The 281,163-nt window shown below is 58.3% G+C and overlaps 1 protein-coding gene across 3 annotated transcripts; it reads left to right on the forward strand.

The window, feature by feature from the left end:
* Positions 1-16,533: 16,533 nt before the first annotated feature.
* On the forward strand, positions 16,534-208,814 carry TAFA5 (TAFA chemokine like family member 5). Of its 3 annotated transcripts, none has more exons than XM_060024017.1 (4): positions 16,534-16,757; positions 138,573-138,722; positions 177,803-177,930; positions 207,815-208,814. In XM_060024017.1, exons 1-4 carry the CDS (start codon positions 16,646-16,648, stop codon positions 207,821-207,823), a joined length of 399 nt encoding a protein of 132 aa, XP_059880000.1. In that variant the 5' UTR covers positions 16,534-16,645; the 3' UTR covers positions 207,824-208,814. The 3 variants fall into 3 exon arrangements, with proteins under 3 accessions (XP_059880000.1, XP_059880001.1, XP_059880002.1); XM_060024018.1 differs by lacking the exon at positions 16,534-16,757 and adding an exon at positions 92,763-93,299; XM_060024019.1 differs by lacking the exon at positions 16,534-16,757 and adding an exon at positions 138,321-138,429.
* Positions 208,815-281,163: the final 72,349 nt, after the last annotated feature.

Below are 281,163 nucleotides of genomic sequence, written 5' to 3' on the forward strand. Positions count from 1 at the left end.
TTTTGCTTCCAGCCCCGGAGCTGCGACCGTAGGCTGACCTCGCTCCAACCCCGCAAACTCACGCAATGTTTTTCTGAATGAGGTTGGCGAAGCGTCTTTTTTTAAGACTTTGATTAAGAAGCTGTTCTCTTAGGGCACTGTCCAACAGCCCAGCCAGGAATGAAGGTGTTTGTCCTCACTCACAAAGGAAACGGGCTGTGGGGAGAAGAATTCCCTACAATTTATTCACACCACAAAAAATTAATGAGCATTAGTAAATTCCTTTTTCATGTAAGGAAAAGAAGATGCAAACAGTGATTTAATGAAGGATTCTGCTCTCAATGCTGCTTTCCACCATAACAAAGAGGACAGTCCTTGTTATTCAGAAAGTAGTTGGGCTCAGAAGGAGAAGGTTTTATAAACAGTCATTAGCATCTTAACTACAGGACCATTCAAAAGGCAGCGCCCCTGAAAAAAAAACTTCAGCCCATTAATCTCTTGGTTTCAAAGTCCAAGAAGTGAAACAGCCTCCTGAGAATATGTTCCAGGCCGGGCGGGCGTGAGGGGGGTCTTCGGGGAGCGGGGTCTCCGGATGCGTCCTCCCCGTGGAGGGCGGGCAGGCGGGATGAAGCCTGCTTTCTCCAGGCTTGGGTCTCAGCGGGCGTGCCTCTCATGGCAGGAATCTTTCACTGGAAGTGGGCGACCTCTTTCAAACCCACTCCATCCTGAAGGAGTGTGTGTATTTGCACAGCTGAAAAAAAGAGAAAGGATGGACGGTGCTCCTTCTGAGCTGAGTCTGGCTTTGGAGACCAAGGGGTGAGCAACGTCCCCTGTGGTCCCTCCATGCCCCCACCTTGGGTTCTGCGTGACACAGTCCTGGGGACAGGGCCTCTCCACGCAGTGCCTCTCAACAGCCCCAGGCGTTTGTCCCACGTGTGGAGGCCGCTGTGAACAATTTCTTTCCCAGTCATTTCTGCAAAAGCCCTAGAACTGGCTGGTACAGGAACTGATCACTGGTTTGGGGGGAATCCTGCCAATTTGGGGTGAGGGGATGGACCAGCCCATCCCAAACACACAGGCAAAGACATGGGGGCAGTTCCCTGCGGGAGAATGCAGTTGGGGTGATGCCATCAGAAGCAGGGGCCAGGGCTGGGCAGCAAGGGGACGGATAGCCACTGCAGGGGGACTGAGGCCTCCGAGAGACACTCAGAGCTGTGGCTTTGGAGTTTTCTTCAAGTGGCATCTCAGGGCAACTCAAGGCTCAAAGCAACAGAAGCTGCCCCTGTTGACGTGATAGTGGGAACCCCGGCTGGTCAAATCCATCCCACCTTCCCCTTCCGTGGGATCCGAGGCCCTACCCTGAACCTGCAGGGCTCTGAGGAACAGGGTGAAACTGGCAACATAGCCCTCCCTCCGTCATAATACGAATAAACTGTGACAGAGTGGGGAGGGCACCCCAGTCAGTGTCCAGAGGAAATCACCTGGAGCTTGGGTGCCAGAGACCTTCACCCGAAGGTGACCCCCAGAGCGGTCAGCTGGGACCGTCCTCAAGCCCTGCCCTGAGGCCTGCAGCTGGGGGTCTGGAAGCTGGTGATGGGGCTGGGGTCTCTTTTTATCACGTCAAAAGAGGAAGAAGCACCAATCGATTCTCTCTTTCTATGTTTGTTTTTTTCGGATTCCACATGTGAGTGAGACCACACAGTATTTGTCTTCCTCTGACGTACCTCACAGAGCACAACACCGTTAGGGTCCACCCATGTTGTTGTAAAGGGCAGCACGTGTCATTCTTCCTCACAGATGAATAATATTCCATCGTCTTTATATACCACGTCTTCTTTACCCATCCATCCACCAGCGGACACTTAGGGTGTCTCTGTGTCTTGACTACCGTGAATAACGCTACAATGAACATGAAGGTGCAGGTATGTCTTCAGAATCCTGATTCCAGCTCCTTTCAATACATACTCAGAAGCGGGATTGCTGGATCATAAGGTAGTTCTATTTTTAATTTTTTGAGGAACCTCTATACTAACCCATCTTAGCATGATCATCATTCTGCCATATGTGCATACATGCGATCACTGCGTTGTACACCTTGCACTCACACAGTGTTATATGTCAATTCTACCCCATAGAGCTGGGAAAAGCCCAGCAGGAAATATAATTCCATCTCCAACAAACCAGCTGTGATTTTCCTGAGGCTGCCCTGACACAGGGTCCCCTCCCAGGTTGTCTTCCACTTATCATAGATGCTTTGTTGTACAGACCGGTGGACAGATGGATAAAATCATAGCTTGAAAATACTGAATAATCTGCTAAAGACATAACACCCACGGCGATGAGGGTATATGCCAAAGGGATACAGGAGCTGCTGAGAGAGCGCCCAATGGCCACAGCGACAAAATGAATCAGGCACAGCTTTAACTCATAACCTGTGTAAAAACATAGCCCCGAGTCCATGCTAATATAAATCCATAATTGAGGAAATAAAGAGGACAAGAGACACATCTCTCGGGCAGAAACATTCCACGTAATTTGTAGACGCTTCCTGCTCAAGGAGCCGGGGCACAACGCCCACCCCTTAAGTGCGGGCCTTGCATAATGACAGCCTTCCAAGGAGGAGTAAAACGAGGAGAAGCCTGACAAGCCCACCTGAGCCGAGTGGCAGAGGCCAGCACCACGTCCATCCGCCAGGTTGACAGCGTGGGCCCAGATGCGAGGTGACGAGGACACTTCGCCTCTGTGGTCCTCCTCCCACAACCCAGGACCGCCTAACCCTGAGAAAAGCATTAGACAAATCCCAATAGATGGGGCACCTACACGACGCCTCCCCAGCACTTCTCAAGGAGCTGCCAAGGTCTTCAAAGGCAAAGAAGATTTGAGAAACTGTCCCAACCCAGTGAGCCTAAGGAGACATAATGACCAAAGGTCACGCGGGACGTCAGTGGGGTCCTGGGACCAAACAATAAGAAAAGCAAAAGGCATCGGGTGAAAATGAAGCAGATCTGAAGAGAACATGGATTTTAGTGTCAAATAAGGTATCAGCACGGTAACGAACGCACTGCACTAACCTGAGATGTGGACAGCTGGGGAAATGCATGCTGGGTATATGGGAACTCTGTATTATCCTCACCATTTTTCTATAAATCTAAAACTGTTTCAAGATTTAAAGTTGATGTTTAAAAGTACTTAATAAAAGCAATTTGGGGGAGAAAATCCTTGCAAGGCTATCCACCCGTCAGCAGCAGGGCCTGCCAGGCCAGCAGCTTTCTAGCACCATCTTCACACCTCAACACCTGGATGGTGCCCAGAGCCCCCAGCAGACATGTCCTCAGCCTTGCGGAACCTCTGGACACAAGCGGGTCCACCTGCTTCAGCGCTAGGGCCATTTCTGGAAAGTGCAGGAAGGGCCTTTAGACAGACAAGATGAATCAAAGTGGGCAGGGGCCCCGTGATGGGAAGGGGCTCACAGAACAGTCCACAACTGCATGCATTTGGAAATGTTCAAAATGAAAGTCCAAGAAGGCCAGAAGAGTGGTCGAGAAGTGCTGACCACCCACATGAGGCTGGGAGATGACCCACCACAAAGGCCACGTGGGTCGAGCCCAGGGGTGTGATCCAGTGCCCGCAGGGGGCTGGTTGGGAGAGTCCAGGGTGTAAAGGTTGTAAGGGCTTGCCACAGAGAGAAGGACCGTGGGCAGTGGGTAGATGCTCAGGGTCCCTTGTCCTCGTGCCCAGGGCTGGACACGGACCCTCTGAGATGCCGGGCCCGTTTAACAGGCCTGTTCTCTCTGGGCCTGAGACGCTGCATCACTTACCCAGTGCAGCATGACGACCCCACGATCTGAGTGGTGGATGGCGGTATACAAGCAGGGCAGCTGGGGGTGGCTCCTCAGGCCGGGCAGGGCTGGATTCAGCTTCAACACCCATCGACCTGTCTACTCCCCTTCCCCTGCTTATTTATGCATTTACTCCTTCTTTACTTTTTTCCCTGTAGCATTTTCTATTCAATCTCAGGTATCCTGTTAAATTAGCCCTGATCAATCCAGTAGGTGCTTCAAAATAATGACATATTTATTATAAAACCAGAAGCCATATCACACCTCACAAAATAGTAGCCAAATATTATTAACTATTTGTAGCCAAATATTAAATATCTAGTCATGATGACGGCTGAGAACTGTCTTCTGACACCAAGCTTAGGGAGACCTTCAGGGTGAGGGCTGCCCCTGAAACACCTCAGCCCTGACTCTTGGGCCTTCCTTCAGGCCTCCACCCAGCAAACACACCCTTCGGCAACCCCGTGTGACTGTGGGTTGGGACACCTGCCCAAGGCCACTGGGGCCTCTAGGACTGAGCCCCAGTTAACGATGAACGAACGGATGCTCTCACTTCAAGTTCCGCTGCTCCTTCCCCCACACACTAACCTCCAGGCTTGCCAAAGGATGTACCTTTGCCTGGACATCCCTCTGTCCCTGGGCGTCTGCACAGCTGCTTCTTCTGCCTTCAGTGCTCTCTCTCAGCGGACACCTTCTCATCCATTCTGGAAGCAGCCGCTGCCTTTTGCTCAGAACCCTGCCCCGAGCTGGCATGGCAATGCCTGGCCCCCATGCTCACCTGTTGGCCGTTGAAGCGCCTGTCACATCTGCTGTGACTCTTCCCCAGGGGCCAGGGGTTGTGCTGGAGATCTTCCCTCTCCAGGGCTCAGCACAGCGTTAAGCGCTGAGTAACTGAAAGGATGACTACTTTATCACATATCCTGCAGGGTAGAGGACTCTTAATTATAAAAAACACAAACAGGAAGAGTTTTGCTTTCAAAAATGATGGACTAACAGTGATAGAATATACCGTCCCACTGAACCAATCGAAAAGTGGACAAAGTATATGAGACTATGGTCTGCAAGATACTGGTCATCAGGCAACAAAGGACAGTGACCCCTGGAAGATGCAAAACAAACAAAGGGAGGCCTGGGGTTGTCCCAACTTACTGCCTGGAAAGAGTTGCCAGGCTGCACTGCAGGGAGCAGGACCCAGGTGGAGCTGGGCGGGTTCTCAGAGCTGAGGATGTAGAGCCAGAGTACAGAGGGACTAGGATGGCTAGAGGTCACCCACAGAATGCCTAGGAGGAGAGATCTGCCCAGAGAGAGAACCCAAGATCGACAGAGCATCCCCCCTCTCAGCTGAGAATTAGCCAGTTCATGTGGGTGGAAACTGCCTCAGGCCAGAGAAAGAACCACAAGAGGATCAGAGGTAATGGTTCCCATTGTTCACACAGGGCCCAATAGTAGTGCTTGTTCCTATTACTTTGTCCCAGACAGAACGTCAAGGTTCATGGGGCAATGGGTAGAGTGCTCAAAATCTGGGACTTGCCTTAACAGTGGAAAATCATTACTTCTTGACTATGTACTGCTCTTGCCCCCCACCCCAAATTATCTCCAAAAGCGAGACCCAAAAGGATCAAACTGCTTCCAAGTAAATTCACTGCAACCTAGAACAAAACTCGAGAATATTCACAGAAACACAAAACTATCCAGCACCCGACAAGGAAAACTCATAATGTCTGTTGTCCGGTTAAAAATCTCCAGGACTTCTATGTAGAGGACATTTCAACAGAGGACATCAGGAGGCGGTATATCAATCAATTGAAACGACGCCAGAACTGACACAGGTGTGAGAACTAGCAGACAAAGCATTTTAAAAGTTTTTGAAACAGTAAGGCATATGGTCACAAAGCTAAGCGGAGACATGGAAGATATTTTGAAAAGACCCAAAAGGAAATTCCAGAGATAAAACTATAATGTCTGAGATGAAAATTACACCAGTGGGATTAATGGTAGATTACAAATTAAGAAAAAAGATTAATGAATTTGAAGACATAGCAGTAGAAACTATTCAAAAGGAAACAGAGGGAAAACAGTTTTAAAATTAGAGCATTATCAAGCTGTGGGCTAACTTTAGGTGGTGTGTAATGGTGATCCTCAAGGAATATGAATAGAAGAGATATTTAAAGAAATCACGGCTAAACCATTGGCAAATTTGAGGAAAACTGTGAATGTGTAAATCCAGGAGGCTCAGAGAACTCCAAGCACAAGGAAACTACACCAAGACACATAATGATCAGTTTGCTAAAACCACTGTTAAAGGGAACATCCCCAAAGCCTCCAGAAACAAATATACGTTACATACAGAGGAACACATGTAAGAAAGACAACAGACTTCTTGTTGGAAACAATGTAGGAGGGAAGATAGTGACAAAACATCTTTGAAGTGCTAAAAGAAACACATAAATAAGCAAATATCAGTAAACATAGAGCTCTATACTTAAAAAGTATTATTCAAGAATGGAGGTGAAATAAATGTTTTTTAAGACATTCAAGAGATGAAAGAATCTATTACAGATCTGCTCTGTAAGATAGGGTAAAAGGAGTACTTCGAGCAGAATGAAATAATACTAAATGGAAGAACTGATCTACTCAAATAAGGACGTCAGAAATAGCAGGTATGTGTGTTACTCATACTGTAAATGAAGTGGTGTAATAATATACCTTCAGTGTGGTGTAATAAAGCTACAATGTGAGAAGCAGACACTAATATAATAAAACAGAGTTGAAGCTGAAAAAAAACATAAAACTGAATCATAAAAATATTCAATTACTCCATAGGAAGGCAGAAAAAGAGAGAAATGGGAAGAAAAGAACAGCTGAGAAAATAGAAAACATCTGCCAGTGTGGTAGTTTAAAATCTAACTAATAAATATTCACATTAAATGTAAATTATCTAAATGCCCACTGAAAAGCAGATATTGTCAGACTGGATAGAAAAGGGAGGTCCAACAGTGTACTGTTTTGAAGTAATTCACCCCCAAAATAAAGACACAAATAAGTAAAAAGTAATAAGATATGCTATATTAATAGGGTGGATATGTTCATTTCAGGCAGAATAGATTTCATAGCAAACTATTATTGGGAACAAGTATGGCCATTTTGTAATGATAGAAGGATCAATTTATCAAGAGGACACAACAATCCTAAGTGGTCATGTACTTAATTACAGAATTTCACAATATGATACTTGAGGTAAAAACTGATAGAGCTGCAAGGATAAATAGAAATCCACAATTATAGGCAAAGACTGCGATGACTCTCAGTAACTGATAGAACAAGTAGACAGATCAGTAAAGATACAGATGATATGAATAACGCTGCAAACTTACTCAGTGTGACAGAAGTTTGTTCAACATCCCGCCCAACAAGAGCAGTGTTCCATTCTTATGAAGGACAAATGAAATATTTACCATGATAGACCACATTCTAGGCATAAAACATGTCTCAGATTATTTTAAAGGACTCAAGTCAGGCAAACTATGTTCTTTGTCAACAAAACTAAATTAGAAATCAATAAAAGAAAATCTCTAGAAAATCTTCTGAATGTTTAGAGACTAAATGAGCCCCTTCCAAATAACTTATGGTTCAAAGAAGAAATTAAAAGGGAAATGAGAGAGTATTTTGGACTGAATGGAAATGAAAACACAACTAAAATAGTAATTGAAGGAAGTGATGATGTGATTGTCTCAGTAAACACAGAAACAATATTTAGAAAATTTAATATCCATTTCTGACAAAACCCTCCAAAATCTGGGCATGGAAGGGAACTTCCTCAACCTGAAAGAGCACCTGTGCAAAGACTTCAGCTAACAACAGGCATAATGGAAAAGACTGAAAGGTTGACTTCTAAGATCAGAAATAAGACAATGATGTTCATTCCAACTACTTACATTCAACATTGTGTTGGCATTTCTGGCCAATGCAATAAAGTAAGAAAAAGAAATAAAAGCCATCCAGATTAGAAAGGAAGAAGTAAAACTGTCTTTATTCACAGAAGTTAGGATTCTGAAGGAACTTGATGGAATCAACAAAAAGATAATAGATCTGATATCCGAGTTTATCAACTTTGCAGGATATAAGATCAATATAAAAAGTCGAATGAAACTCTGTAAAGTAGGAACAATCAAAAATTGAAATAAAAGTTATTTTAAAAATTAATAAAATATCATTTTGTACCAAAAATATGATAAATACGGCAAAAGGTGGGAAGACCTGTATACTGAAAACTACAAAATATTGCTGAGAGAAATTAAATAAGATCTGAATGGAAAGATACACAGTGTCCATGGCTCAGTAGACTCAAAACTGTTAAGTTGACAATTACACCCTAAACTGATTCTAAAATTCATATGCAAATGCAAATAATCTAGGAAAGTTAAAAGAAAAAAATGGAGAGCTAACACTATTTCATTTCAAGACCTTCTGTAAAGCTACAGTAATCAAATCAGTGCATAAAGACAGATAAATAGATGAGTGGTGCAGAGTGGGGAGTTTAGAAATAGAGCCACGCAAATGCTGTCAGCCAGTTTTTCACAAAGCTGCAGAGAAAATTCAGTGGAGAAAGGATAGTCTTTCAAACAAATGGTGCCAGAACAATTGAAGTATTCGTATTCAAAAACATAAGCTTGTATGTGTAACTCACACCATGTACAAAATTACCTCAAAATGAATCATAGATCTAAATGAAAAACCTAAAACTATAAAAGTTCTAGAAGAAAACACGTCTGAAACATTTTTGGTCTGGGGCTAAGCAAAAATTTCTTAAATAGGACACCCAAATATGTACTTTATAGAGCAAACTGATGTATAGGACTTCATCAAAATTAAACACTTGTGCTCTTCAAGTGACACTGTTCAGAGAATGAAACGGCAAATCACAGACTGGGAGTAAATATTTGCAAATTACATGTCTGATAAAAGATTGTGTCTGGAATATATAAAGAACTATCAAAAATCAAGAAAGCCAACAACTCAGTAAAAAATTGTGGGTACTTTCCACAGAAATGTTTATTTGCCCATATGCAAGTAAGCCCATTCTTAACATTATTAGTCATTAGGGAAATGCAAACTAAAACCACATGAGATACTGCTTTATACCCAATAGGATGATGCCAATAAAAAAGACACCAGGATGTGAGAATATGCAGCACATAGAACTCTTATACACTGCTGGTGCAGATGTAAGGTGGGACAATCATGTTGGAAAAGAGTTCGCCATTTCATACAAAGTTAAGTTTGTAGCTGTGATATGATCCAGCCATTCTACTCCTTAATATTGACCCACAGGAAATGAAAACATGTGCTTATACAAAAACTACACCTGAATGTTCACAGCAGCTTGATTTGTGACAGCCCAAACTGCAGGCAACCCAAATGTCCATCAACAGGTGAATTCAGGAAAAACAGTTGTATCCATGCAACGGAACATTACGCGGCAGTAAAAAGGAATGAACTATTTATTGATCTCTTCGGTAACGCGGATGAATCTCAAAAGAATTTTACTGAGTGAAACAAGCCAGAAAAAAAGGAGGATAAACTGTATATAAGTCCATTTTTATAGGTATCTAGGAAATGCAAACTAACGTATCATGACAGAAACCATGGTTGGATTGAGCAGGGAGGTGTGGGATGGAGGAATTGCAAAGGGCCAGTGGAAATAGTTTCAGGAGATGGATGTGAATACGTTCTTTCTCTTGATTGTGGTGATGTTTTCACAGGCACACACACGCCAAAATTTATTAAAAATGTCCATTCCAAATGTATGCTGTTTATTGTATGACAATTACTTCTCTTGTGATGGTTAATTTCATGTCCACTTGGCTGGACTATGGTCCCCAGTTGTTTGGTCAAACACCTGTCTAAATATTGCTGTGAAGTTATTTTTAAGGTATGATTAACATTTAAAACAGCAGACTTTGAGAAAATAGATGACCTTCCGTTACGTGGGTGGGCCTCATCCAATCACTTGAAGGCCTTAAGAGAAAACACTCTGATGTCTCCCAAGAAGAGGGAATTCTGCCCCTGGATGGACTTTGGACTCCAGCTGTGACCTCACCTCTTCCCTGGGTCTCCAGCCTGCCTTGTCCTGCAAATTCTGGACTTGCCAGCCTCTACACTTGCATGACCCATTCCTTAAATCAATCTTTCTCTCTCTCTCTCTCTCTCTGCCTCTCTCTCTCATTGGTTGTGTTTCTCTGGAGAACTCCGACTAATACACCTCTGTAAAGCTGTTATAAATATCAAAAGATACAAAAGATGGAAACCCATATTCCCATTGACAGCATATTTAAAATTACAAATGGAAAAATTGTCCCATGATCCATTCAACAGCTGAAAAAAAAAGATTTATACTATAGGTGAAAGACTGGTAATACCTGTTGCTGTCTTATTTATACCTTTCTGTATTTTTTACATTTCAAAAAATTGAAAGAAATTAATTGCAAAGTTAAAAGAGTTCTTACTCATCAATCATAAAAAGACAAAACACCAGGAGAAAACTTGGCAAAGGATATAAACAGTTGATTCACAAAAGATGTTAAAATGACATATACATGTTAATCTTCATTAGAGCAAAAAAATGCAAATGGAAAAAATAATAAAAACTTTTTATCAACTAAGTAATTGTCCAAGTTACTTGAGTCAGTAATAATAACCAGGCTGCTATGGGTCGACTGAAATGGTTACTGTCAGGTACTGTCTGGAGAAATGTAAATTAATATAACATTATTTGGAAATTCATTTAGTAATATATAGCAAGACCTTAAACCAGTGTCCTTATTTTGACCTAACAATTCTAGTTCTACGATATTTTTCTACAAATAACCATAACTACAGGAAATGATTTAAGTACAAGTGTGTTCATTGCTGAAATCCTTAAATAGTCTAAATGCTTTCTAAATGCTTAGAAATAGTCTAAATGTCCCCAAAAAATGATTGATAAAAAAAAAGGTGGTATTTATGTATTACAGAATTTCAGACTGCATGGAAACAACGTTCTGGAAGAGTATGTGGTGTCGTGAAATAACGTCCACTGCATATAAAGAGCCTGGTTACAAGAGTTATGGACCCAGCAATTTCACGCCTAGGCATGTCTCTGAGAGTAATGAAAACATATGTCTACACAAAAACTTGTTCATAATGTGACTAGCAGCATTATTCATAATAGCCAAATGGCAGAAGGAACCCAATATCTATGAATTAATGAATGAATAAACAAGAGGGGTCAAGCCGTACAATGGAATATTATTCAGCCATTAAAAGGAGAGTAGTATTGATGCCAGCCTACAACATGGATGAACCTTGAAAACATTATGCTAAAAGAGAGAAGCCAGTCACAAAAGACCACATATTCCATGATTTCATTTATAGGAAACGTCCAGATTAGGCAAATCTATAAAGAAATCTATAAATCAGAAAGTAGACTAGTGGCTGTCTAGGGCTTGCCAGGGTGGTATGGAGGGCTCTGGGGTAACAGAGGGTCTGGGGTTTTTTTTGGGGGGGTGATAAAAATGTTCTAAAATTGATTGTGATGATTGCACAGGTGTTTACAATTATTGTATTATACACTATTTAAATGGGTGAATCATACCCATACCCAAATATAATGTAAATTATATTTCAATTAAGCTGATACAAAAATAAGACAAAATAAAGATGTACAGAGTGAACGTGCCAAAAGAAGTGTAAAGTTACTCACAAAATGCCAAGTGTGGTTAACTGAGTGGTGGAAGGAAGGAACATTTGATTTTCTTTTTGCTTATCCGTCCCTTTTACAAATTTTTCTGTAAGTGAACTTAACTGAGTAATGAGAGGCAGGGGAGCAACAGGGCTGAAAAGCACCCTGTCTGGAGTCAGACTCCCTGGGTCCGGCCTCTGCTAGCCCTTACCAGCTAAAAATACTGCAGCGACCCCCTTACCTCCTTCCCGCCCCAGCTGTCCCACTTGTAAATTCAGAAACGGAGCGCTTCAGGGGATGGTTCTGAAGGCTGAGTCAACCGTCTCTACCTGCCCAGAACATGGAATAGAGCCTGGCACACAGGACAGAAAAAGCACCACTTATCATTATTAAGACTGAATCGATAAAATGGGTGATTGTTCATAAAAATGACACATAGATTCCCTCTACCAAGTCCCTGGAAGGCACTGTTCCAGGGGCTGAGAGTTCCACCAGGTTGCTCTCCATCTCCTTGGAGATCACAGCCTGCACCTGCCTAAACTTCCCACTCCTGCTTCTGTATCTTCTGCCCTTTGATACTTCCTTCTGGGCTGCAGCTTCCCCATCAGCCTGAAAGCTCACAGAGGAAGTGGCTGACCTCACTTATTTGCCGTCTGCAAGGAGACACCGCTACCCTCTTCCCAGTTTTCTAGCCAGAATCTTGGAGTCACTCAGGACACCTCCATCCTGGTCCCCCCCTTCCCATTTCCATGGCCGGTCAATCCCATCTCCTGAACAGCTCCTGAGTGCACCTGTGTCCCCTCATCCCCTCTCTCCCAGAGAAGCAGCCAGCCTGCCTCTCACATGGACTTGTACACCTGCTGCCGACTGACTGCTGGCCTGCCTCCCCTCCTCCACCCTCCCCCTGCACTCACTTTGGAAGTGATGTCTTTCCAAACGCACACGGGAGACAAGGGTGCCAGCCCTCAAAGGGAAACCGGCCGTGTTTCCAGAGGAGGGGCAGCCAGGCCCACCACAGTCCAGCCCTTTAGCTGCCTGCTACCTAGACCCACATGTATTCTTCATAAAAGGGGACCTGCTTTTTCATAACAAAGTCCCTCCCCGTTGTCCCAGTGGAGACATCCCATCTCACCCAGTTAAAACATCCTGCTCAGTTCAGGAGCTCTGGGAGCTGCCAGGGAGCCTGGCAGCCCATGACAGAGTGACAAATATGACATTCAGTATGGAGGAGAAAAAGCGAATGGGAAAACCACAACCAATATTCCTGTTTTCAAAAGCAGAGCGGGGAAAATGAGGCACGCTTATCTCGAAGACGAGCCAAGATTTCCTGCCCAGACTTGGAAGGAGTCGTGAGGACCCACCCTCACGAGCCACGCCTCCTCTACGGGGTCCGTCCATTCCTGCCTCCGTGGCCACCTGAGCCGTCCACGGTGCAGGGCGCCCCTCCCCGGGCCAGGTCTCAGCAGCCCTGTGACTAGCCACTTGATGTGGGGTGAGACCCAAGGATTTCCTCGGGGTCGAACACTTCCATCCCTTGTTTCCTAGGCTTGAAGTGAAGGTGGTGGTGTGATTCTCTAATAAACTCACCCGAGTTTCAAAATTTAATGTTCTATCAGTTCTGGCTAGTAATCAAAACCAGCCACTCAACAACAACAAACTGTCACTGGGTAGTATGCTTGGATCCAGAGCTGGCTTTCTGTTGCCTAGCAACAGAATTCAGCGCTCTGCTCATCCCCATCCTGTTTCCATCTTGGTCCCTCACGGGGCCTCCAGGAACCACCGGTGTCTGTCCCTACTTCTGGGCTGCCTCCTAGCTGTGCCGTTGTGATCAGGTCAGGATCGCCGGCCTCCGGTCAGGAGGCCCCAACCTTGTCTCTTTTCCCACCACCTTACCCCTTCCGGCCTCACTGGGTGTCCAGCTCTCCATGTCCCTGGATTCCGAGTCATAAGCACCAAGAACTCCATTATTCTTCCTCTCTCTGGTGAGAGTTTTCAGTACAGGGCATGCTAGTCGATCCACTCCGACTTCCTGAAGTTTTCCACCTGACAAAGGTTCTTTGCTCGAGCAATCTTTAGTCAGGCTCCAGAACCTTCTCTAGGCCCTACTTCCTTGTAGGATCCACTCTTACCGAGAATGCTGCTAAGTCTGTTTATTCAGAACCTGATCAGGCTCCTTACCCTCCCCCACTCCCCCAGGTGACCTCTGACCACCTGGCCTGCCTGCAGCAAGAATCCTGTTGGGTCGGCTTCGCCAGAAGCCCCCCCACCCCCCCACCCCTGATGTTTCCTGTTATTCATTTTCCATCCACTGACTTTCACCTGCTCCTTGGCCATAAATGTCCACTCACCCATGCGGCAGGCAGGGTTGAGCCCAGTCTGCTTCCCCCACTGCAAAATCCTTTCCCAGTGGTCCCCGTACACATCATGATGGCCCTGAATAGTCTGCCTTACCGTCTTCAACAAGCGCCACTGAATTTTCTTTTTTTTAATACATGTCAAACTCCTGACATTGCGGCCACAAAAATCTCCTGGCCTGAGTTTCAGGATGAAGGAGACTGTTTCATTCAGCGTGTCCCCTCCTTCTGCTCAGACCACCCTCCCCAAACATCCACCATCACCATCTCCTGCATCCTTCGCAGGACAGCCCCGATCTATCCTTCCAAGTTCAACACAGACCACATCTCTCTATAGAACAGTGTTTGTCGAGCAAAGGAAATTACAGTGAGCAAAAATTATTGGGTGGGCAACCAGCACTTTAAGAAATGAATTAGAATAGAATCGAACATATCAGAGAGTATTGAGGGTATAAGTATTGTTCTGTGAAACTTTCAAGTGTTTGTCTGCCTGTGTGTGTGTGTGTGTCTTAAGGATGGCACCAAAAATGTTTGAAAACCACTGGAAGCTTCCCTGGGACGCCCTTATGGAACCCCACAACCCGATTTGGGCCAACTCTCCTCTCCTCTGCCCCAGCGGGCTCTCTAACGGCCCTCCCCCCTTCACAGCACCCGCCACACTGCACTGTAGTGGCTGGTTTCCTAAAACAGCCACACATTTCCAGGGGACAGAAAGTGCATGCCTGGTCCACTTTCCCTCCTCCAGCACCTGGCATCTCGTAGGTGCTCAGTAAATTGACATTGAGTAAATGAATGCCCAGAACAATGCACAGGATGAAATGCAAGGTGTAACGTTTTTACAAGGTACATCCTTTTAACAGGATGAAATCAAATGAATGAATTGTGAAGGCGATGCAGGCATCCAGGGCGGCTCCATGTACTCCGGTTGAGGCGCCCCTCCCTGAGCCAGAGGCAGAGGAGACAAGGGGTCCTGCCCTCTTGCCCTCCCACCCCCCCCAGTTCTCAGGGGTCCAGGTTCTGCAGCACCTCCCTGCCAGCCACGGGAGACGGGCAGCCGCAGCTGGGAAGACACTGAGACGGGAAGTCAGAGGACTGTAATTAAACAGGACCAGAAAATGTATGAAGAAAATCAGCCTAGATACAACCATATTACAACACCAGCCCTGCCCGAGCCCCTGGCCAAGGCGCCCACGGAGCCGACCCCTGGGTCCAGACAGACCACCTGGCCTGCGTCTTCTGCTCTCTGCGCGCTCGCTTCCCCCACTGTGTGTGTGTGTGTGTGTGTGTGTGTGTGTGCGTGTGCGCGTGCGCACGCGTACATGCATGTATGTTGTGTGTGTGTGTATATGCGGTGTGCACATGTGTGTGATGTGCACGTGTGCGTGCTCCTGGGAGAGCTGTCCCCTCACTCCCTCACGCCAGTCTCCCTGGTTCCTCAGGGGCCTCCCCAGCCAGGACTCAGGCAAAAGGAGGGACGTGAGTGAACTTCTTCCATCTCTGCTTCTCCCAGCTATTCAATCAGCGCTCAGGCCCTCTAGCGGCTCCCGAGAAAGGGTCCTCAGCTCCAACAGTACCTCATGGGTCCCCAGCTCCCCGTCCTCACGCAGAATCCGGAAGAACCCCTGAATTGGGAAGGATGCGTTTCTATGGCGTGTCCACGAGCCGGCAGGGAGGCAGTGCTCAGGCGGACGGTGTGTCTGGGCACCGCAGGGTCAGAGCCTCCCCGGGTAGCTGGACCATCTGGTCAGCCCCTGGACTTGGGAGCTGTCTTGCCGAGGGGACAGGAGAGGGAGGAGTGGGGATGGGGAAAGTGACCTCAGAGGACGCACTTTCTCCATCCTCGGCATTAACACAGGAGACCAGTCCCGGGTGGGGAATTTAGAGACACAAGACTGGAGCCTTGTGAATGGTGCGCACGGAGACCGCTCACCGAGGCCAGGACAGTAGGCAGAGGTGGAGGCACTGCAGAGGGGCCGAGGACAGGGCTCCTGGGACGTGTGTCCTGGCCTGACAGTGCCCGGCCTGGGGAAAGGAGCAGCCTTTCCTGGGTGCTCAGCTGACTCTGCGCGGGTCCAAGGCTGTGCTCTCCAGGGGTTTGAGGACGCCAACAAAAAACCCAGAACAGGGATGACAAGGCCCATCCGCGTAAAGGGTCCAAAGCCCCCTATACTTGGAATAAACTCTGGTAACCCCAGCCCAGGCAAGGTCTGGGACCCAGCGTTGTAGGCAGGGGCGGGGAAAGGATGCGGGCGCCACGGGCCTGCGGACCACACAGCCCCAGTACACAAACTTCACGCTGGCCGGCCCGTCCCCCCCGCGAGATGCCCAGGCCGCGGGCGCGCCGGGCCGTCTCTGTCGCCATCCAGAGGCGCGGTTCCGGCGCTTCGTCCGCTCGGCCGCCGCCGGCCTCCCCAGCCAGCACCTGGGCCCCCGCGGGGCCCCCGCGGCGCCGGGCACGCGCACCGGGGGCGCCCCTCGCATTGGTGGCCGGCGCGCCGAGCCGGGGCGCGCAGCGACGCCCAGAGCGGCAGGGCCGGCGTCCCCGGGCTCGGCGGGCGCGGGCGCGCGCGGCGCGGGGCGGGCCGGCGCAGGGCGCTGTGGGCCGGAGCCCGGGCGCGGCGGCGGCGGCGGCGGCGGCGGCGGTGGTGGAGGATGGCGCGCGCGGGGCCCGCACGTGGAGGCCGGCGCGGGGGCGCGGGCAGGGCCGGCTGCTGAGACGCGCTGCTGCCCCCCGCGCGGGCGCCGCGGCTTCAATGGCGCCATCGCCCAGGACCAGCAGCCGGCAAGATGCGACCGCTCTGCCCAGCATGTCCTCAACTTTTTGGGCGTTCATGATCCTGGCCAGCCTGCTCATCGCCTACTGCAGTGAGTACCGCGCGGCCCGGGTCCTCGGCCGGCCCTCCGGTCCCGGCCCCGGCGCCCGTTCCCCGTTCCCGGGCCGCGGCTCCGGCGGGGCGCCCCGCGGGCCGCCCGGAGTCCGTGAGGAGTTGCGAGCTCGGGGCGCGCCGTCCCCCGGGTCCCCGCCGGTCCTGCGCTGGGCCGGGAGGGCGAGGGGCCGGCACTTCGGAGGCCGGCGCCACCGCTGAGCCTCCCTCCTCCGACTCCGGGGCAGGGCCCGGGCACCAGGCCCCGGGTGGCGCGGCGCGTCCCTGCGCGGCGATGCCCGCGGCTGCCCGGCGTGCCGCCGCCACTCCCGGCCCAGGCCCGCGATCCGAGCCGAGCCGGCGGCTTCCCGGCCGAGCCGAGCCGCGCGCTCCGGAGGCGGCGGCAGGTCCGGGGCGGGCGGGCAGCGCTGCCTGGGCTGTCGGTGGAGCACCTTGCCCTGAGCTTTCCTCTGGCGACACTCCGGCGGGGGACGCGGCGGCCGAGTCCGGAGCGGGGCGCCTGGGGCAGGAGCGGGGCTCGGGCTAGGTCGCGCGGCTGGAGCTTCTGCCTTCCCGGGAAGCAGGCTCGCCGGCGCTTTCCTAAAAAAGATAAGTGAGGGCTGGGGTGCCCGGAGAGGGCTCGCCGCTTCCACCGGCATTTCGCGAGTAGGGTCCGAGGACCCGAGCCGGTGAACCAGTGGGTCTGGCGCGGGGCCACGGGCTCGGGGCTGGGGTGGCGCGGGCTGGCGGGCGCCCGGGGCACAGGCTGGGGGCTGGGGGACCGGGAGCAGGGTCGGGGTCTGCCTGGGTGTGTCGGGGGTGCTGCGCCCGGGGCACAGGCTGGGGGCTGGGGGAATGGAGGCTGGTGGGACGCTGGGCACAGCCTAGGGACTGCGGTGGGGGTGGATGGTCAATGCTCCGGACACGGGTTCGCGGCTGGTTGGATGGGTGGGGAGTGGTCAGCGTCCCGGGCACAGGCTCCGGGCCGGGATGGCGCGGGCAGGTGGGCTCCCCGGCCGACCGCCTGGCACAGGGTCCGGGTCCCTTCCTATCCCAGCGGGAGGAAAGGACGGGCGCTGAGGAACACCTGTCATGGAGAATTGCCATGGGCGATGGAAAAATGTGGATTCTTTACAAAAAAAAAAAAAAAAAAAAATTGAGAGAGAGAGAGAGGGAGAGGGAGAGAGAGAGAGAGGCCGGCGCGGAGCCTCGCTCCCCGTCACCACCTCGCAGCCCTCGGCCACCTAGCTCCCAGCCCGAGCCTTCGCTCTCTCCAAAATGGGACCGCGGCGGGCCATGGAGACGCGGGGCGCGCGCGGTCGCGGAGTCCTGGGACAGCCCAGCCCCCCCTCATCCTCCCCGAATGGCGGGGGAAACCCGGTGCTCAGAGCAGGAGTCGTGCTGCTGGTCTCAGCCGGGTTGTGCATTTCGCTGCAGTTGCTGGCGACGCGTGGGGACGCGTGGGGAGGGGTCTCCGAGCGGGAAGGTTCCCCGTGGGGCCGCAAGCCCGACTGCCCAGACTGGCACCGCCATCCCGGCTGCACCCTGCCTGCCCCTCCGAATGCGTTCCTGCGCTGGCTGCCTGGAAGGGGGCTGTTCTGGGGGTTTGAGCGAGGTCTGTGCCCTCTCCCCAGCTCCTCGCGGCCATCTCGGGGCCCTGGGGCAGCGTTCCCAGGGTTCCAGAGAAGAGCCTCAGCCGGCTTCCTTGGCCATGGGGAACAGGTGAAAGGCAGGTGAACTCGGGGCTCACCCAGGAGGTGTCATTTAAATACACTTCCTGGTGGCAGCACGGGAGGGGGGCTCATCCAGCAGTGTTTGGGAAGGGGGTTGTTGTGCCCCAAGTCCCCAGGCTGCTGTCCCTCCCCGGCTCTGGGGACAACATCGTTGGTGCCAAGGCGAGAACCCGGCAACAACAGGCTGGCTGGGGAGGCAGCCCTCCGGGTACAGAGAGGAGCAACTGCTAATTGTTGTTAAGTACATGACACCTCCGCCCTGCCCTGTGGCTTCAACACTTCCCACCCCAGGTGCGCCGGCCAGGGCCTTCCTTTCTCACCTTCTGTGTGCAGTCTCTGCTCACTCCACGCCCCCCCCCCCACCCAGCACCTCCTGAACATGAAGGGGGACCCGCTATGTCTGTCCTGACACTCACACCTTTGCCAGACTGCTGCCTGCTCCAGGTGGCGGTCCGGGCCTGCCCGCTGCTCAGACACTTGGTGGAACCCGAGATCCCATTGGACACTCGGGCTGCTTTGCGGAGGCCTCCCTGGCATACTGGAAATAGCTCTTCCACCAGGACGACGACATTTGGTAAAAAAAAAAAAAAAACCATCTAATCCAGAATGGCGGAAATCATTAATAGCCGAAGCTTGGGTTAACCACATTTTTATGGTTGTTTCCACCTCCATGGAACGGAATAACTGACAATAAGATAACGTTTTTGGACACACCCCATTACACCAGAAAGGCACTTGGAGAAATTAAAACATTTCACTAATATACAAAGTAGACATATGCACTTGGAGGAATGAAAACACTAAAATGCAAACTAGACATAATAATAATCGATAGCTTGGAACATCAGCCCTAGAGAAAAAAGAACTTCTTTTTTTTAGAATTGATATAAAGCAAATAAATGCAAATGGAACAGTCCCTGTGATTTCATTCTCTTTTCCAGTATATCTGGGATGAAGAAGAATAGTTATAGCACCCATGTCTGTAAATTGTTTCTGTTATCGGTAAGGATTTTTATTACCCAAAATGTTTTTGTGTTTTGGAGCAGATCTATTTGTGTCATTAGTTAGGGAGACTGGTAAGTGTCATACAGGATTCAGTTATCCTGCCTGTTAAATCTGTGCATTTCTCTGCAGCACAAAAGGTGTTCACTTTCTGGCGCCGCTAGAAGCAAACTGGAATCTTTCTCGGCGTCGTTTTGGGTTAGGGGTGTTCTCCTGTTCTTGGCCCCGTGAAAGCCCTCCCTTCCTTGCCGCCGCTGAGATTCATATTTAAGGAGATGGGCTCCACCCTCTGGCTGGAGAAAGACCTGCAGTCCACCAATTAAGTTAGTTGCTATAGTGACACAGCCTTGTCATTTTTCTCCTATTGGGGAACAATTGACAGGAGACACAGAAAGAGGAAGGGGGCCCTTGATGGCTTTCTTTAGAGATGCAGACTCCATCTCTGTGTACGTTCCCATTACAGCAGGGATGGACGCTTGGTAAAGACTTATCTTGGGGAGGGGATGAGCTCCGATGAGAGAATTGAAACTCTCCTTCACTCCGGTCTGGGGAAACCTCTGTTCTCATGGCTTGGAAAGCGCTGAGTTAGATCGTCTTCCCCCTAGCGTATCTGGAGAGGAGAGTTCTGCCTGGACCTGGTTCTTGGATGGAGTGGGACAGCTCTGGCGAAACCATAGTGGTTTGCCTGTGTGCTGCGCTCAACCCCGAGACCCCGAAGATGCAGTCTGCTGTGCTGGCTTACAACATACTGGCTGTAATAAACCATGAGGGAGGTGGAGAGAATGATGAGCTAGTGGCGGCCTTAGGACGCTAAGCCGTGACTTGACACCGTGCGCGGTGCTTATTTCGAAGTCCGAGAAGGCTGTGCGTTCACGTAGATTGCCTGTCTCCTCTTTGGACGGGCTTGGTGGACAGCTGCTCCTGGCATGTAAACGGTGGGTGGGAGGAAAGTCTTATATTTGAAAGTACCAGGGAGTAGGGTGCGAGAGGCAATGTGACTGTTTTCGACTTGTTTTTTTTTCAAATAAATCTCATCAAAATTGAATGGTAGCTTTAAGTTAACTCTCATGCCATAGACCTCATGCAACTATGAGAAGAAATTACAAACAACTTCTGAATTGTTTTTTAATCCATTAGAATACTAAAGAAGTGCAGGCTTTCTGATGCTGCATTTTCCTTATAAATACAATTTATTGCATATTTAGGAGAGATCAGAATATGCCACTTTCCTGCTGTTCAAATTTGATTTCTGGGGTTTTCCAAGAGGTGAAATTGGAAATACTGGAAACTGAATGAAGTGATGACATTCAGAAGTTTATTTCTCATCTTTTTTTTTTTCTCCTACTGTGTTTTTCTTTGATGAATTTCTGGCCGGAGAAGATGTGCTGTGTGTTTCTTTCAACAACATAAGGAGATAGGTTGCCCGTCTGTGGGATTTGTGTTGGTGGAACTCCACGCCCAGGGATCGGGGAGCTGGGGGAGGTTATGCCCCTGGAAGCCAGACGGACTGATTGGTGCCCCCCCCCAGCCCCACACCCCTCCCCCCCCCCACCCGCAGCCCAGACACCGCCAACAGGGGCCACGCCCTCCAGGACTCCCCTGGCAACTCACTCTTTGCAGCGAGGCCAGAGGATAGCGCCTCCCAAACGGGGGCTGTGTGCTGTAACTCAGCTGGCCGGGTCTTCGGTACCAGGCGTCTGGGCTGAATTCCACCCTGGAATTTCTCGCTCAAGACCTGCCACTTGACATCCCCCGGGAGGAGATATGGAGATCAGCTTTTGTGGCATGAAGTATTTTCAGGTGACTTTTATGGGTGTGATTACGGGAAAATGTTATGATAATGTGGCACGAGAAACGGGAAGAAAAGCAAAACATTAACATCCCCATTTCTTTATATAGCTTCGCAGCTGCGCTGATTTACAAGGGCTCATTTTTGCATTAAAATGTGGTGCTCTGGAGTTAATGACCTCTACAGAACGCCACCTGTCACCCAGAGCCGTGGGTGCCCGCTGAGCGTTGGGGAGGAGATGGGTTGACAAGGAGGATGTGGGTCAGGGTTCCTGCGTGACAGGGGATCAGTCGGATGCTGGTGGCAGAGGGGGCTGGCCGCTGGATCTGCTGGACTTTATTTGTTTGGGGGATGGTCACTGGCTGTCCTCTCAGGGGCCGGGGCTGGCACACGGGGCTGAGAGTGCCTGGTGGTGTCCCTTTCTGCAGGCAACCTTGCACGCCATCCGTGAACCCCAGAGCCGAGCTCCGGCTGCCCGGGCTGCCCCGGGGCTCCCACGGCTTCTGCGGAAGCGTCCAGCAATGGCCTGCTCCTCCTTCCACGTCCCCCTCCCCACGGTTTCCGTATCTGGGCCCTGGCGTGGTGCTAACTGAAGCTCCCAGCAGGCAGCACGAGCCGGCGGCAGCTGGCGGCAGATCTGGGCAAGTCGCCCCGTCTCTCCTTCACCCTGCAGACGTGGTGGAGGGCTCCTGCAGGCTTTGTAACGTTTACTTATTTATTCCAATGGCTGGCAGGAGTCGAGTGTGGAATCACTTTTGTCTCCAACTAGGCCGGCGGGACTCCTCCGGCATCCCCTGGTCCTCGTGGCTCTCGGGAGGCCCAGCTCCAAGTTGGCGTGCCTGCGGCGTCCTCGGGAATGGTGGGTCTAGGCCCGGTGGGACAGTGGCTGCTTGGTGAGATGTCCCCTGGGGAAGACCCCACTCATCTTCCGATGTTCCCGCCTCCCCGTCCTGGGCCCTGGTGTGTCACCTGCTGTGGAGTCGGCCTCCCCCGTGGAGGGGCTGGCCTCTGCGGGGTCCCACCTGGGGACCTGGCCCCCCTTCTAAGTGTGCTGGAGGCCAGAGCGGTGCAGAGCCGGCCCCTGGCGTCTGTGCCTCAGCTCGTTCGTGTGATGAGGAATTAGGAAGCCTGGGGACACAGAGATGGGCAAGACCGCTTGCGTCCCAGTGTGGGGGTGCTGGACGGTTAGCACAAAGCAAAGGCAATAGAGGACGGGGCCCCCAGCTGGGCCCGGCACCCTGTTCTGCTGGGGTCCTGGCTGCCTTCTCGCAGGTCACCGCCTGCCCCAAACTCTCGGCCCAGGGTCTGGCCCTGAATCCCCTTCCAGCCCTGGAGCCTCCTCTTGCCCTGCCTGGCCTTCGCCAGGGCCTCTGCATGGCAGGGCAGCCTCCAGCTCTGTGTCTGTGCCCAGCCTCCTGTGAGTCCTTCTCCAAAACACACCTAGCCATCCTCCATCCTGTCTTCCCCACCGTCACCCGAGTCCCTCCTGCATACATCAGCATCGTCCTTGGTGGCCCCTCTGCCTCCAGGCTGGCCGACGGGAGATCCCCACGCGTGGCTTCCCTTAGAACGGAGCCGGCACCAGTCCTCTCCTCCCCGTCTCGCCGCCTCCCCGCTCACGTCACTCAGGGCCTCACTAAAGCCCGTCTTTCCTGCCCCGGTGGCCCTCTCCATCCTCTGTGCTGGCTGGCAGAGTTCGGCCCGGGGCCGGCACCCCAGGGCTCCCTTCATGGGAATGTGATGCGTGTGCCCGTTCTCTCCTGCATGCCCTGGTATTACTCACTTCGATACCCCACTGTCCGCGGGGTCCCTCGCACAGCAACTCCCCCACAGTTCTACTGAATGCAGCGAGGGAACCCTGAGCTGGACTGGTCTCCAGAACATGCCCTGCCCCCAGTGGTGGAGAACTCCTCCTCCAGGAAGCCTCCCCTGAATGCACCGCTTCCTTTCCCTCTCCAGCGCTCTGTGTGTTCACCTGGATGCCGGCTGGCACGGCTCTGGGCCTTCGGGCAGTGACTGCCCCATTCTCTGAGAAAACACTCGTTGATCCTGGCGCCCTGGGCAGTGAGCTGTGCCCGGGGCGGGGCTGAAGGTCTGGACCATAAGGACTTGGGGTGCCCCGAAGGTCTGGGGGCAAGGCCTAAGGGCTAGGGGTGGGGCTGAGGGTCTGGGTGTGGCCAAAGGACTGGGGGCGGGGCCGGAGAGATGTCTTGTGAAAATTGAAGTTGTTGGATCCGGAGTATCAAATCTGGTTCTAACACCGTCTGATTGAAAAGGAGAAGAAAGAAAACTGTGTGGAATCTCGACGAAACGTTCACTGTTTTCAAAGCGTCCTTGGTGGACCTTTCACACTGCCAGAGTGGAGAGCTCTCCAGACCCCCCCAGCAGCCTCACCTCCTTTCCTTAGCTTCTACTCCATCCTTATTTTCCTTGAATACTTGCTTTCTCATGACATCCCTGGGGTTTCTTCCCCGGAGCACTGTGGACGTTTGGACCAGGTTGCTCTCCAGCGTGAACTTTCCTCATGGTGGGGTGTTGGGCAACATCCCTGGCCACCACCCACTCGGTGCCAGTAGTCTCCACCCCCCCCCGGGTGATAACCAAGCCCTTGTTGTGTGTCCCCTGGGGGTAGAATCCCCCCATCCCTGGGGCCTCTGACTTAGTTTGTGGGTCCGCAGTCCACAGGCTTGTTCTGGCATTTCCTGGTTTCGTTGAGTCGGGACTCTGGTCCTGGGGCTTAGTGCCAGCAGCGTGACAACCTCATGACCGCGTCTGTAGCTGAACAGCCAACACAGGGGTGGGAGGACGTTCAGCCGGTCGCCTTCTCTGGCAGGTGCGTCTCCCCAGTCGTGCCCAGACCGGCTGGGCTGAGGGAAAGGCTGTCTGCTGGGTGGGGACAGCGTCTCCCCACGCTTCTGTCTGCAGAGCTTAGAACCAGCCTTCGGGCTTGAGGTTGGTCTCAGATTCTTCTCCACGTCCTGATTTCTCCATAGCTCACACGTAACTTTATTGCTGGTGGTGATCAAGCCATTTAGAGGCAATAAAACATTCCTGACCCAACGGGGACAGGGCAGCCCGCCCACTACGTGTCCGTCATCTACGCACTGGCTTGACGATGCTCACCTTTTCAAGAGGCATGATTTGGGAGATTTCTGTCTAGAGCCCATTGGAACAAATTCATAAACGCCATTCCCTCCAAAAGTTCGGCTGCCCTTGGCGGGACCTTGGCTGCCTGGAAGCCGCCTTTACTCAGGCCTTTTTGGGGGACGCCAGAGCCTGCTGCCTGTATCCCCGACGGGGCTGCGCCAGGCTCTTTCTGTTCCGGCCTGTGCCCGCCAGCCTTGTCACTGGGCCCTGGCTGGGCCCTAGGAGCCCCTGCACGGGGATGGTGCCCGGGGTCAGCCAGGCTGTGCTGGCAGGGGGAGCATGCAGACCCCCTATGCCTCAGGATGTGCCCCTGCCCACCCCCCTCCCCAACAGGCAGCGTGTTCTAGTCCCTGGGCAGCCTGTTGCCGCCTTCCTTCGGGAGCCCTACCCCAGCGCCTTCCTCGTGCCATCTGTGACCGTGGGGCGGCAGGGATGTGCTGCTGTGTATGTGGGCGCAGCTCGTGAAGATGCACATCCCACCGTATCAGGCAGCACTCCTGCACACGCACGCACGCGCACACGCACGCTTGTGCGGGTCTCCCCGCAGCCCCCAGCCCCGGCCTGCAGGTTGCTTTTCAGTCCCAGACTCGCGTGTCGTGAGCCAAAGCCACTGACGGCCCCGCCAGAGTCCTAGTCCCGGGAGACCCCAGGTGGGGAGCCCAGGGCAGCACGGGGATGGGGTGGTTGGGGACTTGACTATCCCTAGAGCTTTTCCTCACCGGCTCCTTTTTAACCAGAGAAGTGGGATGCACAGGTGTGGCCTGGCGGCTTCCCTGGAGGTTACAGGCCTGGGGACCACGCACTGGAGAGCAGGAGCGGACAGAGCTCAGGGCTCCCCTCCCTGTGCCGGCTGCTTCCACTTCCCCGGCCCTTCGTGCCGTGTCCCTGGTTTTGTGCACGCACGTGTGTACACACGCCACAGACACGCATCCCTTCTGGTTTGGGGCCTCTGTCTCTGCACCAGAGGGTGATGGCGCTAATGGTCTTTCCAGGCCCCAGACGCCACGAGGATCAGAAGGGAGTGAGTCTGGCACTTTGCAGGGATCCGACCTGCGATCCCAGGACCCGCTCATCCCAGGGTGACAGAGGGCAGCGTCCGCTCGCCTGGACTTGGGATCCTTGGGCTGAAGGACCAGTGAGACTTCGCTGTAGTTCACACAAGGAAGTTGCAATATCGCTGGACGGACACCTCGAGTGCACTTGCAAAGAGGGCGTGGGTTGCTCGGGCCGCCTGGTGCCCGGTGGGCTGGGCCTGATGACCAGGTGTCCCTGAGCACAGGGAGCGTGTGGCCTCGTCCGCGGGGTGGGGGGCCCTCCATGCAGAGCAGGGACTGCGGAAGGTTTGCTGCTGTGCCCGCTTCCACCGCGGCTGAGCCGGAGGGCGAACCTATCAGGACACTCCCTGACACCGAGCGGGCCTGCAAGGACCTTGCCAGTTGAGCAGTGAGTCCCTGGGACCCGGCTGGCAGTGAACTCGGGGGCTGGGTTCCGCCTCCCGTGGTCCCTCCCCAGGCTGACATCCTCCCACATCCCGGAGCCACCTGCCACGGCACCTCAGGGCGCCCACGGCAGACAGGGCTGGGGGAGGTCAGCGGGTGGGCAGGCGGTGGGTGTGCCGGTCGCCCCGCGCGGGGTGAGGGTGGAGGACAGCTGGGGACTCACACTTGGGGTCCTGGCAGGGGAACAGCCCGGAAGGGCCAGCCTCACCTTCCCCGCCCACGGGCTTCCTAAGACCCCTTCTTTTGGTGCCACATTCCCTCTGACCTCCTCCCCAACGCCTAGGGCGTCCCTGGCTCCAGAGCTTCCAGGACTCAGGCCTACCCCCATTGCCAGCCCCTTGGCCACAGCCTGGCCTTGCACCCACCCTCCGGACGTTCAGAGCGACCGTGAACTCTCGAGACCACACTGTTGAAACAGAGTCACAGATGTGGACAGCAAACTTATGGCTACCAGAGGGGTCAGGGGGAGGGTAAACTGGGAGATTGGGACACTGACATACACACACTGCCATACGTAAAGCAGGTAGCTAATAAGGCCCTGCTGTAGGGCACAGGGAGCTCCACTCAGTACTCTGTAATGGCCTGTATGGGAACAGAGTCGGAAACGGAGGGGATAGATGGGTACGCATGACGCAGCCACTTTGCCACGTTTACAGCCCTGTACAGCAACTCTGCTTCAACAGAGACTAGAAAAGAAAGACCCCGCCCCCCCCCTCCAGCCCCTGCCTGGTTTGCTCGGCCTCCATCCTGGGGCCGCCCCCCACCCCCCGCAGGACAGGCTCACATTCTGCATATGGGGAGCTGCTGGGGAGGAAACGCACGGATTGATCCGAGGGGCATCCTCGCCCGGGGCCTGCCTCCTGCCCCAGCCGTGGGTTCCCCCTGGCCTGTTCGCCTGCGCTCAGATCCTCTGCCCTGGCTGCCAGGTCCAGCAGCTGAGTGTGCTCAGGAGATGCTCTGGCCGCCCGAACACCCCTGTGGTCCAGACTCATCTCTCCAGAGAAGGGGGTGCCTGGGGTGCCCAGGGCGGGGCGGGGCAGGGGGAGACAGCCGCCCCTCGGAGGGCTGCACTCTGCTGACCTCGCCGTTCTGACCCCGCGAATCCTCCCAGGGATCCGGGGCTGTGGCTGGAGAGAGGGGATGGATACATCTCACAGGCGCACGTAAACACTCGCCGCATGAAGGAGGCCCTTTCCCTCTGACCCGGGCCCACAGGCCCTGACAGTTCTAGCAGGGCGGCCGGCGGAGCCTGACGGGCCACCGGGCCCGTGCACTGTGAGTGGTGTCCGCAGGTGGGAGGATGTCGTGGGCCTGGATGGGGACAGAGCCGGGGGCCCTGCGAGGGTCTCCTTTCTCCCCCGGGAGGCCCAGGCATGAGCTGGAGGAGGGCTGGGAAGGGTGTGTGTGGCCCCGTTCTCACGGCCCCTCTCTGTGCCCCCGGGTCTGGGGCTGTGGACTCACCGCAGACCCTCGCTGTTGTGGTCACAGTCGTGCTGGGTCCACGGCATGGGCCTCTCCAGGGCAGGGCCCCAAGCACAGCACCCCTGCTTTACTGATGGCTCCGGAATGGTTTTCCAAAAGGACAGACAGCATCGAGTCCCTGCAGAGATGGGAGCGGGGTAGCCAGGGCCCTGAACTTTTCAGGACACTCCCTTCCGCAAGTTGTCCCCACCTGCCTTGTCTTGGTGTCTTGAATGTCCAGCAAGAGGGGCTGATTAATACAGCCGGGCAGGCTCTCCCGGTGCCCTTGCTGACGGCCTGTGATGGGCCGCTTTCTCCTAAGTTCTATTCGGAGGGTTTCCCCTGATGTTTAGGAAGGTCAGTACCAACATTGCGAACGTCTCTGAGCTTACGAACTTGTTACTAAAATCCACCGATGATGAGGTGACGGCGGAGTCTTCCTGGCCTGCTTGACCGGACCGTGAACAAGTCGGCTGGAGCCGGGCTAGGCCGTGGTCTCCTGCTGTCAGGTCCCTGGGTGACATCGGGGGGCAGGGCGTTGCTAGTTTTCCAAGACCTGCCTCACATCTGATTTTAACTGAGCGTTGAGGAAGGCAGTTTTAAAGCACACCCGTTGCCTGAAGCCTTGTGGTTCGGGGAGGGGTATCCGGACAGTTCTCTGGAGGGCTTTCCTATCAGGACGTCGCACGGTTAAAATGCTAGTGCCTCCACGCCGCCCTGAACGCCACTGGATGCAGGCGAGAGGCCTCTGTCCGGCTCTGTTTCTAAATTATTCTTCTCCATAGCAGCTCCATTACCTAATAGCACTTCCCCGGGCATCGCTGAATGCCGTTAATGGGTTGATAGGACTCGTTGCTAATCAATTGATGCTAATTTATGGTCCTCGCTGCAGTGGCTGAAGGAGGCCAGCCACAGAGCCACGCTGGGTCTTCCGTGCATTTCCCTGTGTCTCTTTTCGTGTCTCTTTTCTTCCCCGGCTCGTGTTAGGCTCTGTGGTCGTAGGAGTGAACCCTGCAGGGCGGCAGAGGCTGGCCGTCTGGGCTGTGTTTCGGAGGACCTATCACATGCATGTCTGCAAAAGCTGGAGAGGACAGGCCTCTGCTCCCTCAGCGCGGGAGGGCAGGGGCGGCGTCTAGGGAGACGGTCACCTTGAGATGACCGCGGGGGTGGCGTGTGTTTCCAGAGCTCGCTGGGTTCTGGAAACACGCGTCTGAGTCGGGCCAGCTCTGTCGGGAGCCACCGCATCGTGACCCCCGGAGACCTTTGCTCTGGCGTCCTGGTCGGCCCAAACAACATGCATTCCACACATTAAAAATGGTCAGGACCCAGACCTGGGGGCAGGTGTGTGTTAATGAACTTGGGGAGGTTTCTGAACCCCACCACAGTGAGACGTGAGCTCTCAAGCTAAGAAAATAGCAAAACTTCTCACCGTCAGCATCTGGGACATTGGACGTGGGCACCGAGGACTTCTGAAACCTTCTGGCAGGCTTAGGCCTTGTGAGACACAGGCCACTGTCACGTGGCAACCCACGTGCTTCTTTACAAGAACTTTGATTTAGTCAAAATCAGTGTTCCGTGGTCAACAGAAATGCATTTGCTGAGTGTGGTCAGAGTTCAGTGTGTTTTAGCTCCGTCTTCATCTTAAGGTTCCAGCATGAAAAAGGAACAGATTTTCAAGACAGGAGCAGCAGGAGCCCACGCGGTACAGCCGGGTGGCCGACGGCCACCTCCAGCTCCTAAGCCTCGTGCGTATGGGGAGGGTGCAGACGGCTTCATTGGGCGCTGTCGTCTTGGAGATTTTGCAAGATGCTCCAGTCACCCCCACTGTCTCAGGTGGTCAGGAGGTTTCTGTCTGTTAGACCCTGGGAAGCGGGCAGGATACCCAGAGGCCTCTGTCCACTCAGCATGTCAGCCCCACCCACTGTGACCTGGAGGATGTGGGGCAGTAAGCCTGCTGGAGGGGCCAGGACCCTTGGGGCCCGGGACCTTCCTCCCAGTGTCACGCCAGACCTGGGTTTGCCCCCTCCAACCTGATACCCGGTTTGCTCAAGCTCTGTTCTTGGGGCCAGCAGTGGGGTGGGACGCTTCTGAGAAACAGGGGAGCCGATTCCGTGCCATGGAGCAGACGTGACACGTACTGGAGTGTCCCTAGTGGGAGTCCGCGGGGCCTGGAAAGTTCCCTGGGGCGGCCAGGCCACCTGTGACTGCGGACACTCCACACAGCCTTGCCCACTGCCGGAGCCGGGCGGGATCCGCTTTGGCTTTGTGTGCCCAGAGCCTTCGCCAGCCAGGTTCCCATCAGGGCGGCCGAAGCCTTAGCACGTCCTCTCCAGGGACTCAGGTGGACGCCGTGTGGGAGGGTCAGGAGCCAGCCCAGGCCCTGCAGGGCTTCGTGGCCTTGGACTCAGGGCCCTCCAGGCCAGCGTTTGCTGAGCGTGGCCACACGTGGGAGGGCCCAGGCCTTGTTCCTGTGACCTGTGCACGCCTGGAAGTTGGGGACATCTCCATTCACTGGAGCTCCCCCGGAAGTGGGGGGCTGTGGGCCTGCCAGCTCCACGCCGTGTGGCCCTGCGTTCACCCAGGGATGGGAGCCCCTCTGGGGCAGGACCTGGGCCTCCCATTGTCAGCTTGGTCCCATCGGCTGGGTCAGGGCCTGCGAAGGGCAGGGGCCGCGGATGAGTTAACCCAGGATTACTGCTGCTGTCAGCCGTTTACATGTGTGTGTGAAAAAGGCTCTGATGCTGATTCAGCTGACGGGGTGGGGTGGGTATGGGGTGACCTGCCCATTCGACCCTGACTTGGAAGACTACATCTGGCAAGTGTTGTTACCTGGGTGGCGGAAGGGCCTTTAGCAACTTTCGAACCCACTAAAGTTCCAAAAGGAGACAGGTCGCCCGGGCCACGGGGTCCTTGTGGCCAGCGCCTTGTTTTCCTGCCCAACTATAACCCAGACGAGGGCCTTGTTTGCCCAGGAGTCTCCCCTCTGGGGCGCCTCTCGCTCCTGTCCCACCACGAGTCCCCACGTCGTTCTGGAATCCTGCCTCCAGGGTCCCGATTGAAGCCCCCATATTCCCCAGCCCTGGCAGACTCCCCGTCTCGGGGCTTTGGTGACCACGGCTGGATCTGCTGCCCAGACAGACATGCTGTCACCCCAGGGCTTGTCCGTGCAGTGGTGCTTCCCTGTCCACGCGGGCCATCCGTGGAGAGGTGGGCGCTGGCCCTGCTATGTCACTCAGCTGCAGTCCTGGTGGATGGGCATCCTGCCAGGCGCCCAGCAAAGCATGTCCACTTGCTCCTAGATCTTCACGGCAACCCTCCCAGCTCAATGTTTGTTTTCTTTTCATTGTAGAGGGAAGTGAGGCTCAGGGAAGGCAGGGGACGCGCGCAGGGTTCCTGGTGGGAGAGGTGGAAACAAAGCCAGGCTGTCTTCTGGGGCCCCAGCCTGGTCCTGAGGGGTTTGGGAGGCTTGGAGAGGAGACCCGTGATGGGCCTTGCAGCCAGCCTTAGGGGCAGCAGGGGATGGTCCAGACACCACGCCAGGAGGGGCAGGTGGGTCTTGGACTTCAGGGTCTGGACAAGTTGTGGGAGCCTACTGGTGATGTATCTGCTGTTTCCAAGTTAAGTTGCAATCGCAACTTTAAAAAGAGAGGGGAGAGAAAGAGGGGATGGGGGAGGGAAGGGGGAGAGGAGGAGGGGAGAGGGAAGGAGGCGCGGAAGGGAAGGAGGGGACGGGGGAGAGAGAGAGGTACAGTCACAGGGTGGGGCTCCCGAATGGATCTCAGAGGCCACTGCAGGGGTCCCTTCAGCTGGCAGGGTGCGGCCAAGGGTCTGCACTGGGGAGACTTCGGGTGCTTGGGTGCCTTCCATACCCCACCCCACCCAAGCCTCCTTGTGAGCGCTCTGGGCAGGGCAGTCGTAGACACTGTCCCCCACTGTGGGCGTGTCTGCCTGCAGGTGGGACACACATTATTTGCCTTTGGGATTGAACCAGTTGCATCCGGAATGCTCCCGTGCTCAGGAACCCACACAAAAGCCTGTAGCCCTCCCAGAGAGGACATTTCTGTTCTTTTTTTAAAGTTTTGTTTCAGTGACTTATTCTTTTTTCTAATCTTGTTTTTTTTTTTTGACTGCATTGGGTCTTCATTGCTGCATGCTGGCTTTCTCCAGTTGCAGCGAACGAGCGGGGGCTACTCTTCGTTGTGGTGCACGGGCTTCTCATTGCGGTGGCTTCTCTTGCTGCGGAGCGCAGGCTCTAAGCCCGCGGGCTTCAGCAGTTGTGGTTTGTGGGCTCTAGAGCGCAGGCTCAGTAGTTGTGGTGTACGGGCTTAGTTGCTCCGCGGCATGTGGGATCTTCCCGGACCAGGGCTCGAACCCATGTCCCCTTCATTGGCAGGTGGATTCTTAACCACTGTGCCACCAGGGGAGTCCCCGAGAGGACATTTCTTGAACCACTGCTGGGTGCCAGTCAGGTGCCAGGCACTTCTCGTACTTTGTGGCATTGAGTCTTCTCAGCAGGAGACGGGATATATGATTCCCTTTTTATAGAAGAAGAAACTGAGGGTCTCAGAGGCCCACAGTGTCTTCCTGTCTTCCCCAAGTGTGATGAGCTAGGATTTGAACATGACTGCTGGCCTCTTCAGCTCTGGATCTTGCCATTAACCTTGTGAAACACCTACTGCCCCCTGGGGGTGTGGAATTGCGTGGTCACCATCTGGCCGACCAGGGCTGTGACACGCAGAGCACTGCCTGCAGGCTATGGTGATGTCTGTCTGGGGACTGAGGAAGAATGTTTACCCAAAGGCATCCGGACAGCCTTGGCAGTTGGCGCTATGTCTACAGAAACGTCATCCTAAGCACACCCAGTGCAGACCATTGCCACCGCCTGTGGGTCAGGGTCTGTGAGACCACTGTCTGATTCAGAAAAGCTGTGACAGTCTCGGGGATGGTTTGTTAGACTGAAAGGAGATTAAATTGGCAAAAGGGAAAGGTTCACGGAGACACAGTCTCCAGGAGACACCAGGCATGAGCTCCAGGCCCCAGGGGGTGGCACAGATGGTACCTAGTTCCCCAGTGAGGACGTATGACAGCCTGTGGAGTGTCACCAAGCAGGGGCACGCCCCTGAGCCCTGGGGCCCAAGGTGGCTATTAGGGGTCCCTTGGTGGGTAGGCTCCAGTCCCCTAGACCCAAACCAGGAAGAAATAGAAAATAGGAACTGACCAATTGCCAGTAATAAAGTTGAATCAGTAATTTTAAAACTTGCAACAAACAAAAGTCCAGGACCAGATGGCTCCACAGGTAAATTCTATGAAACATTTAGAGAAGAGTTAACACCTATCCTTCTGAAGCTATTCCAAAAATTTTCAGAGGAAGGAACACTTTCCGAACTCATTCTATGAGGCCAGCGCCACCTGATACCAAAACCAGACAAAGATATCACACAAAAGAGAGAAAATTACAGGTCAACATGATGAACATATTTGCAGAAATCCTCAACAAAATACTAGCAAACCGACTCCAACAATACAATAAAAGGATCCTACACCACTGTCAAGTGGGATTTATTCCAGGGGTGCAAACATTTTTCAATATCTGCAAATCGATCAATGTGATACACCACATTAACAAACTGAATAAATAAAAACCATATGGTCATCTCAATAGATGCAGAAAAAGCTTTTGATAAAATTTAACATCTATTTATGATAAAAATTCTCCAGAAAGCAGGCTTAGAGGGAACCTACCTCAACATAATAAAGGCCATAAGTGACAAACCCACAGCCAACATCATCCTCAATGGTGAAAAGCTGAAAGCATTTCCTCTAAGATCAGGCATGAGACAAGGATGCCCACACTCACCACTTTTATTCGACATAGTTTTGGAGGTCCTAGCCACAGCAATCAGAGAAGAAAAAGAAATAAAAGGAATTCAACTTGGAAAAGAAGTTAAACTGTCACTGTTTGCAGATGACACAATACTATACATAGAAAATCCTAAAGATGCCACCAGAAAATGACTAGAGCTCATCAATGAATCTGGTAAAGTTGCAGGTTACAAAATTAATATACAGAAATCTGTTGCATTTCTATACACTAACAATGAAGTATCAGAAAAAGAAATTAAGGAAGCAGTCCCATTTACCATTGAACCAAAAAGAATAAAATACCTAGGAATAAACCTACCTAAGGAGGCAAAAGACCTGTGCTTAGAAAACTATAAGATGCTGATGAAAGAAATTGAAGATGACACAAACAGATGGGAAGATATACCGTGTTCTTGGATTGGAAGAATTAATATTGTTAAGATGACCATACTACTCAAGGCAGCCTGCAGATTCAATGCAATCCCTATCAAAATGCCAATGGAAGTTTTCACAGAACTAGAACAAGTAATTTTAAAATTTGTATGGAAACATAAAAGACCCAGAATAGCCAAAACAATCTTGAGAAAAAAGAACAGAGCTGGAGGAATCACCCTCCCTGACTTCAGACTATAGTACAAAGCTACAGTCATCAAAACAACATGGTACTGGCACAAAAACAGACACATAGATCAGTGGAACAGGAGAGAGAGCCCAGAAATAAACCCACATACTTATGGTCAATTTGCGACAAAGGAGGCAAGAATATACAATGGAGAAAAGACATTCTCTTCAATGAGTGGTGCTGAGAACACTGGACAGCTACAGGTAAGACAAATGAAACTAGAACATTCTCTACATCATATACAAATGTAAACTCAAAAAGGATCCAACACCTAAATGTAAGACTGGATACTGTAAAACTCCTAGAGGAAAACATAGGCAGAACACTGTGACATAAATCACAGCACGATCTCTTTGGATTCGTCTCCTAAAGTAAAGGAAATGAAAGCAAAAATAAACAAATGGGACCTAATTAAACCTAAAAGCTTTTGTACAGCAAAGGAAACCATTGACAAAATGAAAAGGCAACCTACTGAACGGGAGAAAATATTTGCAAGCAATATGATCAATAAGGGATTAATATCCAATATATATAAACAGCTCCTACAACTCAACATCAAAAAAACCTGATTGAAAAATGGGCAGAAGAACTGTATAGACATTTTTCCAAAGAGGAAATGCAGACAGTCAACAGGCAAATGAAAAGATACTCAACATCACTAATCATCAGGGAAACTCAAATCCACACCAAAATGAGATATCACCTCACACCTGTCGGAATGGCTAACATCAAAAAGAACACAAATAACAATTGTTGGCGAGGATGTGAAGCAAAGGGAACCCTGGTACAGTGTTGGTGTATGTAAATTTGTGCAGCCACTGTGGAAAACGGTGTGGCGGTTTCTCAAAAAACTAAAAATAGAACTACCATATGACCCAGTCATCCCACTCCTGGGTATATATCTGGGAAAAAAACCCACTAATTCAAAAAGATACATGTGCCCTAATGTTCATAGAAGCATTATTTACAGTGGCCAAGGTATGGAAGCATCTTAAGTGTCCATCAGTAGACCAAGGGATAAAGAAGATGTGGTACATTTATACATAATGGAATATTACTCAGCTGTATAAATGAATGAAATATTGTCATTTGCAGCAACCTGGATGGACTTGGAGGGTACTATGTTAAGTGAAATAAGTCAGACAGAGAAAGACAAATACTGTATGATATCACTTTTATGTGGAATCTAAAAAAAACATATAGAGAATACAAAGAACAAACTAATGGTTACCAGTGGGGAGAGGGAAGGGGGAGGGGCACTACAGGGCCGGGAGAGGTGGGAGGTACAAACTATTGGGTATAAGATAAGCTCAAGGACGTATTGTACAACACGGGGAATAGAGCCAATGTTTTGTAATAAGTGTAAATGGAATGTAACCCTTAACATTCTATAAACAAAGAAGAAAATCCCCAGTCCTGAGGGACCATCCTCCCCTGACTGGGTGCAGGGGGTGTTGCCGTGTGCGTCCTGGCCAGCACGGGCACTGCTGTCATCTGGTGTGGGGTGACACGCTGCACTTTTAGGGGTGGCCAGGACCCTGAAATTCACAGCACAGGGCTGGTCTGGGAGCCAGAGGTGCAGAGTCTCGGGAGCTGGGGGCAGCCGGGGCGCCCCGCTAGGGCGTGAGCTGGTCAGCAGGTAGCCTCGGGGCTTGTGCTGTGCTTAGTACTCCACGGGGCCCCATCACCCCTCTGGGCGCTTTAGTTTTGCGCCTGTGGATGGCCTGGCCTCTTTGGCTCCTGCTGGGGCCAACCTGGCCGGGGGTGGCTCAGGCTTCCAGGAGGTGGGAGCGTCGTCCTCGCTGGTGCCTTCCAGGGTCCAGCCCTCCTGGGCTCCTTTAGCCCCCAGAGGCCCGCCCACCCTGGGAGGCAGTTGACAAAGCCCTGCGCGCCTTCCTTTTGGAAAATGCCCTTCATTCAGCCGCATCTGGGTCTGCAGAGAAGCCGTTTCATCGTGAGTTTTGATTTTACAAAACACACTTGCAGAGACCGAGTCAAACGCAGTGCTTGCTTCCCAGGCTCTGCCCTTCCAGCCGGACCCCTGAAGCTCTGAAGGGCCATTGCCTGAGGCTGGCTCGTGCAGGCCTGCGTGTGGGTGTCGTGGACTGCTCACGTGGCCGGTGGGGACGGCCCCTCCCCGTGCACGCATCCCGGGGCTGATCTGCTGGGTGGGTGGGAGGGGGAAGGGGAAGACTGCTTCCGTGTGCCTCCTCCCCCAGGGCTCTGTGGGGTCTCCCCAAGCTGGGTGGGCTCTCCTCCCTCCTTGCATGCTACTCAGGGCAGGGAGAGGGGCGTCTGCTGGGCCTCCCCAGGCTGCAGCTGGTGATGGGTGTGACGGGTCCCTGGGGCACAGCGTGGCATGCAGGCAGCGAGCAGCGAGCAGGGATGCTGGCCACGGCGCAGGTGGGACGCAGGGAGGGTGGCTGGGGCCCACGTTGCACACGCGCCTGCATCTGTTGGCCCAGGAGGCAAGGTGACCAGAGCCCCCTGCCCTCAACTCCCTGTCACTGTCACGGCCTCACTCCAGTCAGGAAATAGCCCCCTTCTGCTCTGCCCCGGAGACAGATGGTAATTTTAAAGACTTTAGGCAAAAACTAAAGGAGAATAACAAAGTCCGAAATGAGGACAATACCAACACTTAGACGGTTTGTAGGGTGTGTGTGTGTGTGTGTGTGCGTGTGTGCGTGCGTGTGTACGCGCACAAGTGTACGTTCGAACGTAACTCCTCTCGATGTGCTTCTCTTCCCTCGTGGTGGGTCATCAGGGCTCAGCCTCCATCACGGACATGAGGACCAGAGGCTTCCCGAGGCAGCTGGGGGCCTCAGAGCAGAGCTTGGCCGAGAGAGGCCGAGGCCCTGACCGGGCCTGACTCTGGAGCCAAGTCCACGCTGTCGCTGTGCCGGGGCGCCTGGCTTTGGCCCGTCTCTGCAACCTCTGGCGCTGCCTCTCCCCCGGGGGCCACGTGTGTCCTATGCGTGGCGCCCTTTAGTCTTGCTGGGGACTCGCTGTGCAGTTTCGTCTGTCTGCTGGCTTCCTCCCCAGGGATGCTATAGGGAGCAGTCAGGTAGGGATGCGCGGTCCAGGCGGCCTTGGTGTGGGCAAGGGCTCACGGCTGCCGGGTGGCACGGGACAGAGGGAAGACCCAGCCCTCCTTCCCTTCCCTTCCCTTTTGTGAGGCTCAGGTCTCCTGTGGGAACCTGCTCCATCTTGGACGCTCCTTGTTGGCCCGTGGTTACAGCCGGCCTCAGGGTCTTCCCTGCGTCCCGGGAGTGGAATCCGGTGCGGACCACCAAGTTGCTGCCTGTCTGTGCACACAGGCTCCAGACGGAACGAGCACATGCTCTTCTGAAGTTCCCAATTGCAACATTTTCATCTCAATTAATGTAACAATAAGTTTGGAAAGGTGGCAGTCGGCGTTGGAAAGTTAAATGACACCTTCTTGGCGTCTCACGTTGGTGAGAAGGCCAACTGATTATTTTTATATTACAATCCCCAGGCATTGTCAAATTGATTAATAAATTCTCTAAAAACCCATTGCCTCTTAAGATGTTGAATTTGGGCAGTTGGGGATAACTTTCCTATGACTTTCAAGGGTGGGCTCTCTGGGCGTCAACGGTGTGCCCGTGAGCTGGCGTGGCAGCCATCTGTTGTCCCGCAGAAATGAACTGGAGCTAAGGGGACAGTTCTGTCAGTTACCTTTCCACGGACATGGCTCAGGGTCTCGAGGCTGCACGGGGAGGGCCCCTTGGATCTCTCCAGGTGGCTTCTGTGCTGGGCAGAGCTAGAGCCTGCAGGGCCAGTCCCCTCACCTGTCAGCCAGGTGCCTCATCCCAGCTGAGCATTACCAGCCCAGACACAGGGAGCTCCTGAAACTGAGCACAGAGCTTAGCTCTGAGCTTCCTGGCAGACAAGGCAAAAAGGGAAGATCCACTGGGTGTAAGGCTCTCAGTGTCTGTTAAGGACTCATCTCAGAAGGTTGAAATGACACCAGCAGGAATACTGACTCTGGGCCATCACTCTGGCTGTCCTGGCACCTCGACGAATCATCTTCAACCTCCAAAACCAGGCGAGGTAGGCACCGTCATTTCCATTTTTAGGGTGAAACCCGAGAGGCCCAGACCCCCCATGTGGCAGGGTGGTCGTGACCCTGAGAGCGGGGTCGGGCCCTCGCAGGGTGGGGAGCAGTGGTGCAGAGCTGCCCTGGGTCGGTGAGGCCCCAGCACAGGGCCAGCAGTGGGAACTTCATGGGGCTGGACCTGCCAGACTGCAGCTTCCTGTCCTGCAAAAGGGGGCTTTGGGGTGCTGGTCTTGCCTGAGCCCTGCCCGATGACCTCTTCTCCCGGTCATCTCCACCTCTCCCTCCTCTGGCACCTTGGCCTCGGACCAGTGGACCTCAGCTCCCCGCACCTGTCCTCTCCTGCCTTCTCGTGCAGGCATCACGCCCGCTTTCCCGTGGCTCTGTTCCCTCCATTCCCAGGATCACACTTGTCAAAGTCACCATCACAGGGCTTCCCTGGTGGCGCAGTGGTTGAGAACCCGCCTGCCGATGCAGGGGACACGGGTTCGTGCCCCGGTCCGGGAAGATCCCACATGCCGCGGAGCGGCTGGGCCCGTGAGCCATGGCCGCTGAGCCTGTGCGTCCGGAGCCTGTGCTCCGCAACGGAAGAGGCCACGGCGGTGAGAGGCCTGCGTACCGCCCAAAAAAAAAAAAAAAAAAAAAAAGTCACGATCACAGTTGCCAGCCGCGAGGTCTTCTGAGGCCTCGTGGCGCCGGGGGCGCTGCTCACGTAGACCCCCATCTCCTCGCCCACAGGCTGGTCCTGGCCTGTGTCCTGCCCACCTCATTCCTCTGGGATGGTGTCTCTGTCATCTGTTCAGGGAGCGCTGCTCACCCCCTGCTAGGCGCTGGCTTCCATCCTGATGGGGGAAGCGAATCCGGGGCCACCTGAGGCCTCCATCAGCCTGTGGGCAGGAGTCCATCCTCTAGGGGTCTGAACGCAGAGACCCCTCCCTGCCCAGGGCGACCCTGGCAGCCGTCCTGCCAGCGCCCAGCCTCACACGCCCAGTCCACCTCCGGGCCCACCACCCGCATCCACCGCCGCGTCCTCGGCCACCACAGCCTCGACCCCTGCCGTCGGGTCAAGGAGAAAGGACGAGGTGCGATGTGGCCCCAGCAGCTGCCGCAATCAGCCCGGCGTGTTCCGTCATTAACTCGGCGCGCTACCCGAGGACTAATTAAACCAGATGGCGGCAAAACCCAAGCAGAGGCACACAGATGTTTTTACATTTAAGTTGATCGAAATTAGGTGGAAAGGCATATGCTGGTGGAGGTGAAGAATTTTTTAAGTACATCTTACCGGCTCTTCTGAGCGCCCTTCCTGGTGATCTCGGCACAGATCTCTCCTCTCGCGCCGCTTAATCCTGGTTGCTCCCGTTCTCCTGTTGCCGAAACCTCGGGGCCCCTTGGTTCGGCCTTAATTTAAGCCAGCAGCGTATTCGGTGCCGACGTCACCGCTGTGGGTGGCATTCTGGCTGAGGGCACGGACGCCGACCCCCCACCCTCATCGGGAGCCGTTGGGCATTTCCTGGCCAGGGCCCAGGGACCCCACAGATGACCATCTCCATGGCGATGTGCTGACCGCCTGGACCACTTGTCAGGCATCCCTGTGCACTTACGTTGTCCTGTTTTCTTCTTGAGTCCCTGGCTGGGGGGCTTTGGGCTCAGGCAGTGCTGATGCCCAGCTGAGGATGGAGGGGAGGCTGCCCCCCGCCGGAGGCTAGTGCTTTCTGGCAGGATGGTGGCTGCAGCCCCGGCCAGGCCCCTGCTGAGCCCCCCACGCAGTGCGGCCCCAGGGATTGTGCCCTGGTGTGCGGGGCGGTTGGGGGGGCGGCCTTGGGGGCTCCGGGGAAGCGCGTGCTCCTTGTCTAGGCCTGATCTCTGGGCCAGGGGACCTCACTCCTGCTTTTTCAGGGAGAGCCTGGCAGCTCCGACAGCCCTTTTAAAAGTTTTCTTGTTTGATTTTTTGTAGAGGTGAAACTCACAGAGCACAACGAACCATTTTTCAGTGTGCATTTTGTCGGCATTTAGCAGGTTCACAGCGTCCTACAACCACTGTCACCATCACGTTCTCATTTTCATCACCCCAGGAGGAAACCCCAGATGCGTTCAGCGGTCACTGCCTGTCACCCCCTCCGCCCACCCCAGAAACTCCCAGACTCGCAACCTTCGTGAAGCAAAGGCCCAGAGACCCCTCAGTTCCTCTCAGGTGGAGGTTGACGAGAAGGAAAACAAAGATCCTGGCTTTGTCCCGGCTGCCAGGCTCCCCCGGTGACCTAGGGAGAAACTCCTGGGCACGGTGGTGCTGGCGACATTCAACAGGCCGGTGTCGCATCGGCGTGGCAGCTCTCCCGGGGGGGGGGGGTGAGCACGGGCTGCCCGCGGGCGGCAGGCACACAGTAGAAGCATCCCTGCACTCTACGCGCCCCCGGGACGCTCGCCCCCGCCTGCTTCCTGACTCCCTTCCCCAGAGGTTGAGGCCCGGGATCCAGGTGACGGAGCTGCCACGAGCTCCGACCGGCCCTGGGCCCTGCATCTGGCCCCGAGGCTCTGCCTCGCTGGTGAGCCCAGCACACTGACATCCGGGGCTTCTGCCCGAGGGCTTGGCTCTGGGCCACGTGGGGGCCCTGAATTGTGTCCTAGTGGAAAGCAGCCCCTCGCCAGGGAGCAGCAGACCCTGGCCTCCTGCTGCCTGGACACCTGGATCCCTTCACCTGGTGGCAGCAGTGTGACCGGAGACGTGATTCCCGGGACCAGGGTCCTCTGCCACAGCCAGCCTGGGGGGGCCAGGCCGGCCTCCCTCCCCGGCCTCTCCTCCCTGCCCATCTTCTCTGGGCAGGCACGGTGGGGGTGAAGTCCTGGCAAAGCCCACTCTGTTTTCCAGCCCAGTGGTGCCCACACGTGACAGCCCAGGGGACAGTGCCCGTGAAAAGCCCCTTTGTCTGGCCGGGCTAATTAAGAAATAACAGCAGCCCCAAAAGGGGCCCAGGCCCAGGTCCTCTCTGGACAGCAGCCAGGGTCCCGAGGGGCTGGACAGGCACATCCAGGAGTTGAGTGGGATTCAAGGAAGACCTTCCAGGCCCAACCGAGCGTCCTCCCAGCCCCGGGGGCCTCTAGGCCGCAGTCAGCATGCTGCCCCTCGGAGTCGGGGAAGCTGACGTGGCCCTGGGAACAGGCCCAGGATCCAAGGCTGCTGCTTCGTCTGTGCTGGGAGCCCAGCAGCACACAGCGTCTGAGGCTTCACTCTCCTCTCTGTGAAACAGGGCAGACGCGCTGCTGAGTCCGCAGGGCAGAGGCTGCTTCCAGGCCCTCGCTGAGCACACCAAGGCCCGGGTCCTGTAATGGGCCGCCGTCCCCGCACCGGCTGCAGGGTCGTCTGAAGTGGCACCTGGCGTGCCGTCTCCCTGCCCACCTGGGCGCCCGTCACGCTCCCGTCTGCACAGCCAGTGTGGCCCCAGGGACAGGGACCGGAGACTCCATGCAAGGCTCACACGGGATCCGTGACAGTTGCTGGGCTCCCACCTCCTGCCGTGTCGTCTGGGAGCAGCAGGGCGGTGTCCAGCACGGAGGGCCGGCCCAGGGAGCCCCACTGTGCTCGCCCCACTCGAGTCATGGCCAAAGCTGAGGATGAGCTGACAGGTTCTGATTTGCTTCAATACGAAAGACTTCCAACCTCAGAGAATCCGACGGATGCCACACCGGCTCTGGCGTTCGGGCCCCACGACCCACAGACTCACGGAAGCTGGTCCAGGTCTCGGCTTGGACACGCAGTGACGGGACCAGGCAAGCTGCTCGGCCTCTGGGGCCTCGGTTTACTGATCTGTGTAATGGGAGCAGGAACGCAGGAGCACCCACCCCCGAGGCTCATTGCCTGGCCACAGCGGGCTGACATAGGTGAGTGAGGGCCTCATAACGCCCCCTCCCACCTGAATGGCAGCTCAGCCGTGTCCCCATCAACTCCATCACCACCAGTAACCTTACCGGACGCGGGGTCCCGGCGGGGATACCTGGCTGTGGACGGGATGGCCCTGGAACCCCTCCTGCCCGACCGGCATCCTGCGTGTCCCCACGAGGTCCCGCCTGGGAACTCCTACAGCTTCGAGGGTCCTCCGGAGGCCAGCTGAGCTGGGCGATGGTGGCCACTGTGTAGATGAATGAGAAGACCGAGGCTCCCAGTAGAAAATGATGACCCCGGGGCACCATAATGCTAAGGGGTGTCCTGCCCAGTGTCCCCCAAGCAGTGTGTGGACGGTCACTCTGGTCGGGCAAGGGCCCTCACCTCCTCCCCTGGAGCAGTTTTCACCTGCACGGAAGCCGAACCTGCTCCCACATCTGCAGGGCCAGCCGGGAGGGTGCCCGTGATGGCCCGGACCTCGTGCAAGTGCAGGCTCTGAGGGGCTGACCCCAGGCAGAGAGCTGAACCTGCTCCCACATCTGCAGGGCCGGCCGGGAGGGTGCCCGTGATGGCCCGGACCTCGTGCAAGTGCAGGCTCTGAGGGGCTGACCCCAGGCAGAGAGCTGAACCTGCTCCCACATCTGCAGGGCCGGCCGGGAGGGTGCCCGTGATGGCCCGGACCTCGTGCAAGTGCAGGCTCTGAGGGGCTGACCCCAGGCAGAGAGCTTTAGGGTCGTTTGCATTTGAAAATTAACATGAAATCAAAAGAGACAGAGTAATTTTTCATTCTGCTTGAGAGGTTATTTGCTTTCTCAGCCGAAGCTTAGCGCACTGATTCGTGATGTCAAAAGGTAAATGATTTCAAACCAGATTCAATTTAAATTTCATTACATATTTGTAGGCGATGGCGGCTCCACGCATCCCTCGCCTTCTCTTGGAGGATCTCTCACTTTTAATAACTCTGGTGCCTAAGGCCCTAATCTGTTTATTAGGCAGTCATGTAGCAGGGGTGATGATGTCTGTGAAACAGGCCTGAGTCTCGAAGGGCAGCTGCGCAGGGGACTGAGCACAGCCCGGCAGTCCCAGGGGAGGCAGGCTGGAGACCCCGGTCCCTGGAGCCGCTCGGCCCAAACGTGGTGAGACCACAGGCAAGCAGCACCCTCTAAGCTCTGTCTCCTCATCCGCAACGTGGGCCGTTGAGTGGCTGGACTCCCGTGACAGTGAGGACAAGGGCCAGGCTCCAAGTGTCCTGCCAGGGACTGGTCTTGGCTCGACCACGTAGCAGCTGTGCAACCTTGGACCAGTTGCTCAACCTGTCTGGGCATGCTCTCCTCCCTGACACAGAGATTACCACTCTTACAGGCTGAGTAGCATCCTCTCAAAAATTCGTATCTAGCCGGGACCTCAAAACGTGACTGTATCTGGAAATAGGGTGTTTGCAGATGTAATTGTTAAGATGCAGTCATACTGGAGAAGGGTGGCCCTAAACCCAGTGACTGGGGGTCCTTGTAAAAAGAGGAGTGGACACAGAGACACAGGGAGAAGCCACGTGACAGCCGAGGCAGAAATGAGAGTGACGCCTCTACAAGCCATGGGACGCCAAGGATGCTGGGAAACACCGGAAGCCAGGGGAGAGGCCGCAGAGGGAACGAGATTTGCCGACTCCCTGATCTCACGTGAGAGGATGAACGTCCGCTGTATCGTCTGGGGCATCCGTGGCAGCTGCCCCAGGGGCAGATGCGCACGCCTGGGGTCGGCGTGAGGGTGCCCTGAGCATGTGCTCCTGTGTGTGGCCGGGAGACCAGGCCTGGCCCCAGGCAGCATCGTGGACGCTTTGGCTGCATCCCTGCTCCGTTTTCCCGACTCACCATCTCCATCCCCTCCTGCCCACGGCCACGGCCAGTCACAGCTCTGCTCTGAGTGCCTGCCCCACATCTGAATGCCGGGGAGCAGGACGTGGGGCAGGGCCTGCCAGCAAGCACAGCGCGTGTTCTGGTCGGTGGAGTGACCGCCCGCACCCCGTCCTGGGGGGTGAGACAGCACGTCGTGAGGACGTGTCCGGGATGGGACGCCAGGTGGACAGCATCACTGTGAAGAGGGAATCAGAGCCGGAGCCTCTCCCTCTGGGAGTGCGGCTTGTCCCTGGAGATGAAACCATGATTTGAGGCTGATCCCGCGGGATGAAGCGACACAGGGCTTCACTGCAGGATGTGGGTGGCCGGACAGGCTCGGGAGGGCGCCCGGGCCAGAGCACGGAGATGGGAGAGCCTGGTGGGCTGGGGTGTGCCAACATGTCCGGGCCCCCCACTGACCCCCCTGGCCTCAGCCAGCCTGGGCCCCCGCCCTGAGCTTCGTCAGAGGAGGGAGCAGCGGGAATGGTCTCTTCAGATGGCCCAGGGCTGCTGAGTGACCGCAGGGGGAGGCCCAGCTGCAGGGCTGCACAGAGCTTTCTGGACGGCCAGGGAGAGGGGGGCAGGATGCAGCTCAAAGGAGCGAACAGACGCCCTGGGTCTGGACGTTTCCCTCAGGACCAGCCTGCCTTTGCTGCATCGGATCCCAAACGCCAGGGCAGACCCAAGGGCGGGGCGGGGCGGGGCCCCGCAGAGCAGTGTGGGAGGAGCGTCCACACTCTCAGCATGCAGCCCCGCCCACAGTGCTGGAAGAACCCGGCGGGGTCGGGGGTTGGGGACCTTACACTCGCGAGGACGTCTGTTTGCGGGGGAACGTGAGTGTGGATGGAATTTTCTTTGGAAATTAATGCCTGCTGAATTCTTCCCGCCTCGGCTGCAACAGTGCAGAATCCAGGGCGTGGAAACAAGGCTGTAAATGGGTTTTCTTTGGCCCGTTTCACCAGTTACTGCCTCCTCGCCGTCCTCTGGCTTTATTTACCCAGCAGGATGCAGCTCTTAAGTGTGCATCTGGGCACTTTTCAAAAGTAATGTTAGTGCGTCTCAGGAACTCTCTTCCGCGATTTGGGCTTGTTTTATTTTGCAACATCAAACAGTGAGGAATGGAAGGTTCCAGATCAAGGCCTGTGGGGAGGCCCCCCGGGGTTAAGCGTGCAGACTCTCCCCGAGCTTGTCTCCACCCGACGCCAGATCCCATCCCCTCTGCCGCTGTCTCCCGTTTTCTTTCCTGTTCTGTGGTGCTAATGGCATCGTTTGTTCCCGGTGCCAGGTAAAAAGAGCACGAGATAATCACCCAGGCATGAGTCATCATTAAGTTGAAGATAAAAACAAAGCTGTTCTGAAGCTCTGTTGCCAGGATGGGCGTTGTGTCTTGGATGAACGGGGTTTGTTACACATGTGGGGTTTCGGGGATCCAGGGCGGCCCCGTGGGGTCGAGGGGGAGCCAGTGTGGCTGCGTGGCTCCGGACCGTCAGGCCTGACGGTAGACGGGCGAGGAGGTAAAGTCACCGCTTGGAGCGGCCCCGGCGGTATCGGGTTTGTCATTAAGCAGCGCGTTCATTGCCGGGTGGCCTTGGCCTGCGTCTGTGAACTCGGGATGGCAGGATGGCGTTAGAGGAGGAGGGTCCGTGTTTGCTCCACCCCCTGTGCTCTGCTTCTGCTCGGAGCAAAGCGGGGCCGTGAGCTTGGCCTCAGAGGGGACTGGGACCCATCTGGAGGGAAACTCTGTTCCAGAGACGGGGCCCAGGCTGCGCAGGGGCCGCTCTGCGTCTTCCCTGGCTCCTGTCACTGGCTGCCGCCTTCCTTAGGGAGGAGCAGGCATCTGACCAGCATTGGTGTCAACGCCGGAGTTTAGGCTTTCGCACGAAGAAGCGGGGTGAGCAGCCCAGAGCCGACACGGGGCTGACGGGGTTAAGAAGACGAGACCCGTCCGCCCCTCACGTCTGGCTCAGGGTGGGTCGGTGCAGGCAGCCCCCGCTACCCCCCAGGCCACTGGAGCCGCTCCATCCTTGAGCCATCTGGGTTTCCAGTTCCCTGTCTTGGTGGTCGGCTTCCAACATCACGGGCCTGGCCTATGACATGCCACACTCCCTTCTCCATTTGCTGAAATGATGCTCATGGGACGTGTGGAGGACCGGTGCGGGGTGGGGTAGGGCCCAGTCGCGCCAGGCGGGTGAGCCCACATCTGCCTGGGAACGTCACCCCTCCAAGTCCCAGGGAAGGTGAGATGCTTGGGGATACTCAGAGATGCGCAGGGCGCAGGAGGGCGCCCTGGAAACCAAGTCCGTTCTGTTGGGGTGTCCTGCCTTGGACTCCATGTCCACTTATTGTGGGTGACCTGGTGCAATTCAGGGGGCATATTCTAGTCACCCCAGGTGATTTCGTGGCACTGAGACCAGAGCAAGCAGGGGGCCTGGTGAGGCAGGAAGCGCCCTTCAGTGACCCCTGGGACCCGCCTGGTGTCCAGCCTGTCCTAGGGGATGGACCACAGGGCTGCCTCGGGCCACCAGGAGCAGCCTGAGGTGACTCAGGTGCCAGAGACCCCAGGAGGGGCTGGAGGGCCACCTCCTTCCAGAAGGAGACCTAGAGCTGGCAGGTCCTCACAGAGGATGGCTGGGGCTGGACGTGACAGCCTAGGGGCAGCGCTTCAGCCCCTGAACCGCAGGTCACCCCAGAGCTGAGATCCCCAGCTCCAGGGTCTCCATCTAGTTCTCTGAAGCTCGTGTTCCGGAACTGCTCAGGGCCTGGTTGACCCAACACAGGCCCGGGGTCCAGTTGTCCTGGGACAGCAGTGGCCATGGCCAGGGGTCTTCTATGAGCCGCGGGCCATCACAGCCGGGAAAGTGACTGTGGCCTAGGGCACTGGGTGGGCTCGTTCAGGGTGGGGCTTAGAGCCTGCGGGTTTCAGGTAGGAGGGGTCTGAGCACCTCCGCAGGGGGCACGGTTGGCTTTAGGCCCATTTCCGCCCTGTGCTCAGGCAGTGGTGCCTGGAAGGCGGTCACTGAAGACTCCCCAGCCGACAACCCATTAGCGCTGTGGTGGGGACGGAGGAACGTGTGACAGTGAGTTAAAGCAGCTCGTGTTGAAGGCGGGGCTGGCGAGGGGTCCGGATGGAGAGGGTGATGGAGTACCTGGGCCCAGGCCGGACTGGCATGGTGGACCCAGGTTGGGGACTCACTCGCCCCGGCCGGGCCGTGATGCCCACATGTGGTCTCGTGGCCTAGCCCTCAGCCGTCCCCCGGGGGAGTCTCAGGGGTGGAGCCCACCTGTGGGAGACGCAGGGCATCAGCCTTTGCACCAAACATCTTTCCGTAGATGAAAAGATGGCCTCTCTCCCTGTCTCTCTCCCCCTCTCTGTCTCTCTGTCCCTCTGTCTCTCTCATCATCATCACCATTGGCCCCCACAGCACCCAGAGTCTTCCCGTCTAGGGACCTTGGCCCGTAGACTTTAGGAGAACCCGACAGATTCAGTCCCTCCCTGCCCCTCCCAGGAGTCCCTCCTCTGCAGGCTCTAGGACCCGCTCAGCCCAGCATTTCTCAAACTGTGGCTCATGACCCTTTCTTGATGTTGAATCAATCTGGTGGGCTGGGGTCATCTTTAATAATGTAAAATATTTACCCAGAATCAGACTCCCTTGTGTGGCCTGCAGCTCTGTGAGGTTCGGCCCACGCATAGGTCTTTGTGGAGACCACAAACGGGACACGGAGGATGCCTCCCACCCCAGAGCATTCCCTGGGGGGGCCTCTGCGCAGGTGCGCTGACCACCGATCAGGTCTTGGTTCCCACGGTTTGCCTTTTCCGGGATCCACGTCGTGCCGTCTGCGCGGCCGCTGCCCCACCGAGCATAACCGTGGGAGGTCAGTGCACCTCGCAGAGGGCACGCCTCTCTCTGGCCAAGGAGGTTCCGCGTGGGTGCCTGGGCTGTTCGCCCACCGCAGGGCATCTAGCTGCCTCCACTCGGGGCCATTGGAATGAGCTGCTGCGAACATTCGTGTGCGGGGTTTTGCGGGCACACACACTGCCGTTTCTCCAGGGGTCCGGCTGTTTGCTGTGCACTGGCCTCGGGCGGGGCGGGGCACAGGGCTGCGAGTGCAGGGCCCAGAAGGGCAGGGGGCGCCAGCCCTCAGGGTTTCCCTGGACACCCGGAGCATGGCCGCTTCCCGTGTTTGAGCTGCCATGTTCCTTCAAACCCGCTTTCCTTTGAGACGTGGATGCTGTAGGGTCTGCCTGGGAGGGAGGACGGAGCTTGTGTGATTGAGTCGTGAGCGGGGAGTTGGGGGCGGCGAGTGGGATCACAGCTCCCTAATAAACAAGATACGAGCGGGAACTCAAGGGGGGCCAAGTCCCCTGTGACCTGAGGCTCTCCTGGCACTGGGCCACGTTGTCCTTGGAGATGCTCGTTCCACAGATGATTCTGGAGCACTGTCTGCCTGCCCGCCCGGGGGTCCAGGGGTAGTCACAGATCAGAGGTGGGCAGCTCACGGGTGTCCTGGGCCGGGCATCGCCGTGACCGGCCTCCGCCCTTCCCCTCTGAACCCCTCTCCTTCTTCCTGCTTCTCTGTACCCGGCACCCTCCAGCCTGGGGCCCCCTCTGCCCTCTGCCGTGGAGCGCCCCCTTATGCCCTCCTTCCAGCACTCGGATTCCCCCACCCCGCCCACCAGGACTCCCAGCTGCTTCTTGCCACCCCGCCCTCACCATGCTTCTGCCCAGAACCGCTCACCTGCTCACGTCTGGAAGCGGGCACCGCACGCGCTTTCTCTAAAGATCAGAAATACGTGAAAGCTTTGAGGGCCCCGCAGTGCCCGGCACAGCTTCTCCGCTCGGCCGGCCCCGACATCTCCACGGGATATTTCCGGCGGGTGACTGTGCCCCGTCTGCCCTGCTGTGGGAAGGGCTGACCCTGACCCTCCACCCGGAGCCGCCCCGGGCAGTTGGCTAGGTGCCAGCCTGCAGGGGTGAGTGGAGAAGGGCTCGGGGCACAGGGTGCGTTCCGAGTCAGCACCCCGAGAGCCACGAGGCAGGGCCTGGGGAGCAGAGACAGGGCTGGGGGTCAGCACAGACCGAGGGCCGGGGGGGGACGTAGAGCACAGGGGTCACGGGCGGAAGGCAGGAGGCGGCCAGAACCACTCCCTGACCGGCCAGAAATCAGCAAGACAGGAGGGACATTCATGCCTGCAACGCACGACACAGTGCGCACCCGTGTGAGCACAAACCGACGCGCGTGTGCGCGCCATGCATGTACCCATCCTGACGTTTACCCTCGACACACACACACACGCACACACACACGCACACGGGAGGTGAAGCTGGCAGTGGAGACCTGGCATCCAGCCACCTCGGCCAGAGGCACAGCCACCAGCTGCCACCTCTGTGTTTGTCCACCTGACCTGCAAGCCCCCGGCAGCCTCCCGACGTTGGTTGACGGAGAGCTGCCTTTCAGCTGTTGGAGGGCCCACAAACCTTTCCTCCGGTAGGGGACTGTCTTTTGGGGGCCCCTTGCCCCCTGAGGTCTCAGCGGCTGACCGGCCTCAGAAGCAGAAACCTTCTCGCTAGGGGTGGATGCAGACATTTTAAAGCCATAACGCGTTTTCCGTTATTGTGCTCGTGGGGCGCCGGTCCTTGGGTTAATGACAGGCATTCCGTAAGTTTCCCTGCGTCCTGAGCCCGTGCCTGCCGTCAGCTAGGTTCTCCTGAGGATGCTTGTTCTGGCTAAGCTCAGATCACGGACGGACGAGGGCACCAGGCCACCCCCGTGGAGCCCGGGGGCAGGCACGCCGGCCCTGGAGGTTTTCGGGGACCCCTGCACCAGCCTTCCTGTGGCTGGTGGGTGTGAGGGCTCCATGCCGCCGGCCTCCCGGTACAGGTGGGAAACAGGGCACACCTGTGAGGGCCCAGGTGACGGGGACACCGGCTGTGCGTGCACCAGTGGGGAGGTCCCTGCACCCTTGCAGGATCCTAGGGCAGCTCCCACCGCAGGGCCCTTATATGTAGGGACGACTGACTCCAAAATCTTCCGTGGGCAGAGTGGAAGGAGGTGCAGCGGCCAAGCCTTCTGAGAGCTGCCGCTCGCAGCCCCGTCTGGGGGTGGCTGTGCAGAGCCCGTGAGCCCCCGGACCCCGATCCCAGAGCTTTGGTCCTAAGGAAAGGAACGGACATCTGAGCGCCACTCACTCATTAACTCTGTGCGTGCCGGCTTTGCACAGCGGACTGTGTAGGGCGCCCGCTGCGCGGAGCTCCCGGGGGAGCATCTCCCCTTGCTCCTCCTTCCTGGTCCCCGCGGGAGGAGACGATGTCCCGTGAACACATGCATTTGCATGTTGATCGTGCTGCCATTACGTGTCTGAGAGTCTTTATGGTGAGAAGAATGAGGCAATCACGTTGGTACACACTGAACAGACTTTAAAAGACGGCGAGAAGGCGCTTTCATTGGAAGAGGGGAATTCGCTTAAAAATATGCTGTCAAAATATGTTGCTCTAAGTGCTGAGTTGATGGTTCTTTTGTTTTGCTTTGTCTCTTGAATGTGTCATTAGAAAAAATTAACAATGACATCAACTGGGAGGTGGGCTGCGCTCCACTGAAAGGGAGGCGTTGAGTTGTCCTTGTCATTTTTTAAAAATGATTTCTTTGCCTTTAAATATTATATCTCACGTGATGAATGCCCATCCTAACTTGGGTATTCATTTTGTGAAAGTCAGGTGTGTGTGTTTGGGGAACTCAGAGATAAGGTGCTGCGAAGGGGCAGGCGGGCCCCAGGGCCCCTCCCAGGCTCCGCGCCAGCCTCCTTCCTGCCCCCCAGTGTGGGCCCGGGTCCAGCCCTGGGGGAACGTGGGCCCCGGGCTGGGCTGTGCTGACGACTTGCCCTGCTAATTCTCATCTGAGAGCGCTGTGTTTCGCAGCCCGGCCAAGTCCTCCCTCTGAGGCCACAAGAGCGGACGAACGGATGCATGTGTGTTTCGTGGAGACGGATGTGTGTCTGCATCAGTTGGTGAACCAGCGAATGGATGAACGGATGAATGAATCAGTGAATGCGGGGCCGCCAAGGGAGCTGTGGCCTCTGGCCTGGGGTCCCTGGGAGCCGTCGTGCGCAGACATATTCTTTCCGAGAAAGCCTCATGGAGGACATGCTCTTCCAGTGTCGGGCTCCACGGCAGAGGACAGAGCTTCCGTGGAGGACATGCTCTTCCAGTGTCGGGCTCCACGGCAGAGGACAGAGCTCCCTGCTCCACCCCATTGTGGCTGCTTTCACCCAGAATCTTCTCCCGGGAAGATCCCAGGATCCCAGAGGCCGAGGGGGTCCCAGAGCAGGGAGGGCAGCATGCCGACCCGGGCCGGGGCTCCGAGCAGAGGTGGGATGGCTGCTCCCAGCAGCCCACAGGCCATCCCTTCTGCCTGGAGGATTGGCCACCCTGGCCTTGGACGCCGGAACCTTCCAGAAGGCAGACCAGGGCATGGCTGTGGGAAGAGGGGCAGCAGAGGTGGTGCAGGCAGGAGGTGAGGGCCTTCCACCAGGCTGGACCATGTGAGTGGGGATTTTCAATCCCAGGGCAGCCATGGGTTGGGTGAGGGGTGCGGGGAGGAGCTGTGGGTGATGCCAGAGTGATGGCCCACCTCACAGTGAGCCTGCACGGGGCGCACGGCGGGGGACTCTGGAAGGAAGCGCGGCCGGGTGAGCGGTCAGCTAGGACGAACTGGGCCGGCTTCCACGCGTGGCCGGCCGTCAGACAGGGGAGCCACAGCCCCCTCTTGTGTCGGTGGCCCTGCAGCCACCTCGGTTGCCATGGAGACCTGAGGGGGAGGCGGGGCTGCACCCGCATTCCTGCAGCAGCAGCAGTGCCGCGAGGCTCCTCTGCCCGTGACGTCCACGTGCACGCGGCCCGCCTGAGCAGCAGGCAGTGGAGAGCCGTGCACTCCCCGCGCTGCGCCCTCCTGGGGAGACGTGGGCCCGGGCGTCACCTGGTTCAACCTGCTGCCATATTACAGAGAGAAGCTGAGGGCCAGGGCAGACTCCGGGGCGGCAGGGGCCTCCCGTCTCCTCGCCCTGCTCACAGGTGGGCCGAGAACCCCCAGGGCCCTTGGCTGGCGCCTTTTCTCCAGCCGGCGTGCTGCTCCTGGGACGGGGTGACCTTGGGGGTCCTGAGCAGGTGCGCTCACGGGGCAGTTGCTCGGGTCCATCACTGCGTCAGGTGCCCTGGACCTGCGGCTTCTACCCTGTCCCCAGGGGTCAGAGCGGGACTTCCCTCCGGCCGCTGTGCAGGGGCAAGGGGACGAGCCTGCCGAGGGCCTGGACGCTAAGCCCTCGACTTTGCACTTGAGCCAGGAGGCAGCCACTAGGCTGCCAGGAACACTTGGGCACAGGAAGGGGTGAGCACCCCCGGGCTGTCCAGGCCTGCCCGAGGACTCATGTCCCCTGGGGAGACCCGGGCGCGACGGAGCCTGGAGAGGAGGAGACCAGGGGCCTCCAATCCCGGGAAGGAGCCCGTCCGTCCGCAGGGCAGGGAGAGCAAGGCCGTACAGCGGCGGGCCGGCCGGTGGGCTGTGGTGGGCGGTGCCTTTCCGCTGGACGCCGACCCAGGCCTGCCTGCACCCCTCCTCTCCTGCCTGTCCCCTGAGGCCCCTCCTGTCATGCCCTCTGCTCCCTATGAAGGGGAGGGTCCCCTCCCCTTTTCTTTCTGTCATAAAGGCTGTAAGCTCGGACCCACGGGGATTTTCCACGAGGATGCTGCTGCCAGCGCCCCAGCCTGGGCACTGGGGCCAGAGCTCCAGGACGCTCGCAGGATAGAAACCGAACCTTCAAGTATTTACATCCTTTTGCTTCGTGGCCCCTTTTGGGCCGTGGGCTGTCCGGGCGGCTCCTGCGGGGGCTCGTCTCTGGGTAGGGCTTCCCCTGGGGAAACAGGTGCTGCGTTTTCCCGGAGACCGTGTCCCTCTCTCCAGCCCCACGCTGGGCACATGCTCACAGGCACTGCTTGTGTTTCCAGGACAGTCTCTTTGGGGTTTCAGTTTCAGGGGTTAAAGGGATGACTTTGGGGCCAAGGCGACGATTATGCCCTAAGTGCCGCTGGCTGGTTCAGGGAAGGGGGGCCGGAGACTGCTCTCTGCCCTGAAGGAGGGTGAGTGGCAGACAATCAAATCTACACCCGCATTCACGGGCTGGCGGTCACAGGTGCCTCCCGCTCAGGGTCTCAGCCTGATCCCAGTGGGTTTCGGCTCCCTTCCCAGCCCAGAGAGGGTCACGGGGCCCATGGCCAAGGCAGCCCCAGGGACCCTCTCATGCCGTCTGGTGAGGCTGTGAGGCCGCCATCCAACATGGTCCCCGCAGAAGGGGGCGGAGCAAAGGAGGACGCGTGGGAGAGGAGGGCCAGGCGGGCAGAGCCACATGCCCTCTGGTCACACTCCTTCCCCCAGAGTGACTCCCAGGTCCAGCTCCACGCAAGGCTGGCTGGGAGACGTGGTTGTCCCGTGCGTCCAGAGGAAGCTGTCTGACCTTGGAGAAGGCGGTGCTGTTTCTCCACCTGCCAGGGAGGAGGGGGAGGCAGGCGTGAAGATGCTGCCCTTGTCCTTAGGTCTGGGAGTCTCCCCTCCTCCATCCCAGGCAGCCCCTCCCTGCCCCTGGTCTGCTGGGTGTGGGGCTCCCACCCCCTGAGCGTGTGTCCCGGGCAGGGACACCGCTGGCCAGTCTCCAGGGCCTGGTGGAGCTGATGGTGGTGGTCAGGGGGGTGAGGGCAGAACCTTTCTCATGGAATGTTCTGGTTCTGATTGTGCGTGTGTGTGTGTAAGTGCATGACTCCTGAGAAGATGGGACGTTTCTATAGGATCGTGTGACAATGACAGGCCTACTCTACCTGCACATGACTCAGAAAAGTGTCTTCTACACACACATACGTATTCCGCGTTATGTAACATGTGTGCGTATGGGGGGCGGGTGTAGAAGACACACACTTACGGGTCCGGTGCACTTATAATAAGAGCGAAGAGCATGGGGCCACCTTCGTGTGGAGATGAGCTCTCTGACCTCAGTGCCACCTGGGTGTGTGTACATCTCAGACGTGTATCAGAGACACACGTGCGAAGGCTGCTCGACGGCACCGTGTGTGAGTGCCTGCTGACCCCCATGCGCACACACAACGGGCCACACGTGTGCACACGCATGCGCACACCCTGCCGGGGAGGGAGGCCCCCTGCTCCCTGATCCACGCCGTGAGGCTGACGCTGGGCCGGCCGCGTTTTGCAGCAGCCGGTGGTGTTTTCTCAGGCAGCGTCCATAGGGGGGTGCAGCACTGTGTCTGTGCATCCTGCACACCCCTGTGCATGCACACTCGTGCACGGACCTGGGCGCCCCCGGCTCAGGGCAGGCGGGCAGCCCAGGCTCTGTTGGGACGCACAGAGGAGACTTGTCCGTCCCAGGGCTTTCCCTTCCTCGAGCCAGGAAACAAGTGGTTTCCTTTGTTCGCCTGCAAGTTCAGGTCCACGACAGGGGAGCCTGCCCAGCAGCTGTCCTTGCGGTGCTGACGGCGTGTCAGCCCAGGGAGCCCCCAGGGACGGTGCGCCTGCCCGCGAACAGATACAGAGCCCGTGTGCGCCAGCGTGACCCGTTGGCAGGGGTCCGTGGCCGAGCTTGCTGTGCCCAGCGCTTTACTGGAGGAACATGACTCCAGCCTGATTATCAACATGTGACATTTTGAAAACCTGCCGAGGAGTTGTTAACTTTGGGTCTCCATGGCAACAGCGTCCTGTCCTCAGTGACAGCCGCTGCCTGAGTGGGTGAACGTGGCCAGGGGAGCGGGGAGCAGAGCCGGGGGCTTGCTGGTTCTGAGAAGCTCCTCATGCCGGTGTCAGGGCTGGGGAATCAGGACGGGGTGGCAGAGGCTTGGCACCCTCCACTTCCCAAACGGTAGATCATTCGGTGAGTCTTGGGCATGGTGGGCGAGGCCCACGAGGGCAGGCTTGCTGGGGGCAGGGAGCGGAGATGAGGGCGGTTACAGCGGCGTCTTTGTGGGCGCCCCGTGGTTTCCGGGCAGCACACAGATGTCCTTGTCACCTACTGCGTGGTACTTCTGCCCGTGCAGCTTTTATATTTACAGGGAGCTAAGAATGGATTTGACAGTCTCTTTTTTTAAATTTATTTATTTATTTTTGGCTGTGTTGGGTCTTCTTTGCCGCACCCGGGCTTTCTCTAGTTGTGGCGAGTGGGGGCTACTCTTTGCTGCGGTGCGCGGGCTTCTCATTGCGGTGGCTTCTCTTGTTGTGGAGCACAGGCTCAGTAGTTGTGGCGCATGGGCTTAGTTGCTCTGCGGCATGTGGGATCTTCCCGGACCAGGGCTCGAACCCGTGTCCCCTGCATTGGCAGGCGGATTCTTAACCACTGTGCCACCAGGGAGGTCCAGGTTTTACATTCTTAAAGGGTTATAACCACAACAAAAAAGAAAAATGTGTGAAGCAACAGGGACGGTGTGTGACCCGCACGACCTGACTCCTGGTTTTGGGGTGGCCTCTAGGTGCCGTGGAGACGAGCCACTGGGGGCCACAAAGAGAGGTCCTCCATGTTTATCTCCTTTTTTATGTCTCTTTTTTTAGTGTATGTTTTGTGAAGTGTGCGGTAGATTTAAATGCTCAGACATGTATACACACACATTTTGGGAAACTGATCAGACGCCAGTGCCCGGAGGTTCGGAGGGTCCTGGACTGAAGCAGCAGCTCCGATCAGGCCAGGCCGGATTCCGCTGAGATAAGCACCCCGGGGCCTCCTGTGACCTGCCAAGTAATTGCTGTTTTCAGACCCTGCCTTCCTGGTGCGTAATGACATTTCTCTGTCTCACGGCGGATGCCGGCTCTATGGTAATGAAGGCGAGGTGGCCAGAAAGACCCCAGTGGGCCCCCAAATTGGCTTATTTGCCAGGTAATCAGAGGCAGCTAGGCGCCATAATAGGACACGGGCTCCTGTGTAGACTGTGCGCGGTCGGCCCCCGCGGGACGGGCCTGGCGGGACGAGCGAGGGCACGTGGCCTCCCTCCAAAGTGGCTGCTGCAGTTTCCCAGGCAAGAAAAGCTATTTGATTTCCCTTTGGACACCTGGTCTGAAGCAAAGAGAATTATTATGTTGACTTTTCCTAAAGACGGAGTTACGTTGGGATGGGTGTAGTTTGTCAATGCAGCTCTTCTCTCCCATCTTCTGCTGTTTTGTTTCGAGCCAGCACAGCGTTTATGAAGGATGCGAGCGCGTTAGGCAGCAATCAGGAACGAAGAATAACGAGCATTTTGGGGAGGTGGCGCGGCGCGTGGTTCCGTGCCGACTGCCAGGCTGTCTGGGCCTGGGCTCGCCATCCCTGTCGCCGTGACATGGGCAGAGGTTCCCGAGAGCCCTGTCGGTGCCAGTGCTCTTGTAAGGCCCGGGGCACCATCACCCATGTCCTCACCAGCCGGCACTGGAGCCCCTGGTCCATGGAGGAGAAGCCTAAAGCAAATAAATAAGTATGCGGCAGGTACATCTGGCGGCTGCATGGTCCCTTCAGAGAATTGCGACAGTGGAGCTCGATGGTGGCGGGGAAGCTGCAGAGGGCGGGTGGTCAGGGAGGGCCGCTCCCCGTAGGTGACATTTGAGTGAGCGCTGGATGACGAGAAGCCAGGAGTGGTCTTCCATGGGGACACGGCTAAGTCCTAAACACTCAGTGAGTCCGGGAGCAAGTTCATTGAGAGAGGCAGCTTCCGAGGTCCCAGATCCTGCATCTTCCGGCCAGAAAAACACACAGACATCAAGCAAAATTCTGGGGCCCTGCACGCAGCCCCGCAGAGCACGGGGCATTGGGTCTCTGGGTGCCTGTGCACACGTCCCAGGAGGGCATGGCCAGGGAGCCCCTGTCACTGTGTAGCCAGGGGTGCGGGCAGGCAGTCCTGGGGCCAAGGGGCCAGGAGAGGGCTCTGGTTTGGTTCCATGGGTGACGGAACCTCTGGAGGAACACAGTCTGATTCAGCCCACTAAAGGCTCCTGTGGCTGCTGGCAATCGTGGATTGGGGGGTGGGGAGTGGAACGTGGGCCACTGGGGAGGCGGAGGAAACAGGGCAGATGGCGGTGCTTGGGTGGGGGAGAAGGGGGCCCTGCTGGGTCCGTGCCACTTCACCCCAGCCCTGCTCAGGGCAGTGTGATGCCCGTTGGAGCTGAGCCCCAGGAGGTCATAGCATCTGAGATGTTATGGGTCACAGGTGACAACGAGCTTAACTCAAACCGGCTTAAACAGCAAAGGGGCCATTGGCTCCTGGAATGGGGGAGCGTCCGAGTCCAGAGGCAGGTGGGCTGCTGGTACCCCTGCCCCTCTCAGGTGGCTCCCTCGTGGCTCCAACGAGCTTGCCAGACGCAGCCAGAGCTGTGCCTTCCCTCCCAGCACTGGGCCCGGACCTGGGGAGGCCGGGGTGTGTCCTGGCTGGACCAGCGAGGGGCACAAACCCCGTCTGGAACCTCGGACTGAGGGTGGGAAATGGAGGATGCTGATGGGCTGAAGATGGTAGGGCCGCCCCCGGGGATGGACCAGCTGCCCTGGACCACGGCTGCCCGGGCAGGGGGATGGCCGCAGGGGGAAACCTATAGACACCAGGAGCAGCGGGGGAGGTAGACGCTGCCTGACAGAGTCCCTTTCCTGGGGTGCCCATGTGGCCTCAAACATGCCCTTTGTTCTTTCCATGAATCCAAGCCTTGATGTGTTGCTTTCAGCTCTCTGTCAAGTTACTGAGCTAAAATCATCTCATAATTCACCAATTCCTTCTTTACAAAATGGTGTTATTCAGAATTTAGTCACTAATGTCTGTGAACACGTGGCCTCGGTTCCGGCTTCGCTCCGACGTTTGGACGAAGATTTGTGGCGCTCGGGGTGTGGGTTTGCTCGGTGTTTGCTGTCGGACCATGTTTCATCACCAGTAATAAAAGCAGACATTTATTAAAGGCCGGCCAGGTAGTGTCGGGCCAGACGGGTGATTTATCTGTGGGTGTGAAGCTCTGGTGCTCAAAGGAACCCTGGAAAGCATCTCCCACGGGGAAAGAGGGGCCCGGGGCTGAGGGATGTGCGCAAGGACCCTCAGCCAGGGAGACGCGGGGGCAGGGGGCAGGCCCAGCGTATGCGGCCCACCTGCAGCCCTTCCCCCGCCGGTGCTTCCTGGGTGTGTGCGCAGGGACAGGGACCCTGCCCGTGCTTCCTGGGTGTGTGCGCAGGGACAGGGACCCTGCCCGTGCTTCCTGGGTGTGTGCACAGGGACAGGGACCCTGCCCGTGCTTCCTGGGTGTGTGCACAGGGACAGGGACCCTGCCCGTGCTTCCTGGGTGTGTGCAGGGACCCAGGGATCCCATTACCCTATGCCCTATGGGTGTGTATGCAGAGACCCAGAATTTTGCTTGAGGCCTGGCCCATCTCTGGCCCAGCTGTAAAGTCTGGCGGCTTGTCTGGTCCACCTGGTCACACTTACCTGTCGGCCACAGGGACTGTGGGTGGCCCCCCTCTGTGCTGTGAGATGGAGGGTCCCTGGAGGCGGCCTGTGCTGGGGGCTTAGCTCGCCCCTCGTCTTGGCCCCGGGCTCCGCACCCTTCACAGTGGGGCTCTTGCTCCTAGGGGCAAGCGGCCGGCCGGTCCTGCAGCCCTGCAGCTCGGGGCTTGGGGAGCTGCTCCCTGTGCCTTGGGCAGCCTGGTGGGGCCCACAGCCCCGGGTTCATAGGCTGGGAAGCGTCCCCGGCTCAGCCCTGCTTGTTCAGGTTGCCTGAGTGTCCTTCCCGGCCCACTGTCTCCAGCTGTTTCCGGTGGCCTTGGGCGCCACGTGGGCTTCCCGGGGCCTCAAAGCACCGCAAACGGGGTGGCTTCAGACAGCGGACATTTGCTGCCGCACTGTCAGAGAAGGTGCCAGAAGCCTGAGCGGCAGGGCTGGTTTCCCCGAGGAGGCGTCCGTTCTCCCCCAGCTTCTGGAGGCTCCTTACCTGCGGCTGCGTCACTCCAGTGTCTGCCGCCGTCCTCACGGGGACGTCTCTGTCTCTGCGCCTCTCATTGGATCCGGGCCCCAGCCCACTCTGGTAAGGCTTCATCTTCACTAATTGTCTGCAGCAGCCCTGTATCCAAATAAGGACATTTGGGCTCTCGAGGTTTCTGAGGGTCTGGACTTGAACATTTCTTTTTTAGGGATACAGTTCAACCCATAAAGGTAGGCTGACGTCTCTGCACCCCAGTTTCCTCATCCAGCGCCGCCCTTTCTGGTTGTTGAGAGGCGACGTAGGTGCATTTCGGAAGGAGACGTCTATTATTTTCAGACAGAGCTGACCCACCTGGTGGTTAGTATCAACCCAGTGTGACCGGGGGACGGTGACAGGGCCCTGCTTCCCACCCCCCCCAGGGTGCGGGGTTCCCCTATGAGCAGACCAGGGAAGCAGCTGCTTTCCCAACAACCCCACTGCCAGGAACTCAGTGGGACCCTGGCCTCAGGGCATGGAGGTAAGTGTGGTCCTGGTGGGTCTGTGATGCTCTGGGCCAGGAGGGGAGAAGGGAGGTCAGGACAGCCTCGGGAGGGGAAAGGGCCTTGAGGGACACGGAGCAGGGAGGCTCGGCCTTGCTCCAGGGAGGGTGGACGTTCCCTTCTTCCAGTCCCTTTCCCTCTAGGAGAGGACAGCCCCACCACGTGGAGCTAGGCTCGCGCGCAAGGGCTAGATGGAGGGGCTGTGGGAACTACGGAGCGGGAGCAGGGAGGGGGCAGAGCCCCACCCTGACCTCTGAGGTGGGGCTGCTGGGAGCGCTGCGTGGACGGCACATCTCTGTCCTGCTGTGCGGGGCTCACAGGAGTGACCCTGTGCCCGCCACCGTGCATCCCTGCCTGGGAGGCAAGCAGGAGGCGGCGTGTCCTGGCCCCTCCGCAGACCCAGCGCCCGCGAGCCTCGGGTGAGCGGCCCCACCTCCCAAGCCCAGGCCTGGCGCCTGGCACCCACTCTTGCCAGGGAAGCGATCGGGGTCGCGTCTACCTGTTTTTGATCCCTCCTTTGGCTCTGCTGCACGTTAGGATTTTGAACGGTGTTAACTCTGATTACCAAATACCAAATTCCATCAGTCAAGACACGCACCCTCCCCAGAGCGGGAGGTCGGGCCCGAGTCATTTTTTGCAATAGCATTTGTGGAACGTTAAGACAAAATGTTCATAAAAGGATCATAAAATGTAATCCTGGCTGTGAAGCCAGCCTGAGTGGACGGGAGGTGACCTTTCCAGTTACTCTGGAGGAAATGTCGCCCAGGAGAGGGGGCGGTGGGGTCTGATGTCCGAGGAGAGCCTTCCTGCCAGGCGAGCCCTGACCTGAGGCCACCCTGCCAGACGCTGCCTCTGCGACTGAGAGATGTCTGGACGGGGACAGAATCTGTGCTACGAACAGGGAGTCTGGCACTCTGACCTCTCTGCCCTTCCCATCGCTGGCCGGCTGTGTTCCTGCCTTCCTAGGGGGACGGTGGTCCCATCTGGGCAGAGCCCCTGACTCTGAGGTCTGGGCCAGGTGGGGTTTACTCAGACCCTGCCCTCGGGTGGGGGCTAGACTGGCAGGATCTGGGCCAGGAGGGTGGCTTCCATCCAGGCGTGTCCTGGCTAATGAGACCACGCCCCCGCACCACCAGGAGAGGTTGGAGTGGCCCCCAGGACTCCAGCCGACCTGGAGCTGCAGGGAAGCGGGGCCGAGTGTCACAGTGGGAGCTGCTCCCTTAGCAACCAGGCAGGGCTCACCTGAGATGCCAGGACCTGACACTTGAGGGGGCTGGGATCCGGCCAGCCGTGGCCTGTGGACACTGGGAGGCCCCGGCCAGGTGGCCCACACCAGGGGGCATCCGACTGTGGTGGCGTGGCCAGGGAGGGGGAGTCTCCTACAGGAAGGGCTCCCCGTGGGTCCCGAGACGTACCTAGCACCTCCGGGTCCCCGACTTTCCCCAGAACTCCCGGCCCTGCCCCCGACAGCTGCTTCCGTGCTTCGCCCTGGGGGACCCGTCAGGGCTGGGGGCACCCCCCGCACCCCGCCCACTTCTCTGGAGGGTTTGCCGGGGACTCCCTCGGCCCTCAGTGGAGGTGACACCTGAGCGGGCAGCGTTTCGTTAACGTACGCAGATCTGCGCCGAATGCTGCTGTGGGCTCTGCTCCAATGAGCGGCGGCGCCGCGGTGAGGGTGCACTCGGCGTTCATTGCGTTAACATCACACCAGCTCCCCCCGGGCTGCAGAGAGCAGGCCCAGCTGTGCTTCCGTGGCCGCATCCCTACCCGCTTTCCTTAGAGCTCCGACTTGCACTAAGCCCCCGCGTGGAGGATTTGCCACGTCCGTGTGCGTCCCACACTTTGGGTGGTCGTGTGCCGTGTGCAGATGAGAAGGCCCGTGGCCCCATCGCCCCTCCGGGCCTTGGGGAGACCTGCGTGTCCAAAGCCCTGAGTTCCCGCTTTTATGGCCACCAGGGCGTCATCGAGCAGCCCAGACGGGGCGAGTGTGGGGTCTCAGGTTGAAATCCAGGTGAGAGAGAGCTCTGGGGGTGTCCGGGAGGAGGTCAGGCACAGAGCTGATAGCCCAAACCTCCCCCCACCCTCCCCCCGGCCCTAAAGGGTAGTGCGTGGAGTGAACGGGATGGAGGTTAGAGGCTCACTTTCAACTGGCAAGAGCTGCCCCGAGAGTGACATCTCCTCTGAGCGGGTGCAGCCCACCCAGCCCCCAGCGGGTCAGACGGCAGAGAAAAGACTCCCAGAAGCGATGACTCGCCACCTCCAGACATTCCTGAACACTTGGGTTCCACAAGCGTTTGCAAGTCCTAAGGATCTGTTATGTTTCCGGATGTGCCTTTCTCTCCCAACCCTCGCCCCCGCCTTTCCATCTGCGCGCTGACCCCCATCGCCCTACACACAACCGCAGCCATGGCCACGGCCAGCACGCTGCTGAAGGCCTCTGGGTTTCAGGGTTCTCCGGGATCGTACTCTTGGTCCCCCCCTGCCCTCCTGCGCAAGCGTCCTGGCAGCCCTGCCTCGGGGCCTGCAAATTCCTCCCTGACGCACTGCGGTTTATTCTCCCTGGTGTTACTTACTCCATGACTAGAGTGGGACACCCAAGAGGACAGCAGCCCTGAGGCCCTGCGGCCCAGTGGTCAGCCCAGTGCACAGCGCACAGTAGGTGTTCAATGCACGTTTGTGGAGTCCAGGGCTCAGGCAGCCCAGGCCGTGCCTCTCAGTCTCTGGAGCCAGCTTGGGCATCACGGACGCCTCTGTGCTGACACTGGCAGAGGATCAGGGCTTCACAGTCTTCCCTGCTCCCCAGAGGTCTCTCGGAGACACAGGGCCGACACCCAGAACTGATCACGCACCGGAACCAGGGGGGCTGCTAGGGACGCAGGTGGCTAGGCAGGTAGCCGTGCAGAGAGCTGCCACCGGGCGAGGAGATCTGGCCGGGCCTGCAGAGGAGCGGGCGGAGCTGCAGGGACCAGAGCCCCACCCAGGCTGCTGTGCTGGCCCCGAAAGAGCCCAGAGCACCATCCTTGCTGCCTGTCCCTGTTAGAGGCGCTTTGTCCCGGGATGCCACCCCAAATCCGGCCGGGCCGAGGCCCGCAGTGTCTGCTGAACGTGGGGGGGGGGGTGAGTGGGTGCCCCGTGTCACGTGTTGGATTGCGGGTGGGTGGCTCCTGGTCTGTGGGCCAGCAGGTCCTACCCTAGGGAGCCGTTCCGGAGGCTCCTGGAAGCCCGGCGTGTGAGGGTGGGGAGAGCAGGTGCCACCCTGGGGCACCAGGGCAGACCTGGGCCCTCTGTCAGTTCTTGGAGCAGCTCAGGTGGGCACCTGGAGGAGCCAGGGCTGTGGGCGCAGCAGGCAGGGAGGAGGGCTGGCCCAGGCCGCCGGGCGCGGACTGTCCCCCATGGGCCAGTGGGCCGGGCTCCCTCCTGCCTCTCCCCCCTCTGTCCTCAGCACTTCCTCTGCACCTGTGTATCCTCTACTCAGGCCTCCGTCCTCGGTCCTCACTGACAGCCCCTCTGCTCAGCATCAGGGTGCTTTCTTTCCTCATTTTGTGCTCACCTGTCCCAGGTTGTGGGTGCTCCAGTCAGGCGTGCAAAGTGGTTCACTCACAAACCCTTGTCGTGCACATGGACGGCCCCTGGAGACCCCGCTGCACCCACCGCCTGCCCTCGGAGCTCTCAGAGGAAGAGGCACCTGGGATGAGATCCTTCCTGCCTGGGGCATCCTACAGGCCCGGGAGGGGAAGGGGAGCCACGCGGTCTCTGGTTCTGGTTCCTTAGGTCCGTCCGTGGGCTGCAGGGCCACGCGAGCAGCATGCCCATCCCCCAACCGGAGGCTTCTCTGTGGTTCTGAAAGACCCCCCAGCGGTGCCGGTGTCAGGCTGGCTGGTTCCAGGACGCTGTGGCCCTGGAGGCTCCCGGGAAGTCCCTCAGCCTCATGGGGGAGGGCCGGGGCTGCCTGCAGCGGGCTGTTCCGACCAGCAGCTCACGAAGGCTACGAATAGCCACTTGGCCAGACTCAGTCTTCGTCTTGTTTCAGAAGAGTTTGTTTTTCCAGACTCTGTCCAAGTCTGTTTTAATCCACCAAAAGAGAAGCTAAGTTTGATAAATAAAAGAAGATGAAAAATGGTAGAGGAAAATGTGTTTCTCCCCCAGCTCCCAGGAGAGGACTGCCAAAATTGAGGCGTAGACACAGAAACAGAAAGATCAAAGCGTCTGATGACATCTCTCTTCAGATGAAAAGGCAGCGAGTCCCCTAGCCGAGCCCCTTGCGGCCTGAGAGCCACCTTGCCTCCTGCACTGCATGCCGGTCGGAATCCCTTCGTCTGCTGGGCGGGACTGTGACGGGTCCCCGAGGTGTTCGTGGGAGGTTGAGCCCGTCGGGGAGACCTTGGGTTTGGGGTCCCCCATGTCCCAGCCCTCCCCTTGGTATCCCAGGTCTTTGCCTTTTGAGACGTGCCCGTGCCATTCAAGGCGCTGGGATGTCAGCCCTGGACAGAAGTGCAATGGTTGGGGGCGGGCAGAGGGGACCTTGAACTTGGCCCTGGTCACTCAGCTGCACCTGGGTGGTGCGGAGAACTTTGCTTAAGTGATCACGGTGGAGGCGGCAGCAACCTTCCTCCGGAGGCTGGGTGTCACCTGGCGGCCCGCCCGCCACTTCACAGGTACCACCTCCCAGAACCTTCGTGACCTCTTCTAAGCGGGTGGTTCTCAGAGCGGGGCGTTGGCCTCGCCTGGGAGCCAGTTAGAAAAGCAGATTCTGGGCCCATCCCAGACCCCCTGAATCGGAGACCCCCAGGTGGGACTCGTTCCGTCTTTCTCCAGGGGCTCTGATGCACGTGCACGTTTGGAAGCCGCTGCTCCGCGGTGGATAATGTGCCCCCCCCACCCCGTTTTCTAAGTGGGGAGAATTGAGAAAGTTGATATTTGGCATCTAACTAACTTGCCTGACATCTGACGTCTCGTCAGTGACAGAAACAGGAGCAAAGATAAGTCTGCTCATTACAGAGCCGAGCCAGGCGCCTTGCCATGGGCCACGCCCACACCACATGCTCTCCCTTCTGGATTCTTCCATGTCCCAGGACGGGTGGGGACCCTGAAGTCCCCAGTCCCAGGGATGACGTGGCCACTGGGGCTGCGACTGCAAGGGCGGCTTCCAAGTGGAGGAGGCGTCAACAGCGGCTACTGGAGGTTTCCCCGAACCCACCCGCGCCCCTGGGATGTTGATCCCTGGTGGGCGGGCTCTTGCTTTTAGTGAAAAGTATTGAGGAAGATCTTGGGGATGTAGCTAAGTCTCCGGAGATGCTTTGAAATGCCACTCACTTCCCCACTCTCCCCGCCTCCCTCCCTCCCCCACCTCCCGCCACGGACAGTAAGCTGACCGTTCTTCAGGTCCGCCGAGCTCGATTCTCAGCCAGCCTACGTTCGAAATTAAGGGCCTGCTCCAGTCAGCTGCTGCCGTGCGGCGCTGTGTAACAAGCCGGCCGCTCAGTGGCTCAGTGTGGCAGGCAGGGGTCCGTGGGTCAGCTGGGGGCTCTGGCTACGGGTCTGGGCTCAGCTACAGCAGGGCTAGCCTAGACCCAGACCCGGACTTCAAGACAGGGCTGTGGATCCCCTGGGCTTCTGCCGGTCTCAGCGGGCTGGGCCCAGGGTTCTGGGCTGCTCTGTGCATGAAGCACCAGGGCCCAACCTCAGAGGCCCACGCCAGGTCCCCGGTCACTCCTGCCCCTGCCCGTCACTACGTCCCACTGCCTAAAGCAGCCCACGCAGGGCGCGGGTGTTTCCCCCACCGTCCATCACTGTCCCAATCTCCTTGCTCCTCTGTCCCGTCCCCTGTGAGGCCTGTCGTACAGCCGGTGTTGAATGCAGGCCCCCTCCTGGCTGGCCTGCAGTCAGTTGTTTTCACTGAATTCGTTGTCTTTCTGGGAATGAGATTATGTGATGCCATCACACCCACGCTGAGGCTTTTGGCCAAAGAGACCTTCTTTACAGAAATCAAATTGACCCAAAGAAGAGTTTTCAAATGTAAAATGTAAATTAATCGGCATGAAAGGGCACTGTCCGTTTCATCGTAAATTGTCTCCGAAATGGAAATACGAAGAGTAGACACGCAGCCCTCCTTTCCCGAGTAGAACTGGGCTATAACCCTTTCAGGCAAAGGCAGGATCCATCATGCATTCCTCTGCCTCTGAGACTCACTGCTGAGTTGTCTGGGGTTGGTGGAGGTTCTGCCCCCGCAGGCGGGCCTGACGTCGAAGCCCACACGCCGGCGCGTTGGCACCCCGGGGACCATCAGTGACGCCGGGAACCGTGTGAACCTCGGGTGGGTGTGTCCCCCGTCGTCCCAGAGCCTGAGGTGGACTTGTAGTCCCAGCTCCACGCTAGTCCTGAACTTGTGGTGCGGCAGCGATTCTGCATGCGTTTCGGAGAGGGGCCCTCATTCGAATTTAAATCTTATTCATTGTATTCGTGCGGTGGCATTTGGAGAAGGGGACCCGCGGCCTTACCAAGCAGGCTACAGGGACTCAAGCAACATGGTACCACCGAGGGCTCGGGCTGGCCCTTGTCCAGTCTGTCCACTCTTCTGGAAGTGACAGCCTCTGGGGAGGGATGTGGCAGGAGCAGGGCAGCTCTGGGGCCACCGCATGGTGTCGGGATCTGTCTCTGGCCCTCGCTGCCCACGTGGCCTTGAGAAGTGGACGAGCCTCAGGTCCCCTGCCCGGGTGTAAGAACTGGACTCAACCACAGACTGGCAGCGCCAGGCCCACTGCTGGCCGCTCAGGCTCCGATCTGGTAGCTCCCTGGCAGCTCGGTCTGCACCAGGCGCCGGTCCAGGTGGTTGACATGCGGTGACTCATGGCTGCCACGCCCCGTGCTATCACGGTCCCGCTTCTCCCAAGGAGGAACGGAGCCACAGAGCGTTGAAACACCCCGAGCACTTGGCCCACTGATCTCAGAAGCCCGGCACTTTGGTGCCAACGCTGTGAGGTTGCCCACAGGGCCCACTGCTGCTGGGACAGCGACTTCTCTGGACCTCCCCGCCTTCCCTGTCACCACACACACAGCAGTGGGAACCACACAGCAGTGGGAACCACACGATTGGGGTTATGTGCCCCCCTCGTGTCCTCTTCCGAACGGCTCAAGGGCCTCCCCAAGCAAGGCTGCGTCCCCAGGGCCAGCATAGGACCTGACACTTAGTAGGGGCTCGGCCAGCCTGGGGTGAGTGAAAGACCTGGGTGCTTCCTGATGTCAGGAGCGGATGCTTCTCTACGTGGTGTCCTGTGGTCCAAGCCCCGGGAGGCCAGACCCCCCTCCACCCTCCAGAGACTGTTGGAATAAAGGAGAGCCAGCTCAGCCTAAGGAGACCTCCCCGAGTGTCCGTTCCCCCTCCGGGTGGGCTGCAGGAGCGGAACCCTCTGAAAACTCACGCTGTCTCTCACTAGCCTGGGAGTCCCGGAATCAGGACTTCAGACTTCCCAGTCCAAGTTGTCAGAAAAGCTCTGGCCTGAGTGTGCCCTAGCGGACAGACGCAGACGCCTCTGTGGGCTGTTCCAATCGCAGGCAACGACCGCGGGTCCAGAGCGGCCTCAACGGCCATTTCTGGATGACTGATGGCCACAGCCTGCCCATGCTGAGTGGGAGGGTGCCAGGCCGTGCCAGGGGAGGGCACGATCGATTTCGGCTTTTTGTAGCAGGACACACACACACACATCCCACGGGGCAAGGGATGGGGGGAGAGGAAGTGGTGGACGAGAGGACGCAGTGGGCTGGTGATGGTGTCCAGGGATGGCGCACGCTTATCTCGTGCAGCCACCAATCGTCTCGCCTTAGATGCCGGCCAGGCTCTCTTGAGAAGGGTTCTGGAACCTTCTGGGCCTGGTAGGAGATGGATTAGTGATGTCTGCCGTGGGCACAGGCCAGGGGAATCACCTGGGAGCCTTTGCTATTTCAGGGCAGCAGGCAGGTGGGTCCAGGACCCAGGACAGCACCCTGGAGTCAGGATGAGGTTGTCAAGGCCGCGTGGCGTGCAGGTTCTGACCTCTGAGAGCTGGGAGCTGCCCAGTGGCCCAGCCGGGTGGAGGGAGCAGGTCTGGGGCGAAAGTCACAGGAAGGTTGAGCGTCAGCCCTGGCTCTTCCCCCACCATCCGCAGTGCTGAGGCCGGCGGTGCTGGGCGTTTTCCATCTGTCCACACTGTCCCTCTTGTCCTGGACTGAGGGGGCTGATGCGGGTGCGGCGCTAGCCCGTGTGCCCTGGTGGGAGAAGGGGGCCCTGGCGGGGAGGCCTCGGGGAGGACGCGGGGCGCCACCAGTCCCTTCCCGCCTTCTGCTGAGCTCTGGGTCAGCAGCCGAGGTCTGGGCTCTCCCGCCCTCCTGCTCTGTTGGAAGGAGAAATGCATCTGACGAAGGGACGCACCGGGGACACCTCCCCTTCTGACTTACACACTCAGCTCGAATGCAGGGTCTTACCCCAGGGAGACCCACCCCAATGGTCCCTCACCGTCCCAACGCCTTCTGGACTTGGATGCCTTGGGCCCTCCGTGTGGATGGAGGCCTTGACGGGGCCCTGGAGCCTGGACCACTGGGTCCTGGTCCAGGGCCCTCTGATTTGACGGGAACACCTTCTCTGACCTTCTCCCTCCTGGGACTGAAGCAGGATCTTGCAGACCAATGTGTGTCCAGAACCAGCAGACTCACTTCTGTTTGTGCAGAAAATTGCTGTTGTTGAAAACGGCCCCTCAAGTCTTAGCCGGTGTTCCTGCCTCGGGCCTTCGTGAGGTGGGTCCACGTGCATTGCTGACCCACTGTCCCCTGCGGCCACTGGGGCTGCTCTGGGTCCCTGTACAGTGTCATTCTAAGCCCTCCACACCCCGGGATGCAGGGGTCTCAGCGAGCAGAAGGTGCCCCCTCTGGCTTGAGGGCCTCCTAGTGGAAGGACGGGCTTCCCCTCTCCACTCACCCCCAGGGACAGGCAGGGGACAGTCCAGTGTGGGGCTTCCCAGATGGAGGAACAGCTGAAGGCCCCCCCGAGAGGTGGGGCAGGTGACAGCAACCTCACTCGTTTTCTAAGCACACGCTGGGTGGACGAGCCCATCAAGAATTCCGTTCCAGAACTCCTTGATATTTGACTTAAAGTTCAGCTCTAAATATAGACCCACTGGGCTGCGTCCCCACGTGTTGTTTCTGGGTGTGTGTGTGATCACGTGAGTGTGTGTGTGTGATCACGTGTGTGTGTGTGATCATGTGCGTGTGTGTGATCACGTGCGTGTGTGTGATCACGTGCGTGTGGGTGTGATCACGTGCGTGTGGGTGTGACCACGTGCGTGTGTGTGTGATCACGTGCGTGTGGGTGTGACCACGTGCGTGTGGGTGTGATCACGTGCGTGTGTGTGACCACGTGCGTGTGTGTGTGATCACGTGCGTGTGGGTGTGATCACGTGCGTGGTGTAGTGGCAGGCAGGTAGTGCTTGTACATCTTTCTTACACGCGTTCTGCAGCATCTTACAAGGAGAGAGACACCCGCGTCAGAGGCCCCAGGGGCAGGACCCTCCCCCGTGTGGCCCTTCTGAAGATGCTGGTCCAGCAGAGCCAGGCCACAGCCTTGCCGGCTTCCCAGGCTGGAGCGACCCCGCCGCAGCCGACCCCACCCACCTCTGCTCGGGTGGAAGCTGTCGGGGCAGAGCTGCAGGATCAGGGGCTTCTGGGCCAGTCGAGGAAGTTGGAGTGGACGGTGAGTGGACAGTAGTTAAGAGCACGAGGCCCCTGTGGGAAGGCAGCGCCACTTGAGGAAACTGGAGGAAACGAAACCCTCTGACTGTCTAGCTGACAGCCGAATGGGGTCACTGGGGCAGGGAGGGTTCTCGTGGCCGCAGCCCTCAAGGGCCGTGTGTCCGGGGGCTGCGTGCTGGCCGCCGTGCCAAGAGTGCCCGCTCGTCTGTCCCGTCCTGGGAGGGTCCCCGAGAGGGCCGGCCCGCGCTCCCTCCATCAGAGGGGCCTCTGGCTCACGGGCCTCCCCAGGGCCACGGCCAGGACCCTGCACTGCCCGGGGCACCTGGCCTGTGCTCGCTGCGCATCTGAGCTTGGCCTGGGCCGGTGGAGGGCCCTGACCCCTGGGGACCGCTCTCCGAGTTCCCGCAGCTGCGAACCAGGGTTCCAGGGATTCACCAGCTCTTCGTGACTCTTCTCGCCACCTTCAGGTCCCAGCGGGGCCACCGTGGGATGCTGTCTGCCACCAGGTGGGGGACCCAGAGGCCAGCCAGGCCAGTGCAGCCTCTGCGGTGGTGGTGGGGGGCGTGGTCCCGGGAACGGGGCGCCGCCGGCCCGTCTCTATGGGACCTGATCCTTTACCGCGTGAGGTCTCAGCCGCCGGAGGCCCGGCTCGCGGGGTGTGGGCAGGTCGAGAGGGTCGGCTTGCTCCAGTCTCAGGACCGTGCTGGGGGCCGGGACGCACCAGGACCCCCCTCTCCTGGGACGGCGGTGTCTGGAGAGCGGCCACGTACAGGCTGGCCAGTCTCGGGGTGCTCCTCAGAAGTCCGTGTCCTCCCTGCTCCCCGCCCCCCACAAAGGCTGGACTTCCCGGGCCCTCAGCTCCACGTCTGGCACTGGGGGACCTCTCCGTGCTGGGTCTCGGTGTCCCACTCTGTCGCCCCAGGCCAGGGCAAGGCCTTAACACCCCCTCGACTCCTAGGATGGATTTGGGCGCACATGGCGGCCCCTTTAATGTTTGTCACCTGCCAATGGCTCCTCAGGTCACCGTGCCTGCAGGGAGGCACAGTGCCCGGCTTCTGCTCCCAGGAGGGCCCGCGTGGGGGTCCTGCGTCATCGTGGGCCGCTGGGGTCACAGGTCCCCACCCCAGAGACCCCCCATTAGGCCAGGCTCTCGAACAGCTCAGGATCCCGAGTTCTGGCTGGGTGCTGGGGCTGGGGGATGTGCACGGGTCCTGCTGGCCCCGGGCCTGGGAGACAGTGGCACAGAGCTGAGGGCCCTTCGGGGATAGAGGGGCCCGGGGTGCAGCCCGCGGGTCAGCCGACCCTCCTGTCCAGCCAGATGGGAAACAGTTTTGGCTTGGCAGTCCACAGCCCCCATCCAACTGCTTCCCGCTGCCGGAAAGGAGCAAGGCGCATCCCTGTGCCCGTTAACCTTTATTTACAAGAACCGGCCGTGGTCCAGTGGGGGCACGAGGGGACGCGTGCATTAAATTCTGTACAGAAGCACCTGAGGGGCCAGTGTGGCCACAGGGAGCGGACAGTCAGCTCATTCCGGGGGCTGCCGGGGGTTCCACCAAGGTGACAGCGTCGCTAGGTCTGGAGAAGGGAATGCACTGGAGGGATTTTTTTAAATCTGTAAATCAGATTGCATGGTTTTCCACCAAATTGTGTTGATTTAACTGAGTTGGTTGCAAATTAACTGAACTCAGCTTGGCCTTCTACAGAGGAAGGCAGGTTTAGGTGAGGTTTGGGCCCCAATCTCAGCCCCTGCCCGGGGGTACCTTCATGGACAAGTCTACCGGGGTCTTCCTGACTCTGCGTCTATATGACCGCAGCCCTGATGGCCCACGGCTCTGCCCCACCCGGCCAGCCTGGGATCACCTCCTGCCGGCAGCTGGTCCTTTGCAGGGCGTTGCCCTATGAGTGGAATCTCCCCATTCCTGAGCACCTGTTCACAATGGACCCCGTCCCGGGCCCTGTCCCTTTGCCTGGTCCTTGCCCTGTGTGGGGACTTGCCTCTCAGCCCAGTGCCTGGAGCCCGCAGTGCCCGGCTCTGGGCATAATCGGGAAGCTCACCGTCACCTCTTCTCTGTGCTCTGAGTGGCAGGCAGAGTGGGACACGCCCTCAGGAGGGTCTCCTGTAGATTAACTGGGCTTACTTGATTCATTGATTTCGTCAAGGGTCCGTTTACCGCGCTGACAACTGGAAAAACCTTAAATAAATCTTTAGTGAGCACAGGGGGGTCTGCCGGGCTCCTGGGAAATAGAAGCAGCAGCCACACGGCACCCTCTTGGGCCCACCCCCCACCCCGGGCTCGGCCCTGAGGGAAGAGGCTGAGAACTGGGGCCTGGGGCCTGGTGCCCAAGGTCGGCCCGCGCCCCTGGGGGAGGCTGCCGGTCCTGTGTTGCTGCTCAGGGCTGCCCTTCGTGCCTCCTTCACTCGTTCACGCATTCACTTAACATCCCCGAGAACCTAGTCTGCCAGGCCCTGTGCTGGGACAGGAGAGATGTCCAGAGCCGCTCTGGGTGGGGGCCGCCAGGCTGCAGGTGTGTCAGGGGGTGACAGTAGTCAGGTAGACGGGGAGAGGAGACCCCGAGCGGAATGGCCTGGACCGCAGTGCCTCCTTCTCTGCTCAGGCATCCTTGCTCAGAGGCATCTCAGGGTCATGGCACCTGGCCGAGAACTTGGCGCTTAGCAGGTGGCAAGGCCTGTAGGTGGACACACTTAACCTGCCCGGCTCCCGTTTCCTTACCTGCCGGGTGGGGACGGTCATGTTCTCCAGGCCGCTGTCCTCCGAAAGTGAGCATCAGCGGGGATGGGGAAATAGCCCCAATACGGGGCACGCAGCGTGCTCCCCTTGTTTGGTGCCCCAGAGCTGGTCCTTGTCCTCGGGGGGCTGCTCAGAGGTCCCCCCGGGGGTCTGGGAGGGACCTTTGAGGAGTTGGGAAGAGGCTCATCTCCCAGAGAGTCTGAAAGGGCCGCATGCCAGGTCTCGTCTCTGGGGAAGGTGCCCGGGAACCTGGGCTACGTCTTTGAAGGGGCAGAAGTTTGACGAGTTAGTTTAGTTCATCACTTTTTCCATTAATAAAAATTAGGATAGGAAAGAAATTATCATAATCCAACATTGACAATGAAGCTTTCCCATTTACTTCTCGTTCTGGGAGGGTTTTTTTTTTAATCAAAATGATTTATGGTGAATACAGTGCATATGAAAACTTTTAACCTGGTACCTTCCTAAGTTAAAAATGTTCCCTCCATATTACATTTTTAATCACATGAGTTAATTACTCTTTAGGGAGGCTTTGGAAATTCTGGGAAGGAGAGTATTACGGATTTCGAAGAATGAGACTGAAACTGTCATTTTAATGAGAATGCAAATGAGAATTGTTAAGGTTCAGTGAAGGTCACAGCGGCTTAATCATCAAATTATTATGCCCACTTATTGCCAGTAACAAGTGAATGTTAAAAGCTATTGTTTTAACAGATTAGACCTCCGAATTATTGTTATTTCAAACTTTCCCAGGTGTTCGGGGTATGATTTAAGAATTAGTAAATGCTGGGATCCCCTTCACACCTAGAATCCCCTCCTGCACGTGTTCATCTTCACAAAGGGGTGGGCGCATGTGTCCCCAAATGTCAGAGTTTTCGGGATGGGCTCTGCGGAGATGCTGTGGGCAGGCGTGTCATCCACCGGTGGTCCTGCCCCCTCTCAGGGGCTCCTCTGTGTCTGAGGAGGTGGCTGGACAGTGCTGTTGGGGAGTGGGCCCCAGGGGGCCATGTGGCCGTGGCGGCCAGGACTCAGGGTCAGCGGGGGTGGAGGCCGGGGGGCGCTCAGGTAGCCGCCAGCATCAGAGGGAGAGGAAGGGGATGGAGTCACCCCGTCGTGGGACCCACGCCCTTGGGCAGCCTGTCGCCTTCCACTCACTGCTCACTCCGGGGCACGGCCCAGGGCGTGGCGCCTGGCACATGGCAGGCGGGGTGGGGGCTCTGTGAGTGTCTGAGGGTGGAGTGCAAGCTGGTGGCACGGGGTGACTGTGGGGTCAGTGCTGTGCGTGGCCCTGCGGTGTGGCTGGCTCCCTGGGCTCATCCCACCCGCATAGGTGGTGCACCCCTCCTGTGAGGTCAGAGCAGCCCCCTCTGCTCCTGCGGTGCCAGGGGCGCAGACCCTGTCCTTCTGCGGCCTTGGGGTATTGCTCCGAGGCAGGGGCACCACCTCTAGCTCATCCCCACGGCCTTGTCTGGCATATTTACCTTCACGCGGCGGAAGTTCGGGGGCATCTGTGTCTTCAGAAGGACGGAGGGAGGAAAGGAGACAGGCAGAAGGGAATAGTTAACCCCGGAAGTGCCCGGGGACCCTGGAGCACCCCCAGGCTGTGGGTACCCGGTGGACTGAGGCCTCCTGCAGCCAGTGACCCCCTCTCCAAAGGGCTTAGAGGAGGGGTGACCTTTGCTGGGGCACCTTGCCTGAGCCCCTCCCCCATGGCTGAGGAGGCAGGGGTTGGGGCTGCGGGAGACCTGCCCGAGGGCCCAAGGCTGAGGGCCCGGGGTCATGTCCATCTCTCCAGGGGCAGAAGCAGCATCCTCCCAGACCGAGGCCCCCAGAAGGCCAGTGGGGCTGGTCTGAGACACGCCCCCCGCCAGGCCGGACCTCCACTCTCCTTGCCCGAGAGCTCTCTAAGCTGGGTGTCCTGGTGCCTGGGACTCGTGTCCTGGCTAAGACCTCAATCTCTGAAGGCTGTTCCTCGGGGCAGTCAGATGTGTTGGTAGTTTAGAAAGGGTGACCTAGGGGACCACCCATGGGACCTGGGAGTGGCAGAGGGAAGTCTCGGACAGAGGAGGTGAGTCTATCTTGGCCAGTGGGGGGCTCCAAGGGGCCTGGGGGAAGAGGTGGGGTTCCTCGGATGACGTGCTCCCCAGCCCCTGCCCCCAGCCCCCGTCCCTGGGCTGCATGGAGGCTGGGGGGAGCCGGCCAGCCCCTGCCACGGAGCAGCCCCCTGGGGTTTGGTGGGGCAGCGTGGCTATCTGTGCATCTAGATCCCGCGTACCACAGGGAGAAGTAATTAAATGCACTAGATGCTGAGGCTTCCGAAATTACATTATTTAGGAGCGGCAGCTCGCACACACACACAGGCTAAGCTGCGGATAATTAATAGATGTATTTAAATCGGCCTCTACCATCTGTATTCACCCGGGGAGGGACGCGTCCCAGGGAGGCCCACGCTGGGACACCTTTGGTTTGTGAGAGGAAAGCTGGGAATCCCGAGAGGGGCCAGGGCAGCAGGGCATGCGGGGACCACAGAGCCGGATCCCCGGCGGGTGTGATGGGGCTGTGGCCCTGGACCATTGGATGCGGCTCCCTCAGATGGCCAGGTGGGGTGCAGAGTCCGGCGGGGGGACACGGATGCAGGTCCCTCGGAGGTGCTCCCGGTGGGGGATAGATCCCCGGTGAGAAGAGCCACAGGGACACGGGGGCACCTGCCCTCCCCTGGTCGGGCTGCAGCCGGGCCCCTTGCTGGTCCCAGCTCCGTGTGCAGCCGCAGGGGCCTCACATTAGGATCTGACAGGAAGCATCTCGGGCAGCTGGTTCTCAGCCTCCGTCCTCTGCCCACATCCCACCTCTGGGTGCTGGTCACTGCCCGGAAGGAGCCACAGGCCCTAAAAGGACGCACGCAACTTCCTGCGGCCCAGACACCGGTTAGCTTCCAGAGCCTGGCGTGCGGGTCTCCCTTCCGAGCGGCCAGCCCAGGCACGTGCGGCTAACGTGGGCGCAGCCACGGCCTCCCCTGGACCTCACGGCTGGCCCTGGACCGCAGTGTCAGTCTGTGCTGCCGGAGGCTCTGCTGGCGCCAGGCGGACAGCGTCTGAGTCTCAGGGTCCTGCCCAGCTTTGAAGCGGGGGGGTGTTTGCTGCGAAGGCCGTGGTCATCGCTCTCTGTGGATGGGGGCCTGGGGGTGAGGGCAGCGTGGGCCGGGGACTCGGCACCCCCTTTGGTCCCATGGCTGGTTGTTCACAGGCAGTTTCTGGGCTCCTGCTACGCCTGCTTGCTCCCCAGAACGTGCTAAGAGGATTCAGTGCCAGCAGCCCTGCCCCCTGAGGGGCGTCTCCGTCTCCTGCCCCCCTCCCCTGTTCGCCCTCTGCCAGCTGTGTGGGGTCAGCACCTCATCGCACCCCATGGCGCCTGCCGTCTCTTCCCTAAGCCCTGATGCTGGACAGTGCCTTGGGCCCTGCCGTGCCCCCGGTTAAGTCACGAGCTCTTTCCTCGGGGGCCGGATCAGCTGTGTCCCCACCCAGCCCCTGCAGCCAGCAGGTGCTCTGTAGGTATGGGGGGAAAGGCTGAGCAGTGCAGAGAAGCTGGGGAGCTCCCAGGCCAGCCTGCAGGGTGCGGGGTGCAGGGTGTGCGGTACTCTGGAAGGAGCCCTGCATGCCTGGAGCCTGGGGCTTCTTTGAGAACCAGATCCTCTGGACAAAAAGGCTGCCGCGTGTTTGCTGTAACATCCCCATTCTGAGGGTCTCTAGATGGGGAGGTTGGTGTGAGAGAGACCCCTGATGCCTTGGGAGGAACCTGGGGTCCCAGACTCAAGGTGTGACTTAAAATCTCATAAAACAGCCAAAACCCATTAGGAGTGTCTCCCTCTAGAGGTGGCCATGGGGAATTCTGCGCACGCTATCAGCAGCAGAAGGGGAGAGGGGAGTGTCTGTGGGGGGCTGTCGTGTGGCGCTGGCCCCCTGGGTCGTCCCTGTGCATCCCACGTGGGCCCTGGGTAGCAGGCCCCAGAGTTTACCTGGAGGCCTTTTACCCGGAGAGGGCGGAGCTGGCCCAGAGCCTGTTCTGACTGCCCCCCTGGGGAGCGCCATTCTGAGGACTCTGCCTGGGCACCTCCTGACCCCTCTCTGTCCTGCACCCCTGCACAGTCATGGGGGAGGCCGGGCCTGGACCCACATCCTCCTGTTGACTCCTCACTGTGACCTTGCAGAGCGACCTTTCCCGCCCGTGGGCACTAGGGGAGCTCCGAGCACGGCCAGCGCCTTCCTGGAGCGAGTCCTGGGGATGGAGGGGCTCCCTCACGGGCCTGGGGAAGGCTACTGGGACGGAGCTAGGGAGGCCCACCCAGCGGGCTCAGAGGGAGCTGTCGGTCCCCCCGGGCCTGGGGGAGCAGGTCGGGGAGATGCTTCCTCCCACCAAGCATCTGACACCGGCTCACAGGGTCGTGCATGCACTCCCTGCTCTGTCCTGGGGTAAAAGCAGAGGATGACACAGTGAACTGGTCCTCGGACGGAGGAAGACAGCACACACAGAGCCGGTGTGGCACCTGCACCCGCGGTCGCAGGGACCAGGGGCGAGCGCCCAGCTGTGGGGTCCGGGCCAGGTGACAACAGCGGAAATGACATGGGAGGGGTGTCGTGGACTGACTCTGTCCCCCAGACTCATGTGTGGAAGCCCTAATCCCCCAGCACCTCAGTTGGAGATGAGTCTTTACAGAGGCGATTAAGGTAAAATGAGGTCACAGGGGTGACCTCAGTCCCACAGGACTGGTGTCCTTATTAGAGGAGATTAGGACACAGACTCACACACAGGGATGACCATGTGAGGACATGGGGAGAGGACGGCGTCTACAGTCCAGGAGAGAGGCCTTGGGAGAAACCAGCCCTGAGACACCTGGATCTCAGATTCTAGCCTCTACGACTGGGAGACAGTAAGTGTCTGTGGTTTAGGCCACCCCATCTGGCCCGTGGCGCCCGAATGGGAGATTCGCCCCCACACCCCCGGCAGCGGTGCCCCATCTCTAACCTCCCCAGGGCAGAGGGCGGAGGGAGGGCCACCTGCCCATCGGAAGGGTCAGCACAAGCTCCTGGGGGACGGGGAAGGCGACGGGAACTCCCAGATGGACGGCGGCCGGGCCGGTGCCAGTTCATTCTCGCCACGTGCCGCCTTCCCGCCATCCCAATGTGGTCATTACCGCGTTTTCGCTTTCTGTGGCCGCATTGTAATGGGAGCTTGTGTTCACTTTGCTGGGAGCTGCCAAATCGCCGTCTGCTTCTCTGCAGCACGCACTCATTTGCTACTTGCCCTGGGTGTTTCTTAAAGTCGCGCGTTTTCCACCCAGACAAATTAAGTCTCGGTTTGAAGGCGTCCCTCTCCGGAGCTGACATCATGTGTGTTAATAGGCATCGCACCTCTCAGGGTGCTGGAGCTGGGATCACCTGCATCTTCAAGCAGCCGATTACTTACAGGGACGCAGCCTCAAAGCCAATAATGAAGTTATCGGGTGGAGTCAGGGCCCGTGTGGGTTTTTGCCGCGCCCCTGCCAGGGCCAGTTTGAGGGTACACTTTGGGAGCAGTGGCGGTTGGGGAGAAGTCTCTCTGTCCCTGTGTGTCTTAATCCATGTGGCCGACCAGGACACGTGTCCTGAGCGTGGTCAGCGTGCAGCCACTGGGAGACAGGAACCTGGAGACGGGGTCCAGGAGCCGCGGGCAGGCGAGCCCCCGCGGGCACGCGGACTGGACACTGTGGACCGAGGTGTGAGCAGGTGCACTGGGCGGGCTGTGGCCACTCAGGAGGCCCAGACAGACCCTGAGTGCCCGTGAGCCAGAGTGACAGGAGAAGCGTGGTCCACCTGCGGGCATCCACTCACGGCCACCAGGGCTCCAAGGGAGGGCATGTGAACAGATGCTCAGCGCTAAGTATACAATTAGCAGGTGTTGTATGTGGACTGAGTCACATCCCCAAATTCATAGGCTGCAGCCCTAACCCCCAGTGTGATGGCGCTGGGAGGTGATTAGGTCACAAAGTGGGGCCCCCGTAGGGGGACTAAGGGAAAAAGAAGGGCGTCTGCAGCCGCAGGAGACCCAGGAGGAGAACTGCCTCCAGAAACCGAGCCAGCAGCGCCTGGATCTTGGACGTCCCGTCTCCAGAGCTGTGAGAAATGAAGGTCTGCTGTTTCAGCCTCTGTCTGTGCTGTTTGTCCCGCAGCCCGGCTAAGCAGGGCAGCGGACACCCCGTTACCCGATGTGGGCCCCCAGCAGCGGATCTGTTCTGAAGCCGATGAGGATGGAGGGCTGCCGGGGTTGCTTTGAGGAGGGTTGTCCTGATAGCCCCCGGGCGAGCGGGTGACTGGCCCTCGGAGCCTCTGCGACCCCTCCCCCCCAGCCCCTCCTGACCATGGCCCTCCCATGGCCTTGTGGTGGCTGACCCCGGCTCTGTGGCAGGATGGAACCGTGCCAGGAGTGGGGTCCGGAGGAAGGCGATGTCCTCTTCTCACTCCCAAGTTCTCAGGGCCTCTTGCTGTGGCCCCCGCAGACACAGATGGGTCTTCTGGGGCCGACAACTTGGGGAAGACTGACTTGTCCAGGCAACCGGGGCTGGTCTGAGCTGAGCCTTCAGGAGGAGTAAGGAGCCGCGGGCGGGGTCCGGGCGAGGGCACGGCGTGAGCAGGGCTGTGGATGTGTGTGTGGGTGCGGTGTGATTGGAGCCCTGGGGGTGACAGAAGCGCGGTCCCGAGGAGGGGGCTGGCTGGAGGGGGCACAGTGCCTCGGGGCTTCAGGAGGCACTCAGCGTCTCAGCCTCGCAGATGAGTGTCTGGGTAGCAGCCGACGGCCACCGTCTTCTTTCCTGGGACGCTGAAGCTTCCAGGCCGCAGTGCCTTTGCAGTCAGGATGCAGGAACTGTGTCTCCATGGGAGGGGCGTCCCCATCGTCTCAGCAGGAAGCCATGTCTGTAGTTCTGGCCCCGTCGCTTCCTGGGGCCGTGTCCCCGTGAGCCTCTGGGTTGGTGCCGGGCTGGCTCTTCAGCACTGATCCGTCGGGACCCCGACAAAGCACCCGTGTTCTCATCCACAGCCCCCAGTCACTGGAGGCCATGGCTGGGTGCCCAGGAGCCCAGAGGGACAGACGCATCAGCAGAGCAGGGGCGGTGGCCTAGGGGAGAGCCGGAGTCCGGCACGGACACCAGGCCCTCATCACGCAGCAGAAAGCACGCCTGAGACCCAATGGCAGCTGGCCGTTCTCCGTGGTTCCTGGATGCACGGATTCCGTGCTGTGCCTGCCCCTGCGTCCCCGGGGGAAGGTCTGTGTTGTGGGAAACACTGGGCTCCTGTGGGTGTGGCCATCGCAGGGCCCTGCTTCTCAAGCTTGGAGCGGCCGTCAGGTGTGGGGTCCTGGGGGTCCTGGGGTCCCGGGGACAGGAGGAGTGGACGGGAAGGTGCACGTGTGATGATGACAGAGGACACCTCACCCGCCTGGTCCATCAGGAAAGCCGTCCTGCCGGCGTGGCCGCAGGGCTGCTGGCCTGACCAGGTCATGAGGATCCACCTGCTCCTGCTGTGTGGTTCTGCGGGATGTTTGTGCCGCTCGGTGCCTGGCCGGGTGCGCCCGCCACAGGCGCTCAGAGCATCCTTCCCGTGTTAAAGGTGGGAACGACACAGCACGCGGAGAGCAGAGCCCTTCCCTTCTGTGCGGCTGCAGGAGCCTCCTGCCTGGATCCCTGTGGTCCCAGGCCGGATGTGGGAGTCTTCTGTCTGCTCTGGGGACCGTGAGGCTGATCCGGAAGTGAGCTGGGGCTGCTGCTGTCAGCACCCAGCAGGCAGCAGTGGGTGGGTTTCTACCGCGTTTAGGTGAAAAGTGCACCCAAACTCGGTGCCCTGTCTGCCCAGGCCCTCAAGGGCACCCACGTTGTCATTTATGGCCCTGTTCTGGTTCATGACCGCGGTTTTCACCTCGGGTCTCAGGCGTGCTTTCCGCTGTGTGAAGAGGTCCTGGTGTCCACTCCAGGTGGCTCTCCGCGGGGCCTCCACCCCTGCTCTGCTGACGTGCCCGCCCCTCGGGGCTCCTGGGCACCTGGCCGTGGCCTCCGGGGACTGGGGGCCATGGATGAGAACGTGTGAGCTTTGCCAGTTTATAAACCTGACAGTTTATAAAAAGTTTACACCCACTTTCTTATTCACTTCTGTCAGTAGCTTGCAGGATGGCCGGGGCCGAGATGATGGACTTTTGTTATTACCGAGGTGGGGACGGTGACACCAAGGCCCAGCGTTCCTGCTGGGGGCCCGGGAGAGCCTCAGGGTGGGCTTCAGGGAATGGCGTCTGGGGGTCCCGTAACTACCTCTTAGGGCCGAGGCAGGGACTGGATCAGTTCTGGACACACAGGCAGTGCCCAGTAAAGGTCAGCATGTCGCTCCCGCTGCCACTACTGTTAATATCCCCCAATCCTCACTCCCAAGCCCCCTTCTGGAAAGTGGGGTGCGTGGGATACTCCCCAGCAGCACTGGGGACCCCACAGCTGGCCCCTGACTCTGGTGGGGTGGCCACATCTCTGTGGGAGGCCTGGCGTCCCCCCAAGGGCGGCCATCACACCGAGGAGGGGTGGCCTGCACCCTGGCTGGGGAACCCCAGGGCCAGGTCACAGCCTCGAGGGCCATGGTGCCCCCACTTCTGGTTCTTCCCCAGCAGGCGTGTGTCTGGTCACTGGGGGTCAGCACAGGGCCTGACCCCTTCTCCACAGGGAGAGGGGTCACTCGCAAGATCTGCAGCATTCCCCAGACCCACTGGGGCCACGCCCGAGGGCGGATGCCCCTCTGTATAGGGAGTGGTGCTGGGGGTGGGGCCCTGGGTGGACCCCAGGCCAGCACCTGGGAGGGCTCCATGCCCAGCGGGCAGGGCTGCCTCCAGGCCCGATGCTGGGCTGGGTCTGGCCTCCTGCTCCCCTGCAGCCAGGCCACAGCCCCCGACCTTCAGCCCTTTCTCTGACATTTAGCAAACAGGGCCAGCTGCCACCTCCTTCTCGGTTCTCAGCCGGGCCCTTGTGTGGATCCCGTGAGGATTCCTGCAGACGAGTGGCCGATCCTCACCCCGGGGCTCGTTTGTGCATTTCTCCAGAGGGAACGGCCGTGGGCATTTAGGCTGGAAGGACAAAGGGATAGTGTCCTGAGTCTTGAATGGTCTGTCTGGCCTCGCCAGCAGCTTGGGGGGGTGAGCACGGAGCTCTTGAGGGGATGGGAGAAGCTGGCCCAGACATCTGAGTCCCTGGATGCAGAATGGTGGGCGGTGATGCTCCCAGCGTCTCCTTCTGGAAGGCCTGGTCCCCGGAGGCAGCCTGCACCTCTGCTCAGGTGAAGAGATCTTGCTGCCCTGGTGGGTCAGCTGCTCCCGGGAGTGAGGGATGCCCGGCTCCCTCCGCCTCTTGCACCCACTACTGGAGCGGGCCTCACCCGCAGCAGGAGTGGCCGCCCTCCGAGGGGCAGTGGTCACGGCGCATTTGGTTTTGCTCCAGCTCACCGAGCAGGGTTGCGGGAGTACCGGCTCCTGGATGGACAGCTTCTGCAGGTCCTGGAGGCTGAGGATCAGGGGCCCCGGGGGAGCTGCTGGCTGGCATCCTGACTGCCCTGCCGCGAGCGAAGGCTGCTCTCCCACCCACCTGTCTTGGGCAGTGCCCCCAGGACCACGTCGGGCTCCTTGCCTAGGACTGTCCCTCCTGAACCCAGCCACTCTGGGAGGGCAGCGTAGACTGCTCCCCAGCTGTTCTCTTTAGAAAGGGTGCCCTGGATGGCAAGGGTGCCTCGGCCTGGGCTCCCCAAAGCAGCCCGAGACGAGGCCGGGCCTGCAGGTGGTGTTTGGGAGTGAGTGGAAGGAATGACTGTGAGGACGGGCTTCGGGAGTCGGGGGGGGCAGTGAATGGCGGGGGGAGGGTGGTCTCAAGTCCCTGCTGTGGGCAGCTGGGCTCTGCCCTGGTGGGAGCAGAGGAAGGCTGCCCACAGGAGAATAAGCAGAGACTGTTAGCCAGAGACTGGGGCACGGCGGGGGGCCGGGGAGGCAGCTGTACCGGAGAACGGAGGCTGGGTTCCAGGTGCCTGGCAGAGGCTGGGCCTGGGGAGGCTGGGCCGCCAACCAGAGCAGGGCGTCCCTGTGACTCGCTAAGGGCATGTTTGGCTTCTCCCGGGTGGTCCTGCGTTGGGATCAGGGAAAGAAACAAGGGAAGCTGGGGGTCACTGCCCACATGCTGAGCGTCTGGGCTGATAGCTGTAAGGTAGGCTGGGGGTCAGAGTTCCCTCGTCACGTGTGGTCTGGCCAGTGTCCGTACAATGCCACCTGCCTCCTAGTGGCCGGGGCAGGACGGATGACAGGGGTTGGGGCCTGCAGTGGCGAGATGGGGGTGGAGCAGGAACCAGAGCCTGCCAGCCTGGAACCTCTCTGGGGGACACTGGCCATGGTCGGGGCGGGTGGGAGGCTGGCTGGAGCCCCTGGAGGGCCCACAGCCTCAGGCTTGGGGTGGGCCTGGGAACATGTGAGGGCTGACTCGAGGCCAAGTGCTGGGCAGGGGCTTGGGGCCCGAGATCACAGAGCGGGCGTGGCCTCCTCGGGTGCCGGCGCAGGGGACCGGCGAGCTCTCCCAGATGTGGATAGTAGAACAGGAACACAGATGTCCCCAGATCCGGTTCCTATTACAGCAGCAGCTGTGGGGAAGCCTCCGGCTCCAGCTTGAAAAGCACGAGATGCTCAATCGCAGCACCATTTACAGGAATGTTCAAAAGGCTGTGGGGCCGCCAGTCTTTCACCATTTCTGGCTCTGCCTGGCTCAACCTGGCTTTCTTTGCCTGCTTTGAGCAGAATCTGGCATTTTTCTCCCTCAGATGGAGGCCTTGCAATGTCTGCATAGAAGGCTTGTAATTCTCAGGTCTTAGCTTTGGGAAGGTCTGCCACGTTAGACCTCCATCTTGCCACCCACCCAGCCCCCTGTTCAGCCCTCAGGAAGCCCCTATTGACCCCAATCACAGCATGTGCCTCATGGGGCTGGGACTGCCCAGGAGCGGCGTCCGTTCCCTCCAAGCACAGGCTTAGGAGAATGGGTCTGGGTCTTTCTCCCTCCTGAATGCTCCTTGCTTGGACCGGAGCTAGGCATAGGTAGGGGATAGATGGATGTACAGCTGGGTGGATAGAAGAATGGAAAGATATATAGATGGACGGATGGGTGGATGGGTAGATGAATGGGTGGATGAATAGATGTATGATGGTGTACAGATGGATGAATAGATGACGGATGGGTGGATGTACGGTTGGGTAGATGGAAGGAAAGATGGATAGGTGGATGGATGGATGGATGGATGGATGGATGGGTGGATGGATAATGAATGATGTATGGGTGGATGGATGGCTGCATGGACAAATGGATGGATGGACGGATGGATGGGTGGGTGGACAGGTGGAGGGATCATGAGTGGATAGATAGATGGATGGTGGATGGTGGACTGATGGATGGACAGGTGGATGATGGATAGGTGAAGAGATGAAGTAGCTCTGAGAATGGTATAGCCTCTGGGTAGCGAGGACAGGCAGGTGGACCCAGCCCTAGCCCAGCCCTTCCTTGCCTGACTCTAGGCAGACCCTGAGCTCCCTGAGCCTCCGTTTCCTCAGAAGCAAGTGGGAACCTCTGCCTCAGGAGGTCGCTGTGAGGACCACCTGTGATGAGCAGCGCAGGGCAGAGCTCCAGCCCTGATCACAGCCCGGTGTTTGTGCCCAGGGGCCACCCTGCCTGCTCTTCTGCTCACCTCAGTGGTCTGGGGGCTCATGCTTGTTGACACATGCTAGTTCCTTCCTTTCCCTCTGTCCCGCGGTGTCCCCTCCCATGGTTCGGCGGCAGCCGTCGCCCTTCCCCGTAGGAAGGGGCTCCCATTGTTTCGAAGGTTTTGCTACAAAGAAGCTGCCCTGAGTCACGTGTGAAGGGCTTTGTTCTGCGCCTGCAGCCTGCTCTGGGCATATTCTGAGGATGCGACTTTCAGATGTAGGGCGGGGACATCTTGAATTTGACTCTATTTCCTCAAGGACTCTTCAACAGGAAATCACTGTTTTTAAACAACACCAGAGTCTCCATGTTTGCTTCCCGGAGGGGCAGGTGAACCCTCACTGGGATGGTATGAGCCGGCTGCGGGCATCCTGCCCTTCGCTGCCCCCGAGGCGCGCAGGAGGGCAGCGCGTGCAGAGCTGTTCCAGGGGCTGGGAGCATCGCCCGCCCGCCGCGGGCAGCGGTTCCCTCCCAGGCTCATTAGGAGACACTTTGAGCGGACGGGAGGTATCAAGTTCACCTAAAGTGTGAGAGTGTGGTTTACTGCTTGATTTCACAGGGGAGGGCAGGGCAGCAGCGGTTGGGGCAGAGAGCTGCGCAGGTGGGCTAGTGGGGCAGGCGAGCCGGCCAGGTGAGGGGAAGCCGCCGGCCCCCAGGAGGCCAGCCTGGGGCGGCACGTCCGCTCCTCCATGAAGGCCCTGCTCGCCTTGCCCACCCCTCACTCAGTCCTCACCCGGCATCACACCCTCTGGGCGGGCGAGGTCCTCTGGGTGCAAAGCTCCCAGACGCAGCCCTGCTCGCTTGGAGGCCCGGGCCATGGCTGTCGGGGTGCGGGCGGGGACGGGGTGCCAGGAGGCGGGCTCAGTACGTGGCTGCTGCCTGAACCTGGCCGGATGGCGAGCTCCAGGAACCGGCAAGGTGGTCCCAGAGCAGGGAGACAAGGGCTCAGCAATGGCAGCTGTGAGTGTCGGGCAGGGCGGTTCGGCACCGGCTGGTGGGTTTTGCTGAGTTCATCACCTTTCTCCTGGGGGTGCTGGAGGGGCCCACAGGAGAAGTGAGAGCGAAAGAGCAAACACTCCTGCCGTGCGGGTCTGTCTGCGTCTGAGGCTGACCCTCCCTCTGGCCTCAGACGTCCTGAAGCACAGCTGGTGGTGAGAGAAACTGACCCGCACGCCCGCCCCCAGCCCCAGCCCCAGCGTTCCGGTCACGCTCCCTCCGCTAGCGGCCTTGCCGTCCACCGCATCCTCCATCGCCGCCCGGGCATCTGCTCTGCTCCCTCCTTCTGCTCTAGAGAGAGGAGAGAGACGGTCTGGAACTCACTCCCCCCACCCCAGCGCTGGATGTAAAGGGCTAATGGAGGAGTGAGCCCTGCCAGGGACTCTGCCCTTTACGCTTTCCACAGAATCAAAACTTGAGCTCAAAGATGCCGTTCTGGGGGTGACTCCAGACAAGGGCTGCCACACGGTGAGCCCCGCCCCCCGACCTCCCTGGGGTTTGGGTGCTGCCCCTTCCAGAGGGAGCAGAGGGAAGAAGACGTTGCTGGGGGCCAGCTCTGTGCAGTGCCCGCTGCCTGATTAGCTCCGACCCAAGTCCAAGCTCTCATGAGGGATCGAGGGGCACAGGGACTGACAGCTGGCCAGCAGTCACACGGCTGGCCAGCGCTGAGCTGGGCCTGGGGCTGTGGCCCTCCAGCCAGAGCGCTAGCCCTTTTCTTTTTCTTTTTTTTTTTTTTGCGGTACGCGGCCCTCTCACTGCTGTGGCCTCTCCCATCGCGGAGCACAGGCTCCGGGCGCGCAGGCCCAGCGGCCATGGCTCACGGGCCCAGCCGCCCGGCGGCATGTGGGACCTTCCCAGACCGGGGCACGAACCCGTGTCCCCTGCATTGGCAGGCGGACTCTCAACCAGTGCGCCACCAGGGAAGCCCCCTAGCCCTTTGCTTAACCTCAGGCCGCTGCTGGCTGCTGGTTGGACCCCTTCCCCTGGCCCCGTCGCCCTCTCTGATCTCCTTCAACCGTGCGGCAGTGCTGGGGACCCACCCTCCTGCTCTCGGGGATGGGGCCACGGGTGGCTCCGTGTATCCTGAATCCCAGTCAGCCTGAAGGAGAGGCAGCCTGGGCGTGGGGTCCATCTCCGCTGGACCCCCAGGTGCATAACTGAGTGGGCACTGATGACAGACGGCCCTGCCCTCAGCGCTCAGCTTTCCCATCCGGGGGGTGGGGACCCCTGCTGCTGCGCGCGCAGCACTTAGCCGGTCCCGGGACGTGGTGAGGACTCAGGGTGGGGCAGGTACTCAGCGAGGGGTCGTCGTGGGAAATCAGTGGGCATGTGGCCGAGCTCGGTGGATGCAGACTTCTGCTCAGAGGACTGTGGGGACTTGCAGTCCTAGGAGTTCCTGGCAACCACAGGGCCTGGCCCAGCCCGATGCCTGAAGTGACGCCTGCGGGTGACGGGGGCCTGCAGTCACTGGGCGGGGGCACAAGGGCGACACAAGCAAGACCCTGCCTCGGGCACACATGGACCCGGCTTCCACGCAGTATCTAGAGCTCCAGGCGGTGGGCTCCGTCCGGGCTGCAGGATGACAGAGCTGGCTGTCCTGTCAGCCGTTCTGGGGGTGACTCCAGACAAGGCCGTTCTGGGGGTGACTCAGGTGCTGGGAGAGTGGCCTGGGAGCTGCCAGCACCCGCCAGGGGGGCCGGGGGCCGTCCTTTCCTCGCAGACCCCCTGCCAGGTGAGCCCTCTGCTGAGGTCTCCCCTCCCCCCTTGGCCTCCGCCTACTCTGCCTTATCCTCCCTGGCACCTCCTGGAACCCACCCCAGATCTTTTCTCAACCGACCCCCTCTGGACCCAAGCGATGTCGTGTGGTGTCTCAGCCTCAAAAGCCCCCATAGGGAGGCCCCCACATTGTCCCCCCCCAGGTCTCCTCCATCAGTTCCAGACCCTGCCATCTGCCCACTCCCATCTCCCCTTAGATGCCTATAGTTGGCCCCAAACTGAGCTTGTCTGAAACCAGACACTCCACCCGCTCCCAGCAGCCAGCCCCTCACACGTCTGCTCCCCAGTATCCAGGCCTCCTGTGGGTCTTCCCATAACTATCTCTAAACCATTACCCGTGTCTGACCGCTTCCGAGTGACTCCCCCACGGTATCCCCGGTCGTCCGGATTGTCGGTGACCTGAGCGGCCTCCCTGCATCCTCCCTGGTGAGCCGATGGCCTCTTCTCTTTAGGACGCCCACCCTGGTCCCAGTCGAGCTTTGCTGCGGTTCAGCCGTGAGCACAGAGGCCTGTGGATTCGGCAGCACGATGGCTGAGCCTGGGATCCCCGGGAGTGGCCCTTCCTCCGCCCGTCCTATCCTTGCTAACCTGCCCCATCTCACCCCTTGCCCCTTCTATGTGCTCTTGGCCAATTCAGGCAACCATGCAATTTGAGTATCACAGTTTGGTCTGGGTGCCCTTCTGTTTTGTGGCCTCTGGGATGGCTTGTCTGGGGGTGAAGCTGGAACCTTCCAACCTTGTCTGGGGGTGAAGCTGGACCGTAGTGGGGAGGCAGTCAAGCTCAGGGGGGCGCCCAGCCCTCCTGTCCCAGGTGCGCGTCTGCAGCTCCCAGGGAGCCTCTCCTCCGTGTTTCCCAGTGTCAGGCCCTGCTTACTTGTCACATTAATTAATTATTCTTGCTGACGGTGGGGCAGGTCCTCTAAAGTGACCTGCGGACGCAGGCTCATCCAGGTAAATGGTGGTGGGCACTTTCCAGCCATCCCCACAGCCCTTGCTTTGATCCCTGTGAAGGTGAGGCCCGCGGCTCCGGGGGCTGCCCTGCAGGCCTGTTCTCCTCGCCCATACCCAGGAAGAGGCAGAGCTGTGGCCCAGTGTCCTGGTCCTTCCCAGGGCATCTGCAGCCCCCAAGGCTGCACTGGATTTGCCCCAGGTCTAGATCCCAACTCCTCCCCCTCGTGGCTTCCTGTACCTGAGGCCTCCAGGAGGCTGCAGGCCTCGTGGCATGCTCACCAGCAAATCGGTCCTCTCTGAGAACCCTGGACTCCAGTCCCCTGGCCCCTGAGCCTGCCAGCTGGGTCCCCGCCTGCTGCATCTTCCTGGTCCTGCCCCCTCCTGGGACACTCCACTGATTCTCTTCCACTTGGGTGACTTCCCCCTATCAGCCAGGGGCAACACTCCTACCCCTTCTGCTGTCATGGCCTTTGGTTGTCAGAGTGTGACACTTCATTAAAAACATAGCTGTGACAGCCTTTATTTTGTTTGTATCTTTATCTTTCTAGATAAATATTACTGCCTCGTTCTCTTCAACAAGTGCAGACTATTATATGGACAAAACACAATTTATTTACAGTATTTTTATGATACTAGGTTTTCTCAAATCACAGAGCTTAAATGGCTCACGTTGGAAAAAAAATCAAATAACAAATGAGGGTTCAAAATGAAAAGCAAGATTCTGCCTGTCTTCCCCACACCCTGACCTTTTCCCCAGAGACGAAACTGTTCATCATCTGGTCCTTCCTGCTGTAAATTGTGTTTATTTATTTTTACCCAGTGTTGTGGCTGTAAGTGCTGACTTCAATGTTCATTCCTTGACCCACCACCTCTGATCAGCCTGGTCAGGGCCTCAGCACCCCTCACTCTGAGCCGGAAGAAAGCAGAAGCGCTGCTTCAACACCATACCTTCCTTTGTTCCACGTAATTTAAAAAAAAAAAAAAAAATCAAGGTTTAAGAATGTATATTTATCTTTCTACTATAAACATTTTTCTGCGCTCTGTCTACTTGTGGATTTAAAAACTTATAAAGAAATCAATGGCGTTTACAATACTACTCTATAAATATTGTTCAGCAAAGATACTGGATTTGTGACCAGAACTATGAAGAAAGAGAGAGAACATTTTACAGTGAAGGTTCTACCGGTCGAAGATTCTTCCAAGTGTGAGGGCCTAATGTGTTTTTAAGCACATACTTCACAGCTTATTTCATTTCTAAAGAGTCAAAGATGCTAGATTTTCTTTTATCCCATATTCCCACATCTGATTCCTTGATTCCTTTCTCTGCTGGAGTGTCACTCCAGGTCAACTTTTGTCTCGGGTGCATGGCCAGTCAACTGAACCCTTGTGTGCCCTTAAGTGGGAAACTGTGTCGGCAGTCTAGCTGGGTATAAAATTCTAGATGCTGAAACTTTTCCCTTTAGCCCCCAACGACCTGCTCCAGTGTCTTCTAGAAGCCGTGTTGCTAATGGAAACCCTGGCGTCTCCATCTGTTTCTGACTTCACAAAACACACCTTATTGGTTCTTTTTATTCTGCCAGCTTCTCAGAGTTTCTTGCATCTCTTGGGTCTCGGTCTGTCTGTTCAACCTACTCTGAGTCTGGGGGCTGCAATCCGAGTATGTGTGTTCAGTCGTCTGAGTTTTCTCCTCTGTGTTGCATTTTTCCTTCTCCTTTAGAATTTCTATAAGTGCAAGTTTGATGCCCAGGATATGCCCTGCATGTTTCAATTTGTACCAACCTTCCCATCTCTCTCTCCATGTGCTCTCTGTCTGGGAAGTGTCCTTTACTTTCCACACACCCCTGTTTCCAGCCATGCCCATTTTACTCCTCAGGGCATGCCCTGGAGCCTAACATCGGTTAGTCCTGTTGATTCCCGAGACTTTCTTCTTGTTCTCCTGGTTCCCTTTTTTTTCATGGTACCTTATTTCTTTTTACTGGTGCCACATTCTCTCCAATTCCTTTGAGAAAGATGTTGTTTAGAATTATTATTATTACCTTACTTTTCCCTGAGTCATTACTGATTTCTGCCTCCTGAGGGTTAAGTGTTAGAGTATACCTGTCCTGGGTCTTCCTTCTCTTTCTGTAAACACCTGGTGGCCCTGCCTGCCAGGTCCTCTCTGCACAGGAATAAGGGGTGATGTGAGTACAGGCACTGGTCAGTGTGAGTCACCCTTGTCCTGGGTAGCAGCTGGCTTCCTGCTTAACCGGGAGAGTTGACCGTAGGTTCTCTGGGAACAGGCAGGGTGTATGGACAGATGGGCATCCCTGGAAGAAGCAGGGGAGCTGGTGGGGAAGCGAGGGCCCAGGCTACCCTGATGCTGGCTGGCCATAACCTGGGGATGTTCGTCCACCTCCCCCCTGGGGGACGGTCCTGCCTCTGACCTCCGTCCCTGCTTGCTATGGGTGGCCAAAGATCTCCACTCTGCCCTGCTGTGTCTCTCTCCTGCTCTCCCTTTCTCAGAAGAGCAGGGGACTCCAGGCCTTGTTTGTGCCAGAGGCCTTTTTGGCAATCTGGCGATGCCTGTGAAACCTTTCTCAGAACGCCATAAAAATATATAAGATTACTAAGGAAACCAGTTACACCAAAATGCAATTTCAAATGTTGGGAAACCTATTTTGATATAGTAATATGTTTGCTTCTTTATTAAAACATTACATAAAAATGTCTGGCGGTGGGACAACCATAATTTGAAGTCAGGGTGATATTTCAAGCTGTCTGCAAGAGCTGTAATGTGATATGAAGATCCCTGCAATTTCTGGTAGTGACAAAAATCACAGTTACACCTAAACTCCTGTGAGCCTGCATGCTCACTTGAAGGGAGTGTCAAACTTCAGTTAAAGACACATTAAACAGAGGCACATTTGCCCCATCTGGTCCTTACCTCCAGCCCTCTGGGGACTGTCCCCAGGCAGAAGACCCCTCCCTTTGTGGACAGCATTCTTCTGGCTCTGGCCTGAGCCTGACAACAGCTGTCTCCACGATGCCCCCCGTGAGCACCGGGCCTGTGCCTCTTGGAGGCATTGCCTCCCCTTTGGAGTCACAGGTGCTGACGCTGGAGGACCTGGGCCTCCTTCCAACGTCTCTGGCTGCAGCCCCTCCTCTTCCCTCCAGCAGCTGTGGCCCCAGGACTCCCCACCCTTCCTGGCCTGCAGATTGCCCTCATTTTGAGTCCCGACACCATTATGGTTTTATTATTATGTTTAAGCATCTCTCTGATCAGACCCTGGCTGTCCCCTCCCGAGGTACATGTGGTCCCCACTCTGCCATCTTAACCTCGCTTCCCAGTGGCACCATGGGCCTCCGTGGTTGCACAGCTAACGCACTCCTGTGGGCACCAGCCACGGGGGCCCCCCGGTTGTCGCCTGTTACCTCTTCTAAGGGCACAAGCTACGCCACACACGTTTCCTTGCAGAAGGTCTCAGAGCCAGAGGAGGATGCTCCGGTCCCCGCGGCATAGCACCTCCTGTTGCACTTGTTGAAAATAGATTTACACCATGTTTCTCCTCACAAACTTTCTTTTCTTAATTCCCTTTATAGCAGGATCCTCCAAATGGTTAGTTTGTTTGTAAAAGTTCCCCTGGGGAATTTAGAATACTTTAAATTTTCAAAATTTCAAGTAGAAGGCCCCGGATCAGGGCCCAGTGGATGTCAGAGGCTGGCCTTGTTTCCTCCTTGAGGTCCCTTTGGGGTCCTGGGTGTGCGTATGTAATAAGCACTGGGTGACCCTGAAGCCTTCTGAGGAGGAGAGCTCTGCACCGGGTGAGGACTGACCGCCAGTGACCTTGGTGGAGGTCAGGCTCTGTTGTGTCAGGAAGGGAGGCTCTTCAGAGGCTGCGGCAGGTGGGGTTTCCTACAAAGTGCCTGGGGGGGGAAGGCCAAGGACCAGGGTGGGGCTGTTACAGGACATGGGGCTCTGAGGGGCTGTGCAAGGGGAGAGAGCCCCCAACCAGGGCAGGGCCTGAGCTGCTTGGCCTGTGGGAGGCTACGGCCCCTTCTCCAGGTGGGGTCTCGGACCCGGCGTTCCCGTCTCATGGACATGATGCAGCTGGAGTGTGGAATCGCTTCTGGGCTGGCCTCCCCTCTGACCTGGGGCTGGCACAGCACCTCAGGCCGGGCAAGCTTGGAACTGGTCCTGGAGGACTTGGTGTCAGTGTGCCCAAGCGTACACGGAGGGCCTTGACCTGTCTGACCTCTAGGAGCCCTCCCAGGACCGGCCTCTTTCCCTTCCCGGCACTTAAATGTCTGTGCAGGAAGGAAGCAGTTTTCATGTGCACCCTTGGGCCTGCTCTGCAGGCCTGATGCTCACCAGGGCCCTCTGAGGGTGGGTCCCGTCCCGTCCTCCACCCACCCCACACGGTGGGGTTAGGTTCAGCCAGAGGCTTCCACCCTCACCCCCAGCCAAAGCTCTTTGCTGGGCATTTGGAATTGAATTGGAAATTCAATGCAGAAAAAAACTGCCTTGAGGCCTAGATACTGGCCTCTGGGGCGACTCTAAACAGGACCCAGATGCCTCAGCTCTGGGGCTCAGGCGAGTACCGGCCCTTCCCAGAGGCCGGAGGAGGCCAGGCCAGGAAGGGGCCCGCTGTTGCACGTGGAGCCGCCCCCGGCATTGACTGTGCGCCCACGCACGCGGGGCGGCCGCTGGCCTGGGGGATGGCACAGACTAGGGCCGGGATGTGGAGTGAGCGTGTTTCCAGGCCGAGGGGCCGTTTATTCAGAAGCCCTCGCAGGGCAGTCCCGGGCAGTGGCGACGCCTGGGCCGGGTTCCCCTGCCTCCTGGGGCCGTAGGGCGCGGGGGGCTGGGCGCACCAGAGGCCGCGCGATACCCGCTCCAGCCCCCGCCGCGGCCGCCTCTGCAGTGAGGCCCCTGCGCGCCTAGGTGGAGCCCGACCCGCGGTTTTCGGCCGGACCGGCCTCGCCTGACCCGCCGGCGCGCCAGGCGGGGGCGCTGCAGGGCGGCGGGGGGTCCCCCGGGTCCCCTCCGCGGCCCAGTACGCATCGGCTGCTCGGCGGGCCGGGCGGAGCGCAGAGGGCGGCGGGCGCGGGCCGGAGTCCGAGCGCCGCGCTGCCCCTCCCGCCGCCTTCCCAGAAGGGCCGAGCTGAGCGGGCAGTGGGCACGCGCCGAGGGCCAGAGCGGCGGCATCCCGTGGGCGAGGCGCGCATTCTCGCCGGCCCCACCTGTCGGCGCGGGCGCCACCGGCCCCGGCCTCGGCCCCGGCCCCCGGCAACGCCAGCCGGGCGGGCGGCCCGCGGGAGCGCCGGCCCGGTCTCAACCGGCCACCGAGGCGGAGGCGCGGGCTCCCGGAGCGCGGAGGCCGGCACCGTCCGAGGGCGACCGGGCCGCGCAAGTTCTCTCCCTGCGGGCTGGGCCCGGCCGCGCGGGCCCCGGCGGCGGCGATGGTGCGGCGGCCCCGCGCCCTGCGCGCAGCCCTGGCCCCGCGCCCGGTTTTCCGCGGCGGCGGCGCGGCCCCCTGAGCCCCGGGCCGGAGCGAGCGCGGCGGCGGCGGCGGCTTTGGAGAGGAAGGCGACGCCGGGCAGCGGCGGGAGGCGACAGGCGGCCAGCGGCCGGGCCGTTGCGCAATCTGCGGCCCGCCGTCCGGGCCCTGCCGGCGGCGCGGCTCCGGGGGCGACGGCGGGGCTGATTCATGGGGCCGCGGCGGCCGTCCCCCCGCGCCCGGGCCCCCGGCGCCCCGCAGCCCGCGATGGTGGCCGGGCGGCCGCCGCGGCCAGAGCCTCGGTGCTAACCTCCCCGCCCCGCCCGCCCCCTCCCCGCGCCCCCGCCCGCTCCCCTCCCCTCCCCCTGCCCAAAAAGACACAGCCCGGCTCCCGGAGCGGCGCCTCCAGTCGCGGCGGAGCGCGGCGTTGGCGCGGATGGAGGGCGCGAGCGGGCGGCCGCGGCGGCTGCACCCAGCGGGGCGCTGATGCGGCGCCTGGACCTTCGCTGCTCGACTAGGGGGGCGTCGGCCGAGTGGGCACTCCGCGATGCAGCTCTTGAAGGCTCTCTGGGCACTCGCGGGGGCCGCGCTCTGCTGCTTCCTCGTCCTGGTGATTCACGCGCAGTTCCTGAAAGAAGGTAATTGTCCCCCGCGCGCCTGGCTTCCAGCACGTTCCGCCGCCACCGCCACCGCTCTCGGCCCGGCCGGCCTGGCGCTACTGCGGGGCCCGGGCGGCCGGCACGGACCCTGCCGCTCCGCTCACATCGGGGGTCCGAGGTGGCGCGCGGCGGGGTTTTGGCGCGGCGACCTCGGTGGCTCTCGCGCCGCCGGGGCTCCGGCCCGTTCCCAGGCTGCTGTGCCGTCCCCTGCCCCGCACGGCTCGTTGGCAGCGGCGCCCGGCCGCTCTCCGCGGGCCTTCGGTAGATGGCACCCGCGCTCCATCCTGGCGGACCTGACTCGGGGCCCGGGCGGCGGGAGCCCAGGGCGAGGCCTGCGCGCCCGCATCCCGCTCTCCACGCCGCCTTCCGGACGAGTCCAGGACCCGCGGGCTCTAGGAGCAGGGACTTGACAGCCAGAGCAGCTGGCCCCGCACCAAGTCCGGCCCCCCTGCCCTCCCGGTGCCTGCTTGAGAGCGGGGCTGTCTTTAGGATCCCGTTCTTGGGACTTGCTTGAGTCGTGCAAGTTGATAGTGGGACCGGCGCAGCCGGAGGAATCTGTGGGAGGGGTAGCCCTGCCTCAGGGTTCCAGGGCAGGAGTACGCGGGCTGGTATGGTCGTGGTGGGTGGCTGCCCGAGTACCCTGGGCACTGCTGGAAACTTCCTGACTCGAAGGCCAGCTCTCCTGGAGGAGGGCTACCCTGGTGCACCGTGGGCTCAGCCTGGCTGGCCTTTCTGGAACAGCCGACCCAGGCACTCACGGCCCAGGCAGCACCCACTTCCTGCCTGCAGCTAGCAGTGCCCTTGCCCGCAGGCACCTTGCCCCCAGCGCTGCCTGCTGCTGCCCCTGGCCATGAGGGAACACCGGCCGAGCTCAGAGCTGCTGTGGCCTGGAGTGTGGGCAGATCCTCATTAGCTCGTGGCTCTTACAAAGGAAGGGTTGGCAACATTCAGCTGCTTCCCTGACTAGCTAACGAGCTGCCTCTGGCTGCCTGGGGAAGCAGGTAGGTGTAGGAGGCCAGCCTCGGTCTGTCACCTGCTCCGTTGGCCCGGTGTCCTTTTCCTTCCCTTGATTTTGAGTCCAGGCCCTGAATGGAGAGGGGACTGTCCCAGGGGCTGCTGCAGGCCTGGCCTGCCCTGAGAGGGCCTGGTGTTTCTGCTAAGCTGGAGGCCAGCCGTCCACCACCGACCGGCTTGCTGACTTGCTTCAGGAGAGGACGGTTCTGCTGGGGGTGGCTGGTCCCCTGGGGCTGGCAAGCCTCCTAAGGTCTGATCTTGGCTGTGTCCTCTGTCAGGTGGCCGGGGGTCCCTGCACAGCTGAGCCTTCTTGGGCCGCAGGCCCTCACCCTTCCCTCCCGCTGATCTTTCCTCTCGGGGGGAATTCATTTTGAAAGGGGGACTCCTGTGTTCACTGCTGCTAAGGTCGAAAGGGCCTGGCTCTGTGGGAGTTCCTGTGATGAGGGGCATCTTCCATGGTTTTCAAGCTGCCTTAGCAAGGAAGTGGAGCTCTGACAGCCTGGGGCTGGACGGTTCCCTTCTGTTTGCCTGCTGGGAGCTGACGGCTCCTGCTGTCTCCACAGGGCACTGCCGTCCTCCTGAGGCCCCGCATCTTAAGGTCAAGACGTACGTTTTGGTGAAGAGAAAAGAGTGTTTATGTCTTGGATTTGAAGAATCTGTGTGTGGGGCAGGCCAGCGTATTAGAGACTAGGCTTGCTCTGAGAGTGTGGTGTGTTCTGTGGATGGGCTATTGGAGAGCCCTGCATGGAAACCTCAGCGTTTACTCTGGAGGGGCTAGAGGCTCCTCAACGTTCTTGAAGACGGTGTGGAGACAGGAGGGTGGGACACGGGGCCGGGAGCAGGTACGCGTTCTGGCGGTGCTCAGGGGAAGTCTGAGTGTTTGCACAGCCCTCTGGGATTCTTGGAAGTGCTGTGCGTCCGCCCTGAAATGTCATGTCCGTGCTTCCCGGGATGGGGCCCACCCTGCAACGTCACGTACTTGCTTTCTGGGATGCAGTGCCCTTTGCTGCATGCCTCTGATGACAGGCCAGACCTGGAGAGTAGCCCTGTCCTCTCTGAGCTGCCCTTCCCGCCCTTTGGGGTCAGGAGCCCCGGGCAGGCGCTGGGAGGGTGGCGGGCCCACCCTGGATGCAGGGGAGACACAGGCCCTTCCCGGCTGGAGGCTGCAGGTTCCAGGCCACTTCCTTCCAGTGGTGTGCTGGCCAGCGGGAGGGAGGGAGGGAGCGAGGCAGCGAGGCGGGCGGACGGACAATTGTGACTTGTTGTCTGTGGACAAGTGGGAAAGGGCTGTTTAAATAGCCATTTCCTTGAATCAGGTTTTTTCAGAGGTGAAGAATGGGGGACCCAGGGAGCCGTTTTTCCACACTTTGCCTTTTGTGCGGAGATGCGGGTCACCCTGTGGCTAATCCGTCCCCCTCTGGCCAGTCTGTCTCCCACTGTTGGTGAAGATGAATAGGGCTGTGGACGAGAGAGAGGCGTATTGTGGTCCCTAGTTGCAGCCTTGGCTGGACCGGTCTTTGTGAGAGCGTCCTGCCTGCCGCATCGGGCCTGGCCTGGGCGGCTGGAGGGCTGGTGAGAAAGGCCCCGGTCATGGCCACGGCCACGGCATGGGGTGTGGGAGCTCAGGGACCAGGGTAGTTCCTTCTGCTGCTCACCGCTCGGGACACCCTGACCCTCCTCTGGAAAGCCAGAGCCGTCCTTTGCGTTCGGATGCAGCCTGACATGCCCTGTGCTTGTGAACTACAGTCCAGGTGGGGCGGGAGGGGGCAGTCTGGGCAACCGGATTTCAAATACAGCCTCTTAATCGGGGTTGGGGGCAGAGCATCGGCGTGGTGGTGCACTGGGAGAGGGCAGAGGAGAGACACCCTTTTCTCTCCCTAACTGCGCTTGGTCTCAGAACACAGCCTTAAGGAAACGGCCACAATTAGAAAAAATATTTTCCATCTCCCTCTACCATAGACTTTAAGATATTTTTCTCCAAGCCTTTCAGTTACTGCACAGATGACAGCTTTCACGTTGCTGCTGATGGAACAAGAACAGTAACCACTCCACAGAGAGGCAGGGCGATGGGCCATTTGGCTTGTTCCTGGAGGTGAGGACCTGAGGTCTGTCTGTCTCCTTCACTCCTTTTGGGGGCAGGGGAGCCTGGGAGGTGGTGGGCGTGTTGTTCACAGCCTTCGCGTGTTCCTATTGAGAACGTGTTTCGGGAGACGAGCATGTATGTCTGGCTGCCCTAGCAGTGGACCCGGCCTCGATTCCAGAGGTCCTTTCTGAATCGCCGCTGCCTTCTGAATTGGACAGCTGCTCTGAGGGCCAACTGTTGAGCAAACAGGATTCGACTTTTATTTATTTAGTTAGCTCTTCATTCTGGAAGTGAAGCGGAATTCTGGGACCCGGCGGCTGGGAAGGAGCACGCTTAACCACGTACAGTCCCTTCACGGTCTTCTGTTAACTGTCATGGCTCTGCGCGGTGGTCATTAATTGCTGTAGTCGTTACGAGATCAGTAGTTAGTACAGTGTTACTGTGTACTGTGTCTGTTACATCTGTGAGTTTAAGATGTGGACAGAGGTCTTAGGACTGACATAGCAGAGTTCCTGGCACCTTGGAGTCCGTTGGAAATGTTTGCTGGATCCGAAGATCATCCCAGTTGTAACACGTATGGGGGTCCCAGGGGCACAAGGGGGCAGGTGTGTGCGGGTCGCCCACTGTGGGCAAGGGCTGTGGACCCCATGTCAGGCTTCTGAGAATGGGAGCAGTTTGGGGGCCCAGGCTACACCCAGATCATTCTCAGAGGCTGTGATAGCGGAGGAGAGTCGGGGACAGATGCTTGGGGCCTGCGTTCCAGGTGCTTCCGGCCACCCACCCAGACCTCCCTGCCGGCTGCGGGGTGCCCAGCCTGAGTCTCTGGGCCGCATGCGGAGAGAGCTGATCAGGCTTCCTCCCCTGCCCCCAAGCAGAGTTTATTTGCGAGGCCAGGTGAGTGGGACTGGTTGCCGGGGAGGCGGGGTGGCATCGAAAAGGCGTGAAAATAGCCCAGCTCCTTTATCATCATTTACTACCATTTCCACGACGAAGGATCTGCATAAAACCCACTCACCGTAATGGGAGCCTCGTTGCTGAGTGCCTGACAGCTGCAAAAGTGAAAGCAGAAGGGGACTGGACACAGAGGCGACTGTTCAGGCGTGAGGGGCCCCTGCGGCGTGGCGCGGCTGCTGTCACACTCCCCAGGGCCTGGGCACACACGTGCACACTCAGGAGGGCCGCTGTTAGCCTGATGCCCCCACCGCAGCTCTGGACGTTCTTCAGGCCCCGCCTGGCTTCCGCCCTGAGGGCGCTGGGGAGCCGTGCAGGGGACCACGCGAGTACCAGCTCAGGGGTCTGACACCAGGGTGTCTGCCCATCCTGGGGACGCAGCCCTGTGCAGGGCACCAGCAGAGAGGGGGCAGTGCGACGGCCAGGTCCCCTCCCTGGTGGAGGGCCACCAGGGCCTGGAGGAGGCGGGTCGTGGTGGATCCCTGGCGATGCATGGAACACTGCTGACGTTTCCTGTGTGTGAATGTGTGCGTGGATGTGGTGACGTTCGCTAAACTCTCACGTGCATTATACGTGATGCCCTTCGGCACGTGAAGTAGGTGAGATACGTTGTGAACTTGATCTAGAATCAATTCAGTGAACTTGATCTAGAATCAGAGCCGTCCCTGTATCCCTGCACTTACACGTCAGTAAATCGTTACAGGAAAGGCATGGAGTATAATATGAACCTATGTAACGGATGATGTAAAGTGAGTAATTATGCATCTGTTTGTAACAAGTGCTGTCGTTCACACACACGTTTAATAAATGGACTTAGGGCTCCTTTGAGATGCACGTTGATGACCCCTGCCGTCACCGCCCTACTGTAGTGGTGACCAGCTTGCCCTCCTGTGACGTTTTCCTTTCATCTTCCCTTTCATCAGGTCTGTTCCTGTGTGCACACACAGGCACACACACGTGTAACATACAAACGTAAACACATGCACACACGGACAGGCACACAGGTGTGAATGGACACACACACACACACACACGTACACGTGTGATGCAGCCCCCAGCCTGGAGGCGGGGAGCAGAGGGTGAGGCCTCCACCTCCGCTTCCTGGCCCCTGCGGTCCTGTCCCTGCACCCGACACCCTGCGGGGTGCCTTCCAGAGGGGCCACGTGCTGTTCTTTATTTTCACAGATGAAGCAGGCGAGGCCTGGCGACGTCCAAGGGCAGGCCCAGGTCACAGAGGTCAAGGGGACGTGGGCCGACGTATGGGCTCACTTTTTCTCTGCTTGGATCCGGGGGCAAGTGGCAGCCCGGTCTTACATCCATCTCCCCTCACACACCCTGATGCCTGCCTCGCCGACTCAGTGCCTGGCCAGTGGCTCACATGTGCTTGTGCAGATGGCCTGTGGGATTAGGAAGCTGGGTGGCAGTGTGATATCAGGCAAGTCACTGGGCCACTGGGACCCTCAGTCTCCTCCTCGGCAGGCTGGAAAGGATCGTAGAAACTTGCTCTGGGTGATCTGACATGGACAGACGGGCCGCTCCACCCAGACTCGCTTAGCTGAGAAGGACGTTCGCTGATCTCGGGTGGAATCGCCACCAGGGGCTCGAGCCTCGGCCTGGGTCCACACCCCACTCCCTGCCCCTCGGAGGTTCGTCCTCCAGCTGACTCAGCCTGGGAGGCCTCGGCTGTGGCCGCCAGCACTTTCTGGGACGCTGGGCCCTGGCTCCGAGGAGTCCTCGGGGAAGGTCAGGGCCCTCCGTCCGTCCCTACCGAGGGCTCTGACTGCCGGCCCAACCTGTGCCCTCTCTCTGAGCAGAGTGGCAGGCTCTTCAGAACCATCTCCACAGAGAGGGCCTCCCAAAAAGAAGGGGGAGCCCAGGACAGCTGAAGGGGTGGGAGACAAGCCCAGCCCCCGCAGGGCCCCTCTGGGACCCATCAGACTGAGGGGCTGGGCCGTGTTCCTGGGGGAGATGGCCCAGGAAAGAGCCAGAAGCAAGCCTGGGTCCTGAGAGCCTGGTGGGCGGGGGTGGCCGGGGGCCTGCCGGGGTTTGGAGTCCACTGACCAGGCTTGACTGAAGCCCTGCCCTCCCTGACGGAGTTTCCATCTCCGAGTGGCCCTGGAGAGTCAGGGGCAGGAAGGCTGGGACCTGCCCACTTCCTCTGCGTTATTAGGCCTGACGGCGGGCTGACTTGTGCCGGCGGCGTGGGGCTGAGATGCTGTCCGCGCGGGTGGCCCACAGCTGCGGGGAGCGGGGCTCACTGGACTCTGCTGAGCTGACAGCACGGGCTGGCGGTGGAGGGATGTTGCTCTCGGCCGACCCCATTCCCCAGCCGCGACCCGGGTGGCAAGAAGGACCAGCGCCTTGCTTCCAGGCACTGGTGTGTCTTTGTGTGGGTGAAGGGCTGGGGGGCTGGACGCGGGACCACCCCTCTGGAGGGGGTTGGGCACACGTTTGCAGGTGGGGAGCACCCCCAGAAAAGCTTGGCTCTGCTGGACATCCTCTTCCTGCAGTCCACGTGGCGGGCGGCTGCTTCTGCCACTGGCTGCCCACGATGCCCAGACGGCCCAGGGCGGAAGCCGGGCCACGTGCTTGGTCGCACCGTCCGGTGGTGTCTCCGAGGCCGCCCTGCGTGCACGCTGCCACGCCCAGCTGTGTGACCTTGATGGTGTCCACGGTGATTTCCATGGGGTCCTCCATGGCTCACGTCACTGCTTTGTCCAGACACAACTTTTCAGGGAGCGGGAGGGAGGCCTGCCCTGTGCCCCAGCCCCTCTGGCCGCCGGGGGAGCTTGGGGGGCACTGCCCAGACCACCTCCATGGTCCCTTTCAGCATGAATGTCCTTGGAGAAAGCAGGTCACAGACTCAGGTCACTGCTCTGGGGACTTGAGTGGGGCGTCGTGGCTGAGACCCCAGCCCCGTGGATGGAGTCACACGGCTGTGGCCAGGCCAGGCCTCGGGGTGTGGGTGCACCTGATGGTCCTCACGGCCCACCCTTGGGGGTGGGCGACCCCGGGTCCGGCCTTTCCCGTCCACAGGCCCATGTCTATTTGCTCCCCTTTCCTTCTCCCAGGGGCACGTGCGAGTCTAACTGCTCTGTCAGATGAAAACCCTGCAGGTGTGATGCGACCTGTGGCGTCCAAGCCAAGATGCTCTCGGTGGCTGAGATGGGCTGGGAGAACCTGGACACTCGGGCCTTCCCAGGGGCGGGACAGGACGGTCAGGGCGGTGCCTATCCAGCCGCGTGCTGGCCGCCTCGAAGGCAGCTGTGACCCAGGGACACTCAAATGGCGCCTTGGGCAGGCTTTGGGGGAGTCCAGCGGGTGCTGGAAGGGCCACTGTGGCCTTCACTGCTCTGACCTCCGTGGACTTCTGGTCAGTGATGGCTCGGGCCTTGGAGGGCACGGGGTGGTCACCCCGAGGGCAGCCCCGGAGGCCTCCGTCCATCAGCTCACGGCCCTGGCGGGTACCTCGGGCACCGGCTCCCTGGCTTGGGGGCCATCCGAGGTCTCAGGCAGGGTGGGCACCATCCTCAACATTGACCGTCGGCCCCTGTGTTCCCCACCCTGCATTGGACTTGGGGTGAGACCGCAGGGATTGGGCTGTGGCCTCTGGGTGCCAGTGGCTGGCTCAGGGCCCTGGTCTCCTGGTGTGACAGCAGAGTCCCGCAGGGGCCTGAGGCTGGACCTGCCGAGGGCGGCCCCCTCTGCCGCTGGCCCCCAGCCTCCAGGGCCCCTGGTTTGGGCAGGAGGCTGTGTTCTGGAAGGCTCGGGCAAGCATGCTGCCCTCTGGGACTCTCCCTGAGGACCCTGCCGAAGCCCCAGGCCTAACACACACGTCCGCCCTTGGCCCTGTGCTCTCCCCTGCGATTCTGGAGGAGGGTGTGCAGACTTTAAAACACACACTCTTTTCAAAGTCAGCTTGTGCCTAGAGAAGGCGGATTTTATTAGCCAATTACCTCTCTTCTTCTCTGATCACAGGAGCGGCCAAGCAGGCCCTCCGATGTGCTTCACTGACAGCAGCCCAGACCTCGCTGATAAATAGCTGTGCTTTGCAAACCCACAGCCTCCTCCTGAGCCCTCCCTCCCCAGGGAGCTCCTGGGGCCAGTTGCCTGGGCGACGGCCTGGCTAGACACGCCCACACAGTGTGGTGCACGTATCGAGCGCCTGCTGTATGCCGGGCACGGGCTGTGTGCTGGGGCTGGCGGGTCCAGTGGGACCATATATGTGACGAGCAGAGCAGAAGCTCCAGTGTGTGCCCTTTGAGAAATGCACAGCTGAGGGGTCGAGTGGTGGCCCCCTAAGGACAGGTCCACCCAGAACCTGTGGACGTGGCCAGATTCAGAAGCAGGGTCTTTGCAGGTGTGGTGAAGGTCAGATTCTCCAGATGAGATTGTCCTGGATCCAGGTCTACCCTCTATCCAAGGACAAGTGTCCTTAGGAGAGATGCAGGGAGAGGCCACGCGAAGATGGAGGCAGAGACAGGTGATGTGGCCACAAGCCCAGGGAGGCCCGCAGCCTCCCGAGGCTGCAGGAGGTGGGCAGAGCCCTCCCCCACAGCCTCCAGAGAGAGCATGACCCTGCCCACGCCATGACCTTGAACCTATGGCTTCCAGGACTTGGGAGAATGAATTTCTGTGGTTTGCGATCATTTTTACAGTGACCACAGGAACCCGACAGGCCACACAGGGGTGATGGAGGGAGCAGCGGCCAGGAGGAGCTGAATCACCAGTGCCACCTGTGCCAGGGGTGCAGGGGTCTCACCTCCACCTTGTGTCCCGAGGAGGCCTGGACGGGCAGGTGCTCCAGCAGCGTTCCGGCAAAGATACGGTTTCCCACCTGGCACCTGAACCCACGGGTGTGACGGCCACTGAGTTTCAGGTTGAAGCAGAAGCTGAGTCCCCCGGCGGTGGGGCTGGGGGGGGGCCCGGAAGTTCTCAATGCGCCTCCGTCCATAAATCAGCGTTTCCCAAAGCCAGGGCACGTACGTTGTGCATACGAGATGGCTTTGTTTGGGCTTGGTGGGCATTTTTCATTTTAACGGTCGTGTGTATATATTTATGGTTACCTTCTATTTACGGCCATGGCTCTGCCTTCCCACATACAGGAGAAGGACAGTTCCTTTCCAGCTGCATAGGGACTTTCTGTGTGGTGGGCTGCGGTGGAAATGCTGAGCTGCTGGGATGCGTGTTTATTAAGCACCTACTGAGTGCCTGCCCCGGCGAACAGGCTGAGGCAAGGAGTGGGGCGCGGGAGGCTGGTGGGCGCGGATCTGAGGCTGTGCAGGCAGCAGGGGCTCCGGAAAGTTGTGCGGGCGTGTGGGGGTCATCTCAGGCCTGCGCTCCAGGAATTGTGGTCACTTCCTCGGTGTCCAGGCCAGCTGAGGACGAAGGGGCCTCCCTCAGATGAGGGACGTGGACTCCACGGTGGACCCTGTAATGGAGAGGTGGGCGGTCAGCTTCCTGGGGCTGCCGTCACAAAGGACCATGACCGGAGGCGGGGTGGGGGGGCTTGAAGAACGGACATGTATTGTCTTCTCCTTCTGGAGGCCAGAAGTCCAGGTCAGGACGTTGCAGGGTGGGTTCCTTCCAGGCCTCTTTCCCACTTCTGGTGGCTCCAAACGACCCTGACTTTCCTGGGCTTGTGGCCCCACCACTCCAGTCCCTGCCTGCTGTCACGTGTCGTTCTCCCTGTGTCTCAGATCTTCGTCTCTCTTATCAGGACACTGGTCCTTGGATTTAGGCCCCACCCAGATCCAGGTGATCGCATCCTGGGAGCCTTCACTGTATCTGCAAGGACATCTATTCCAGATGAAACCACGTTCTGAGGTTCTGGGTAGACCCCTCTTTGGGGTCCACCGTTCCGCTCACCCCATGGTGGGGTGGAAGAGGATGCGCCCCTGTGCCTGGGCACTAACACCATCACCAGGGCCAGAGGTCTTGCAGATCTTAGAGCAACAAGCACCAGCTTCCTTCCAGTCTGGGTCTTGCCTGTGTTTGGGATTCTCCTGGGGGCTGGGGGCCAGTACAGTTTATAGGAGTGTGGAGTGGAGCAGGGCTTCCTCCCCCCTGAACCCCGTTGCTCCCTGATGGAAGGGGCAGCCCTGGGAGAACCCTGCATCCTGCATTTGGAGGTCCTGTTGTCCCACCCACACTGTGCCTGCCGTCTGCAGGCTGAGCTAACCTCACGGGTCCAGGACGCTGCCTCTGTTCGTGGACGGCACGTGTCCATTTGAAAGTTATTTGTGTTTTTCTTTGCTTTCTCTCTTTTTTTAAAGAAATTTGTGAAAGCCACTTTGGCATTGGTGCCTGGCCTCCCCCAAGGCACGTTGGATTCCATTTGGAATAGTCTGTTGCCAACTTAACAGTTACCCAGCACGTTATTAAAAATGTGTTTGTAACGTTTATTCTTTTGATTCCCAAGTCATCCTGATGTGTTGACTCATGTTGGTTGAACCTCGCATATTTCTTTTTCATGAAGTGTGTGGCTTGGCGATGAGAGCGAAATGCAGGATTCTGGGTATCGAGTTAATTTCCCACTGTGGCTGGGAAGGTGTAGGCAGGAAAGAGGGGGTGCTTTCCCTGAGGAATCTTCTAGAATGGAAGGTGGTTCCTCTTGGGTGGAAAGCACCATGAGAGCCAGAGATTCGGGGAGCAGGAGAGCAGCCCCCAGGCCCCATTGCAGACTTCCCGTCGGGATCCTGCTTCCCCGGCCTGTCGTGGGAGGGCATCTGATGCGGCCAGCCACCTGGAGGGCGGCCTGTGATGCCTTGAGTTGACCGTGGGGGAGGGCGCAGAGGTGTTGGGAGGTCCTGAGGGCGGCCTCACTGTGGACAGAGGCCTCTTGCTGGTTTGGGGAGGAGACAGGGACACGAGAGGTGGCCATGGGGAGGTCCAGGTGAGGGAGGGCCAGCGTGTGCCCAGGCAGTGGAATCAGAAGGTGGGGGACAGACCAAGAGCGCCTGGAGGTAGCCTGCTGGGCCAGTGGCCTCCCTGTGCCCTTGGCGGGCATGGCAGCTCCCACAACTGTGCTGCAAGGTGAGGGGTCGTCTCCCTGGGTGCTGGACACTTGTCCACTCACATGCGGTTCCCCAGAGGTCAGAGGTGAGGAGGGCGAGGTGGCTGAAGGGGGCGGGGGGCTTGATGAAGCCTCTGTGGGCATTGTCCTCCGCAGGCGTGTTTCTCAATGGCCCGGGACATGCCACCCCCTGTCTCAAAAAGGACATCCTTCCCACGGGAGCGCAGCCGAGCCTCGTGGCCGGAAGCTCCCTTCAGCCGCTGGAGAAGTGACTGGAGGTGTGGTGCAGCACGTGGTCCAGGAGTAGCTGGTGTCTGCCTGCACACGTGACGGGGGCTCCCTGGGAGGTGGGAGTGCTGCCCTGGGAGTCTGTGGGTCCTGAGCCAACGTCCTTCCAGGGACCAGCTCGTCCCGTCCCATCAGTCACTGACCCCCTCCCCCCATCCTAGGTGACCGTCCTGGGAGCCCGTGGTCGCTCGGTGCAGTCTGGGCTCACCGTCTACGACCTTGAGGACTTGTGTTCTTCGTGCCTGGACCGGAGGGCGGCGGGGGCCGGGGACGGCGGTTAGGCCAGCAGGCGCCGCTAGAGCATCCCTTGCCTTTCGGACAGCGTGTGTGGGCGAGGCTGCCCTTCCCCCCTCCCCAGGCCCGGGGTCCATGCCTCCCGCCTCCCAGCCGCTGCCTTGGGCTGAAGGTTCTCGACACAGCCGCGGGCAGGTGGGCTGGTGTCTGCAGCTTCTTCCCGCCTTCCCGTCCTGTCCTCGTGTTGGATGCACTTTGGGTGCCGAGAGGCTGGGCTCGGCCTCCCGGGGCTCTGGGGTGTGGGAGCACCAGTGTCAACAGAATTTCCTGGAAAACTTAGCACTTGACACAGCGAAGGGAGCATTCGTGGTGCTCCCCCGACACCCATATGTTTTCTGGGACTGAACTTGGGAGGTTCAGGGGAGGCCGTGGGACTCGCTGGGCGGGGCCCCTGGGGCTGATCAAGTGTGAAGTCTGGTCCGTGTGATGGAGATCCAGCCCTTGCCGTCCTGGGCACAGGGGCTTCCTCGGAGCTTGCTGGGTGAGGGAAGGGAGACAGGACGACCGAGTTGCCTGCAGCCGCGGGAGGGGGTGTCCGCCTGGACCCAGGCAGGAGCCATAGTGGGCCCAAGTGGCTGGTGCCATCAGAGCATCACCTGCCGAATTTCCCGGAGTGACTCCGTGTGCACAGGCCGGCCTGGGCCCACACTCGTGTCGCTGGCAGGCCTTGGGGTTTGTTTGTAAAAGGAGACTGCTGGAGATGGAGGCGGTGGGAAAGCGTCTGGTGTGGCCGCTTCCTTGTACCGGGCACACTGAGGCCCGGTGGGAGAGGGACTTGCCCAAGGCCGCGTGGGGCTCAGCGAATGACATCGGCAGATGTCAGGGAAGTGGATTTTCAGGTGGGGAGATGGGTCTGGCCGAAAGCTTACAGGGGCCATCCCTCCACAGCAGGTGGGAGCTCGGAGCCGAGCAGGCTGGGGGCTGCGCAGCTGGGCTGATGGGGCTGGTGGGGGGGCCTGGGGCCTGCAGGGCTGCGTCTGGCTAGTTATTTAGTCGAGAGAAACGTTCCACCTGACCCTCCGATCCGCATCTCAAGTGACCAACTGCTGGAAACGGCACTTTTATTCCCAGGCCCCCCCCCCCCCCGCCACCTGCACCATCTCCAGGGCGGCGTGCTCTGCAAGCTGGGGGTCTGACTCCAGGGCACCGTGGAATCCTCGCCACCAGCCAGCCGGGGCACTGGCCAGCTGTGGCCGTGGCCTTGCCCTCCTGGGCCTCCGCTTCCCAGTCTGTAAAGTCGGGGTGCTCCTGGCCTCCCTGCCCCGGCTGTGATACGGTGATGAAGGGCCCCCGAGATTGTGGGGAGGGGGCGTGGGCAGCTCACAGCGCGGTGCCCGCACCTCAGAAGCCCTCGGTCCGCGAGGCTATTGCTTTGAGCTCTTTTTGTTGCTTTTCTTGTTACTCAAGACGTAGCTCTTACAGAGCCATGGTTTCCTAGGAGGCCGATCGTGACAAATGCCAGGAAACAGAGGCATCTTACCAACCCCTGTGCGGGGGCCTGCAGACCCTCCAGGCCCTCGAAGCTGTGCTTTCTCCATCCCTGGAGTGATGTCTGTGTCTCTCGGGGACTCACAGGGATGACCCTGGGGGTCCGGGGGCTGCTCTTGACCAGCAGAGCTGCCCCAGCCTTGGGGTGCAGCCAGGGCCCGGCCGGGCTTGGGGCCGTGGGTTGCCCAGGATATGGCAGACGTCTGTGTGTCTGACCCCCTCAAGAGGGCCGCTGGGATGGGCCGGAAGCACCCGAGGGGGCCTCGCGGGCCGTACACGTGCGGGGAACCTCTTGGTTTGCTGCCAGTGCCGAGCACGTGTCGATCTGGATACACGCCGGTGCCTGGGGTCACGTGGCTCCCTCACAGTAGTCAGGGGCTCCTGTGTGGGTCCCCCATTCCCCTCAGCCACCTGTGGTGGACAGTGCAGCGTAGATGGCCAGGCAGATGGAACCCTCGGCGTGGAGCTCTGGCCACCGAGACCGTGGAAACGTGCACCAGCTCGTCACCGAGCCTCAGGGTGGAGCTGGCGTGTGGGCCGAGCCCCTCCTGTGCGCGTCTGTGTTCTGCACACAGGAGCCCTTTGGACCCCGGCCTGAGGGTGATCCCTCGTCCATAGGAGACTCTCGGCTGCAAGACCGTCCAGATTAGCTGTCCCCACGGCCCTGGGCGCACAGAGCCACACATCAGCGAGTCTGGAATTAAGTGTTCCTTGAGGCCCGTGATCCAGTGAGCGGTGAGCCCGCGTCGCACTCGGAGTTGGCGCTCCGAGCGTATTTGCAGCTGTGCAACCACGTCTCCGGGCTTCACTGCCCCGACCACAGAGGGGTCCTCCTAACGCCTTCCTGCCTGGGGGGTGTGGTACAGCCCTGGGGTCTTGCAAGGAGACCGGCTCCAACTCAGGGGGACTCCCTGTCCCCCAAGCGGTCGCCCCCAGGCTCCTCTGTTTCTCCAGCCCCCAGGGTAGCGGTGGTCAGCGCCGTGCCCTCAGCTCCAGCTGGCATATGCCGCGAGCGAGGGCAGCTGATGGCATGGCGCTGACCGGCCGCACAGAAAAAGCTGGGGACATGGATGCATTTTGTTCTGAGGATCAAGCGGTCCCCACTGGCAGGAATGAGGTCCTCCAGGGCAGGGGAGCTGGAAGCTGCTCTCCAGGCCAAATCCAGACAAGCAGGGGCCGCAGAGGCCATGGCAGTGTGTCCTGGGCGAGAGGAGCTGGGCGGGGGGCTCCGCGTCGCCGCCATGGACCCCTGGGAGCCCAGCGAGGTCCGCCCCACCCCTTGTTGGTTAATTATTGTCTGCAGGGCCCCTAACATCACCAGACACTAATCCTTTAAGAACAGAGACCATCTTCAACAACAGCTGAATTCCAAGCCGAATACATTAAAACTTCTCCAGCATGCTATCTGTAGCCTTATTAAGTGGCAAGATTATGCAAAATAAATCGTTAAGTTTGATAATGCAACTTTCCGTGAGGTTCCTACGGAACGTTCGTTATCTCCCATTGGGCTCTGTTTAAGCTCGCTGCAGGGGAATTAGTGGTATTACTGTTTAAATCTTAACTTTTGTGTTAAGAAAGCATCTTGCAAAGCTTTTGAAATGTATCTTGAAAGCAGTGCCTAGCTTCCTGGGTTTAAGAAGGGAGTGAGTGCAAGGGGCTTCAAAGCCGCTAATCTGTACGTATTTTGGTCGTGAGCCAGTAGATGTTTTTTCATCTCATTAAAAAAAAAAAGGTGTTGTTTTCCTGAAAGTTACTGAGATAAAGTTGTCTCAGAGGCCAGGGGATGTGGAGGCGACATGGCCTCAGAGGGCCCAGGCCAGCCTTGCTAGCTGGTCCCCGAGGGCCAGGTCTGGCACTGGGCTCTGGGCACACGGCCGGGGAGGAGGGGACAGCAGCCTCGCTGGCTCCCTTCAAAGGCATGTTCCAGATGTGCACGCACAGATGAATGGATAGACGAGGTCTCCAAACGAGGTCCACCGAGCCTGGTGGCAGGCTTGTCCTTGGGCAGGTGTGCAGGATGCCTTCAGGGCAGGCTAGCAGGTATCAGGGATCAGCAGGTGTCAGGGGTCAGCAGGGGTCAGGGCCCGGCAGGGCTCAGGGGTCAGCAGGTGTCAGGGGTCAGCAGGGGTCAGCAAGTGTCAGGGGTCAGCAGGTGTCAGGGCCCGGCAGAGCTCAGGGCTCAGCAGGTGTCAGGGGTCAGCAGGGGTCAGGGCCCGGCAGGGCTCAGGGGTCAGCAGGGGTCAGGGGTCAGCAGGGGTCAGGGCCCGGCAGGGCTCAGGGACAGGTGATCTTGGGCTTCTGGGCACTGCTGAGGACACGCAGCCTGTGGACTGAGAGTCTGATGGCTGGGTGCCCCTTGAAAGCCCAGGAGAGGGGCGTGGCGTGGCGGGCAGCTCTAGACCCTGCGCCTGCCAGGATGGCATGTTCAGCAGGTGGTCCCCAGAGACATCCGTCTTCCGGGGGAGGGAGCCCCCGCAGCCGCCTGGTGCAGATGCGCTGTGTCTCCTTCTGCTCGGGGCTGGTGTTCTTTCGGGGGCCGTCCTGTAACGAGGCTGAACGAGCCCCGCCCCTCAGGGCCACTGGCAGCCTCTCACCAATCTGCAGGCCTTGCCTGAGGCGCCCTGCTCGCCTCTCCGGGCTAAGAACCTCTGGCTGGGGGTGCGGGAGCCCATGGCCCAGAGCGCAGGTGGGCCGCTCGCCCGCTGGCCATCCAGGCCGTGCTGTCCTGCGGCCCGCGCCTGAGGCTCTCCCTCTGTCACCTGATCTTCATTTTGGGGTGGCCCTGTTGTGCCCCATTTCTGCTAGAGCTCCAGACTCCAGCTAAAATATAACAGCCGTGGACACGTGCCCCACCTTGGTAACTATGCGACACCCCTGGAGAATGAGCGGGGGGCCAGGGGGCCTGGCGAGGGCCGTGTTCGGACAGCCCAGAGCCGGGAGAGCCGGTGGGGTGTGTGTAGGGACGTGGGGCCCCCGGGAAGGTGGCAGCCCAGGGTGGGGTCCCGGCAGGACCAGCAAGTGGGGCCCCGGGCACCCACCACCGAGCTTCAGAGCAGAGGCCACTCGAAGGCTCTGGGAGGTGAAAGGGGCTGTTGGCAGCCGTGTGGCCACGTTTGTCCTGCCCAGCGAGGCACGTCCACTCTTGGTTTTCACCTTTTTAAAGTGCACGTGTGTGTGTGTGTGTGTGTGTGTGTGTGTGTGTGTGTGTGTGGGAGCAGGTGATTTACTGGTGTAGGTAGCGCCTTTACGTCGCACAGGGTTCGGAGGAAGGGCTGCCAGCCTGTGCCCTCGAGGTGCCCAAGCCTGATGCAGGGTGCACCACGACGGAAGGCACAGAGCTGACGCATACCAGCTCGCAGGCGTGCCGGCCTCTCTGTTCTCCTGGGTGGGAGGTTTCGTTTCCTAAAAAATAGCTTTTATCACAGTTTTCGTTCTTGGCTCCAGCCTCTCTCGCGGCTCTTCCTGTAGCCGGGCGGCCTGTCTGAGCAGCAGGCGGGACCCGAGGGGCTCGGGGCACGGAGGACCCCGGCTCCATGTCTGGCGTCTCAGGACGTGGCGGGGCATGGGGGCGCCCAGGCAGATGGCCGCAGTCCCGCCAGTTGTTGCCTCTTCCAACAAGCGATTTTTACTGTAATGACTCAGCTTCCCAGACGGTCAGCGATGGGCTCGCCTGCCAGGAAGTGGGGCCCTCAGCCATAGTGATGGACGGCCTCCAGAGGTCACTTTGGGAGAATGCGTTGTGGGGTGGGATATCTCAAGGCCAGGCCCCTCTGCCTGTGGGCTGTTGGGGTCACAGAAGTCCAGAGGTCACCCAGCTTTGGGGGTCCTTTGCTTAGTAGGGGATCTGCTGTCAGTCAGGGTCGTGATACAGTTTGGATGTGCCCAAGGGCATCCCTGGGGGGCATAGGAAAGTCCCGGCACCTTCCATCTGTCTTCTCACTGAAGGCACCGGGACGTGGCACCTGGTCCCGTAGGTTGAGGCCCTGGGGACTGGGCACCCGTCTGGCACCAACAGCCGTCCCCATCCACGTGGTGCCCGCTGGGCGTTCCTCAGTGGCAAGCTGCCCAGGGTTGTCATGGAGACATGACATGCATGTGGGGCTGGAGGAGGCTGTGGCTCTGGAGCCTTTGGGCCTGGGCTGGGTGGCTTCCAGGCAGAGGCCCCCTTCTTCTCCCCTCCTGCTCCCCTCTGTGCTGACAGCACCGTGAGCTGGGGCCTGTCCAGCGGAGACACCGTGAGCCCCTGCCCTAGGGTGGCACGTGAGTGAAGGGTGGAGGGAAGGCCGGGTGGGGAAGCGGTACACCTGTGAGGAAACAGGTGGGGCTCCAGGCAAGGGTGGAGGCGGGCCATTTGGGGAAGAGAGGGGCGGGGAGCAGAGCCCTGAGGGAGGAGAGGCCCAGTGGCACCCGGCTAAGCCAATAAGTGCGTGTCTGTGGTGGTGGTGGTGGTGGTGGTGATGATGGCGGAGGTGGTCATTGTGGTGACAGCGATGGTGGAGGTGATGGTTGTGGTGGTGATGGTGGTGGGAACCAATCTCTCTGTTTCGGTGTCTTACATCCACCACCTCCTGTAACCCTAACAGCCCTTGTAGGTTGAAGGCAGGTATTACCTCCAGTTTACACGTGAGATTTTTGAGATTTTAGAGGTGACCCAACACGAGTGCCCTGGTCGACCTCAGGTGTAAACTCGAGACTGACTGATTCCAGAATCGGGCCCTGCCTTTGTCACTCCAAGGCACACAGTGGAAATAATTACGATCTGTTTGTTGCGTTGGCCTGAGCAAGAGAGGCTGCCGGCGTCTGGAGCCCTGAGGGCTGAGGGGTCAGTATCCAGGCATGGCTGTCCTGGCCCCTGCCCACAGCTGGGGTGGGCATTGCTAACCCAGGGCTGAAGGTGCCCATGGGGTCAGGCCTAGGGAGCCCCGAGTCCCACATGGCTCGGGTTCTGGGTTCACAGCCCCGGGCAGTGTGACAGGGCGGCCTCCCTCCAAAGGAGGATGCTGGGCTCTGCATATGGAGGACAGGACAAGGTGGCGATTGCGGGGGACTCAGCCCTGTGAGCCCAGCGAGTCTGCACAGGGTCAGACCTTAGGAGGCCTCAGAGCTCTTGTCCTGCTGGGTGACGTCTGGGCGGCCCCAGATCACCCTTTGCAGACTCAGCTGCAGATCCCCGGGCTCAGCTTCTGGGACACGTGTGCCCTCTGGTCTCAAGGGTACTTGCACCCAGAAATCCCACCTCGGGGAATTTGTCCTGGGACACACGGAGAGCTATCCTGGGATCTGACGAAATCGTGTGGGGAGGGACTGGGGAGCTTGTCCCGGGGCAGATGGCGAGGGTCTCCCGGCATCTCCAATGTGGACAGTACCCCCAGCCTCCGAGGTGGGAACATCAGTGATACTTTCATAAATGAAGAAAAGCAGGCTTACACTGTGCGTACAAAGCTCCCCCGGTTACCCTGGAGTTCCGTGTTTATAAGCATAGGTGTTTATGTGGGACACACGGAGAGGAAACACCGGGGGGAGCACGTGCTGGAGAGCTCACCTTGGCGGCTTCCCTGGGTGGCGCGATTTTCCGTGAAATGTGTTTTATCTCTTCTCTGATATTCTTGTTTTTATGTAAAAATCACATTTACTTTTATGTGCAAAAGCACATCATTAAAAAGCACATTAACTGCCGCTTCTGCTCTGGGGTTGGCCATCGAGTTCCCAAGGGGAGGGTCACCCCTCCGCCCTGCCTCTTACCTGTGCACCTGAGCGGACGCAGACACATGGGGGGGCATGGCGATGGTTTACTGCTCTGGACCGATGCTGGGCTCGTGCATGAGCCCTGGCTGTGACCCAGGCGTCCCCGTGGCCCAAGGCACACGCAGTCCCCGCTGGTGGCATCTCCCCAGGCAGAAAGAACCCAGGTCCCGCATCCCTTCTACTGAGGTGGTTTGATGCCACCCCTGTGCCCTGAGGGTGGCAGGATGCGGATGCAAGCTTGGGGACCCACACAGTGGCCCCTCACGCAGGCACGCTGGTCCAGGTGCCCACTGAGGTGGGATGCGGTGTCAGGCGTGGCGCAGGTGGCTGTGTCATGGGGCAGGTGTGCACGCGGGACCTCTGCCCGAGGTCAGACCACCTGTTCGGCTGCTGCACTCCATGTCGTGAGCACCCCAGGGCCAGCTCGGCCCCCGTTGGACAGCTCTGCCTTCCACCCGCCTTCCCCACGGGCTGCCCGCTCCAGTGCCCCAGCCAGGCCAGCGCGTCCTCCCAAATCCCCTGCTGTCCTCCTCTTCTCCTCCTGACCTGGGCTCTGTCATCTCCCGCGGCAAGGACAGCCCCTCCCCAGCCCACCCGTCCTGGCCCTTTTAGATGGAAGGGTCCCTTGCAAGTCTGATGCAGGAGGGCCCCTTCTTCAACACGGTGTGGGCCATCTGTACCGCCCATCATTAGTGGGTCTTAAAATGGGGAAATTCTGACACGTGGTTGAGCTTCAAGGACAGCACACTCAGGGAATAAGCCAGACACAGAAGGACAGATACTGTGATTCCACTCGTGTGAGGTCCCTGGAGCCCTCAGCCTCAGGCACAGAAAGTAGATGGCGGGGCCAGGGTCTGGGGGAGGGGGAGGAGGAGTCAGTGTGTAATTGGGGGCAGGGTTTCCGTCTGGGAAGATGAGAAAGTTCTGGTGGTGGTGGTCGCACAAAAGTGTGAATGGACTCAGTGCTGCTGAGCTGCGCACGTAAAATGGCTGAGAAAGTGAATTTTGTTATGGGCAATTCACCAGAATAAAAACTAACCAACTAGCTGGAGGAGGGGCCTCTTCCCAGAGAGGCACGTCTGTGTGCCCACAGACCCATGGGTGCACGGGGTCCCCTCAGCCCCCCAAGCCTTTCTCCTGCTAGTGGGGTACAGCAGGCCCCTCTCAGCTTGGGGGGGCCCTGGGTGGCTGTGGGGTGACGGTGGGTCCTCCCTGTCTGTGAACCCGGAGGCTCCCCGTGGGGTCTGTGTGCCCCTGTGACCCAGCCTCCCCGCACCTCGGTGGGCGCCACCGTGAGGCCCACTGGCCTGAGTCTTAGGTGCTGGCCTGAGATGATGCTGCCTGGACAGCAGGTGCCCTGGGCTGGGGTGAGGGGGCGGAGAGCCCCAGATGCACTCCCAGCCCCAGGGGGCCTGCGTCTAGGGGTCCTGGGGGCGTTAGTTAGTTGTGTTCTTTGCCAGGAGCAGATGCTGGGCAGGAACGTCGTGAGCCTTGTAGTCCGTCGTGATTCACCCGCACCCTGCAGAGGACGAGGCGCGTGCATTTTAGAGCAGAGTTCTCTGGGGGGCCTGTCCGGGGACGGGGCCCTTTCCTCTGTGTGTGTGTGGGGGGGGGGGCGGTGGCGCTGCTGTGAGTTGTGTGACAAAGCGCAGGGCAGGGCCCCCTCTCCAGAAGCCCTCCAGCCTTTCCGTGCTCCTGTGACTCAAGGCGGGACCTCCCTCGGGCAGACGGAAGCCTCCCAGCGCCCAGGGCTCTGGGCCCGACGGCCAGCTTCCCGCCGTCTGGGTGCGGGGCCCCGAGCCACAGCTGCGTGAGTATCACGGCCTCTGGCCCTGGTTTCCATGCTCCTCGGAGAGGCGCTGGCAGGCACTTGTCGTCATGGGGAAAGTGGACTCGGATCCCGGGGGATGGTGGGGAGCGGTGGTAAGCCCCCAGCTGCTGTCACGGGTGTCAGTCCCTCTTCTCTTGAAGCAGCACCTACAGAAGCGCGGCGATGGGTGCGGGGCTGCAGACGACTAATGCCTCCTGAGTGGGAGGCGCCTTCCCGTGCGGAGGCCAAGGCTGTGAGGGTGGACGCTCTGCCCCTCCGCCTCGCAACACGGGCACCGTGGGAGGGCCCCCTGCAGGGCACGGGTGAATCAGGACGGACTACAAGGCTCACGACGTTTCTGCCCGGAGCACCCGGGGAACCCAGGAGGGGTGGCCCAGGCCGGGGCATTTCCGGGCTGGACACGGAGGCCCCGCTGGGTCAAGGGAACATGGATACACGTCCTCGTTGGCCCCGCGGTGAGCACAGGTGCCCGCCGCCCACCCCCGCCCTTGGGTGGCAGCAGGTGCGGGTCAGGGCTCCCGGGCGCCTCCCGCCCTCCTGGACGTTGGAGGCCTCCTGGGGCAGCCCCACGTGCCGCTCACCACTGCAGCGGTCACTCCTCTGTCCAGTAGAAGCGCATCTTCTCCAGCAGAAGCCTCAGGTCTTCTTCTCAGACTCTGGGTTTGAGTCATAGATGGATGGCAGGTACCTCCTCCACGGAGACCCTCTCTCCCAGGGGGTGGACCTTTGCACGTCGGGTTTCACAGATCGCTGAAGCAGGGACACGGGCGCTAGCAGCACAGAGCTGATCTGGGTTTGGGGCCGGGGTGGGGGGCTTCCTGGTGGAGGTGACCTCCAAGCTGATCCAGAAAGAGGAGCAGAGAACCAGGAGACCCAATGCAGTGAGGCCGTGAGGCAGAGGGTCTAGCTGACCTCAGGGCAGCGTCACTCCCAAACAGGCGGGCACTGGAGACCTGCTGGGGTTGGGTAGCCCCTTGAGCAGCGAACTTGAGACTCCCCCCGCCCCGCCATCCTTCAGAAAAGAACAAGAAGGTGTCCGGCGGGGGTCCTGGAGGGAGGGGCACTTGTTGATGGCTCGTGTGTGACCCCCAGCAGGGACAAGACTTCGAGTGCCGTTATCCGAAAATTACAAGCCCACCGCCGGGAATGCGGAAGCGCCCTCAGTAAACCCTGCTGTGCTGAGGGGCGTCCGTCTGATGGGCGTTGGAGGCGACGGCATCCCTGAAAGGGGGCAGGAGCTGCAGGCCCCCCGCCCGCCCCCCGGGATCGCGGCCGAGGCTGCGAGGGTGGACCCTCCACGCGGGGCTCCTGAGATAAGAACTGTTGTTTACACCTTGAAATGTTTGAACACGCTTAAAGAGAATAGCTCATGAAATTCAAATCACAGTGTCGGGGGGCGAGCACCCCACATCTTCTGTCTGTGGTTTTCTGGGCCGCACAGTCTGCAGTGAGCAGCTGCCGGGGGGCCCGTGGCTGCAGAGTCAGGGACCTTTGCCGTCTTCGCTCCAGGAAAGGCCTTCGGGTCCCCAAGCCAAAGTGGTGATGACTCAACGTGTGGAGAGGGCCGTCACTGAGGGAAAGACGGCCTCGGCTTCCTCACCCACCTCGGAGCTTGAGTTGGCGGAGTCTGGGGAAGGCCGAGTGGCATTCAGTCTGTAATGCAGGCGGTCCGTCTGATACCCGAGAGCACAGCTGGCTGCAGCCACGACGAGGCCAGGGGGCCTGGCAGGGGGATGCGGAGCGAGACCAGCTCTGGTCCTGTGCTGATCCGTGACCTTGGCCAGCTGCTCCACTCCCGGGTCCTCCGTGTGGGTCCTTATAAGGGGCTCAGGGAGGTCAGGGAGAAAGTAGGGGGCGTGATGGCAGAGGCAGAGGTCTGAGTTTAGTGGAGAAGGGGCAGGAGCCTCCAGAAGCCGGCAAGTCGGGCACGACCCCCGGAAGCTGCCCACCCTGGCCTGAGCCCTGCAGGCCCCCGTCAGTCTCTGGGGCTGGGCACTACTCTCTGCGTTGCTGGAGACCAGCCCGTCGGAGGTGACGTCTGTTGCAGGAGCCACGGGCAGTTCGTAAGAGGCCTGCAGGTGCGCCCGACCTGGGCCCGCGCCCGCCCTGCTGGCTCACTGCCATCGCCCCTCAGGCTGAGTGACCGTTAGAGCAGCTGGGGGATGGCACCGTGCAGCACGGTGGCCCCCCCGACCTCAGAAGGGAGGCTGGCGTTCAGGGAACACCCCCCAGGACGGGCTGCGTGGTCAGTCTGCCCCATTCCCTGCTGAGTGTCTGCGGTGCGTGTCCATTGACACTGTAGCTGGGGTCGTGCGGGCCTGTGGGAAGGGCACGTCCTGGGCCAGCCCACTCAAGGAGGCGTGCCCTGCCCTGAGCGCCTGGTGAGTGAACACCTCGGCCCTGTGCAACATGGGCCAGAAAGTCCCCGTTCTTACTAGGAGTGAGATCGCTGACCCAGGAGAGTCAGGCCCCACGAGATACGGCCTCCGCACCAGCCCGGCTGCACACGGCCGGGGGGAGCCCTTTGTCTCCTGGGCGCTTTGTCTCCAAGGTCAAAACCCACTTCCCGTGTCTCTGAGCTGCACACACCCAAGTTCCTGAGGGCCGCACCCCATGGGTGCTATTTCTGCCCATTTCTCAGGTAGGGAAACCGAGGCAGAGCCAGGCTTCGAACCCAGGGAGTCTGGCCTGCGCGCGTACCTCCAGGCTGCGTGGAAGCAGACGTGGCGGAGGGAGCCGCGGCGTTTCTGACAGGGGGCTCAGTGGGAGTGGGCGTCCTCTGCCGGCCGCGTGGGCCCAGAGCCGCTTTCCCAGGCCTGACACGTGCTTTGCGAGCGGACACCGTGTCCACGCGTGGCGTTCCGTGTCACGTTCCCGTTCTCACGTCTTCATATTTACTTCTGCAGCGTCGATTGAATGAGAAAAGGCCATCCGCGCACTTTTGAGACAAGAGGCCTCGTAAATGCTTTATGGGAACAAGCTCGGGATTTACTTGCTCATAAAGACGCTCTGGACGGCGCTGCCCGGTGCTGGGTAATTGCTCGGCCGGCTTAACGATCGTCGTTGGCAGTCAGGCCGCTCGGGCGCGTGGCGGCGTGGGGAGCTGGGCCACGTGGCCTCTGAGGCCCGTCCCCCTGGTTGGCGAGGGGGGTGTCCGGGCCCCTTTGCTCGCGAAGCTCCTTCACACCCGTCCTGTTCCCCTGCCCCTGCCCGTGAGGGCGGTGGGCTTGGAGTTGCCCGATGAGCGGCTCTGCTGACCTTTGCAGAGCAGAGGAGTGGTGGATGGGATGGACGACCACGTGAGCTGCTTGACTTCCCGAGGCAGTGACCTGCCTTCAGCCTGAGTGTCCTCACTCCTAGTGAGAGCTGGGGCTTTCTGGCCCATGTTCTTCCTAGATCCAGCCCTGGCATGAGCCCTGGGAGCCCTAGACCCTGTGTTGGAGGTACCATCTCTCCCACAGTTGCTGGCCAGGTGCTCCCAGGGGTGCAGGACGCAGCTGGACCCCAGAGTCCTAGGCCCCCCATTCAAGGAGGACTTTGGTGACTTAGGCTGACCCTCACATTACAGTTCAGGGACTGATGGTTGCACAGGGACGGGCAGCCCTAGCGTCCACCCGAGTGGTGGCATCAGGACGGAGACACGGCACCAGCCCGGCTGCACACTGCGGGTGGGGGAGCCCTTTGTCTCCGAGGTCAAAACCCACTTCCCGTGTCTCTGAGCTGCACACACCCAAGTCCCAGGCTCTGGGCACTACAACCTGGGTGTTTATGGGGTGCAGAGCTGCAGGTATCTTATTGAAATGCCAATGTCAAATCCAATAGGAAAGGAAGAAAGGAAAGGAAGGGGCGTGAGCCTGAGTTGCGGGTGGTCAGGCTGGAGGATGGAAGGAGAGAAGCTCCCGTCCCATCCCCGACCGCAGCCTTGCTGCCCTGTGCCTGCACCCAGCCCTGGAGACTGGATCTTGTCCCATGACTGATGGCTCAGGCTACCCCAAGAGCCGGACATCTGGGGCCTGAGCCCAGCGCCCAGGTTCCAGAAGGTTCTGTCCAGTGGGTCCAGATCAGCCTCCCAGGCCCTGTCGCAAACTCCCACCCTTGCTTTTCTGAAGTACCTTCCGGGCCCTGCTGCAGGGGGTCCTCGGCCGCCGATGCTGCCCTGGGAGTGGCTGCCCCCACCCGGCACTGTAGGGGGTCAGTGCACGTAGGTTGGCGGCTCCTCTGACGAGTGCCCACCGTGGACCTTGGGCCCCCTAGGGTGTGGGAGTCGAGGGTACCAGAAGAAGCACTAGAAAAGGTCTGGACCGTGGCACCTTCACGCAGTCATTCAACAAACCCTCACCAGCCCTGTGTCCGGAGCTGGGGTGGAGAATCATGGCCTCTGCTGAGGGCAGGGCCTTCCGGGAGGACCTCCCAACCTGCCCATATTGCTTAGCACGTGGAACCCCGCAGTGGGAGCCTGGGTGAGCGGGGTGGGCCTTCTTCTGATTGACTGATGAGCCGTCCAGGGGTCCTGCCTCTGCAGAGCAGGGCTGGGGCCCCCTGGCCACCTGAGCTATGACCGCTGATGGCCACATGGTCCTGGCAGCCTGTGGGTCTTCTCTGAGGAGCAGAGCTGGGTAGTGGGGATGGGGGGCGCCCCTGCCCCACGTCCCCCCTTTACTCCCAGACCCCCCGGGCCAAATGCAGCCCCACCCTTGGCGGCCTCGCAGGGAGCCGGCCCATCCTCTGCCCGCACGGCCCCAGGACTGCAGCCCATGGCGCTCGTGGCCCTTGTTATAAAGGGCGAGGGAGTCTTCATTCGGGGCTATTGTAACAGGTTAGCATGAACTCAGCTCCTGTGCAGTGAGGAGGGAGTGGGAGGGAGTGGGTGGAAACTTACTAAGAGGAACAGTTAGGTACCAGGTGTGGGGAGGAGTCCAGATAAACTGGCTTAGCAGGATTCTTTGCCCAAACTGGGCTCAGCAGGCCAAGGCCAAGGTCTGGAGCAGAAGAGGTCTCAGCGGAACCTGACCTAAGTTTGGGCAAGGAAGGAGTCATCGCGTGCCGTGGTGCCTGCAAGGCTGTGGATGCTTGGGGAAGGGTGCAGTCATGGGAGGCTTCCTGGAGGAGGTGGTATGAATGCAGGACAGCTGCTACAAGGTGGCTGGGGGGGGGGGGGCTCCCACTAGAGCTGTCCCCTTTGACCTTGACAGAAGCCCTGATGGAGGTGGGCAGGATCCGCACGCTGTTCACCTGCTCCCTCGGGGCCTGTCACTCTCACTTAGTTGTGGCGTGTATCTCATGGGTGCCATGCTTTGACCAGAAGGTGCGTGAATCCCGTCCCCGGGTAAAGAGAACAAGGTCGTTCTCGCTGAGCGAAAGGCTGACCTCAGAATCCCAGGACTCAGTGTAGTCCTCAGGAAGCCTGGAGACAGGTGTGTGTGTCGGGGGTGGGGACAGACCAGCGAGGCCAGCATGACCCACTTCCCACATCAGATGCTGGCCCAGCCTCGGAGAGCATCTGAGGGCTTCTCAGCATCTGCGCCATAGGGGCTTAATTCCCTTCGTCATTTCCACAGGTATTTCCATAGAACTCGTTTTTTCAGTATTAGATTTAGGGAAGAGTTGTGAAGATAGTTCAGAAAGTTCCCATATGTCTCGTGTGCACTTTTCTCTGTTATTAACATCTTAGGATAGTTCGGGGCATTTGTTACAGTGAAGGAGCCACTATCGTATGTCATCATTAGCTAAAGTCCGTATGTGCTCAGACTTCCTTAGTTTTTACCTCGCGTCCCTTTGCTCTCCAGGACCCCACTTCACAGTTAGACATCCTGTCTCCTTGGGCTTCTCCCAGCTGACAGTTTCGCAGTTTTTGATGATCTCGACAGTTTGGGGGAGCGGGTCACATGCTTTGTAGAAGGCCCTCTGTTAGGTTTTGTCTGACGTTTTCCTCATGATTAGACTGGGTTGTGGGTTTGGGGGAAGGTGAGGTAACTGTCCTGTCCCATCACCTCAGGGCTCACGCTGTCAGCGTGACCGATCGCTGTGACGCTGACGCTGGTCACCTGGTTGAGGCTTCTCCCTCTGAGGCTTCTCCCTCTGAGGTTCCTCGTTTTCCTCCCCATCTTCCTGTTCTCTTCTGGAGGAAGTCGCTCTGCACAGCCCAGGACTCAGGAGTGGGGAGTCACGCCCACCCGCTTCGGGTCGGGCAGTGCACCTACATTCATTACAGGGGATTCTTCAGCCCTGGAAACGTGCCCCTGCTCTCCACATGTTAACTGACCCTGTCACCTCCGTGTGTCAGCGTGGACTCACAGCCTCTCCTACCTGCTTTTGCGTCACGTATCTGGTTATTCACCTGTTCAGCTTTGGCCACTGGGAGCTCTTGTGTGCCTTTGACACCCCCTCCCCAACCAGTGATTCTGTTTGTTTTTTGAGCACTTTCTTCCTCCTTGGCGGTACAAGATACTCCAGGCTGTATCTTTCCTACCCAATCCTGAAGTAAGCCATTTCTCCAAGGAGTCCTGGTTCCTTTAGGGGACAGTGGAGTTAGAGAACAAAATCGGGGTGTTGGGTGCCCCTGTTGCTTCTGGGCCCTCTCCCCTGACAGCCAGGAAACACCTGTGTGCACTCACCTGTGTACATGCACGTCTGCAGGTGAGCGCCTGCCTCTGCCTTAGGCTGAACGTGCCTTCAGCTCTGAGCCGTCACCGTCTGGACCGCCCCGGCCTCCTCCCCTTGCGGGTCTGACCTCGCTCACCCAAGGCAGCACCGAGGACCTGGCTCCATCATCCACCTTTACCTAATCGTCGGGTCAGGGGTAGATGTGTAGCGGCGTCAGTTGTCCTTCTGTATCCCGCGGGAATGACTCCAGCAGCCGGGACACACCTATGTGCACCCCCTCCTTGTGCCTCAGTTCCCGCAGACTCCAGCATTTCCATGGTGACATAGGGCAGCACCTTCCCACCTCTTCCATTGAGGTGGGGTCACACATTTCCAACAGGTTAGATGCTCCTGATGCTGCCTGAACACCTTCTGGAGATCCCCCGACCTCCTAAATGACTCGCTTGTGTACATTAAGGGCCACTCTGTGTTGTGAAGTGGTGCTGATTCTGAGAATCGCATAATGCCGTGTATTCTCCTTCACAGTGTCACCCAGGAGAGATTTACTGGCCCGAAGTTCCCCTGTGCTCTCCCTCCCTCCCTCCCTTCTGCTCTCCTGTCCCCTCCTGTTTCCTGTCCTCTGTTCCCCAAACCCCTGGCAACCACTGATCTTTTTACTGTCTCTGTGGCGTTGTCTTTTCCAGAATACTTGGAACCATACAGAAGGTAGCCTTTTCACATTGGGTGTGTTTGCTAGGTCATATGCGTTTAGGGTTCCTCCGTGTCGTTTGGAGCTCAGTAGCTCATTTCTCTCCAGTACCGAGTAATATTCCGTTGTCTCGATGGACCACAGTTTGTTTATTTACTCACAGCTAAAGGGCATCATGGTTGCTTCCAGTTTGGGGTGATTAGGAGTAAACAGCTACTGTAAACATTCATGTGTTGTGTGTGTGTGTGTGTGTGTGTGTGTGTGTGTGTGCACGTGCACATAAGCTTTAAAATAAATAAGGGTGAATACCTGGAAGCATGATTTCTGGCTCGTGAGAGTGTGTTTGGTTCTGTAAGAAACTGACAGCGTTCCACAGTGGCTGCGCCGTCCTGCATCCCTGCCTGTAATGGACGAGCGTTCCCGTTGCTCTGCCTCCTCACCAGCATTCGGCGATGTTAGCGTCCCAGATCTGGGCCATTCTAATAGGCGTGCGTGGTATCTCAATGTTGTTTTAATTTGAAATCTCTTGATGAGAAGTGACGTGGAGTATTTTTTCATCTCTTATTCGCCATTTTGGGGGAGGAGTCTGTTCAGATCGTTTCCCCATTTTTCAGTTGGGTTGTGTGTTTCCTTAGTGTGGCGTTTTCAGTGTTCGTGTACATCTTGGATACAAGTCCTTTGTCAGATGTGTAGTTGGCAAGTATTTTCTCCCATCTGTGGCTTCTGCATTCACTCCCTCTTTCGAGAATGGAAGTTTTTAGCGTTGCCAATGCCAAGTTCATCAATTCTTGTCTTTCCTGGGTCGTGCTTTCCGTGTCCAATCTATCTAACAGCTCAGGTCCCGTAGACTCTCCTCTTTTCTTCTAGAAGTTTTACATTGCTGTGTTTATTTGGATCCCATTTAAGCTTGTTTTCGTGGAGGGTGGGATGTCCGAGTCCGGATGCGCTTTTCACGTGTGGGATTCCGGTTTTTCCAGCAGTTTCTGTGGGAAGACGATCTTTCCTCCACAGGGTCACCTGTGCTCCTTCGTCGGGGACTGGTTTTCCCCAGGGCTCCCGTCTGCGTTTTAGGGCGTGGGGCTAAGCTCCTTCGGCGCAGACAGCACCAGCCAGCCCTCTGAGGCGGCGACCCCACCAACCCTGCGCTTCCTGCAATCCACAACGATGCACCCTGAAACGGGGAAACAGGACTTTGCAATCAGCACCCTGGCCTGGGCTCCACCGCGCCTGCCTAATAAAGCGCACCAGAGCCAGTCAGACTGTGGTTGGGCTCTTCGGAACCACCCTGGGTCTCCCGAGCCCGAGGCCTCCCGAGATGGGGCCGTGGGCGGCAGGGCCGTCGGGACAGTCTCCATCACCCGGTCCTGCAGTGGGCTCATGCCGCGCAGCTGGCAGTCCCAGGCAGAGGCGGCTTCCGTGTGCCCCAGGGCGGGTGAAATGGCCTTTGTCTACCTTTGTCAGCGCGGGCTGGGCCAGGGGCTGCCCTGTGTCCCCGTGGCGCTGCTGACGGTGTCCCCTGAGATGGTTAGGATAGCCGGCCCGCTAGGTGTCCCACCCCACTCTCCACGAGCTCACAGAGGTGCTATCTTACCCTCGGGAGTAAAGCCGCAGAATCAGAATTCCGTCTCTGTTGTCTGAGACCCTCTGCCTGGGCTTATCCCACCTGGCTTATCCCACCTGGGAGGACCACACCCTGGGTCTTGCTGAGGCAGGACCCCAGAGGCCAGCCCTGTCCCACTCTAACTGGCGAGGAGGCTGCAGGTGACAGAGGGGGCGCCTGAGGGACCCCATGGGGTGCAGGGTAGGGAGGCTGCCCACTGAGCCCAGGCTGGGAAACCAAGGCTCTGAGACGGTGGGCACCTCGGCCAGGCCGGAGCCTGTGGTCCCGGAGGCTTTACTGGGATGGGCACGGGGACAGGAAGTGACTGCCACCTGGCTCGGTCTGCCCTGAAGGTCCTGGCAGGGTCAGAGGGGTCAAGGTCGGCCTGGGAGGTAACACCCAGCTGGGACGACGGGGAGGGGCACTTGTTAGCGCAGGTTACCATGTTCCACTTCACATCCACCCAGGCGAGGATTATCGGGGTGCCAGGCAGGGTGGTCGCTACCCCACCGGGCCCCCGGCTGCTGGGGTGTCAGCGTGGAACCCCCCTCGGCCTCCACTGCCCACCCGGCCCCCGCCCAGGGGACGGCTCCTTGCCTACAGCCACCAAGGCCATCAGCCTCCTTCAGGTGCCCCAGCCAGGAAGCCGGTCAGCCAGGGAGGGCGGGATGGGGCCTGGTCCCCTCTGCAGCCCAGGAAACCTCCCCAGGCCTTCTGCCGATACAGGTGAGAGGTCTGTCCCCAGATGTCCCGTCCAAGCCGGACGAGCTGCAGGTGCCAGCCCTGTGTCCTCCCTTGTAGGCGGGCGAAGGGTGTGGGGACAGATACCCCCAGGCTGCCCCCTCTGGAGGGCTGGGCCCACTGGAGGCCAAGCCACTGTCCCCACGCCCTGCCTGGGCCACCTTCTGTCCCCCTGGTGCTGGAGGCCAGGGAAGGCAGAGGGCTCCCCGTGCCCAGCTGACGGCCACACGTGTCCTCGTCCATCGGGGACGCTACCGAGGGGCGCCCTCTCCTGAGATAAGGTGCAGGGAAGCGGCAACCGAGGGTCTGCACAGGGCTCCCAGCACCTTGGGAAGGGGGGCTCGTCCCTGCCAGCCTGGCCTGCAGGTGCCCCTCCTGGAAGAGGAAACGCTCGGGACTGGTGGCCACGGGGCGTTGACGGGGTCCCGGGCTGGCTCCCCGACAGTGGCCTCTGCCTCAGCTGTCCCAGCCGAGGGCTCTGCCCTGACGCCCTCAGCCTCAGGGCACTCGGCCCCAACCCCGGGACACCGAAGCCTTTGAGTCCCCTCGTGAAGGGAAAGCAGGTTTTCTCCACCATCACTGTCATCTTGTGGGGGTCAGTTCCCGCACATCCTGAAAGGCAGCTGGGAGCAGCCCACCTCTCGGCCCTTCTCGCAGCTCAGGCAGCACGTGGAGCCCGGTGCCGACGACTGAGGCCCAGCAGCTCGGCTCGGCCCCCTGCCCCACCCCCTCCTGCCGGCACCCAGCCCCTTGGCCCTGGCCCATCCTGCATCCCCAGGGCCCAGTAATGGTCTGAAGGTCAGATGAACTCCCTTCAGATTGAAATGAGTGTCTTTGAAAAAGCAGGGTCATGGTTTGGTTCCAAGTCGGGTTCTCATCGGTGGTTCTGGCCCCGGGGAATCTGGCTGGTCTTGGAGTCATGTCTGGTCTCCACGTCTCGGGGAAGCCCAGGGGTGGGGGACACCCTTCAGAGCATAGGACCGCCCCCCCAAACATCCACCTTGCCCCGGGCAGAAGCCCTGGGTTCAAGCCACCCGACGGGAGGGGGCAGACAGCCCTTCGGGGACGTCATGGCCCAAATGGCCCCTCCTCCCGTCGCCTGCCAGGGACATTTCTGGTCACCAGGGGTGTCACTGCTAACAGTGATGCTGGGTCATGAGACTGAGAACTGGGCCAGGAGGGTCCCAGACGTGCAGGGCAGGGGTGGCCCCTGCTCACAAGGGAAGGTCTGGACTGGCCCCGCGTGGACACCGTGCCCCATCCAGGAGATGGCCCACCACGACCCGGTGACTCCTCTGGGCTCCAGGTGCCTGGGGGTCGGGGTGGGGATGGGGGCAGGAGCCTGGGAGGCCGACCCAGGGTCTCCTCTGTGCTGCTGACCCAGCAGATGCCAGATTCTCCAACAGGGCCTCAGCTGGCAGGACGGCGCTGGGCTCTTTCTAGCTGAGGGAGGCTGCTGCCCAGGGCCCGTCTCCAGGCCGTGGCTCTGAGCAGCACAGGGTGCCATGCGGGCTGGAGCGGGCGAGGTCTGGGGCGCACGGGGCCCGGAGCAAGGGTGTGCCCGGTTTTCTGGCATCTCTGGCGCAGGCCCGCCGGGCGCGGAGCAGGGCGACGCCGGCTGCCTTTTGTTGACTTTTGCGAAGTCGTAAACCGCAGCATAATCACCCCGTGTCCACAGAGTTGTGCTAACAGCGTTCCAGTGCGCTCGGGCCGGGCCCCGGGCCGCGGAGCCTCCAGCCACGCTCGCCTCATTCACAGACACTGTCGCGGGGCCGCTGGCGGGGAGCCAGCTGGACGGGCCGGGGCTCCGTGAGGGCCGTTTCGGGGCAGCGCTTGCTGCCTCGGGGAGAACAATAAAAGCATTCTGTCCGCCTCACTGGCGCGTCATACACGCCCGCGCGTCAGTGCAGGAGCAGGCCCGGGCCCAGCGCCCAGCACGGGGCGGGCAGTGCCGTCTGCTGGGGCGGGCGCCCTCGGCTCCTTGCTCTTCAGCCCGGAGCCACGCAGCCGGCCCGAGGGCCCGCTTCCCCCTCGCTGAGAGATTGAGGCACTGCCGGCGGCAGGCTGTGGGAGGGGTCGGGGAGGACCGGAGCCCTGCGGCGTCGGGGCGGTGCTTGGGACACCGAGGGGTCGTGCGCTCGCCGTCAGGGACACCCGGGGAGGGTCTGCACCCCGCTTTGCTCCCCGACAGGGCTCCTGAAGGTCAGGTGAGCCCAGCTGCTGTGGATGAGACCTGCCAGGGCGCCGTCGGCCGCCTCTGGGGTCTTGGCCCCTCTGCCGCCGGGGCGGGGGTGAAGCCGCAGCCTCGGGCGCCTGGCAGGTGGGCACCCAGCAGAGGTGTGTGGCTCCCGGTGGGCAGCAGCATCCCGGCACCGTCCCCCTTATGGGCGGGGCTGGCCGTCCCCCCACCCCCTGCGTTTCCAGGAGGGAACGGGCCTGGAAAGGCCGCCTAGGCAGGGAGGGAGCCCTCCAGGACCCAGACGTGGGGTCCCTGTTCCTCTGACGTCCCCAACAAAGCCCAGAGGGGGGGCTGTGTGGGCCGTGTTCACTGGCCAGCTGGCCCCGGGCTCCCTCGCCTGACACTATCCTTGCGACCACGCCGGGACCCTGAGCCGTGCGGTCAGACAAAGCCCCGCAGGCCACAGCCCCTTACGGCCTCGTTACCCAGCCCTGCCCGGCTCCTCGGAGCTGCGCCCACCGCACGGTGAATGGACTGGACTCTGTGCGGGGACCCGAGCCTCTTTCCCGCTCCCCCAGTGAGAGGCCCCGGGGAAATCTCACACCTTCAGGCTGTCCCGGCGTGTGGTGATGTCACAGAGCACGTAGCGACGTGTAGAGGGACAGTGGCCGGCGCTCCGAGTCGGGGTGCAGCCTCTCCGCCCCCAGCTCTGTGTACCATCCTGGGGGCGGTTGCACCCAGGGGTGTGTGGTAGACCCCTCTCTGGAGCCCTCACCCTGTGCTGGGTGCTGGCAGAGCCTGGCGAGTTCTCTGGTCAGGAGGGGCCTGGGCACCCGCTGCTGGGGGATCCGCCCTGGTTTGTGGCCGGTACGGGGTTGGCTGCAGTGGTGAGTCTGTTCCCCCTGTGACCACAGCAGAGAGGACACGGCCTCTGGGATGCTGGCCGTGCAGCTCCAGGCAGAGGTGGGCCTGGGTGGAGTCACCGACAGGGATTCTGGAGGCCTGGGTTGGTTCTGCAGAGCAGGGGGGCCTTGACTGACAAGGCTGGCGACCCCGCCTGGGCCCTGCAGGCTCGCAGGGCAGCACGGAGTGGAGAGATTGGGGTCTCCCTGGCTCAGCGTGCAGACCAGGGCACAGAGGACGAGGACCCGCCCGAGAGGCCCAGGGTCCCCGACAGCAAGGCCAGGCCGCTGTGGTCCAGGTTCGGATGGTCCCCTCCAGATGGAGAGGTCACAGGGCCTCCCGGGCGGAGCTGTCCAGCCCCGACCCTGCAGGCCTCGCCCCTCTGTGGAGTCTGGGGAGGCAGCGGGACTGCGCTAACTTGGGGGGTGATCCGCGTGGCCACCAGCATCCTCACTGGCCCCATCCCTCCCAGCTAGAGGAAAAGGACTGAAAGGTGCGGTGGCCCGGTGCACCCCAACAGGTGTCCTTTCAGTGGGGGTCTGAGGGCATGAGTGGGGAGGAGCCCTTGTGGACCTGAGCGGGGGAGGGGGCACAGCCCAGAGTAGCCAGGCTCTGACATCAGGTACCAGGGAGGACAGGCCAGGGGCCCAGGGATGGTGGGTGATGCCGGGCAGGTGGAGGGGCAGCTCTGGGCCTGTGTGTCCTGAGGAATCTGTCCCCGTCCAGCCTTCTCCAGGGCGCACAGCCCCACAAGGTAACACGCAACCCCAGACCCCTCTGCCCTCTGCAAGCCTGGCCTGGGCCGCCTCTCATGACCTTCCCCTCCCCAGACTGAGGGCCCAGAACCGGCCACAAACAGCTGCTCCTCGCGGGAGGCGTGTGTCTCCCCAGGTGCCGGCGGCAGAGGGTGTTTCAGGGGCTCTTGATCTGTCCCTGCGTTTCCAACTTGAAGCTCAGTTGGCAGCCAGCTCTGAAATCTCACATCTCAAGGACGAGCGTCCCGCCTCTGGGCACTGCCCTGCCCTCCGTGGGTTGATGACAGTGGCAGTGACAGCAGGGGGAGGTCCCCGACCGCCACGTGGTGGCTTCTGCTAGCTCAGGTCACCTGGCATCTCTGCGGCCCACCCTGCAGCTTTCTCTGTGCAGCCTGGGTGAGCCTGGGGAGGAGGGGAAAGGGGCGCTCGGCCAAGGGGGCGGGACGCTAATTTGATGTTAAGGCTGCAGTGGAGCCGCTGCAGGGAACTTAACTAGAGAGGCTTTGATCTCGGTTCCAAGAGACCCTGGAAAGCCTGCTCCATTGCCGTAATCACAGCCATTATTCTTTTCCTTTTTATCACAGTTCCCTCCACCTGCTCTTATCCAGATAAAAAGCCAGGCTCTCAGATAGCCCAGGCGAGCCTCTCTCGGAAGGGCCTGCTGGGCGGGCGTCTCTAAGCAGAGGCCTCTCGCTGAGCTGGTGGCCACAAGCGGACTCTCTCCTCTCTCCCCCGTGCTTTCCTGGGACCCTTCCCACGTCTGCAGACTTACAGGAGGCTGCGGGACGAGCCAGGCAGTGGGCAGGGGCAAGGTTCCAGAGGGGGCGCCCGGCCGTGGCAGGGGGCTGCCCCCTGCCCCTCTCCTCCCAGCCCATCCTGCTTCTGGGCTTGGGAGGAGGACGTGGCCCGGGTGGGAGAACGGGACAGCCCAGGGTAGGAGAGGGCACGACCGTGGACAGGAATGGCGGTGACAGGGCAGGAGCAGGCTGGGACCAGCCAGCTGGATTCTGGGAGGTTTGCATGAGAAGATCTGTGACTTTGCTGGGCAGGCCATAATTCTATTTCACAGTCGTGTCGTTGGGGACAGCCAGGGGCTAGCTTACGGAGCAGGGTGCGTTCAAAGGCTTGTCTTTAAGTTGGGAGAAGGCGGGTGCCATGCTCTGAGCCGTGAGGACCATCTATCTGCGAAGGTGACCTGCCCCTCTCGATTATCCCAAGTTCAGCTCCCCTCCCCGGTCCCTCCAGACAGGGTGCCCGTGAGGCATCACCAGGCAGGGTTGCTGTTGGGGGGACCTTGACTCCAGGGACCCAGTCCTGCCGCCCAAAAGGTCAGGGACGGCGCCGCAGCTTAACGGGTCGGGCCACCGCCCCGTCGAGGCCTGAGCCGCAGAGCGGCCGGGGCTGGTCCCCTGTGCCGGGCCCCGGGAGGGGCCTTCTGTGAGGCGCCGGTTTCCCTTGATTTCTCTGTCTCCCTCACACCCCCAGCCCGTGCAGAGATCACCCTTGGCTGGTCTCCACACCCTTCCACAGGGACCTGGACTTGGGGACAGGCCACGCGTGTTTAAGTGGAAGGTGAACGGCGATCCGGAATGCCACACTCGGCTTTCACCACAAACTGGATTTCAGTGTAACTCAGATATCGAGACTGTGATGCTCCGTCTGATTGTAAAAGGTGTTCTTTTCTGGTCTTTTGAACCCTCACGCTAACGTCTGTCTAGTTAGGGGTGGAACTAAACATGGCTGCCCTAGTTAGAGAGTCCAGGGCCCCGGCAGTTAGCTTCAGCTCGAAAGTGGCTCTCGCTTTGTCCAGGAGAGACGGGCTGTGGATGAGGAGGCCGGGGCTTCTGCACTCCGCGCTGCCTCCTGCTGACGTCAGGGCCCTGGCCCCCCCATCACCCCTGGGCTGAAGACGGAGGGCTGCAGCCTGTGGTTTGGGGGCAGGACTAGTGCGAGTGGGGGCTGGAGCCGGGTTCCAAGGGCAGCAGGAGAGGGGAGTGCTGGGCCGGGGCAGCGGGCAGCTCAGAGTCGCAGCTGGGAAGTGGGGGGCTCGTGGCTGAGGGGCAGGTGAAGAAAGCCCTTTGCAAACGGGAGCTACAGGTGCAGCTACAGCCGTCTTGCAGTCCTTGAAGTCCTTCTAAGGACGTCGGGGCAGGGCTCCGCAGGGGGTGTCCTGAGCACTCCTGTGGGTGTCCTGACCGCAGAGACACAGAACCGGGTGTGGGGAGTCTCCCAGCCTCCCCCCTCCCTCTGAGGCCTTCAGCCTGGGAGCTGCTCCGTCCCCCCCGCCCGTCCGCCTCCCCTTTACCTTGTCTCTTGGCCTCGGGCCGAACTGGCTGGTGAGTTTAACCCACAGTAAAGGCAGTAGGGATAGTCATCTCCTTGGATGACTCAGAGTCCGCGTGCGCCTTTGCCTGGGTTACCGGAGCTGCCTCGCTCCCTCCTTGAGCTCTGTTTTCGTCCAGTGCTGTTTAAATCCATGGTGACATGTTCCACGTACGCTAGAGAGCATGAGGTGAGGTCCTCCTCCCACCACCGTCTCCAACCGGCGGCAGTGACAGTGGCATCCACACTGCCGCCCACTCCCCGCTGTCACCAGCTCCCCCCCCCGTTACCCCTAGTGATTCCTTAACTCTTCCCTCCTCCTGATGGTGCTAATAGTATTTTCTCATTGTGCGACACTTTGGCAATGAGCCAAGCGCAGATTCAGGGACGTGTGTCCTGAGGATGCCCGTTCGCGGTGACCGTGGACGAAGGGGTGTCCCAGGAACATGGTGAGGACCATGAGAGCGCAGCACAAGGGGTCCCTGCATGCAGAACAGAAACCCCGCACCGCGGAGGGACGCGTCCCGGGGCGTGAGAGGCCATCCACGCCACGATTTCCAGTGGCCAAGGCCACATCCCCGTGTGCCAGGCGGGGCTCTCCGTGTTCTCTGGTTTGTCGCGGCGACGCGCGGTGACACGCCGATTGCTGGCGTCTTCCTCTCCCGCCTAGGCGGACCCTTACAGGTCCACTCTGAGGGTGAAGGCAGGTGGCATTTTAGGGTCTAGGCGCTGAGCGCCCCTCACCCCACACAGGTCCCACCGAGGGCGGCGTGCTCCTCGGTCGCTGGCGGGACTGGTGGGACTGGAGAGTCTGGTCCTCACTGGTGTCTGATTTCTGCTGCGAGGAGCCGCCTGCCCCTGGCCTCTCCGGGGGGAGGAGTTGCCCTGCCCATCTATGGGGGGAGGCATCTGCCGGGGCGAGGGGCCAGCCCAGGACCGACCCTGCAGCCCTTCTCTGCAGCCCGGGGGGTGTGGGAACTGAAGCTCCCGGCTCAGGAGCGCAACAGCTCCACGTCCTGTGTGTCTGTGAGGTCCAGGATGACACCCCAAATCAAAGCGGCAGGCGGGCCCTGCGGTGGGACCTGGTCCCTCGAGGGAGAGGGTTGGGGAGCAGTCTTGCACCCCGACCTACACCCAACATCCCAGGAAGTCCTGTTGAGGCCAGTGGGGAGAGGTTTGCTGGAGGGGTTTAGGTGCCAGCCACTTGGCTCCAAACTGGGGACACCCCGCCACCCCAGCTCCATCCCCCCAGCTGGCAGCCCCCCGTGTACTCAGGACACACGTGGAAAGGCCATCTGAGACCTTGAGGCCAGTGGGCCACCCCCCAGCCCAGAAAACAAGGGCCCCTGCCTACCCCGGGGGCGATTTGAGTGTGTCTACCACGTCGGCCCACTGGACCTCTTGGATGTGTTGCCATCACTGGTGTGGCCTCACCTGCAGGAACAGCAGGGCCAGTCCAGGCTGGACCACGGGGCCACGGGACGAGGAGGAAGCTCCAGGTCATTTAGGCTGGTGGGTTACAATGTCCTGGACCGTAAATCCTGGTTAAAAGCAATTGTACACAGCAGCTGCCATCCTGTGCTGTGTCCTCCCCGACCAAGTCCTGCAGCCCCCGGGCTCCTGTCCCAAAAGCTGACCAGTGGTGGCTCACAGCCAGGGGTGCAGGAATCAGCAGCGAAGGGCGTGCGGGACTTTCTGGGAGACGGGATACCCTGCAGGTCGGGGGGAGTGGGTTTGCCTGGGTGGGCGCCTGCACGGCCCGCGCGCGAACAGCGGGCGCGTTTTACAGCACGTGTACTGCGCCTGGGACTTGACTTTATCAAGTGCCCTCCTTGGGTTTCACAAGGATTGGCAGGTCCTGGTGCAGGATTTCATAACCGCGCATCTCACCGCCCTCCACGCCTCGCAGGACGAAGCCTGCTCTCGTTCAGAGGCGTCCTGGGCGTCCCTAGCTGGGAGCAGCTTGTTCTGGACCCGGAGGTGACGAGGACGAGGGTTTGGTTTAGGTCACGGCTGTTGTCATGCGTTCTCCTTGAGCTTAAACTGAAACCTGCTTCCCTGTAACCACCACCCATCGCCCGTCTCCCAAAGGGCCCTGTGAGGCCCAGGACACTCACGGCAAGGCCCTGACCCACGCTGGCCACGGGGCACATGCAGATGCTAAGTGCATCCCCAGACACCCCATTCTGTGGGAGACAGAACGCCTGCAGCCCTTCCGACCAGAGTGCAGGCCCCCCGCTTACAGGTGCGGTGTGGTGCCCCAGGCCCAGCCAGAGACGAGCCGGGGCCCCCGGGTCCTCCCACCACAAACTCCACAGGCCTTGTGGCTCCCACCTGCTGGTCCCCGTGTGGATCTCCATGTCCGCACCTACATGGCCTGGACCCTCCCCGAGGGCAGAACCGCCTTCTCATCTGGGTCTTTTCCCTCCTGTTGGGGACCTGCCCGGGCCCCCATCTTCCTGGTCACGCGTGTGCCTGGAGGTGACCCAGCCTGTGGTCAGCTCCGGGCCCCGTGCCGGCCTCAGGCCCTGCTGGCCTCCTGGGCTGCCCAGGTTTCGTCCTCATCCAGGCACAGGGCTGACACTCGTGACTGCTTAATGCCATCCTCTCTGAGTGCCTTTATTCTGTCAGACCTCCTCCCAGATGGATGTCGGCACAGACGGGATTAAATGGCTGTGGTGCCTTCCCGGGAACGGGGCGGGGGCTGCCTGAGGGCCAGGCCCAGCTGAGTCGCCCCAGGGCCTCTTCCCACCCGGGAAGCCACGGGGCACCGGCTGCCCAGAGCCATCCTTTGGTATCCCATCCATCTGGCGCCGGGGCGGGGGGGGGGGGCCTGGACCGTGCCCTCCTGAGACCTACACCCAGGTTACAGACCGTTCTCTCCACTGAGAAATGAGGCCTGAGCAGGAGTTGGGGCCCCTCAGCCCCTCCAGTGACCTTGCTCAGGGTGTGGCTGGTGGCCGCCCTGGTTTGGGGGCCGTGCTGGGGATGCTGAGGGGCTGGTGTCCGGCCATCCTGCCTGGTCCAGCTCAAGGAATAAATGAAACTTGGCAAAGCTTGACTCAGCCAAAGCGTCGCAGCAGGGACTGTGCCCGTGAGCACTCGGGATGCAGCTGCCCTCCGCTCCCAGCCTGCGGCGGCCCGGGGACCGGGAGGGTGCGTGTTCCACAGGAACTTTCCACGGGGCCCCTTCCCCGAGCCCCAGGCCCCCAGTCAGGATCTCTCGGGCATGGCAGAAACCTCTGTGGGCCGCTTGTGGAAAATCTGTAGAAACAGGGACGGTGGTGGTACTTGCCTTGATGGGGAAGCGTTGAGGGCGTGGTGTGGCCCCCCACCGCGTCTGGTCCGGCCCCTCAGGGACCAGTGCTGTCGCTGGGGGTAGCTCTGCACTCCTAGCCTCTGGGGCTGCGTGGGTGGTAGGAGCCCCCGGCCCCTGGTCCTGGGGCACATTCAGCGGCCTGAATCACTGAGGCAGCGAGGCAGTGAGCCCCTTGGGGGTCCGCTCCCAAGCCAGGCTCCCCTCCGCGGGCTCAGCCACCACCAGCTAGGCAGGCGTGGCACGCGCCCTCCCCCGTCCCAGCAGCAGGGACGGGGCCCTGCAGATCCCAGCCCTGTAGGTCACGGCTGGGCAAGGCTGCCTCCTAACGGGTGGCCAGGATGGGGGTGAGAGGTGATGGACCTGACCTCTCCTGGGGCGTGTTTCCTGCTCTCCTGCGGGACCCCCAGCTGCAGGCAGAGGTGACAGCGTCCAGGGGGAGCGTGGCCAGCTGTTTACATGCAATGACGTTGCCACAAGTGTCAGGGGACAGAATCAGACCATAGAACCGGGGGTTTGCGTGACCACCCACACGCACCCTGACCTCCGCCGTCTAGTGAGAAGCTGCAGGCCTGTCTCTGGGGGAAAGTGAGCATCTCTTTCTTTTTTTACACGTCTCTCTACGGCATCTGGCTTTTGTTAAATGCTTATGTTGCTGCCTTTCTCCTAAGAAGACTCCCTGGAGTTTTGTTTCTTTCCGTCTTCATGGCAGCCGCCCATCACCCCTCAGGCACACACGTGTGCACGCATGGACACTCTCCTCCCTGGGCCCCGGCAGGGCCTGTGGGTCCAGGCGCCAGGCTGGGCTGGGGGGGCAGCTGCAGGGAGGCCCAGCCTGTGTCCCCACTGCAGAGGAGGACGTGGTCAGGTGTGGGCTGCGTGCATGGTGGGAGCAGCTGTTGGGGAAGGAATTGTGATTTCTTGTTTGTTTTATTTTTGAAGCATTTTTTTTTCTTTCTGGTTTTAAAAGTAATACAAGTTCTTTGTAACAAAAATACCTGGGGGAAGACAATAAGAATTATAATCCCACCCGCCCCCCCGAAGAAAACGCCGACCACGTCTTGTGTGTTGGTGTGTGTGTCTGTGTGTGTGACACAGAGAGAGAGCAGAGGTGAGACAAGGGAAGGAGGGAAGGGGGAGCCCAGACTCTAGAATCTTCCTGGCTGCCCTCTCCCAGAGGAGGAGGGCCCACCGGGAGGCGTGTGGGGACTGGCCTGGCCCGTTGCAGGCCTCCCCACTCCTCTCGGAGGCCCGTGTCCCACGTGTGCTCCCGGCTGTAACCGCGGTGCTGTCCCAGACCCTGGGGTCCCTGGTTCCTCGAGCTTCCAGAGCGGGGGATGAAGGGCGGGCACGGCGGGACCTGGGGAGGGTCATTCCTGGGGGCAGTAGGCTCCCAGGGGGTCCCGGCCGGCCTTCGGCCCTGTGGCTGAGATACCCGTCGTCACGAAGCCGCCGGCCTGGTCAGAGGACACCGGGGCTGAAGTGCGAGGTGGTGACATTTTCACAACAAACCAGAAATCTGAGTGGAACAGAGAGGTTTCCAAGTGCAGGGTGGGCGCCTGCCTGGAGCTGGCTTGAGAAGACCCCCCCCCCGAGTGCCACAGGGGGTGTCCAGGACGTCAGCCCCAGTTAAGGCGGCCAGTGTGGTCCCCTGGGGGCCCAGGGCCAGCTGGCTGCCTGTCCTCCCCCCTGCCCTGTGCCCCACACTTGGATGCAGGTTGAATGAGGTGCTGTGGGTTCCTGGGCAGCTGGCGGGGGGCCTGGGAGCTCCAGGTCAGGTGTGGGCAGACAGGGACAGACCAGTGCCTTGGAGGAGAGATCCGCTGAGTCCATGGCGAGTCCGGTGAGTTCCGAGCACGTGGTCAAGTTCTAAGTACTGTGTGTTAACTGCGCAGCCCAAGTTCACTGTCGACCCCCAGAGCAGAACCGACAGCGTGGGCGGGGCCGGGCAGTCTTCTCCTCGACACCAGGCCACCTCACGGTGCGGGTGGACCACCCCTCTCATGCCTGAACTCCGTGTTCAGCTGTGTGACCCGCGGGGAGAGCCACCTGGTGTCTCGGGACGCCGCCGCTTCCGAGCTCGCCGAGCACCTCTTGAGCCTGTATTCTGAGCCCCTGTGATGCGCTGCCACCCTGTCCCCGTCCCCTTGCCCTTCACCTGGCTGCTTGCTTCCAGGAGCCCTGGACCTGCCCATGGGAGCCGGTCACGTACTGCCGTTTGCCAACCTTGTCAGAGGTGCGGGGCGCCTGAGCTAAGGACAGCGTGGTGGAGCCTGGGGGCGAGGCAGCCGGGGATGGGAGCGTTTATCCATGAGCTCCTCCAGGGGTCGGGGACGACATCCGAGACCCAGCCCAGCCCGGGGAGGATGGTCACGGCACAGGGCGAGGACCACGTGAAGGTCCTGGGATGAAAGCCCGGGAGGAGACCCGAGTCTGCAGACAGCCAACCCCCAACACAGAATTGACGGCTGGAAACCCCAGAAGGGGAGGCCAGGGCAGCCGAGGAAACACGGTGTGGAGGGATGGAGAGGGGCCGGGCTGGGCGCCTAGGCTGTGAGCTGGTAATAAATTCGTGAACCGGGACCCGTGGTGTCCCGAAGGCACGCGGAGCCGTGCATGGCCTGGGCCCGTGCGCCCCGGTGCTGGCTCGTCCCCTTTCGGCTTTTCCACACTCCCAGGCAGAGGTTGGTTTTCTTCCTTTCATAGATTGATGGTGTCCCCGAAAGATACATTCAGGTCCCAACCCTGTTACTTGGGACGATGGCCTTACTTGGAAATAGGGGCTTTGCAGCTGCAGTTGAGTTAAGATGAAGCCACTAAGTGAACCCTAGTCAACATGACCAGCGACCTTGTGAGAAGAGGAGACACCAGGAGGTCTGTGACGACGGGACTGATGTGGCTACAGGCGAGAAACGGCCACCAGGACCCACGGGAGGCAGGAAGGCCCCCCCTCCACGGCCACCCTGAGAGAGCCGGCCCTGCCGCGGCCTCCATTTCAGACTTGCAGCCGCCAGGCTACGGGTGAATGTGCTGGGGGTTACGGCAGCCCCTGGGCACTGGCTACGGTCCAGGACACCTGCTGTCCGCCTCATCTCCACGTGGGTGCACATGCAGAGGAATTGGGGGGCCCTTGGCCGCCTTGTCCTTCCCTACCCCAGCGCCACTGGTCCACGGGGCGTGGTCCAGAATCGTGGCACCTGGGGGGATGACGACGTGAGGCTGACGGCTGCCGTGTGAGAGGTGCACTGGACGTGGAAGCCCTCAGACCCCCGGCCACCCCCTTACAAGCGAGGGTCCAGGCTCCGGAGGCGCGGTGTGCCTGGGTCAGGGGGTCCCATGGCTGGTCGGTCAGTTGCTTTGTTAGTTACTGGCCGGGGCTCAGGTTCCGAGGAGACGGGCCTCTGCCGGCCACTGACGTCAGCCAAAGGTGTCTGGGGTCAGGGTGGGCGGCAGCGAGGACCGAGAGCGCCGGAGCAGCCCCACGGCAACACGCAGAGCTTAAGATAACAGCAGGGACGGAACCCACGCAGCTGCCCGACCGCACGTCGCAGAGTCGGACCAGCCCACGAGTCTCAGCATCTTTGCCATGAGCTCCTGGACCCCCTCAGATGCACGGTTGCCCGTAATCACGTCTGTCTCTAAGGCTCTAACCACTGTTGTTACCAGAAACGCACAGCTCGCTATCCACGACGCTCTTCCCTTTGCTGCATTTGTTTATCTACTTCGTTATTTATGCGTCTGTCTATTTTTGCTGGTTCCTTAGCGCAGTATATAATTTTGCGTGTAAAATTATATACGGGGGCACCTTCAATCACAGCTAAAGCCTTCAGGGAGGCGGCACTGGGGTGTTGGCCATGGAACAGGCTCTGCTCAGCAAGGGGAGGGGGGTCCCAGCAGGTCGAGGAGGAGGGGCCCGGGGCCCACATCCTTCCTCCCACACCTGTGTGGGTCTCCCGTGAGCTGTCCGTGACGGGGTCTGGGCGGCTGGCTTGGGGTCCCCGTGCACAGCTCCCTTCAGGCCCTGGGCCGGGCATGTCTGGTACCCACTGCAGACACCCCGTTGCCTCTTGGGTCGGTCACACCCAGACGTGGCTTCCCCCGGGTCAGGGTGGCCTGGGCAGCTCTGGGCTGATGGAGCCGGTGGCTACTCCATGCACTGTATCCTGCCAGCCTGGCCCCAGGCCGGGCTGGGCACCCAGAGGTGACATCAGTGACAAAAAGGCAGGGCAGTCCTGTGCAGTGAGCCGCCTGGAGGACCCGGGGGCTGCCTGGAGGAGGGGGCCAGGGGTGACAGCAGTGTATGAGGAAGGACACCCAGGGCTGAAGAAACGGCTGCCTGGGAGCCCCAGGGAGCTGCCAGCTTTTCCTCTGTGGGGTGGACACTGCCACCCTCCTCCCCTGCACGTGGGGACTGTCTCCTGGGTGTCACCTCCTCGTCGTTCCCTTGGTTGGAGCTGCAGCAGGCACCCCCATCCTCTCTCCCTGCCGACCCCCTGCGTAGCGGTGGGCTGGGATCTGTACGGGGCCGTATCCTCGAGCTGGGAGGGACCTTCAGGGGCAGAGTACCGTCCGCTTTCTCGCACTGTGGTCCCAGGGCCCAACGCAGAGGGCGGCATACAGTGGTGCTTATTGTTTGCTGAGGGAAGGAAAGTGAGGCAGCGAGTGGACGCCCCGGTGGAGGCTGTGGCCGTGTGGCCACACCGAGGGGCCACCCGGTGTCACCAAGAGATCTAGGCTCACAGCTCGGGGATGACCGGTGGGGCACCAGCCAGGCCCGGGGAGGACCTGCAGCTTCCCTGGGGCCAGCGGCCAGGCTTCCCGCGTCGGCACCCGCCGTCCAGAGCCGGCGCTGCCTGTCTGGTCTCTGGTCTGGACTCTTCAGAGCATCCTGGTTTACAGGCAGGCATGTCCCTCTGCTGGGATGCTGGCCCCCTCAGCTCCTCAGAGCAGTGGTGCCCTCCCTGGATTTAGGAGTCACGTGGGGGGTGAGGAAGCCAGTGAAACCCATGGAGTCATCACCTGCAAACGAGACGGGTTCCTTCTCGGCAGGTTGGGCCGGTCCAGACACAGACCGAGGCCGCTCCAGGCCAGCCTGGCCTCCCGTCACGGAGCCCTGTGCAGCCCAGGTCCTGACTCGTGACCGGGGGCCCTTCCCCTGTGACTCAGCCCTTCACTTCCAGGAGTGGCTGAGATGGGGCACGTTGAACGTCCTGTCACCCAGGCAAGGCTGCCAAAACCATGCTGCAGAAGCGTGGAGGGCGCTGGCCTGACCCGGTGCGTTGGCTTTTGCAGGGTGGGTCTGACAGCGTCGTCTGGAGGGTTCAGATGTCCCTCTGGGTCCCTCTGCAGGCGGGCGCCAGGTGGGCACTCGGTGTGGTGCTGGGACGGCTGGTCTCCAGGCGCGTCCTCTCAGCCCTATCTGTGCCTCTCTTGCAGGTCAGCTGGCCGCCGGCACCTGTGAGATTGTGACGCTGGACCGCGACAGCAGCCAGCCGCGGAGGACGATCGCCCGGCAGACGGCTCGCTGCGCGTGCAGGAAGGGGCAGATCGCGGGCACCACCAGAGCCAGGCCAGCCTGCGTGGACGGTAAGAGCCCCGGCCCGGGCGGCCGTCGGGGGCCACAAGAGGCTGCGTGCCCAGGGTCCACGAGATGCCTCCAGCCCCCAGGACATTCCACCGAGGCGCCCTGCTCGCTGGGCGAGGCCTTGGGCCGCACAGGGCCGCCACCCCCGGCGGTGCCGGTCGTGCACCTGAGGGCTGCCTGCTGGCCGTGGGCGTGGAGGCTGGCAGGGAGCCAGGTGCCCAGGGGGCCAGAGGGCATTTCTTGGCCAGTCAGGCTTGCTGCGGGCAGAGGGGTGGAGGCGGTGACACCAGCGAGATGACCCTGATGCCCGTGTGGTCTCTGTCTGAGGTGCCTGCGGGTCTGGCAGGTGGCAGGTGCCCCAGGCTTCGTGACGTGCAGCGGGGCCGCCACAGGCTCCCAGGACAGCCGACGCGATGCGCCCGTTGGGTAGGCTGGTGGCACCACTGAGGCTGAGCCGGCTCGGGGACGAGACACGTCCTGTTAACAGTCTTGCTGAGTTGACGCTCAGGCACCTTGTGGGAGGTGGTACCTTTGGGGACCGTCCTCAGAAACAGACCCACAAGCCGCCTTTACAAAGCGGGAGGAGTCCCTGCGGCTTCCATTAGGGCACCGACGTGGGCGCGTCCCCTGGTGCAGGAGACGCCGTGGGTGCTCTGCAGGGGACCTGGGCATCCCAAGGCTGGACGCAACGGGGCCCAGCAGGGGTCTGGGGCGGGGCCAGCGGGCGAGTGGGGGAGGCAGCGTTGGAGCCAGGCCGGAACCCTGCCCAGTCCCAGGACTAGAGCAGGGGGGACACCCCTCTTCTGGGCGGCCTGGGGGCTCCCGTGGGCCTGGCTGGCAGCTGCCTGTGTTGGTCCAGGCTCCTTGGGGTGGATGGCCCCATGCAGGGGTGTGGGGCGGCTGGAGGAGTCGCGGTCACCGTGGTCAAGGTGGAGGGTCCAAGGTATCAGCCGGTCCATCCCGTGGGGGCGGCAGGGATGCACAGGGTCGCCCAGAGCTGGACTTGGACCCTAGCTCTTCTGGTCGATCCCTCCCCTCCCCTACAGCCTCTGCACGGGCTCTGGGGGCCCAGCTCCCTGGTTCAATCTGCTGCCTCCACCAGGGAGTCCCACCAGCTCCCCTGCTCTGACCTAGGACGTGGGGGGAACCACTTTGCCTGCTGCAGGCGGTGCTGGCGAAGGTCACGGGAGAGGTGACGGGCGTGCTGAGCACAGGGCTGGGCATCGTGAGCTCCCGGCCACTCTGGGAGGCTCACCAGCAGTGCTGGTAGGGCTGCATCAGGAGCGAGGACACATCATCCCTGAGGCAGAGGCTTTCTGACAAGCCGGGTGGATCCCAGTGCAGCCCCCAAAGGGAGAAAGACCCCCAAGGAAGGGCCCCTCGGGGATGGGGCTGATTCAGGGGCCCGGGTCAATGTCACCAGTGAGCCTGTCCAGGACTGTCCGGGGACCTGGCCGGGGCAGTGAGTCTGCTCGGGGCCCGGGGCCTGGAGCTCTAGTCCCACATGGCCTCCAGCAGGACAGGGAAGGAGTCAGGGACGGGCCTGGGCTCTTGGCCCGAGGGAGCAGGCCCGGCCCTCACCACTCCAGGCCCCGACGTCCTGTGCACCTTTGGGGCTGAGCTGGCTGCGGGAGCCTCACTCACGGAGCTTGGGGTGCCCAGAAGCACCCTGGAGGTGCACGGGGCTCCAGGACCACCCGGCCGCCCCCGGGACCTGCCTTGCTTCCCTCAGGCCCCTCGGCCACGTGCTACCTGCCTTGTGCTGCCCGCCCGGAAGGGCTCTCTGGGAATGTCGGGGGCACCTGGGAGATGGTGGGAAAGGACTGCCGTGGGGGGGGGCTGGAGGCTAGTGGAAGGATGCTGAGACAGCTGGTGCCTTTTGAGGATCTGGGGCAAGGAAGCACCCGTGCTGGCGTCAGTTCTGTTTCTAAGAAGCTGTTGTCTGTCCTTGTTAAGAGCGTCTAGCCATCGGCATCCCACGGACGGGGTGTGATTGGACAGCCAGATGTCCATGCGCAGTGCTAACGTCCTTGCCTCTGGGGACCATCCTCAGAAACAGTCTTTACAGAGAGGAAAGGCCTAGCTGCTCCGAGGCCACTCCACTGACCCTAGACTCTTGTCTGCCCAGTGGGTCGCCGGTGGACTGCCTTGACCCCTGGTGAGCTGGGCTAAGCCACCGCATCCCCATCTGCAGCTCCTGTAACTAGAAGCGGCCAGAGCGCCTTCTGGGCTGACATGGACCAGAGCGCCTTCTGGGCTGACATGGACGGATTCTTCCCGGCCAGGAGGGAGGGAGGGGGAGGTGCGGGCCCGCTCCCCTCCCCTCTGGTCATTAGCTCTGGGAGCCTTCGGGAGCGGCAGGTCAGAACTGATTACTAATTGAATCTGGGTCTGCTCATCCAAAACCGCGTTCTCACCCCTCTCCTGTGAGCCTCCCCGCGCGTCAGGAGCTGGGTCCCAGAGACCCAAATTAAAACCCGGCCGTTTTCCGGGGAGGCCACTCAAATCAGTTAGCTGGCATTTTGCACAGCGGGCATTTCCAGGCTGCCATCTAATTTAATTTTTGCCTTTCTGTGTTCTTGCTCTGTGCACATAATGTTTCCTCAAGTGTGAACTGTGTTGCTAAGGAGGAAGCTCGGGTTGCATGGCTTGCTTGGAATTCCGGAGGAACGGGCCTTAAATTGGGCTGGTTTGTGCTGACCCTGTCATGTTTGGTAAATACGTGGGCTTGAAGTACTAGAGCCCAGCTGCATCTGTTCACGTGTTTATTCATTTATTTATTAACTTATCGTTCATTCATTCGCCCCCTCACTCATTCGTTTGATCAAATAAGGTGTTTGCTCCTGGGTGGAGGAGAGCTGGAAGGGGAGATTGACTCTTAGGGTACCTAGTACCTAGAACATGCAGTGCTGGGGGGCTAGGGTCCAGACTGTGGGGCAGGGGCTGGGGGACCCCAGAGTACAGCCGTCACTTCCTGTCCAGGACCTTAGCAAAGTTGCATCTTCAAGGGAGCATTTGAACAGGGTACCAAAGGATGAATAGGAGCTCACCAAGAAAGTATCTCTTTGTAAAAGGAGGGGGCTGGTGGTGAGAGGGGAGTTCCTGGCCGTGTTTCTGGGTAAACTGCAACCCCCCCAACCCCCGCAGCCTGGACCCTAACCCTAACCTGCCTAGGGTCTTTCCAACTCATGGAACCATCGGCGAAAGAGTTTCTCAAACAAGCCCCACTATCCCTGCGAGGCTCCACGTCCTTACACACAAACACAAAACGGCACCTACCCTCGGGGCTGCCGCTGGTCGTGGACACCTCGGTTAAAAGCCTCCTCTGCCGGCACTGCAGCTCTGGAAGGCTCCGAAGGCCCCTCTCCACCAGTGGAAATGCGCGTGGCCCCGACGACCCTGCAGCACCGCTGAGAGGACCGAGGCCCAGTCCCCAGGCCCCGCCCCGCCCAGTACACAGCAGGTCACCCACAGGCAGCTCCACTCTCCCTGAAGTGGCCTCTTTCTTTATAAAGGTGGGCTCTTCCTCCCATCAGCGGAATCCTCGTGAAAGTCTCTTGGAAGAGAACAAAGTAAAGAAAGCGGCGTGGTGCCCAGGGGCCGGGCACGGGCAGTCGGGCGGGAGAAGAGAGGGTTGTTTCTGGAGTAGCACTGCCCCAGCCATGGTGCGGGGGTGGGAGTGAGGGCAGGGGTCTTAGGCCGGGCCCGGCAGGGTTCCTGGGAGCCATGGGGTGTGGCGGGCAGGCGGAGTTCCGCACAGGCCTGTTGTGAGGGCCGCTGCGGCCCTGAGGAGGAGGTCGCAGCCTAGGCTGGTACAGTCCAGTCTGGAGAGGGTCCTCCTGTGTATGGCCTGCCAGGCTCTCCGGAGTCCCTGCCAGGACCTCCTGGCTGATGCTGTTGACCCCTGGCACCTGCTGGGAGCTGGCCTGTCTTCTCGCCAACATGCCTTTGTATTCCTGAGCAGGGAACTAATGCATCCAGGTCACATCCCTGAACGTCAGGGTCAGATCTCGTAATACACCTTTCCTTTCCGGGGAGCCTGGGATGCAGACAGGGCCCAGGGTGTTGGGTGGAGAGCCGTGGCCCCAGACCTCCTGGGTGCTCACCAGCTGTGCGCACAGACTGGGTAACAGCTGAGCGTCACCACACTCCTCTTAGAGTGAGAGGAGGTGTGATGCTCAGAGGCTCTCTCTGAACTGATGTGCCAACCTAGGGAACCACCCGTCCCCCATTTACATTCTTCCCAGCCACGTGTGAGACATGCCTGTTCCAGACATGGCCTTTGAGGGGTTCTGCTGAGGAAGCGGGAGCAGCGATGGCTGTTTGAGAGGGGTCTGTGTGCAGATGGCTGCTGTGGTCTGGGATGAGTCTGGGTCCCCGCCAGGGACGAAGTGAAGACCCAGAAGAGGCACCTCATTAGTAGATGCAAGGAGTTGAGGGTGCAGAAATAAACCCTGCATCGCATCAGCTGGTCTTCATCAAGGGCGCCAAGACCAATGGGGAGGCAGTAGTCTTGTCAACAAGTGGCACTGGGACATCTGGATTTCCGTGTGCAAAAGAACGAGGTTGGATTCCTGCCTCACGCCATATATATGCCAGCAACCTCAACGTGGATTAAAGACCTAAATGCTAAGGGCTAAAATGACGAAACTTGTAGCAGAAGACGGGGTAACTCTTTATGACCTTGGATTTGCCAAAGGATTCTTACATATGACACCAAACGCACAAGCAACCAGAGAAAAATAGAGAAATGGGACTTTACCACAATGAAAAACTCTGGTGCCTCAGAAGACACCATCAAGAAAGTGAAAAGACAGCCCACAGAATGGGAGAGCTTATTTGCAAATTGTGGATCTGATAAGGGACCTTTATCTAGAATATATAAAGGACTCCTCCAACTCAAAAATGAGAAGACAATTAACACAATTTTAAAATTGTCGGAGGATCTGAGTAGACATTTCTCCAAAGAAGATAGACGTGAATAGCAGATGCCAGCTCTCATGAGTCAGCAGGAAAATGCAAATTAAGCACACAATAAGATTCTGGAAAGCACGGCTTAGACTCCAAACGTCAGATGACAACAACTGTTCCCGAGGGTGTGGAAGAATCGGAACCCTCCTACACTGCTGGTGGGAATGTAAAAGGGAGCAGCTGTTTTGGAAAAATGATCTTGATTAAACAAGAGCTGTCCTATGATCTAACAGTTCCACTCCGAATGGAATCCTAGGTATTCCCCAGGAGGAATGAAAACACACATCCACTCTGTCGACTGAAAAAAAACCGGCACAACGTGAGGGTTGAGAGTTAAGCTTTATCTGGGACACAGTGAGGACTCCAGCCCAGGAGACAGCATCTCAGAGAGCTCTGAGGGACCGCTCCAAAGAGGCGGGGGGAAGGTCAGCATATATGAGATTTTGGTGAAGGGGGAGTCCATGCAGTCAAACACATATTTTCTGCAGAAGGTTTCTGCAAGTCACGAGGAGCAGACGTCACCACGAAGGATTTTAGTGCTTCCCTCCATAAGAGGAGATGCAAGAATTGGGCTCATAAAATCTCCTGAGAAGATCTAACTATCTGAAGGCCTGTGCTGCCAGTCTTCCCCGGAGCACAGAGAGCCTGTTTCCTGATCTCCACCCTGAACTCCTTTCAGGGCGGGGTTGAAGGTCAGCAGCTGCAGCTGCTCAGGGTTTAATCCTCGTAGAGGTAGACGACGAGTGCCAACTTGTAGCTGGCAACTCAGAAACTTGTCCACACACATTCACAGCAGCATCTGCCCTGACGGACAGAAGGTGGAAACAGCCCAGACGTCCATCAGTGGACAGATGGGTAAACGGAGCGTGGTGTGCCCATACAATGGAACGTTACCGAGCTGTACAAAAGAACGAGGATTGACACACGTTCAACTGGATGAACCTGGAAAGCAGGACGCTCAGGGAGGAAGCCAGACCCGGAGGGCACGTGGTGTGTGATTCTGTTTACGTGGGACAGGCAGATCCGGAGAGACAGAGAGCAGATTAGTGGCTCCCAGGGGCTGGGGGGGATAGATAGGGGAACGGGCTTTCTTTTGGGGGGATGAAGAGGCCCTAAAACTGACGCGATGGAGGCACGGCTCTGGACGCACTGAAACCACTGAACGATGCACTTCTAAGTCGTGAATCGTAAGGTGTGTGAATTGAGGCAAAGCCCACACACATGCACAGAGCTGATGAGGGGGGTGAACTGGGAAGGCGGGGTGGGGGGCCTTGCACGAGGCAGGGGGCGGGGGAGACGTGACGGGGGCGGGGCCGGCACTCCAGTCACCCCTGAGCAGCGAGGACCAGGGGTCAGGACGCGGGCTGTTCTACAGCTGGTTGGGTTGGAGCTCAGGTTGGGGAAGGTCTGACAGGGGTGGCGAGTGTAGACCACCGTTCCTTAAGCTCTGATGGCAGCGCCCGGCGTCTGTTTTGCAGGATACGGTAAAAATCACATAACTGGGAAACAAAATTTCAGAGAGCGTTTGAGTCGAAGTCTGCTTTGTGTTCGATCCAGCAGAGCCTGGACGGCCCCTCTGTGTCACACTGGCCTCGCGGCATAAGGAGCATCGTGGGCCGTGGCCTCAGCAGCACGGTCTGCAGCCCCCCCCCCCACCCCAAGGTCCTGTGAAGGGGCAGGGAGGCTGGGACCTGGCTTTGAGGCTCAGAAGCGAAAGGGAAGGAAACGTGAGGCCTTTAGATGCTGGTGGAGAGAACGAGGCAACGGAGAGGAACGGAGAAGCTGGGAGTGGCTGGAAATTCCCAGAAGGGTGTTAGGGGTTAGGGGCCCAGGACTGCCTCAGGGGACGGGCAGCTCCCCACTGTGAGGACTGGACGGAACCCAGAGGCCCATGCCTGGGTGGCCCTTAGTTCTCCATCAGGTGGGGGCCTTGGTGTTTCAGCACCCGGCTCTGCAGCCTCGCCTGGATCACCCTGCTTCTCCCCAGGGCCATTGCAGCAGCGCTAGGGTGGGTGCAGAGGCAGAAGCATGAGATGAGAGGAGGGGGCCGTCACGGGCAGCACAAACCTGATGGGGGCTGAACCGGGCAGATGCGGTAGCAAAAACCCCGGAAGGCTTCCTGGAGGAGCTGAGCCCTGTGTCCCACGGAGGTGGCCACGCCCACCTGCGTTGCTCCACGGCCCTGGTTGTGCCCTAGAACTCCCAGAGTGTCCTTTAGCAGCAGACTTGAATGAGTGGTCACCCCACATCCACGTCCAGACCCCAGACTCTGTTCTTTGAGAGGAAAGAGGACAGGATTCAGAGTGGACAGCAGGCCTCCGTCTTTGGGGGCAAAAGCTTTTAGGTGTTTTAATACTTGGAAAAGTGAGTATGCATATTTAGAAACCTGTGTATGCCCTTTGTGCAGCTGAGTGGCCTCCAGCAGTTCGGCTAAGCTCTGCGAGCTGTGGGTAGAGGAGCAGCAGAGGTGTGAGTGAGGGTCCAGCCCTGCCTGGCCTCCTGCACCACCCTTTATCTGTGTCACCTGCTCTCTGGAGTCTGCTAGACCTGCCCTCCGTGGTGGGCCGAGCAGGCTTGCAGTGACTTGCAAGAGTCGTGTTAAATTTTCAGAAATTCTGTGAGCTAACTGCTATATACAGCCGTTAGTAAAAAGTAAGTTCACACAAACTGACTTAAGAAGAAATAGAAAGTCTGAGTAGACGCATGACAAGTCAAGACAGTGAGTTAATAATCTAATAACATCCTAGCAAGAAAAGCCCGGGACCAGATGATTCCACTGGTGAATTCTACCGAATTTAGAGAAGAATTAATGTCAATTCTTCTCAAACTCTTCCAGACAAAACACTTCTTGACTCACTCCACGAGGCTGAGTTTACCCCAATACCAAAAGTATCAGGAAGAGGCATTACAAGGAAACTACAGACCTTATAGATACAGATGCAGAACTCCTCCACAGAACACTAACACACTGAGTCCAGGAGTGTGGAAAGGATTGTACGTCACGACCAAGGAGGATTTATCTCAAGGGTGCAAGAGTGGATCAGCATAAGAAAATCAGTAGCTGTGACATATGGTATTAATAGAATAAAGGTCAAAAGTCACATGATCGCGCCAATAGTTGCAGAAGAAGCATTTAACGAAATCCAACATCCTTCCAAGATAAAAACACTCAGCAGACTAGAAACAAAAGGGAACGTTTCAACGTGACAAAGGGCATCTATGAAAAGCCACCGGGCAGCATCGTACTCAGTGGGAAGACTGGACGCTTTTGCCCTAAGATCAGGAACAAGACGAGGATGCCTCCTCCGGCCACTCTGTTCAGCACTGTCCTGGCAGCATGGCCAGGGCAGCTGGGAGAGACGTAAACAGAAGTCATCCTGATGGGAAAGGAAGAAGTAAAGCTATCTGTTCACAGATGATGTGATCTTCTGCAGAGAAAATCTGAAGGAATCCACGTACACACTTAGAAGGAATAAAGGAGTTTGGCAAGGTTGCAGGATACAAGGTCAGTACACAAAACTCAATGGAATTTCTCCCCAATGGTAGGGAACAATCTGAAAATGATCTCAAGAAAATAATTCCACTTGCAGTAGCTTCAGAAAGAATGAAATACTCAAAAATAAATTCAGCAGATGTGCCAGGCTCGTGCACTGAAAGCTATAAAACAGAAAGCTAATAACGTCGCCGCCCTCATCTTACACATTTTAATCAGCATTTGAGGATTGTCAGCGTGTAGAGAAGAAATATCTGTGCAACATCTCGGAGGAGAGTCTCTCCAGGAACCAGGAGCTGATGTGCCCCAGCGTGTGGTGGGAACCCTCGTGCTCTGATGGCAGCCGTTAGCAGGGACACTTGTGACATTATTCAGAGAAGGGTGCAGGGGGCTCTGTGCTGATCAGCAGACAGATCTGCAGGCCGCCTGCCTCCCGTCCCGCTCCTGTAGCTCAGGGACATCGCAGACACTCGTCGTGGCGGGGGCGTGCGTGAGGCCCTGTTACACAGGGCTCTGCCCAGGGTCCCCTGTGAGTCCCCAGGCCCTGTCCAGGCCGATGCAGGCAGGTCCCCCTCCCTGAGACTGTTGATCCTCTGTCTCCTTCAGGAAGGAGGGCAGAGGGGGCCCTCAGCTCCGGAGCCCCCGACCCTGGGCGGAGTTTAAGTTTGGACTTTTTCAGGAACCCCCCCCCCCAAGCAAAGCTGCAGTTGACGTGGGCGCGCCAGGGCTTTGCGAACAGTTCCTAAAGGCCAGCGTGTGCAGGTTTACATGGTCACCAGGGCCTTGCTGAAGGCTTTAAATGAATCACTGCTTTTATTTACACAGACGCCCATTGAGGGAAGCACTCTTATCTGCCCCCCTTTAAAGACTGGAGACTGGGCCACAAGGGGCGTGGAGCTTGCCCCAAGTGGTCAGCTGCAGCCTGGAGGCCCCTGGGTTTCAGTGCCCCCCAGGAAGCCACAGTGCCCTCTGGGAAACACCCGGCAGCGCTGAGAGGCCCAGACCTGGGTGCAGAATGAGAGCAGCCCAGGCTGTTGGCCTCAGCGAGGACCCCGGGGAAGACGGGACAGAAGGTCCTGACTGTGTCCTGAGATGTGTGGGGGAGTGGAGGAAGCATGAGACCCCAGGAGAGGAAACTGTGGACTCAGGCCGCGGCTACCTGGGAAGACTTCCTGCAAGAGGTGACACCAGCGCTCATCACTGGGCCACGGCTTCCCGGAGCAGGTGGGCGTCAGCGGGCAGCAAACACCAGTGCTCAGCCTGGTGGCGGGGCCATCCTTGGCCCTAGTCCATCGCCCGGCTCTGGGCCCACAGAGGGAGATACCTCAGCCGCCGTGGTCTAGCACCGGGGGGCCCTGCCTGGGGGTCGACCTTGTGGAGGGAGAGAGTGGGTGCAGCCCGCCTGCCACGCTGGTCACGTCCACTCCCGAGGGTGGAGGTCACAGGAGCTGGACACCACGGGTCCCGTCGCTCCCAGCGAGTCCAGCCCCTTTTCAGGGAGTCCAGCTTCTGTAGAGCAGAGAGACCCTGACACCGTTAGTTTCAGGGCAGGCCCAGGAAGTGGGGTGTGGTAGGGACCCCTCTGGGAGGAGGGTGGGGCCTGGCATCCTTTACTAGCCTCTCCTTCCCGCCGAAATTGCCGGCCTCGTTAGGCGAGGCCCCTGCGGCTTTCCTCTGCACTCCAGAGCGGCTGCGCCCACCCGGGGCTGGGAAGGCATCCCTCCCGGGCCTCCTGGCGAGGAGTGGCTTCCCTAGGGGCTGAGCGTGGGCCCTGGGGCTCTGCACCTCCCAAGGAGGCCCTTCTTTGAGGGAAGCTCATGCTCTTTCATGTGATTTGAAATTTCAAACTCGGTTCAGTAGCGTGGTAAAAACCAAATCAAGCCAGGGAAATTGTCGACAAAACAATTGCATTTTAATCCAGGGAGCCGGCCTGCCCCCATGTCCTGCTGGCTCCGGGCATGGACGCAGGGGCAGCTCTGGTCGCTTTCAGGACCCGCGTGGAGGGAGCGCCTGCGCAGCCTTCCAGTATGGCTTGGGGAGGCGGGAGGGGCCGGGTCCTTTGACCAGCTCCTCAGGCCGTGGTGGGGGGCAGGGGCTGATCCCCACCTGCTGGGAGCACGGGTGGTGTCTGACAGCCTTTTGGAAGATCTCTGCCCTGCTCTCTGGACAGGAAAGTCAGGGCACTGGGTGCTGGGAGAGGTCAGGCTGGTGATGGAAGCGGCAGTGACGAGTCAGGAGGCCGGGGGGTGGCACTCACCGTGGGGTTGTTGAGAAACTGGAGGGAGAAGCCCTGAGCCCGGCCCTGGGCGCGGCCTGAGCACAGTGCAGAGAGGTGTCTGTGCCGACCGAGGGGGCCCTGGGCGCGGCCTGAGCGCTGTCCCCCGGCAGGTGTGGCTCACCTGTGGGCCAGGGAGCAGGTGCCCGACAGGGGCCTGGAGGCAGGTCCAGGGGCTCCCCTGGGTGGTGTGAAGGGGAGTGAGGTCAGCAGGGAGGAAGCTCAGGACAGGCATACGGCTCCTGGCCAGGCGGCCGGGCTCCAGGCCGCGACTGCCGCTCAGAGCCCAGGCTGGGGGAGGGACGGCAGCGTCCGGCAGGGCGGCGATGTCAGCGTCCCCTTCCTTGCTCTCCAGGGCTGTACTGGGGGATGGGGGGAAGGAAGGAGGCCCCCGCGGCAGGGAGCTGCAGAGGTGAATGAAAGTGTCCCTTTAATTGTTCAGATGCCCGGCAGGATCTGCAGAGCCCGCCTGCCTGATGGGCGAGACGCAGCCGCGTTTGCCGCCGGAGCCCGGGGCCTGGCGGTCGGTGGAGCCCTGGGAGGGGCGTGGCCCTTCGGGTCAGCGCGACCCCGTGAGGACGGTTCCCTGCACCAGCCGGAGGGCCCTCCGCACTGTGCCGTAGCTGCTTCTGGTTTAGCTTTACTGTCCTCATTTTAGGTGTCCTCGGCTGGTAGTCGAGCAGCTGATCTAACGCAGGTTTTACCGGTAACTGGGGAAGGTATGGTGTTCACGTCCTGGGTCCACAGCTTCGGGAGCGGGGTGCCGCCCGTGAATGTCAGAGTCGGGGCCCCCATACGGGGGTTAAGTACCCGAGTCCTTGCAGGTCCAGTGCCCAGCTGCCCACATGACCTTGGCCGTCACCTCCACCCTGAGCACGAAGGGTCCCTCCAGGGTGGACATAAGGGCAAAGGGCAAACTGCAGGACCCTGGACCCAGCGATCCGTGTTTCCTAGGGGACTGGGCTGCACAGCCTCCTGGGGCAGCAAACCAAAGATGCAGGTGTGTTGTTTTTTTGTTTTTTGTTTTTTTTTTAACATCTATATTGGGGTATAATTGCTTTACAGTGGTGTGTTAGTTTCTGCTTTATAACAAAGTGAATCAGTCATACATATACATATGTTCCCGTGTGGTTTTAAAGAGATGCATCATCGCTTTTGAATGTGAATGTGCCTCTGACACCTGAACAGTAGCACCAGGGAGAAGAAAACAAATGCAGCCCTTCCGCACGAAAGGCTTTCCCTCCAGCATCAGGCATCCCTGGTGGACGTGGGAATCCAAGTCTATACAGTTACAGCTTCATAACGATGCCCGTGTAGGCAAGTTCAGAAACGATTTCATGACCTTGCCTAGGATGTGGAAGTCCAAAATAAGTGTTTATTCTTTTACAAAATCCTTTAATTGAGATGTAACACACGCAGGCTTGCACTACTCGCCCGCCGGAGCCTGGATGCCTCACCCCCCACCCCAGTCCTACCCCCTCCCGTTACTAGTGCCCCGTCTTCTGGAACCTCGCGTTAATGGAATCAGACAGTACATAGACTTCTGTGTCTGGCTTCTCTCACTCACCGTGTCTGTGAGATCAACCTTGTTGTGTGAAGCGACATCTTGTTATTTTTATCGCTGTGTGGAATTCCACTGCCTGGCTGTACTGTAATTTATGTGTCTGTCCTAAAGAAGATGGGTGTTTGGGTTATTTTGAATTTTCAGTTATTATGAGTGCCGTGGCTGTGAACATGTGCGTGTGTCTTTTCGTAGACATGCACACTCGTTAATTGTGGGCGTACGTATGCCCAGCAGTGGCACAGATGCACATCAGCTACGGTAGGTCCGCCCGAAGCGGTTCTCAAAGTGCCTGTACCGTTGGAGCTGCCCGCAGCCGTGTATGGCGTGCCATTTGCTCTGTTGTAATCAGCACCTGTTGTCGTTGGCCTTTTTAGTTTAGCCGCCCTGTGGGGTGTAGTGTGGCAGCTTGTTCGGGCGTTGACGTGCATCTCTCTGTTGAGCGGTTAATAGCAAGTGTGATTCCCCAGGCTTACTGGGCAGGTGGAAAGCATCTCTCGTGAAGCATCTGTCAAAGGACTGGGCGGTTTGTTTATTCCCGGGAGCGCTTTCTTTATTCTGAGTCTGAGTCCTGCACTGGGGGCTTGTACTGCTAACATCTTCTCCAGGCTGGTGTGGTCACTGGCTTACTGGTGTGTTTGGATGAACAGAAATTCCCAATTTTAACTAGGTCTAATTTACCGGTCTCTCCTCTTACGTCATGTGTTTTGCTGGTCGGGGGCTGGTCCCTCGTGTCCTCCCACGAGCTCTGTCGTCCACGTCACACGTGCGGGTCTGTGATCCAATTCTTATTGATATTTTACGTGGTCTCAGACGGATCTCAGATCTCATTTCCAGCATCGCTATTGAAAAGTTCTAACCTTTCAAGCTCATAACAATTGTAGGTGAAGTTCTGAAACGTGATTTTGAAGCGGAATGGAAGAGCTGGGTCCTTTCCCTGATTATGTTATGCCTAGTTAGCTAATTATGTCCTGCTGTCTAATCAGCTGAGAGCTGGGGCTGAGCTCACCCGTGGATTGCTATATATACTTACCCCACCCCACCTCCGCCGGCCTGGAACGCTAACAAGGTCATGGAATCTCTGTTTTCCTGTTTCCTTTTCCACCTTCCTGAGCATCTCAGGCTGGAGTTGGCAGGAGGAAGTGACAGCTGATTCTCCCCACATTCCCCCCGATGCCCCCGCTCTGCGTCCACCCAGCCCTGGCCTTGTGGGTCCTCCCACATGGGCGCAGGGCGGGGCTCCACAGGGTGAGGATGCTGGCCTTGCACTGTTGCCGTGAGGGCAGGACAGACGGACAGGCAGAAGAGGGGTCCGGCCTGCTCCTCCGTCCGGAGCTGTCGGCCTGGGGTGGGTCCTTGTGCCCGATGATGGGCCACGCTGCACCCGCGGACGGTGGGGGGATCTCTTCTCTCTGGCGTGGTCCAGCAGCCGGCAGAGGACCCCGCGCCCCGGTTCTCCCAGCTCTGTGCTCTGGGGAGATAGGCCGATCTCTTGTCCTGCTGAAGACTGGGCCACATGTCTTCTTCCACATTGTCTGGCCGGATCGGGTGTTTTTCCTTCGTCTGTTTGATTTTAATTAATAGGCGTTATTTTTAGAGAAGTTTTCGGTTCACAGAGAAACAGAGCAGAAAGTACAGAGTGTTCCCACATGCCCCCCATGTTCCCATTGTTAACATTAATGATGGCACTGTTAGTGCATTTGTTGCAAGTGAGGGGCCGACAGTGATACGCTGTTATTAGCCAAAGTCCACCATTCACATCAGGTTCCATCTCTGTGTTGTGCGGTGTCTGGGTTTTGCCAAATACATCACGTCAGGGACTGTGTCGGGGACGGTATCACACAAAATAGTTGCACTGCCCTAGAGCCTGCTGTTGGAGCTAGCTGGCATTACACAATGCTCGGGGGCCGTTCCCTGAGATGGGGGGTTCCCTGTGGCAGGTGGGAGGGAGCTGGTACCTGGGTATGCCTGCCCCTGCCCCCTGGCCGGGCCCCGAGGCCTGGCTCCATGCAGGGCAGCCCCGAGGCCGGCATCATGCCCCTGGAGGTCAGCAGGGAGGCCAGAATGCGGCTGCTTCTTCCCCCTCATGCCAGGAAGCCAGTCTGATGGTGAGCTGGGAGGGGAGCCACGCCTGTGCTCCCAAGGGCAGCCCACCCTCCCAGAGCCCGGCGCCACGGAGGATCCAGCGCCGGGGGGGCAGCCGTCATCGGGGGGCCTGGATCTATGCTGTCGCCCGGCCAGAATCGGAGCAGGACGCCCATGGAAGGGGGACCCAGCGCGTCCAGAGACCCGGCGGAGCACCTGCCAGCCATGGCGGGGTGGGGTGAGACTGAACCCCGAAGGTGGAGCCTGGGCTTCCTGCTCCCCTCCCCCAGAGCACCCACTCTTTCCTGTGCCCACCTCCTGCCCGGCTGGAGAGGCTTCTGTGGTTCCAAGCTGCAGAGATCCCTGGGCCGGCCGCTTCCAGAGAGGCTTCCGTCCACACTGGCGGCCCTGTCTGTCTGGGGAAACCCAGACGGGGACCCTGAGGATTGGGGGGCAGAGGGCAGCAGGGCACGGTCCCTGTTTTGCCCAGAAGAGCTAGTAGGGCTTCTGGAAGGCAGGTGCTCGGTGCCCCGCGAGGAGATCGGAGGAGGGGGCCCAGAGCCGGCACCCTGTGCAGCCAGGCCCAGTGCCCTGGGGCCTAAGAGGGCCAGCCTGGGAGCCAGAATCGCCCCTTCCCAGCCTGGTTGCCGCCGTCGAACGGCGTAATCGTCCATCTGCCTCGTGCCTTCCACCCAGGACATGAGCGCATGCTGCAGTGAGAGGGACCGCGGCCCCCGAGAGTCAGGAGGCAGAAGGCGAGGGGAGAGGCTGGAAACCTTCTAATAAAATTGCATTTCCTGAAATAGCCGTGACCGTGATGGTGATGCGCCTGCCGCCATATTGGTTCTGACACGGGTACCACACACACATTAGCGACGTCTCCCGCGTTCGTCCTGCACCCGGGTCCCGGGCTGCTCTCTCCTGTTGGTGTTTGTTTATCTCGCGGGCTTTGCTGGGATAGTGAGGCTGCTCCGCACGCCAGCACTGCATTGTAACCCGCCGCCCACTTAATTCAATTTCTCTTGTGTTCTCACTCCGCCGACAAAAGTAATCGGCGTTTGGCTGCCAGAGCTGCAGTTCCCACCGAGAGCTGAGTCTCCAGGTGTCCCCGATGTCCCCGGCCTGAGAGGGCTGCACGCCTCGTTCTCAGGATGGGCAGAGCCCCCAACACCCCCTGCTGCCCTGATTCCCAGCCCAACGGGGCAGAGGAGGTCCCGTCTTCAACTTTAATGGATTAATCGAGATGACAGCAAAAGCCCAAGTGATCTAACTGGGCATGGCTTCATCTCCAAAACCCTTAAAAAAGGAGAGTGGGACCCACGGAGACCCATTCAGGCTAAAGGCACCTCTGGGTCCCTGATTCAAGCCTAGTCACTTGCATTCCTCCATCAGGACAAGTCGTGTCGGGAAGGACAGCGTGCGTCTGTCTCCCTCCAGGTGGACCTTCACACTGGCGCCACCCCCAGGAGGGGAGGGAGCCCGTCCTCAACCTGACCTGGGTCACTAGCTGCCCGTGAGCCTCAGGTCACCTCTGAGGAGTGAGCATTACTGACCTGCCCCAGGCCAGCAGGGATTCCCAAGGCTCCAGGTGGCAGGTTCCTTGGAGAAGAACCTACGAGAAAGGGTCCTTTTGGAGTCCCTCCCAGGAGCAGTTTAGCACCGTGGCCTCTCTTTCTGAACAAGGACAGTTTAAATGGTCCAGAACTGGGCACTGTGGGCTGTGGCATCGTTCCGGAGCACCTGCTCTGTGGCAGGTGAAGCACCTGCCTTCGGGCACCTCCCCAGCCCTGTCCCTCCTGGACTTTGCACAAGGGGAGTCCATGCTCACCAGTGGCCGAATAACAGGACATCACAGAGCTCAGATCCCGCAGACGCCCACGCGGGGCTACCTCCTGCCTGAGCTAGCCTCAGTTCAGCTCGTCGGGAATGGAAAATCGGGACCTCCGGCCCCTCCTCCGTCTGGCAGGCTGCCCTGGTCAGCTGTCCAAGCCTGTGCGAATCACGGAAAGATGAAGGACGGACTTTAGGAGCCAGATAACCCGGTCTTGGGTTGTGCGTTTAAATCCTCTCCGAGGGGGCGGCTCTGGGCTGTGAACGCGCCGCGGGGCTGGCGCCTGCGGCCCCCAGTCCCGTAACTTGCTGCTTCTCGGGATGGCCTCCCTTAATTGTGGCTTTCGTGATAAATAAATGCGGTATCTGTTACCACTCCTTCATGGAGGGTGTTCGTGCCCTGCAGAGGTCGTTACGGTTTGGCACATGGAGCGGTTTGGAGCTCTCTTTAATGGAGGGTCTCGCTGGAACAAGGCTCTGTGGACAGACCACTCAGAAGGTGCTGGGAGGCCCATCCAGTGCACGCTCGATAAACGCGCCCCCACGCGCTCTGTTGAACTCACGCGGCCAAGCCTGTGGCCGCTGTCAGCTCAGGCCCAGGAGAGCACTGGCTCAGGCCAGCCCCCCACCCTGCCTGACCCCGCAGAGGAGGCTCGAGGGCCGAGGATGGAGGGGGGTCTGCTGGGGGCGGCCTGGGCAGAACGGGGCCCAAGGTCAAAGCTCCCAGCAGGACGGAGCCGATTCGGAGCCCCTGGGTAACGACCCTGTAAACTTGCCAGCTCATCAGGATGTGGGAAACGCGGGGTCGAGGCATTTTGTCACGGCCCTGACGGCGAGGAGGCACCTCCGGTGTTGCATGAGGGCGATTTTACATGATGGAGACGATGATTAACAGCGGCTTCTCCGCACCAGGCTTTACGGCCTCTGGTGACTATATTCTGTGTAATAAATATGGCAGGGAAGCACCGTCTCCAAAGGCCGGGACGGTCAGTCCTGACTGACCTGTTTGAATGAAAACCCTAAACCTCGTGGGGTCAGACTGTCATCCCTCGTTACCCATAAATTAGGGGGCCGGGGGGACATCACCCAACGTGTATCTACCGGGAAGCACCAGAGATTTTCGTATTCCAGGGCTGCGGTAAGCCCGGGAGGACCAGCGCACGCCACTTGGACACACTTCTTAAATCACGAGGTTGGTTCCTTGTCGCAGCGCAGAAGCCGGGAGAGCCATGACCTCGGTGACGGCAGCGGCCGTCAAGGGCTCCCCAGGAACAGGCCAGAGCGGGAGGAGACTCAACAGGGGGACAGCTCCTGACAGGTGGCCCCCCCCACCATCCGCCCAGCGCCGCAGGACCGAGGCCTTCTCCCGCACTGGAGACCCCAACCACCCAGTGCATCTCTGGGGAGGCTGCCTTGATCCCCGACCTGAGGTGTTCCACGGCGAAGCACAGACATCCTCAGCGGGATGGGGAGGGCCTCCACTCCTGCAGGGAAGTCAGAACATCCAGCCCAACTGAACCAGGAGTGCGAGGCCTTTGGTGTCTCCTGCTAGCCCTGCTGTCGGGGCAGAGCCGTGTCCAAGGGGACCTGCCGTCCGCAGCGTACCCCACACGAGCAGGCAGGTTTGTCAGGGGATCGCCCAGGCCCCGCAAGCCCCACGGGCACCCTGGACGTGCAGGCAAGACTGTGGCCCCTCCCCCAAAATAGCTGGAGGGAGCCTCACCTGCGACTCAGCCCGGCTCCTGCTGCAGCCCCGGCCAGGCTCGCAGGAAGAGGGCAGCTGCCTGTCTCCAAGACCTGAATGATGTCCGACAACTGGGGAGTGAGCCCAGGGCGTGGATCTCGTTACTCGGGTTCCAATCATGAGTCTTTCACTGAGTAACGGTGTGTCTTTGAAGAAACCCCTTAGCCTCCCCGAGTCTGCTTTCTCATCTGTAAAATGGGTACAATGCCGGCTTCAAGGACCAGAGCTAACGTGAGTAGGGGGTAGCGATTATTGCGTTTTGTTTATCGTCTCAGCTCATGTGAAGTCTTTCATCCCATGAATTTCCCTCTCCTGGACCTTGACTGCAAACACTCACAGCCTTCCCTTGTATTTCAACACCGTTATTAGGCTGTAACTGATGAACTCTGGGAGGGTTGGTTTGCGGGAGCTTCTGCTGCCTACCTCGGCCTGTGATACAGTCGCCCCCTTTAACACTTACCTTTACAACTAGCCCTAAGTATTAATTATTTGTGGTGGGTGATTTGGACAGGAGGGAAAAGGTAATGTAAGAAGGAGATGGAAGTATTTTTTTTCATAGCTTCTTTGAAAGGACTCATTTTTCTCTTGTGTATCAGGAAAGAAGAGCCCGTGGGTGGAAGACGTGGCTGAAGGTCAGGTGCACATTTCCTGCGAACACGGTTCGTGCCATGTGATTCCTCGGCTGGGTATAGCATGGCAGCTCGCGTTCGCTTCCCGTCAGGGCTTCCAAGGCGTCGCTCACATTCACGTGGCCTCGAACGCCCGTGATGGCTGTGTGTCCTGACATCAGTGACCTCCCGTGCCCTGGACACCCTTCTTCCCCTCCCACCCCAGAGCCTTTTGAAACTTTCTTTGGAACGTCCACACTCAGAAGCCTCCATGGGTTACCGCCAGGTGTGCTGACATTCGGCGGGCACTTGGAATGGGGACTCCAGCTTTGCTGGGAATGTGTCCGTACGATCTCTGATCACCTCCCCCCAACCTGTGTTCTTTCCTGATAGAACAGTTGCTCTCAGTGGGGAGCAGAACCTGAACACCCAGGCCCGGGGGTGTTGGGGACGGTCACGTAGGGACCAGGGCACTAGCGGCTGTTCGTGCTGGGGCCCTTCTGTCCTTCCTTCCTCTGTCCCCACAGTCCGCTTCCAACTCCTGAGAGCTCTACTGCTGTCTCCTTGCTTCCTTCCCTGTCGCCAAAATCCACTCTCGTTTCACACAAGCCGAGTCCAGGTGGCTGTCTGAGGGGACCCTTGAGGTGGGCTGGCCGTGGCGTCTGCTGCTCTCTGCGCTGCTCCCAGGGCTGTGGCTTCCCTCCCAGGCCACCCCTGTGTGCTCTGCCTCTTTCTGAAGCAGGACAACTGGGTGACTGAGCAGGTGGGCAGCTTGGGGTCTTCTGTGTCTGCAGCAGCCTCTGTCCTACAGCGGGGAGTAGGACAGGCCTCGGGTACCAGGCTGGGGAGTCAGGGCCCTGTCGCTGCCTGGTCAGGGCGACCTCTCCTTGTCTGTAGCCCCTGAGCCGAAGGGCTGTGCTTGTTTGTGAGACGGCGGGGAAGGGGTGCGGAAAGACGGGCTTGCCGAGGGCCCGCGGTATTTCAGGCTCCGATGACGCCTTTTTGGAATCCTCCACCAGACGTGCCTCCGCCTCCCCAAGACTGTGTGTGCAGCCCACAGGCCATTTAAGGACACATCTTCCTGGCTTGACCTGGGGCTCACTGCTACAGTGGGTGCTCCGCGGGTACCGGGCACGGGTGGGAGGGCTGGTCACTCTCAAGCGAGTGGGCCGTCATGATGTTCCAGGACAGCGTGGGAAGGTAACTCTCAGCCCCGGCATGGACCTGGGGGCGTGGCTTCCTCTGTTCTCGCTTCCCAGGACGCCAGCCCAACGCTGTGAGCACCAGGGAGCAAATAAAATGGTGCCTCTCGGGTATTTATTTATGGTCGCTTGCCTCTCCTGCCCCAGCTGGGACGGAGCGCCCTGCCCACCGCGCTCGCCCCGGCCCGCGGCCGAGGCACGTGGGGGCGGATTTCAGGCCCACGTGTGACCTTGCAGTGCATCCTTCCTCAGAGCGTGATTCCAGGTCCCACAAAGGCCGTCGTGGCTTTACAGACTGAAGGGCGTGCTTTGCGCACTGCGCTGGGTCGGCATCCACATTCAGGCTGATCCAGGTTAATGCAGTTAAGACACTGCGTCCCGGGCCTTGATCACGGTCTGCCTGAGAGGGCGCCTGGCCCAGGGGGCGGGAGGACCTGGACACGGGGAAGCGGGGCTGCAGGGAACAGGGGCCGCGATGCCGCCCTCCCCAGGGCCCTGGACCATCCCAGACCTGGCCCTCCCACCAGAGCTTCCCTAGAAGCCCAGATGGGGGCCTGACCAAGTGCCTGATGTTGGAAACCTCCTGCCACCCATCACGGGGGGTTTCGTGGGGTGCGTGCTCTCGATGAGCCCCGTGCACAGACTGTGGGGGGCAGAGCCAGGACCCCAAGGTTCCTGTGTCACCTGCCAGCTGCAGGCCTCCCGCGCTGGGCCCTGCATCTTTGCCTGCTGTGCCTCCCCTGGCCTCGCTCCACCCCAACTCCCGGATCAGGGACAGGCTGGGGGTCTCCTGTCAGCTGGCTTCCCTGCAGAGCCCCCCGTGCAGCAGAGAAAGGCTGCAGGGGGAGGGCCTCCACACCCCTCCTCCCCACGCCTGCTGGGCAGTGGCCCTGAGCCCGAGGGATGTCTGGCTCAGTGAAGGCCTCTGCCCCGTTCAGAGCAGGCCCGGCTTTGCAGAGTTTCACGGGGTCACCTCCATACCCAGCATCCGGGAGGCATCAGGACCGCGTTTGGGCCTCAGCTGTGAGACGGCCTGCCCAGCCGCAAAGCTGGAAGACTTTCTGGCGTTTTAAGGAAAAGTTTGCTGACGACCAAGCCTGCGATAAAATTTTGTTTTATTCCTATAAAGATCAAAATGGGCCTTTCCCGGGACTTCCCTGGCGGTCCAGCGGTTAAGACTTCACCTTCTAATGCAGAGGGTGTGGGTTCAATCCCTGGTCGCGGAGCTAAGATCCCACATGCCTCGCGGCCAAAAAAAAAAATGGGTCTCTCCCCATTTTGCTGGCCTGGGATCCCCCGTGCCCAGCAGGAGCTGCCGTGTAGCTGGGGAGGGCAGGCGCCGTCTGGGCTAGGCCTGGAAAAGGCCTCTCGGCTTCCCTGAGGTCCGCTGGCCGGGCCACCACCTCCTTGCAGGATCCTGGGAAGTGCATTCTAGTTACACGTGCAGAAAAAGGAGGAAATGGGTTTGGGGAACTTTGTCCCAAGCCAGTGGACCCCACAGCCGGGGCATCTCCGAGTGACACCATCGGAGGATTGGGGGCGGATTAACCCAGAGCCTTCGGAAGCCCAGGAAGAGGGTACGGGCGATGGGCCGTCCCTTGGGAGGGCATCTGGCCCCTTTTCTCTGACGCTGTTGGGAGCACAGAGCCGGGTCGTCCTCCCTGGGCTCTGAGCCGGTGTGTCCTGGGAGCCCTGGCCCTGCAGCCCGAGGCCCGACACCTGCCCTCCTCCACCCACACCACCTGTCCTCGGCACAGGCTCGAGGACGTGCAGGTGCCCTGGTCCGCAGATGTCCCTGGAGGGGCAGACCAGTGCCTGGTGGGCTTTCCTCCACGTTCCTGGGACACTGGGGGCAGGAAAGGCATCGCCCACCTGACGTGGTGGGAAGATTGCCCCCGCCTTGAGTTCTGTCTAAACCCAGAAACTTCCCAAACATCCTGCTGACCCTCCTGGCGGCAGTGACCCCAGGCATGGCAGGCTGACCTCATGCCCGCCCTGTGGCCAAAGCTTGCTCTTGTCCACGACTGGAAGCTTGTTCTGCCTCTGAACACCGAAGGTGGCTGCCTGACGGGGCAGCGATGGGGCGGGTGGCGATGGGGCCGCGGAAGCCGGACACATTCTTAGAAGCTTGGCAATGAGATACAGGCCAGGCGCATAAACTCGACTCACGGGGCCACGGCAGCCAGGCTCGAAGAGCAGGCCCTGTCCTTGCCTGGTGATAGAAGGAAATGGAAAGTTCTGAAAGAGCAGGGAGCCTGGAGCAGCACCCCTCCCCCACACCGGCCTCAGCTACGGGAGGAGGGAGGAACCTGCTGTGCCCCGCGTGTTAGGGGTCGGGGTGCGGGTGACAGGAGAAGATTCAGGGGCTCCGGGGGCGAGGAGGGTGGGCAGCGTCCTGGGGGAGGGGCTGGGTGGCAGCGGTACCTCTGGGGGCTTGCTGGGGACATGGGAGGATGGACTGGAGGTGGCTGGATCCCATCCCTGCTGCCTCTCCCCTGTGGTCACCCCCTCCCGAGGAGCACCCAGAGCCAGCCTTTCCACCACCGTGCATTCTTCTGCAGGGCTGGTTGGGTGACGGTCCAGGAGCCGAGTGCTGGGGCCCTCCAGGTACATCCGCTCCCACCCGGGGTGTGAGTGGACCCCACACGGGGAAGGGCGCTGGACCCGGATGCACAAGCTGGAGTGACTAGGGGGACCCTCGTTCCAGCCTTGATTTACTGGTGTGGACGCTGCGGCCAGGACTGTGTGTGCCGGTCATCCCTGGGGCTGAGGGACAAGCCCGAGCTCCAGGCTTTGTCTTTCCACCCCAGGCTGCTGACCTGGAGGGCGTCAGGGGGCTTCTCTGAGCCCGTGTCATCTTTGGAAGGAGGGGACGCTGCAGCTCCAGCCCGCAGGGCTGTGGAGCAAGAGGCTTAGACAGAGTGTGTGTGGCCCCCGCCCAGCCTGGGAGGCCTCGGCCACCACTGACAGCTTTGGTCACCAGTGGCGCCTGGGGCGGCACCCGGGGCAGGGCCCCCGGCCAGGGCTCCGAGGCTCGCAGGAAGCCCCCGTCATCCCCGGGGAGGGACGCCCGCCTGGCGCTCAGCCGGAAGGCCCTTCTCAGCACCCTCGCCGCCCGCGGCCTTGTCAACAAACCCATATTAAGACACATCTGTCCGACTTCTCTCCTGTGTCCTGGACAGAAAGCAGTGGCCGGTACAATCACGCTGCACTGAATGCAGCCGCTCCCAAGCCTCCAGCGGGAAGGCTGAGGGACCGAAGGAGGTCATTGTCCTGCCGCCAGCCCGGGTCGGGCTCCTTGCGTCACAGCCACATCGGGACCGAACAGGGGCCGGCACACATTGTCCTCACGAGGTGGGCCCAGTGCTGGCCTCGGGAGCGCGGCTCTGGAGACGGGCATGCCAGCGCTCACGGGGGCGGCGAGGGTGACCAGGACCACTCGAGCGGGATGGGGACGCTGGCCCACGCAGCAGCACCGCTGCCGATATTGAGGGGCTGCGCCCAGAGCCCCCATCTTGCTGCTGCTACCCTGCAGCCCCGTCTGATGGCACAGAGCCCACACCTCTCGCAGGGCCTGGTCCTGCCCGGCTCCCAGGTGTGTGTGTGGTGGGTGACCCAGGGCTAAGGCTACTCCTGCTGCCCCACCGCGGGGGTCCGCCCGCTGGGTGTTTGCTGAACTGCCGGGGTGGGGTGGCAGAGGTGCTGGGCGCCAGGCTGGGCCTCCTCCGGACGCACCAAGCAGGGCAGATGAGGCAGCGACGTGCGATGGCCCAGACCCCGGTCTCCTCCTGTTCCCTCCCCTCCCCCTCCCCAGCGATGCCTGCCCACGCTCTGAGCTGCGAGGGCCCAGGGGGCACAGAGCCCTGGTTGGGAAGGACCCTCATGAGGCAGACGACGTCCGGGCAGGGGCTTCTCGCGCTTGGCAGCAGGCAGCCTGAGCCCAGCCGGGGGCGCAGTGCTGCCTGTCTCTGTCTGTCCCTCCCTCCCTCCCCCCTCTAGTGCATATTTCCAGAACCTTCTATGCACAAGATGCTGTGCCGGGTATACAGCAGGGGATAGAGCAGGCCGGGCCCCACTGTCACGGAGCTGACCTTTTGTGGGGCTCAGACTCCGCAAATCCACGCTCAAATTCATGTGTCACTGACCTCGCGAAGGGTCAGGGCACCTGAGGGAGACCCTGGGGCCTGTGGTCAGAGGAAGGGGCAGGAGAGAGGCCTTCATCACGGGGGAGGTCTGGGTCAGGCTTGAGAGGCGTGGAGAAGGGCGTTGGGACAGTGGACCCCCTGCAGCGAGGGCAAGGGTGGGGGAAAGGCTGCAGGCAGGCGGCCAGTGGGCATGGGCAGGGTGGTTTGGTCCACAGTCAGAACGGGTATCCGGCATGGCCCACGGGATGGAATCCTGTGCTCAGTGACAAGATGCCGGAGACAGATGTCACGACACGGAAGCAACACTAAAGGTTGAATTAGAAAGAAAGAAAAGAAGCAAGAGGACAAAAAAACACGTGTAGGTTTACGTAGCTGCATGTCATGGGGCAGATGGAAAGAGCAGAGGATGCGCCTCACGGGCCAGAGGCTGGCTCTGAACACCTGGCCCCACACCTGCGCAGTCCCCCAAGGCCTTGGGCTGGCTCCCTGGGACCTTGGCCCCCCCTTGTAAGTGGGGAGGACAGCTCTGTCCCCAGGAGTCACGGAGGCCGCAGGGAGCCCAGACAGAGCCCTCTGGCCAGCTCCCAGCCCCGAGCCGGCCTTGCCTCTGTAGCCGGGTTGGTGCCGCCTTTGCCCCAGAGGAAGCCTTGGTGCAGCCGGGCTGTGGATGGGACTTCATTTCTAAAGCTATAGGCCCACAGGCCCCGTTCCCCAGACCCCACCCCTGGCTCCAGCCTATGCTTTTAGTGGAGGCAGAGCTGTAAATAACCCCCAGTTTGCAGCTTTCTGGGCACCAGGCAGGGGAGCCATTCATCCTGCTGCCCAGGTGGCCACCAGCTGTTGCTGGATTCTTGGAACAGAAAAAGGGGGAGATTCAGAGAGAGGGCTTAGCTTCCAGCCCACCACAGCCTGGAGCCTCCCTCCTGTGGCCCTGGGCACTTCCTTCCCGTCAAGCTGTGGGCGCCCTGAGGCGGCAGGGTGCCCCCTGCACTGAGTGGGGCCGGGCAGCCCCCAGCAGTGAAGGAAAGCAGCCCCGGGAACAGGGAGCACAGGGCACGAGGGGTACAGGTAAGCCAAGGGCTGGTGGCTTTCCCAAACTGCTGGGAGACCCCCAGACTCATCCTGCCGCATCCTGCATCCAGCAGCAGCCCCATGAACGCGATGCGCGGAGACCCCCAGGCACCGGGACCGCATCAGCTCCACCTCCCAAGTAGGAAGGGCTGGGCATCCCTGGGCGGGGCACCGAGCCCATTTCAGCGTGCCACCCCCAGTGCTTCCAGAAGACTCCAGCCCTTGAACTGAGGGTCTTAGATTCCTGTATCTCCAGTGGGCGTTTCACCCCCCAGGGCCCTTGCTCTCTGATCCAGCAGCTTCACTCGGGTGGTTGGCAGGTCCTGCCGTTACCCTGGCACAGTCCAGCCTCTGGGGATTTCAGCAGGAAGATAGTGATGCCGGGCAGGGCCCTGTGCTTCGACCAGACCTGAGCTCAGGGTTATGGGGAGTCTTGGGGAGGCAGATCAAGGCAGTAACCAAGGAAACCGGATCCGAATGTCCAGGCCCAGTTTGTCCCATTTTGGAGCCTCTCAGAACATGAGGGGCTCAAACCGTCGAGCAAATAAACAGACCGTCAGGAAAGACTTCCTTCCCATTACTTTAAATCAAGCTTTGTAAATCTTACAGCACAGGCGAGAAGCTTGCGTTAGAGACACCTTTCCCAGATTGTAAGATAAAACACGCATGCAAAGCTATTTGATTGGTTGGAAGCAGTGTATCCTTCTTGCAAACACGATAGGTTCTGCTGTGGTGTCCAAACACAGCCTCTCCCTGGTACTTGATCAAACACCGCGCCCCTCATTTCCCAGGCTCCGTGCTGAGTTCACGCAACCTGCCCACAGTTCAGTCCACTTCCCAGGGGCCAGGGGGCCTTGTGCTAGTCAGTCCTGAGTGTGGGACATGGAACGTGGGATGTGGCCTGCCCCCTGACCTGTACCCTGTTTTCTGTGCCCCAGGGAGGGCGTCTGTGGTGGGTTGGATTCAACAGAGAGATGTGTTGAAGTTCTAATCCATGTGCCTGTGAATGTGGCCTTAGGTGGAAATGTAATCAAATATAATCAGGTTAAGATGAGGTCATCAAGGTGGGCTCTGATCCATTGACTGGGGTCCTTATAGGAGGAGGAAATACCACATTAAGACAGAGGCACCTGGGGAGCAGGCCATGTGTTGATGGAGGTGGAGACTGGAGTGATGTGTCCACCTTCATCCCCGGGAGGCACCAGCCTCCTCCTGGGCCAGCATCTCCCTATCGATACCTTTCCACAGGCCTCACAACCTCCCTTCCTGCAGGGGTAAGGGGTTGGGGTCTCTGAGGCCATCAGGGCCAACTGGCAGGTGCCCGTGTTGGGGAGGAGAGCACAGAGCTGCTGGAGGGGGGGAGGTTGGTCTGCAGAACACCCTCCAAGAGCCGCTGGCACCTCTAGTTCTGTGGGTGGAAACTCGATGGTTCCCCACTTACAGTGGCGACCCCAAGCCCCCACCTCCTCCCGTCTGCCCCACTGTTTACTTCTCGAGAGGTGGTCACAGGTTGCTTCTTTACAGTTCCTCTCTGGGCCAGTCAGGAAGAGCTTGGGCAGAGGCCTTGGAGCCCATGGGCTGTCCCTGGCTTCTTCCATCACTGCTGGCTGACCTTCCCCATGGACGCAGGAGCGGGGGAGGTGGGAAGCCCAGAATGCCTCGTGTTGCCTATGCATTGGCCATGCATGCATCAGGAGTCAGAGGGAGGCAGGGTGGGGTCAACACAGCCACCGATGCCACCCCTTCCCTCCCTCCTCCTTCTGAAGTTTGCTCCAGGGGGAAGGAGGACAGAGGGGTCCCTGAGCAGTGGGTTCCTTGGCCCTTCCCAGTACGCGTGACACTGTGTGATGCTACCAGGCATCTCTGACTATTGGAGGAAGGAAGTCAAGTTCAGGGTTTTACGAGTGCTCTGAACGCCAAAGGTTTGAGTGGATGGATGGATGGATGGGTGGATGGATGGATGGGTGGATGGGTGGATGAGTGGGTGGGTGGATGGGTGGATGGATGGATGGGTGGATGGATGGGTAGATGGGTGGGTGGATGGATGGATGGGTGGATGGGTGGGTGGATGGATGGGTGGGTGGATGGGTGGGTGGATGGATGGGTGGATGGATGGATGGATGGATGGGTGGATGGGTGGGTGGATGGATGGATGGGTGGATGGGTGGATGGATGGATGTGTGGATGTGTGGATGGATGGATGGATGGGTGGATGAGTGGGTGGATGGATGGGTGGATGGGTGGATGGATGGGTGGATGGATGGATGGGTGGATGGATGGGTGGATGGATGGGTGGATGGATGGATGAGTCGAGTGGATGGATGGATAGTTGGGTGGATGGGTAGTTGGGTGGATGGGTAGTTGGGTGAATGGAGGGGTGGGTGACTGGATGGATGGGCAGGTGAACAGGAGAAATGAGTGGACAGAGGACGGTTTTCTAAGTATCTCACGCGCCTCACAGTGAAACTTTCTGTGAGGGCTTGATAGGTCTGTGTCCTAGTGGGGTCCTGGATTCCCTGAAAGCAGCCGGTGCTCTCAGCCTCAGTGCCCCTCTGTCATGTCCAGCGTCTCCCCCATGCAGGCAAGAGCACGCCCCTGGACCATGGCCCTCATCACTTCCTGGGAGACTGACCCACAACACAGCCCCCACCCCCATGGGTGCCCGGCTCCACAAGTGGCCTCCCTAAATGAAAGTGTGTCCCAGCTCTCTACGGAGGGATGTGCAGGGTCTCCACACAGTGAGGCCGTGACGCTCCCCTGCTGCCCCCCAGGAGCCCTGCCACCTCCCGGAACCAGGGAGATGCTTTCCTGCCTCAGGTTAAAATGAAAAGCCGGTTGCATCTCCTGTCTACCCTCTCGAGGAGCTTCTGTCAATTCATGGGAATTTGCCCAAGAAAAATGATTGGAGTGTTTTTCTTTTCCCCTCTACTTACATTTCTTAATCCTAGTGAAATAACGAGACAGGTAGCTCATGACAACTGGGGTTTTTCTCTCTCAATCCAATTTGCTTACCCAAATCTGGAGTGCTTTCCACGGGCGCAGGACGCTAACCAGTCATACAGGGAAACGTCTCCATTCTCGAGCTCTGGTGGGGACAGGTCCCCGGCAGCTAATGAACCTCACTAATCAGGGAACCGTCTCAAAAATCAATCCATCTACTGCAACTATTTAAAGAAAAAATAATTATCGAGACTGTTCTCGCTAAATTATGCTGTCTAGAAGTTGTCGAAAGCAAATTTTGTCTAATTTTAAAATGTCATCTGGGTCTTGCAGAGTTTTCTTTTCTGAGTGATTAAAGGATTCGGCATGAATGAGCAGGAGGAGAACGTGCCTTTTCTTCCCGAATTGTCGGGTCTTGAGTGTGACGTGTGCCAGCCTGGTGGGGCCCCCGGCCTTGGCCTCCATCACAGACCCCACCCGGGAACGTGCATGGCCTTGGGGTCACTGGACCCCAGGCTTCTCCAGGGAAAGTGGGTCTCCCCGCCTGCCCCTTGGTCCTGAGAGCAGGCCCACATCCTTGAGCTGGGCGTGCCCCATGGCTTGGGGTGAGTGCAGCCTGAGTGAGTGACCATGGCCCTCTTTGCCCGGGAGGTAGAGGTTGACAGGCCCCTTGAGCTCAGGGGTCCCAGCGGCTGAGCTGTGCCCACTCCCATCCCACTCGCTTCCCTGATGGGTTAATCCCGGTGCCAAGGGCGGACGGGGGCCTCCCGTGCTTGGCCCCGGCGTGTTCAGAACATCTGAGAAGACTCCAGAAAACTGACAGCTGCCTTGCCTGCGAAGGAGGAAGGTGTGACTCACAGAGGTTTTGCAGTTTGGACTGGCTCACTGACGTCTGTCCATCCCAAGTGACCAAGGAGACCAGAGCAGTTCAGGGAGCCCGGAGCCAGACCCCTGGGGTGGCCCCCCTCAGAGAGGAGGCGGGCTGCTCCCAAGAAGTCCCTGAGCCCCGGGCTCCCCGGCCAGGTTGGGCACAGAGGCCACCCCTGGACCGCAGAGTCAGGCCCCGGCTGGCTTGGGGGTGGTACAGGGGTGCGGGGGGCTGCCCCTCGGAGCCCGTCCCTAGTCTGCTGGCTGGGACCCCCCTTCCTGCTCTGGCCTGGTGAGGATGGAATGGGATGGGGTCTTCGGGACCCTGTGCTGACGCAGCTCTTCCTGTTGGCGTTTTGGCCTTACTGTCCTGCCCGTCTTGAGTGGGGGTGGGGGTGGGGGAGGGGCGATGACCAAACCAGTGAGGGGGGACAGGTACGTGACCCGCACACGGTGCTGAGCGTCAGGCCCCGTGACCCCAGGAACAGTGGGGGCCATGGTAGCGGTAACAAGCCACCCACCCCAGGCCAGGAGCAGAAGCCGGGCAGGGTCAGAGAAGGTTCCGGAAAGCCGGGATAGGGAGGGCTCTTCGTCCCTGGCACCCTTCTCCTGGCCCGACGCTCACCTGTGTATCCAGGCCCACCTGCTCCACCCCCCCAGCATCCTCGTGGACCCCCTTTTCCGTGCACTACCCCTGCGCCGCAGCACAGCGAGCTTTTAAACCATCACCTGGACCAGTGCGGACGTAGGGTCAGTGGCCACGTGTGGCTGCCCAGGACGCCCTGTTAGACCTGCGTCTCCTCACAGCTTCTCCAGCTGAGCCCACTAAGCCTCACCAACAGGGTCCACAGATGACGGACCCTACGTCCCTCCATCCTGGTCCCAGCAGGCTGAAGTCCGCCTGTCACCAAGTGGGCCTCAGAGCTGGGAGCTGGAGCAGGTGTGTGTGCAGGGCCAGCCCTGCATGGGGGCTTCTCTGCACGGAGCCCCTCCCTCCCTCCCTCCCTCCCCTCTACCCGGGCAGCTCCTTACCGGGACTTCAGGGTCTGTGTTCCTTCTCCCCACGGCCCTGTGCCCGTCTGAGGCTGCTGTGAGAATCCACACCGCGCTCTCAGCTGGGACGTCTGGGGCCCCCGGAACACAGGTGGGTAGCCAGGAGCTGCTGTGATCCAAGGCCCCGCTGCCGTCACAGGCCCCCCTTCCCGGCTGTCCGCTCTAATCAGCTGTGGCAAAGCCCCGAAGCATATTTTGGGACCGTTGGAGGCCATTCTATGTACCCAGTTCCTACAAGAGGGGTCGGCACAGCCTGGCACTGGGGGGAGGTTGAGGGGATGAAGCTAACCCTATAAACTGACGAATGTCAGCACAGCCCTCCCTGAAATCTCAGGTAGGGCAGACACGTGCGTGCAGTGTACTCTGATTATGGGGAACCAAGCAAAACGTGTGAGCACGTGGAAGCTCCTAATACACGCGTGAATAGACGTATACCTGTGTCTATGTTAGACAGCCCTGTGGGGGGCGGCAGGGGGCTGTAGGCGGAGCACAGCCCCGGCGCGTCAGTATGGGAAGCAGCTCCCTGTCCCCGGGCTGCTGACTGCAGACCCAGCCGGTCCCAGGCCAGAGCAGCCCAGAGCTGACAGCCAGGCCTCTGGAGCCAGCTTGGAGGCCCCTCGGGGCTGGGCTGCTGCTGGGTGGTCTTGTGGGTCCAGCGCGGTGGGAGCCCCAGGACCCCATCCATCCTCTACCTGCCAGATGCTTCTGGGGACAGAGAGGGGCTGGCACAAGCCACCACCCAGGCCTCCTGGAGTCTCCCGTGGCCGCTGCTGAGACCCCGCCCCTCCTCCAGAGCACTGTGACTCCGGCCTGGGGCGTCTCGGGGACGGAGCAGCTTCTCCAGGGAGGACGGGAAATGCCATCTCTACCTGCAGCTCTCAGAACGCAGGCTCACTGGCCTAACGTGCACAGAATAAATGTCTGTAGGAGAGAGTTATTCACGCCCAAGACTGTCGGAAAGCTGCCCTCTGACCCGCCTACTGATGGTCACAGAGTCGCCTGCAGGACGGGACCCGGTGCCAACTCCCCTGGGGGCAGATGACTGAGGACACATGATTGGCCGTGGTCGGGGTCTGATCCACTTGGCGGGCAGCCTGGCGGGATGCGTCCAGGGCCGTGGAGATGCTCAGACCCTCTGACCCCGTAATTCCTCTCCCGGAAATATGTCCTGAGAAGATAATTCAAAAGAAGACGAAAGGCATGTTGATAGCACAGCTGAGCTGGAAAGCACAAACAGCAGAGATGCCCGTCTCGGGACAGCATGGTGGACCACAGGAGCCTGGGTTGGTCCCGTGCAGCTGGGGGTGTAGCTGTGGAGCAGCGTGGAGGGCCTAGCGGACCCGGAGATGGAGAAGGACGGGGCAGGCGGCGGCTACACAAGGGCCCTTTAACAGAGTCTGGGGGCTGGGGCTGCCCCAGGGGAGGGTCACCTCCCTGTCCCCTCAGTGGCCCTGGCACTGGTCCTCGGTGTGGTTGTGCTGTCCCTTGCTGGCCTCCAGAGCTCAGGATGCTGGGACCGAAGGCCTGTGTCCCACACCAACTGCAGGGCCAGCCACCCGCCTGCAGCAGAGCGGCTGGTGCTGGGGGACACGCGCATTTCGCGCCCCAGCATCCCTTGCGCCGCCCTAGCCCATAATGATGCTGAGAGAATGAACAGTGGTGGGGCGGGGGCTTCCCTCAGCCGCGGCCGTTCTGACTGGCTCTTACATCAGCTCTGTCCTTGCATCAGCGCCCTACCCTGCCCCAACACAGCGGCCTTCATCCCACCCACAGGTGAGAAAACCGAGGCACAGAGAGGGCAGGCGCCTGACCCGAGGGCCCAGCTGTGAGCAGCGGCACACGGGGACTCGGACCCCAAGGGCTCGAGCTCCAAACGCCACCCTGGCCTCCTCTCCTCCCTGGTCGAGCCACAATTTCTCCTGCCGGCCAGGCCTGCCTGCTTATCCTCTTGCTGCCTCTGGGAGCCTGTTCCTGTGCACGGCCGCGTGGAATCAGGGAGCGTGGGGGACCCTGGTCAGGCTGGCCGGGCTCAAGCCCTCGCATCGTCCCCTTCCGGCTGCTGTGTGAATGTGGAAATCTCCTAACCTCTCTGAGCTTCCTTGTCCCCATGTGTGATGTGAAGATCAGGCGAACTGGTTCCTCGTAAGTAACAACCAATAGTCAGTCTATCGATGAAGGAGCACGGGACTCCCCGTGAGGGTTAGCAAGCCGGTCCCCGTGGTCGGCAGCTGCCTGCACGGCCCAGCAGCTTGGTTCAGAGCCCCCAGGAGCCACCTGGCCTGCTCAGTCCCGCCAGGTGTGCTCACCTGGTGTGTTTGGGCATTGACGTTTCAAATGGGAGTTTGTGAAATGCAGAAGCTGCCCCCGGGTGTGTAAGGGCAAAGTGGATTTCTCCCGGAATCGTGGGGGTTCCCAGCAGATGCTCCGGTTGTTTGCGTTCTCCCAAGCCCAAGGCCACCGATCCCCTGGTTGGGTCAGGGGGAGACCAGAGCCCGCCAGGCGGGGAGGCCCAGGTGTGCTGGGTCATCTCCACACAGCTGCCGGCCCTCCCCAGGCCTGGCGGGGCCTCCCGTGGGCTCGCCTGTCCTCCCACCATCGCCGTGCCCTCCTCCAGAGCGCTACGCCTCTGCTTCCTCCCGTCCCCGGGGCCAGGCTGCCAGGGAGGGACGGCCTGAGAGTGGCTGTTGCCGGGAAGGTCCTCTAAGGATAGCTCGAGGGCTACCCAGGGTGCCCTCTGACCTCCCAGCCCCACGGGCCTTCCTGCCTCTGCCGGTAACTGCTCCCGGGAGGGGCCTCAACGTGCCATCCTGAGGAGCACAGAGATGGGAGCCCAGGGCCCTCCTGGGGTCCTCGAAACGTTCCCTGCAGCAGTAGCAAATGGACTACATCCTCAGGGCCTGTGTCAGCTCTTCATGCGATAGATTCTTCCAGAGCCCTTGATACATCCCAGTTATATTTGACTCCCGTGTGTGTGTGTAATTAATATCTCTATGCTTATATTAAATGCCAGCCGCCCCTCTCCTCATGGGTGTGGATGTGGCCTCACCCCTGCGTCACCAGCAAGATCCGGGGGACTTTGGGGACAGATACCTCTGGGTTAGATGCTGCCAGAGACAGCGGCCTCCCCGTCTCCGACGGACAAGGTCCATTTATGGCTGTATCTGAGAATGTGCCTGGAGATTTCTGGAATCCCGCTGGTTTTGTTCTGGACGACTCATTTTTCCAAGCTGTTCAGTAAAGTAAGCAGACTCTTGTTAATGGAAATGAAGAAACAGTTTATTCCAAAGGGACCCATGCAATTTACGAGCAGCAAAGGGCGCAGGCGTTGAGCGGAGCGAGATGGTCTCCGCGATCCCGTCCATCTGTCCAGACTCAAGCGAGCAGCGCACTGGCCGCTGCCGTTGCTGTCTGAGCAGGCGTGCTGTCCACCAGACCCCGGACGGCTTCAAGGTCGTCCTGGTTGTCCCATCCTTAGGCTTGGGGGGGTGGGCGAGGGCATCGTGCAGGGGCGTGTTTCTGCGCTTCCACATCTTCGGAGCTTGTTTGTGCTGGTAAACAAGGAGAGTGTCCCGGCGTCATGGGCATCACGGTGGGGAGAGGGTGTTGCTGGCGGCAGGGTCCCCACACATGTGCAGCTCAGTCACTAGAATAGAATTTCAGACGTCACACGGGGACATACCCACACACAAATACTTGTGCGTGCACCTGCGCACACAACATACAGGTGTGTGCACACACGCACACATGTACACACACACACACAGGATCAACGGCTGGGCACACAGGCTCTCGGCCGTAGGAGGCTCCCGTGGCTGGTGAGCTGATTGAACTGGGGTCCACTGAGACCCTCTGTACCTCCTCGGGATGCTGATCAGTTAGGTTGAAAGGAATCAAATAGGGGTGCTTAGCCCAGTCGAGGAGAGCACTGGGGAGAAGCCACAGTGCTAAGTGTCCCCTTTGAATAGGGCAAGTCTGAACTCTGAGGCCCTCCAGCTTCTGCCTTCCGTCCTGGCCCTTCCCACGTTTTCCCTGCCTCACGTGGGTCCTCTTTTTCCCGAGATGGAAAATTCCAGAGCATTGGCCCTGGAGGGTGGACACTGCAGCTCCAGGGCTAAGCCTCACGGGGCCTGGTGAGGGCAAGGGCTCAGGAAATGTGGGCAGATAAGGAAAACAGCTTTGTCTCATGGGCCTTCCGGAGAAGATGCTGCTGGTCTCCACTGTTGGAGACCAGCTCTGAAGGTTTCGCAGGCTCCTGAGAAATTGCACATGTAAAGCACCATTAGCTTTTTGGGGTGTAAGTGAGCTCAACCGAAGGCCCCTCCGTCCGCTGGCTGTCAGATCTGAGTGAATTTAGCCTGGAATCCCTCTGATGCCAGGCGGCTGGTTTTCAGAGTGGGGACCACAGGGGCCGGGCTCCTTCTGTCTCTTAAGGAGGAAGGAGCTGGTCCCCCAGGCAGGGCCCCAAGGCAGATGAGCTATGTCCCTGTTAGGACCCCTGGTGAGCGCACCTGTCCTGAGGGTCCTCGTGGGTTCTTCGTGGGCTGCAGCGCCGCCCTGCTCACCTGGGAAGAGCCGTCCTGTCCCCTGAATGCACATCACTCCGTCTCCTCTTGGCTGTGTCCCCACAGCCCCCCTCTGTGGCCCTTGTCACCCTGAAGCTGCCAGGATGTGTCTTCGACTCCAGGCACAGTTTGCCCCACAGTTTTGGCAAGTTGGCCCTTCAGTCGATTGACCCAGACCCACCTGAAGCAGTCCGGTCATGTCTAGGACCTGCACCCCTGCCGGGCCCCCCGCTTCTCAGCCCCCTGGACGCCCTGGGCCCTGCCCTGCTCCCCTCCCAGCCACCAGGCCCCTGCCTGCCTGAGAGCTTGGCCCAGCGCCCTCTGTGTCCCGAGAGGCCTTCTCAGTCCCCTGGACGCCCTGGGCCCTGCCCTGCTCCCCTCCCAACCACCAGGCCCCTGCCTGCCTGAGAGCTTGGCCCGGCGCCCTCTGTGTCCCGAGAGGCCTTCTGTCCTGTCCGTCACGAGCAGCTGGGCTGCAGGGGCGGCTTCCTCCTGGGGGGGCGGCAGCCGGGAATGAGCCCCTCCGGACCTGGAATCACCCGGGTGTCCTTGCAGAGGGGGATTCGGAGAGAAGGGACCCAGCCTCTCCATCCCAAGGCCCCAGCACTGGCCACTGGAGAGATGGGGACCCTGCAGGCCGACGTCCACACGTGCACACGGTGGATGTGTGTGCGTGTGGGCGTGTGTACGTGCGAGGCGGAGGGAGAGGCGTGTGGGCCAGGCCGGGTCCCAGGGCTTCCGCTTCCTCTCAGAGGCTCGAGCTTGCAGAGCTGGTCCACGCTGGGCCCTGAGGCCCGGGACAGGCACTGGGCGCATGGCCAGCGGGAGATCCACGCCCCTGGCCTGCACGGGCCGAGGGCCCCGTGGTTGTGACACAGGAACAGGCTGGACCGCTGTCCACATCCGTCAGCCGCCATCCCTCTGCCCCCTCAGCACCCCCAGCCCTGGGCAATGCCCTCCCCCGCTGGGAGCTGCCACGACGCTGGGGCCAGAGGAGAGGAGGTGGTGACGTGTGGGCACGAAAGGCCCCTTTGTCCCTGGGACGTGGTGGCCCAGCCCTGCGCCTCCGTCCGCCCCCAGCAGGAAGTGGGCTGGGGCTGAGTGAGCCGAGCTCCCGCGGCCAACGAAAGGCGCTGAGTGATCAGCCTGGCCGGCCAGTGCCCTCCTCAGGGCCGGCACCCGCACGCCCGGGCCACCGCGCCAGGTGGGGACAGGGCGGGGGCCAGGCAGCAGGTCTGCCTGTTTGTTTTGCAGACACACCCACACGACTGCTGTGCGCCAGGCCAGCCCATGAAGTGGTCGCACAAGTATGGCAGTGAGCGTGCCTGTGAACGTGTGCACGTATCTGTGTGTATGTCCGTGGTGTACACGTGTGTGCTGTTTCACATGTGTGGGTGTGGTGTGCATGCCTTTGTGGGTGTTTACGTGTGTGCATGTGTCTGCACGTGGGCACGTGTGACCTCTGCATTCCTGTGCATGTGCACACGTGTGTGTGAACGTGTGTGGCCAGGCTCTGGGGGACCTACGGCCCTCAAGCTTTCCTCCCTCTTCCTGACTGACCCTCACATGTTGTCCCGTTATGTTTGTGGGGCTCCCCCCAGGAGAATGGGGGTGCATGTTCCCCCACCGCCGTCGCCCCGCCTCAGTACTGCGTGTGGGACAGAGCAGAGGGGATGAAGGCTTGGTGACGCCCTGTGCTTTGGGGAAGGGGGAAGGAACAGGGCCCGTGTCCTCGACCAAGGACCTGGAGCCCAGCTGAGCTGCGGCCGGGGGCGGAGCCTCAGGAGACCCGCAGGCATCCCAGCCCCCTGCATGCTTGGAGCCTGGCTCGGTCTCTGCCAGTGTCCGTCTACCGTCTCCAGCCCCACGGTCGGTGGCCAAGAGTGGCTTATTTCCTCACCTGACCATGAAGGGTGTGTGTTTTACACATGGACGGGCCAATCCCTGGGCCAGGTACTCCACTTGCAGCTTCTTCTCTGTCCCCTTGGTCACCAAGCTTCCCGGGGAGGACGGAGCCCACGGGAAGCACTGCTGGCTCGAGATCCTCTGCTGGCACGGCAGTGCAGGATTGAACCCTTCCCTCCTCTGCTGTCTTGTCCTGCAGGCCAGCCAGGGAAGCGTGGGTATCAGGACCAGGCCTCTGACGTGGCCCATGCTGCCCTGCCCCGCTGGTCTGGGCCAGTGCCCTTCTGGCCTCCAGTCTCTCTGTATGGGGCCTCGCCTCGGCCTCCCTGCCTCCAGAACTGCATTTCCCTCTTGCATCTGAGGGCAGGTCTGTCACCTGAGAAGGCCACGTTCCTGCTCTTGGCTCTGCTCCCTAGGCACAGCTGGGGTCTGGGTCCCCCCGCCCCGTGGTGACAGGCACAGTACGCTGACAGCATTTCCCTGGGTGCAGCCTAGGAGACAGACAGGAGCACAGGTCCAGATTTTTTTTAGCCACTCTTGAGCCTCTTCCCACGCCGTCTGTCCTGGATGACCCCCGAGAAGCCCTCCCTTCTTTCTTTAATTCGTCACGACCGTCTCTAAGCCACGCACACAGGGTTTCCGGGGCTCGGCAGGGTGTGTATTTCAATCCTGTCGCTGCCTCATGGGTTTACGGTTTGCATTTGTTGGTGTGCGACGAGGTTTTTGTGTTGTCATTTACTGTCACCAAAATGGTGCACCAGGGACGGCGGGGCTGCTCCGGGGACTTCTGCCGGACGATGAGCGGATGAGGAAGAGTCCCGAGGGGATGTGCTGGGGAATGCAGCCGCCTGTGGCCCGCGGGTCCTGGCAGGGCCACGTGGAGCGCAAGGCACGGCAGGAGCCGGGCCTGCCGTGGCCTAGAGACGTTTCTGGGCAGCGAGATGGCCTGTCCCCCACACCTGCCGTGAGAGCAGAGCCGCGTCTCCTCTTCCGTGGGAACCACGCTGACGCTCAGCTGGAGTGTTTTTCCGCTCTGACTTCAGTTGGCTGCGGGGCATTTCTGCACTGTGAGGTCTCCCGGGCCGTCTTAGCTCAGGCTGCGGTCACAAAGCACCATAGGCTGTAGGTCTCGAACAGCAGAAATTCATTTTCTCGAAGTCCAGAGGCGAGGAGGTTGCGATGCAGGTGCGGTTGACTGGTGGGGACCCCCTCCTGGCCCACAGACCGCCGCCTGCACTGCATCCCACGTGGGAGAGGCTGAGCTCTCTGAGGTCAGTTCCTATAAGGGCACCAATGCTGTGGGGTGAGGCCCCACCCTTATGACCTCATTTAACCTCAGGTACTTCTGTAAAGGCCCTGTTTCCAAGTCCAGCCATTCTGGGGTCAGGACTTCATCCTGCGACTGCAGGGGGCGGGGGTCACAGCTCCGTCCATAGCTCGGCCTAGAAAGGAGCCGGTCTCAGGATGACCAGCTGGCTGTGGGTAGAGAGATGCTTGGTGTGGGTCCAGGTGGGCAGCACACTACCCACGGGCCCTCTGCCTGCCCGTCGATCCCAGGACACTCCCCGCTGTGCTCACGCAGCTCCCGCTGCTTTGTCAGAATTGGCAGCAAGGAGTCACCTGGGATGCCATCCTTGTCTGTTTTCCAGCCCACCTCCCAGCCCACCCTTTGTTAAGACTCACCGAGTCACCCTCCCCTGCAGGGGCCCCAAGGCCCAGGCCCCCACAGGCTGAGGCCCCTCTCAGGTCCCCTATCGCCTTTGTAGGGACAGTCACTGCCTGCAGGACTGGTGGCGTGATTGGCGGCCTGCATGCAAAGTGGAAATGCTGGGACCCTTTAAAAGTTATTAAGAATTTCAAGATGCAGGAAGAGCAGGGTGGGGCCGGGGGGCCGCTGCAGCCGCCAAAGCAGTCGAACCTGCTTTAGAAAGGACGCGCATCACTCCGTCCTACTTCAAAACGACCCGTAGTTCCCAGGTTCCGTGAACAGTTCCATGCATACAGTCGGTGTTCTCTCCATCACAGAGTCCCTCCTTCCAGGGTCTCCGTCACATATGGGTTCCCAGGCCCTCCCGCCACTGCCACAGAAAGGTGATGGGTTTCCCAGGAAGAGAGAGACGCAGCCCCCTTCTGCCTGGAAGCGTGGGTTTGGAGTCATCAGTGCTTAGCGGCCACGGGGTCTACCTTCCCCACCCCATCTGACAATGACAAGGACTCGAGTCCTGATGTCACCAGCCCTGGGACGTCCTCGGGGGGAGGGGTCCCCTTTGTGGATGAGGCCCCTGGAGGGCCGTGGCCTCCGTACGATCTGCCAGGAGTCCCCACCCTCCCCCTGCCCACCTCCCTCCTAGCACCCACCCAGGCCCCAGGATTGCGGCCTGCAGTCGGGCAGTCCCCACTGCATCTGAGGGGCGTCCTGACCGGGAGACCTACCCCCACCCCCGCCCACTGCTGTCTTTCCTGGCTCCCACGCAGATTCCAGACAAAGGAGAGAAGTACATTGTTGCCTCCAGGAAGGGAGGTTTTTGAAACTGTCCCCAGCGCCCTCAGTCACTACTTACTGAGTGGCCCATGGCAGAGCTGGTGGTGGGCAGTGAGCGACTGACTGCGAGGCCAGGGAGGGGGCAGCAGTCTGGCCAGGCCACCCTGATTGACACCAGGCGCTGCCCACTGGACCGTCCCGTCCCTGAATTCCGGTGCCGGGAATCGGGCTGCGTAGGTACGGCTCAAGCCCCAGGCCAGCGCTGACAGCTCTCTCTTCTCTCCGCAGCACGAATCATCAAAACAAAGCAGTGGTGTGACATGCTCCCTTGTCTGGAGGGGGAAGGCTGTGACTTGTTGATCAACCGGTCAGGCTGGACGTGCACGCAGCCCGGCGGGCGGATAAAGACCACCACGGTAGGTGCGCAGCGCTGGCTGTGCGGGGGGTGCGGGGGCCTCAGGCAGCAGAGCACACTGGGGCGGGGTGCACCCCACACGCGCGATGACAGGACCGACACACAGGCTGCCAGCCCCGCCTCCTCCAGAACCTCCCTGCTCTGCGGCCGGATCAGTCTGTCCCCAGGCTGCTCAGACCCATCACACGGTCACTGAGTGCCCAGCAGCCCGAGAGGCTGGACAGAACCCCCTCCAGGCCGGTCAGCCCACACGACATTGCCGGTGAAGTTGTCCTGTTTCTGGGCGATGTACTCCCAGCTCCAGGCTGGGGGGACGGTTAGAACCCACAGAAGGGCCTCGGAACGAAGGGCCTTTAAAGCAAAAGGATTGGGGAGGGGCCGTGGGCCTCGTCCAGGCCGTCCCCTCGCCCCCCAGGCAGGCATGGTGGCTGTTCGGAGCACAGACCCCGAGAGCCCCTGAGGGTGCCTCTGTCCCTCCTGGATCCCACCGAGAGGGACAGTTGTGGACTCTGGGCTCCCCAGGCTGGTCTCCCGCAGGCTGGGAGGAAGAGGGCGGCAAAGTGGCTTTGGGACTGTTTGCTCTGAGATTCCTTTCCCAAAGGAAAACTCATTAAGCACAGGCTGGGATGGTGTGGGCCAGGGGAGCGGGGCTGCCCGGCCGGGGCCACGGGGACGGTTCTGGTGCTCCGTACGCTGGGCCCGCACAGTGTTGGACTCCGCCAGCCAATTTTCACCCCTCATCCGGGCTCTTCCTCGTGACATTGACGTAGACAGCGGAGGACTGGGGTGGGCTATGGCTCCTGGCCAAAAGTCCCGCCTCGATGCTGGGGGACGTTATGTCAGGGAGGTCTGGGGTCTCATGGAAGGATCTGGAGTTCTCCCCTGGCATCCAGAGAAGTGGGGGCCACGGCCCCTCAGGAATTAGTCTAGAGGAAAACCCACCCCTTCCTGCCCTTGCAGCCTCCGCTGGAGAAGTCAGATGGGCTGTTTCAGCAACGTCCTTAAGAGGCCAATGAGGTGTAGCTGCTGCGAGATGAGACACAGACGCCCTGGTCCCACCGCCGGCAGGGAGGTCGGGTGGGGACAAGCCAGGCCTCCAGGGGCACATTCTGAGGGCGGGGCTGTCAAGTGGAGACGCGGGCCCCCGGCTGCACCCAGACAGCCCATCAGAGGTCTCGGAGGCCTCTTGTGTTGGCGCGAGTTCAGGCCGGGGGGCCCTGCCTGCAGCCTCCCCTTGCAGGCCTGGGGGTCCGTTCCGAGCAGGGCCGCCCACGAGGAGCGGTGGGCTGGGCTGCAGCAGGCGCCCCCGGGTCCCCAGTTGTTGAAGCCGCAGCTGTGCGCTTGTCTGAGCGTCAGCCGTGCTTGTTCACGCACGTGCAGCGCGGAAGCGAGGGACCTGTCGTCACACCTGGCAAGTGTGCGGGTGTGCCAGCTCCTCACCTGCCACCTGCCTCACTGCTCCGGGAGCAGACGGGCCTCTGAGGTGGGGCCGCTGCCTCCCCGACCGTCTAGGAAGCAGCTGACCTTTCCGGGAGCGGAAGGGCTTCTGAGGTGGGGCCGCTGCCTCCCCAACCATCTAGGAAGCAGCTGACCTTTCCGGGAGTAGAAGGGCCTCTGAGGTGGGGCCGCTGCCTCCCCGACCGTCTAGGAAGCAGCTGACCTTTCCGGGAGCGGAAGGGCTTCTGAGGTGGGGCCGCTGCCTCCCCAACCATCTAGGAAGCAGCTGACCTTTCCGGGAGTAGAAGGGCCTCTGAGGTGGGGCCGCTGCCTCCCCGACCGTCTAGGAAGCAGCTGACCTTTCCAGGTTTCCCGAAAGGTGGAGACTGGGGGACAAGCAGACCCCTGGACCCCAGGGCCACTGCCCCCAGATCCGTGGGGCCCGGGGTCAGCGTGTGGATGTGCAGGGGGCCCGGGCCAGCCCTGCTGCGGAGGTGCTGCGTCGGGGGTCTTTTGAACGAACACCCACAGGAGGTGAGGCTTGGAGGGGGCTCCGGGCCACCCGCCCTCCGTGGCGGGCCTGGCTGTGCATGGATGCGGGGTCAGGCCTGCCCTCCAGGTCGCGTGGCCCCAGGCAGCACCCCTCAGTCTCCTCACGGTGAATCGGGGCATCTCCTCCCATCAAGCCCCCGAGCCCGTCCCGGCTCCTGGCGCCCTGCGCCCCCGCCCCTCGGAGGTTCTGGGGGGCCTCTACGTGCAAAGGGCGCCCCTTTGGCAGCCCCAGCACCCTATCCCTGCAAGCGCGGCCTCAGGTCCTCAAGTTGCTCTAAGACGTTTGCTGAGAAGGTGCAGACCGTCGTTTTCTTCGGACTCACGGGTCTCGGGGCTCAGAACCATCACCTCGGGTTTCCAGCCGTGAAAACTGCAGCTGGGGTGGCTGAGGGAGGCCACGGCCGGGGGTCAGTGAGCCGTGGAGGTGGGTCTCCCCAACTCAGACGCGGCCTTGGCGCTGCAGAAGGCCCACGCGTCTTCCAGGTGAGAAGACAGTCTCTGATGCACGCATCCTGAGATCAGCCCGCCCTGGAGAGCACCTCGTGCTGGAACAGGTGCATTAGAAGCCCACGGTCCAGGCAGGAAGGCCCCGCCACACCTGGGGCAGGTCAGGGAGGGGCGCACCCGCTCAGGGCCCCTTCACTCCCCCGGCGGGAGGCGCTCACACTCGGAGACACGGCCAAGTGGCCGGACGTGTTCTGTGACAGTGACCTCCCGCCTATGTGCTGGCCCGCAGGGTCGCATCCCCACCGGGGAAGTGGGCCCCGCGTGCTTGGGTTGGTAGATCCTGCTGAGATGACCCTAGGGGACCAGCGAGCTCTGTCATCGTCCCAAGTGTCTGCAGAAATGACCCTGGCCTGCGTGCGGAGACCTATTTTTAAAGCTTTCTTAAAAGCTTAGTTGAGCTCTTGACCCAAACACCTTATAATTGGAGCACGTAATCCCCTTCCACGATTGCATCTCGGGCCTCTTACAGACGGCAGATTAGCACTGTGGGGTTTCACATTTTAGCATAAATTGGTTTTCCGTGAGGGGGGCTGTAAGACACCTCAGGATTGCTTGGCCACGTGACTGCTAATTCATCCCGGGTGCCAGGGTCTCAGCCCAGCGGCCCTGCAGCCAGGGCCACGTCCGGAAGTGGCTGTCACCGCCCCCCCACTGCCTGGTCACGCCCCACCCCCTTCTCTGCATGGGCCATGGCTGCTCCCTTCTCTGTGTCCCCAGCAGACCATGAGCTGCCCGAGGGCAGGCGCAGGCCCTGTGGTCCCGCCAGCCCCGGTCCCTCTTTCGGGGCTCTCGTACATCCGTGTGATAAATTGACTAATGGACTAGCAGAGCCCAGACCCCAGGCACATGCTGACGTTTGCATCTCCTAGATCACCTCTTTTCAAAGTGCAGGTCGTCACCCCATTAGTGGGTCGTGAAATTAACTTAGTGGCTCACGATCAGCGTTTTAAAGAAAGAGAAAGAAACAGAATAAAAACATCCAGGAGCATCTGTGTCTTGAGGGCAAAAGCTGCTTCGTGACGCGCACACAGTGTCACAGGTGAGGTCACGCGGGTACCAGGACAGGTTGCAGTGAAGAGCTAGGGACCCGGCATCCCGGAGGTACTCAGGGCGGTGGGGGGCACCTGGCGTCTGTGGCTCCCGCGATCCCTGTTCCGAGGGCTGCCTGTGACGTCGGTCGGCACCGGGCAAGTTGAGCAGGTGGACCTCATAGGCCCTCCCCAAGGTCGCAAACAGCATCCCCTCCTTGGCCCTCTCGCGGCCCCTTAGAGCAGAGCTGACCGGGCAGGCAGAGGGGAAGGAAAAGGCCAGGCCCCGGGTAGGCGTGAGGCCCCCGCGAGTGGAGCGCCGTCCTGCCCACCCTCGGCCTCTGTCCAGATATGAGCAGCTGGGGTGGCGCTCAGGACAGTTGGATACGTGCTCCATCTGCCAGGCACGGTGCTTCTGTGTTAAAGATGTTCTACAGTAGCTGCTATGATGAATACCTCCTGGACCAGAGCAAACCACCTGGTTGAATCCGTCTCTCAGATGAACAATTAAGTCCTACGTTTTAATTCTGTGCTGCGTGGACACGCCACCGTGGGGGACAAGGGGTATTCTGGGGGGTGTCTGTACAATCTACTCCAGGACCTTGGATGTCATGGAAATTCATGACAAGATAAGCGCTTTCCCAGGAGCTGCCTCTGATCACCTTTGCCCCAGGAAGTCCAAATTCTGCCCAGGCTCAGGTGTCCTGGACCTGGGAGTGCACAGCAGCGAGGTGCGGACGGGCCCCCGGGGGGCTCCCTTGGGTCCCGGAGGGACGGAGGAGTGCCCAGCTCTGCCTGAAGCCTGGAGGCCTGCGGCTCATAACCCCTGCCTCCCGCATCTTGTCGTGAACTGGCCGTGCTTGGGCCGGGCAGCCCGGCACTTAGGCCAGCGTGCACTGCGCACACTGACCCACTGACCCACGTCCAGGCCCAGGCGGCTCTTACTGTCGCTCCTCCACGCCGAGTGTCTATCCTCCACGTGGCTGGTCCAGGATTGAGGAGCCAGGCCGGTACGGGGCAGGGAGTGGGGAGGGAGCAGTGCCCCTTCTGGTCGTCGGTCCTCACCGTCCCAGGGCCGGCTGGCCTCACCCGGGCTGCCCCCGCAGACCCAGTGCCGCCCCACCTAGGACGCTTGGAGCTTCCGGAGGGAGGAGTCCTAGGTCCGACCTGGAGGCCTCTGCGTTCCCGGATTCAAAATGTACTACCCAAGGGTCTCGTGTGTGTCCAGTGTGGGCCCCTCCCACCGAGATTCCTGAGAAAGGCTGTCCGGGGCCTTCTGTCCAAGGAGCTCACCCAGCACGTGGCCCAGGCCTCCACGCTTCAGCCAGGGTCCTTGTGCCAGGTGCCCACCCAGGGCTGGACACACAGAAGGAGGAGCCTCGGGGGCCCCGAGCACTGGACCCCTCACGCTGGGGCTCACGTTCTCGAAGGGCAGTCAGGGGGCACTTTGCAGGTGCTTGTACCAGGCTCCCAGGTGTAAAGAACAGAATACACGCTTCCCACTTCTGCCCGCTGGAAACCCCTGGATGTGGCGGGGACGTGCGGGGAGTGAACGGAAGAGGAGGTAACAGCAAAGCCAAATGGGAGAGGCAGCTGCACTCGGCAGGTCACGGGGAGCTGAACCCCAGAGGAGCGGCAGCGTCACGCTCACACCCCAGGACTCAGGAGTCGGGGCGCAGGCCCCCTGCGTGTGGAGTGGAGGTGGAGCTGACAGGGGGCCGTGGAAAGGCTGCAGGAGGGCTCCCAGGTCCTCCCTACCCAGACCGTGGCTGGGGCCCCCTGTGTGCCCCGCAGGAGCCCGGAGCCCCCAGAGGCTCACGCCGGGGAGGAATCACACCTTCACAACTCTGGACCCTATAAGGCCAACGCCAAGTGTAGGGGAACTTCCTGAAAACCCGGAGATGGAGAGAAACCCAAGTCCCGAGATGTGAGACCCACCCACTCCCAGAGGGTGCAGTCAGGACACGGGGGGTTCTTTACCGAGAAACTTAGGCTCTGAGCTTCCCACGGCTGCTGTAGCAAGTGACCACACACTGGGTGACTTCCAGGAACAAAAATCACCCCCTCGCAGTGTGGAGGCCAGAGGTCCAGAGGGGTCAGTGCGGCCGTGCTCCCTCTGCATCCTCGGGGAGGGTCCTTCCTGACTCTTCCAGCCTCTGGGGTTTGCCTGCCGTCCTGGGGCCTCCTGGACTGTGGCCACGTCCCACCAGGCTCGGCCTCCGGCTTCCTCCCCGGGCATCTGAACTTCCCTCTTTCCTCTTAGAGAGATGCCAGCGTCTCATTTAGGGCCCGCCCTACATGAGGGATGATTTCATCTCAAGGTCCTTAACTAATTGCATCTTCAAAGACCCAATTCCGAAGAAGGTCATATTCTGAGGTTTCGGGTGGACAAGAGTTTGGGGGGAGGGTATCCTGCTAGCCTACCAACCAAGCCTGATGCAGAACCTGGGCGCTGTGAGCTGGGGTCTGAGGCCCCTCTGTGAAGCCCCCCATCCCCCCGCCGGGCTTCTAGCATCAGGATCCTCGTCTGGTGGGAAGAGAGAGATGACAAACACACACAAACCTAAGGAAAGGGGTTAGGAGCTTAGAGGGGACAGACAGCAGAGGCAGCAGAGAGGAGGTGGTGCAGACACGGAGATGCACGGCGAGCCCGCCAGGCTCGCTGCCCAAGGTCACCTTCACCCCCAGCTCCCACCCAGAGTCGGGGCTGCTTGTCTCAAGGCAGTAGCTTCCTTGAAGGAAGACTTATTTCAAGAGCTGTAAGAAGACAAGAAAGCGCTTCTGGGAATGACACACGTGCACACACACGTGATGTGTGTATATGTCTTCGCAGACTTAATATGTACCTGTATGAGTGTGTGTGTGTGTGACAGAATTTGTTAAAACTCCAGCAAACGTTTGGGATATAAAATTGAGGAAATCTCAAAAGCCAGGAGCAGAACTTCAAAAAAGAAGTAGGAAGAGTAGGAAAGGAAAAGAAGAAACAGATTAGAAGACCGATTCAGGAGGTCTAAAGAATATAAGATCCCAAAATAGAGACCAATGAAGAAGGAATTATCAAAGACGTATTTTCTAAAGAAATTCCCAGGACTCAAAGCCCGGGTTTCCTGTGTGCCAGGACTCACCACAGGCCAGAAATGAATGAAGAAAGACCCATCCTGAGGCGTATCAGCATGAAATTTCAGGCCACTGGAGATGAAAACAACATTGTAAAAACTCAGAGGGAAAAAATAGGTCACGTACAAAGCCTCAGACATCAGAGTGTATCTGGCTTCTCAGCGGAAGCGCTCCAAGCCAGAAAGCAGCCGAGTTGGGATGCGTTGGAATTCCACGCTGCGGCCCAACAGCCCGTGGGGGTAGGGGTCCTCCAGCCTAAAGTCAGTAACTGGGACGGCCCTCCCGGGGTCAGGCAGCCGTGGCCCTGCTCCCCACTCTGGGCGCCCCATCCTCAGGAGGCTGTGCGTGCAGTGGTCCAGCCCCCGGCACAGCCCCCGCTGGCAGGACGGGCTCCTCGAGGGAGGGGCACTGGATGGATATGCTCCCCGAAAGTTGTGGGCAACCCCCAAATGCAGAGGAGTCAGGCAGTGGGATGCCCTGAGCTTCCCCAGGAACACAAAAAGGGAAGTCATCCAGGATGCTCCAGGGAATGTCTGGGAGCCTTGGGTCTGATGCAGCCCTGCAGGTGTGTCGAGATCTCACGCCCTGTCACCTGTCGGGCACCGCGGCTGCCCTCGGGGAGGTCAGGCCCCTCGCGCGATGGACACACACGCTTCCTCGCAGAGCTCACGTCGGTCGTCGACACCACTTCCCAGGGAGCTGACCGAGCCGGAAGTCAGGACCTGTCTACGGCCAGCTCCCCAGGCGCCGGCCCTTGGAGTTCAGGGGACCAGGCATCACCAGCAGCGTGTGAGGCGGGACCCAGGGCCGTACGAGGTGTGAGTCCATCCTGAGCGGCTTCTGAGGGACTCTCGAGGCACTGGGATGGGCTTGGGCGTGGAGTTCAGGTCACTGTCTGAGGCCGGGCGGGGCGGCAGGTGAGATGCTGAGGTCTCGGCAGGAGCGGTGGGACCCTGACATGCCTGCAGTGCCAGGGAGGGGACACGGCTGCACACGGCGGGTGCAGGGGGGTGAGGAGAGGCGGGGGTCAGGACGACTGGTGACCCCGGCCTGACCCCTCCTGGCCCACACGCAGCAGGCCAGGGCCGCACCCAGGTCGGAAGGGCCAGGACTCGCTGAGGACAAAGGGGGGCCACGTGGCGGCCCCCCAGCATCCGCGTGGAAGCAGTTTGTGTGGGTCCCCCAGCAGGGGCGGTAGGGGCCGTGGTCCTGGAGGGGAGCTCAGAGGTGCCCTGGCGGGTGAGATCCGCTGCTGGGTGGCCGACGCCGCGTGGCCGATGAGGGGAGGAGGCGGCTTAGGTCCGGCGGGGCCCGCTGTGCGCCCTTTGCCCCCTTCCCGGCCTCACCAGGGAGCCCGTGCTTCGTCTTTCTCCCAGAGCTTGGCCCCGCCGGCTCTGCGTTCCCCTCGGCTCCGCAGGGTGCCCCCTGAGCCTGCCAGGCTCCCTCCCAGGCCTGCGGCCACCCAGGAGCTCCTGCAGCCTTTCTGATGCTCTGCGGTGTCTGGGGTGCCACGCCCCCACTTTGCTGTCCCTCGTGGGAGCCCTTCTGTCTTTCTCTGGGAACGTGGCTCCTTCCGTGGCCAAGGTGGCAGGGCAAGGACTTTGGGGAGGCTTTGGTGCGGTTGTCACTCCCCCTGACCGGCGTCCTCCAGGCCTCACTCCCGTCACAGCCGAAGGCCTTCTCTCCTCCACCATCTGACCATCCGTCTGCTTTGGGCTCAGGCCAGCGCCCGCCCTGGGCCCCGGGAACCGTGGGCTCCGTCCCCCGTGTGGAGGAACACACGCTCAGTCCATTTCATGACCCAGGGCTTCGGGGGTCCCCAGCCTCCCTGCCGGGTGTGAGTTCCCACAGATAGGACTATCGCGACACCAGGTGTGGGGAAGGCCAGGGTTGCCTGGGGACACTTGGGGGGTGCTTGTCCTCTCTGCTCCCAAACGAATGAGCCATCCCGGCAAGCAGAAAGGTTTATTACAGACCCTTACCGCTTCCTGCTCTGAAAACCAACAGAAGGAAATGGAACCTGAGCCGGGATGAGGTGGCGTGTGCCCTTCTGATCCGAGGCCACGGTCGGCCGCCTTCTGCCCGGTCTCTTCTGTTCCCTGTGGGAGGAGGAGATGGTCAGTCCTGAGGATCTGCTGGGATCTCCCGCCCTGAGAGGGCCCACGGGGTCCGTGCTTCCGGCCCCTGCCCAGGCCTTTCCCCTCCTACAGATGATGCCCAGTGGGGCCCTGGCCAGGAGGCTGCAGGAATGGCACAGGGTGAGGCCACAGCCTCCTGTCATCTGTGAAGCTCTCCGCCCGGCGGGGAGCAACAGGGCCTCAGCCCAGTCCGTCTCTCCAGGAAGACTCCTTGACCTACATGGTCCCTCCCGGTCTGGTTGCCGGCTCTGCGCTGGGTATCGGGCTCGGGGCCACGTCTGCCCCTTGAGGGGGTGGGAGGGACAGAGGAGGAGCTGGCCGAACCGTGAGGTCTGGGGCTGAGTCGCCCCCCAGGCAGAGCTGGGAGGCTGCCGTCTGTCTTCTGGAATCTGATCGGATGGTGTTTATGGCGGGTTTTGCTGGAGCCCACACGGTGCTCGGAGGTTGATCTGGGGGCAGAGAGCAGGGCCCTGGGGCCTAGGGGTGAGCTCGGCAGGAGGGCTGGGGAGAGGAAAAGCCTGGAAGGAGCACTGTGGGTGGGAGGACCGCCCCCTCACCACTGAGTGGGCTGAGACGGGTGGGCCCCAGCCAAGCCAGCCCCTGCGTCTGTCTTCCAAGGACCACCCGGGAGGGGCCTGGATGCTCTGTGCCTACGTCGTGCTCCCAAGGGCGAGAGGTTTTTGTGCAGGAGGTTCCAGGATAAGCGTGGAGGAACCAGCGGACGGTGGGTCCTCCTCCAGGAGAACCTCGGTACCTGCTACTCACCAGTTCTCTCTTCCTCACAAGCAATGAAAAATACCCTGTCGTGACTCTGATCCCCGTCTGCAATCCGTATTGTGTGCTTTAGAATCGCCGCTATTCATCCTGGCAACGACAGCTGGACATTTTAATAGATTCTGTGTGTAAACACAGACGTAGCTGGTCTGGCACCAGCGCATCGCGAGCACTGACATTCGTCATCTTCTCGGCAGAAGGGAGCCCAGAAACAAAAAACGGGTTTGACGAAACCCACAATATTCCCATGGGCGCTTTCGGCCAGTTTCATTAGAGGAGGCGTGACACGCGGATGGCCGTTTACGGTAATTGTGCTGCGTGAGTCTCGATTTTCCTTAAAGCAGTTGTCCTTTGAATCATTTTAAATCCGTAAATGGCAAGGGTTGAAACAGGAGGAGAGGGGTCCAGTGGAGAAAGCCAGTGGGCCCTGGACGGGCCACCACGGTGGGGTCGGGTGTTCCTGACACCGCAGAGGTGACAGGCAGCCTACCAAGAGGACCAGGTCAGGGTCAGGGTCAGGGTCAGCAGAGTTCTGACCTGCTTTTCCGTACCTAGGGGTGGCCTTCCCCTTGACCCTGCACGGGCAGCCGGGTCACGTGATCAGTACATCAGTACATCAGTACTGCCACCTCCCCCTCCCCTCCGCTCCCCCCCACCCCCCTGTCCTCCATCCTTTTTGGCTCCATGTGGGATGCCGGGATGCACGGATGAAGCACTCGTGGCCTCCAGATCTCACGCCGGAAGAATCCCTGGAGGGGCCGCTTTGGGGGCTGCAAGGAGGCTGTTACTTAACACATGAGGTCAGGTAGTTGCTGACCAGATGGAAGAGAATGCTTTCTGCAGGACCTCGGTGAGAGGGGGATGCTGGCCAGGTACCCAAGTCCTACAGCTGAGCCTGATGGGGGTGCCTGGGATGCAAGTTTTCCAAATAGTCCCAGATCTCAGCAGTCCTCAGGGAAGCCTGAGGCCCCACCTTCGATGGGGTATGTGTCCCCGTAGGGGGACCCTCAGAGAACAGCGCTGTTGATCAGGACAGCCGTTCTAGAGCGAGCAGACATTGCTACCACCATGCTGTCCATTTCAGCCAGCCCGCCACGCCGGCCAGGGCTGTCCGGGGCCTGCCACCTCCCCCCAGCCCTGTGCCACGGCCGGGAGCGCCCCTGTGGTCCTGCAGGCATGCAGTGCGTTCTCAGCGTGTCAACGTGAGCCTTCATTAAGGATGCGCGAAGTTCAGAGTCATCCCCGGTTTCCAGCAGAGCTGTTTGAGTTGATACTCTTTGTTGAGTCCACGTTTCATGAACTAATTGGGCAGAACGACAAGCAAAGCTGCTGAGAACACGGTTTTGTCCTGTTGGTTTACTACGTCCTTGTAATCTTACACGTGGCATTTCATTACCTAGTGATTTATTTTTTCATGAAAGACAAAGGTAAATCTGATGCTGCTTTACTGTGAAAAGGCAGATCGTGTATTTGAGATGGAAGTTAAGTCAGCACGAGCGCGGCAGAACTCGCCAGGGCAGTGATGCGCTTCCTAACCCCGCGCGGCTCTGGCTCTGATTCGGAACAACGGGCCCCTGGCATCTGCTCCACCCGCCCCAGCCTGCCCCTCACGCCCCAGGGTCTGGACACCCAAACCTCTCTCTGTGGTTGTGTCTTGCGCTCGGCCCTCTCGCTGCGGTCCGGGTGTGACCCACGGTCCCCAGCCCAGCCCCTCCGCCCACAGAGCAGCTCTGATGGCTTCTGGGCGCCGCAGAGGGTGTGAAATACGGCATTTGGCGTAGACATTTGTTAAAGATCAGTCTTGAAAAATGAAATAGAGGGATTTGTGTCTCAATCTAAATCCCTTTAAATGCCAGCTCCCCATTAAACTGAGATATACCCGGCGATGTAAGTGTCGGGATGGTACCAAGGCCGGCATTGTCGTCTCTGCGGTTCTGCCCCTGGGTCCCCTCCTCCCCCAACCAGAACGTCGTCTCAGGCTCACCTGGACCCGTGTGGGATCGCACCTCCCCACACTGCCCTGCTGTGTCAAGCCCTGTTCTCTGGGCCCCCAGACAGGGCGGCCCCCTGCCCCGCCCCTGCCGCCTGCAGGCTTGACAGGTGTAATGCACACCTGGGCCTTAAGGGAGTCACTTTCACCTCTCAGAGCCTCGGTTTCCTCATCTGTGGAAGGGGTAAGCGTGACCCAGGCTGACGTCACAGGTCCTTGGGGTTTGGGGAAAGGGCAGTAGTGGATGAGAAGCATTTCTAAACCCCAGGGGGGTCTCTGTAGGTGAAAGGTTGGTGACTTTCCTCCTGTGGCACCTTCCAGAATATGTGCTCATGTTCCCAATGGCTGCATCCGAATGAAGCCACACCCTCGTTCCCTCCTGAAACCCTTCGGTGCCTTGTAGCAGGGACTCCCAGGCCCCGGGGGTGTCACTCCGCTCTGCGTGTCCGGGCTGCACCTGGCCTTGTGCGGTCATGGCCGTGAGGCTTAAGGGTTTCATAGGACAGATGGGCTTGTGATGGACGAGGAACAGACAAGTGGAGACCTGCATTTTCCCTCTCCCCCATGACCTTTGCCTTCCACGCCACGAGGATGGCATGCTCCCCGGGCCTTTGGAGGAGAGAGGAAGAGTCTGGTCCTCGTGCCAAGTCTGTGGAGAAGTGGCCGTGGCTTTCTGGATTACTAGGGTGACAGACGCATCACACTGGCTGAACAGCCTCTGCCCAGCTTCCAATTTCAAAAGATTTTGAAAATAAGGACAACTGGCAATAGCATCATGACTTGGAGAGAAGAGAAGTGTGCACTGAGGTCAGGTAAGACCCCGCTGGGTGCTTTGCCAGAGTGGACGGTAGAAACCTTAGGATGCCCCTGCTTTTTTATCCTCTGAGCCCCTGCTCTAAGACCTCCTGTGATGTACAAAGAGCCCAGGGCCTCCTCCTGGTGCCTGGACCTAACCTTCGGACCTAGAGACCCCTGCAGTGGTCAGAAAACAATCAGGCAGAGGTGGAGCCTCCCTGCACCGCGGTTGCCCCTTCCCTCTGTGAATACGCGGCTCTAGCAGGACCAGGAAAAGATGCCAGCGCAGAGGTGAGCTCCACTGGAAGGGGCAGAGTTAGCAGGAAGAGCCTCTCACCTGGGGTAGGAGAAGCCAGATGACGGGCTCACCAAGGCCATGGTGTCCCCCCTCAGTCTTCCGTTCTCAAAACTCTGCAGCTCAGACAGAAAACCTGACCTCCCTGGTGGGATCAGACCCCACTGAGAGCTGCCTTTTGGGTCCCATGAAGATCGAGGGTCTCTGCACATCACCCCAAACCTCTGGGCCAGCCTGGGTCAGGCGGAGCCTCCCACAGCCCCTGGAACTGAGAGGAAGGGTGCAGACTCCCTCCCCCTGAGCCTGCTGGCTCGTTCCTGGCCAGGATTGGCCTCTGCCTGTTTAAAAGGGAATAAGAAAAGCATCACAGCCAAAATATAAGCAGGAGCCTCTGAAAGGATGGGCACCGTCTATGGAGAGGAGCACTTTCTGCAGACCGAAAGGCAGGGTTAGCTCTGGAAATAACCCCTGCAGTAAACGTGAGGCTTCTGGTCAGTGTCTGCTTGTGGGCATCAAAGAGCTAAAAGAGGCTGTGACCTGTGACCCCAGAGCAAGAAGCCTGAAGGAAGGGCAGCCTGGGATGAAATGCAGGCAAACGTCCAAAGGTTTGCAGGGCCAAATAGAGGCTGAACTCCATGGGACCCAAAACATCAGAGTGGATTGAGATGTGTACAGAAGCTGCAGATAATGGACATGTCACTGCAGAGAATCAACACAGGGATGTGAACCAAGCTTAAACCGAGAGGCAGTTCATAGGAGACCCAGAAAATGAAGCCAAAGAGAGAGATGTTATAAGTACAGAAGACAGAGGACAGAAATCCAACCTGGGAAAGTGGATGCAGCGGCGGGGAGCCACGTGGCGAGAACAAAGAATAACCACGTTAAGGTGAAAAGAGAGAGTTGCCGAGAAGCTGTCCTGAGCCAGGGGAAACCCCCAATTAAAGCAGAATGAGAGCATCCTGGACCCAAGCACCCATGGCAATATCTGTGAATCGGAAGAGTGAAGGAAAACTCTCTAATCATCCAGGTTGTACTGGAGAAAAAAATTAAGGCAGGAGGACAAGTCCATAGACCTCTGAAGGCACAAACAAGCCACCTCTGAACCCAGGAGACCCAGAACCAGAGTGAAGGACAGACCATCTCCAGGGATTTGTCAAAAAATGCTTTTACTTGTGAGTTCAGTCCTATTTCTGGTTGTTGTTCTGGACACAGGGAGTAAACAGGATGGCTTTAAATTTGCAAGGATTTAGAAAGTGTACCACCCACATACCTTTCCTGAAAGAGTCAATGAAAGATGCCCTGGAGCCAATCAAAGAAAAACGAATGGGTGGCTGATGACCTCGGAAAGGTCATAGATCATATGTAAGAAGATCAGTGGTGACTAGATACCAATTAACTACATGGGGCTTAGATATAAATTATTCCTGTAACTGTGGTTATGCAGTTGAACACAAAATTGGCGACACTGTTATTTAATATACTCTGTATGTTGTGAAGACTATTTTTGTATAATCTGATTTGTAACTTCTGGTTAAATTGACAACAGCTGCGGGGGCAGCTGCAGACGAAGAAAAGAGTCACTTAATGTCTCTTCATGGAAAGAAAGAACTTACATCACTAGGGAAATGGCTTAATCATTAAAAGTGCATTTGATTAACATAAAGGCCACCACTAATAGAAACAAGAACATGATTTCTCCTAAACTACAGTGGAAGAAAAAGCAAGTAAAACTGTGTGTAAGGAAATGAACCATGAAAGGAGCAGAACCAGAAATCAGTGTGGAACATGCTGATCAAGACAGAAATGCAGCCTCAGTGGTGACAATAAATGTAAGTGGGTTAGCCTTCTCTTCTAAAAGGCAGAGACTATCAAATCCAGTTTTTTAAATAGTCAAATATGTGTTGCCTTCTAAGGGCACTGCTACAAACAAACCAAAAAGTTTAAAAGCAAATAATAAACAAAGTTACTAGGCAAGTGAAATGGAAAGGAAACCAGTACGTAAAGTGATTAAATTGGAACAATATGGTGGCATATATTGATACATTTAAGGTGTGTATATAGTTATTGACACATACTGATCCATGACAGTTCAAACTAGTAGAAGTATCACAGAAACCTTTATGTACTGATTAACGTAAGTTTACAGGAAGCAAAGCCAAGTACAAATAAACAGAGTGATCAGAAACACAATTTTTAGTTGGAATTTAAACAGCTCTTAAATCTGTGTTAAGGTCAAGGAAACACCACTGATAACAACAATAAAAAGAACCAGGGCATAGATCTTTTGAAAAATGAAATTACCAAGGTTGAATTTGCAGCAACGTAGTGAACATTATAACATACAAATAGGCTGCTTCTAACTTTCTATTATTTATGAAATTTACAAAAACATCCATAATCCAGGTTACTGACCAACCTAAGAGGAGGCATGTGCCAACTTTCTTTTCCAGCCACAATGCGATATATTTAAAACTATACCCAAAGTAATGACCTTAACCCTAGCAACCAGAACCTTCGTGTAATTTGTTGGTTGAAGGATGAAATAAAACATGCAGACCGACCCACGAGTCACATGCAGGTGTGAGGTCAGTCTTTCCAGCTCCGCTGGAAAAACAATTGTGATCTGCTTAACTCAGAACACGTGACCTTGCTCTCTGTGCCTCCGTCTCCACATCTATAAAATGGGCAGAATGCTATTCCCTGCTTCCTAGGGCTGCTGTAAGGTTGACGGAGTTAGAACGTTAACACCATCACGCGGGCCAGCACTTACTGGACGATACAGTGTACGCATCTGACTGACCGTTAAATCTCATTTAAAATGTGACGAGAATAAGAGAGTGCACCTGTGGGTACAGGGAAGGATGGACTCGTCGGTATACTTGTGTCTTAAATAACTTTATTTTTAACTCAGAAAGAACGAAAATGAAGAAACCAAGCTATGGAAAAAGCCACCTTCAAAAAGATCGGAGAAAACCTGTAAAGATGAAAAAGAAATATTAATGATTTTTTTAAAGGCATGGCATTAATCGTTGCATCGCTGGCAAAACTATAAAAATGCATTTTTACTTCTGTCATGTGTAGATTTTTTTTATGTTAGAAAATAGTTCTGAAAGGAAGAAGGGAGAATCAGCCTGCGTTGGGGCCTCAACTTATTCAAGAGTGCGTGCGTAGCTAGCCCGCTGATCACTACATATGGAAATCTGATTAAAGATATGATTTCTGGGGAAGGGGGATTACCAAAAATAAAGGCATAGAAAAATGTTAATATTCTCCAGTAAAAGTTCCAGACGGAGAGGTTTTAACTGGCGTGTTCTTGAAAGCATTCAGTGTACAGGTGTCTCTTCCCCGCCAACTGGGGAATGTGGAAAGTTACCCAGGGCATTTTAGGAACTAGTGAAACCCTGATGCTGGAATTAGAAAAATACCCAGAAAGTCATTTTGTTCCATAAAGACTTTTGAGTCTGTGCTGTGGGCTGGGAGCCCTTCCAGGCACAGAAATCCTTCAGCAAAGCACCCCGAGGCCCTCCAGGACCTGGCATTGTTTTCAGGATGCTGCCCCCTGGTGGGAGTAGTGATTGGGACATAGGCCACCCGCACCTGCCTAAAATGACAGCCGACTGATTTCTGCAGTCCTTTAAAAGAACCAGAAAAAAGGCCACCACACAGTAGCTTTATGTAAGAAATGGAAATATACTTTAATATTTCAGAATCAGGTAGAACGAAAAGCCCTGTACGGAGATCAAATAAAATGTGTGTCTGATTCAGAAGATGCAGAAAAAGGCGCCAGACAGACCCTGTATTTATTCCTCAGAAAAATACCAAGAGAACGATGGTCACAGACCTCCAGGCTAACCTGGACGAGAAGGTGGGCTCTCCCTGGAACCCAGTGTTCCCCCCAAAAGCAAAGCTGCCCTTGCACTGAAGATGGACCCTCGTGAGGCTAGCCTGCAGCCACCCGGGAACTTGTTACTTTTTGGAAGTTCCGGCAAATGAACTCACACAACTCTTTGATATGAGAAAATGCAATCATTATTACTTACAGAAGGTAAATGAACAGGTATTTCCAAAACTCTGGAGAATCACCTGAAATGCCTTGAAAACTAATTAGAGAATTTATTAAATTGGACCAGTTATGAACATAGAAGTTTCTCTACTTGTGTTCAACTGTAAGCTTTCATAGACACAAACAAGCTCTGGTCTAGATCAGAGGTCGGACGACTACCGCCTGCTCGCCAAATCTGGCCCCCCACCTATTTTTTAAATAAAGTTTTATTGGCACACAGCCTTGCTTATTCACTCACATGTTGTCTAGGCATGCATTCACACTGCAATGGCAGGGTTGAGTCTTTGCAGAAAGACTTTTATGGCCCGCAAAGCTGAAAATATACACTACCCGGCCCTTGGTAGCGCAAGTTTGCCAATCCCAGACTAGATCAGTAAAGGCTTTCAACCCTGAGGGCCAGGGCACGGAGTCAGCAGTAGCTTGAACACAAGTGTCAGTTAGGAGGTGAAAACGGGAGGTGAAATTTGTAGGCAGCTTTAAGGAAGAAACATGCCCGCTGGCACAGGAAAGAGAGACTGGACAAAAGCCTGTGTGTTCTCACCTCCAAGCAAGTATGTGTAATGATTTAATTACAATAAATAAGTGAAATAAAAGTGAGAAAGAGAGAGGGGAGAGCCCTGTTAGTAGCAGGAGAAAACATAAAATAACTCGGAATAACTTTGGTAAGAAAAGGCACCTATGAAGATAATGGAAAACCTCCCCAGGGGAGACTTAAAAGACTTGAATAAATTAATAGAAAGACGTCACATACTTTGATACGGTGAGGGATTGTCTGAATGTTATGAGGTGGCCTCTTCTTTCAAATTTGATGCTTAGTTTTAATACAGTTTCAATCAAATCTCCAGTGAGTTTTTTCTGGAACATTACAAAATGCTTTCACATTTTATATTGGGTGGGACTCGTCCGCGGTGTGTAGGAAGGCTTTGGGACACGCCGCAGTGTCCGCCTCCTGCTGGGGACGGACAAGGGGGTAAAGGGAGCTTGGTGAGCAGCTCAGCCCTGGGCGATGCAGCCAGTGCTTGGTTCTGCCCCTCACCCCCCTCCCGAGTTAACAGCGGACCCTGTCTGGCCAAGTGCCCAGGGTACAATTAAAACCCGAGAAGACGTTGGCTCTTCTGCTGCTCTTTCTGACCCACGAACCAGACCATGTGGTCCTGAGATGAACCTGGGTGTTGGTGAGCACGGACTGGGGGTACAGTGTGGAAGGGGCAGCCCCCAACAGCAGATGCTGGGAAAACCAGCTTCATACTTGGGAGAAATTCAACTTGCATCCTTACCTCACACCATGTTCCAAATTAAATTCCCTAGGGATTACAGACTAAACTATGACACATGAAACCATGAGATGGTTAAGGACAAGTCCAGGTGGACACCTGAGTTCAGGGGGAGGAAGGATGCTGAAACGGTCCATGAGCCTGAAAATAGTAAGAATCGGTGACGATCGCAGACACTCGCCTAGGCTGTTCTGAGCACGTGCACAGGTCGACCTGCTCAGGCTGACGGCCACCGTGGGCCGTGCTCTGTTACCACCCCATTTTACAGATGAGAACACTGAGGCCTTCTGCAGGCCACCCAGTGACCGAGAGACTCACGCTAGGCCCGCCTTCAAGGGGCAGCCCTGCCTCGCCTTGATATCCCAAACTTCTGAAAGTCCAGCTCACCTTTCGAGAACAGAGGCAGATGGCAAGGTGGGCGTCGGGGGACCCGCCCGGCAGGAGCTGGTTTCTAACCCTGGGGCCGGGGGCAGCAGGCAGACGAAAAGGCACACAGCCCAGGGGTGGAAAGTTCCTGAAACATGAAGTGGGGACAAGGTGTGGCGAGAGATTCTCCGTCGGGGGTCAGCAGCTGAAACACGAATGGGCGCTGCTCCCCGGCCTCGCCGTGGTTGGTGTTCATTTCTTTACCTTCATGTTGAGGCCTCGTGAAGGATGCTGGTTATAAGCATGTGAATTTGCCAGTCGTTCTGGGACGTCCTGGGCAGTGTGTCATCAAGAGAATCCGAAATGCATGTTTCAGACCCTTTGGAAAACAGTCTGGCATTTGCTCAAAAAGTGAGACACGGAGCTACCGTGTGACTCAGGATCCCTCTCCTGGGGGGATTCCCAGGGTGGGATGGGGGCGTCACTGCTGACGAGTGTAGTTTGGGGGGATAGAAATGTTCTAAGTTGACTGTGGTGGTGGTTGCACAGCTCTGAATAGAGCAAAACCACTGACTTGACCCTGTAGCGGGGCACGTGGTCTGGGCTGTGAGCTCTCCCTCCGTGAAGCCGCTATCCGTGGTCTGGGCTGTGAGCTCTCCCTCCGCGAAGCCGCTATTAGCAGCTGGATGTGGGTGGACATTTGAACAAGAAAGGTTTGTCCTCGGCCCGGTCTTGGGACTCTTCTGACTGACAGGGGCCTGGCGGGGCCACCGCCCCCTCTGCCAACGTGTGGCACCGTGAGGAGCCTGCCCGGGCCCAGCAGGTGACCCGCCCAGCCCCTGAAAGTGGACACAGGAGGCAGCGCAGGGAAGGGGTTTGACCCTGAGCTTCCCGGGCACACGGGGCCTCCCTCGCCGCTGTGGACGGCCAGGTGTCGGGGAGAGCGTGTCTGATGACACCTCTGAGGACACACCTCCACCCACGCCACCCCAACCCCGTCATCGCCAGACATCGCCTGTGAACTTGGGACGGTGGGTCGGCCGCGAGCTGCGGTGGCCGAGGCCGTCATCCTGCGATGCCGGCCGGGCTCTAGCTGCTGGGATTGGCGGAGCGGGTGGGTGGGACGTCAGAGGCCGACTCTGCCAGGAGACAAAGCAGACAGGGATCCGGGGCCGGCCCGCACCACCCACACTCCCTTTAGAAAAGCCGCCTGGCCAGGCGGCCGTTCCCAGCGCAGTTGAGCCCGTGGGGAGGTCGAGGGCAGCCCCCTGCAGAGCTGGAGGGGGCCTGGGCTGAGGCTGGCCCGCCGGGGAGACGTGACCCTGGCAGCGTCAAGGTCATGAGTGGAGCTGGACTGGACCACGTGTGACCCTTGAGGGGCACGGGCTGGTCTCAGCCGCTTCCCTCCCCCAGGACTCAGGCACCCACCCGCCTTCGGGGCAGATGGAGCTGGAGGCCCCTGTGTGGGGCTGGGGCCCGGGAGCCTGGCTCGGGCTGGATGAATTTTCTGTGCTGCTGCGCACTTGGTGACGGAGAGCCTTGGCCATCTCACAGCTCAGCAGTCAGACATCAGCACCGCGTGGCCGGGGCCTCGGCCCAGGTCCCACAGGGCAGAAACCCAGGTGTGGGCCGGGCTGCGTCTCACCTGAGGCTCCGGGAAAGAGCCCCGCCCAGGTTCACTCGGTTGATGGCGGAATTCAGGTCCCTGGTGCTATAGGGCTGAGGCCGGTTTCCTCTCGGCTGTCCCTAGAGGTCACCTCACTCCTCGCCAGGCCGTGCCCTGACCCTGGGAGTGGGTGGGTTCTAAGGGTGGCCTGTGGCCTCCGTCCCCGGTGTCACCTCGTGGCCGTGCTGCATTTCATTAGCGCGGCTCCCCTGGTGGGGCCCCCCTTACGTGCTTGCACTGGCGCCACCTCTGTGTTCTGCTTTCATTTGTAGGAAGTGGAGTAAGAACTTACAGGTACTTAGGAGACGCCGTGAATGCAGAGTCCTTCCAGGTCTGGGGAGTCGTCTGTCTCTGCATCCTTTATCTCATCTCGCCTGCCCGTCCTCACGTGGCGTGTGGTTTATTTCCATAACCTTGCTGGCTGCCCTGTGCGGTGTGGGCATGCTGCTCGGCCAGGGGACAGACCCACGGCTGCTCGAGGGGGGCCCTGGGCTGTGGAGGGGTGTTTTCCTGAGAGAAGGAGGCCCGGGCTGCAGCGGGGCTTTGCAGTACCTGATGGATGTCCTCAGTAAACCTCCACATTCTCGGTGAAATCCTATTACCAGCATCATCACTTTATTTAGGACGAGGACACCAGTATCCCTTTATTTGTTCAGAGGCCGTATAAACCCAGAGGAGCCTAGACAAAGTACCGTCAGGCCCCAGTTCTGCAGACATGTGGGCGCCATGCAGAAAAAGATGCCGTGGTCCTGGGTGAGGCTGTCGGACGGCAGCCGTGCTCTGCTCACAGCCTCTACTCCTGTGAAAAGGGGGAAACTGTGCCCCTGGGTGCTCCCGTTTCAGGCTCCCATTTAGTGGATGTGGAAACTGAGGCTGTGGCAGCCAAGCCCCTTTCCTGAAGCCACAGGACAGGAAGAGCCCAGCTGAGATTCAAACCCAGACCTGTCTCAATGGGGTCCTTCCTAAGACCCCAAATCTCACCAGTGACAGACCCCAGGCTGTAGGGAGGGGGCAATGGTGGGGCAGGAAACGCACACTGGGGTGGCCCCAGGGAGGCAGCTGCTGCCAGGGTCCTGGACCACAGCCCTCCGCCCCCTCTGAGACCTGAGTCAGAACGACCCTCCACAGGCCTCCAGGGCCGGGCAGGGAGTTGTCCGGCAGGTACACACGTGCACACACATGTATGCATACACACACACACAATTCCACACACCTGCACACACTTGCATCGACGTTCTTGTTCAAATGCCCGTGGAGGCTGCTGTCGGTTTTGTTGGGACCCTCGCATCACTGGGCATTTAATCTACCCCCGGCATCTCTGAGGCCTTTGTAACTCTTTTTTTTCAATATGGCTTCTCATCACAGAAAAGCGGGGAACGAGGCCCTTGGAGATGGTGAAGCCTCTGATGAAGGGTGTGCTGGGCGGTCACTCACCACAGGACCATCCAGTAAACAGGGTCCGGATCATTGCCTTAATGGCTACGTGCTGATCACCCTTCAGAGCCAAGGGTGAATATTTCATCACAGGGACAGCTTGGCCCCTGATCTGCCCCTGTTCGGAATTCGAGGCTCAGGGGCGATTTTGCTTTGGTGGCGTGAACTCTCAGTCACCCCTCCTCCTTTTACAGGGGGCTTATAACCGGAGCCACCCCTTGTATCAGGATTGGACCTGGATCCTAGCGTTCCTGACCCCAAACCAGAGGCTCCAGGATGCTTCCCTCCCTCCCGGAGGAGGAAACAGCACAGCTTGTCCATAACGAGGCAGCTCAACAGAAATGGAAACTGCGGTCCACGAGGACCAGCCCCCCTCAGAACCCCACCACTGGGACGCAGCCTGGGGCAGACTTTCTAGAAACTTCTCTCAGAAGACAGACTCCAAGAACGAGTCATAGGCCAAAGAAAATAAATAAATGGTTCTAAAGATAGACATGACTTTCCCACATCAGAATCAAGAAACAGTTTTTTTTATTAGAAAGAGAAGCTAGACCATTTAGCTACACAATAAATCTGTATTATTACAGCTATCAGCCTGCCTAAAGTAAGGACACTCCAGTCTGCTTGTCTATAAAAGCTAAATAGAAGAGCACAAACCTTCCCCCAGAGGGCCCCGGCAGCTCCCGCCCATCCTCCCGCAGCTCTCTGCCTCGTGGCACAGAAGGGCTGCGCTGTCTGTGCCGTCGCACATCACTTGATGCCCTGGTTAGAGCAGTCTGCTGCCTGGCCCCCGGTCCCTCACGTGCAGGTGCTGCATCCTAGCGGTGACCGAGTGGCGGATGCTTTCACGGTGAGGACAGGTGAGATGCCTGGAGCAGCCCGGCTGCACCCAGAGCTGGTGTCTCATCTTCGGGCTCCCTGCTCAGGTCCATAAGGGCTAAGAAGCAGCTTACGACAGGTGCGGGTGCGGGGCTTGGGGTGGTTCTGGCCGTCCCCGGGTTTAGCCTAAGCTCTTGCTCTCAGGTCTTCCCCCTCTCGTTCTGCTGGGACCCCCATGTCGGCGCTGAGCCCCTGTCTGACTTGCTGCGCCCTTGTCCCTTTATCCCCTGAGGCTCAGTCACCCTATGGTCTGTGGCAGCAGCCTCGCCCCGCGTGAGCGGGCACTGAATCCGCTCCTGTCCTCCAACCCGCAGGGCCCGCTTTGCGAGGGGGAGGTCAGTGAGCACCCAGACGTGCCGACCCTTTACAGTTCGCTCCAGACGGCCCTCCCAGCCTTTGCTGGCTCTCCGTCAGCCCAGCGAGGGCTGCAGTCTGTCTCCTCAGGCCCTGGGAGATGAGTGGCTTCGGGGGATCGAAGCCAGGTGGAGGCCTTGTTAGCCAGGGACCCCAGGAGGAGAGACCCACTCCGGCCGGAGCTGAGGCTGCCGGACAGATGTGGTCCCCCGAGCCCTCACCAAGGGCTGCGGTGTGAGGATGGAAGGAGGGGCTCCCGGGGTCAGACCCCGCGCATCCCCGTTGGCTGTGCTGCCCCGGGGCTTCCAGACTCGGGCCGTGGCGGGGCCGCGAAGATAGTGGTGCACAGAGGCGCCCGTCTGCTCTGCCTGGTGCAGGGCCGGGGTCGCCACTTCACGCTGCTTCCTAAGCACAAGGGGACATATCCTGAGGCCACAGGGCAGGGACGGAACTGCCCCTCCGGCTGAGAGGACCCTCAGCACCCCACCCAGGCTTCCCCTGTCCGCCTGCCCCGCTCCATCCCCTCCCCGGCTTCTCTCCTACGTGGCACCGTCGTGGCCTGGCCCTTCAGAACTGGCCCAGCAAGGTCCCGCCAGGCACTGTCCGCAGCCCTCAGCCCTGCAGATTCCCCAGAGCGTCATGGGCCGGGCATGTTCCATGTCATCAGGGCTGTGCTCCCTGTTTGGGGGCAGTTCACGTGACTTTGCTGTGCAGTGGGCTCCAAGAGATGAGACCCTCCACTCCTTGCCTACTAAGGACCCCTAAGTATCAGGAGGTGGCGTAGTTGTCATTCTTCTTGGCGTTTAGCAGCCCCTAGATGGGGGCAGAGGAGGGATGGAGATTGGGTGGGGGGCAGAGGCCCTTAGAAGCAGCCGCAGTGACAAGACACAGGTGCGTCCGGGGCAGCTGGGCTGGTGCTCGAGGGGCAGGGGAGGGACTGGGGCCCTGCTCTCTCACGCTGGGCATCCTCAGACCAGGCCTTGGCCCTCGTGCTGCCCGCCCCCACTTTGTCCCCGGCCCCGCCGTTCGAGGTGCCGCATCTCTCTGTCTCGTCTCCCTGCCTGCGCGCTAGACGCCAGTGCGAGTTTTCACAGGGCCTTGGGTCTCCAGGTGGCCGGTCGTCTCCTCCCTCACAGCAGGGCAGAGGGGGACGTGTCTGAGCAGCCAAGGCCCCTCTGCGGACGATCGTGTGCCCTCCCTCCTCGGGCGTCTGGGACATCCCAGGCTCAGGAGTCAGTTAGTTAACCACACTTCTCGGGTGTGAACTGGCCGGATAAGGTCAGGAAATGGTCCCAGAAACTCAATCACGTGGCTGGGCATGGATGGGATGATGCACAGCCTTTCCAGAAGCTTCTCCCCGGTTGTTTTTACTCTCTCCGTGGTAGCAGCCTTCATGGTCAAGCTCTCTCACGCAGGCCATGGTCATCTCACTGCCCTGCAGTTTCTACGTCTCCGCGGTCCGTTAGAACCTTTTGTTCGGGGCTTTCAGCCCAGAACATTGTGCTCTTTAAACAGAAGACTCAACCTGCCCCCAAAGGCAAACGGAAACTTTTAGAGGAAGAGGGAATATCACACAGGGGACTCGCAGGGCTGGAAGGTTTCCTTTTGTTTTATAAACGATGCTTTATAGCGTCCAAATACCAAGAAAAACCTCCTCGTCACCTCCTTGCCCGGCGGGAAGGACTGCCCTGGACGGGAACCCCGGCCGTGTCCACAGCTCAGTCCTCAGACCAAACACTCCCGGGGCTCTCGCCACTGACTGAGAGGCTCTGTCCCCTGAGCCCGGTGACCGCAGGGGACGCGGGCAGTGCTGGGCCGGCTCCTGTGTCCAGCGTGCAAGGCGAGGTGACCCTGAGACCAGCTCTGTCCACCTCGGGGGCGGAGTCCCAGAGAAATAGCCGCAGACCCCGAGGACGCAGCCCATGACCTTGGGGTATTGGACGGCCATGCGCAGAGCTGGAGCCCGCCGAGTGCCGGCTGCTTTCCCGGCCCGGGGACACCAGGGGGTCACACAGAGGCTGCGACCCCAGGACACTCTGGATCTCCACACACCAGGAGAGCAGCGGCACTGACCACTGGGATTCAGGAAGCTGGGTGCAGCTCCCAGAAAGCCCCTCGGGGGGGAGAGCAGAGTTGAGGACAGCTCCCTGGCAGCAAAAGTGGGGTGTTGGAGCCTCGTCAGTCACCTGGGACCGGCCGCTTTGCCTCCCTGGGCCTCTGTTCCCACTGGGGTAGAAGGTCCTAAAGCCGTGCGGTCAAAGGGTGTCTGGGCGATGTTGCGTACGGAGCCATGGTCAGCAGGACGGGCTCAGAGCGGGCGTCACTGCCCAGTTCAGAGGGGAGGGAGGTGACCGCGGCCCTGAAGGAGCCCACGGGGGTTTGGGGGGACCCCCAGTGCAGTGACAGATCTGACCCATGAGAAATGTATAAGCAAGACGAGCAGGTGCCCTCCGGGAGGCCAGCTCTGGCAAAGTTCAGGGCCCTCCAAGGAGCCGGGGCCCACGTCGAGTTTCTTGACCAAGCTCAGCTCGGGGTTGGGGTCGCAGGGCTGCTTAGTGGGACTGTCCGGGGGCCAGTGGAGCAGGGAAACCCCTACCCGGGAGCCTTCACCAGGGAGGGGGAGGACGTGGCCACAAGGACACCACCTGCTGACCTGGGGCAGCGTCCTGGGCCCTCAGATGCACAGATGGGGAAGGGACCCCAGGTTGGATGCCCTCTCCAGAGACAGGGATCCGGCAGGGCCCTCATGACACAGCCCGAGCATCCGGCCAGGTGGCTGTCATGGTCCCGCCAGGCCCAGGGTCCTGGTCACTGGCCCTGCGTGTCCCTGAGCAGGTGGGAGGTAAGGGCCATGTGGATGAGACATGACTCACTTCTCATGGGTCATCCCTGGGGCTCAGGATCCCGGGTGGGGTGGGGGGCAGCCTGCAGGAGAGCAGGGGCTGCTTCCTGGGTGTCCCCGGGGGTCTGGCCGATTGTCTTGAGAAGACGCTCCCTGGGGAAGGGCGCCGGAGACCAGTGGGCCGCTTCCCAGCACGGGAACGTCCTGCCGCCTGCAGCGACCAGCCCGGCGCTGGTTTTCCAGTGAGCTGTGAGGACCAGCACAGGGCCCTGAGCGGGGACCCCTGTGAGGCCCGAGGTGGGCCTCAGCCGTGTGCTTCCCCAGCTGGAAACGCTTCTCTGAGGCCAGAAGGGCTCTGCTGGCTTCTGCAAAGCCTGTGTGGCTCTGCTGGAGCTCGTCCTGGCCATTCTGACTACTTTTCTGGGCTGCAAACCCGACTTCCAGGCCTCTTCTCTGGTCCCGAGGCCTGGGGACGAGCTGGCAGCCAGCACTCGGCTGTTGGCTGGGTCGGGACTTGGGTCCCATCTGAGCACAGCTGCTGCGGACATCAGGCTGCCTCCTGTCTGTTCCTGAAGGCCAGGCAGGCGCTGGGGGCAGCCAGCCCCGGGGTCTGACAGCAGAGGCCTCAGAGAGTGTCTGAGCTCTGGCTGGGGGTGTCCGGTGACAGCCCACCCTCTCCGGGCAGCTCTGGGCCTGCCTCCCTCCCCACTTAGCCTGGGCCTGGTAGGAGAAGGCAGCAGACATCCAGGGCTCGGAAGTTAGCTGGACGGGCCTCTGTGTCCCTTCAGACCCGCTGGGCTCAGGGGTTCTGTCTCTAGGCGGACCTGACTGGGGGAACTGGCCAGAGCAGACAGGGACCTGTATCCAGCCCTCCCCCCCACCCCACCCACCAGGGGCAGGAAGCGCCAGAGGCCAGGGTGCCTGCAGGAAAGTGGAGACCCCCCCCCCCAAGGATGGGGGACCTACAGGGGCAAACACCTGTGACTGTAAGAAATGACTAGAACGTAAGTGCCTGCATTGCTTCAAGCCGTGAGGGCTTCCTAACGAGACATCAGCCGTGCTTACTCCCCCCACACGAAAACCTCCGTGTGTGTGAGGCACCATGAATGAAAGCTAAGGGTGGACCGAGCTGGGAGACAGGCCTGCAGTAAACGTGCCCGGGACTCTCCCTGGCCTGCGCACGTGGGCGCAGCTGAGATTATACACGCGGTCTTGTTCGGATCAGTAAGAAATACAAGACCTGAGCAGATGAACTGACAAGATGGGCCGGTGCGAGTGGCCGGGGACCGCGTTGGCAAGATTATTCTACTCCTCTGGTCGTCAGGAGAAGTGAAGATGAGCCCTCAGCCAGATCCTGCTTCTCTTCTGTCGAATGAAGGCGGACGTGAAGCCTCTGTCGTCTCAGCTCGCAGACGACGAGAAGCAGCCCCCAGGCGGGGCGCGGGGGGCACCGAGACAGCCCGGGTCCCTGGGAGTCCATCCAGTGGGGGCCCCGTGAGCACGTGTGCAGCCCAGGAATTGCCGATCGCACAGACCAGGCTGCCGACCTGCTCTCACAAACAGTGCAGACGTTCACGCGGAACCCAGCCCTCATCGTACACATGGATATGTTCTAAAGGGTGTGAAGGAAATACACTAAATTTAACCAAATAGCTTCTGATATGGAAACGTGGATGGATTTTTATTTTCTTTTTATACTCATGTGTTTCCCCGTTTCTCTACAAATAAGAATTTATACAATTTTATAGGTAGAAAAAGTAGAATCAGTGCATCCTTTCTTGGTTAACCCCTCAGGTGCCGGTGAGTGACTGTGCTGGACGGTCTCCGTCGTGGACGTGGCTGGACGGGTCGGGGAGGGGGTGGCTGCCACGTGCTATGGTCAGCAGGGCGATGGGCCTGGACGGACAGGCCTACAAGGTCCGAGTGAGGCGGGGGTCACCACCACTCCTGGACTCCTGGGTCGAGCATGCCATATGCAAGGAGGCCTTTGCCAAACTCGGGAAGGCTGGGGCTGGACGTGTCCACTGGGATCAGGGTCAGGGTCCCTGGGCCGAGATCAGGTAGCTGGCCAGATGTGGAGAGAGATCTGCAGCTAAGACCCTGCGGTGGTCGGAACGGTGACCCCCCTCCAAAGATACCTCGTGCCCTGGCTCTGCTCCCCGTGCCCTCCCGCTTCTGGGATGGGCTTCAGGCAGCGGAGACGGAGTGAGGGCTGAGCCCACGCACGCCCACAACCGCACGTGGAGGTTCTCTCGGGCCCCCGTCACCTCCGGACGTGTGCTCGCGGCCTTGGGGTCCCACAGCAGCCCTGCTTCCACAGCCCCGTGGGGGCCCTAGTCCTGCCGAGAGAGTGGGCGCCTGCCAGCCTGGAGCCTCAGGCAGCCTTGAGTCCTTTGGGGCTGGGGGCAGAGAGCTCTGACCCTCCCTGGACACCCTCAGCTCTGGTCCAGCTCTGCCATCAACCTGCTAGGTGTCCTTGGGCCTGAAACACCTAAATCCAGTTAACACCCCCTCGCCACTGATGCGTTCGGGGCGCCCGCGTGCGCGGGCTCCACACAGAGCTGGGGAGGAGACAGCACGGTCCGGCGGGGCCTCAGGGAAACCTGAGGTTCTCAGAGCTGCTCCTTGGAACCCTGTGCCGGCCTTGGGGTTCAGGGACCACGGGCTTGGGGGGGGGGCAAGCTGAGTCCTGCCTGGCAGGTGCCCAGGACCACGGGCTTGGAGGAGGGGGGGCCGAGCTGAGTCCTGCCCGGCAGGTGCCCAGGACCACGGGCTTGGAGGAGGGGGGGCCAAGCTGAGTCCTGTCCGGCAGGTGCCCTTCCTCATGGCTCCTGGCTGCTGTCTGGGAGCTGCAGGTGGAGAGCAGGGTCCCTGCAGGGGCTCTGAGTGCAGTGCCGAGGCGCTGTCAGAGCTGGGGTGGGATGTGCAGCCCAGCCACCTGGGGAGGGGCCTTGTCTGTCCTGGAGGACGGCAGGCCGGAGGCAGTCAGTCCACATTCCCCCCGAGCCGGCCACCGACGGAAGACAGTGAAGATGTGAGCAGCGCTTGCCCGGTTTACGGCCCGCGGCGGCTAATTGCAGCGCAGGACAGGACGGACGGGTAGCGTGAGGCCCTCGGGGCGGGGCCTGGGGAGCGGCCCGTGTGAGCCGGACAGCCTGCACACAGCCCGGCGGCTGAGGACTCGGGAGGAGCCAGGAGGCCGTGGTGTGGTCCGCGTGACAGGGACGGGGCCTGCGTCGTGGGCGGGGCCTGGTGGGAGTGTGACCGGGGCCGCAGGCAGGTGGCAAAGGGCCGGGGCTCGGGCCGGATGCGGTAGACGTGGGACCAGCCCGGAGGCGGACGAGCAGCTGCAGGGAGAGGGGAGGGGCTTTCTGGGGGAGGTCTCCCCCAGCACATCTGGAGAGGCCCCTCCCGGGCCATCACACCCGCTGCGTCCCATTCCCATGGCATGTGTGGGACCCCCAGGACACCGTCCACTCCCTGCAGAGCTGGGCCTGCTGGGAGTCGGTACAGGGAGGGCAGCCCCATGCGCCTGACCCAGGTCTGGGGTCCTAAAAGGCAGTGGCCACTTGCATACTGTCTGTGGGACCCCAGGCCTCGGGGTCTCTGCCTCAAATAGGGTCCACCCTAGGGGATGAGGGAGCCAGTGGTCCAGCGGGGACATGGGATGGGAGGCTGCTGGACACGGGTCCCACCACCTGAGGCTGTGATGCTCTGTGGAAACCACACTCCCTGCTTTCCTGTCTCCGTCACTCTATAGGTGATGCCTCCGCTGCCCCAGAGCAGAGGCTGGAACCCTCACATCACCTCACGGCTGTGAGCTGGCCTGTTGTGTCGCATGTCCTGGGACCCTGGGGTGTTGGGTGTGGGTGCTTCGGGCCTCATCAACCAGCATGAACACCCCAGCTCTGCAGCCTCCCGGGGCTCTGTAGGGGTGAGACACACGTGTGTCCATCACTCTGCTCCGTGCAGTTATGCAGTACCTGCTGTGTACAGGGCACAGTGCAAGACACGGTTAGGGAAACAGTTGGATGCAACTCAGACCCGAGGCCCTGGCCAGCACGGGGCGGAGGACACGCAGCTCACACTGGCCGCTGACGGAGCTCCAGTGCCCCCATCATGGCCAAGGGTGGGGTCCCACCCAGAGCCCAGAGGAAGCGGGTGCCCCCGGGCTGCCCTCTGTGACAGGCGTAGGGTTCTCCTCCAGCACTGGGGCCCGAGATCTAGTTTTTGTCCTCGAGGAGGTCTGCTGGCATCTTTTAAGTGTGCTGTCCGGGCGAGGCCAGCCTCGCGGACGATCTCTGGGTTCCCGCCATGCCCGACGGGAACCCTTGGTGTCTGCGGAGGCTGACGGCTCTCTTCTCTGCCCTTCAGGTCTCCTGACAAACGCAGCCCCACAGGGGCCCCAGGAGTGACCTTGGCTCCCTGGAGAGGCCACAATCCTCGGTCGGTCGTGGATGCCACCCACCCTCTGCCACCCGCCCGCCCTCCGCTTCTCTAGCCTGTCAAGGACAGCCTGCTTCCTCGGCCGCCTGAGCTGAGTCTGTCCGGCCTCCCCGAGGAGTCAGTCCTGGGACATACAGCAGGGCTGCGCCACCGGGCGTCCCTGGAACCTGGCCTGGCCACCCTCCCGGCCGCAGACGAGGAGGCGGAGGCAGCTGCAGCCCAGCCAGCCCGAGAGAGGAGGACAGCGCCGGGCCGGGGAGGACTGAGTCTCGGGCGCAGACGTGGCCTCTCCTTGTGCCCCAGACTGTCCGAATCGCTTTTATTTTCTTATCCTTTCAGTATATTCAATAGACCAAAGAGCAAAATCTATTTTAACGCGGACTCGTACTTACCATCAGAGTCCCTGGGTTCGACTGGGGGGCACGGGGGCAGAGACACGCCGGAGAGGCACAGCCCACGAACGCTGCGGGGCCCCCGAGCAGCCGGAGGATGCGGCCGGAGGACACACGGCCGGCGACGTCCCCGCGTGGACCCCGCGGGTGCGCCTGGCCGGGAGCACAGCTCGCTGTGCACACCTGCTCCTCTGTACTTAGATGGACTTCCTCGTACTAAAATCCCTTTCTGTTTTAACCAGTTAAACACGCCTCTCTGCAGCTCCATTCTGATAGTGGGATAATCCAGGATTCGCCGAGAGCATGTCGGGTCTCCCATGACTGCTGTCTCATCCGATCACCATTTAGCTCCAGAAAGCAAATTAAAGAAAGCGAAAGTAACACTTGTTTGAAAGAGATCATTAAATGTATTTTGCAAAGCCGGAAGTTATATATTTAACAGTTTTTATATGTTGTATATTTGTAGAAAATCCTATATAACAATTCATGTGGTAGCCCCGGCCGTCGTGAAACGTGGGCCGGGGCTGGGGCTTCCCGAAGTCTCTGGGGTGGGCGGGGGGGACCGGCATCCCGGACGTGGGGGCGCCTGGCACCGCCGAGGGGCAGGACTCTGCGGGCAGCGAGCTGAGGACCAGGGGTGTGGCGCAGACATGCCGGCCGGTGCTAGCGGAGAGGCCCGTTGCCTTTTGCTCTGTTTGGGTTGGGTGGTCCCTGCCCCCTGGGGCTCTGTTGTGGGAGTGGCCAGTCCTTTGATCACGCTTCTTCCAATGGATTTTGTTTCCCTTTTTCTTACCCCTCTCCTGTTCATGCAACTTGAGGGCAGTGTGCGGCCGGCCTCGTCTTCTCAAGCGGACACCCTTATCTTTCTCAGTCTTCATGCCAGAGGGTGGAGACAGCGGGGGATGGGGGAGCCCCCGTCTTCCCACTTCCCTCCTGCAAGGCGGGGTCACCAGGCCCCACGAGTAAGGGACAGTTACGGTTTACCTTCCCCTGTCCACCCTGTGCCAGGTCCCTTTATTTTCCTGAGTTTCAGCTTAAGTATGCTACCTAAGAGTCCAATTAACAGGAGTATTATGCTAGGTCTATGCTACTAAAAAAAAAAAAGGAAAAAAAAAAACTATATAGAAGCTGCTCTAGCCACCCATAGACTAAAGACAGGAGAGAAAATCCATTTATTTAAGGCCCATTTCAATGCCCACGAGTATATAATTTACCTTCAGTCACCACAAATTTATGGGTACGTGTGTCCTGGGGTAAAAGGACTGGCCGAGGTTGGGGTTTGGCATCACAGAGGCGGCGAACTGCGCAGCGTGCTGTCCCGAGCTGGCCAGCCCCAAGCTCCGCGGCCCGGGCTCACCCGGGGGCAGCGAGGGAGGCCCCGGGAGGGTCGCCCGGCGCAGCGCCAGCAGCCCCACCGCCACCACCCTCGCCTGTTTCTTTGGACAGTGCGTGTAGACACCTTCCGAGGGCAGAGGTTGGGAGATTTGAGATGTTACAGCATTTTTTCCCTTGTTTTACAGTATTCAGTTTTGTGTCGATTCAGCTAAATTATGAAAATAAAGAAAAACTCCTTTGATAAGCATGGCTTTTGTTCGCTGGCCGCGGTGTCCTGGGACAGGGCTGTCGCCGGCGTGGCTGGTGGAGACAGAGCCAGGGCACAGGTGGTGACAGGGCCGCTTCCCGGGAGGCAGGCCCACCGTGATGGTGCACAGTCAGGAGCCCTCCAGGCTTTCCCGGACCCCCAAGGATACTCCCTGAAGCCCAGCCCCCGGCGCGTAGACAGCATCTGGCCCGTAACTACTATCCCCTGGGAAGCCGTGTGCTCCTGGCCAAGCCAGTGGGAAGTTGACAGCCACGTCCATTCAGCCCTCCCCCAGGGTCCGTGAGCCAGGCCGTTCCCGCACATGCCCCCAGTTCCAGGAGCAGAACCCCACTCAAGGGCTCCAGAAGGAGACCCTCGTCTAAAGGACCCCGGGAAATCTGCTCGGACCCCCGGAGAGCACTGTTGGGCGTGTTCAGGGTCCATCACCTCCAGGCATGTGTGCATTGGGGGAGGCCTTGCCTGTCTGCTTCCAGCTGCTCTTGATAAAATGTCAGCCCTGGGACCTGTGGCCTGGGGGGTGGGCCGCGGGCCATTCGAGTTCTGTGCTTGTTTTAAGGAGACCTCATGGCCTTTGGAGCAGTTACAGGGAGTAAGGAGAGCCCCGCCCACTGGCACAGAGCCGGGCTTGTCCTGGGAGGTAGGGAAAGGGACAGAGTGCAGGCCTAGCTGCTGCCACAGGGACCCCCAGGTGGACCCTTCCCCTCTCGAGGGGGCCTGGGTGCCCTTGCCAGAAAGGGCCTTCCCCGGGGGTGATACCTCAGGGAGCAGCTTGGGGGCTTTGCCATGGAGCCCAAACAGAACAGGGCAGCTTGATGGGGAGAGGGGCCCACCCTCGCCTCCGCCCTCTGTCCACACGGAGAAACGAGCTGGAAGGGGCCGGGGTTCACGTGCAGGAGGTGAAGCAGCCCACCGGAGAGCCGCACTCACAGCCGCTACTCCGGAGACTTCTGGGCAAAACAGGGGGAAAAGCAAAATCATGAAGCTAGGGAAAAGAAAAGAGCTTCTGGGCCACCAGGGCTCGTAAAAGCGGACACGGGCCTCCATCCGGATCCAAGGGTGTGTACCGGTCAGGATGGGCCGGGTGGCGCTGCAGGAACAAACAGTCCGCCTGTCCAAGTCCAACGTTCCCCTAAGCAGGGCTCTCTCCTCCTGCCCCAAGCCCGTGTGCCTGCTGGGGACGTCTCCGTGATCGGGGGACACGCAAGCGCCCAGAGCCGCCTGCAGAGGCTTCTGCGGGCAGCGGCGTCTGCCTGCACCTCCTCTGCTCCCAGCCACGCCCGACGTCCCAAGTCTGGGGAGAGTCTGGCTCTGCCACGGAAGCCGCGCGTCTGCTGTTGGCTGACCTGAGCTGCTGGCCTCAGTCTCCTGACCCACCAAATTCGAGAGGCGTCGATGCTGCCCACCTCCAGGCTGGGGAAGAGACGTGAGGTCCACCTCCCCGTGTGGGGGATGGACGGTCACGAACTCCCTCCACGGCCCCGTCCCAGCCCTGCCGTGACCTGAGGCTGAGACGGCGCGGTCGCTGCCCCCAGGAACGGGAGGATTCAGACCGTCCCCCCCGACTGCCGCCGGCTGGCCACTCCCGCAGCCCCTACAGGGCAGCCTTTTCCGAGGGCAGCGTTCCTTCGGCACACGGCCTGGCCCTGGGCGTGGCCGCCCCCCTGTGTGATGGGAAGGGCGGGAATCTGGCATCAGTCCCGTCTGAGCTGCCAGCAAAGCTGAGATAAGCCTATTCTCTGGGCCTCAGTTTCCCCGTTGGCGGAATAGAGGGAATTGGGCCGAGTTCACCAGGTTTCCTGAAGATCAAGGGAGACCGTTCTCGTTCGGCACGAGACTCTCCTGGCGCGCGGGGCGGCGTCCTTAGAGAACGGGAGGCCTGTTTATTTAGGGGCGGCTCTGTGATTAGTGCCACCGGTGCACTGCTCCATCTCTCAGAACCCGGTCCTGAGGCCACCTTTAACGGCTAGTCTCCATGGCCACCTGTTGGCCTGCATCCTGGCTCTGCCTCTTCGAGGGTGTTAATGTGAACCCAGGCTGCAGGCAGTGGCTGTGGGGCAGGTGCAGCTCTGGGTCAGGGTCCCAGCAGGGCTTCCTCGTGGGTCCCACTGTCACCGTTGCTACAGTGACCAGGCGAAGCCTCCGTGGTCAGTTCCGGGACCGGCCAGACAGGATGTGTGTACAAGCCTGTGTAGGTGGTTTGTGCATGTGTGCGTACACGTGCCTGTTGTTTTCACGGTCACCTTCATGTTCTGGGCACTTTCGAAGTCAGGGGTCCGAGGAGGAGCCTCCAGGAGCCCCAGGTCATGCCCAGAGGCGTCATGTCGGTCCAGAGGGCACCTGGGGTGGGTCGACCCCAGTGGACGCTGCAGCCCCGATGTTGCCAAGGCCTCTCCTGCTGATGTCCCACGTGCCACAGTAACTTGTCACGTTGGCCTTTGGGAGGGGACCCCTTTGCCATCCTTGTCCTGAGCTGACCATCGCCCAGAGAGGCTGGCGCCCACAGAAAGTGTGCTTCTCTGGAAACCCCCTCGTGGAACGTGAGGACCGGAAGGTTCCCGAAGATTCCCAGGGTGCTGGGCTCAGCGAGGGGCGGTGGTGGCCTCCACCCTGCCTGCTGATCTGACTGATGGTGGGCACCGTGCCCCCAGCAGGGCCAGTGACAGCGTCCTGCGTGTGTGGAGAGGACCCACTTCAGGGCTGAGAAAGGCTCCTGGCACACTGGCCCTGCTCCCTTAGTGGTCTGGGTCAGCCCAGCCCAGGGAAAGTCCACAGTGGGGTGCAGGAGTGGCCCCTGTCTGCTTCCGCAGAGGGTGGGGCAGGTGAGCCCCGGGGGAAGGGCTACAGAAGGCAGACGGGGAGTGGGGGAGGAAGTGGGCATGGGGCTGGGACGGGCGTCTGGGCTGCTCAGCGCAGGCGCAGGACCTCAGGACAGCTGGGGACAGCAGCCGCCCCCGCAGACACGTGCCCGCCTGTGCCCACCCGGACCTGCTGGCTGCCCCCACACACGCTAAGATGAAGGTTCCCAGGCACCCACTCCCCAGGTGCTGCTCACGCCTTCCACCCTGCCCCCGGGGGCCACTGCCACGTGGACACGGGGCTCAGCTGCTCCCAGACAAGGGGCGGCGCGCAGGCCTGTGCCCACCCGGCACTCTCCTCTCCCCACCCGGACCTGCTGGCCGCCCCACACACGCTAAGATGAAGGTTCCCAGGCGCCCACTCCCCGGGTGCTGCTCACGCCCTCCACCCTGCCCCCGGGGGCACTGCCACGTGGACACAGGGCTCAGCTGCTCCCAGACAAGGGATGACGTGCAGGCCTTTGCGGGAGCTGCGGTGATGGCTGTGAGTCAGCGCTGCCCCGTGCTCCCCGCTGCTCCCGGGGGGTGAGTGATCAGAGCCCCTGGTCTGTCTCCAGGGGTCTGTGTGTCTTTCTGTCTCTCAGCCGCCCCCCAGGCCTCAAAGGCAGGGCCTGATCGCCCAGCACACGAGCCGCCACCTCTCCACTCTGGCTGGGGTCCCAGCCTGGGGCATTGGGTGTCCCCGCTGCACATGGGGGTGGTCTCCCCAGTCTCGTTGTCCTGAAGGACGCGTGTGCCGCCTTTCCGGCTGGCTGTCTGGTTTCCTGGTCGTATATATATTTTTCCATTTAGTCGTTGGCATCTTTAGGGCCACGCTGCATCTGAAATATCTTTTATTTCTTCCTTCTGTGCCCAGGGTCATGGAATTGCTTTAAAATAATATTAATTTTCCGCTTTTACAGAGGTCACCTCATTTATTCCTTCCACCAGGGCTGCAGGGATGAAATCTGTCTCTTTCCTTAGTGGGGTGGCGGGCAAGGGGCCCTTGCAGCTGGGGCAGCACCCAGTGGACCTGCATGTGATGTCGCCCTTCGTCCCTGGGGCAATAGGAGCCTGAAAGTCGCCCATCTCGGCCAGCTGCGCCATCCAGTCCCGTCGTGAAGGTGGGAAGTGAGCGTGGGAAGCGGCATAGGTGCCGTCCGAGGACGTGTCCCCACCGTACAGTCCACCGGCTCTGCAGAGGGTGAGTGTTAAGGAAAAGTTACTCTGACGCGTAGGAAAACGGTCAGGAAGATTTCACGGAGGACTAGGGCAACAGGGGAGGTCAGGCTCCCCTCCCAACGCAGCAGACGGCTGGGGATTTACAGCCAAGGAGCAGAGTGGACGGGAGACCAGGACCGGAGCCGCCGGGCACAGGGGGTTCTTTCTGTAAGCACGTCGGCGAAGGTGGGGGTCCCTCTAGACTGACTCAGTAGGACTCTAGCTAAGATGGGGCCCGTTGAGAATGCACACGGGATCCCAAGGCCAGGTCTGGCTGAGCGCAGGACTCCGGGGGCCTGATAAAATTTGGTCAAGGGGAGCGTTTCGGTCATGCGCTGTCGCTAAGTGTAGAAATGGTGCCTTCCACACAAACCTCACAGCTCGACCCTCCCGTCTGAGCCCAGCCTCACTTCTGGGAAGACCGAGGAAGGAAAAGCTCCCGTTGCCAGGGAGACACCGAGACTCACGCTGAGCCCGTGGTCGCCGCCAGGGTTCTGACGCTCCTTGGAGAGGGGAGAGGAGAGTCATTCTCGGAGGCTCCTTTGGGAGCTGGGTCTCACGCTGCCCGGGCTTCGGCAGGGTCAGCCCTCAGTCAGAGGTTGGCCGTAAACCCTGGAACAAAGCCCTCCCCTCCCTGTCCGGGGAGTGCAGCTGCACTGCCCTGAGTGACGGGCTGTGGCCCAGCGGACATGTCCAGGCCCAGGCCCCCGTATTCCAAGGATGGGCCCTGCTGCCTCTGCAGTTCTGGGGTCCCATTGCCGGGGCTCCCCAGGACCTTTCCCGAGGGATAAGGCCTCACCAAGCCCGGCAGACAGGCGGCCTGGACTCCCTCCTGAGAGAGTTGGACAGGCTTTCCATGTCCACGTGCAGAGTCCTGGACCCACGTGCCTGCCCAGTCTCGCCCCAGAAAAGCCACGTCAGCTAACACGCTCAGGCACACGGCCCACTGGGAGACAGTCTGACGGGGCCGAGGCGGGAGGGGCCACGTCGGGGCCGAAAGCCCAGGGCCCGGGGCTCCTGCTGACACAGACAGTGGCGGGAGCCCCGTCAGCCCTTTGCAGCCTCCCTTCAGCCCCATGGCTGGAGGCAGGAGGCAGAGCAGCCTCAGGGCTTAGGAGTCGGGAGCGTGAACGCGGGACACAAGTCCCCAGAATCCACGTGGTCCGGGAGTAGCTTCCATACGCGGTACGCGTTGGGAGGATGCTGGTGTCCCTACCGGGAAAGTCCCCTGATGCTCAGGGGCCCCGCGACTCACCCTCCCTGAGCAGGTGCCCTGGGTCCTCCAGATGCCTCCAGGGTCTCTGGGCCCCTGCACGCAGGAGGACGAGAGCAACCCCAGGGGACCCAGGGCCAGAGGGCGGACGCCGCCCGCGGGGAGAGCTGGTCCCGGCGGCAGGACCGTTAACGTGCGTGGCTGCCGGCTCGATGGGCTCTCCCCCGCCCAGTTTCTCAAGGGCTGTTGTCAGTTCCCGGTGCCGAGCTCCCATCATGAACTGCGATGATGACAGATCCATTAAGGAAATCGATTCGGTCACGTTATCAGTTTAATGCCTGAATCGGAGCCGATCTCACCCCCGAGGCTGGAGGCCGACTGTCGTGAGTCGCCCAGAGAGAATGAGCTTCTGACTTTCGAATAATTAAACTTAGGTTTCTGCTTGGGGTTCATAAAATTCCCCTTAAATTAGGACTATGAGAGCCCTTCAGTCATCGGGGGGGGTGAGTTGAGGCCGGAGGCGGCCCATCCCTTTGGGGAAGTAGCCTGTGTAATGGGTGTGGGAGGGTTCATGGCTGGGGGGGGGGGGCAGGGGGGCGTGTCAGCCAGGCTCAGATGCCCTGAGGCTCCACCACGTGGGGATGGTGTGAGGTCCTGAGGAAGCTCCCAGAGCCCGGCAGTAGGGCCTCTCCTCCCTTTGCTGGTCAGTGCTGTTCTCCAGGCCCTTCCAGTGAGGCTCCAGGGAAATACCTGCTGGGGAAGCAATACAGATGCAAATGTGCCGGAGCAGTGGGTGAAAACTGTGTTCAGACGCTAAATTGGGGTGTATGTTAGCAGGGTCCTACTCTGTCAGATTGTCAGGGAAATTTTTGTTTTCAAAATTAGCTTTCCAGTGGTTGTTTGATCCTCGGAGGTGTCTGCGTGTGTCTGTGCACGTGTGAACGTCTGTGTGTGTGTGTGTGTGTCTGTGGCAGTGTCCATGATGTGTGTCATTATCCTGGTGTCTGTGTCAGGCCCCATCTGTTGTCCACAGGAGGAGGGGTCCTGGGCCCAGACCCTGAGCTTGGCCTGTCTTCGGGGAGGAGGGGTTCCCTGGGGGCTCAGTGACATAATTGTTCTCCTGGCCTGGCACGGTGGGTGGCAGAGACAAGCCCAGCGTCCCTCTGCAGGGACACACCTTCCACTCGGCCACTCAGGGCCCTCCTGAGATGTGTCCCCCAAACGTGAGTCCCATGGACCAGAGACAAAGAGAGGGGCACCCAGGAGCCCGGACCCCAGAAACGTCTGGCAACGGAATCAGCCCCAGAGCACGGACAGCAGCGTCCGACGTGGACTTCCAGAGAAACTGCGGTTTTTCAAAGAAGGAAAAGAAAATGTGAGAAGGGGGAAAGATGCTGTAGGGAACAGGCACAGGGGAACCAAACGCAGTGGCCATCGCTCCCCAAGGGGCCATCTCTGCTCCCAGACGCTCCCCTGGGTGCCGTCTCTGGTGGGCCTGCCCCTTCTCACCAGCATGCCCCGCACTCCCCTCCCCATGACAGGAATCCCTCACTCACCGCTCACCTGCGCTTTCACGGCAGCCCACCTGGCGTGGCTGAGCCCTGGCGCTGGGGGACAGCAGGGAACAGAGCAGACGAAATGTCGGTCCTGCTGGGTCCAGACTCTGCTGCAGGGTAGGGGGAGGCCCGGGGAAGGCAGCCCCCCACCAAGCAGATGGGTAAATGTCTCCATCAGGGTCAGCGTGGGGAGGGGAGGGGGGCCCGCTGCTCGATGAGGGGGTCAGGGCCCATCACGACGTAAGTTGTCCTCATCTGATTGAGACAAAGCTTGAACCCAGAGTAACCTTCTTTTAGGATTGGTTGAAATTTGAAGTTTGGGTCTCTGCTTTGCTTTCCTTTCCACTCAGGCTTTTTGAGAAGCCGGTCTAGACCTACACTCTGCTTCTCTGAGGCTCACGGCACGGCCTCCAGACCGGGCCCCGAGTGGTGCCCTGTCCGACGGTGACGTGCCAGGCGGCACTGGATGTGACTTCTTTGGGGCACGGACCCTGGTCGCTTCCCCACCCCCGCAGAGCACAGGCAGGACACGTGGCGGACCTTCCATGGCCACCCCCCCAGGATCACCACCACGCCCTGTGCTGTACACACCCAGCACATCTGCCAGAAACAGGATGCACATTCAAAGCACCGGCTCCTGGGCTCTGTTCAACCCTTTCCTTCTTAATGAAGTGAATGGCAACCTGCCTGCACGAGGAATTCCAAGAGAAGACTGACCATCCTCCCAGCCACCAAGAGACGGGCCCAAGCAGGTCACCAGCTGGGTGGTGGGCCTGTGAGCGTCAGGGCGGCCACAGACCCCCCGAGCACCCAGGGCCGAGGACCCACTCCCTGGTGCAGGCACGCAGAGCACAGAGACTGTGTGGGTCAACCTGCATCCTGTGGGTTCAAAGCCACGCCGGAGCATCTGAAGAAGAAGAAGGAGAGGCGTGGAGACAGCATCAAGGCCAGGACACGGCCGCAGCCGAGCCTCAGGACGCGGAGCCCCCGTGAAGGGGAGCTGCCTACAGCCCCACACGTCAGCTTCCGTCCCGCTTCCCCTCACGTGTCTCAGATTGACGCCCTCTTTAAACTCTGCCTTCGCTCTCCCGGTCAGATTCCATTTTTGGCTTTTCAGGGAATAAGATTCTTCCCATCTTGAAACGTGGACTCCCCAAGGGTCCTCCTCCCCCGCCCTCTGCCCAGCCCAAGGGTCACGTGCGTCTCCCCAGTCTCCTGGACATAAAGACCCCCAGGAAGGGGCTGCATCTTCTCTTGCATCTCCAGAGCCTGGTGACCGTCAACTCTCACCACACCTGTTAAGTGAATGTTCAAATGTTGGTGGAATAAACTGAGTGTCTGCATACAGGGCCTTGGGGGCTCTCAGTGTGAATGTGAGGGTGGCCTGCTGGGATGCTTCCGAAGGTCCTATTTGAAAGGGGAGGGGACAGTCAGCTGAGGCTCCAAGGGAGGGTACAGCAGTCCCTGGCCAGGCCCTGGGTGAAGGAGAGGTAGCCCTGTGAGCAGCGTGGATTGACTCCTCTGCACTTCAGTTTCCCAGCCAGCTTGTGTGTTCTGGAAGGTTCCACGGCACACGCATCACAGCCGTTAGCATCAAGAGTGGAGCCGTACGGCAAGCCCTGCCCTGGACACATGCAGATGAACAATCAACCAGGCACACTAGGGGACAGAGCGTGACCCCGGACCATGAGCTGAGCCCTAAAGGAAGGAGACTTTGGGGATGGGACTCATGGGGCCACCATGGTGGATCGTTGCCGTGACAGCCACCGTGGCTCACACCCCCATGTCCCCACACTGATGCTGAGCTTGGTCATGTGACACCTTTCGGCCAATCAAACAACAGCAAACGTGATGCAGGCAAACGTTTAAAAGGCACTGGCTTCTTAGAATTTCCCCACTCTTAATGCTGTCACATCCTATTACCATGTGACCCAGTCTAGGTGATGCCACAGGAGGACGAAATAACACATGAGGCCAGCCAAGCCCAGCTGACAACCATCGTGAGCCCAGCCGAGATCAGCAGAGGAAACACCCGACAGACCATGTGCTGGACACACGAGGGCCATGGACAAACAAGACTGTGTAAACCAGGCAGCAGTGGGTTACTTGGGAAGTTCTGGGGGAGAAAAGTCAACCATTCTGACTTAAAATTCTATGTCTAGCAGAAGTACGCTTTGAAAACGATGGCAAAATAAAGATACTTGAAGAAAAATTAAAACTGAGAGAATGCACTGCTAAAAGACTCTTCCTCCAGGAAATACTAAGGGATGAGACAGGAAAGAAAGTACCCCAGGTGGAAGCTTGGAGGTTCAGGAAGGAGCAAGGACTGCGGAGGTGGGATGCTGGTAATGGTAGGATGGCGAGGTTCAGCAACTCTTCCCAAGAAAACAACCACACAGCCCGAATTCAGTTCCCCAGCACAGCCCTTTGAAAGCACTGAATAAAGGCAGGACGAAATGACGAGGAATTTACTTTTGAAAGAACGCTGCTGATCAGGTAAGAGCTGCATTTTTGTGGCTTTCTTCCTGGGGCTGCTCCCAAAACCCCAGGTTTGGTGATAGAAAACGCAGCTTTGGCGCGTGAGGCAGCAGGTGACGTAGCTCGGGGCAGCAGGTGACATAGCGCGGGGCAGCAGGTGACATAGCACGGGGCAGCAGGGCAGCAGGGAATGTAAGGGGGACCTTCGTGAGCAAAGGGCACCAATGGGTCCAGATCCAAAGCTGAGCGTCAGGTTTGCCCGAGCGCCTGGCTGACCACTAGGCAGCATAGGACCGTGGGGCAGAAACTGGAGACATTATTCGTGATGACGTGTTTAGGAAGGCCGTGACTTTGACCGAGGACATTCCCCAACCTGCGCGGTCCAGGCCGCCGAGAGAGGAGCGTCTCCGGCTTGAGGTGTCAGAAGAAAGAACACGGGGTGGTCGAGGAAGACAGACACCAGAGACCCAGAAAGTGGGCTAGGCCCCAAACCTGAGAATGAACTCTGCCCAAATCCTCAGGTGAGCACTAGACCACATAGGTGTAGGATGCACACATGGAGTCAGGAGAAAATAAGCACAGCTGGAAACCAGAACAACACAAAACAAAGCCCTGAGCTGAAACCTCAGCTGCTCCACACTTCGGGGAAGACAGGTTTCTCAGTTTCTGAGGGCAGGCAAAGTAATTGCCAACTGTAACAAGAACCGACAACCCTCGGAAAAACAGCAGACATTTCAGAGTGCCCACAACATACTACTTACAACGAGCTTTCCACCAAGATTTATCAGGCATGCAAAGGAGCAGGAATGCGTGGTGTGTACTCAGGAAAGAATTCAGACGTAGAAACCAGTCGGAGCCAGCCCTGCCGTTGGATTTAGCAAGACTTCCAAGTAGCTCTTATAAAGATGTCCAAATAGTTAAAAGACAATGTGGTATTCAGGAGTAAATAGATAGAGAATTTCAGCAAGAAATTAAGACAACAGAAGAGCAGTTCTACAGGAGGAAAGTACAACATCAGGAAATAAATTGAAAAATTGACCAGATGGGCTCAACAGAAGACTGCAGCCAGCAGAGGAGAAAGCTGGTGAGTCTGAAGAGAGACCAGTAAAAGGACTCAACCTGAAAAACGGACAGGGGCTTCCCTGGTGGCGCAGTGGTTGAGAGTCCGCCTGCCGATGCAGGGGACACGGGTTCGTGCCCCGGTCCGGGAAGATCCCACATGCCGCGGAGCGGCTGGGCCCGTGAGCCATGGCCGCTGAGCCTGCGCGTCCGGAGCCTGTGCTCCGCAACGGGAGAGGCCACAACAGTGAGAGGCCCACGTACCGCAAAAAAAAAAAAAAGGACAGAAATGATGGAAGAAAGTCGTAAAAGCTTCAGAGACCTTTGGGGACAATATGAGCCTGCCCAGTATCGGTGGAAATTAGGTCCCTGGAATGAGAGGAGAGAAAGTGTGGAGTAGAAACAGCATTTGTAGGAGCAATGGCCAAGGCCCCCAATCTGGTGAAAACATTAACATACAGATCCGCCAGATCAACAACCCAAAGCGGGATAAACACAAGAAGCTACAACAAGGCACGCGGTATTCAAACCTCCGAAAGACAAAGACAAAGAGACATCCTTGAAAACAGTAAGAGAAAATGGTGCATTTCATGGAGGGTACAGTGATGGGACTCATGGCTGATGTCCCAACAGAAACCAGTGAGGCCATCGACAGGGGAGTGGATAAAGGAATTGTGGTACATATATACAATGGAATACTACTCAGCCATGAAAAAGAATGAACTAATGCCATTTGCGGCATCGTGGGTGCACCTAGAGATGATCATACTAAGTGAGGTAAGTCAGACACAGACAACTATCACAGGCTCTCGCTTATAGGAGCAATGTAAAAAGTGATACAAATGAACTTATTTACAAAACAGAAATAGATCCACAGACACAGCAAACAAACTATGGTTACCAACGGGGAGAAGGGGGGAGGAGTACATTAGGAGTTTGGGATTAATATATACGCACTACTATTTATAAAATAGATAACCTACAAGGACCTACTATATAGCACAGGGAACTATACTCAATATTTTATAATAACCTATAAGGGAAAATAATCTGAAAAACTCCCCCCATATATATATATATATATATATATATATGTGTATATATATATAAATATATATATATACACAATTGACTCAATTTGCTGTATACGTGAAACTAACACAACACTGTAAATCAACTATATTTCAATTTAAAAAAAAAAAAAAAAAACAGAGACACCAGACACTGCAGAGACAATCTGAAGTGTCCAAGGGAAAAAATGTCTGCCAACTAAAGATTCTATTTCCAGAAAAACTATTCCTCAAAATAGAATGTGACGTCAAGACATTTCCAGTAAAACAAAGCTGAGAAAGGTCCCTGCCAGTAGTGGTACTGCAGTGCAAGAAATGCTAAAGTATTCTATAAATAAAAACAAATATGCCTGTGTACACAATCTCATAATTTCTTTAGAATACGTATTATTGGGTTTAAAATGTACAGAGGTTTTATTTGTCTCTGTATAAAGGCATATAGCCCAAAGATTGTGGTACAAACAGAAAATATGACGAGGTTCCTATTTTTTTTTCAGAAATCACTTAATATTAACCTTAAATTGAGTGTGATAACGTAATATAAATCCATAGTGAGACCTCCAGAAAATAATGCAGTTTTACCTCGAAAGCTGAAAGTGGAATTGAAGTGGTATGCTAGAAATATGTGATGACCCCGGAGTAGGCAGGCAAGAGGGGCTATAGAAACAAACATGAGATTAGAGCATGGAAAAGAAAGAGCGAGGTGGCCCCAAATCCCAAGCACCTCAACAGTTATATTAAATACAAATAGAAGAAACTCCAATCAAAAGTCAAGAGTTGGCAGATGGGATAAAATAGCAAGAACAAAATATGTGCTTTACCCAGACAAACCCTAACACAAAGACACACACAGTAAAAGAATGGACAACATATACCATGCGGACAATAGGCATGAGAAATTGAGAGGGGATGTGTTGGTAATAGTAGTCGAGATGGACTTTCTGACAAGGAATAGTACCACAAAAAGGAACATTTAATAATAACAAAGTGTCAATATAGCAGGAAAATATAGCAATATAGAAGGAAAATAAAAGAATAATAGATGGATATGTGCCTGAAAATAAATGCAAAGTACATGAAACAAAATGGACGGCACTGAAAGGAAAATCAGAGACCATAACCATTAGGAATGAAGATTCCATTACTCTGCCATCAGTAACTGATAAAACAGAGACAAAATCAGTAAGTCCATGGAGGACCCAGACAAGATCAGCCACTACCTAATTACATTTCTAGAATATTCCACCAACCAAGAGTGGACCCCTCGTAGTGCTGGAACCCATGGTAGGGCTGCGTGCTTATATTTTCTTAAATTGCTAAACTCTATTCAAAAGTGGCCATACCTATCTGATCAGTCTTTATTAATTTTAGCCATACTATAGAATTAATTTTGCACCCACTCTTTTCAAGACACATGGAAGATGAACCAAGACAGACCAAGTGCTGGACAAAAAGCAAATCTCAAAAAGTTTCAAGGAATGAAAATCATATAATATATGTTCTCTGACCACAACTGAATTAAATTAGAAATCAACCAGAAAATGATATCTGGAAAATTGCCGAATATTTGCAAATACCTTCTAAACAATCCATGAGGCAAGAAGAAAAGAAAAAAAGAAGAAATTTAAATTTTACAGATTTAATTAAATTAACTTAAATATTTTGACTTGAATGAGAAAACACATTATGGTGAAAATCTCTTCCATGTAGCTAGTGCAGTGCTTTAGAAGCTTATATTGGAAGGGAAAACGGTCTGAAGTGATTGACCTAAGCTTTCTCCTTAAGACACTAGAAAAAGGAGCTGAGTAAACTCAATGTAAATAGGAGGAAGGAAATAACACATATAAGAGCAGATATCAGTGAAGTAAGAAGTGAATAAGTAATAAAAGCAATGAAACCAAGAGCTTGATTTTAGAAAAAGCGGCTTTACAGGATTACGATTGAGGTGTATTTAACCACACGTATTTAAAGCACACTATTGTCAAACACATCAGAATGCTGCCATGTACACACACCCTTGAAACCATCACCACTGTCAGTCTGCTCTGGCTGCTGTAGCAACATACCATGGACAGAGTGGCTTTGATAAGGGGGTTTTATTTCTCACAGTCCTGGAGGCTGGAAAGTCCAAGATCAAGGTGCTGGTTGATTGGGTTCCTGGGGAAGGCTCTCCTCTGGGGTTACAGGTGGTCACCTGCCCCTCACTGTGAACTCATGGGGTGGGGAGAGGGAAGGAGGGAGTGAGGGAGGGAAAGAGAGAGAGACAGGTGGAGAGAGACAGGGAGACAGGGAAAGAGCACTCTGGTGTCTCTTCCTAAGGGCGCCAATCCCAGAGGACAAGGGCCCCACCCTCATGACCTCATCCAACACTAAATACCTCCCAAAGTACCATCACATTGGAGGTTGGGACTTCACCATAGGAATTTTGAGGGGGCACAGTGCCGAGGACCAGCCCCAGCTGAACAGGATTCACCCAAAGGGGAAGACGGAGTCGGCGTGGACAGAACTCAAGACACCTCTTCTTGGGTGCAAGGATCTGACAAATTTATTTTCAAGATTCCAAAAGCTTTTATACTATAAAGTGATCTCATTTTCAAATTCAACATCCTCATTCCCACGCCAAAAACTTCCCCACATAGGCCACAAAACAAAGGTAATTTACATCAGCAGATTGATTAAAACAGGTTAGGTAATTTTCCCATCGCCCAGAGTCTCTTTCTTCTCCTGTGGTTAGTCACATGTTGGTCACATCTACGTCAGGAACACAGTCTGCGGTTTCATCGTCTTCCTTAGAAAATTAGATATTCTTGTACCTGTATGTTCTTGTTCAATCAGCCAACTATTCAAAGCACAAACTCAAGCACATTATTCTTTTAACAATTGTAAATATTTATAGACTATTTTCTTCTACCTTTATAATCAAAACAAGGCACTAAATTATACAAAAAACAATTCTACTTATAAAAAGCTACCAAGTAGCCTACTCTATCTAATTTGTTATGTACCCACTGTAGCATAAAACCTTCCCACCACCATACCCAAAATTTCCTAACCTACCTCTACCTCCCCAGGAAGGCCATAACTCATTCAACTTGTTTTCTAAAGTAGGCTTTTGCCACATAAATGCTTCTATTGTGTTTCTTTGAACCTAACGCCTCAACCTAGGAGAAAAAATTTCAAACATAATCATTAAGGGAGCCGGAGTAATCACAATCCCGCTTAATTTTATAGGTAGGGGTCTTTCTCTAAACCCTCCATCGAAGTTGAAAACATTTCCCAACACCAATAGCAATCCCATAAAAATCACCTTAAGCAAAAGCAGGGGGGGGGCAAGGGGAACCATACAGAGGAGAGTTTTGCTTCTCCATATTTGTACCTGGCAGTACCAGCTTTGTTTGGCACTATGGGTCTCGTCCGTGCTGAGACTCAAAGGCTCGTCCGTGCTGAGACTCAAAGGCACTTCCTATACGGCTCCCGGCAGCACAGTTCAGCTCCTAATGCCCACAGTCAAGATAAAGAAGATGCCCACCAGCCCAAAGCAGCCTCTGGTCCCTCCTTGCCTACCCAGTCTGTTTTCTGCTCCATTGATCTGTGCTCTTGTCTTTCTCATTTTCTTCCTCCTGCTCTGGGCTTACTCTCCTCCTGTTCTCTGCCTTATTAACATGAAAGTCTGCATGTCTCATTTTAGGTTTTCTTCTTTTCTAACATAAACATTTAAAGCTGTAAATCTCCCTCCAAGCATTGGTTCTGCTGCATCGCACACACTTGGGTCTGTTGTATTTTCATTATCATCCTGTTCAAAGTATTTCTCTAATTTGCTTGGTTATTTCTTTTCGATCCATGGATTGTTCAGAAATGTGTTATTTAACTTCTAAATATTTGGGGATTTTCTAGATATTTTAGTGTTACTGATATCTAAGTTGCACTGTGGCCAAAGAAAGTATTCTGTATGATTGCAACCCTTTTAAATTTATTGAGCCTTGTTTTATGGCCCATTGTATGATCTATCATGGTGAATGTACTATATTAATTCGAATAAATGTATATCTGGTAAATGTTGCATTTGTGTCTTGTAAATATCAACTGTTTATAAATACCACATATCTAAACATATATGTTTTAATTTCAGTTGTCTAGCTCTACCACAAATCTTATTAGAATTTTGATGAGATGTGTACTGAATTTATGGAATAATGTGGGAAAATGGACATTTTTCAGGTATTGAGACTTTACGTGAATGAACATAACAGATCTCTTCATTTATTTAGATCTTCTGATTGTCTTTTACTATCATTGCATTATTTTCTGCTTGACGGATTTTTATGTATTAAGGCTTCATTCTTTTTGTTTTTACACTTATTATTTTGAATAATGTGTCTGTTGATAACCACAAAATTGTCTGGCAATAGTGTCAAAATTTTCCTTTTTAATCTTTATATATTTTACTACTTATCTTGTCTTACTCTGCCAAATCAAAGTATCCTTAACTTGTCCCAGATTTTAAAGAGAGTGTGTCCGGAAGCTTTATACTGAAGTATGATGTCTGTGGTCATTTTTCATAGATAACCTACATCAACTTAAGGAAGTACTCTCCTATTCATAGTTTTTTAAGAGCTTTTATCAATAATGGAGTTAAATTTTTTTAAATGCACTTTCTTGCCTCTATTCGAATAATTGTATGTTTTTTAAGTGGTGAATTATACACCACTTAAATTATAATGCATCCTTTTACTTCTAAGAAAACCCAATTTGATCATGAACAATTTTTAATGGATTACTGCCTTTGAATTGTTAATATTTTCTTTTCTTATAGTGTCCTTGACTGGCTTGGGATCAAGATTATACTCATCTCATAAAATAAGTCTTTTCATTTTTTATTGTGTGGAAAATTTTTATGAAATTGGAATGATCTGTTCATTGACTATTTGGTAGAAGTCACCCATAAAACTATCCGTACCTCTTTTAAAATTGAAAATATAACGTGGGTGGCCTTTATAATACTGATCCAGTAGGTCTATTTAGGCTTGCTAGTTCTTTTGGGGTCATTTTTTTGGAAGTTATGCTTTTCCAGGCACTTTTCAAGTTTACTTAAATTTGTACATTTATCAGGACAAATTTGTTTATAGAGTTCTCTCATCTTTGATGTCTTTGCTATGAAATGCATCGTGCATTCAATGATGCATGTGAACAGTTCCAACAATAGTAACACACGAAACACACATCCTTCCAGCATCTCTGTGAAGAGTCAGAGCCTCACCAGCCCTGTTGAAGCCCTCACAACTTCACCCTCTACCACCCTCTCCCCAGACTAATCATCTACTTGACTTTGTGAAAATCATCTTCTCACATTTTTAAGAGTTGATAGTCTAAGAATGCATCCTTACGTTCTATCACTGGGTTTACAGTGGGAGTAATAGACACAAAACAAGCTTTATGAGGTCAGCGTACTGTGGCCACCACCTAGGGAAGGCACCCACAGAAAACAAGCTCAAGAGAGTGTGTGGGGAAGCCTGGTTTCAGCATCCTGGAGAGTTTGCAGGAGCCTCCTGCAGAATTCCCTGAGCAGGTCATGCGTGAGGCGGGGACCCAAGGGCTCGCCCTGGCTGGAGCCCCTTCAGGGACTGTCGTGCGGACCGGGAGCTGGGCTGCTCTCTCTGCACGTCCTCCTCCGGTTCCTGGGATTACAGCAGCTCCATCTGTGCGGTGGGATGCACACCCTCAGCTGGCCCAGAATCCCGGCATGGAGAGGAGCACACAGCCGAGGTAAGGCACAGAGAAGAACCCCGGCCAGCACCCCAGGTGCACAGAGCTTGGATCAAACAGCTGATGCAGTGGGGGTGAGGCCCCGGGTTAACCTCCACACGCATCGGTGGGGATGCACTCCAATCTGGGCGGGGTAACCTCTGCGTCCTGTGGACGGCTGTCCACAGAGGGGCCTCCACCAGCCTCCTGAGGGTGGTGGTCCTGCCCCCTGCATCACATCTCCAGTGTCCTGAGCCCCCTTGGTGGGCCCCTGCTCTCAGCTGGGTGGGCACAGCCTCCCGAGCTTCTTGAGAAGGAGTTCAAGGGAAGCAGTGTTCTTGGACCCTGCCTATCCAAAGCGGTTTTTATTTTATTCTACCTACTTTACTTTGTTGTTGAATATTAAAACATATTGAAGGGTCTGGCCGGGTAAAGAATTTTGGTTGGCAGCCATTTTCCTTCTGACTTGAAGGAAGCCCATCACTGTGTTCCGGATTCCTCTGTTGCTACTGAGAAGCCCCAAGCCTTGTTGATTCTCCATCCTTTTAGCCAAATTGTTCTACAAGCAAGATTCTAGCATCGTCTCTATTCTGTTGTGCAGTTTCACAGTGAGGAGCCTTGGTGTGCCTCTATTTTCATTCCTGTTCTAGGTGTTTACAGGGCTTTTTTAACCCATCAGCCCTTTATTTCTGAGAAATTTTCTTGACTTTTTTTGATGATTGAATCTCTTTATTTATTTTTTTTTAGTTCTCTCTTCTACAACATCTATTATTTGGGTGTTGGACCTTCTGAACTGGTCTTCTAATTTTATTTCTCTGTTTTTCATCCCTTCATCTTTAGCTCTGCTAACTTTTTTGTAAGATTGTCTCACTATGAGATTGTTTCAATTGTATCTTGCAGACTTTCTATAGAGTTTTTCATTTTGATCGCCATGTTTTTAATTTCCAGTCGCTACTTTGTTATTGTTCTCTGAATTTCCTGTTGTGTTATAGATAACATCTTGTTCTTTTTTATGATTGCAATATTTTCCTTATTTCTCTGGGGTATTCAATGACTTTTTGGAAAGTTTCTGCTCTCTGAAAAGCCCTTGTTCCCTCCAAGTGGCACTGCTCTGTTTGTAGCTCTGGCCTCTATCTCCCCCGTTGGAAACTGTCCCTATACTTGACAATCCTGAGCCAATGGCTCAAGGTGGAGTGTGTTTACAAGCCTTATATGGGTCCACTCACTTTGAATTTTGCTATGAGGACATTTGGATGGGTCCTCTTGTGGGAACTCCTCACCTTGGAGACACAAGGTGTCTTTAGGTGTTTCTTTTTGGTTGGCCCAACTCCCCAGAAAACTACTTGTGTTTCTCGCCTAAAAGGTGAGGTTTGCCTGCCAGGTTATGTCTTAGTCTTTTGCATATGGTACCCACATCTCAGTTTTGCCAAATGTAGAAAATACATCTCCAGACTCCAGCAGGGGTAGAGGAGGGGATGTGAGGTCGGGGAGAAAAGCTAGAAACACACTCACTCTCCAACAGCAGTTGAAACTGTTGCTGCCGGGTCCTGGGCATCTTTCTTCCCTCCCTCCCTCCTTCCCTCCTTTCCTCGCTCCCTCCCTCCCTCCCTCCCTCCCTCCCTCCTTCCCTCCCTCCCTCCTTCCCTCCCTCCTTCCCTCCTTCCCTCCCTCCCTCCCTCCCTCCTTCCCTCCTTCCCTCCCTCCCTCCTTCCCTCCCTCCTTCCCTCCTTCCCTCCCTCCCTCCCTCCCTCCCTCCTTTTCTCCTTCCCTCCCTCCCTCCCTCCCTCCCTCCTTCCCTCCCTCCTTTCCTCCCTCCCTCCCTCCTTTCCTCGCTCCCTCCCTCATTCCTTTTGAATTCTCTAGGATAAATCAGTTTTGTTCTCCATATTCCTGCTTGCTGCTTGGAATTCAGATTTCTCAGACTCACTCTATTAGCTATTTTTCATTGGTTTGTTTCTCAGCTTCAAAATTTTTATTCCTCCCCCCTCCCATCTTTTTAGAACTTCTGAAAAGATTTTCAGGTGAAAAAAATTCTCTCTTTTATTAATGGAGTTTTGGGGAACTTGCAAAATCTTAATCTAGAAATTGTCTTATCTTTGGAGATAATATGACCATGATAGATTTATAGTTACAGCCTCTTTTACATCCCTAATATTGGTTTATTTGTCCTCGAAGTGCAATGAACTTTTAGTTTTTGGAAGTTTTTTCTAGACAAATTTCTTGGAGGTTGTCAATTTTAATCATTTTTATTTCCCCACCAAAGTCTAACTTTTAGTTTTGGCGGTATTCACTAGTTTTAGTTTGGTTTCAATTTTATTAATTTCTACTCTTTTCTTTTTATTACCTTCATTCTAATCTTTTGGTATTTACATTATTGTTTTTGTTTTTCTTATTTTTCCTAACTTCTTAAGTTACCTGCCAAGCCCTTTATTTTCAGTCATTCTTCTTCCCAAATGAAAGTATTTAAGGATGTAAACTTTTCTCTAGTTTTGCATCAGCTGTGTCCAACATGTTTGGATGCATAGAATTTTTGTATTATTTAGAAATAACTGTAGTATAGTTAAGATTACTATTTATGCTTTAAACCCCAACTAATTTTAAAGTTTTTTAATATACAGGTTTTCTAATTGAAAGTTTTATTGAGATAATTGGAGATTCACATGCAGGTATAAGAAATAATATAGAGAGAATCCCATGCACATTTTACCCTGTTTTCCCCGATTCAAACATCACATAAAATTATAGTACGGCATTACACCAAAGTGGCACCATTCACCGATCTTATTCAGATTGCCCCGTCTTTACTTGGACTCGTGTGTGTGTGTGTGTGTGTGTGTGTGTGTGTGTGTGTGTGTGTGTGGTGAGGCAGGTGTATGTATGTTTCTGTGCGTGCATTAAGCCCTGTACAATGTTATCCCCATGAACCCAACAGCAGTTACGATACCAAACAGTTCCCACACCCGTCGCCCTCTGACCTCCCCACCCCCACCCTCCGGCAAACACTGATCCATCTTCCATTCCTAAGACTTTGTCATTTAAACATGTTATATAAGGAGAACCGCTCACCACGCAGCCTTGGGCATTGTGTCTCTGCCCCACATAATTCCCCGAAGCTGCACATGCAGGGGCACAGTTAGTTTACCTCATTGCTGACTCCTATCCCATGGTGTGGGTGGGCCAGTTTGCTTAACCATTCTAAAGGTATGGGTTTTTAAGTTATTTTCTTGTCATTGATTTGCAATATAATTATGTTCACAAAGTATATTTTGTTTCGTGGTAAAACTGGTTTTGGTATTGAAACGCGTTGAGATTTGACTTATAGTCTAATCCAGGTCAATGTCCCTAAGTCTTCTGCGTATACTCAGAAAGTCGATCCTGCCGTTCTGAGGTGTAGACCTCTACAGTCTGTATTTTCATGCGATCTATTTGTTAATTGTGTTGTTTCAGTCTTTCATATACTTATAAATAGTTTTGCTTTCTTGATTCCCTTTGAAAGCTCTATTACAATCTTCCAGATGGGTGGTGGATTTGTCTGTTTCCGCTTGCAGTTTTATTAACTTTGGCATGCTAAGATTTGGAGCTATGCTATGTGCATACGTATCTGGACTTTTGAATGTTCCCCTGATGAATCTGGCTTTTCATCGTCTAGTCACCCTCCTTGTCTCCAGTAACTCACACTCCACGTTTAACATTAGCTGCTCCAAGACGCTGTCGTTTCATCTGCTTCCAAGGCTTCGCCCCTTCCTTTGCTTGCAAAGTGTCTCCTTATGTTGTAGGCTTGTCTCTTGTGTTTGTCCTATGACTGCTTTTCTTAAATCCTTCATTTCCTATACTTAATTATATTGGAATATTTTCACGTGTGTACAGCTTGGTGTTGTGCTGTTTTTTCTTTCTTATCTGAATTTATTTACTTTTTTCTCCTCTCTTTTCTTTCTCCTGAAAGCAGGCTGTGGGTGTACCTTTCATGTAGGAAGAGTCAGCTCTATACCCCAAGGCACCAGGAGAAGGAGAGTTTGCCGGAATGTGGAAGGAATTTCCTGGAATGTGGGTAATGCCGGCCACGTGGAGGGAACAGCGACCTTCTGTCAAAGGACACAGCACCTCCAAGGGACCTGGGGGAACACACGGAGGAAGAAAACCCCCGAGTCCATTCTCCTCGCTCTCTTGTTGAGTCTCCCTATTGATCAAATTCAACTTCAAGCCAGTGGACTTGGGAGCTGGACGGGCAAGGTAAGTTAACAACACTTCTGGCTTCACAAGTATTCTTATTTATCTTGGTAGTCAACTTTATACACTTTAATAGAATCATACTTCAATTATTTGATTTAAGAACATTAAACCACGTCTGTTGACCTGTACTGAGAAGGATAAAATCCTTGTTTACCCAATGCCCGGCATACTTCCCCACCCACCTGCTCTTTAGTTCGTTATGTCATTATTTCCACGTGTTATAGCCTATAATATTTATTGCTCGCTCCATAACCATCATTTCTACCCTTGGTTCAGCCTGAGTATTAAATTTATGAGGTTCCATAATGAGCTCCCTGCCAGTTCACTTGTTACAGCTTTTTTATTAAGCTCGGAGCTGACTGGCTTTTGTCCTCTAGGAAATTCTTCAGGAAGGTGACGGGTGTTCTCACATACGAGAAAAGGTCTGTCTTTTTGTTCTGTACTCAAGTTTACCTGGGTATAAAACTACTGAGTGGCATTTTCTTCCCGTGAACCTTGATAAACATCCCTCTACGCTCTTCCGACATTGAAGGTTCCGACAGAAAATTCCTGAGACGGACCAACATCTCCCCCTAATATTGGAGTAAGTTTGGGGGCAAGAGGTGGATTCTCACAATATTATTTCTTTATCTTTCAAGTCCAGGAATTTCACCTCCTCTTCTTTAGAGCAAACAATCACATACATGCAGAAATCTTTTTCTTTTCTGGCTGTCACATTCTTTCTTGTATTTGAAAACTTAACCAAATTTTTCATTTTGTTCAAAGTTTCCACGTGCCCCCACCCCCGCCTATGGCTGTCCGTCCTCATGATGCTTCCAGTGGGGACTTTTCTGTGACAGCCTTGTTGCCCTCTGGCATTCCCTTCCAAGTCTAGCAATTTATTTTCATCTCTTTTTTTCTGTTTTATCATTGCCTCATGGTTCTCTTGTGTCTTGGCTCTAAGCTCCTGGTTCACTACCACTTATTCTAAATGAGGACCTTTAGGTCTGTGAGATATTATTTTTTTCTGGATACTATTTTTTTATTAACGGCTCCCTGGTCAACTTTTTCTGTTGTATATTTTTAATCTCCTCCTCTACATCATTCCGATTTTTTCCTCTTACGCTTATCTTTATTTCAATGAGAGGGCTCATTCCTGATCAGGTATTGGTAGAGAGACAAGGTGAGGAATGCCCTTACGTGCCCCTGGCTGGTACCTCATCTTCTCCCTCTGACTCAGAGTTGAGCTCTGTGCGATGCAGGGTGTGTGTGTGCACGCGCATGCAGGTATGCATGTGGCCTATTGTCTGACGTTGGTCTACACTAAGCTTCCACCCAGGAGGTCGGTGGTTCCAAAGCTGCTTCTCATGGGCAGGATTCCTTTCTTCAATCATGTGTTGGACTAACTGTCTCCTGCAAAGATGGCAGACTGTGCTTTTCCTTGTTCGCCCCAATTGTTTGACCCTTTGCGGTGTCAGGAGTTTTAAGGACGCCCGTGTAACCAGCCCAGGCACCTCTTTGTCCCATGTCGGGGGGCAGGTGACCCGCAGAGAGTGCTTGGGTAAAGGTGTGCGCTGTGTGGCTTCCCCAGGTCTGCAGAAGTGGGAGGGCCTGGCCTGGCTTGCTACGCCTCCCAGAGATTAGATTTTATAGAGTGATGAGAGCAGGAGCTCCCACTTCTACCCCCCGCCTTGTTTTCCTCTGCATCATGAGAGAAGTCAGCCCCCTGTTATGGTGACTCACAGCCAGGTGGTTTTGTGTCTCAGGGGACTGGCCCTGAGCAGAACCTCCCAGAACTTGCCCGAGAGGTGAGAGCTCAGCGCTGCTCTGTCCACCGTATCCTCGGCTCCGAGGAAGCAGCCCGATTGCAGGGACCGGAGCCTACTCCCCACTGAGGCTGACATTTCTGTCAGGTGGCAAAGGCGTGTGGGGACCAGAGCAGATGAGGGGTGGGGAGGGCCTCCTGGGGGAGGTGAGGGTGTTTATGCAAAGACCTGAGGGGCTTGGGAAGGAGACCTGGGGGATACGGGGTGAGAAGCGCAGACACGACATGGAGGCCTGCGTGAGGGGGAGCCCTCTGTGCCCCCGAGTACAGCTGGGGATGGAATGGAGGGATGCGGGGATCATGGGATGCGGGGGTCGAGGCCAGGGAGCCACAGAGCCGCATCCCGTGGCCTGGGGACCCCTGGGGCCTCTCACTGCTCCTCCGAATCAGGGCAGGGCTCTCAGCAGAGAAGCAGCAGCTCTGACTTGGGGTCCACAGGCCCACTGGCCACTGTGGGATGTCAGATGTGGGGAGACCAGGGCAGAAGCAGGGCACTGGGCGTTGGGGTCCAGGGTGGGACGGCACAGCCAAGCGGGGGAGCGGGGGCCGATGCACGTGTGGGGAAGGCCCCGAAGACTGTTCCCTGTTCCCTGAGCCAGGCCCTTGCCCTCACTGACCCGTGACCCGACGCCAGCCCCCACCAGCGATGAAGGGCCCAGGAAAGGCGAAGGACAGGGAGCTGGTCTCCAGGGCAGGACAGCGTGGATGCATCTGTCTCTCTGGCGAGGTGCCCACTTACCATGCGATGGAGGCTGATGTGAAATCATGAAGTGGGCCACTTGCCTCTGCTTTCTTGTAACCTTGGACATTGCAAAACCCTCCGAGCAACTTCCTTGAAATTTACCTGAACATCAGCCTCAGTGACGCTCCTGCCCCACTGGGTCTCCCTCCTCTCACCCCGGAGCCGTTTCCACTGGACGGGCAGGGCGAGCACCCCGACACAAGCTGATGCAGGGCGTCCCGGGCTTCCCTCCTTACCCACGAGATGCCAGAGGGGGCCGGTCTCACCAGAGGAGAGGGAGAGAGGAAGGGATGGAGGAAGGGCCCTGGCCGCTGTGGGCGGTGTGGCCGACTGGACCCTCATCTTGTTTAATCCGAGTAACAGCCTCCCAGGCAGCTCCCTGTTTGCACAGGAGACACAGAGAGAGCTGCCGACCCATGAAGGCCGTGCAGCTGGCTGGGCGCCATGGGTGTCACCCGGTCAGGGGACTGTGGGGACAGGGGACTGTGCCGTGGGGAGGTTCCAGCAGAGGCTGGAACCCATGCCTTCCCCTCCTGGCAAAACTCTACCTGGGCCTCTCTGGGTATATCAGTCAGGAGTCATCAGAGGAACGGAACCAATGGGATACAGAGCAATAAACAGAAGAGGATATTCATTGTAGGAATCAGCTCCCATGGTGATGGAGGCTGAGAGGCCCTGAGAGGTGCCTCTTGCAGGCTGGGGCCCCAGGACGGCCAGTGGGCAGCTCCCGCCCTAGTCTGAAGGCCTGAGAAGGGGAGGGTTAGTCCCAGTGTGACTCTCAAAGCCCTAGAAGCAGGAGCTCCGATGTCCCCGATGTCTCTGGGCAGGAGAAGATGGAGGTCTCAGCTCGCAGAGAGAGAGTCTGCCCCTCCTCTCCTTTCTGTGCTATCCCGGCCTTGAGGGAGTGGATGACACCCTCACCCCCAACACACACACACACACACACACACACACACACACGGGGGAGGGGACCTGCTTTACTCCGTCCACTGGTTCAAATGCCCATCTCTGCCAGAGCCACCCACGCAGTCACACCCAGATTAGCGTTTGGTCAGCTGTCAGGGCCCCCATGTCCGGTTGAGCTGACACATAAAACTAACCACGACCGCGACAAGGTGGCCGGGGACACACTTGAGGGGAAGAGAGGGGAAGAGAAAGGTAGAGAAGAAGACGGAAAGGATGGACCATTTTTGGAACCACTGTGGAGACAGTTTCCTAAGAATCAGGCTGAGCTTGAAAGGGACAGACGGTGCAGATGTATCAGTTCCCTAGAGCTGTGTAACAAACACCCCAGCCTGGGCGGCTTGAACATCAGATCTTTACTTCCTCACATCCTGGAGGCTGGAAGTCCAAGGTCAGGGTGTGGGCAGGGCTGGTTCCTCCTGAGGCCTCTCTCCTTGGCTTGTAGACACTGTCTTCTCCCCGTGTCCTCACGTGGTTTTTCCTCTGTGTGTGTCTGCATCCTGGTCTCTTCGTATAAGGACCCCAGTCACGCTGGATCCGGGGCCACCTGTGTAAGCTCATTTTACCATCATCACCTCTTTAAAGGCCTATCTCCACATACAGTCACATTCTGAGGTCCTGGGGGTGGGGACTTCAACACATGAAACTCCGGGGGACACAGTTCAGCCCCATAGCAGGTCAGTGTGAAGGGCAGGCCCAAGTACAGAGACTGCTGCCTTGAGGTGTCTGGGGGACCCAGGAGCCAAGTCCCCTCACTAAACCTTGAGCTAAAATCTAGCTCCAAATCTTCAGACGCTGGACCTTGACCCTGACCTGTGGCTTCACAGTCTAACTCATGGGGCAGGGCTGTCCCTGGAGGCACGAGGCCCCTAGAAGGCAGAGTCGCCCCCCGACAGTGTGGCTGGGATAGAGCAGGACGCGGACCCCGTGGAACCTGGGGTGGAGTCTCCTCGTCCCCTGGCCGTGGCACTGGGGGTGGGCCCTCCAAGGAATGTCAGCTCCATGCATGGGGCTGTCTGTCCATCTGCTCTCTGTGTGGCTTTATCGTTTTCCAAAATGAAAATGATTTTGTCTCTCTGATAATAGCAATCCTAGCAAACCCATCTGGCAGTGATTTCTTCAATCCCCCTCTGCCCACGAGGCAACACTGTGAAGACCCAAGGCCCAGAGAGGTGGCGATATTCGCCCAGCGTCGTTCGGGGACACGCAGTCGCTGGCTGTCCCACTGGCTGCAGAGTCCAAGCTTTCAACACAATTCTACACAACGCCTTACGCTTTCTCTTTCTTAACATTATTGCAAAATAATTTAATTATTCAAACAGTAAATAATAAAAAATAAAAAAAAAATCTAAATTACAGAAGAGAAAATGAAGACCGACCTAGTCCAGCCCCACCGGGAGCCAGGCTGACCTTTCCAAGGGCAGTGGAGGCTGCGTCCGGCGTGTGAGCCTGGAGACCCCCAGGCAGCCCTGCTCCCCTCGGGGACCCTCGCTGCAGGGGCTCAGCACTGCATCTCACTGCTCTTTACAGCCTCGAGGGACAAGCCAGAGGCACTTAACAGCAAAATGAATCCATACCTCGTGGTGAAAAGGAATTAAACACAAATCTGGGAAAAGCAGGGATTAATCCTGAGACCGCCGTGCTGCATGGGAGACACAGGGCACTGAAAGAACACATGCCTATGCTTCTGTTTTTATAAAGTTCCCAAAAAAGACAAAACCACACTTGTGTTTCAGGGCTGTAGACACAGGCAGTGAAACCATAAAGAAAAACGAGGAAGTTATGTCCATGACACTAAGGAGACTGGTTGACTCGAGATCAGGAAGGCGGCCAGCCCAGAGAGGGGAGGGGGCACTTGTGACGGGGGCTTCCCCAGGGCTGTCACAGCTCTGCTCCCCGGGCATGGGGACGGAGGGTGAGTTAGAACGCTGACCCACCCTCCACATGGGCTCTGCGACCCTGGGCGAGTTCATGATCTCCTGGCTGACCATCCCCATTGGTAAAGTGGGCAGTTCAGCGTTGTCGTGACAACCAGAGGAGATGCTGGATTCGGAAGTGGACGACTGTGATCTGGTGTGGATTGAACTATGTCCTCCAGAAAGACGCACTGAAGTTCTGACCCCCCCGCCCATGAATGCAGCCTTCGTTGGTCTTTGCAGCTGTGGTCAAGTGAAGACCTGGTCGTGTTGGAGTAGGGCGGGCGCTGCATGCGGTGACTGGGGTCCTCATGGGAGACGTGGAGAAACAGACTCAGGGAGAGGCCGTGCATACGGAAGCAGGGATGGCTGATGCAGGCCACAAGCCCAGGGGTGGAAGCTCCTCCCCTGGAGCCCCTTGAGGAAGCAGGGCCCTGCCCACACCTTGAGACCTCTGGCCTCCAGAGCCTCGAGCCGATTCATTGCCGTGGTCAGAAGCCACCCAGTGTGTGATCATTTGCCCAGCAGCCCTTGGAGACTAACACCCCCTCGTCTTTCTGTATTTGCTCTTCGTGGGCAAACCTTTGTCTTGCTGTCTTCTGGAAGCTCATCCCCAGCTTCGTCCAGGCTGCACACCACAAACTGGCACTCGCCAGCCACCTCTACAAGGATCAGATCCTGAGCCGCTGCACCTGCTGACCTTCAACCCCACCCCTGGAAAGGAGTTCAGGGTGGAGATCAGGAAGGAGGCCCTCTGTGCTCTGGGAAAAACCGTCAGAGCAGGTGTTCAGATAGATATTTTCAGGAGACGATTTTATGAGCCCAATTCTTGCATCTCCTCATATCTAGAAAAGCACTAAAGTCCTTCATGGTGAGACCTGCTCCTTGTGGCTAGCGGGAACCTTCATGAGACGAGCAGAAACATTCTGCAAAAGCGTGTGCTGGGTTGCAGGTACTCCCCCGTCACCAAAATCGCTTATATACTGACCCCCCCTGCCCTGTTTGGAGATGTCCCTCAGAGCTATCTGAGATGCTGTCTCCCTGGCTGTAGTCCTCATTTTGCCCCAAATAAAACTTAACTCACAGCTCCCACGGTGTGCATTTTTTTTTCGGTCGACGGAGCACCTGGTAGGCGCTTAATCAACGTTTGCTGGGTGAATACGTGAACACTATATGCGCGGTGTTTTATACACTGTTTTCCTCAGTCACCTCGGTAGGACCAAGCCCTGTTGCACGTCCATAAATAGAAACGCGTCCTGTTATTTCAAATGTGGGCCCCGGAGTCCCTCCAGGGACGGCAGCCCCTCTGCAGTCACACTGATCCAGCCCACTTTCTGCTTTGTGTTGTGAGGATTGATGCTGCAGCGAACATATTCATGTAAAACTCCTGCAACTCATTTAATAATTCGTTACCCTAAACGTTAGGAAATCGTTAGGTGAGGGGTAGAAAAGCTCTGTGAGTTTGCACATTTGCTGCACGTGGCAGGATCACACCCTGCAAATCGGAAGCCTTCAGAAGCCCACTGACCGGGGAGAGGGCCGCCCACACCAGGAATTAGCTTCTCTTTAATCTCTGCCAATTTGCTAAACACAAAAAGGTATCAATGGCTTTGTTGTTCGGATTTGCATTCTGTGATGACTATTGAGTTTGAATATCTTTTCACATGTTTATTGGCCATTTATGTAAATAAGTCCTTAACATTCCTGAAGCCTTCAAAAATGCCCGGCTGAATCCTCCGTCAGGGGCTCTAGGACTGGGGCCCTGGGCAGGAGGAGGGCAGGGAGGCGCCCCCCCAGCAGGGCCAGTCACCCTGCTTCAGAGGGCGTCCAGCCGCCCCCAAGGATGTCCATGCGGCACTCCACTCCCCCCGTGCGCCCCAAGCAGCCTCCCCCTGGGCTCCGCGGTCCTGTGGATGGATGACAGCAGCTTGGCAAGGCCTCAGCTCAGAGAGATTCGCATGTTAACAGGGAACTCTGCTCCAGGCTAGAGATTTGAAAACCCAACCTGGGCTCTGGGGGTTCAGCTCTTTAAGCGCCTTTAGAAGCTAAATCGACAGTAAACACACGCATGGTGGCCAGTGCTTTCCAGCACGCCTGCCTGGTCTGCTCCACGGTGGAGGGCGGAGTGGACCGGTGAAAGGGTGGTCCCTGGGCAAGGAAGTCATAGTCGCGTCCTGCCCATGGAGGTGCCCAGCGTCAGGGGCACCCGTCCCCCGAGTCCTAGAGGTGAGCCGTGTGTGGGACCAGGGCCCCAGCCAGCTCCCGCCCAGCAGAACCACTCCCCGCTCTGGCCTCTGCAAAGCCTCCCTTGGAAGGACCCCCCCATCCTAAACTGTCCCCAAGGTCAACTCTGCCCCAGGTAGCTCTCCTAAACTTAATCTGCTACCCTTTGTTCTCCATTCCACCAGCTAAATCATCCTACCTTTCACATTTTATTTTCTGATTAGTTGCATGGAGCTCATTAAATGGGAGATAGAACTTTTCATAAAATATGTAGCCGGGTGTGGGCTTCCCTGGTGGCGCAGTGGTTGAGAGTCCGCCTGCCGATGCAGGGGACACGGGTTCGTGCCCAGGTCCGGGAAGATCCCACATGCCGTGGAGCGGCTGGGCCCGTGAGCCATGACCGCTGAGCCTGCGCGTCCGGAGCCTGTGCTCCGCAACGGGAGAGGTCACAGCAGTGAGAGGCCTGCGTGCCGCAAAAAAAAAAAAAAAAAAAAAATGTAGCTGGTTCTTGGATGATTAATTCCAAAATTTAAAAAATAATAATCAGGCGATGAAATGCATTGTCTGCTCGTAAAACTCATCTGGTATCTGAGGATGGTGGCTTTACAGTTGCAGGGCCCGGTGCAGGGTCCGGTCTGGCCCTGGAGGTGGCCTCACCTGTCCGGTTGAGCCTGAGGCCATCCCGGAGGACCTGCTCCTGGAGAAGACTGCCTGGTGGCCCCTGTGGGTGAGGGGTCGTGACCCTCTGTGGTGGACCCAGCTCCGTGGGGACCTTGCAGGTTCTAGGGGTTCTCCCCGACCTGTCCCATCAAGACGTCCTGGGGACCCCCTGTGAGACCATCATTCCCAGCCATAGACCACAGTGAGGGCCAAGGAGGTAGCTTTCCAACCAACAGGGGGTTGATAAGGTAGAACTCCCCAGACCCCAGCCCAGAAACCCCCACTTCCCAGCTCTGCTGGGCCGCGGGTCTGCATGCGCGGCAGCCCTCTGGGCGACATCCACGCAGGGGCCCGGGGCCTGAGACCGTCGGAGGAGATGGGGCCCGATGTGCTGGTTTACCGTAAATTAAGGTCTTAGGAAAGCAACCGGAAAAGAGCATGATGGGAGACACAGGAAGAGGAAGGACAGGCGCAAGGAGGGGGCCGGGCGGGCCTGGGCCTTGCGGCCCCTCCCCCACTGATGACCTCGGTCCACCTGGGCGGTCTGCAGATCAGAAAAGAGCTTTGGTGTCGCTGTGGGATGTCCCCAAGTGGCTAATGGTGTCCTGTTTCCTGATCTCAGGAAATGCACGCTGAAGAACGGAAGGGCAGAGAGGCCCGTGGACGTGGAGGGGAGGTGCAGGCTGGGGCTCATGTCCTAACCTGGGGCGGGGTGGGCGGAGGGATGCCCTGCACTGACTTCTGCTGTCGGGGCAGCTCTTCTATAAACTTGAAATTATTTCAAAGTCAACAATAAACTCTACCTGGCAGGCACACCTGGTGCTGGGCAGGGGTGGGTGTGTGGCATCCTCTTGACTTCCAGGGTTGGGGTTCTCGGGGGGCAGGGCAGAAGCCCCTCGACTCTTCCAACACCCCCTCTCTGACTGAGACCTTCCCTCCTGGCGCTCAGTCTGCAGCCGCCGTCTCCTCCACCTGGCCCTCCTGCCTCTTATGTACCCCCCTCCCCACAAAACCGCACACTGGGGCCCTGACCCCCAGGGTGACAATGAAGGTGAAACGGGGTCGTGGGGTCGGACCCTGGTCCTATAGGGTGGTGTCCGTATAAGAGAGACCAGAGCTCGCTCTTTACCAGGAAAAGGCACAGCGAGAAGCCTGCCGTCTGCAAGCCAGGAGGACCGTCCTCCCCAGACACCAGCCCTGCCGACACCTTGATTTTGGCGTCTGGCCTCCAGGACTGAGAAGCAGGTGTCTGAGCTTGAAACCGCCTGTGCTGTGCTGTTTGGTACACGGTGGCCTGCGCTGATCAAGGGACAGAAGCCACGAGCCGCAGACTCCGTCCCGGCCTCACTCTGAACCAGGACGCCCCACGCTGCAGACACAGACGTGAGCGGCCTCTGGGGCTGAGGATCCCCCGAAGGTGTCTGCAGAATCGGGGGTGTGAGCTCCCAGCATCTATCATGTTCCCAGGCCTCCCGGCGCAAAGGGGTGAGGCCAGACCCCCGCGCCTCCTGGCGACTTCCTACTGCCCCACTCAGCCAGGACAGGTGGACACCCCCAGACCAGCTGCCGGGGGTCCGCCCCTGAACCCCAAACCCAGTGTCACCTCCCCCAGACCTGCTCTGCCCTCTGCAGCCCCACTTCCGTGAATGACGCCCGTCCACCCAGGAGCCCAGGCCCGACGCTGAGTCAGCCTGAATTTCCCAGCTGGACGAGTCGTGTGTGTCTGCCTTCCCGAAATGGTTCTCAGGGACAGGCAGGGTCCTGCCTTCTTTCATCTCTCCTGGATTCAGGGGGGGTCCCAGGCACTGTGGTCGGGGGAGAAATTTGCAAAGTCACGGGAAGCGTAGCCAGGCAATGGGGTTAGCCCAGGATCTGGGTGGGGGGTTGGGCTTCGGGGAGGGGCTGGGCCAGTTGACCCACGGGTTGGGGGAAGGTGTTGGTCCAGAAGGACCCCCTCCCGGGGGGGCAGAGTCCAGCTGGAGAGGAAGGGGCTGAGCCAGCAGGAGGGCAGCCTGGGGCAGGGCAGCCCCTCTGCCCACATGTGTGGAGGGCGCAGGGGATCCCCTGCAGGGACGAGCAGTTCCTTTACCAGGAGTCACACATTTGTCCCTAAACAGCAGCTCTCGCCACAAATTCCAGGCTTGCGCTTCCCCCAGCAGATGCGTGGCCGGGGTGTCGAGGCCTTAGTCGAACCCATGGGCGCTCACCCATCAGGGTTAGTTCCTGCAGGAGGGAGCGGCCAGCTGGTCACGTGATCCGACCTCTAGATCTGGGGGAGCGGTAGAACCGGGGAAGCCCATCAGGTCAGCGACCCCTGCCCCCAGGACCCCCGGCCCCACGCGGGGCAGCCTTGTCGGCGTCCAGCCAGTGCCCCTCCTGTTGCAGGCTCTCGGGCAGGGCTGTGCCTTCGACTCCTGGCCCCTGAAGCCTGGCCGGGCTCTGCAGGAGCTGGGATTTCAGGAGGCCTCCAGCCCCGGGAGGCAGGGCTGGGCAGCTGGACGCTTGAGCCCAGAAGGGACGGAGGAGCCTGCTAGCCAGTGCTGAGGAAGCTCTGCTGGGCTTGGGGCTTCTGTCCTACTGCGGGGCCGGCAGGAGGAGGGTGGCGCTGGTGGCAGCGCCCGGCCGTCCAGCTTGGTCACCTGTGGCCCGGAGCCGGTCTCAGCTAATTATTTACAAGGACAGGAGACGCGCTCTCGGAAGAAAAGTACCAGATAAGGATTTTCCGTAATTGCACGTTGGCTGGCCTGGCCTCTCCTACAGAGCTGAAGGTGAGCTGCTTAGAGAGAGCTCTCCAGGCGCCGGCAGGAGAGCAGAGGGTCCCCAGGTGGAGTGTGCCTCCAGGAGGGGCATCCGTCCGCTCTGTCACCCACCTCTGAGGTCCATTTCACAGCCTGAGTGGCTGGTGTAAATTAGCTATGCTTAGTAGCTTCACAGCTCCAGCGGGCGCCTGACCTGCAGGACGGAGGGGACGGGAGCCGGCAAATGGAGGCTGAGGAGGGCTGCCAGCAGGCCTGGGGGCAAGTGACCCCAAGGCTCAGCCTGGGTCCGGGGAAGCCACAGGCCAGCCCCACCGGGCAGAATGCGGTGCAGGCTGCAAGATGCTCGAGGCCCCCCCGTCTCGGGGGCAGGGGCCTCCCAAAGGCCCCCCTCCTGTAACGTGGGTCCAGGTATGCAGGCGGCCCCAGGAGCCGGGAGCTGGTGGGCGTGGGGTCTCTGTGCTCGGACACAGATGAGGGGACACATCTGGGGCCACTGAGGCAGATGGGGACCTCCCACCGCATCCTCAGAATGCAGGTGCATGCCCCCGTGGGGGTCGTGCTGGCCCCCGCCCTGGCCTTTGCCGGCTCAGGTGGGGTCTGTGAGGCGGCCCAGACCACTGCTGGGCGGTCAGGTGGGGTGCAGTGCTTCCTGCAGGGACACTGCTTCTGGAGTTGGTCTGAGGACACAGTGGCGAGTGGCCTTCTTTTTTTATTTTATTTATTTATTTATTTATTTATTTGCGGTACGCGGGCCTCTCACTGCTATGACCTCTCCCGCTGCGGAGCACAGGCTCCGGACGCGCAGGCTCAGCGGCCATGACTCACGGGCCCAGCCACTCCGCGGCATGTGGGATCTTCCCGGACCGGGGCACGAACCCGTGTCCCCTGCATCAGCAGGCAGACTCTCAACCACTGCGCCACCAGGGAAGCCCTGCGAGCGTCCTTCTTAGGACAGCAGGTGGGCGTCCTGCCAACACCTGTGACCACTGCCTGTCCGAGCTGCACAGGTACCTGAGCCGAGGTCAGGCAGAGGCAGCAGCCGTTCAAAGGCCCTGCGGCAGAGACTGGGCACTCGGGAACAGAGGCCTGGGTGTCAGGGGTGGGGACGCTGGGCGGGAAGTGCTGGGAGGGGCGGGCAACAGGTAACTTACCCTCCCCCACGATGTTAGCGTACAGTTAGGGGGCTCCTGACACCATCTTGGCAGGGGCGTCGTGCTGGGCCTGGGAGGAGGCCAGGTGAAGGAGCTAGGCAGCATTTGGGAGAAATGGCAGAGGTCCTGGTGGGCTGGGGGTGGTGGTGGAGGATCTCGAGTGGACCCTGGTTTTCTGCACCCTGAGGTGGGCCAGGCTTCCAGCGGGAGGCCAGGCTTCACTTGTTATCCCGGAGCCCCGGGTGGTCAGGGTTGGGGTGTGTGTGGGGTGCTGAGCTGCAGTTCCCTGGGATTTGCAGACAGGATGGAACGTACAGCCGTCTCTGTGGATGAGATCGACCTCACGAGGCAGCCTCATTCCAGACACAGACATGGTGGAGAGGGGCCCGCAGGGTCTCTGAAGACGTGCTTCTCTGATTGCTCTAGCTGACACCCTGTGGGTGGGCTCCGTGTCCCCCACTTCCCGGTCCAGGACAGCTGGTGAGACCTCCAGCCCCCGAGCGGGCCCTCTGTCCCAAGCCCCCGTGTCGCCCTTGCTGGGCGGCAGCCTCGCCCCAGGGTCCTATTCACGGTCCCTCCCTTGGTCATTTCTCTCTGAAAGGGACGCCTGCATGTGGGTTCTGTGATCCCCACGGGTCCCGGAGACCCCAGGTGACCAGTCCGCCCTCTCCTGGTATGGGGAGCTCTGGGCAGGTTTTCCAAGGTGGGGAGGCACTGGCGTGTGAGGAGGGGTTCGCCCCTGGGCAGGAAGGGGACAGAGTCCTAGGTGGGTGGGACGTTGTGATCAAAGGGCACTGAAACCAGGAAACCACAGGATGTGTTACCCCAGGGAGTGACATGGGAGCTGAGGACAGAGGACAGTGCAGCCCGGACCTCGTGGTCAACAGCTCAGAGCTGACAGCGGGGGAAGCTAGGATCTGTGACAGGGTTTGTAACAGAGATGGGGTGGGAAAGCTCCGATGTTTCAGAGATGTGGTCCGGCTGCAGGGGGACAGGCTGGAAGGGGCTAGACGGGGCAGGGAAGCCAGAGGGGGCTGGTGAGGGCCAGAGGCTAGCGTCAGGGCCACCACGATGCGGGTGGGGAGGTCTGCAGACCGTGGTGCTGTTCTATCAGAACTCCACGTTAATTTTCAAAAGTAGACTTCATTTTTCACACCTGTTTTAGATTTGCAGAAAAGCTGTGAAGGTAGTTCAGAGAGTTCCCATTCCCCCCACCCCCCAGGGTCTCATCCACCTTCGTGTATTTGTTACAACGAATAAAGCAGTGTCGATATATTAGCTGTATAATTATGAGATGAAGTCCACACATCACTCAAAATGCCTTAGCTTTTAGCTAAAATCCTCGGGGTTTATCCAATGCCCTTTTTCTGCCCAGGACCCTGTCCAGGACCCCACGTGACATGTAGTCGTCAGGTCTCCTCGGGCTTCTCCTCCGGCTGTGACAGTGTCTCCAACTTTCCTTGCCTCTGTGACCTTGACCGTCTGGGAGGCGGGGCAGGTGTTTTGCAGAAGGCCCCTCTGTTGGAACTCGTCTGGTATTCCCCTTGTTGCCGTTACGGTTATTTTGGAAGGAGACGTACCAAGGGTGCGTGCTGTCACCATGACGGATCACCGTGGTGCCAGCCTCGTCACCTGGCTCAGGTGTGCTGTCAGGCGCTCTGCTGTATGGTCCTGTTCCCCCCCCCCCTGCCGTCCTTGGAGGGAATCCACAGTCCAGGGGCGGGGGTCATGCCCCAGCTTCTAGGGGCAGAGTGTCTACAAACACTATTTGTGACGGTTTTGCAGAGATTGGTCTCTTTTCTCCTTTTTATATATCTATTCAATCATTAATTTATATCACTATGAATTCGTGGAGATTTCAGACTTCGGGTGTAGTCCTAGACCACTGCTTCATGATGTCCAAATGGTTCCAGCTTTGACCTTGGGGGCTCTCGCAGGTGCCCTGTGTCCCCTGACCTGTTCTCACCATGCGGCCCCTCCCTCCCTCCCTCCCTCCTTCCTTTCTTCCTTCCTCCCTTCCTTCTCTCCTCCTTTAAGGAGTGTCCCCTTTGTTTCTCCTTCACCCTCACTCCCTCTGAGATCTCATGAACTGCTGGCTGGGTGGCTTCCCTTGGCCCCTTTTCCATGGAAGCCCTGAAACCCTCAGTTTTTACCTCCCTGTCCTGTGAGGTTTGCTGAAGTGACACTTACCTTTCCAGTTGTCCCAGCTGTTGAATTCTGTTTTCCCAGGCTCTCCTCCGGGCGGACACATAGCTTGGGAATCAGCCTGTGCCTTGAGGGGACCTTGTGTGTAGAATTTCGGGCTCGCTTCCCTCCCAGCTCTTGCTTCTGGGATTTTTGGAGTCTCGGGTCCTGGCATCTCGACAGCCCCGAATCCCCGCTCTCTCTTCCCAGCCCAGGGAGACCCGTTTACGGTCTGCTCCACATGCTGGCATGCCAGCTGCCCCGAGGAGGGAGATCGGGGACAAATTCAGGGTCACCCAACGTGTGTCCCTTTTTGGGGGGATTCTTAGCTCCTCAAATTCTGGCTGCCTTGTTCGCTCTTCGATGTCCTTTAACAGCCTTTTTTTCTTTTTTAACTTCATCAAGCTGTTATAGTTGCCCTCGGTGGGAGGGTCGGTCTAATAGAAGCTACTCCAGCACAGCTCGGCGTGCAAGTCAGGCTTCTAGCTTGTTACGTCTCTCGTTTACCGCATCCCCAGAGTCTAGAACAGTACCTGGTAAACAGGAGAAGGCTGGTAGATACTTGTTTAGTGTTCGGTGAGCAGAGAGAGCCCTCGACAGGTGACAATAGTTGAAGCAGGGGACACCGAATGTGCAGGCGACAGCTCTGCTGAGTGCGAGGATGTGAAGGATCACCCGAGGGAGATACGCGGTAATTAAGACATTTCCTGGAGCTTGAGAGAGAGGCTGGAAGAGGCAGCACCGGAGATGCCAGCATCCCCCTACCTGTGTGGACCCCAGACAGAAGACCTCTCTCAGGTAGATCTGAGCAACGTCGTGCCCAGAGAGGGTGGGTAGTGCCGGATGTGGAGGAATCATACTTTAGCGGGGGGACCGGACGGGCCGGGGGGACCTTCCCTAGGTCCTCCAGTACTTCTGCGAGGTCCCCTCTTGTCTCGCCCCTTCCCTGAAGGCCTATGTGAGGCCACCTCTCTTTTCAGCCAGAAGGACACCACAGTTTGGCTCTGTTATTCACTTCTTGCAAACGTTCCCCTAGAAAGGTATTCTTATGGAAACAAACTCTGGTTTGGGAGATGCGTTTCTCCAGATGATGCCTCAGAGCCTGCGTGTCTCCTGTGCAGGGATGGGGTTCCTCCCATTCAGCGCATCTGCTCTTCAGCTGGGGTTGTAGCTGGCAGGAACCATCATCTGCAGACCCTGCTCCCAGCCCCATGCATCAGAATCACGGGGGCGCTTATGAAATTTGGAATCACCTCGTCTGCAACCCAGACTCAGGACCAGAACCTCCGCATTAGGAATGGGGAGGGGGACCGCGTGGGCATCGTGTTCTAAAATCTTCCCAGGAGATTCTGAGGCTCAGCTCTGTTGGCTGATGAAGTTGGTGTATTCTGAGAACTGACCATCATGTTGTTGTGCTTGTTTATTTTATCCCTTTAAGTTATGTATTGTATCTGTTTAATTCTATTGTACCTAATATCCATTTATCTATTTTATCTATCATCTATCTCTCATTCTTTCTATTAATTACCTCTTTTAATAGAGTTCCTGTCTGAGTACCTGGCCCTGGTCTTCGAGCTCCAGTGCCGCTGGGGCCACTGGGACAGGGACAGACGGGGCAGCCGAGAGTCTCAGGGGAGGGGGGCAGCGACCTTGCCAGGTTGGCGGGGGGGGTCTGGTGGCTTGGTAGTTCTGCATTCTGGAAGCTCACCTACACCAGGGTTGCAAGCCTTGACAAAGGGACGCTTTGCACTGAAGGGAAGCCCTCTTTATAAGGAGAGTATGACCTCTCTAAGCTGAGCTGAGATGCTTGGACACCCCTCTGCCATCTGGGGAGAGATTTGGTCCATCACTTTCCCCTGGCTGTCGTAACAAAGCACCCAAATCCAGGAGGCTTAAGCAGCGAAACCTCACAGTTTGGAAGTCAGAAGTCGGAGATCAAGGTGTTGGCAGGGCTGGTTTCTTCTGAGCCTGTGAGGGAAAGATCTGTTCCAGCATCTTCTGGGGCTTTGCCGCCATCTCTGGCGTCCTTGGCCTGTAGACGCAGCTCCCGATCTCTGCCTCCATCTTCACAGTCCTTCTCCCTGTGTGTCTGTCTCTGTGCCCACATTCCCCCTTTGTATGTGGTCACCAGTCATATTGGATGAGGGGGTCCACCCTGTCCCTGTGTGACCTCATCTTAACTGAACTAACTGCATCTTCAATGACCCTATTTCCAAATAAGGTCACATTCTTAGGTCAAGGGGTTAGACCTTGAGCATATGAATTCGGGGGATACAATTCAACCTATGACATTTGAAATCAGGGAAAAACTCTCAGGAGGCATCTGCAGTCCCGAGAGTCTCAGGAAGGACTGTCTTTGATTCGGTGGGTCCCCCAGGGATAAAGTGGATGTCCTGGTCAAATTATGCACCAGGGGATGTGGTTTTCCAGGGGGACTGTGAGTTTATGTGTGAGGAGTTCTCGGTGGGACTCGGTGGGGAGGATTGTGTGAACTGGGGTTCTGGGCTCCAGGGGCCAAGCTGGAGGAATCCATTGTCTCTGACGGAGAGAAGCCCCCTCCGCTCTCTCTGACCTCAGGGAGTTGGAGTCTGTCTTCACGGGGCCAAATGAGGAAGACGGCGTGTCTCTCCTCCGTGTCCGGGGCCGGTCAGCGTCCATGGGGCAGGGTTACCAGGGGCAGTCGGCCTGGACACTGAGCCCACGAGTGGAAGCCTGAGCAGCTGCGTATTAATGGGGTAAAACACACTGAACTCTGTGCCTGCCAAGAGCATCCGACCTGTTGTCGCCTTAGACGAGCTCCATGATATCAGGCAAGTGGTTCTTCTTCTCTTCAGGGAACACGGTGACACATTCAGGGGATTCTGATTATGGGTAATTAGCTGTGACGGAGCCGCCTGGAGATGCCAACTTCCTGTGCGTCACACAGAAATGCAGACGCAGCCTCCACCCCTGCGCTGGCCTCGCCCACTGTCTGTGGGTCTCTCGGTCCGCAGCAGGGCCCATGGGTCTGTCCATCCACGTTTCAGTCTTTGTGTCTGTCTGCCCTGCAGGTGGAGTCATGTGTCCAAGGGGAAGGGAAGGCCGTGGTCCCTGGAGAGCGCTGTCTGGCCTGATGGGAGGTCCCTGGGGACCCCGATTTGGGCTTCTATGTCCCCCACCCTTGCTGCCCCTGTGAACCCCCACCTTGCGCTTTGAAGACTACATCAAAGCCCGTGCATCCCTGCCTGGCGGCTGCCACGCCACTTCCTTAAACTCCTGGTGGATTGGCGCTGAGCAGGGTCCCGGGATTGGGACCCTAGCCTGCGAGTGCCTCCTCAGTGGAAGCACAGTGCAGGGTCCCAGGACCGCCCGGCTGGCTGACCGTCATTCCAAGGCCATGTGGGCAGTGCCGCCCAGCACTGGGTCCGGAGGAAGCTCCGGACACAGTCAGTGAGGGCAGCATTATGATTGCCCAGTGATGACCGGGGAAAAGGGTGCTCCTTTCACGGCTCTTGCCTAAGAAAAGCCATCACTCCAGGCTGGGAGTCGTGCTTTCCCAGGGCTGGTGCGAGGGGCTTTGTCAGGCCACGCCCACTGCCTGCAAAGATAGGACGTCACATGGCCTGCTTGCTGAATCCGCAGCAACTGGTAGGGGCAGCGGTGGAGCTGGGTGGGGGAGTGCGAGTCCAGAGGCTCCCAGGAGATCCTGGCCCCCTGGGGAGCCGGGCACTACCCCCCCCCCCGCTCCGTCAGCCCCAGGCCCATGTCCCCAGGCCACACCACGTTTTCCACCCACTGCTGTCCAGACACATGGTCTGTCAGGAAAGACCTCTGGCCGACCAGATTCCTGGCCCCGAGTTCTGAATTTGGCCACGAAGAAGGGGCCAGGGGCCGTGGGAGCCAAGCTGAGTGTCACGTAGGCTGTGTGGTGACCAGGCTCTGCCGGACACCTGCCCAATCCCGAGGCTCTGAGGTCTGGCCCTGGGCCTCGGCCGGGCACTCGTGTCTACTGCCTTGACTGCTGTGTTAATTTCACTACGTGGGTGGGTTTCCACCCTTGTCACAGAAGAGCTGCTACTGGGACTCAGGGCTTGGGACTCTTCCTTTCGGGTTCCCACCCGAGAATTTCCCAAGGGGCCTTCAGCGCAGCTCCTGTCCTCTGTCCTCCTGCCCGAGACCTGCAGCCTTTGGCTGTAGGTGGTCACTGGGCTGTAAGTGTGCGCTCATCCCTCCCCATGGGCAGAACTGTTCACTTACGCTAAGTTCAAGAACACGGAGTCTCCCCTTGGTGACAGAGGACAGCTATCGGTCACCTGAGGGGAGGTAGGGCCGGGAAGAGGGACGGGCCTCACAGACACCTGCTCTCCTGCGATGCTTGGGGTGGACACTGGTGTCTGGGGTAGTTTACTCTGCGGAAGTGGTACCCGAGGGCAACGTGAAACGCGTGTAGATAAGCACTAATACACAGAAATGGGATACTTCGTCCCCTCGCCCCAGCGGGCTGTCCTGCAGGTACAGAGCGCCCTGGGTGAGGCCACCTGGCGGCCGGCTCTCCCCACCCCCACTCCTCTGTGCAGTCCTACCGGCCATCACACCTGTTCCCCCCCCAGGTGAGCCCCGCCTCCTGCTGGGTGTCAGAGGCACTGCAGCAGGGCGGGGTGTGATGAGCCCTGGGGCGGGCGGGTCAGCTCCCGATGGGGCTGGAATGCAGGATGTGGGGCGGGGTGTGATGAGCCCTGGGGCGGGCGGGTCAGCTCCGGATGGGGCTGGAATGCAGGATGTGGGGCGGGGCGTGGAAGCGCTTAGCCAGGCGTTGCCTTTATCAGACTTACATTGTGGTGTTCGAAAGGATTTGTTCTCGTGGGAAGATGGGCTGCAGGGCCCAGAGAGGGAGTAGGGGGTGAGTGGGGCCCAGAGCGGCGCCCAGACAAGAGCCAGCAGGGGCGTGAGGAAGAGAGGGGTTCTGACTGGTTTCGGAGGAAGCGTCCCCAGGGCTTCTGGGAGGATTGGATGCAGGTCAGGGGAAGAGGGGACCAAGAATGATCCCAGGCAGAGGCCACAGCACCAGTAACTGAGCTGGAGAGATGGGAGGAACGCGTCTGGGGTGCCAGGAGGATTGGGGGTCTGTGCCCCCTTGTCTGGAAGGTCGCTGGACATGCACATGGAGAGGTATTATCAGGGGATAATGTATCATCAGGGATGCAGGTCGGTGTCACCCCTTAGCACTGACGGCCTGGCCCTCCAGGTCACAGGGGACCCCCTGAGCAGGGCAGAAGCGGGGGGTGTGACCATGGAGCCTGCACTGCCCGTGGGACAGGAAGCGTCTCTTCCGAGCGTCCCTAATACCATTAGGGACAGCAATGGGCTCTTTTCACTCCTGCGGGCCCTGGTAATCGTTTCTTCACAGCTGCCAGCCACAGTCGGTGGCTGTGTTACGTCTGTGTGGAGGACGCTACTTGGGATTCGGGGGAGAGCACCGGGCGGATTAGGGTTCTGGGTCCAGGCTGCCAGCGGGAGAAAAGAGCCATCTCAGTCCGCGTTCCGAGGTCAGAGGACCGTGGGGAGACCGTGGGGAGATCGGCTTGGAACACTTATCGGAGTCTCTGCAGCGGGCGTTGGAGCCCAGGGCCGGCTGTGGGGGACAAAGTGGAGAAGGGCCACCGCCACTGGGAGGGGCCCCCAGCCAGTGCTGGACGTCACCCCGTGGGTGCCCCGGGGATGGAGAGCCGTGGGGAGGGGCCCCGACTTCACAGATGCAGGGAAACTGAGATGGGCAAGTGGGGCCCTGCCTGTGAGGAGAAGCCTTTGATGTAAGGGAGGGAAATGGCTGGTGTCCCTCGTGACTGGGGTGGAAGAGCCATGGAGCAGAGCTGCAGACCCAGAGCTGCCGGCAGGAGCGAGCTGCCCCCGCCAGAACCGGGGGTCTGCCCACCCCTCCCCTCAAACAGCCAGACTGAAAGGCTGATGCAAGCTCGGCTGTGGGCAGTGCAGCAGCTGCTAAGAGAGGAGTGACCTTACGCCCGAGGAGCTGCAGGACCAGGGATGCATCCCGACGGGGCCAAGAGACGCGTGCAACGGGTCCCGTGGTGAAGCGTCGGGAGGAAACCCGACTTAGGAAAGGAGACTTTGTGGCACTGAAGACACTCCTGCAATGCGGGGTTTAACAGGGACCGGGATGCAAGGCTACTGTGGTGCCAGGAAGACCCCTGGACACTTGGAAGAGTCAACATGGAATTCCAGGGAGGCTGAGGCATCCTCACGGACCCTGCTGGAGTCGGGAATTGGGGGCCAGCCTGGGGCGACCTGGGCCAAGCCTTGCCCTGGGGGAAGGAGGATTACCCTGCTCTGTGGATCCCAGGCCTCGGAGGACAGCTGAGCAAAGCTAGGACCCAAACCAGGTCTGCGCCCCGCCAGGCCACCCAGCGCCTCTGCACACGTGTGTTTCTTTTCATCCTGAATCCCCCTTTTGGGGCTCTGCCTGTGCTGCCCCGCCTCCCCACTGCTGCCCCCACCCAGGGATGGCCTGGCTGCCCTCAGGAAGGGAAGGGGTCGAGGGCAGGAGGGTTCCTGCCTGGAGCAGGCGGGAGCTGGGCAATACGGGCAGGGTCTTCCCTCGCCTACCCACGCCTGCTGCCAGCTGGGGGACGGGCTTCTCTGGCTGCCACCGCCCCGCTCAGCAGTGCCTGGACCTCGCCTTCCCTTGCTCCCTCCGAGCCCACCGGCCCAGGGCCAGGTAGGGGCTCCCTGTAGAACCGCCTGGCACGGGCCCAGGAGCCCTGCATTGAGGACCCTGGGGACAGAAGCCCTCACACAAGTGTCCCTGGGCTTTCATCTGCAGTTCGGGTGGCCCCTAGCCCAGAGTCACTCACAGCTCAATGAGGGACACAGCCCTTCACCTGGGCTGACAGCTCAGCATCTCGGCACCCCAGGAGCTGGGCACTAGGGGCTGACTGTGTCAGGGTGGGCACCCACTGTGCCCTTTGGATGCTTCTGGAGGAATCGAGGAGGCTGGATGGCGTCTCCAAGGTGCTCAGCTGTGGGGCAGCCCAGTGGGACCGAGGGGCCTCCTCTCACCCTGTCCCCTTAGGAGGGTCGGACCACCCCCGATCCATGGCTGGTAACCAGGCAACTGTCCCCATCTGTCCCAGACAGCTCAGCAAAGCCCTGGGCCAGGACAGCCAGGAATAGACTCTGTGCGGGGAGACGGCAGCTTCTCCTCCCCCCAGGGTCGGGAGAGTGTGGCCACCAGTCAGACCACACTCTTTCTGGACAAACGACCCAACAGATCCCCACTGGGCACCTTCAGAAACCCCGTGGTCTACAGCAAGCTGAGGGGCCCAGACAGACCACTTCCCCTGGGTAACAGCCTAGACTGAGCACCTAGACAGGCCTGGAAAGTGTCCCAACACCAGGGCCCGGCTGGCCCTCGCCCAGCAGGAAGAGACCGTTCACCAGCGGGGTGAACAATGCTGGCCCTCGCGTGACAAATGGGCTCACGAACGAGATGGATGGCCGTGGTCCACCGTCTCCACCCAGGCAGGGGCCAAGTGCACTTGAAGCTCCGGACCAGCTGCAGACGGGCCTCCGGGAGGCTGGAGGGGGGCGCTGTCGGGGGTGGGGGGAGCAGCCTGGGTCCCTGGACTGGGGGCACCAGGCCCTGTGGGGCGGCCGGGAGCTGTGAAGGAGCTCAGGGCAGTGGTTGGGCAGGTGTGGCAGGGGACAAGGCGGGGGCTCGGGGACAACGAGAAATGCTGCAAGGTCCTCAGCGAGTCAGCGCTTCTGGATTAAAATCCAGCTCGGCTGGACCCGCAACTCCCTCCCGCTTCCCGGTTCCTCCAGCCCCAGCTCGGCACTGGCCACTTCCCTCTGCTGGATCCCCACTTGGTTGTCCTTAAATCCTCCCCGCGACCAGTCTGGGAGGGAGCCTGTCTGGACACCTGCACCCTGGGGGCCTCCACACGCCGCAGTCCTGCCCGGAGAGCAAATGCAGGCGGGAAGGCGAGAGGAGGGGCGGGCTGCCCAGAAGCCCTCTGGCACCCTCCTCCAGTGGCACGGGCCCGTCCCGTACTCCGCTCTACCCCCACCCCAAGCCATCTCCTCCTGGAAGCTTCCCTCACCTGCATGTATCAGCTCACGCGGCTCATTCCCTCACCTGGTCCTGTGAGGGCCTCACGGCCATGCCCCCAACTCAGGTCAGAAACTCAGCTTCCCAGGAGTTAGAGGCACCTGGGGTGGGTGTCGGTGGGATGCCCAGACCGTGCCTGCGCCTCTGAGGGTCCCGGTGACCAGTGAGGGCCGTCTGCCTTCTGATCCTGTGTCCTGGAGCCGGGCAGCCCGCAGTCTCGGAGCACAGGACCAGGCTTGCAGCCCCGCCTGGCTAGGGCAGGTGGAGGGGACCAGCAGGGCCTGCTGAGATGCGCCACGCTCCAGCTCCAGCTTGAGTGGGGGGCCGTGAACTCCTGGGACTCAGTTTCCCCATTCAGAGTCGGAGGAGAGCCCGGCTGGGGGCACGTCTGCCTCAGGGTGCTCCAGGTGCCTTGTCCTTCCCGGAGGGACCCTTGCTGGGACCCAGAATCCCCACCTCCACTCCTGCAGGGCCAGGCCTGCGTCGGTCAGGACCCCAAGCGCGGCCTGGGCTGCAGGGCCACTGGCCCCAAGCCAAGCCGGCCCCGTCCTCCTCCACCAAGACCCGGGTTTAGGCTTGCTGGGCCCCGCGCTGGAGCCCGTCACAGACCCTTCTGATCACTCTCTAAACCGAGGATACGCCGGGATTCAGCTCCTCAGGCGTGTTAGTAAAGCACGTTTCCAGGGCGGCCTCTTGGAGACCATTAGAAAATTATCTTTTCTTCGAGACGTCCATTAACATCCATCCGAGCTCTAGGCCGAAGCTTCAAGCCGGGAAGAGGTGCCTTGTTGAATCAGAGCAGGAAAATAAACCCTCGGGCGCCCTGAATGGGCCGGGGAGTTCTTTGACAGGCTGGCAGGAACTGGATTCTGCAAACCCTTGAGAGCAGCAGGCAGACCCACCTGCCCACTCAAGGGTTTCCTGTTCGCCTTTGCCCCTGCTTTGCTCTGATTTCTATCTTTTGAGTCTTGGTGGCCTCCGAAAGCTGGGTGAGACTGATCGTCACCGTAACCCCAGGCAGCCCGTTGGCCAGCCGGACTGCCCTCCATCCCAGGTGGGACTGGATGGCCTCACTGGGAATGGAGGCCCTGTGGGCATCTTCCCAGGTCGGGGAGGCCTCTCGCCTCGTGCCTGCACCCGGAGAGTGGAACAGGCTGTGGTGAGAGCGTCTGTGTCGGCAAATGGGGCCGGGGCTTCCCTTAGGGACACGATCAGGCGCATTTAGCTGTGTTGGTTGAATGCGGGGGCTGGGAGGGTTGAGGGCGCAGTTTGCTCCTGCCGCCTGCAGCCCCGGGGCCACCAGGGCAGAGCTGGGAGGTCGGGGTCCGAGGGTCTGTTAGGTAAGCGGCCAAAGTCGGGGGGCTGCCATCGACGTGCGGATGGACCCGCTGCTGGGCCACCTGAGGCCTCGGCCTCTGCTCTCAGCGAGGCTGGGAAGCAGCTCTAGCCTCATCTAACCATTGATTCAGTGCTGAGCACCTTCCGAGTCCAGGGGTGGAGAGAAGAACATTCTGGGAGCTGGAATCACACGGGGAGGGCGGTGAGATCTGCTGTGGGGAGGGCCCAGCAGGGGCCCCAGAGCAAAGCAGAGGAGGGCCTAGGCCGGCCCCGTGGACTTGGCCCGGCCCTGCTCCAGCTGGAGTCTGGAGCCCGGGTGAGCCTTGTCGGCCGTCTTCCTCGGGGAGCAGAGGGGCGAGGCGATGGCTAACACGGGTCCCTCTGCAATCGGGAGTCACGATGTGTGGGCAGCAGGGAGCAGCAGGGGTTTGGTTCTGTTCATTCCCGTCCAGGACAGGTTTACTCAGGCCTGGAGGTGGTGGGCACAGCTGCGGTTGTCCCCAGATGGCGAGGCTTCAGGGGTCCGGCTCAGGCCTCACAGAGGTTTGGACAGTGGCCGGTCTCAGGTCCGGCCCAGGTTCCCCTCACTTTCTCCTCTGCTTTCCAGCTCTCCTCTGGGAATTGTCATCGCACCATAGGATGAGAGGGACACGATACTGGCTGAGGCTCTAGAGCTCGCTGGAGCACGGGTGGGCGCGAGTTCGTCTCTGCCGGCGGCCTCTCCCCTGGGACCCGTGGGCCCAGGTGACCGGGGAGTCCCAGGCGCTTAGTGAGAAAGCCCAGGACCGGAACCCGAAGCCCCCATGACCTCAGACTCCAAACGCACGATGGCCAGAACTTCCACGGGTCCGGCATGGCGTGGGGTGGGGTCTCTACCCAGCACCAGCCCAGGAACGCTTCCTCAGCTGGGTCTCCAGAGGTGTTCTCGATTTCTCTTCCCCCGCCGTGGCTCTAATCTCATCTCTGCCTTTGGAGAAACCTTCTCCAGTCCGACCTTCCTCTCACTGGCTGGACTTTACTCCACCTTCTTCACTTCTTACGGCTTCAATGCCGATTTGTAAACGTACACACACGAGAGGGTGAACAGCACACATCTGTACACGTAAGAATTAGAATAAGGCTGCCGTGTGAGGTGAAGGCGGGGCACGCCCCACGCCCCTCCTGGCTTCCAAGCCCCGCTCACCCAGAGGAAGCAGTCCCCTGCCTTCAGCGATGCCCATCTCTTAGGTTTGCAGTTATGCCACCTGCAAATACGACCCTAGATGACGACCTCGGACATTTCTCCAGCTTGAACCTTGTAACGTGAAGCCGCGCTGTTTACTTTCTGAAGGGAATGGCTTCTTTCCCTCAACATCCAGTTTTTAGGGCGTGTAGCTGTAATTCACACGCTTTCAGGGCCGTAGGTGACTCTGTCACATTTCAGGAGTCTTCCGCCGTCCTTCTTAGTGCTCCATCCGACTCCTGTTCATCGCGGCAAGGGAGCTCCCAGTCGCATCTTCAAATGTCCTTTGCCATTTTGGTCTTCGTTTCTGCAAGATCATTTGAACCTCCAGCTCCCTGGTCGATCGGTCCGTCCTTCCCGTTTGCACCACGTTCTGCCTGATGCATTTTGGTGCCATGTTGATGAAAGCATAAGGGTGTAAAATGCTAGAGCTTTCCGGGAATTCCCACTGCCAAGCCTGGTCCTCACCCTGACCCTGGGATCCTGGAATCCGAACCTGCTGCCCTAACTGCACGTGCCTTTGGGAGGTTTCGGGATGGGGGTGAACGCATGGTATATTAGGAGGGACACAAAACTACGCAGACCCTGGAGGATTGATTCGTCAGTCCCACAGGGAGCTACGCTATGTCCCACCTACGACATACCTGCAGCCTGGAGCAGACCTTCCTGACGCCGGGGCAGCAGGGGTGCCTGTCCATGCTGGCTTTCACTGCCTCTTATCCTCCTCAGGCAAAGCCACTCGTTCATGCAAAGACTTTCAATGCAAACGTCTGGTCAAATTTAAGTCTTTTTACCGCAAACGCTGACAGTGTTGGTTTTCCCCACGACAGCACCCGTATCGGTTCAGCATCACAAATCCACTACGCTTTCCATAGTTTTCTCTTCCTGCCTGCATCACTAACTTGATGTACCGTCAGGTTTTCCTCTTTCAGTTTGTTTCCAAACTATCGGGGACTTTTCCCTTTTGAGATAATTTTGTTATCATATAACTTATGTGACTTTTATCATATAACTCATGTAGATTATCATATAATTTATGTGACTTGTCGTTTGCTGTTGGTTCTGCAGTTATATGCTCAGCATCAGCTCTCACGCTGAAGCTTCTCCTGTGACGTCCTGGAAGGGCCGGGGGAGATAGACAGGCTGCTTGAGTCCTCACCTGTTCCTGAGGCTTGTCTGTGGTCGTGATACTTGAAGGTCAGTTAGCATAGAAAACCTCTGCTTGCATTTTGTTTCTTTGAGTATCTTAAATCTGATTTTCCATTTTCTTGTGCTGTCAAGGGTCCTGGTGACGATCCCGTCCTTGTCTCAGGTGCACGGTCACCAGGTGTCCTGGTCTGTGCGTATCGTGCACTAAACACAATCTGTACGACACCCCTGCCTTCGTCTCAGAAGCTGCCCTGATTGGATGATAATGAGATCAGCACCCTACTTACCAATAGCTTTCTCTTTGTCCATGTCGCCCCCAGTAGATTTCCTTTCATCCTTAAAGACCGGTATTTACGAGAACATTGCTCAGGAATGCTTTCTGATTGTCCCAGAATCACAACGCACCCTTCCCACAGCGTTCTGTGTTTCAGGAAAGATTCCTTCCATGGGGATGGTTGACACCTGTTCTGTTCCACTGCTTCCCTCCCCAACTTGGGGGGATTCCATTCACACATTTCTTTATTATTATGTTTTTCAATTTTATTTATTTAGTTTTGGCTGCGTTGGGTCTTCATTGCTGCGTGCAGGCTTTCTCTTGTTGCGGCGAGTGGGGCTACTCTTCGTTACGGTGCGCAGGCGCAGGCCTCTCATTGTGGTGGCCTCTCCCGTCGCGGAGCACGGGCTCTAGGCGCGCGGGCTTCAGTAGTTGTGGTTCGCGGGCTCCAGAGCACAGGCTCAGTAGCTGCGGCGCATGGGCCCAGTTGCTCCACAGCATATGGGATCCTCCCGGACCGGGGCTTGAACCCGTGTCCCCTGCATTGGCAGGCAGACTCCCAACCACTGCACCACCAGGGAAGACCAATTCACACATTTCTTGAACCTTCTTTGCTTCTATTCTGTGACTGTATAACTGTCCTTAGAACCGTTACTTTTTAGTTCACTTCTCCATTTTTCCCCTTTCTTTCTTGCACTGACCTGACTGCAGTATCAGTGGGGTCTGTTCACTCTTGTGTACGTACCCCCTGGATTCTCCTTTCTGAGGTGACGTTGCTTCTACTTTAACCATTTGTGTCTAAACTCTTTCAGTCCTTTCTACCCCCTGCCTGCTTAGCCAGCTCATTCCTGAGCTTTCCTATTTATTCCTTACTGCATTCTTTCACGGGCCAGTCATTTTCTTAATTTCGTTGGGCGTTTCTGTTACATTAGGTTCCAGTCTGCACGTGCTCAGAGGCCAGTCTCCAGCGGGGGCTCCGCACTGGCCGCTCTGTCAGCTCACTTTCAGTCTTGATTCTCACGGAGGTGTTTTTTTGTGGATTTTTCACAATCCTTTTCTCTTGCTCATTTGAGGTGAGCTCAAGGTTCCTGTGTTTTAGGGGAGGTGTCCCAGTATAGGGGGGCAGGGTGGGGACCCCAGCCTCACGCTAACAGATTCTCCCCCTGTTATTATTGGAAAAGGGCATCTCACTGGAGGAGGTTTAGGATGGTGCTGAAGGGGTGGGTCTTCAGCCCACTGCCCAGCCCTGCTTGGCTCGGTCATCCTAGTTCCGGAACTCCGGGCAGCCCCTGTGTAAAGCTGGGCTGATAAATGTGAATTTCCCCTGGAGGGACACAGGATTGAATGGCTTCATTCCCAAAGCCAAAGACAGTGTCAGGCACATAGAAAGTGCGGCGTCAACACTGTGATCCCTCCTAGAGTCCTCCTGTTTCCTGGACTTGAATCCTGACCGCCCGGGCGCACCCCTTGGAGCCTCGGGGGACACTGCGGTCCCCACATCTCAGTGAGTCCTCACTGCCCACACTGGTGGTTTTCTGCTTGGCTCCCAGTGGGGATCATCTGTGCAACGTCTTGCTTTGCCCACAGACACAGGTGTGTATGGGTGTCTCAGTGCAGGTGGAGACCCCGCCCCAGATTGTCAGATGGGGGTGGCCTCTGCGGGTGGGGGCAGAGGGCGAGGGAGGGGCGGGGTCACCGTGACCCTGTGAGCGGCAATGGCCTGCACCCCAGCGTGTGTGTGGGAGCCCAGCTCCTGGTGTGTCGACGGGGCTCCCCGTGGTCCGTTTGCACTCTGCCTCCAGGCTCTGCCCTCCCACATCCACGGGTCCGAGATGGGCTTCTGACCTTGCCGACCTGCCTCTTGTAGGCTCCTTCCGGGAGGAAGACTGAGGACGTGCCTTTTGGAGTCATGTAGACCCGGGCTCGAATCCCGGCTGGTCGCATGGCTGAGAGTCCAGAGCCCTTGGCCAGGCTGCTCCTGTCTGGGTCTGTGTTTCTACCTGTGAAATGGGTTGATACCATCCTTCAGGGGTCCTGTGAGGTGAGATGGGGCCATAGAAGTACTGTGCTTGATGCATACCCTGGCTTCCCCTCCTCCTGGGCAGGAAGCACTCCTTGGAGCAACCCAGGGTCCTGGAGGTGGGGTCCGTGCACAGGACCTGCAGGGCCTCCCTTGCTCCACAGACCTAGCTCTGAGGGTCCCAGAAAGGCAATGGGTTCTGAGTTGTAAGATGTCCTTAGAGAAATACGGGACTGAAACCTCTGCGTACGAGGAAACGTCCAGCTGGGAATTAGGACCCCAGACTCCTCTTTTTCAGATGGTTTTGCACTGTCTGTCCTGCAGGTGTGGCGGTCCCCTCCCAGTGTGGACAGCGCCACCAGGGGCCATGCAGGCCTGTTGGGGCAGCTCTGAGGGCTGCATCTGGGCCTCACCAGGAGGACACTCCCCAAACCCCCCTCACACCAATAATCTCATGTTGATGGACAAAATTAGTCTCCGAATTCTAATGAGACTGTGCTCCCAGAGACAGACAGCTCATCTGAAGATTAAATGGGGTAAATTGCCACTTTTGCTGGTCCGTTTAGAAACTCATTTGCATTCTGTCAGCTTCCATTACGAAGGGGCCCTGCAGTTACTGAAGGGAGCATGGGTGGGAGCTGAGGCCCTCTGGCCCGGCCTGGGGGTGGTATGCTGCGGGGGATGGGGGCTCTCTGCAGGGCCCCTGCCACCTCCCGGCTGGCTCTCCTCCCCTCCAGCCTCAGACACCCCCCACCCTCTCCACCCGCCCCTCAAAGCTCTGTGCAGAGTTGGGTGCAGTGTCCTTGCCCCCTGCCTTGCTGTCCTGGAGGGGAAGTCCAGGAGACCAGTCTTCTCACTGAAGGGTTTTCCTCTGTGTAGCTGGGCAGAGGGGCAAAGCCCCCAGCCCGGGCTGTCACTCTTAGGCTCTGTCTATGGTCAGGAGACAAATCACCACAAGCTCTGTGGCCTGTCACAAGGGCAGTTTAGCATTTCTCACAACCCTGGAGGTTGCCCGGGCTGTTCTCTGTTGGTCGGACCTCGTGGAACTCAGTCGTTCCTGGCACTCATTCTACCCGCAGCTGGGCCTTCCTGGAAAGTCCAGGAAGGGTCCCGCCGTGTGCACTGGCCGGGGGTGGGGAGCACAGGAGGGTGGGGTGGGACCGTCAGAGCCCACGGAGACAGTATGAGCTGAGCTGCGCACACCCGTCTTTCCACGAGGCATCCCCGGCCGGTGCCTAAAATCACCTGGCTTAGAATCCACACCTCCTTTCCCAGGAAGCCCCACCCTCCCTGCCGCCCTGAAGCTTGCACCGGGGGTGTAACGCGGGCAAATCGTGAAGTCAGTCACCAAAGCCGACAGCTGACACTGGCACTAACTGTAATTAAAAATTAGCATAGAAATGTGCTTTTAGGAGATTGAAATTATTGCTACGTCCCGACCCATATGTGTCACCCAAGTGATGGAGGACAAATACACCTCACATTAAATAAAGTACATCTAGTGGGCTTTTGAGAGAGAAGAGATGCAAATGCATTGATTTTCCCTTCTCCTTGATTACAGATGTGTCTTCTGCATAGACAAATACCCGCTGGGACTGTCAGCCGTCAGACTCGGCTCCTCTGTCCCCCAAGCCGGAGCCGTCATCAATTTCCATTGAGGTCCGCGACCCCGAATAACAGCTTTGTACGGTAAGCACTTTCTATACTCTGTAAATTGCATTACATATTAGAAATATTATCTCCATGCAGCAAACTGTCGGTTAATGATTAGTTGAGTGGGTAAAACGCATGTCAGGGAGAGGATACAGATTTCACGGAGCAATTACAGCACGGTATAGTGTTTGCATCCCTGGCGGTGCTTACGTTGTGGGACACGTCGGGGCTGCTGTCGGCAAAGCAACATGAAGACAGATGTGTCACTAGGGGCACAGGGCAGCCTCGGACCGCAGAGCTTCTCACCCCCCTCACCCAAAATCAGGGGAGGGGCGGGAGACAGAGGGGTTGCCTTAGATGCTGCAGTCCTGGAGGGCCTCTCTGAGGAGGTGATTTTTGGGAAAAGTCCTGAAGGAGAGGCAAGAGCAAGTCACGTGGCTAGATGAGAGAGAAGAGCTCAGGACAAAGGGCACAGACGTACAGAGCGCTGAGGCTTTGGGGAACGTGCTCTTTCGCATGGATGACAAGAAGTCCGGGGTGGCTGGAGGGAGGTGGGGGCAGGGGGCGGTGACAGGTGCAGGCGGGTCCTGGGGCCGCACCGTGATGACGTCCGGTGTCCTGGCGGGGCACGCCTGGTCTGACTGGCTTCTATGCAGAGAGTAGACAGGGGTTCCCTGCAGAAATCAGGTGGGCTACAGGGCAGGCTGGAGGAGACAGCTTGAGGAGGGCTGGTTCCGGACGTGCCTTGAGGTCATTCAAATGGGCAGGATTTGGAGGTCAGAGACGGGCTGCAGGAGAAAGAAGAAACAAAGATCATGCCCAGCTCTGGGTCCAGCAACCCACTGTCAGATGGGATTGGAGGCAGGCCCCATGGGAGCTGGGACAGGGCAAGGAGCCCCCTGTGGGGCATGGGGAAGAGTGAGGTGCGGACGCCAGCGAGTCTCCAGGTGGGGGGGGAGGGGCTGTGGACCAGAGCGAGGACAGGTGTGGACCAGGTGATGACTAGGGTCCGTAATAGGGTGTGGAGTAGGGTAGGAATATGGGTCCTGGGTTGCTTTCTGCTCCCACGGTTTCCTCCTCATTCACTGGAGAGATTTTTCCAACTACCTAGCTGTGCAACGTCAGTTCTGAAGGTTTTGACACCTGCCAGGCTGACCCCGAGCCCGTGAGGAGTTAACTCTGCTCCACGTGGCAACCCTCTCTCTCGGTTTGTCCTCCTCTGGTCCGCATCCAGCTCTGCGCCCCCCGCCGGCCCTGCTCCGGGGGTCCTGTTCCCCCTGTCGGGCAGGTGTCCTGAGGCGTCGCAGAAGCTGCTTCCCTTGCTGGCCCCGCGCAGCCCTGCCCTCTCCCCCCTCGCGTGCTGTCTCTCCAGGAGCAGTTGACCCTCCTCTGTGCCCTGCAGACCGTCGGCCCTGCCCACTGGGTCCCCAGCCCCAGCGTAGCCAGTGCTTGGCCCAGTCTCGCTGAAGGAAGGAAGATGCTGGGGGATGCAGAGGTTAAGGCCTGCGGACGGGCTGCCTGGGGGCCAAGCCCTGACCTCGCGGGCGGGCACCCCGCAGGGAGGGAGCACAGACGCCAGGATCACCCAGGAGCCCCTTGGGCAGGTCGGGAGTAACTCGGGATTCTTTTTGAAGAGCTGCTGGAGGATGTCCTGGGTTTCGGACTCCCGAGCCCAAGTTTCTACACCATCTGCAGCAGCGGTTTCCCCCCAGCGAGACCCAGGCTTGCTCGGAGCCGAAACCCAGCGAGACCCAGGCTTGCTCGGAGCCGAAACCCCGCGAGACTGATGGAGAAAGCTTGGGCCTCACGATCAAAGAACGGGCCGGGGCCGGGGCACCCGAGGAAGGTTCGCTGGGGCTCTGTTGACCCTCTTTCCCCCCCACCGCAGACGTTTCTTCCCCAGAAGGGCCCGCTGGCCGCGGCCGCGCTTGCCTGAGGTTTGGGGGCCGGAGGCCGGCATCTGGAGGCGGAAGAGTCTCCCAGCCCAGCGGGTTCAGCCGCTGGTTGGTGGTGGTGGTGTCGCAGTGAATTATTTAATGTGGAATGAAATCCTGTCCTCTGAGTGCCTTTAAGAGCACAGAGGAGTTAGAAGGTACATTCGTTTTGCTTAATACCTGTCTTCGTTTTTCCTGGAAGAGTCCTAGGGGAGCCGGGCCTCTGCTCCACGCGCGCCCTCCCCTCGTCTGCCCCTCCCCAAGCTGGATGCCCCACCCCCCGAGGCCATTTACGCGGCACCTGCCGCCTCTCCACTCTAGCCCATCCTCAGGCAACTCCGTCCTCATCCTGTGGCCAAAACCTGCTGGTCCTCGGCCCTCCCCTCCTGGACTTCCCTGCAGACCTCAAAGCTGGGAGGAGGGCCCTGGGAGGCAGCCCGTCTGTCCCCCACCTGCCTCTCCCTGCCCCTGCCCTGGCCATGGCCGCACCCCTTACACCTGGCACCTCCCCCAGGTGAGGGCTCTGCACACAGCCGGGCAACCCCTCTGGCCAGAGCTGTTCTGTCAAAGGGGCGCCCGGTAAGAGTTCGAGGTGAGGGAGCAGGTCCCAGGGCCCCCCCGCTGCTTGTCAGGAGTGCAGGGGGCCTGCACAGAGTCCCAGCATTGCCGCCTGGCACCCGGAGGTCAAAGGATGCGACCCCGGCTAGTGACACAGAGCCCTGGGTCGGGTGGCCCTGCCAGGTGGTGATGGCGTCAGTTCAGATGAACGTGAGAGGAAAAGGGACCCCCACTGGAGCCCAGCATGTACCTGACAGCCCCTTCCACCTGTCAAGCGTGGGTCCCTCTGAGGCTCTGCAGAGGCTGGGTCTGCCACGCGAGGTTGGGGAGCTGAGGGCTGAGCAGGGGGATGGGGTGCCTCCTGCCGAGGCCGCCGTGGGTCAGCCAGGCCCGGGGACCAGCCGCGGGAGGCCATCCTTCTACCCCCCACCCTCCCCGCCAGCCCCCAGGCCCCCCAGGGGTGGCCCAGCACAGCAGGTGCACCACCCGTCTGGGAGCCGCAGGGCGGCTGGAACCCAGGCCCAGGGTGTGGTGGAGGGTACGCGTCCTGGCACCGCACGAGGGAGCTGTGGCAGGTGGGGCCCTGCCCCGCACTACATCAGGACCAAGCTGGATGCGCCCAGGAGACTGGAGCCGTCGGCTGGCCGGGGTGACGGCGATGAAGGCTTTCCATTCCCGAGACGTCCCTGAATAAACCCACTTCCTGACTCGCTGAACTAAGCTACTCCTCCACCAGGTAATTCCAGCCTCGCTTTATGCCAGATACCAGGCCGGTGCACAAGTGCAGAGCTGAATAAAACGGAGTCTGGACGCTCTGGGACACGGATGCTTGTGTCTGCTGTGGCAGACAGAGGAACAGGTGGTGAAGACCACGTGACAAATGTTTTAACTGGGGAGACAGACACAGACCATGGCTGGGGCACTCAGGGCCGACTAACTCAGAACACGCTTTGTCAGTTACGGCGTTTATTTTCCTCTTCTTGTGTCCACAGCACCTGGAGGAAGGCCTGGCACAGAGTAGGTGCCCAATAGCCATGTATCCCCAGGACACGAGCTCTGTTCGGGTGGGCTCCTCCCACCCAAGCCCCTCCCCTCCTCACACGTGCCCTTGGCTTTCTTCCAGGCCAGTGGAGATTCTCCTGCCCCATCCTGGGGGGCGGTAATTGACTGTCTGTCGGGGGCAGCATGTCCAGTTATGGGCCTGAGAGGGGTCGTGGGGGCTTCCCCTTACAGCAACGGGTGGACTCACATACCCTGTCCTTCTAGAAACATAGAAAAGCTGGATATAGAAATTAAACATCCTTGTCAACGCACAGCTAAGCTCTAGAGAGAGTGGAGAAGGTCTCAGGAACAAGACCAAGAGGCTGCAGACAGGAACCCGGGGGTCCCGCGGCTGCTGTGAGGGCTGAAGGGTCATTGGTCCGTCTTGGCCCCCAAGAGGACTGGCTAGAGTCTTCAAGGATGTGCGCCTGGGATGGGGGTAGGCAGCCCTGAACGAAGACCCCTCCCAAAGAAATGAGGAGTGGTCCTCCAAGGCTCTAAAGGCGGTGAAGGATGAGGGGAACAAGGATTAGCCTGAGGGCTCTGTCCTCACCTGGGTTTGCAACCCTAAAAATGACAAGGAAAGAGATTCAGGTACTTCTCCTAGTGGAGCAGATTCTCAGACAAAGCCCTGCTGAGCAGCTCACATCCCAAAGGACAAGACACTCGGGGTGCTCCGTGAGTGCTATGGGGACGGGAGACGCAGACCCCCAGCGCCTGGGACAATTGGGGGGTGAAATGCTGACCACAGAGCCCATTTATTTTTGAATGTTTAATCAATAAAAAGGGAGATCAGAAACCTCAGCACAGATCAGAAAACTATTAAGAATGCCAAGAATATCCGAAAAGTAAAAAAAAAAAAGGTAACCTTAAGAAGTAAAAAAAAAAAATCATTATTTTTTCAAAGAGAGACAATTGGCAGAAATGGAAGGGAGAACTGAATGAGTTCCCAGAGAGTCAGGAAAGAACTTGAAGGACAAACACCCAAACCCATAAACACCATAGTTTAATTGTAGTTCCAGAAAAAGAGACCAGAGGAAGCTGGGGAGAGGCAGCAGTCACAGAGAGAATGGCTGAGCCTTCTCTAAGATTGATGACAGACATGAATCCTCATATGGAAGACTTATTATGAATACAGGAGTATAACACTAAGAGCTTCACACTGAGAACGACCCTGAAAAGCAACCTGAAAGATGCCCGATCAAAGGTAAGAATTTAAAAGTAGCCGGAGAGAAAAGACCTGCCACCTCCAAAGATCACCGACTGTGCTAATAACAGGACCCTCGGCAGGAACAGCAGAGGCAAGAAAAAATAGTAGAATGATATCTCCGAAGGACGGAAGAAAAATTACGAGTCAATACTTTTACATCTAATGTTCAAGAGAAAAGGAAGCAAACAATGTTTTTCAGACAAACAATGGGGGCTTTACCACCAAAACCCTGGAAAAGGATTTCCCGAAGCAGAGATGCCCCAGCTTGCACTGTAAAGGGCCAGGTCGTAAGCATCTTAGGCTCATCGGCCACGTGCAGCCTCCGTCACGTGTTGTTGTTAGTACGACCCTTTAAAAATCCATTTTTAGGGGGTGGGTCATACAAAAAAAAATCTAAACAGGCTGTAGGCTGTATCTGGCCCATAGACTGAAGTTTTCTGTTCTAAAACAATGGGCTTTAAACAAAAAGACAATTCAAATTATCGTTGATTTGGGGGGGGAAAAAAAAGAGAATTTCCAATGACTGGGTAACAGATGATTTTACAAATTCAGGTAGGTTTCAAATTCTTTCCTTTCAACTAAGCTCAGACTCTCACATAACTTATTAAAACGTAAAGTAATTCTAGTAACGGTTTATTTTTAATGATAATCATATGTTGATTTTAATGCTTAAGTCATAATCATTTAAAATAATGTCTGGGGACTTCCCTGGTGGCGCACTGGTTGAGTCCGCCTGCCGATGCAGGGGACACGGGTTCGTGCCCCGGTCTGGGAAGATCCCACGTGCCGCGGAGCGGCTGGGCCCGTGAGCCATGGCCGCTGAGCCTGCGCGTCCGGAGCCTGTGCTCGGCAACGGGAGAGGCCACAACAGTGAGAGGCCCGCGTACCGCAAAAAACAAGTCTGATGCCAGATCCCTCTTGTGGGCGTGGCATGACCAGGTTACTGTGGAAGGAAACCCAGGGTGAGTTTGCATGCCCTGGGACAGCCGGGACAGCCGTGTCCTTACCGTCCATCACAGTTGGCGGGCTGCGCAGGCAGCTGTATCTCACGGATACTCAGGTGGAGGCAGTCCACCCTCAAGGCATCCTCACTCCCGCACCTGTGACTCACACGGGCCTTGGGCTGGACCACAGCTGGGACTGCAGCCTGAAGCCTCCACATTCTCCCAAACACCTGCTTTTCTCTGGATTTTCGGTATCAGCCGTCTTCGTGGTAGGAGATAGTACATATCCCCTTCGTGTCCAGCCTCAGAGTCACAGAGCCCCAGGCCGGCAGATTTTCCAGGGAAGGGAGCCTGGACCCCTTGTCGACATCACACAGGGAGTCCAGCGTCACGGCGGGGGACACGTGGGTAGCACAGACAGTGTGCTCACTGGCACACGGCTCAATGTCCAACGTCAATGAAATGATGTGCATCGAATGAAAACATTCCCTTCATTCTCACCTCATTTATAGGAGCACGTTCTCAGCGCTTTAGATTAGAGTTTTAAAATTAAAAGTAGGAATAAAATTGAATGCCGCTTCATTCCAGCAATTAGACCCTCTAAGGGGGTGTGATTTAAATGTGTGGATGAGACGCACTTAAAACACCTTTTTATGTTTGCTAAGCATTTGTCAGAGTGTATACTACGTTCATGTGCTGTTAATCTGGTGCCGCGAAAATAATTGTAACAATAACTCAGCCTAGAAGAAATTTTAGCATTTAAAGCCCAGCGGCACCTGGATATGAAAAACTATCGATTTATGTACATATTTATCCATGTTATAATAGGAAATTATGATAGGATGATCAAAAACCCTGAAAGCATAAAATGTTAGGCTACAATTTAATGGAGGGCTGGAGTGAGTGTATGAAAGGAAGGTAAAAGTTAAGTGCTTCCGTTTCAACTGAAACCCAGCACTTACTGAAGTCTTTAAAAGATAGGTGCCTGGTATCCATTGCTGTATATTTAGATTCCGTTGCAAAAATGTGAAGTAATAACCTAATAGTTTTAACATCTGAAATACCATGAAAATCACATTTGTGCAACTATTTACAATTTCATCAGATGAGCACCACGTACACAACAGCAGGTCATCCAGAACCTGTTTGCTCTCTGAAACCCTCCAGACCCACTCACCAGCCCCAGACTCTACTCTTGTCCTGAAGGTAACCACAGTCTTGAATTACTTCTTAAAACTGAGTCATTTACCCCCTAAATACCAGCCCTGAGCGCTGTCACACAGGGCATACGATTGTGCAGTACGGGTTGTTTTGTGTTAAGCTTCTTTCTCTCACAGCTACGTTTGCGGTATGCGCCGGTGTGTGTGCCGTGAATAGATGTGGATTAAGGCGCCACGTACCACATTCAATCATTTTAGTCTCCAATGTTTGTGGTTTCTGTATTTGTGGCCAAGAAATTTTTCTCCGAATCATGAAGCTTTTCTTCCCTATTATGTTCTAGGAGGTTGATTCTTTTGTTTATCAATCCACCTGGATCCAATTTTATGTATGGTGCGATCAAGGGTTCGAGTTCGATTGTTTGTTTTGCCTCCCAAATACTCAATTGTTCCAACATCATTTGATTTGATTTTTGTTTTTTTATTTTATTTTTTTATTGAAGTAGAGTTGATTTACAATGTTGTGTTCATTTCTACTGTACAACAAAGTAATTCAGTTATACATATATATTCTTTTTTAAAATACTCTTTTCCATTCTAATTTATCACTGGATATTGAATACAGTTCCCCGTGCTATAGAGTAGGACCTTGTTCTTCATCCATCATATATATAATACTTTGCATCTACGGATCCCAGCCTCCCACTCCACCCCTCTCCCAACCTCCTCCCCCTTGGCAACCACAAGTCTGTTCTCTGTCTGTGAGTCTGTTTCTGTTTCACAGGTAAGTTCACTTGTGTTGTATTTGAGCTTCCACATATGAGTGACGTCATATGGTATTTGTCTTTCTCTTTCTGACTGACTTCACTTAGTGTGATCGTCTCTAGTTGCACTTGTTGAAGGCATCCTCTCCCCACTGCTTCCTGGGAGTCTGTCATGAATCAGTTTCCATGTATGCAGGGTCTACTTTTGGGTCCCATCCAACTTCTATCCGACTCTTCTTGCACCAATACCACGCTCTTAATCACTGGCGCTTGTATTCAGCAACAAGTCTTGATAGCCAATGGAGAAGTCTGGCCGCTTTGCTCTTTTTCAAGATCATCTTATTTATTATGGACTCTGAATTTTGTGTACATTTTAGAATAATCTTTCAGCTTCAACAAAACTAAACCTGTTTTCTGTCTGATGCCCTTGTTCTTTGTTCTTATTTTTGTCTGCCACACTTTTTCTGCCTTTTGTGGTTTTAATTGTGCATTTTATATAATCTCCTTTCTTGCGGTAGGCGGGCCTCTCACTGTGTGGCCTCTTCCGTTGCGGAGCACAGGCTCCGGACGCGCAGGCTCAGCGGCCATGGCTCACGGGCCCAGCCGCTCCGCGGCATGTGGGATCTTCCCGGACCGGGGCACGAACCCGTGTCCCCTGCATCGGCAGGCGGACCCTCAACCACTGCGCCACCAGGGAAGCCCAATATGATCTCCTTTCTTAGTGTATCAGTTGTATTTCTTTTTTAACTTTGTTTTAAACTTATTGCCAGAGTTTGCAGCTTACATTTACAACCAATCCGAATACACATTCAATTAATACTGTACCACTAAACAGGTAGTTTAAGTGCCTCATAATCACCAGACAGTCCTAATTCCTCCCTCTTGTCACTTGTATTATCCTGACGTTCATTTTATTTGTATTTTATTTGTATATCAGCATAGATAGATGTACGTAAGATACATAATCAAATACATTGGCATTATTATTTTTAACTGTCATTTGTTAGATCAATTAAGAACAAGAAGATAAATGTTTATTTTACCTTCACTTAGTCCTCTCTAATGCTCTTTCTTTCTTTAAACAGAGTTTCTGAACTACATCATTTCCTGTCTCTCTACAGAACTTGTTTTCACGTTTCTCACAAGGCATGTGTATTGACACAAACTCCCTCAAACTTTGTTTATCTGGGAAAGGCTTTATTTTTCCTTCACTTCTGAAGGATAATTACTCAGGTTTCAGAATTTTAAGGTTTTTTTTCTCTCTCTCAACGCTTTGAATATTTCATGCCATTCCCTTTTTTTGTTGTTGTTTTTTGTTTGAGAGGAAGTCTTCATTCACAGATGACATGATCATTTATGGAGGATATCCATTGCAGCGTACAAAGCTCTACTAGAACGAATAAATGAGTCTAGCAAGGTTGCAGGACACACAGCAAGTGTAAAACAATCAGTGATGTCTTGCCATTCCCTTCTTGTTTGCGTGGTTTCCAAGGAGAAGTCAGATGTAATTCTCAGTTGAACTGGGAACCAGTGGGTGGCCTGGCCGCCCCATCCCCCATCAGGCTCTGATGAGTTACAGGGCGCTGGACAAGCCCACCCCCCATCTTATGGCTACAGGAGGTGAAAGCACTAATCAAAGTGTCAATCCAGGGTCACGTGCAGGAAGCCCTTCACCTGTGCCTAAGGTAGACGGGTCCCTACAGCGTAGCCTCAGGGAATCCCAGCATCTCCACAAGGAGGCACCAGCATGGAGCCGGTTTACAGATGTGGGCACTGGGCACAGAGACGGGGAGCGAGGTCAGAGCTTTGACTTTGACCCCCTCGCCCCAACCTGGAGAACGCAGAGCGGGTTTGTACACTAGGGTCAGAGATCAATCGTCCCGCCCACCCTGGAGTACATGCGTGCAAAGTCACCTGGAGGATGTGCAGGGCGCCAGGGGCCCCCAGTTTGGAAGCAGGAACACACGTGAGACACGGATGTGTTCATGGTCACGTCGTCCACGTGATGAAGCTCCGGCCAAGAATGCAGGTGAGGTGAACGGGCTGAACCTGGCAGTCACGTCCTTCCTGTGTCCTTGGGGAAGGCAGGTGTCCCTGCCTTGTGGGGACCCCAAGCCTGCTCAGAGGGGAGCCGGCCTCTTCCCTCTCTGGTCTCCCGCATCTTTCTTGCTCCCTGGGCAGGTGGCCTTGGGGGTCTCTGCTGGCCGCCACTCACAGCCTCAGTCCACAGGAACCTGTCCAGAGCAAGAGCCTGGGATCCGTCTGTTCACCACCAAGTCCCATGGCCCTTGTTGCTAATTCCTTAATAAAAGAGCGCTGTTATGAAATCTGACAACATTACGCGAGAGTTTTAAATGCTGTACTTTCGGCTTTTCACGGGGAATAGTTAATGACAGGCGGGCTCATTGGAATAGAGATTTCATCTAATATCAGTTTCTGGAAAGTCAGTTGCAGGGTGATTTCTGCCGATTAAATTAACTCTATTTGGAGGTCACCTCCTGTAGCTGGATTGAGAGAGACAGATACACAATAGCAAAAGCAATCAACGAGATATTAATTCCACTCCGCAAACAAGGATATTACTTTAAAAGGGAAGGTTTGTTTCTTTCTCAGCACCCTCCTGCACCCCCATGCCTTTGTTGAAGGACGTATCGGCCAATTATCAGAACCCGCACATCATTCCAAGAACTTTTCCTAGGGATTATTCAAAACGAGGCAAGGCAGTGAATTCCTTTGCTGCTGCCCCGTTTCCTGTCTCCTCGCTGTGCTTTAGACGCGGGCAAGAGAGGCTTGGGGTGTGGGATGCCTCAGGCGCCTCCAGAGAAAGCAAAGCCTGGACTGACTGCTCCTCTCTTGAAGCTCCTTGCTTCTGAGTTTTATTGACTTTTTCTTTCCTTGTTTCCTGTTTTCAGTGACCTGGGACTTGATTGCTTTGGGGGGTGAGCAAGTGAAGGGTTAGTGGCCCTGCCAGGCGCCCCCCAGGGCAGCACCCGAGGTCACAGGGAGGCTACCTGCTTACCCAGCACTGTGCTCAGGTGCCCTGACCCTGCGTGGCTCCTCGTGAGCTCGGGGTGACTTGGGGCTGGAGGAGGGGACAAGCTGTCCCCAGCATGGTGTATGTGCAGGGACCAGGGAGGGAAGTGTCCATATACATGCCCGGTGAGAAGTGTGAAAACAAGTTCTGTAGAGAGACAGGAAATGATATAGTGCAGAAACTCTGTTTAAAAGAAAGAACATTAGAGAGGACTAAGTGAAGGTAAAATAAACACTTATTTTCTTATTCTTAATCGATCTAACAAAGTACCTGCCTTCTGCTCGGGCCCACACGTGTTGGCCCCTTCGTGCGGTCCACTCCCGTGTCCTCGGGAGGCCTGTGGGGTTGGGGGCTCAGAGCCCAGTGTGTGTAGAAGGGTCTCATGGCTCGAAGGAAGCCCTGGGTGGACCGGGACTGGTGGGGCGGGTTGGCCAAGGTCCAGGGCTCAGCCTGGGAGGCGCCTGAGCCCCTGTTCTGCTTCCCACTCATGGCCCCCTCCCCGGCTCCATCCAGTGGGGCACCAGCCAGGCTCTGAGCATCTGAGCTCTCCATCAGCCCGACGGGGCTTTGCCTATGGGAGTTTTCCATCTCTGGGGACCTGGCCGCCTCTATCCCCAAACCACAGCATCCCTCACGTCACCTCTTCCTGCCCAGGAGCCACAAAGTCCCAGGGCCCTGTCGGTCCATTCCCCAAATTCCTCCTGCGGACAAAGTAGTGGGAGGAGCTCACTTAGGTTTAATCCCGCAAGGACTAGGTGGTCCATGTGCTCCTTGCGGGCTCAGCTCTGCGGTGCTTCCGGGGGCAGACATCACAGGAGGGGGTGGGACCCTTCTCCGAGGCCGGCTGAGCACGTGCAAAGTTGTCTGCTTCAGCTCCTCCCCAGAGGCCATGTTGCTGCCTGTCACAGGGTTACACGGCTCTGAGACCCACAGAGGAAGGTCATACATACACACACACACACACACACACACACACACACACACGCACACACACACACAAGGCTACGTGCGGTTTGGGGACACTTCTGGTGCCTCTTCTGGTCTCGGCCATCCCCATCCCACGCAGCCCTGTTGGTCTGTTTCTGTGCTTCCCACTCTGCTCCTCTGTCTGTCCCCTCACTCCAGGGCCACGCAGATCGCGCCAGAGGCTTCACGTTTCCTTTGATGTCACCAGAGCTAGCCAGCCCTCCTTCCCATACGTCTTTCCAGGTGCTTCTGCGTGTATATTCCCATATGATGTTTAAACATCCCTGGCTAATCCCGGAGAAAGCAACCCATTAGTATTTTGTGTGTGTGTGATTGTACTGAATTTATAAAGGAACTTTGTGGCACTAAGTTTATTTCCATCTGCGCAGATTTACTTTGTTTTTTCCATGAATGTCTTGAAGTTGTTCTCACACAGGTCTCGCGTATTCCCTGTTACATTTAATGACAGGCATTTCATCTCTTTTGCCTCCTTGTAAATGAGCCTTGGCCACCACTGTGCCCCCGGCTGGCTGCTGGGCTTTCTCACGCCCTCCGCCCCACTGGGCTTCAGGACCAGATTTCTTCAAGAGGTTCCTCCCTCTTGCATCCTCCTGGTGTCCGGCTGCAGCCCCTCTCAACAGGGAAAACGCTTCTGGACGTGGTCCAGGACTTAGGCACAGCAGACTCGCACCCGCCTGCTCCTGGCTTCGTGCTCTGTGAGCTGAGGTCACAGAACTGTGCTCTCCACACGCGCTCTCCGCCTGCCACCTGGTAGCCACGTGGGGCTCACGGTGCATCAGGCTTGACATGGGTCCAGTGAGGGGGTCCAGCCAAGAAGCACAGTCACTGAGGTGCTGCAGGAGGCTGGTGTCCTGTGGTCAGCGTTGGCACCAGCGTCACCCACCACTGGAAAGACAAGGGGAGAGGGGCTGGTGCCCTGAGGGCTGGAAGGAGCCTTGGGGGCTCCCCACGGTGATGTCCCAGGGCCCCCGGCACGTGTGTGACCCTGCTGAAGCAAACTCCTCGCACCTCCAGACCAGGGGGCCTCCGTCTTCACCCTCTGATGACAAAGGTCGCGCCTGGGAGCAGCTGCAGACACACAGGCTTCTGCTTCTCCCTCCCCTGTCACAGCAAGTGCTCCCCTGGCCCCCGAGCAGCCCCACAGGTGGGTCTGGCTTTCCCAGGGCAGGTGAGTGGTTGCCAAGGTCACACGGCCTCTGCTGCAGGTGCCCAGTGACTGGGGGCTGGTGCCCTGGCTCTATCTCCAGGGACCGAGCCCCTAGGGGACAGGGGTCCTGATGGTCAGCAAGGGGAAGACCGCTGCCTGCCGCCCCCGTGGGTGGAGGAGGGTGTGCCATGGGCGGATTTGCACCCCCGTCTGACTCCCCTCGGGTGGTGAAAGTGTGACTGGGAGAAAGTGGTTATTACGTCACTGAACCGGTGAGGTAGGGTGACTGGGAGAAAGTGGTTATTACGTCACTGAACCGGTGAGATAGGGTGACTGGAGAAAGTGGTTATTACGTCACTGAACCGGTGATGCGCGTGATTCACCCGCTTCCTCGCTGGTACGTCCTGTCGTATGTTCTCAACAGTTTGCCTCCTTCTCAGACGTCAACGCAGCCAGAAAATCCAATTCCAGCCCATTTCCCTTGCAGCCCTCCCCTCGGCAGCCCCCTCCTTCCTGGGAGACTGATGGTGCTGGGGGTCCCATCTGTCACCACCCCACGCTTGTCCCTGCCGGCTGGTGGCTGCACTTTTCCATTCCTCTGGGGCTTTGGAGAGGCCTAAGCGTTTGGCTCCCTTTCCACTGGGTCCTGGTCTGAGCCGTCTTCCCTCCCCTCCAGCCCCCGTTCTGCCCCTGTCCCCGCTGTCCCAGCCACCCAGCTCACCCGCCATTTCTGAAGGTGCCCGGAGCAGAGCCCTGGGGAACATCTGTCCACTCCCCAAGGGCACATCACTCAGGTCACTTCCGCTGGAAGGTCAGGTCTGAGCAGGGGTCGGGGAAAGGGCTGGACAGGCTGGGAGCAGGTCACGGGGGTCCTAACAGCTGGAGCTGCTCCTTCCTCCTCTTGTCACCAGCAAAGCCTCTCTGGGGGATGTCACCTCCCTGGTGGCAGAGACACTAAGTAGTGCAATGTCCCATTTGAAGCCATCTGGTTTGGGCAATGCAAACTCTCTGGGGCCAATTCTTAGGCTTTGAGATGTGTTTCCCTCTGCTCTCCTCATGAGGTGATGACTGGGTGTTTGGGGACACCCCACGGTGCAATGGGACTTGTGTGGTCTTGCGGCTTCTGGCCATTGAACCCCAAAGGATTGGCCTGGCACGTGTCCTGCTGGCTGTTTGGCAGGTAGTGGCGTCGGTGGACCCTCTCTTACCCACCATCCTCGTCACTGTCCTCGCTGACCCCTGTCCCCAGCCCTGGATTCTGGCCTGTGTAGGGTTCGGGCCCTCTGCACCCTCCCAAGGAGGAGAGTACCTGGGCTCTCATAAGACTGGGGGCTTATGAACAACAGAAACTTATTTCCCACAGCTCTGGAGGCTGGAAACCCCAGATCAAGGTGCCAGAATGGTGGGTGTCTGGGAAGAACCCACCTCCTGGTTCACAGCCAGCGTCTTCCTGCTGTGTCCTCAGGTGGTGGACGGGGAGAGAGAGCTCTCTGGGGTCTCTGTAATAAGGACGCTAATCCCTTCCACGGGTGCCCCACACTCCTGACCTCATCACCTCCCAATACCATCACACTGGGGTTAGGATTTCAACATATACCTTTGGGAGGGACTCAAGCATTCAGACCACAGCTCTGCAGTTGACCAAATTTGAATGAATGAACAAACGCAGGAGTGGAAAAGGGAGTGGGTTCTGAAGGGACAAACTCAAATCCGATAGAGACTGAATCTCCGTCCCTCCCTGGAGGCCGCGAGGGGGCGGCTGCCGAGTGTCCCTGCAGAGGGGGGCCTGGCATACGCACACCCAGATTCACCTGTCCAGGTCTCAGTGGCGCCGGGCCAGTTCTTGCCCCTCCAGGATGAGACAGGAGCACTTGCCCTCCACGAGCCGCCTTCCCTCCGAGCTGCAGTGCCACTGAATCAGGGCACTTAGCGCTGCAGGCGACACCAGCCCTACAGATGCTGCTCTCGGCCTCCAGGCCTTTCAGTCACCTGAACAGAGCCCAGAATCCCTGCCAGCTATACCGCTTCTGTGCACACCAGTTAATTATGCAAAATTAAGATTTTTTTCCTTAAATAAAAGTAGATAATCTCTAAATGCATTTTCTCTCCATTTTCTGCATCCTGTCTGTGCAGGAAAGGCTCTGAAAGAAAACGTCTTCTGAATGCTGCCCTGAGCTGAGCTTTCTCCCCCCCAGGAATGTGGTCCCTCCACAGAGCTATCACCAGGGCTGGGGTGGTCCTGCCTGACACAGCCCGGTCCCACTGCAGAGATGCTCTGAGTCACATGCCCCCATCTCCAGTGGGACTTCCACAGGGGAGCCCCATCCAGGGTTGCAGGAACTGGGAGTTTAAAGCTGCTTTTAAGACTTGAAGGATGTGAAATTGTAGATTAGAACCACACAGAGTAACAGCATTGGCAGTGACGGTGCTCGACGGCCTGACTCTGACCCTTGGTGGTTTTCTCCCTGCTCACGCCTGCCGGCTCTCATCAAACAGTGGTGATGACGGCTGCAGACACGAGTCGCGGGGGCAGCCTTGCCTGCTGTCCCAGGAGGGGGAGGTGAGCCCCCTCCTTACCCCACCGGCAGGTAAGGAAGCTGCTGCCTGGTCCTGGGCCCCGTGTCCTCACCTGCCACCTGGCCCAGGCCCGAGTCACTGCTGGTTCACCTTTAAAATAGGACTTAGGAGTCACTCCTGGGGACACTTAGGGGTTTGTCTAGAAACAATGTGGCGGGGGATCGTGGTGCGTGTAAGGACGGGGACTGAGGGTGGCCTGGCTCAGTAGTGCCTGCCTGGGTCACTGTGCTCCCGGACTGCGGTCACAGTGGTTGGCTGTTGGGCCCAAGCTCATATGGTGGCCCATCCGCGTTTCCCCACAAATGGTCCTAGGTTCTTGGGAATCCTGTTCTCGGGGCGGGCGGATTTTAGCTGAGAGGATAGGATTAAAGAGAAGGTGTGATAGCTAACTAGACCTGGTTGTTGCATTTCTGCAACAAAGTGTGAGTGACACACACCAAACACACAGTAAACACAATAGACACAAGCTTGGCGCATCAGAGCTTCTGCCTTTTGGAAACGAACGGAAGCGCTGAGGAAAGCACCCTGCGCTTAGGGTGCTGAGGGACCCCTGTGCACCCGAGGGCCCAGGCTGGGGCTCAGCCCTCTGCCAGCGGGGGCCTGCGTCCGGCTGCCCCGAGGGCATCTTGGGCCTGCAGGGCAGGCTCTGGGCGGGACGGGGTTTTGCTGGGGGCAGGCATCTGAAAGAGGAGGAAAGGACGGCACAGGATGCAGGGGCCCAGGCAGGCAGGCCTCCCCACCCCCGCGGTGTCTGCAGGGCTGGGCGGTCATCTTGTGGGACCACAGAGGGGCTGCCCTGGGGCTCGGGCCAACAGGACTGGCCCCTCCTAGCTCTGAGTGGGGATCAGTCCATGCTTTCCTAAAATGCAGAGAACCCAAGCCCCTGCCTTGTCTTCTACCGCGGGCCCTCGGCAGGTCTTACTGTCTTCAGTCCAGCCCGGCTGTAGCATCCTCCAGCCCCGAGGCCCCTAGCTGTCTGCTCTGCTCAGGTCTGTGCAGTGGCACCTGTGGGCGGCCCTTGGGCAGAGCAGGTGCAGCCCAAGCGGGTCCCCGAGCCTTGGCTGTGCGGAGAAGGGCCCCCCAGGGATGCTTCCTGCCCCGTGGCCCTCTCACCAGGACGGGCAGGCTCCATGAGGGACCAGCAGGGAAGCCTGGGGTTCCCACCCTCCCCTAACCCTGTCCACCTCCCACCCTCATTTTGGGGCCACCATCTCAGGGAGCTGCTCAGTGAGGAGGTGACTCTGGAGGGCCCCCTCCCATGACTGTTTCTGATTTGGGGCTGTGGAATAGCCCCGGGGGGAGGCCCCCAGGTGGGAGAGTCCGCCCCTCCCTGGGAGCCTCGTCTGATGAGAGCAGGTGGGTCCCTGATGGACTGGGTCCTGCTCTCGTGACTAAACGTCTCTGGGCGCAGGGTGGGGGGACTTCTGGACTCACAACGCTTAGTGTCCCCCCATGCCTGAGGGTCACTTGGGCTGGACGCCGGGAGCGGTCCTGGTCTGCGTCTCTGGGGACTTAGCATAGAGGGGTGGGGGACTCGCTTCCCTGGCCCTGGACCCCTCGTGTCAGCTGGGCTTGCACCAGCAGGAATGAGAAAGGCCTGACCACTGCGGGCCTTCGTTCTAGTGGAGGGCAGGGATGGGAAACTGGAAATACAGGATCCAGGGAACAGGGGCCTGGAGCAGACGTGCCTCTGGGTGGGGACAGAGGAGGCCCCTCTCACTCAGCGCCCCTCGTCCAGGCCAGGTCTGCCTCTCACGGTCTCCCCCATGTCACTGCGGAAGGCACAGCCTCTGCCAGGCCGGGCCAGCCTGCTGGGTGCCAACTCCAGAGGGGTTCACAGCAGCCCCAGGAAAACCGGCCTCTGCCCAGGAAGGGGCTTGGGACCCTGGGGCCAGAACTTCTGCAAACAGGCCAGTGGAGCACAGATTCTGTCCCTTCCGCCTAAACCCGAGTGCGTGTAAGGACGGGGCATGTCACATGGGGGCATGTGACACAGAAGGACGGGTCCCCTGACCCTGAGGAGGCGGCGCAGGAAGAGGGCCGCCAGGACCGTCCAGCCACACCGGCCCTCGCAGGGCAGGAGGCTGACCCTCTGGGACCGCACAGCTCACGAGCGTCTGAAACGCCCACAGTGAGCTGTCCCGATGCTTCCCCCCCGCCGCCATGGTGAAATGGCAGCGCACACTGCATTAGCTTAAAATGACATCAGTAACATCTGCTTCACCTGTTTCTGCTTTAATTTTGCTTAACTTGGCGCCTAGAACATTGAGAATCACAGGAGTGTCTGAACGTGTGGCCCTCACTACAGCTCTGGGGGATAGGGCGGCTCTGAGGGGCCCAAGGGGGGCGCAGCAGGGCTTGGGGGATACGGGAGACCCCCCCACTCCCTCCCTTCCTCCAGAACTGGGGGCCAGGCACACACCTGGGCACACTCACTGGGGCAACAGGCCATCAGACGGAGATACAGAGGAAGTGACCTTGTGGGAATTCCGGAGGGAGGCTGTCCTCCTCGCCCCCAAGCAGTGTCGGGGTTTGGATTTGAAGGACGACTGGGCAGGTGGATGTCGGGGGACATCCAGGGAGGTTCCCCAGTAGGAACAAGAGAAAAGCAAAACAAAACCCAGGCAAAGCATGGAGATGCAGGGTTGCCATGGTGGGACCGAGTGGGGAGCACCCCCTTAGAATCGGGGACCCTCACCTGCTGTCGGCCAAATCCATGCCCGCCGACCTCCCCCTACAAGTTTCTGCTGAGCCTGGCTTCCCCCTGCGGGGAAAGCCTCTTCCTGTTGGCGCTGGTATGCTCGCGGATCCCGAGATGGAGGTGTCCTCTCTCCTGTAACAGACTTTTGCATAACGTCTCCCCCCATTCACGTCCGGATTTGTTCTTTTTTTTTTTTGATTTAATTAATTATTCTTTTTTTTGAATTTTATTTTATTTTTATACAGCAGGTTAGTGTATATATGTCAATCCCAATCTCCCACTCTCTCTCCACCCCCGTGGAGGAGAGATGGGGCTGAGGGATGCAGGGTGGGAGTGGCCTGGGGGGCTCCCGCCCCAGGGCAGGGGGAACAGGAGTGGGTATGAAGCCCCAGAGACCTCGTTAGCCGACGAGGTGATCTCACAGCCTTCGGCCCGCCGGCGATTTGTATTTTTATTATTATTTTATCAAGCTTTATAATGAGATAATTGACGAATAAAACTGCAATAGATTCAGTGCGTGCAAAGTGACGCTCTGATCTACCTGCGCGTTGTCGTGAAGGGACCCCCGCGATCGAGTCCATGACTCTCTCGTGGTTGCTCCTGTGTGTGGCGAGAACATTAAGATCCATGCTGTCAAGTCCGTGCACAGAAACATGAACCATCGTCCCCAGGCTGCACTAGGGCCCAGAACTCGCCTTGTAACTGGGAGCTGGTGCCCTGACCCCGCCCCTGCCGGCCGAGGCTCCTCTCTGTTCCTCTGAGTCAGCAGGTAGTTTCTTCTCAGTGCAGCGGGTACGAGGGGGACGGGGCGGGAGCTGGGCCTTGGGCCCTTGACGCACCCCTGGGCGCCAGCTTTCCTGGGGGTGACCAGCCGGGGCTGCCCGTCCCCTCGTCTCAGGGACACAGGCTCCCTCCGTCTGGTCGGGGGGGATGGGAGTCGGGACTGGCCCTGAGCCTCTAGGGGCTCCTGGACTCGCCCACCCCATCTCTGAGTCACTAGGGGAGGGAGTTTAACAGAGTATTCATTTACTGAAAAGCAGTGGCTGATAAATATTAAACTGCAGCTTTTCACAAATACACCAGTTATCTCCCAGAAAGCGGGAATCAGTGTGCAGATCGTGCGTGACAGAATGTCACTCCGCTGATTGAGTTTCCTGATGACTCAAATGTCCCCAGTTCCGAAATTTAGTCAGAAGATGGAGAGGTTACCATGACTACAGCTCTTCCCCTGAGGTCGGGGTGGGAGGAGCTGGCCTTTGGAGACCCCGAGGGGTTCAGCTGTATGCCTCCCGGGGGACAGGCCGGGCAGGGGCCACACTGCGTCCAGGTTCACCCTTCCTGGCCCGTCCTCCATATAGACGCTGGGTGGCCTCTCCCCACCAGACTCCAGCCACACTGCCCATCCTGGACACGATCTGGGAGGGAGAGGTCGTCTCAGTGACCCCAGGCCTGTGGACCAGCTGTCCTGCAGCCTCAGTGTCCTGAGCCTTCCTTGACGTCTGTGACCCCCACTCACCTCTCCATACAAAGTGTGTCTGATTCCCCAAGAGATGTTTGCAAGTTGCTGAAGTAGAAGTAGCTCCTTCCTTCCCTGAAAGCCAGGGCGCATTGAACAAAGCTCCATTTACCAAGGGTCTCCTCCCCCCTCCCCCTCCCCTCCCCT

The sequence above is a fragment of the Delphinus delphis genome, chromosome 11 (genome assembly GCF_949987515.2).
Source record: "Delphinus delphis chromosome 11, mDelDel1.2, whole genome shotgun sequence".
NCBI classification, from domain to species: Eukaryota; Metazoa; Chordata; class Mammalia; order Artiodactyla; family Delphinidae; genus Delphinus; species Delphinus delphis.

Excerpts from the sequence above, each read along its gene's own strand:
- TAFA5 (XM_060024017.1), top strand. The coding sequence starts at position 16,646 with ATGGCGCCATCGCCCAGGACCAGCAGCCGGCAAGATGCGACCGCTCTG. Across the intron at positions 16,758-138,572 it reads CCTGCTCATCGCCTACTGCA|GTCAGCTGGCCGCCGGCACC; the intron begins GTGAGTACCGCG and ends CCTCTCTTGCAG. Across the intron at positions 138,723-177,802 it reads CAGGCCAGCCTGCGTGGACG|CACGAATCATCAAAACAAAG; the intron begins GTAAGAGCCCCG and ends TTCTCTCCGCAG.